This window comes from Entelurus aequoreus, linkage group LG07, assembly GCF_033978785.1.
Source record: "Entelurus aequoreus isolate RoL-2023_Sb linkage group LG07, RoL_Eaeq_v1.1, whole genome shotgun sequence".
Classification (NCBI taxonomy): Eukaryota; Metazoa; Chordata; class Actinopteri; order Syngnathiformes; family Syngnathidae; genus Entelurus; species Entelurus aequoreus.
In genome coordinates, this window is record NC_084737.1 from 36,693,438 (window position 1) to 36,981,795 (window position 288,358).

Below are 288,358 nucleotides of genomic sequence, written 5' to 3' on the forward strand. Positions count from 1 at the left end.
AAATGTTAGTGGGATATTGTGATTTCACAAGACTGTCTTAGAAGTGATCATTTGAGAATGTTCAATTTGAAAAATGTGCACTTAGAGAAAATATAAAAATAAAGTGTTGCATATTGATATTTATCTGTTTCTATATATATTTATTGTGAGAAATCATTAAGATGATCAGTGTTTCCACAAAGATAAATATCATTAATTATTAATAATAACAGAGTTAAAGGTAAATTGAGCAAATTGGCTACTTCTGGCAATTTATTTAAGTGTGTATCTAACTGGTAGCCCTTCGCACTAATCAGTACCCAAGAAGTAGCCCTTGGTTTCAAAAAGGTTGGTGACCCCTGCGCTATAGCCTTTAAATAGACCCCCTTTTAGACCAGTTGATCTGCCGTCTCTTTTCTGCTCTGCCCCCCTTCTTGCGTGGAGAGGTTATAAGGTGACCACATATGAAGTGCTAGCTGTTCAAAGTCGGGACCCGGGGTGGACCACTCATCTGTGCATCAGTTGGTGTCGTCTCTGCGCTGCTGCCTTGTCTCCACTCAAGATGATCCCCTGCTGGCCCCACTATGACTCTCACACTATTAACTAGATCCACTCAACATCCATTGCACCGGTCGCCCAGGAGTTTCTCATTGTATCCCATTGGGGGAATCACTAATCCTCGCCTCCATGGTGACAAATAAGGTAAGTTTCTTACAAGTATCATCCCTGCAGGACGAGGAATAGCTAAACATGCTTCACTACACACCGTAGCTCACCGGCGTCAAAATGTAAACAAACGCCATTGGTGGATCGACACCTAACATCCACTGTAATGATATCAAGTACAAGCACGTATCGAGTCGATACTACTATGATTATGTCGATATCTTTTGGCATCACAACATTTCTTTCCTTTTTTTTAAATGTATATTATGTTTATAAACTCAGGAAATACGTCCCTGGACACATGAGAACTTTGAATATGACCAATCTATGATCCTGTAACGACTTGGTATCAGATTGATACCCAAATTTGTGGTATCATCCAAAACTAATGTAAAGTATCAAACAACAGAAAAAAAAGTGATTATTACATTTTAACTGAAGTGTAGATGTAACATGTTGAAACAGGAAGTAAGCAGATTATAACAGTAAATTAACAAGTAGATTAATAATTAATTTTCTACCACTTGTCCTTAATAATGTTGACAAAATAATAGAATGATAAATGATACAATATGTTACTGCATATGTCAGCAGACTAATTAGGAGCCTTTGTTTGCTTACTTACTACTAAAATACAAGTTGTCTAGTATGTTCACTATTTTATTTAAAGGACTTAACTGCAAAAAGAAACATATGTTTAATGTACCCTAAGATTTTTTGTTAAAATAAAGCCAATAATGCAATTTTTTTGTGGTCCCCTTTATTTATAAAAGTACAGAAAAGTACCGAAATAAATTTAGTACCGGTACCAAAATATTGGTATCGTTACAACACTAGTGTGGATCATGCTCTACTGCTATCCAACCTAATTTGCTATATCACCCCAGTTAAAAATATATGCGCTGACACGCATTGCGGGAACAAACCTCCTTGGGTCAAAAATAAAGTGATTTACAGGCTGGCTCAGAATGTGGGCCATTAGTGTTAGACTTAGATAGGCACAGAGGAAATCATCCCAAGTCACTTTTATATACTCAATTATTTTCTTTAGCATGAACATGCTATTGGTTGATTGTGTGTGCAGCACAAAGTCAGAGAAAAATGGAATCTCTGGATTTTCTCCCTTTTCGAGGTTGACCCAATCCTGTTCACAATGTGGCAGGGTCAACAGCAGCCTTTGTCTGACACAAGAGGTAAGAGAGGCATGTGGGCAAAAAGAGCTGGAAATGTGTGTTGCCATTCAGACAGGACTCAGGGTGGGGTCAGGTTAGAATAAAGCGGCACTTGTTTCACCCCACCAGAGCATCAGAACGTGAATGCCAAATCAATGCTGTATGTTTTGTATCACACAACGAGGGCTTTTTTACAAATGGAAAAGAAAAGGTGTGCCCTGGGAAAAAAGTAGTACCGGTACATACTAAAAATAGCCCCACACACTCTTTTGAGTACAGAGAAGAGGGTGTTACCATGGTAAAAGGTAGGCCATGGCACAAACAGGATACAGGAAATTGGCTCAAAGTCATCAGCAAAAAATGACTGCACTTTGAGGTCACATTTGAAGGCAAGAAGGCAAATAGTCTTACTAATAAAGTCTCCACATATTGCTATAAAATTGATAGAGTATTACAAGGTCAAGGTTTATCTATAAAGCACATTTAGAAAAGTGCTGTACAAGTTAAGTAAAATTACAATGATCAATCAATAAATTGATTAAAAAGACAAATTAGATAAAAACATTTGACAGGCTTAAAACAAATAGATAGTATAGATCAGGGGTGTCAAACTCGTTTTCATTAAGGGCCACGTTGCAGTTATTGTTGCTCTCAGAGGGCCGCTATTAACAATGAGTAATATATAAATATACATGTATATATAATACATTAACAATATATTAATAATTTGCAGCCCAAGCTGCAAAAAAAATAATTAAATTTTACTTTAAAAACTGGCAGCCCAGTCACCAGAATTTTACAGTAAAAGCAGTGTTTTTTTTTACAGCATATAAAAAAATGTAATAAATGGAATGGAATGGAAAAACGATACCACTGTTTTTAGTGGTAAAATTCAAGCAACAGAGCTGCCTTTTTTTTTTAACCGTAACATTTTGTTGATTTTATGGTAAAAAAAACCCTCAGTCGGCGGAATTAAACCGTAAAATCTATTGTCAATTTTACAGTCTACAATTTAATTGATAATTTGTTTTGAAATCATAGGTCAAGCAGATATTTATGTACAGTATTTTTCTTTATTTCAACAAAAAATTATTTTTGGAATACATAATATAATATTCTGATTTTGATAATATTTATTTTTTATAAATAATAAAAAGCAAATGAAAATGAATAGAATAATTAAAATAGTATTACAAAAGTCGAACTAAACTTGGTTTTAAAACCCAATGCAAAAACAAAGACGTAGCAGTTTTAATATGCAGAAGAAGAAAGGTCTATAGTTTCGGGCCTGCAACTGTAAATGTTCTTTCTCCTCTAGTTTTTTCCTAGTCCTGGAACAATGCAGGAGAGACTGGTCACATGATGTCATTGCTCTCACAGGAGAGGACAAAAACAGTAATTCTGATAAATATGGGGAAGCAAGCCCATTTAAACATTTAAAACAAGCAATAAAAATCTTAAAATGGATACTAAAAGCATCAAGTACCCAGTGGAGTGAAGCAAGCACAGGGGTCATGTGATTGTAGCGCTTGTTCCCCGTGAACAAATAAGCAGCTGCATTTTGGACCAGTTGTAGTACCGGTCCATGCCAAAAATAAAGGGAATTATAATTGTCTAATGAGAGGTGCAGCACATTTTGAAACTGGTTTCTGAAAAGATATGGCTTAATGTAGGCAAGAATCCTAGGCTGGAAAAAGCTTGCTTTCATCAATGAGCTGATTTGTTTATCAGATTTTAACAAGCTATCAATACAATTATCAAGGTTTTTAACATAAGGGAGGCAATAAGCTGATAGAGGGCCTGCATCACTATTGACACCAGCGAGGTCCACTGTATGTCACAATTTATTTTTTTATTTTTTTTTAATAAACAAAATTGATAGATCGTCCATGTATTACATCTTGGAGACAGTTTTACAGAGCTTAAAATTGATTTGGACGTCATCTGCAAAACAATTAAAATAAATATTGTACTTTCTAAATATTTACACACAGTACAAGGTATTCAAGACAGAACCTAAAATTGAACCTTTGGGAACACAACCAAGGAGGACTTGTTTGGATGCAAATGGCCCACGTTTGACAGAAAAAGACCGCTCAGTCAAGAGCGACTAAAACCAATATTGAATAGCGCCTTCAAGTTCTACACTTGTCTACGGGATGGACACAAGTATTGTAGATGTGGTCCACAGTGTCAAAAGCTGCATGCCATCAAATCTAAAAGCATCAGCATGGCAGAGCAACCAGCAAATCATTTCTAAAAGTGTGGTTTCTGTGCTATGACAGTGTTCGAAACCAGTCTGGATTTTTTCAGGAATATTGCTTGAGTTAAAATTTTATTTCAGTTGGGCATAGACCACATTTTCTAGGGACCTTAGAAAACAGTGGACGTTTTGAAATAGGCCTCTTGTTTGACAGGACAGAAGGGTCTAGGTTGTGTGTTTTTAGGAAAGGCTGCACAACAACATGTTTAATTGTGCCTGGAACACAACCAGAAAAACAGACATCGATCCTTTTTTAAATTAAAGGCCTAGCGGTGTCAAACACATCTTCAAAGAGTCTTGCCGGAAGGCTTTTAACAGGTCAGTCAGTGGATTTTAAGCTTTGATCTATCTTTGATCACCCAAAAAGCAATACCTCTTTAAAAGGGGACCTATTATGCAAAGCCAACTTTTCTTACATATTGGTACCCATTTTTGTGTATTTGGGATCTGCATAAGTCCCGAAAATTTGAAATCAGACCATGGAGGTATGGCGGAGATATTTATAAAACAATCTTGCCTTCCTTCATGCTTGCTCCAAACGAGTCGTTTGGAATTTGCCCAATTTGTGACGTTTTTCCAAGTTGTAATGTCAGCGAATATGTCCATAAATGGAAGAGGTTTACCTGAAGAGCTTTGCGCAAGTCGGCCATTGTAGTCCGACACTGTAGTCAATAAGGCAAGACTGGTTGGAACATCCACATGCATCCTCCACTGTTGCCATTTCTAATACAAAGTTGCTTATAGTTCTAACTTATATCTGTCAGTAAACTCAATATGAAAGTGCTAAAAACTACAACATGGCTGACGTGGAGAAGACCCAGTGCATGTAAGTAAGACCGCCCACAAAACGGCGCATTCTGAAGAGACAGTCAAAAAGCGGTTTGAAGATGGTCTATAAAACATAATTTATGCACAATTTTGACCAAATAGTTCCCTTTCAAGGTTTCTCATTGTTCCCATTGGGTTGAGTTTTCTCTTGCCCTGATGTGGGATCAGAGCCGAGGATGTCATTATGGTTTGTGCAGCCCCTTGAGGCATTTGTGATTAAGGGTTATATAAGTAAATTTTGATTGATTGATTATGTGTGTTTAGATGGAGGTAAACAAAAAATAATAATTTTATTTTGACACAAAATTTGAGTTGTGAATAGTAACATGTTAATGTTTGTCTGAATTGAAATACGCTATACAAATAAATGTTACCAAAATGAGTAGCTCTCTGCCATTTAAATGTTGTATGTATGAACTCTGCCTTAGACAATACTCAACAGTTAAGAGATTATTTCAAAACAGATGCTAGCTCTCCATCTTTGCCCATAATTTGGGATTGAGAAGTTTAGAAATAGTCACCAGCTTGGAGTCACGTCTCAGTTAAAAATATTAAATCCAAATCCTGGGACATAATTTAAAAAAGAAAAAACTAAAATGGCAACTTAGATCTCAAACTACCACATTTACAATATGTGGCGCAATGAAATGAAGTGGTAAGGGAACACTGTAAAAGAATAACCAGTTAAAGTCTAAACTTAAAAACATTTAATTAGATTTTTTCTAAAGTCAAACAATTACTCCCCCAAAGTTCAAACAGCCATTGTGACTGTTTAAATAGATTTTTGAGATTTAAGTACTTCAAACTGACCACATCAAATTGCTAGTCCGAAACTTTAAATTGTAAAATGTCATTGCTGGTTATCTTTCAATGTAGAGAATAGTGAAGTTATTTGACCGCACAAAGACTTGCCTTGTGATGTGAAAGGGCCCTGGCACTCACAAGTGTGAATGTGCACTGAAGTGTTTGCAATTATTTGTTCCAGATTCTGGAGGTTTACTGTTAGGTTGAGGTTCAGACCCAGTCAATGTACTTGTGTCAAGGATTTCAAGATGTTCGGCGGACTTGTAGAGCCAGTCTGTGGGTATTGAAACCTGCATTTGGACATTTAGACTTGTGCTAGAAGAAAAAAGACACTTAGTGCAATGTGTTGTGATGTGTACGTCATGCCATGCGACTTTACACCTAATCTATATTCATGTGACAAACAAAACATTTTTTAAATACTAGGTACATGTGTGCAAAGTAACATTTTAACGGATTTGGCATTTTCACACTTGGTGAAATTATGTACAGCATTTGTTTTTGTGGTTATAATACATATACAACAATAGATGTATTGAACCCCCCTCCTTCCAATTTTAGAGAAGGTGTGCAAGAACATATTTAGAGGTTTCCATGAAAACTTTCTTTCATCTTGGACTATTACTTACTCTGACAGACAACACTGGGATTTGTACGGTCTGAAGATGCCTCTTTCCCCCCTCTTTGTAATGATGCCAGCATTGAAATATAGCAACATTAACGGTTACTTAACCATTCAACACATATAAGACAAATAAAAACAGTTTGTAAAGTGACAGTTCACTCCTCTTCTTCAGTGGCACCATGGTGTCACATTGAGGAGGGTGTGTGGGAGGAGACATGTAAATAAGGCATTTTAGGGCCCTATTAGTGGCACTCAAACTCACAGTGTGCCCTTTGACGGAGTCCAACACAGTCACTCCCTCAAACAAGGTTAGCACTCTGCTGAATAGCAAAGAGAGAACTTTTGAATGAGTGCATTTTGTTATATAACAGTAAACGGAGGGTTGTTTTCTTTTTTGAGAGTGTTTTTGTATTTACTTGAAACACAGGTATACTAATAGTTTATAATGGCAGCAAGTCTTTTTGTAGCAATGATGCTGTATTTGTCAATGGGAGAGACAAAACCTTACAGACCAATCCATTATAGTGACTACACACCTGGAATGATTCAGCACCACGAGCAGGGAAAACCCACCAGCAGGCACAAGTAAGCTTTGGTTCTCTCATCTGGCAAACTTGCATTGCTTCATGTTAATTCAATAACAATTATTTGGCTTGACAAATTCTCCTCTTTGACAGGAACCACTGTGCGTATGTGATTGAAAGGACAGTGTCCTTCACTGTTCAAGACGGTGCAGCCCCATACGTTAAAGCTGAGTACAAGAAGTGTTCCTGGCATAAAAAATGTCCAACTCTTTCGTGAGTGAAGTTACTATAATCTAGTATCTATTGTCTATTTCTTATATATATGTTAGAACTGTCAAGTGATTAATTGTTTAAATCATATTAATCACACTCTTGAACTGTGATTAATTATGATTAATCACAGTTTACTATTTGGTTGAATAAATACAAGTTGCTGTTGACGAGAGACGTGATGGTTGTCTAAAGAACGTGCCTCTCGATTCCCTCGTTATGGCCTGTCTGTTTTGCAGCCTAATTACAAAACATTGGTTACACAAACAAGCTTTTTTTTCAGATAAAAGCACTGATCTCCCTTTTAGACTTAGACTTAGACAAACTTAAATGATCCACAAGGGAAATTGTTCCACACAGTAGCTCAGTTACAATGATGGAAAGTGTAAGGATGTAAGGACAATGCAGGTATAAATAGACTAAATATAGCGATATAAAATATAACATATATACGTAATATTTACATAATATATGCACATTTACATAATATTTACAAACTACCTTTAGTTTGTACGACGTTAGTTGGCAACATGAATGACATCTTGCAGCACTCTGTCTTTACAGGTTTTAATGTCCTATGTGTGGGGGCTGTCCATTTTGAAAAGGCATTGTTAAATGTATCTGTGGTAAACGCAGATAAACTCAGCCAGCATAGTTTGTTGTCCTCTGTTTGCTGTTCATGTAGCATTCACTTTAGCCATCTTCACATTCATTTTCGTTTTAAGATGCTATTTTAAACTCAATGTTCACCGATGATAAGAATGTTTGTCGCTGCAATACTAACTAATTACCCCAGTTTTATCTAAAGTCCAATCTGAGTTTGTTTTGAATTGATTGATTGATTGATTGAAACCTTAATTAGTAGATTACACAGTACAGTACATATTCCGTACAATTGACCACTAAACGGTAACACCTGAATACGTTTTTCAACTTGTTTAAGTCGGGGTCCACGTTAATCAATTCATGGTAGGGTTGAAGGGCGCAGAGCACATCGCTCTAACTACTATCACACTGGCGTGTGACATAATCACTGTCTGTGCAATGCGTGCTGCCTCCCGCCGGTCAAAAATCACACACACTGTGATTACTCTTCATTCATGTTAACGCAATTATTTTTTGTATTAATTAATCACATGCATTAACACGTTAACATTGACAGCTCTAATATATATATATATACATCAAATAAATATATATATATATATATATATACACACATATATATATACACGTATATATGTATACACACACACACACACACACACACACACACACACACACACTTATATATATATATATATATATATATATATATATATATATATATATCATTGACGTGCGGTGAGGTTCATGGCTGGTGAGGCACTGACTTCATCACAGTCAGATTTACAAACATATGAACCCTAAAGAGTATCTTATTCACCATTTGATTGGCAGCAGTTAACGGGTTATGTTTAAAAGCTCATACCAGCATTCTTTACACATACAAACTGTAGCACACAAAAAAGCCCATTTAATAAAAAAAACGTTATTATGGTCTTACCTTTACTCATAAATGAAGTCCATGCGCCGCTCCTTCTGAATAAAAGCATCGATAACTTGTTTATAGAAGTCTTCCTTATCTTTCTTCAGTTTTAAAAGTCTCTCTGTCTCGATGGAGATCTTCCTTTAATTATTACCTCCTGCTTCGATTGAAAGTCCAGTTTAGAAAACTGTTTTATTTTAAATATGTAATCCTCCATGTTAAAAGTCCAGAAGAGAGGAAATAATAAACGATCGCTGCCGCTGCACTTGACTTGCTAACTGTTGCTGCTTGTTGTCACTTATTCTGCAGCCGAGTAGTCGCAAGAATGATCCCTGGGATCACTAGCGCCCTCTACCACCAGGAGGCGGGATTACTGCGAGCCTCACCCAGTGCGTCTTCGCAGCCGTTTTATGATTGCTCAGCACAAGAAATACATTACACACATACAGTTGTTGACAACATACACTGTACATTATATACCTCAGCTAACTAAACTATGGACATTTATAATATAATTCATATAGCAATACGGTCTCACTGCACAGCAGGCCAGCAGTTAGCCGAGTCATTGCGCAACCCATGGTGAGGCTCAACTGGCTGCTGACTCACCGCAAGTCTCTTCTCAGTATTTGAACGGCAAATGTGAAAATTCAGCGATTTTGAATAAAAATAATCTAAAACTGGTGAAGTTAAATAGAAAATAACTTTATAGTATAATCACTGGATACATATAACAATTTAATATATTTTTTTTCTTTTTACATTTTTTTTTCTTTCCATGATGGCACGTGAGGCCCCGCCTCACCTGCCTCCCCTGACTGCACTTCACTGATATATATATATATATATATATATATATATATATATATATATATATATATATATATATATATATATATATATATATATATATATATATATATAACATGTATTTTTGAATAACTTTGCACACATTGTTCTTCTCAGGTATCGCCTGATCTACAAGCCAATCTATAAGGTGGCACATAAAACTGTCACAGAGCTTGAGTGGCGTTGTTGTCCTGGGTACTCTGGCTACAGCTGCATGGAGGGGCCCCCAGCTTACCAATATCCAATGAAAAGCATGCCTCCATTTAAAGGTCCACCATTCCAATACAAAGGTCCCATGTTCAAGGCTCCACCCATTAACCCTCTTGTCAAAGCCAACCCATGGAATCAACCTAAAGGACCACCTACCAATGGTTATAACTATTACCCAATGCATCACTTTGGACCACCAAGGTCTTCCAACTATCCAGGCACCTCTTTTGAGCCTTATCCAGATGCACCCGAACCAATACCGGACCACAAAGAGGAACACCTTATAGAGCATGAACAAGAACATGAGCTAAAACAGAGACCAGAGGAGACTATTACAACTCCAACTGATGACCAACCAGCTGAAGGTTATTCTTGAATCTAAAACCACTGATTCATATATTCTCTATGCATTTAGGCTGGTTACTATTTTATAATGTGGATGACACTGTTATAATATTAAATATCTTTTTTAATTCTTTTAGGCCAGGCTCTAGAGGGTGAGACGGAGGAACGCATATATCGAATGGAGGAAGATGTACGACGTCTAAACCAGGGTTTGGAAACTGTGAGGGGAACTGTGAATGGCCTGGAGGAGAGCCTTCGAGCCTCGCTGAGAGAGGATGCCAACAGGATGCTGTCAGCTCTGCTGTCTGCTGCCCCTAGTACTCTTTCTGCCCCCCGTGTAGATTCTAGCCCCTCCACAATAGGCTTTGTAGAAATTCCTGGGGGGGATCCTGATGCAGAAGGCCTAGATGGCAGACATGTTATTCCAGATATTACCAAACTAAATGGAAGAATAGAAGAGCTTAGGACAGAGCTACAAGCAAAGACAACTTTGCTTCAGGAGCTTAAAGCCACAGTATTGACACATGATGGGGTACTGAAAAAGATGTCAATCAGGGTGGTATCAGACTCTGCCCGTCTTGAGGGACAACACCAAAAATCTACAGAGCAGCTGCTGGATGCCAAATTGAATGCTGCCAGGACAGACATTTTGGATGGGTTTGAAAAGCACGTGGAGAGTGCAGAGGATCGATGTGAGGAGAAATCAGAAGATGTGTATCGTCAGTGTCAAAAGGAACAAAGTGAGAGGCAGGAAAAAATGGAAGATACCCTTGTAGAAAGTACAATTAATTTGAGTTTAGAGCTCAGAAAGCTCCAAGCACAGGTTCAACATTTAAACACAGAAGAAAGCTGCTGCGCTACGGTGAGGGAACTCAGTAAAAGGGTGCATTTAGTAGAAACATCAGTGGGAGGCCTCAATCAGTCCCAGAAGCATCTAAGAGTGGAGTTAGGAGGCCATAAAGACCACATAGAGGGCATGCTGGAGGGGCGTCTAAAATATGTGGAGACTAAGCTCAACGTGACTGGGAAACTTAAAAGTGCAGAGCCTGGAAAGAATAGAAGCATCTCAGACAAGGCTGAAACAGGACAAGGCCTCGAGGCCAGAATGGACGACAAGTTACAAGAACTGGAGGGACGTCTACTGACGGCTTTGGAGGAACTTGGTAATGCTACTGCCCCTGCACTGCTGGAGGGACATGCTGTTCCAACCCTGGAGACAGAGTTGGAGTCCCTTCGGGGAAAAGTAGAAATGGATGTGGACAGAGTGCAAAAACATCTGAGCAGCCTTGAAATGTTATGCTCTACCTCATGTTCCTTACCTAGAAAACCCACAGCCATCCAAGGGGACTCTGATTTTGTCACAGCAGAGGATCAGAAGGCTATGGGGTTACTAGAAAGACATGGTGAACATTTGAACAGCCTCAACAGCACATTGCAAAACATCCTGACGCGTCTAACTGACAAAGATCACCCAGAAAAAGACAAGGGTGAGCTCACAATCCTCAAGTTTACTGTTCACTCAGTCAATAGCACACTGAAAGGCTTTCAGGACTCTCTGGAAACTGTAGGCAACCAGGTGGGGAAAGTAAATAGCTCTTGGCATGAGAGAGAGTCACGCCTGGCCCAACAGATGAAGGGTGTGGTACAACTGGTTGGACATCAGGCTTCAATGCTTGGTGTTGGAGAACGCAAACTCACACGGCTTAAGGGTGAGATGCAAGAGATGAAAAGGCGACTCGCTGAGGAGGTCCAAGGATGTCGGAGCACAGCTATGGGGGTGCAAAAAGAAGTAACTGAGGTTTGCGGACGTGTGGCTAATGTTGAGGACCAATGTAAAGGCCTTAATTATTTAGCAGAAGATCTGGACAAAATCAGGGAAGAGTTCAAAAGACAATCAAATGGGTTTCTCCTGAAATTCAATGGGACCCTCTCAAATCATTCCCATGAGTTGTCTGAGCTCAGAGACGAAATCAAAAACTGTACCACAAAGGTAGAGTCAGCACAACAGAGTTTAGAGGTTGAGTCCGAGTCACAACGAGGGGACACTTTCACTTTAAAGTAGATCTGTTCATAAGGTGTTAAAATATGAGAGAGTGAGTAATCTGCTGGTGCAGTCAAATTCTATTTGTAGCCATTTTTTATTTCCAAAAACAAAGGTTTTATACCTGCACTGACATACAGTATGTATTACTGCATACTATTTAATACAGCAAACCCTGACTGCACTCTCACTATTGTGATACACCTTTACTTGACTCATGGCGTTGCTAAGAACTGTTTGTTGTATTGTTGGCTACCATCTTTTTGAGCAACTAGTGACTGTGGTTGACATAAACCACAGCAAAGTGCATGTGTTACTGTGTTTGCACAGTCTGTATTGAAATGTTATTTAAAATGTTTACATGTGTCATAATGTTCTAGTTTTGTACCTTCTTATCTTCTTACCTATAAAAATATGTGATTTTTTTTTTTTTTTTTACTGGATGTATAACGTCCCTCATTCTTTCCTCTTGTTCCCCTGTGTAATTGTACCTTAGGGTTGCTCAACACTAAAATAAATGTATTTTACTGTTGAAGCTTTCTTGTTGAACAGATCTTTTACAAAAGGTATAGTGCATGACACAATAAATAAATACATCTTAAATAATCTAATTCAGATACAAAAATAAAAAAGCCATGAATCTGCTGCTAAAGGTAGGGTAAGCATTCCACAAGTCGGCGTCAAAGAGAGCTTGATATAAATACTTCTTTGGTGATCAAGGCAAAACACAATTAAAAACCTGACTTCCAGAAATTATTTTAAGAAACCCTGTGTACCCCAAGCAAATTTCAGGCTACTCTTATTGTCAAGGGCACAACCAAAGAGTCATTTAGTACAATAACCATGTGTCCAGGATACAAATCCAGTATCCAGTGTCCACAACACTGCATTACATTCAGCATTCCAAGGAGTGTATAGGTGACCTTGCTAAGAGTAGTTCCTTTCTTTTTCTTTCCTTGGCAGGCAAACAATGATCAAAATGACTGCTACGTAGGAGATGAGCTCACTCACTGCACTCATAATTATTCACATTGTAGCTTGAAATGAAATGCCTCTGTGAAAATGAGAACAGAAAGAATAATAAAAACACTGTCCTGCATATTCCTGCAGGAAGAGCTGAGTGACTGAAAGGAAATGAAAGGAACAAAAATAAACCTTTTGTAATTATGCAGGTTGTCACACATGCATTTGCACAAAATCACACTAGGGCATGCATGGAACATGAGATTACAAGCTTTTTCACATAAAAAGTGTTTTTTTTTTCTTTAATTTTTAAACCATCAAGTAAACTATCCAGCGTAACAGCAAGATAGATTAAAGACTAATCATTATGAGGGTTTTTCATTTGTCCTTACGCATTTATTCCACGGTTTCTTAAAGGTCTCACAGCACAAACCCAGACTACAACATATTAATCTTGTTTTCTAGGCACTCGGAAAGAGAGGACTGTCGGCGCTGGGCGAATTTGTCTTGTCTGACTCAGAGTCTTTCCATTGCTCACTCATGGATACGATTTTTTATACTCAGAGGCTGAGCACAACTGTCACCGATGGAGCAGGTCATGTACACAGATTTGCAAACACAAACACAGACGTGGCAAAAAAGGACAGATAATATCCGAGCAAGCAGAGCCCTTAAATGTTTTCAAAAGGTGATTCATATCTGGGAGAGGAGTCCAAAGTGTAACATTTCCTGTTTTTTATTGACCATTAGCATAGGGCAGGGGTGTCCAAACTTTTTCCACTGAGGGCCGCACACGGAACAATTTAAGCATGCGGGGGCCATTTTGATATTTTTCATTTTCAAACCATAACAAAATATATGGATTTTTTTTTTAACCTTTAGGGCTCCCGGGGACCATAAAGGGTCTCAGTCATTAAAATGTAAAAAATAAGTCAAATTATTATAATTTTTTTATTTAACGCTTACAGTAAATCTCTATATCAACTTCAGGTTGATATAAAGTAAAAAAAAAAAAAAAAAAGGTTTTATGCCTTTTCTGTCAAAGACAACTTTGTTTTTTATAGTAAAACTGAAATATGCAGTATTTAGTAATTAGAGCCCTAAAAGATCAATAATGCAGGACACCTTTGATTTTAATTCTTTAATATTTTTTAGTAATCACAGTGAAAAGTTAAATAAAATCCTACTGAATATATTTGGGATCCAAAAGGTCCCCCACTCATAAAGTGATACATTTTTATTAGTTTTTTTTTTACTTTTAACACTTAAATTACGAGATCAACTTCAGATATATCTGTCGATTTTACGTTTGAACTATTATTTTGTTTGTATTATGCTCTTTTGTCAAATAAAACTTTGATGTTTTTTTTATGGCGACCACACAATATATGCAATATTTTTTCCACATAAAACATTTTAAAGTGATATTTTTTAAGTAATAATTCATTATAACATAGATTTTTAGTCTTTTTTTTTTTTAGCAATGGCAAATAAAGAAAAAAGAAACAAAGACAAAAGAAAAAAAACAGCCTGCATGGCAGCTTTGTGTCAACATTGCAACTTTTTCTTGTTAGATTTCACCACATTCCACTTTTTTCAAATGTTTTTTTTAATTTTTGCAATATTATCAATTTTGCAATTTTTGCAGAATGTGTGGCGGGCCGGTAAACAATTAGCTGCGGGCCGCAAATGGCCCCCGGGCCGCACTTTGGACACCCCTGGCATAGGGTAAAGATAAAATGAATTCCTTTTCATAAGATACTATGTATTATAAATATAAATCACAATTAAAATGCAAGACAAGAACACATGGTTCTCTTTTTTTATGTATTCTAATTTGTAATATACGGTAAGTCTGAGGTGGCTAACAATGCAGCTAATGGGAGTACTCTATTATTATAAAGCCCTTTAAAGAAACATCCCAAAAAAATGCCACGTATAGGGCTTGAAAGTGTGACGTGGAAACACATTGCGTTGTAGGTTTTGCTGGACTCTGATTAGCTTATTTACATGGCTGAATAAAAGACTGTGCTTAAGTTTTTTTTTTTCTTTAACAAGTTCAACAGATGGGCAGGGGTTAGTGTGTGTGCCTCACAATAAGAAGGTCCTGGGCTCGAGCCCCGGACTCGAGGTCTTTCTGTGTGGAGTTTGCATATACTCCCCGTGACTGCGTAGGTTCCCTCCGGGTACTCCAGCTTCCTTCCACCCCCAAAGACATGCACCTGGGGATAGGTTGATTGGCAACACTAAATTGGCCCTAGTGTGTGAATATGAGTGTGAATGTTGTCTATCTATATTGACCTTGCGATGAGGTGGCGACTTGTCCAGGAAGTACACCGCCTTGCGCCCGAATGCAGCTGAGATAGGCTCCAGCACCCCCTGCGAACCCGAGAGGGCCAAGCGGTAGACAATTTATGGATGGATGTCTCAAACCAGGGCAGCACGGTGGCAGAGGGGTTAGTGCGTCTGCCTCACAATACGAAGGTCCTGAGTAGTCTTGGGTTCAATCCCAGGCTCGGGATCTTTCTGTGTGGAGTTTGCATGTTCTCCTCGTGACTGCGTGGGTTCCCTCCAGGTACTCCGGCTTCCTCCCACCTCCAAAGACATGCACCTGGGGATAGGTTGATTGGCAACACTAAATTGGCCCTAGTGTGTGAATGTGAGTGTGAATGTTGTCTGTCTATCTGTGTTGGCCCTGCGATGAGGTGGCGACTTGTCCAGGGTGTACCCTGCCTTCCGCCCGATTGTAGCTGAGATAGGCTCCGGCGCACCCCGCGACCCCAAAGGGACTAAGCGGTAGAAAATGGATGGATGGATGGATGTCTCAAACCACATGGAGCCACCCTTAAATACTTGTGAATTCGAGAGGGACCACAGCATCATTCGCTGCTCATTGAAAAGAGTGCTTTCATGAGCTTTCATGTGAGAGTCTCAAAGCCTCTTTACTAGATTTGTTGTTGGTCATTTTTTGATTAAGAGGGGAATGACTGCTCAGCACAACCGATCACTTCTGATCCATTTTCTTATGCTGTGGCAGACCAATGTGTATGAGGTGTGTTAAGAAGTGGATTTTAGAGGGACCTACTGTACAGAGTTGTAACAACCAGCCATATATTCACACAGTCCCATTATTATGTGTTTAGGAGTGAGGGCGGACACAGTGCTGTGTAAAATGCCATGGACAAATAAGCATGTATTTAGTAGACATCAGAGAAGGCAGGAGGGCATGAAACAAAAAGGAGTGACACAGGACAGTGCAAGCAGGGACGGCTACATCGGGCTAGGGGGTGCTATAGTCCTGTCAGAAATCTGTTCAGGCACAGTTGGGAGATCGTTTTTTTCGGACAGGGAAGCTACATATGTGACTATCATATCCGTCAGGTACAGTGCATCCAGAATGTATTCCGTTTGAAAATACAAAGATTAAACTATTTGGTGTGAATGCCAGGCATCATGTTTGGAGGAAACCATGCACAGCTCAATTACTACAGTGAAGAATAGTAATGGCAGCATCATGCTATGGGGATGTTTTGAAGCGAAAGGAACAGAGACGAGTCAGGATAGAAAGAACGATAAATGCAGCAATGTACAGAGACTTCCAGGATGAAAGTCTACACTTCCCATCCAACCTGATGGAGCTTGAGAGGTGCTGCAAATAGGAATGGGTGAAACTGCCCAAAGATAAGTGTGCCAAGCTTGTGGCATCGTATTCAAAAAGACTTGAGACTGTAATTGCTGCCAATGGTGCATCAACAAATTATGGAGCAAATGCTGTGAATACTTATATACATGTGATTTTTTTTAGTTTTTTTATATTTAAAGGAGCCATATATAATAATGTGGCCAAAAATGGTACTGCAATCACAGTCAAAATTCAGTAGTCCCCTTCCTTTCTCCCTGACTGAGGTTGCCAGATACGCAGCCCAACCCAGCTCGATCAACTGGGCTACTCCATCCTTCCATCCATTTTCTACCGCTTTTCCCTTACGGGGTCGCGGGGGTGCTGGAGCCTATCCCAGCTGGGCTACTCCAAAGAACTTCAAACTTCCACTGCCTCTTAGTAGGGGTTGAGCTGCTGGGACCATTATAGATTTGGCTGTCTCCGTACGTTTCACATTGTCATGACAGCCGTGCTAATATTGGAACCCATTTCCTCAGCGTGTCAGCATATTGAGAACGAAATAGGCACTGACACTACCAATATCCACATAGCTTTTATTTGTCAAAAATATATTTTGCCCTGCCAGTTCAAATACACATCGACATATAGGCTAACGGGCATATATTTCCCCCGTTAGCCTATAGGTCGATGTGTCATTGACAGGGCTAGCATGCTAAGCATTACACTAGGAGCTAAGCACCATCACACTAAGCATTCATTGCACAAACATACTAGCTTTCTTAGACAAGATCATAGACAATATAGTTTACATACCAAATGTCCATTTCCATTTATTACAAGTAATAAGAAAACGTAAATGCCTTATTTACCTATAAAGGAGGAAATTAGCAAGTTTGGCATCAGCTGAAAAAATCTTCAATCCTCTCCATATTTCAAAGGCAACCCGATACAAATCCTCGTTTTGTTCCTGGCTTTGCCATGGATAAGTTGAGAAATCGTAACGACGCCTTTTAGATTTACTAAGGTCTGACATATTTAGTAACTTTACCAGTGGCAGTAGTTACACGAAGAGGGCGGTGCGTAACTGGCAACCTGGATGTGACACACTCACAGACTTTCTAATTTGTCAAATGATGGAGGGCAGGACATCGAAATGAAAACAATAACAAGATTTCGGGGCTGTAAATCTAATTTTGAAATGAGCATATCCCGGCTGAACTACTGTTATTAGTTATAGAGGTATTCAAAAAGAACATGATTTATTAATGCCTTTTGATATATCAGGGCCACTTAATGATGACTTGACATAAAATTATTATATATGGCTCCTTTAATAGATTTGCTAAAAAAAAAATTTTTTTTAAAAACAAAAAACATTTCACATTGTCCTTATGGGGTTATGCTTGTATTCCGACACGTGACTTCTTCCCAGAAGTGTAAACCAGTGGTGATCAACCAAGCCAAGATGGCTGTTGGACAGCAAGCAGCGTGCAAACTATCGGAGTACAAAAGAGGCATAAATCTTCCTGCATAAAGCAAATACGAGCAACAAATCTAACTATGCAATGGAATAAACCCCTATACTTTTTTGAATAAAAGATTTGTCAACTGATATCAAGGATTTCTCAGACATTGATTGGTTGATTGATTGTTTGAGAAGTTTACTGACATCTTTGTGACGATCGGTCACTTCATTTCTGTTTGTCTCCTTGGTTTTTGTATTACTTCCGGTCAGTGCTCTTATTTTGTAAAATTTCCTGTTCCGCGGAGCACTGTTTTCTCTTCACCTGCCGTTGATTGGCAGCCGGTCCACACCTGCTGCCAATCAGCATATGTCTATTTATGTTTTCTCTCGAGCACTCCTCAGTGCTCGATGATAGACTTCTATGTTTGGAACAATTCTGCAAGAATGCTTTATTTTCTGTTTATGTTAATTAAAATCATCTTACCTGCTCATCCTCCTGCTGGTTCTTGCATCTTGGGGACACACAAACAGCAGCCATGCGAGTTCCTCACAATCTTAAAGAATTGAATCCATGTAATGCTTTAAAAAGGCAAATGGATGGCACAAAAAGCCAAAAGGCTTGTTTCCATTGTGGTCCATTACATATTCATCACATTTGATACATTCAATAATAAAAGATATATAACCTGTAACATGTATATAAAAAATTACGTTAACAAAATGGATAACTTGGTACAAAATGCGGCTGCTAGACTTTTGACAAGAACAAGAAAGTTTGATCATATCACGCCTATACTGGCACACCTGCACTGGCTTCCTGTGCACTTAAGATGTGACTTTAAGGTTTTACTACTTACGTATAAAATACAGTACTATACGGTCTAGCTCCAGCCTATCTTGCCGATTGTATTGTACCATATGTCCCGGCAAGAAATCTGCGTTCAAAGAACTCCGGCTTATTAGTGATTCCCAGAGCCCAAAAAAAGTCTGCGGGCTATAGAGCGTTTTCTATTCGGGCTCCAGTACTATGGAATGCCCTCCCGGTAACAGTTAGAGATGCTACCTCAGTAGAAGCATTTAAGTCCTATCTTAAAACTCATTTGTATACTCTAGCCTTTAAATAGACCCCCTTTTTAGACCAGTTGATCTGCCGTTTCTTTTCTTTTCTCCTCTGCCCCCCTCTCCTTTGTGGAGAGGGAGACACACAGGTCCGGTGGCCATGGATGAAGTGCTGGTTGTCTAGAGTCGGGACCCGGGGTGGACCGCTCACCTGTGCATCGGTTGGGGACATCTTTGCGCTGCTGACCCGTCTCCGCTCGGGATGGTTTCCTGCTGGCCCCACTATGGACTGGACTTTCACTAATATGTTAGATCCACTATGGACTGGACTTTCACAATACTATGTCAGACCCACTCGACATCCATTGCTTTCGGTCTCCCCTAGGGGGGGGAGGGGGGGTTACCCACATATGCGGTCCTCTCCAAGGTTTCTCATAGTTATTCACATCGACGCCCCACTGGGGTGAGTCTTTCCTTGCCCTTATGTGGGCTCTGTACCGAGGATGTCGTTGTGGCTTGTGCAGCCCTTTGAGACACTTGTGATTTAGGGCTATATAAATAAACATTGATTGATTGATTGATTGATAACGTATGTACATATACACAGTATACATGTCAGGTGATTTGAAAAACAATATATACAAAAAATGGGGGGCAGGGGAGAGGGGTATATACACTATGTATGTGCATGACACTATGTACATGACTATGCACATGTTGACTCCAAGAGTGTGCAAAACAGAATGAGAAAATATATACTGTATACACTATAACCACATATAAACCTGTTTGATGCTTCGGAAAGTTGCTGGGGATCAATTTTGGTTCAGATCAGGTAGAGGTTGAGCTGAGCCACATATCAAACTATTGTGCTCTATACACCATTCTACACGACAAAACACGAAACTTGGAAAAGCATGGAGGTCTACAACTTCTTTTTGTGTGGCTGGGTCAAGGAAATTGGTATCAAGACTCTCCCGGATTAATATGCTTTGTTTTTGCTCGGGTAAGGTTGCATTTAATGATTTAACTTTGCGTCTACTGCCATGTTTGTTGCTGTTGCACGCACCGTTTACGAGTAGCGTGTTTTTCCCCATCTTTATCAAAATGTAACTATAGATTTTAACATTGTGTATGTGTTAAAAGCTTCATTTATGATTGTTGTCTTTGGTAAAAACTTAACTATTTTAGGTTTTGCTCACATTTGCTTTATTTTATTTAGACTTGCCGAGTTGGTGCTTTTCGTAACACTCATAGCAAACGTGTTTAAGAAATACAAATAATATCAAGATAATACTGAAATGGGAATTAATGAACGTTAAAAATATATCAAACAAACCTTTAATGAAGTGATCACTACAAACTTGTGCATTCTTCGACTCTGCTCCTTTGGACAAGACTGTGCGCTGCATGCTTTTTTCGTTGTTTGTAAAATCTTGTACTCTTCTGTTGTATTTGATTACCTCTCGAGAATCTCTGAAGAAACTTTTATCCTTTTCGCGATTTGAATGATTCGTACAGCCAAAAACAACGGAAGCATAGGGCATTTTATCTTTGAGAAAGACTAAATGGCGCCTAGTACCCATTGAGAACAGAGCTAGCTTGACCACCACGCGTATCTAATAGGCAGGACGCGAGCCAGACATGACGTCAGTAAAATCCAAGCAATAGTGTGTAGAAGATTGAGGACAAAAAATGTATTTGTTTCATTTTGGAATAAAGCTGCGACATAACAAAATGTGAAAAAAGTAAAGCGATGTGGACACTTTCTGAATGCACTGTAGTGCTTTTTTTTGCAACTCTGATCTGGTGTTGTCATTATAATGCATTGCCCTCAAAATACTAGTTGTGTATCGAAGTTGTTAAACATTGGCTTTCCATCTGTATGATAGTGAAATTACACTTTGTGATAGAGACACTACAGGGGTCTCCAACAGGTAATTGGTGATACAGTAGCTCCCCAAAGGCTCAAATAATATTTGCTTCAACTCTTACTATTTTATAAGTGTTCAGTTCAGACATTATCCTTTTATTTATTGACAAATTACCACAATATAGCATAAATACAACGACCACACCATTTGAGTGGAAAGATCTGCTTATTAAATAAAACACAATTGAAATGTTGCCAATCATATTAATAAAATACACGTACCCAACCTCTCCTTTCTTATGTCAAAGTAGTTCATATACTGATGAAAGTTGGAGACTTTGCTCTATCATAAAGCTGGACACTAAATGTATACTGCTTTAAGCAATGCAGACCTCTGTGACATAAATATGTTTAATTTAATTCTGAAATTAAGCAGAAAAAGTCTCTGTTTAAGAAAAATATATATTTTATTCTGTTAATTTTGCACAAAAAAATAATTATTGAACAATGTGTTTCGTACGTATTCCCATTACTCAAAGCCTGTGCATCTAATTCAATTTTGCTTGAGTCAAATCGTATACAAATATGTGTGTAGATTGTCATATAATACTCGAATGGATGCAACTCTGAAACACCTTTAACAAAGAAAAAGCGTACAGTTGCCTCCATTCAACTTTCATTGATAGTGAAAGCTTATCTCCTGACGTTATACTGTAACAAATGCACAGCAGGACACAACATGTATTTTTGTTCTTAGTAGAAATATAATCCCAAAGATTATGATGAGCCAGTTCCTTTTAGACTCTTAAAGCGTTGTGCCCAATTGGCACGGATTTGCACTTCTCGCTGTGGTTTTTGTATATCATTAATTACATTTTTGCCGCACTGTGGTTGGAGCTTGGGCAAGTTGCTTGTGTCACATCCTTGAGATATACTGCGGGAGCCCAGGTAAATGATAAATGATAAATGGGTTATACTTGTATAGCGCTTTTCTACCTTCAAGGTACTCAAAGCGCTTTGACAGTATTTCCACATTTACCCATTCACACACACATTCACACACTGATGGCGGGAGCTGCCATGCAAGGCGCTAACCAGCAGCCATCAGAGGCAAAGGGTGAAGTGTCTTGCCCAAGGACACAACGGACGTGACTAGGAAGGTAGAAGGTGGGAATTGAACCCCAGTAACCAGCAACACTCCGATTGCTGGCACAGCCACTCTACCAACTTCGCCACGTGTTGTTTGAAAATGTGCTCCCCAGCTTTCGTAATTGGTCTTTTGTATCTGAGCTGTTGTTGTGGTGACATGTGAGCGAGTGTGAGGGAGGCGTTCATGGTATATGTACATATGTATAGGTCTTTCTAATTATAAGTACTCTATAGTGAGGTTGCTTTTGGTTAATTAATTGTTCATTTTGGAACCCTTTATAGTACAACTGACATGGTTGCAAATGAATGTAGTTGAAATGTATTCATTTTTGGTTCAAAGTGTCACTGCTCCCTTGTCTGCTCCTTGTTCTTTACTTGGCGACCAATATATTGATTAACTTGAGTCTGTATTTTTGAGATTGTATCACTTGCCTGTTTTCCAGGTGAATCATAATTTAGACTGGCCAGACAATCTACAAAAAGGCTCTTGGATTAATGTGGTAAAAACATGAACAAAGTTTTGGACAATCAGCGTGTGTGCCTCCAAAAATTTGAACTGATGGTGCACATATTTAAAACCAACTTTTCGAAGTGTGATAGTCACTGCTCATTCCCTGCCCACCGTCATCTCAAGCACACCACCAAGTGACTACTTATAAATCTCAACTGGACTGGCTGTGACATTAAGCTCACCTAAATATGTCAGAGCGAGTGGCCTAAGAAGAGGAAGTATTAATATGACAGCCCTTCTCTTTGTTGTGGCCTGACGTCCTGGCAGCCTCAGTGCAGCTCAGCTACTGAGCCCACACTTCATTGAGCGGCTTTCTACGACCGTCAGCCTGTGAGTGGTGATGCAGCAAGCAAGATGCATGCGTGGGTATGATAAAGTAGGATGACACAGCACTTTAAATGCATGAAAATGTTTTCTACTGGATATACTGCGTCACCAAAGACAGAGGTTTTTTTTCAACTGGACCATTTTTAAACACGATAAATCTGCTCCCTGTCCCAAACTATATATCACTTATTTTTTTAGGGCAGTCAAAATGGACAAATCTATTATCGCAATAATCACGTATCTACGCTGATTAATCCCACAATGTATTTCGAGCGTACATGCTTCTTTTACTGAAACTACGAATCGTTACCTGAAAAGTGGCCCGGGTTTTTATTCAATCAGTGATCCAGGGTGTACCCCGCCTTCCGCCCGAATGCAGCTAAGATAGGATCCAGCGGCCCCCGCGACCCCAAAAGGGACAAGCGGTAGAAAATGGATGGATGGGCTGGATGATCAGGTCAATGCATACACCAGAGCAAAGATGAATGAGGAGATTCCGACTGGTGTGCTTGCTGGCAAATTTCTCCTTCAAAATTAAACTCAGATGGTATTGGAGATAAAACTGTTAGCATGTTTTGCTCAAATAAATTACGTGCATCCAGTAAAACCTATAAAATTGTATATGATATTTTGACATTTGGATGGAATAACATTGCATTTGTGTCCAAATATTATTTATTGATATACTATTCTTTAAGTTAGTTAAATTATGCAAGTGAATGATTACAGGTGCTGTTTTGCATCTTCCTCACAGTAACCTTTTCCAAAATAAAACATGTAACAAGAACACCATTGGCTAGCTTATGTTACCATTAATGGTCTAACACAGGGGTCACCAACCTTTTTGAAACCAAGGGCTACTTCTTGGGTACTGATTAGTGCGAAGGGCTACCAGTTAGATACACACTTAAATAAATTGCCAGAAGTAGCCAATTTGCTCAATTTACCTTTAACTCTGTTATTATTAATAATTAATGATATTTATCTTTGTGGAAACACTGATCATCTTAATGATTTCTCACAATAAATATATATAGAAACAGATAAATATCAATATGCAACACTTTATTTTTATATTTTCTCTAAGTGCACATTTTCCAAATTGAATATTTTCAAATGATCACTTCTAAGACAGTCTTGTGAAATCACAATATCCCATTTTAACTAGCTAGCCACTAACATTTTTTAACAAATCATGAATTACTTTGCACCATGTTTGTACAAATAATAACTCATGTAAAATACAAAAGTAAACTCTCAAATTTTTAAATCATGTCACACTTTGAACTGGACACCAAATCTGTTATCTGTTTCTTTGTCAGTTAGTGGGAAGCCTGGCATTGCATGCTGTTAACTAGTGTGTTGTACTCTGGTGTGTAACTTGACACTGCAACTCTGAGTGAGTCTTGCAGATGTGCATCAGTGAGGCGTGTTCTGTGTTTGTTCTTGATTAAGTTCATGTCAGAAAAGGCTGATTCACAAAGATAAGATTTTTCCTCATTGTTTGCGGAACCTTCTTAATCTTTTGGACATATTTTCACAGCAATCTGGCTTTAAGCTTAATTATGATAAATGTAAAATGTTAAGGATCGGAAATCTAAAGGGAACGTCCTTTCGAATGGAATGCAAAGTGCCTGTTTTGTGGACAGATGGACCAGTTAACATACTTGGTGTTGTTGTCCCAGAAAATCTGGAAGATCTAGGCTCAGTAAATTATGATAATCGACTAAGAAAGCTGGACAAAATTATGCAATTATGGAAAGGGAAATCCCTAACCTTGTATGGTAAAATGTCTATTGCCAACTCGTTAATTATTCCTCAATTTATTTATTTGTTTTTGTCATTACCAGCTCCATTACAAAACTTTTTTAAGATTTATGAGCGGAGGGTCTTCGATTTTGTCTGGAACGGCAAACCAGAAAAGATTAAAAGATAGGTTTTGTACAAAGAGTATGAATATGGGGGCCTGAAACTTCTCAACCTTGAAGCTATGTGCCTGTCTTTAAAAGCATCAATTGTTCCAAAGATGTATTTAAACATTGAGTGGTACACAAAGGTCCTGTTGGACAAAAAACATGTACTGTATCAAAAGAAATTGTATCCTTTTTTACAAGTGATCCCCTCCCAGAGAGTCTGCTGGATTGTTTCATAAAGGAAACAATCCACTCATAGTGGTGTTTTCAATTTTTATGTGCCAGAAAAAAGAGACAATATTTTGCAGCAGTTAATATGGATGAACTCTAATATTGTAATAGATGGAAAGCCTTTCTTTTGGAAAAATATGTTTGAAAGAGGAATCATTTTTGTCAATGATATTATCAATGAGAATGGTAAAATTATGAAGTATGATGAATTTAGAGCTATGTATGGTGATGCTTGCTCAAGCTTTTCATTTTATCAACTAACTGGAGTAATTGGGAAAAGATGGAAACAAATAATTAATTATGGAACTACTAAATTATTAGTTTGTAAACCTCTAATAAGAAATTGTAGTTGGCAAAAAGGAACTAAAATAAATAGAAAAATATATAATTTTTATTTAATAAAGAAATCTTTGAAGGCTGCCTCATACAACACAAATGGAAAATGGGAGGACTTTTTTGACTGCCCGTTGCCATGGGATGCCATATTCAAACTAATCTATAAAACCACTATCGATGTGCAAAATCGTTATTTTCTAATTAAAATTATTTATAACTTCTTACCCACAGGGAAAATGTTAAAATTATGAAATATGACAGAGTTAGATGATTGCCGATTTTGTTGTCAGGAGCCTGAATCCACCCTGCATTTGTTTTGATATTGTCATATTGTGTCTTTGTTTTGGGTGGAAGTTGAAAAAATGTGTTTAAGGATTGGTTTGTTTATGAAGCTTAATGTGGTTTCTGTTATTTCAGGAGAGTTCATTGACAATCATGATTTAGTCAATTTAATTATAGTACTCGGTAAAATGTTTATTTTTAAGGCCAAAAACAGATAGTCACTTAGTATTACTTTCTTTAAAACATTTATTCAGTATTTTCTAACTTTAGAAAGTTACATGGTTGAAAACGATAATGATGCCAAAAAACATTAAAAAAAAGATGAGAAGTCCTCAAAGGCTTATTTTGAAAGTATAATTATGTTTATAGATTATATGATATCTGTTGTTGTGTTCCCTAATTTGAGTGACCTGGACATAATCTGGACTGTACATAAATGCTTATTTTGAAAATGTAATTTTGTTTATAAATTATATGCAATCTGTTGTGTTCCCTAATTTTTTTCTGTGTACATGAATGAAGGTGTGTGTTGCTGAGTCCGACTTGGACATTATCTGGACTGGGCCTGGTTTAAAAAACCCTTTAAACAAATCTAATTTCATTGACAACCTGGTCTGTTGAAGATAAGCCCATTTTTAAAAAAATAAAATAAAATAAGATAAATAAATAAAAAACATTTTCTTGGATAAAAAAGAAAGTAAAACATTATAAAAATAATTACATTAAAAATAGTAATTAATGAAAATGTTAGTGGACCAGCAGCCTATACAATCATGTGTGCTTCAGGGACTGTGTCCCTTGCAGATGTGTTGTCTGTGTTGTGGGAACCAGAATATTGGTAGCAGAAAGAAATAACCCCTTTTGTGTGAGTGGGTGTGGATGAGTGTGCATGGGGGAGGTTGTTTGGGTTGATGCACTGATTGAAAGTGTATCTTGTGTTTTTTCTATGTAAATTTAATTTTAAAAAAAATAAATAAAAAAAAACCTTTTTTTTTTTATTTTTTTTTTTAGAACAGGCCCGCGGGCGACTCGTCTGGTCCTTACGGGCGACCTGGTGCCCGCGGGCACCGCGTTGGTGACCCCTGGTCTAACAGAACACATTTGTTGGAAAACTGTCTATGTATGTCACAATTACAAAGTTTATTTAATACATTTTTTTTATGATGATTGGTGTTTACGGTGGTCACTCACCCGGTATTGTCAACATGCACGCGCAGGGAGCGCGCGTATAGCATACTTAAGTAGTCCAAGAGGAGTAACGAACACATTGCAGTCATGTTGTTGTTATGATAAAATATACATTCAATGACAGCTAAAGCTAGTTATCCAAATTGCTATTACTAGCTAACAATATGTGTTAAAATGTGTTACGTACGTACGTAATTACGTCATTACGTACGAGAAGCCGGGAGAGGGCCTGATATGCTGTGTAAAATACATTGGAAAGTTGGCGCCCTCAAGGCATCTGTGTAAATGTTGCAAACAGCCCCTTTAATTATGATTATTCCAAATTCAAAAGTGTGATTGATCTGATTAAAAAAAGTTATCATTTGACAGCACTATTTTGATCAATTTACTATTCTTTTATATATGTTATTATGAAAACACACATGCATAATACTTATTTTCAACAGCAGCACATATTCAGAAAACCATCTTTTATTCTTGCTTGTAATTAATTAAAGGCATAATCTGAAAAAAACATGCAAAACATGTTTGCTTCATACAGTAGGAAGGGGATTCATATGGCCTCCTTTGTCGCGGTTTACCTGACACATAAAACGTGACATATTGGGGGCGTTTTGTGGCAATTCCAACTTTAACCACAGTGTCAGTTGCTATGTTAAGTGACGCTTTCCATCATTTTTACAGACTGCATCGCAAAATGATTACCCCCCACACTCCCACCTTCCTCTTATGCGAGATCCACCAAGGAATGGGGTCATATGAATCCCTTCTCTACTGTAATATCACTCATAAAACGATTAATATTCAAAGAACATTTTTAAATGACACCAATACAAGTGATCAAGGCCCGAATACCAGCTGTAATTATTCTTTCAGGTTCTGAAAGCAACGGACACATCTGGATAAAAGAGTGCACACACTGTACAAGCATACAACCAGCTTTGAAAGGGGAGTACACACTTGATGTATCTCATAATATGAGATACATAAGATACATATGAGGCATGATACATATATATAAGATACATATGAGGCATCTTGATGCCTGAATAATATATTATGATTCAGGCATCTTATAAGGGAAGGAACACAGTAGGTTGTGAGTATGCAAGTAAGACATCATCATAAATCAGATGATGAATGGTACTTTGAGTCATCACCCCACACAACAATGATGTTGACAATGTGTTGTATGACAGCATCCACCTGGCTGGATGTGTGTGTGAGTGTGTGTCAGTGAAGAGGAAGAGAAGCATACCTTAACTGGACTCTTTTCTCCCTCTCTTCCTTTCCCACACTCTCTCCCTCTCTCTGTTATGCTCAGTTCTCCTCTCCATCTCCTCACTGCCTGTCCGAGCTCGTTTCGATTCCTCCTTTCCACCAGGCCTCCATGCGTTTACCAGAAGATAAGCCATTCTTCCCTGGAAGGTAAGCATCGATGCCGAACACCTGGTTCACTCTATAGCCTGCAGATCACAGTAGGAAATTAATTTTTTTGTCTTTATACATTTTAATAACATTGTTTGAAAATATTTTACTGTTTAATTTTTCAGCAAATCTACTGCAGCATTTATAGCTTGATTTGGGATTTATGTACAAACGTAACAAGAGCAAATTCAGACGAGCAGAGGTATATTTTTATTCTCTCTGTACAAAAGTGAAGGTCGAGCAAAGTCCACATAATCAGAAAGTAGCAAACACAGGTTGTGATGGCTATTAAGTTGATGAGATGGACGCACAGACATCACAATGGCTGGATGAGCGATGAGATCACTGATCCTGCTTCTGTGCACCAACCAACAGAAAACACTCTTTTATTTTTAGTTCCAAGTTATCATCCTTGTTTTATTGCCACCTTTGGGACAGGTTACTGCCATGATCTCACTATGTTGAGCGCACACTGTCTAAATGCACGCGCCAGCATTTGTTGTCGAGGTTCTGTGAGATGCGAGGCGTGACTTGTGTGCTGTAGCCTCACAACAAGAGAAGTAGAAAATCTAAATTGTGTGTGCCTTAAATATAAAAAAGCTAATGTTTATATATGGTAACCCTTTAGTATGGGGAACACATAATTAATAACACCATTAATTAGTTGCTTATTAACATTTACATTAGTAACATATTGGCTCTTAATTAGTCATTATTAAGTACTTATTAATGCCTTTTTCTGCATGGCCTTATTATACAACCAGTAAGCCATTAACTAAGAGTCTTCTTTCAATAACGTCAGAATTATTGCTTATTAGTAACCCTAACCCTTATATGTTTTCCTAGTGTCCAAATAACTCTAAATTAAGTCTTTGTTACTTTAATAAGCAACTAATTAATGGTGAATGTGTTCCCCATACTAAAGTGTTACCATATATATATATATATATATATATATATATATATATATATATATATATATATATATATATATACATATATATATATATATATATATATATATATATATATATATATATATATATATATATATATATATATATATATATATATATATATATATATATATATATATATATATATATATACAAAAAGGGACAATCGGTAGAAAATGGATGGATGGATGGACATATATACTGTATTTCTATACATAAATGTATATACTGTATATAAAAACGTTTTTGTTTATTTTTCTTATTGTTGATCATACATTATGTAAGATGTTTGTGTGATGAAGTGGAAGTAGCTGTTGCAGGATGATGATGGTATGCTAGTTTTTCAAAATGTCATTATTTGTAGCCTTTACCCTGTGGCATGAAGATTGGACATATTAGGAAAATCTGAATTTTGAAGTGCACTTAACAGTGTAGTTTACATGAAATGATTATAATGAACAGATTAGATATTTGATTAGACATTGAGAAGAGATCACAATCACACAACTATCTTTAACAATATTTTACTTCCATCATAGGCTTTAAAGAGACATTTTTAAAAACATAGATAATTACATGAGTAATATCTGTATTTTTTAAATGTATATGTCAGGAACTAAAGTAACTCATGTCAGAATGATAATGCCTCAATAGGTCCAAACAAACAGGTAAGTTACATATGTAGTACCGCTAATTATCTGAATTGTCTCCAGAGTCATTACATAAGATGTTTTACAACACTGTTTGAAAGAAAAGCCTCCAGCCACCTTGTGAAGCTGTGGTGTAAATACTCTACAATGGTGGCATTTGCTTGGCACTGTCAGTCACTTTGAGTAGAAGAGGCAGTTACACACACAGCAAGGGTGAAAACAGTGCATTTAAATTGCACAAGGTCCTTGGATACATGTTGCACTGCTCAGTGCTCAGGGAGTGAACTACAGCCCAACTGTGAGTGACCCAAATATCACACATAAACTGGCCAAGTGTTGAGTTAAAGTACATTTTTATTTGGAGAATATAGGTGGCTAAAGATGACAAGACTGTCGTTAGAGAAAAGGGAGATAAAACATACATAATTCCATGTCAAAAATGTCTCTTTGTTCAATTTTAATAGAAGCATGTTAAATGTTTTAAATCTTAATGTGAGGCTCGGGTCTCACTGGTGTGTTCTTAGGATGCAGAAGACTGAGGAGGCAATGTGCAGGTAAATAACTATTTAGTGTAATGACAAAGACAAACTAAAGACGAATACCGCTTAGAAGGGCACCGATGCATAGGGAAGGCTATGCAAAAACAAAACTAAAACTGACAGGCTGCAAAACAACAAAACAGATTTCTGGAACACAGCAAAAAAATCACGGCAGGAGGAAAGCGCGTACACCGTAATGTCTATTTATTCTAAACAAACTCCCGACCAAGAAGGGTGGCTCAGACTCGACATAGATAGACCCAATTGCTAACAGAAGACAGGTGTGGATCAGTGCTCAGAGAAAGATGTAAAGCGGTTACGGAAAAACACCAACACAACAGGAAGTGCCACCAAAATAATAGCACAGGACAGGAACTAAAACACTAAACACAGGAGAACTAAAAATAAGGCATGGCCTGGTGTAACCAGCCGTGGCAGAATACCCCCCCTTACCCCAACAAAACGTTATAGAAAAAACATAAAAAGTCCAAAGTCACGGGAGGGAGGAGGGAGAACAAGGCGCGGGTCGCCTAGCTGTGTGTGTCCTCGCAACCAGCGAGGAAAAGTCTGGTGGTGGGGACGAGTAGACCACCACTACAGCTGTTGGGGTGGGCGACCACGGAACGGTCACATTCTTGGCCGCTTGTGCGGCAGGGATGCAGGAGGTCGCAGCGGCGACGCTGGAGGGGACTCCAGGACAGGAGGTTACGGCGGCGATGCTGTACATGACGCCAGGACAGGAAGCGGCGGCGACGCTGGAGTTGATGAACGCTTCAATGTGGCCATCAGTACCAAAATCTTTTCAAGCTGCTGGGTCATATAAATCTATGTGGGGTCACTCATTGGCTGGATAATTTCTGTCACTGGACGAGTCCCTAGCAGCATAGCCCATGCAGAAGGAAGCACCGGAAGTGGCGGCCTCGGTGGACGAAGCTGTGCCTCCCCAGCATGACGGCGATACTGCTGTGTTACCAGGATGCAGAAGACAGCGGAGAGCACTAACAAACTCAAAAAAAAGGACGGCCTGGTGTAACTAGCCGTGACACTTTAGATCTCAAACTTTTTTCACCAAGTACCACCTCAGCTAAACACTTGGCTCTCCAAGTACCACCATAATGACCAACAGCAAAATACAGCACCTTAGTTGGCCTAAATATTCAATAAAAACAAGGCAGAGGTCTTATTCAACACGTATATTTAATATTTTTGGCCACTGTAACAATTACATACAATTTGAACAGTAACACTGTGTTTGAATATAGGAAAATAAGTGAAGTGAAGTGAATTATATTTATACCACATTTTTTTCTCTAGAGACTCGCTTTACATAGTGAAACCCATTATCGACATTTAAACTACATTTAAACCAGAGTGGGTGGCACTGGGAGCAAGGGTGAAGTGTCTTGCCCAAGGAGTCAACGGCAGTGACTAGGATGGCTAAAGCTGGAATCGAATCTGGAACCCTCAAGTTGCTGGCAAGGCTGCTCTACCAACTGAGCCATAAAACATTGTACTTTAATAATGGATCGAATACATTTACTTATATTTATTTAAGTGATTCTTTGGAATACCACTAGATAGAGCCTGCGTACCACTAGTGGTACACGTATCACAGTTTGAGTATCAGTGTTTTAATAATTCTATAACACTTAAAACATCTAGATTATGTTAAAGATTCCCATGATCACATAGAATGGAATATAATTTCCTCAAATTATCCAAAAAAGATCAGGAATAAAGATACTTAACAAAATATGAAAAATAACTGAAAATTGGCAATATTTTTCATATTTAGTTAGTTCTGAAGTTGGCCAGATTTGAATAATTTTGATCTTAACTGTATGTATTAAAATATTACATTTACGTTTAGGTAAAAAGCTGAGATCTCATCTAAATAGCAGCAGAATCAAGTCGGCTTAAAGGGGAACTGCACTTTTTGGGGAATGTTGCCTATTGTTCACAATCCTTATGAGAGACAAGAAGACCATTTGTTTTTTTCCCCGCAATCTAACATATAAATCGGCTCATTCTTGGTGGCTAGCAATGCAGCTAGGGGAAGCAATCAGTTCTACCTCTAAATCACTTTAAACATTAATTAAACAACTGTCAACAATACTTAATTTACATTCCATAACCTGTATAATAACCGAACTGTAGCAACATAGTTACTGTACAAGCGAACACCGAGGAAGTCTTTTTCTAGCGTACTAACACATCGGCGCGCTACGGTAATAGCCTGAAAAGTTAACTACGGAAAGAGAAAAGCTAGCTTCTACGCAAGCACAAAACGCATTTTAGTTTGTAATGCACAGCCCTGCGATAAAACACCAATGTTTTACTGACTGAAAAACATGAACAATCATACTACAGTATCTGTAATGTATTAGCCCACATTTCATGTTTTGTTTGTACACACCCAGCTTGACAGCGTATGCACTGTAGTGTACGAGGATGTGCTGCATGTATCATGATCAATAGTATAGTGAATTATTCAATGGACAGTTGTCCATTTGGTCAAGCTGACAGGGAATGTTTCCAGTCGATTTGGGTAAGCAATCCATTAGGCCTAGAGGTTAGAGTGTCCGCCCTGAGATCGGTAGGTTGTGAGTTCAAACCCCAGCCGAGTCATACCAAAGACTATAAAAATGGGACCCATTACCTCTCTGCTTGGCACTCAGCATCAAGGGTTGGAATTGGGGGTTAAATCACCAAAAATGATTCCCGGGCGCGGCCACCGCTGCTGCCCACTGCTCCCCTCACCTCCCAGGGGGTGATCAAGGGTGATGGGTCAAATGCAGAGAATAATTTCGCCACACCTAGTGTGTGTGTGACAATCATTGGTACTTTAACTTTTTAACTTATTAATTTGGCATAGCTTGGCTCAAAGTTCCAGATTTTCAGCGTGACCATGTCGCACTCTCTCGGCTTCCGTCTGCTCCAACGTTTCAGGCTCTTCTTCTTGCTTGCTTCCATAAACAGCAGTTCATCCTCCGTATATTCAGTTTAAAAAAGATGAGGCTGTGAATCATCATTTGTCCAAAAATAGTCGTCTATATTGTCTTTTACCAACTTTGCCATGATTAGAAAACACACTCGCGTTTTGTATCCGGAAGTAGGAACAAATTTGTTGCATAAAATGGGACGTGCGCTGCTATGAAAATGGAAATAAATGCGCAGAAGAATTAGTTCCGGCTGTGCATAAAATGACCAAAACACGGTAAATATTGTACACATTACATATTGTTATGAACGTGTCTGTTACTATATAATATATATAGACTTGCAGCGTGTATATAAAAGTTTGATGGATAGGATAGGATAGGATAGGATAGGTATTTATTGTTATTGCACAAGTACAACAAAACTCTGTTTTCAGCACAAACCCGTTCAAGATTAGACATACAAACAGTGTACAGGGTAACAGAACAGGAACGCTGATGGGTCGCCACAAGTCTCCCCGTAAAAGATAAGAAAAAGGGTTTTGAAGTTGTTTTAGAGGGTCTTGAAGGCTACAACGGTGACTCCCATTTTTTAAGGATTTTAAAGATGATAAAAAACGCTTGCAAGATGCTGCAAATGGGAGTCACCGTTGTAGCCTTCAAAGCCTCTAAAACAACTGCAAAACCCTCCATCAACGCTTTATATACACACGCAAATCTATATATAATGTAGTAACAGACATGTTCATAACATTATGTAATATGTACAATATTTACCCTATTTGAGTCATTTTAATCAATGACTGACTTCTTCCTAGCACTGTTTTTTGTTTCCATAGCAGCACACTTCCGACTTCTTGCAACAACTGTGTGTCCTACTTCTAGAAACAAAGGTGTGTGTATGTTCTAATCAAAAAACAAAGATGATTATTTTTGGACAAATGAGGATTCACAACCTTATAACTTTGAAGCTGAATGAACGGAGGATGAACTGCTGCTTATAGAAGCCAGCACGAAGAAGAGGGTGAAACGTTGGAACAGATGGAAGCCGGAAGAGTGAGGTCGGAGTAACACAAAGCTGCAAATGTGGAATTTGGAGACAAGATTTTTCGACATAAATAGCTTGCTTACCCAAAATAAGCCGAGAAAAATTTCCCTGGCCAGGTGGACTAAAGAGACAACTGTCTATCTGGTGAGTCACTCTTTATATCGATCATGATACATGCAGCACGTCATGCGTGTATCATGACAAACAGCATATGCTGTCTGGCTAGCTATACACAAACAAAACATGAAATGTGAGTTAATACTTTAAAGATACTGTATTATGATTGTTCGTGTTTTTCAGTCAGTACAGATTTGTGTTCTATCGCAGTGCGTTGTGCCTTACAAACTCAAACGTGTTTTGTATCGTTATAGCAGCTAGCTTACACTACCGTTCAAAAGTTTGGGGTCACATTGAAATGTCCTTATTTTTGAAGGAAAAGCACTGTACTTTTCAATGAAGATAACTTTAAACTAGTCTTAACTCTAAAGAAATACACTCTATACATTGCTAATGTGGTAAATGACTATTTTAGCTGCAAATGTCTGGTTTTTGGTGCAATATCTACATAGGTGTATAGAGGCCCATTTCTAGCAACTATCACTCCAGTGTTCTAATGGTACAATGTGTTTGCTCATTGGCTCAGAAGGCTAATTGATGATTAGAAAACCCTTGTGCAATCATGTTCACACATCTGAAAACAGTTTAGCTCGTTACAGAAGCTACAAAACTGACCTTCCTTTGAGCAGATTGAGTTTCTGGAGCATCACATTTGTGGGGTCAATTAAACGCTCAAAATGGCCAGAAAAAGAGAACTTTCATCTGAAATTCGACAGTCTATTCTTGTTCTTAGAAATGAAGGCTATTCCACAAAATTGTTTGGGTGACCCCAAACTTTTGAACGGTAGTGTATCTCTTTCCGTAGCTAGCTTTTACAGCTAATACCAAAGCACGCTTATGTGTTACTACGCCAGAGAGAGAGTTCATCAGTGTTCACTCTTACAATAACAATGTCGCTACAGTTTGGTTATTATTCAAGTTACAGAACGTTAATCAAATATTGGTGACGGTTTTTGAATGTATTTTTAAAGTGATTTAGAGGTAGAATTGATTGTTCTCATCAGCTGCATTGCTAACTACTTAGCACGAGCCGATTTTTATGTTAGACTGCAAAGAAAAACAAAAAAAGTTTGTCTTCTTGTCTCTCATAATGATTGTGAACGATAGGCAAAATTACAAAAAAAGTGCAGTTCCTTTTTAAGATATTTAACTGTGAATTCAGAATATGGTTGATCTTAAAGAAAATGCAGCAGTCCAAAAATTGTATGGTAGATTTTTGATAAAGATAAATATCAGATAGCAAAAAAATTCTCCATAAATACAAATGTAAGCTTGATATGCGAATAAAGGTGCCTTGGCAGATATGTCAATAAAAATCCACTACTTGACTTCACACAACATCATCCAGAAGTTATTGTCCCTTGTTCAAAAACTGCAGTTAATCATGGCTGAATAAAATAGTTATTCTGCCTGGTTGACTTGCTAACAGCAGTATCACAGCTCAACTGTTCAGTGTTGACATGAGTGGACTGCAGGCACGTCTGTCTGCCTTTACGCTGGAGGTATTTTTCCCCATCACTTCCACAGTCATCAAGATGCATCACAGATTACCTGTCTTACATATAATTGAGATCATCTCTACATTGCTGGATCATGATGATGCACTCACTGGATTAATCTAAAATGCTGTCATGATAACCCATGCCCTTAAAACAGTTTTAATGAAAAAAAATAATTTAAATGCTTATCAATACTGATATATTGGGGAAAAAATTAAAATCAATGTGATGATAAAAGATCTGACTGATAGTAGCACTCATTATGACATGACCATGCACTGGACAGGTATTAAAACAAGCAATGACCTTTTACACTCTTTTTTCGCCACTTAGACTCGTGATGGTGCACTCGCTTGCATCACAATGAACCTTTCATCTTTATCTCTTGTGATTGCCTAAGTCCTTGAGAGACAATGGTGCATCTGAATCATCTCTAATAGTACTCCAATTATTGCAACAAATGTGTCTCCTGCACCATCGTTTCCTCTGTGATTTCCAATTTATTGTTAGGATCCGCTGCTCGGATCAGTTTGTTTACAGTTTAGTGTCACGTGTGTTTGTTTCTGTTGCCATGACGGCAGATTTTGCTCACCTGCCTCTGGTTAGCGTTTGGGACGCGCACCTGTTGCCCAAGCGCTAATCAGAGGGCTATTTAGTCTTCGCCCGGGCAGCACTCTGCCTGGCTTCCTAATTTGCTTTCACGCAACAGCTAACGACCACTTTGTTTCCTGCTAGCTCTCATGCTATATTATTTTACTGTAACGACCGGGTCGCATCGTGGTGCGAGGTGTTCTCCCAAGGATGCAGACGGGCTCGGACACAGCTTGCAGGTAGGAAAATGATTTATTCAAGAACTAAATCAGACAGGAAAAAACAAAAACGACTAGCGTGGGAGCTAGCAAGCAAAATAATATAGCATGAGAGCTAGCAGGAAACAAAGTGGTCGTTAGCTGTTGCGTGAAAGCAAATTAGGAAGCCAGGCAGAGTGCTGCCCGGGCGAAGACTAAATAGCCCTCTGATTAGCGCTTGGGCAACAGGTGCGCGTCCCAAACGCTAACCAGAGGCAGGTGAGCAAAATCTGCCGTCATGGCAACAGAAACAAACACACGTGACACTAAACTGTAAACAAACTGATCAGAGCAACGGATCCTAACAGTTATTGTCCATCCCTTTATCACGCAGAGCGATATGGTCAATACTGTTGCAATTGTCTCCTTGTTTGAGAACGGCAGTAGAAGACATTGATTACCTAGATTAAACGTCTGACTCAAAACAAGACGAACGTCATTGCTCAAACTGTTAAAGCAATCTATTAGGATTATTTATTAATGCTGAAGTATGCTCTGGATTCTTGAGCATGCGTTAATTCTGCATGCCATATGTTAATATTGCACTGTGTCTGGTGCAATCATGCATGACTGAAAACATGCATGTTTTCATAATTATGCTTCTTCATAATTATGCTTCTTCGTCCCCTGGGGGACAGACTTTATGAGACACCCCCTGAATTGAATTACTATTGAGGACTTGATAATATGTATTTATTTATTTGTACAACACCCTGTGTGAGTTACATTCTTGAATCAAATTAGATGAGTTAACATCTGCAACAACTGAAACCGATTTCCATGATAAGTTTATTACCTGACAGTCTGTGTGATTCTCAATACAGTCGTCCTTTGCCCCATCGCACTTCAAATATTGTGGCAAAAGATATTTACCAAACAGGGTTTTCATTTCTGGGTTAACGATGAACACTGCTGCTAACAACAACACGGCTTACAACAACAAGGCAGCTATTCTTGGTGCTAATTTCATTGTGACAATCAAATTGACCAAGTTTTGATGCACTTCATCTTCAACCAAGTTTTGACGCAACAATGTTTTGATGCACTTCATCTTCAACTCTTGCATTATCAATAGTGAAGTGGAGTGAATTCTATTTATATAGCACGTTTTTTCTCTAGAGACTCAAAGCGCTTTACATAGTGACACCCATTATGTACATCTTTAAGCTACATTTAAAACAGTGTGGGTCACACTAGGAGCAGGTGGGTATAGTGTCTTGCAGTGACCAAGATGGCGGAAGTGGGAATTGAACCTGGAACCCTCAAGTTGCTCGCACGGCTAATCTACCAACCGAGCCACGCCGCCCCAATTTATTTTACTCTTTGTGGCTGTACTGACTCAAGCGGAGAATATTCAAAATAAACTCCTTTGGATCTGCACTAACATGAAAACGTGAAAATTGGGTTGCAGTTCCTGAGTATTAAAATATAATCTTGCGGTTTACGCGATACGATGCTCGGGGGAGCAAACAAAAGGTACACAAAATGGCGGATCACGGTGGATGGAGTCAACACGTCCTTGTAAGCAGTATTCACTGAGGTCAGTTGGTCTTATTCCCTTTTCAAATGCATGGCTGACCTAAAAAGGGACCCTAAAGGGTCCTCACTTGGTCTTCTTCTCGTCGCCATTGGCAGCCATGGATGTCCAGTAGAGATGGCATGCCAGCCCTAGCAGCTCCAGGCCGCCAATCAGCTTCGGTTGGGCGACAAACACCCGCACCATGACCACCAAATAGAGCCTGAAGGCAGCCCATAGCCACAGGCCAACGAAACACAACACAATGAGAGCGCTCCAGAACAGCATGGAGGCCGCTTTGATCAGAGCCACGTGCAGCTCCGACTTGTACGGCGACACACGAACGACGCCCTCTCACTCAAAGCCCCGTGGTTGCCCGAAGTAAAAGTCCCACAGGCGGACCTCCTTCTCCGCCCAGTGCTCCTGACACCAGGACTCAACGTGTGCGTAGGAGGCAGGAAGGGCCGCCACAGGATAGCGGCGCACGTGGAAGTGGATTTCGCGTGGGAAAAGGTGATGTTCGGTCTGGGGACGTTCTTGGGGTATGCTACAGTGATGCTGTGGACGGCGTCCGGGTTGTCTCCTTTTCGTAGCTGCTCCATAATAAAAGTGAAAGCGGTGGTGCGCGGATGCAGCACGTTTTCGTATTTCGGGAGGTTGTTCTGGGAGGCGTAATTATCGCTACTCACTCTCGTATTTTCTGTGAGGCCGGTGCCCTTGGGAAAGAGAGGCAGTTGCACGGGCTCTCTCATGTCGCAGAAATGGTTGAGCAGGTTCTCCATGTGTTCCTTGTCCTTCTCCAAACGCCGATGGATGAAGAAAAAGCAGGCCACCTGCACGGCCCAGCCAAAGCCGGGCACAGCCTTGAGTGCAGTCTTGAGGCAGACACCACCAGAGAAACATCCAGTCCAGGCATGTGCAGTGGTTCCTGATGATGACGCTACGCATCTCCTATCCTGATCCTCAGACTGAGATTCAAGCTGCGAGAAACAGTCTAGTGATAAAATAACAATTGGACCAAGTACTTGTCTGTCTCCTGGGTGGGTGTCTAGCTTGTTTTGATGGAAACTGAATGTTACCTCGTTGCTAGCATGACCTGCCAACTTGCTACATTACAGCTGACATTGCAGCCGGCTGTAAAAGTCCATCCATCCATCCATTTTCTACCGCTTGTCCCTTTTGGGGTCGCGGGAGGTGCTGGAGCCTATCTCATGTAAAAGTCTAATAATAATAATAACACATCTCAACATTGGTGAGACTTTGGCTTGAGACTTGTCAAAAAACAAGGTGTGGGACGTACCAGGACTCGATGGGATTCTGCACACCACTTGCTACCAATGCTAATAAGACTGCTATCAACTATCAGCAGCTGTCAGAGCAATACTAAGTGGGGATGAACTCTGTTGATGCACTTCATCTTTGACATCATCAGCTACACATGACATTGGTGAGCCTTTGGCATAAGTGATGTGGAATGACAACATGAGATACGTAACAACACGGCTAATGATTGTAGCTGGGAATGTCAAGTTGACCAACTTACAGCACATCAAAGCCCAGTTTTACTTGGAGGAATTACCCAGGATATCACGATGTATTCCACATAGTGGCCATATTGCATTGATGCTTGGAGGGTCTTCCGTGTTACCGGTGAGTTCTGCAATTTACAATAGAACCCACTAAAGGCTACTTTATTGGGGGAACCAAGTGTAAAGGTGACTACAGGTGTTATGTCATATTGAGAGGACTCTACTGAACAGTTTTTATGCTCTAACTATGAAAATATTTAACTGATAAAAAAAACATTCTAATTTGCGTAAATTGATTAACACTATTACAATGTTTACAGTTGTTAATGACTGTAGTTTTAATGAGAGGGAGTAAGTAATAATAATATTGATTTCATTTGGTTAAAATTTAAGTTTACCACGATCACGCCTGTATATAATAAGCTGTGGTAAATGAGAGATGACCTAACACATAAAAAGAGTACAAATGATTCACTGCATTTTCATGAACTTGAAACAATAACATTGAAAATGTTTTAAAACTATAACTATTGGTCACTTGTCAGCTGTATCATCGTATTCCTTTTCAAAAAGAGCTATGTGTTTTTGCTTTGTTTATTTTGTGCAAAATTGTAAACAATTTTGCTGATATTGTAGCTTATCAGAAGGGATGGAAGTGCATATTTGCATTTACTTTCCCTGAACATAAAGTCTATCCAGAAGACAATAAAAAGCTTTGATCCCTAACCCCCACATTTCATACAGTTTATTGTACATTCATTTGAGTATATATTTTTATGAAAAACGTAATATTGCTGCTACTTTAAACTATTGCTCAATATTAGGATGGGATCTGTACTTTGTTGTTATTGCAGCAACAGTAGAAAAACCCATCTCACAGAGATAGGATGTTGCAAAGCGGAGTAGAATGGCATAAAACACACACTGGTCTTTCCTCATTTCCTACCATAGTTATGGTTAATGTAAAACCTATGTATTCTTTGTGGTACTTCAGGGTCTTTTATTTCTGATTATCTAAAGTTGTTTGCCTTGCTGCTGACGACTCCTCACTCTTTCTTTTCATTCCTGTCATAAACTTCTTATCTCTCCACCCCCAAAAGCTCTGTGCACATGTGTTACGTACTACTTCTAGTGTGTAGAACAGGGAGACTGTTGATCAAATTGAGCACTGCTGCCACCAAGCTTAAGGTTGGTGCATTGTTCCAACATGAACACTATAGTGTAGATCAAAAATAATGAAAATCTTGATTGCAACACGTGACCCACCAATGGGGCCTGACCCACTAAAATAGTTTTGCACCGTAGTACACAATCTCTTGTATCATACTCCTGCTGTAAATCCAGAGTTTGATTTTTTATATCGTTCTATCATGCAATGCAGTGCACTCTTCATTATATTACAGTATTAGGAATTGTCCTCATTTTCAAAAAGCGTTTCCATCTTTTTTGCATTTGATCAGACAAAACCCTTGTACAGTTTACAGTGCAGAGCACATATTCCAAAGGTACTCATCAGTGTGCCAATGTCCACAACCTTCTAGATGGGAAATGCATCAAACACAACTGCTGTGTTTGCCTCCACTATCTCCAAGGAGCATGATGTCATCATGGGCTCGATTTACATCTTATTTAGTGAGTTCACTCAAAAAGTAATGCCTGCTACCTTAATCTTTTGCTTAGGGTGACAAATCCGAACAGGTTCCCAATCTCTTTTTTCCCCAGGTGTGCTGTCCCTTGTGGGCAATTGCATTTTGCTACTTGTTGCACATCACAAGCGCTCGACCTTGAAACCAGCAGAGTTCTTCATCATCAATCTCTCTGTCAGTGACCTTGGGATGACACTCTCTTTATTTCCCTTGGCAATACCGTCAGCTTTTTCACACAGGTATCTCCTATCTCTTCCACTCACTGACTGATGCTTAAAAATGCTGAAATCCAAACTACATTCATTCTCCATGACATCCGTATACAGGTGGCTGTTTGGAGAGATCGCCTGTCAGCTCTATGCGATGTGCGGAGTATTGTTTGGTCTCTGCAGCCTGACAAACCTCACCGCCCTTTCCTTTGTGTGCTGCCTTAAAGTTTGCTTTCCAAATCATGGTGAGTAAATGAGAAAGTGATGAACAAGAACTAGTAGCATAGATGCTAACTCTGTTTAACAACAAAACTCCTCACTGTGTCTCTTGTCTTGTTAGGCAACAAAATCTCTTCGTCACATGCTCGCCTCCTAGTGGCTGGAGTGTGGTTTTATGCATCAGTGTTTGCTGTGGGGCCCCTGGCACAGTGGGGTCGATACAGTTCGGAACCCTATGGCACAGCCTGTTGCATTGACTGGCATGCACCCAACCACGAGCTTTCAGCTTTGTCATACATTGTCTGCCTTTTTGTCTTTTGCTATGCCTTGCCTTGCACCATCATCTTCCTTTCCTACACATGCATCCTGCTGACAGTCCGTGGGTCTCGACAAGCTGTTCAGCAACATGTTTCACCACAAACCAAGACCACCAGTGCACACTCTCTTATTGTCAAGGTCAGTGCAAATGACTAATTTTACGAGCTTCTACATGACCAAAGACTCATCATGATTTGGAGCATCAGCTTTTGTACGCATCCAAAGTATGTTTGCCACTCTTGTTATTATGTTTTCTCCTGCATTTGATTGTGTTAGCAGGAGGCCTGGGCCGATATTCAGTAAGTCCATTAACTGACGATAAATGAAAATTAGGTTGGTAAGTTTTCCAGTAGGGCTGAAACTAACAATATTTTTGGTAGATGATTAGTCAACGATTATCCTAACGATTAGTCAACTAATGGGATAATAAAGTGTACACATATTTACTGGCTCTAATTTTTCCATCAACTTTTAAATGCACCTTGAGTTATTTTAGGCCTGTGCTTGCGAATAAGAACGATGACTAATTCATTCATACATATGTATTTATACTGTAACTGTGCTGATCATTTAGCTGTTACAAAAATGTATATGACTATTAAAATGTTGTACATTTAAAAGAAAGGAAAGGAAAAGTGCTAAAAATGGACACAATTATCACAAAACCAAATGACACCTCACCAGTGTAGGAATATTTCAGTTCAAACCTCTGGAACAAGATGAGCCTATCAATCAATTTACCGTATACTGAATAACATACTGTATAAAGATAGACTTTGATAACAAATTTTGAAAGGGTATAAATAATTTGGGGCTGTATACACAAAAACAGGTGAAAACAAAAACCTCTACCACTGATTAAAGTTAAGAGAAAAGTATTGGGTCTGCATACAGTGGGGCCTGATTTACTAAAGGTTTGCGTGTCCTAAAACACGTGCAAACCTGATAGCACACGCAAATTTTATTTACTAAAAAAGTGAATTGCATCTGGTAAAGGGGAATTGCACTTTTTTGGAATTTTGCTTATCATTCACAATCATGAGAGACAAGAAGACTTTTTTTTTTTTTCAGTCTAACATGTAAAAATTGGCTTGTTCTAGGTAGCAAGCAATGCAGCTAATAGGATCAATCAATTTTGCCTCTAAATCCCTTTAAAAATGCATTCAAAAACAGTTACCAATACTTCATTTACATTCCGTAACCTGTATGATAACAAAACTGTAGCGACATTATTATTGTAAAAGTGAACACTGAGGAACTCTCTTTCTAGCGTGGTAACAAATCGGCGTGCTTCGGAATTAGCCATAAAAGCTAACTACGGCGACTGATAAGATAGCTTCTACGACAACACGAAACGCATTTGAGTTTGTGATGCACAACACAATGCAATAAAAGACACTAATCTGTACTGATTGAAAAACATGAACAATCATATTACAATATCTGTAAAGTCTTAGCCCGTATTTCATGTTTTGTTTGTACACAGCTAGCCAAACAGCATATGATGTCTGTCATGATACACTCATGACATGCTGCATGTATCATCACAATCAGAAATACTTTAATAATCCCTGAGGGGAAATTAAGATTTTCAGCACAATCCCATTCAAGATCCGACAAACATTACAGGGAGACAGAACAGGATCGCTGACGGGTCTGCCAACTTCCGGCGCCAATTACAAAAAAAGTGAGAAACAGGTAAACGCTGGGAACGGGGGATTGAGAAAATTTTTTCAGTCTAAGCCTGGGCCCCTGGAGAGGGGGTCCAGACTGAGGCCAAGGAAGAAAAAAACCTCATAGCCATAGCACACATAAACATGTGTGAAAGAGGGAAATATCAAAGAACACAAAGGACATTAAAGACATTAAAACCAACCAGCCACTTCTACACACAAAAGTAAAACAAAAACAAAAAAAGATGTATATATATATACACTGTGGTGGCCTCTGTGGTGTTTCACGCCATCGTTTGCTGGGGTGGGAGGAGCATGGCCAGAGACAGAAGCAGACCCAACAAAGCAACCAAGAGAGCCGACTCCACCCTTGGCCGCCCACCAACTCTCGGCCAGTGTCCAGTTCGCATGGATGAGTGAGGATGCGTCTAAGGAGACAGAGGTGTCCGATACCTGCTCATTCAGCCATGAATGATCAATATAAAGAGTGACTCACTAGATGGACAGTTGTCTCTTTGGTCCAGCTGGTCGGGGACATTTTTTCTGGTGTATTTGGGGTAAGCACGACATTTATGTCGAAATAGCTTGTTTCCAAATTCCACATTTGCAGCTTCGTGTCACGCTGACCTAACTCTACCGGCTTCCGTCTGCTCCAACGTTTCACCCTCTTCTTCGTGCTGACTTCTAGAACAGCAGTTCATCCTCCGTTCATTCAGCCTTAAAGAGATAAGGTTGTGAATCCTCATTCGTCTAAAAGTAGTCGTCTTCATTGTTTGTTACCAAGTCTGCCATGATTAGAACACACACAAGCGTTTTGTTTTCGGAAGTAGGAACACACATTTGCTGCCAGAAGTTGGAAGTGCGCTGCTATCAAAACGGAAATCCATGCGCGGAAGAATGATCAAAATGATCAAATATGGTAAATATTGAACATATTACATATTCTTATTAACGCGTCTGTTACTACATTATATATAGACTTGCAGTGTGTATACAAATCGCTGATGGAGGGTTTTGAAATTGTCTTAGAGGGTTTTGAAGGCTACAACGGTGAATAATTTTAGCCGAATCATCCTAGCGTATTTTTATCATCTTTAAAATCATACTTTAAAAAAAGACATGTGTGTTCTTTTCTCTCATAATTATTGTAAACGATTCCAAAAAAAAGGGCAGTTCCCCTTTAAGTGAGCAGAATAAGGCGTGCAATCCATTTTGTGTCTGTCTTCATTAATATGTAAAATATATGCTGATCATCAAAATGCCCACAGTACTGGGAGGAGAAGATGCAAATAACATTATTCAGCCCGCGCAATGTGATTTATCAACACTCATCATCGTTTTGCGAGCACTATTTTGTGTTTTATTTAGCACATGTCAGAATGACATGCAAACTTGCAGTTCCACACACTATCGCAAAATCAGTGCTCGATGGACAGACAAGAATCCTCCGTCATACGTGTGTGTGTAAACATTTTGGACGGTCAGAAATAAAAAATATTACACATTGTCTATTCAGCAACATCATTTTATAATATTATAGCTTCCAGAGTACTTAAAAGGGAACTGCACTTTTTTTGGAATTTCGCCTGTCGTTCACAAATATTATGAGAGACAAGAACATGCATGTCTTTTTTTATTATTAGGACTTTAAAGATGATAAGAAACGCTTGCAAGATGCAAGATAACAATATGTAATATGTACAATATTTACCGTATTTTGGTCATTTCATGGACAGCCGGAACTCATTCTTTGGCGCGTTTATTTCCGTTTTCATTAGCAGCGCACTTCCGACTTACCGCAACAAATATGTTCCCACTCCCTGAATCAAACGCGGGTGTGTTTTCTAATCATGGCAGACTTGGTAACAGACAACGAGGACGAGTATTTTTGGACAAATGAGGATTCACAACCTTATGTTTTGTTAAACGAAGCCAAGCTATGTTGAATTAATGGAGTGCCCAAATCAACTAGAAACATCCCCAGCCAGCTTGACCAAACGGACAACTGTCAATCGAAATAGTCACTATACTATTGATCATGATACATGCAGCACATCACCGTACACTACAGTGCATACGTTGCCGAGCTAGTTTTGTACGAACAAAACATGAAATGTTGGCTATCACTTTACAGGTACTGTAATATGATTGTTCATGTTTTTTAGTCAGTACAGATTGGTGTCTTGTGCTTTACAAACTCAAACACATTTCGTGCTGGTGTAGAAGCTAGCTTATCTCTTCCCATAGTTAGCTTTTACGGTTAATACAGTAGCACGCCGATGTGTTAGTACGCTAGAAAAAGTGTTAAAAAAAAGAGTTCACTCTTACAATAACAATGTTGCTAGAGTTTGGTTATTATGCAGGTTACGGAACGTAAATGAAGTATTGTTGACGGTTTTTGAATGCCTTTTTAAAGTGATTTAGATATAGAATTGAGGGACAAGCTGTAGAAAATGGATGGATGGATGGAGGCTCCCATTAGCTGCATTGCTTGCGACCAAGACAATTTTTATATGTTAGAATTAAAAAAACTAACAAAAAAAAAAACTTTTGTCGTCTTGTCTCTCATAATGATTGTGAATAAATGCCAAAATTCCAAAAATTGCAGTACCCCTTTAAGAGGTCAATTAAATGTATGCAATGTGGTGTTATTTAAAAAATGTTTATTGACGTTCGCTTTTTTCACATGGAAAATATATTATTACAATATTTATTTTTCGAAAAAAACTAAAATATGCATTTTTTTTTGCGTCTTGAGCGGGGTAAATGCAGCCTCCCTCCAATGAGCGCACCTTTGACGGTAAATAACCCAAAACAAAAACAATTTGTTTCATTGAAGATGCACTTTAAAATGTGTCTTAAATGCCCATTAAAAGTGGTACATGTCTCATGCATTTTAGAAAACATGGCAAAAGGCCACAGTTCAAAGCATGATAACTTGAATATGCAGTAAAAATGAGAGGTGTCTCCGTGGTGAAAGCCCCGTATAGTACATGCAAGAACTTTAAATAATAATAATTTATATAAGGCAGTCTGCACCACTTTACAATTGCACATGCAGTGTTAGTAAATCACACGCAACATGCCCACTTACAGTACACGCTATTTTATGAATTGCGCAAGCTGTTTTTACTGCATGGTATTTGGATCTTAGTAAATCAGGCCCTAAGTGTTAATGTAAAAAACTAACACTGCATAAAGATATGATTTTGCATATCTGCATGGTATCATCTGCTTGTTTATATTCTTTTTCACAGCTGTCGGTAGCAGTGTGTATAGGCTTCCTTGGCGCTTGGACTCCCTATGCTGGTGTGGCCATGTGGTCAGCTTTCAGTGATGCCACACAAGTCCCTTCTTCTGCATTCGCCATTGCCGCTGTGTTCGCAAAATCCTCTACTGTCTACAACCCAATGGTCTACCTGTTGTGTAAACCCAACTTTCGCGAGTGTCTTAACAGAGACACTTCCATGTTGCGACAGAGGATCTACCTGTATAGGTCAAGTACACAGTTGGATCCGAAGGAACGATTGGGTTCCACACCGCAACGCAAAAAAGACACCAGCATGTCCACACGCCTCTCAAACGGGCAACTTGAGATCTATGAGGCGTGTCTGCACTACATTGACAATCCAGCCAAGTGTCATGTGACCACACCCCAAAAGACCGCTTGCATACTGACTGGATCTGCTCACAGAGAGGTGACCCTTAGACAGCTCTCGGCCAACCCTCAGGCTGACTTCCTTTAGTGGTGCTGCTTCTTCCTTTTATGACACAAACAAAACAGGACAGGCGCTCAGAATCACACTGTGAGATCACTAGGCATGGACAACACAGAGCAGGGTTTTGCGTACATTATGATGGAATGATGGGAAGCATTCTACAATAAACAATCCCTTGATTGTGAAATGCCAGAAATTCCAAAGAGCTGATGAATTTATCTATTCAACCAAAATAATCGTAAGATTTTGATGACTGTTTGCTTCTACGTTTTTTCAATAAACAGTAAATCAACTTGAGCTTTAATTAAAAAGAAGGAACACTACTGGTTTCCACTTTAATAGGAATGACCCCAATGTGAGGTTAACAGAAAATAGTGGAATTATTGTTTTGTAACTAATGAAGGACAATAGTAAATGAAATATGGTAAATGGTTTAATCTGATAAAACCTACGGTACCAATTCCGCACACAATGTTATTTGGGTTTTATCTTTTAGGGATTATGTAAAAAATTGTATGTGTGTCTATATCCTTGCAGCATCCTTGGTAAAATGATACTGTATGCAAAATGATCAACTATTCTCATTCTGTAGGCTTAAATGTTTCTGCGGACATTCTGTCCTTGGAATTACATAGCCTAAATCCATCGCTCGACATTAAACCGAACTGACAGCTACTGGTCTTCTGACATTTGATGCAGAAAAGACAAATTTAGATGTTGCACTCTCATCAAGAGGCGCCTAAACAATTTTCTACTTCATAGCAATTACTAATGTGATGAAACTGCAGAATTGTATATTGTTTTATGCTACAAGGACAACAATATTGCAAACCCAGGAGACCTTTACGTTGTTTCTTGAAAACTGAAGGGTTTTTTTGGTAGGGTGGGTTAATTTAGTTAATTAACTTAGCTTAATTTGTATACACCAGATGCCCTTCCTGACCCAATCCACCCATTTATCCAGGTTTTGGAATGGCATCTCAACATCTCCAATGGCTGGTTGTTGGGGCCCTGCCTAGGATTCATGCCCAGACCTTGTGCACAAAAGGCAACACCGTGCACTATTGCACCACCAGATTTTCATCAAAACGGACAAATACAGTGGATCAGACTATCTGGGGATTCATATTGAGAGGCCTTTGGAAATTCTATTTATGATAACAGATTTTCTTTTGTACGATTATTTAAAATTGTTGTGGGGCTCTCATAACAATCTGTTCTGACCTTTCTTTTCCAGTTTGTGTATGGTGTATACATGCTGATTTCACTTTGTGAAGAAAGCGAATACCTTAGTAAGATGAAGGACATTCAATGAAGTGCAGACACATGATGAGGCTTTCCTCAATCAGTTATGCCAGACAAAAAAAGCAGTCCAAGCTGCCACAATGGGTATTTTATGTTTTATGTTTGCTACTGAGGCTTTCAATCAACACAATTTGGCAAAATGTGTTTCTCTTATTCTTAACCTCATGTCATTTTAGGCATCTGAAAAACGACATTAGTTCGCAACCATGTCAATGTATGTGCTTATGTGGCAAAATACTACTTTTAATGTGAAACTGTGATATGCATTGTTGTATGCATCAGAAAATATTAATAAAACTTTATGAAAAATAAATTGAGGCTCATGCCTTATAATGTATGCAGTGTTCATTATCAAAAGTCGTATTTTTTACGTACTAATATTAGTCTCATCCACAAATGACGAAGATCCAAGATGGCAGCATGTCCTCTGTCTGCTCAGTGTCTCTCTATTGACTATTTCATTTTAATGGTGTTTAGTTCTTCTGTATTGTTTTTATCGGTTCAAAAGTTGCAATTTAATGTTTTTATTGAAATTTCTTCACAAGCTCTTGAGAATTGTGGACTTTTAATGAGTTTAACTTAACCTCTACTACACTCGGAGCCTGGGCTAACAGACCGAACGAATCCTGCCACATCCTTATTTTATTTTTTTAAATTTATTTATTTATTTTTTTGTCCTGTCCAGCTTCTCAGGCAAATCATATAGTAGATGTAGATGCCTATATCGGCTGTTCAGATTTACTTTACAAAAGAGAAGTGTAGGATACTTCTCTTGTTGCCTTACTTGTATTTTGACTTTATTAAATGTATTTATATTATCATTTGGTGCAGCCGGGCAGGAGGGGGATAGAAAGAGAAAAAAAGGAAGACAGAGGGGGGAATTGTGGGGACAAGAGGGGGATTAGACAGAGAGACAAAAGCAACAACAGCCAACACAACAACAACAACAATAGAGCAACATCAGCAAATAAGACATGTACAAATATGATGGTAAAAGTAATAGCAAATAAGCAGTTAGCGAAAAAATAAAAAATAATACAGAAATGACAATGAGCATTATTACACTAAAAATGGAGCAATACGGATGCCAATAGAAATAGCGCTATTGATAATGAACAATACAAATACTTTACCTTTATTATCAACAATACAGTTGTTCAAATGCAACAATACATATACGTAATGATAACTTGAGATATAAAAGAATGCAGAAAAATGGAGGGGAAGAAAGAGAAGCAACCTACATTAACCTTGTAGATTGTTATAGTAACAATAGGTTAAGCTTTGTCAGTGTGCCATGTGTTATACCCAGTTTACCCTAGGACAACAACATTAATATGTGTTTGATGAAACGTGATTATGTGCATGAGTGTGTGTGCATATGTACTTGTTTGTGTGCAGTATGTGTATATGTGTGTTTGTACAGTGAATGTATATGTACAGTATATGTATGTGTGTGTTTGTACAGTGAATGTATATGTACAGTATGTGTATGTGTGTGTTTATACAGTGAATGTATATGTACAGTATGTGTATACAGTATGTATGTTTTTACAGTGAATGTATATGTACAGTATGTGTATACAGCAGAGGTGGGACCAAGTCATTGCTTTGCAAGTCACAAGTAAGTCTCAAGTCTTTGCCCTCAAGTCTCGAGTCAAGTCCCGAGTCAAGACAGGCAAGTCCCGAGTCAAGTCCAAAGTCAAGACTGGAAAGTCTCAAGTCAAGTCACAAGTCCTGCATTTTGAGTTTCGAGTCCCTTCAAGTCCTTTTAACCACAGACTAATATTTTTACACAGATTGTGTATGCTTTTAAACGGCTGTATTTATTTATTAAAACAAGTGCATTTCAAATAGCAGGAAAAAAATAGTACTGACATTGCAATTCATAATAGCACTATTAACCAGTCATTTTAATAGTTTAAACAATTTTAAACATTTAACTCATTCCTTTACAGAATAAACACATTTGCAAAAACAAGTGCAACTGTACTTATTTGTACAAAAGTGTTAACATTGTATTTCCATGGCATATTGCATTGTAACTAGTTCCACTGCAGTTTCTATTCTGTTCTTACCTTATCTCATTGATCTCATCTCATACTGTATGTGTGTTTATGTGTGCGTACACATGAAAAACATAACAAATACATGAACATAACAATGAACAGAGTTGTACTTTTTAGATGTCAGGGCCCTATGCAATATGTACACATATTCTTAATATAGTATACATTTTAACTGACCTTTATTTGACTATGTTTGTCTTTTTGTAGGTGGCTAAAATATGCGGTGCTGCTGACCGCCGTCTAACGTTATGTTACTGTGTGTGATACATTGACTAACGTAACGTTAAGTGTAGGTACCTCATGCAACCCTGCTTAAAAAAATCACTTGACAAAAAGTATGAATAAGGAAGCAAACTGCAGTGGACGCAACATATTGCTGTGTTTGAAATGATGTTATAACCATAGACATCTTATAAGTAGACGCAGTATTGGTTGCTGTGACGCGAGCATAATTGCATCTTGAAGTGGTGATGAGGAGCCGGTGAGCAGCCTAAACTGACAGTTGACAGGTAGAAAACAAAGATGGTGTTCAGCGTTTTCCTGCTCAAATGAGCGGACTGTTGAAAATAGGAATCGGGGGATTACTTTTCACAAGTAAGATTTAACATTAATGTACTTTTGGTTGTATTTTATGAAAATAACATTACCACAGAGTAAAGAAGGAGCAAAGATCTTCAATATTTGTATGTGAAAATCACAAACAAATCTTCTGGGGGAGGATGACCCCCCTACAGGGGTTTGGTTTACAAACTTTCAGCCCCACCTAAAACAAAATTCACCAGCCGCCACTGATTATGATGCATTCTCATTTTAGGCAAAATATAAGACAATACTTTCTTAACAGTATAATTGTAACCAGGAATAAGTCTTCAAGTAACAATATTCAAATACTAACATTGTTGGGTAAGACAGCATTTGGATTTATTCTGAATCCAGTGAAACAGATTGGTGGTTTTAGCTGATATAAAGACTTTCAGGTGTTTATATATGTTTAAGTATTTGGCAGACGCTTTTATCCAAAGCGACATACATAAAAAATACATATATAACAATCACTGTAAACATTATCATTTAAGGGAAGAATGTAATACAAAATATCAATACAAAGTGTCAAGACAGAATAAACTCTCTGCTGCTGCAGCAACAGAGATACGGTCTATAAGATATATAGATATCTAATGTATTCATACATTGTTTATGTAGGATATACGCATGTATATATAACGTAATTATATTGTGTCTTCAACTTAAAAATAGCTGACCGTTTTTTTCCCCCTTCTCTGGGCTTATATTCCCAGTTTTGATCTCGGACGTCTGGTCACTTATAGCATATAAGAATATTCTATTACTGTTAAGCAAACTATGAATAATAAAACATGTGTCCGTTATCATAGCTACACGTATGACAAAAAAGCGCGTGAAAACGAGTGGTATTCAGTGAGGTAAAATGAATTAAATGCGCTGACAGTTCATTGCTCCTGCCAAATGAATTGCACTGAGTGGAGCGGATCACCACTCCAAGATGGCGGCCCCGCGTCTCGTCTGCGCCAGTAAGCAGTAGTGCTCGATGCTGCGTCTACTTATAAGATGTCTATGGTTATCGTTAGCAGTGAGTTTACAGCCTCACTGATTTAACTACACAGCAAATAAAAGTCATGTTACTTAGCCAATAAACGTTAGCTTACATTCAAAACTTACCCTTCTTTGTGCAACTTCAAATGTCGAACGAAGTTGGAAGTTGTTGCGTCTCCGTCTGTAATATTCGAACTGCGTGATTTGCATCCGGCAATTCGTTTTTTGTTGACCAAGTCGTAGTTTTTATACCCGAACGAAACCAACTTTGGTATAAATCTTTCTCACTGGCGCGTTGTTTGACAACTCTTGTTCTTTCGTTGTCCTGCAATTTGATTGGATGAATGCTGTGTGATGAAATCAATGTAGATCTAATTTGATTGGCTGTTGTACTGAGAGCACACACGCTGACACGCAGCACACACGCTGATAGACAGACACGTACAAAATGAAAGCTACGGAGCGCTCCCAAATAACTTTTTAAACTTTAGGTTTTGGGGAAAGTAGCAAGTCATGTCAAGTCAAAAGGCTCAAGTCCAAGTGAAGTCACAAGTCATTGATGTTAAAGTCTAAGTCGAGTTGCAAGTCTCTTTACATTTTGTCAAGTCGAGTCTAAAGTCATCAAATTCATGACTCGAGTCTGACTCGAGTCCAAGTCATGTGACTCGAGTCCACACCTCTGGTATACAGTATGTATGTTTTTACAGTGAATGTATATGTACAGTATGTGTATATGTGTTTGTACGGTGAGTGTATATGTACAGTAAGTGTATATGTATGTTTGTACAGTGAATGTATATGTACAGTATGTGTATGTGTATGTTTGTATAATGAATCCTGCCACATCCACCACCACCTGGAGCTTGGGCTAAGAAGAGGCCAGAGCTTGGAAAATACCTGAGGCTGTGCTACTCACAAACTATAGCATAACGGTTTGATGAAGATGATGGCATTTTTTTAAAATGGACTAGCTCATGGACAAGCTAGCTCAAATTAGCATGGCCAATCGCAGGGCACAGATAGACAATTATTCACACTAATGTTCATATCTATGGACAATTTGCAGTCTGCAATGAAGCTAACATGTATATTTTTGGAATGTAGGAGGAAACTGGAGTGCCTGGAGAAAACCCACACACGCACGTGTACAAATGCATACTCCACACGGCGTAAAGTTAGACGTTATTGTCGGGAGTAATGTCAAAAGACTTAGGGTAGAAATGCAATAATTAGTTTAAAATACCTTTGTCTTCAACTTTCTCTCTTTACTATTGCCAGGTGTAAACTCGTTTAGGTGCGTGACCAGCTGACGTGGGCTTCAGATAGGCGATTTCGATGCAGGTTGATTTTTTTTTTTTTTTTAAATAAAGCAATGTGGAACGTTTTTTATGATATTTGAGCTGCTTTTCAAACTTATTATAGCCAATAGTACGTAAATATTACACTATATATGGTATATCCATTCATACAATATATCATTGATTGATTGAGACTTTTATTAGTAGGTTGCACAGTGAAGTACATATTCCGTACAATTGACCACTAAATGGTAACACCCGAATAAGTTTTTCAACTTGTTTAAGTCGGGGTCCACTTAAATTGATTCATGATACAGATATATACTATCATATATACTATCATCATAATACAGTCATCACACAAGATAATCACATTGAATTATTTACATTATTTACAATCAGGGGTGTGGAGGGGGGGGGGGATATGGACATCAAGTAGTGGACATAGAGAGAGAGAGAGAGAGAGAGAGAGAGAGAGAGAGAGAGAGAGAGAGAGAGAGATCAGAAGGCATAAGAAAAAGAAAAAGTATCTGCATTTGATTGTTTACATTTGATTATTAGCAATCCGGGGAGGGTGTTAGTTTAGGGTTGTAGCTGCCTGGAGGTGAACTTTTATTGCGGTTTTGAAGGAGGATAGAGATGCCCTTTCTTTTATACCTGTTGGGAGCGCATTCCACATTGATGTGGCATAGAAAGAGAATGAGTTAAGACCTTTGTTAGTTCGGAATCTGGGTTTAACGTGGTTAGTGGAGCACCCCCTGGTGTTGTGGTTATGGCGGTCATTTACGTTAAGGAAGTAGTTTGACATGTACTTCGGTATCAGGGAGGTGTAGCGGATTTTATAGACTAGGCTCAGTGCAAGTTGTTTAACTCTGTCCTCCACCTTGAGCCAGCCCACTTTAGAGAAGTGGGTAGGAGTGAGGTGGGATCTGGGGTGGAGGTCTAGAAGTAACCTGACTAGCTTGTTCTGAGATGTTTGGAGTTTAGATTTGAGGGTTTTGGAGGTGCTAGGGTACCAGGAGGTGCATGCGTAATCGAAAAAGGGTTGAACGAGAGTTCCCGCCAGAATCCTCAAGGTGCTTTTGTTGACCAGAGAGGAAATTCTGTAGAGAAATCTCGTTCGTTGGTTAACCTTTTTGATTACCTTGGTTGCCATTTTATCACAGGAAAGGTTAGCCTCTAGAATGGAACCTAGGTAGGTGACCTCATCTTTCCTGGTGATGACACTGTCACCTACTTTTATGGTGAAGTCATTGACTTTCTTAAGTTTGATGTGGGACCCAAACAGGATGGATTCTGTTTTACCCAAGTGTATGGATAGCTTGTTGTCAGCGAGCCAGGTGCAAGTTCTACAGAGCTCAGCACTGAGGATTTTCTCCACCTGTGACTTGTCCTTGCCGGATACCAGCAAGGCAGAATCATCCGCAAACAAAAACAATTCACAGTCGCATGCAGATGACATGTCGTTTATGTATATTAGGAACAGTAAAGGTCCCAATATACTGCCTTGGGGGACTCCACAGCTCACCGAGAGGGGGGGGGGGGGGACACACGGTGCCGTTCACCTCTACCACCTGCTCCCTCCCCTCCAAGTAAGATTGCATCCAGCTCCAAGAGGTTTTGTTAAATCCGATTGCTCTGAGCTTATCCAACAGTATAGCGTGGTTAACGGTGTCAAAGGCCTTCTGAAGGTCCAGCATGACCATGCCGCAGTATTTGCCCGCGTCCACCTCATGTTTGATGTGGTCGGTCAGATAGAGAAGGCATGTGTCAGTGGAGTGGTTAGTTCTGAAGCCGGATTGGAATTTGTACATGAGTTTATTAGTGGCAAGGTAACTATCGACCTGTTCATAAACTATTTTCTCCATTACTTTCGAAATGGAGCTGAGAATAGAAACAGGTCGGTAGTTGCCAGGTTCCAATTTGCTTCCTTTTTTAAAGAGGGGAGTTACTCTTGCTATCTTAAAATCTTTTAGTACTTGGCCTTGTGTAATTGATAGGTTTATTATGTGCGTGATGATCGGGGCAATGATGGAGGCAGAGTCCCTGAGGAATCTGGAGGGAATATTATCAAGGCCGGTGGCCTTGTTAGGGTGGAGCGCGCTCAATTTTTTAAACACCTCATCAGCTGTGACCATTTCTAATTTGAAATCATCGTTGGATACTCCTAGCTTTCTGTAGAAGGCTTTAATGTGTTCTACACCAAAGCGATCAGAGTCACTTAAATATGTTTTCATGTTAAAATAAAAAGTGTTTTCATGTAAAAAAACAAACAAACAAAAAACCAACTTATTTTGAAGGTGTGATGGCAGTAATCTTGCCGTGGCGTTGAGCCACAATCTTTTACATGTAGGGGAAATCCTGTAATGTGCGCAGCTTACAGACATGGTCAGAATTGGGGTGAAATCGACAGATGCAGATATTATGATAATTTCTGACACATGGCTATGCAAATCTAGTTCTAATGATGACATCAACATACTCGGATACAATGTTCATCGTACGGATAGGCCCAAGAAAAGTGGTGGCGTAGCTATTCATGTAAAATAAAAAGTAATTGTTGCAGTAATTGTTTTATCTGAATCTATTTGTAAGCAAATAGATTTTTTGGGTTTGAATGTGGAAATAGTTAAGTCCCTCTCTGTAACTGTTGTGGGGTGCTACAGGTCTCCATCTGCCACCATGGAAGCATTATTGTCTTTAGAGCATCTGTTATCCAAATGAAATGATAATCAACTTTTATTGGCTGGAGACTTAAACTGGGACTGGCTGAATGCAGTTTCTGGTGAATTTATATCTTTTTGTGACTCTAATCATTACAGCCAGTTGGTCAACCTACCTGCAAGGCTAAATGTAAAGAATCCTGATAAGTCTACTTTGATTGACTTAATCCTAACTAACATCCCTCATAAATTATCATCAATGGGTGTGTTCTGCAATGATTTAAACAATCATTGTGTTGTTGCTACCTGCAGGAACACTAAAATCCCTAAATGCAATCTGTGTATTATTTGTAAGAATTTTTAATTTTAATGAACAAACTTATCGTTATGATTTGTCTTTGGTTAATTGGAGGCAATAGAGTCTGTTGCCAGATGTCGAGCTGGCTTGGGCATATTTCAAGGAAAATTATATTAAGATTGTAAATAAACATGCTCCTATCAGTAAGTTAAGGGACAAGAGAACCCAGTCCATCCATCACCGCAATGTGGCATGGGCCAAAGCCAGGAAAGACGATACTCCTTATGATTGGTCTAATTTTAGACATTTAAGACATAAATGTACTTCTTTTGAAAAGTAATATAGTCTCTATCTGTAAATAGAAGACTCAGGCTTTCCCAAAATATGTCTTGAAATATTTTGTCCTTGTCTATTATAGGACTGAGGTCCGAAATAGCTTTAACAAGTATTTTGTAGCTTCTGGCGCTTTGTTTGACTTCATACGAGCAGCCCCTGTGACTCCCTGCATCGAACCTCCAATGTTTTCTGGAGAGCTTGTTAACTGTGTTACTTTTCCTGTGCAGGAAGTGCACAAATCCCAGAAAGCATTTGATCACAGGAAACCCCCTGGACCTGACCTGATAGAGCCCTACTTATTCAAAATAGCACCTAATTATGTAGCACAGCCTCTTACGGTTCTTTTTAATCGTTCAATCCAAAACAAAGAAATCCTACTCGTTTGGAAGTCAGCTTTTGTTACCCCTTTATTAAAAGGAGGCAACCCAGTTGTATAACTATGGACAGGCCAATATCAAATGTGTGTGTCTTGTCAAAAGTTCTTGAATCTATTGTCTGTGATCAAATAAAAGAGTTCCTGTACTGTAACAAAGTTATTTTTAAACATCAACCCAGCTTCAGGAAAAAGCACATTACCATCACGGCTGCTACAAAAGTAATAAATGATATACTTGTTGCTCTTGATTAAAAAAAACATATTGTGCTTCCCTTATTATTGATCTGTCAAGAGCTTTCAACACTGTGGATCATACAGGCGTCTTTGTTTGGGACTATCTAATCATATTGTTTCCTGGTTCTCAAATTATTTGTGTAAGTGTTGTTGAAACTTACACTTAATATTTTTGTTTTAAGGGTTAATATTTTTTGTTGAAAATTATTATGGTTGTGAATTCATGTTACATTTTTTGTAAATAAGACACATTTTGTACTATTAAAAAGGGCAATTTATTTCCTATGTTACACCGCTATTCTCGCGAAGTTTGGTTTACTATTAGAGACTGCGAGACCTGCATTCGCCCAGACATGCAAAAAAGACTTTGAGCGAGTCATCAGCAGCAGCAAGAACATTTCGCTAGCTGAACAAGTATGCACAAGACTGAAGTATTTGCTGCCCAAGAACCTCCGAAGTGGCAGGCGGCCACGAGTTTTCACGGCATAAACCCAAGTAAAGAGCCCGTCTTTAAGAAGCCGTGCCAGTGTTGTCATTCCGGAGCCACAGTGAAAACTCCCCCAGCCCAGCGCCGGTGAGACACGTAAAGACGACAGCAGGTGCAGTGGGTGACGGTACCGTGGTGCGACACCAGAGGGCGCCATTACCCAAGCTCATCACACACAAGCAACTAAGCAGTGCATCTACAGTATAAGGTTATAAGAATGAGTAAAGTGGAAATTAAGAAAGGACAGTGCTAAAGGAAAAACAAGTGGTTTAAGTCAAGTTTAAAAGGTCCACTATAAGTTTCCACAGCAAATTTGTCAAAAGTTACTTAATTTTTCTGTACCTTATTATTACCTCAAAGTGATGCATTGTTGTTGAATTAAGAGTTTTGTGCATTTTGCTTAAGGTCAAAACAGCATTTTAAGTTTCTAAAAGGATATTTATAAGTTAAAGTCCAACTAAGCGAATTTGAAGAAGTATTTTTGGAATTTAAACAGTGTGTTAACCAAACGCTAAATATGACTGACAAAGATAAAGAAGAGTTACCACTTAATGAAGTTGCAGAACATGATGAAGTGCAAGCTACAGAACAACAAACTGTTCGTAAAAGTGAAAGAGTAAGAACATTAACCGAAAAGGGTAAAGAGCTTCAAGAGGAGAAACTAAAGAGACTCCAACACAAATATGCAATTGTTTTTGAAAAATGGAGATATGAAGCAAGATTGAGCCGAGTAATGCTGAGAAAGGAAGCTTCAGAAAGTGAATTAAAGGAGTTAATCAATAACGTAAACATCACTTGTAAAGATGTGCAAGTCGTTTATGACCAGCTACGTCAAATACAATCTCCTGAAGCAGACATTAGACGTAAAGTTGATGCATGCACGTCACTCTCCGGATTTATAGTCAACAGAGCTGAGAAATGGCTTGCAGGAGACATTGAGGATGACGAAGAATCGTGGCTAGATGTCGGATCATGCTTAGGATCTGAAAGTTCTAAATCAAGGTCAAAATCACTAAGGTCCAAAAGTAGTTCAGGACAATCCTGCTCACAAATAATAAAAAGAATGGAAGCTGAAACTGAAGCAGCTGCATCTCAAGAAATACTAGCAGTAATGGACGAGCAGGAAAAGGAAACAGCTGAACTACAAAAATTGGAACTTGAGAACTTTGCAAGGCAACAAGCAATGGAAGAGCAGCGTAGAAAGATCGACCGCTTGGAAGAAGTTAAGAAAATGAATGCTGCCAAAGCTCGCGTAAAGGTTTACGATGAAGTTGAATGTACTGCTGAAAGTCGAAGTTTGTTACACAGTATTAAAGCCGCGAGTGAAACCCAAGCAATCCCTATCACACCAAGCACTCCCTTTCAAGCTATAAACACAACCCAAGTCTTTCAAGCTACAAGCCATGCGTTTGCTCCACACATTCAACAAACTTCTATCATACAAGCAAAGGCCACAAGTCAAACACTCAAAGCATCAAGTCCACCATTCATCCCTCAAGCCACACAAGTTCAAACGGTTGTAACGCAACCACAGTCAAATTCTGATCTAGTTGGCATACTAGCAGAAGCAATAAGTGCAAATCGACTTCCAACTCCAGAACCTGCATTGTTCACTGGAGACCCACTGAAGTTCAAAGACTGGAAGTTGTCATTTGAAACATTAATTGAAAGAAAAAACATTCCCAAGAATGAGAAACTTTACTATCTCAGGAAGTATCTCGGTGGATCTGCAAAAAGAGCAGTAGAAGGATTCCTCCTAGTAGGAACAGATGAAGCGTACGACTCAGCTTGGAAAGTGCTGGAAAAGCGTTTTGGAGATCTGTTCACCATAGGAAAATGCTTCAGAGACAAGCTTCATGGTTGGCCGAAAATAAGCTACAAAGATGGATGTGAGTTAGGGGAATTTGCTGACTTTCTTGGAAGTTGTGAAGCTGGGATACCACACATAAAGGTACTAGAAGTTCTCAATGATTGTATGGAAATTCAGAGACTCTTGTTGAAACTTCCAAATTGGTTGACTACAAGATGGAACCGCACAGCCATGAAAATAAGATGAACAAATAATGGAGAGTATCCATCTTTCCGCACATTTGTAGAGTTTGTGACTATGGAAGCTGACTTAGCGTGCGATCCCATAGCCTCAATGCAAGCACTCAAAGGTTTGGACACAAGTAAACCCAAACATTCACGCAGTCAAGTCATTCAAGCAAAAACGCTTACTACAAACTCAAGTCACTCAACAAGCTCAGGTCACACAAATACTGTAACCTGTCTCTTCTGCAAAAGGAATGGCCACACGCTTGATAAATGTTTCAAGTTCACGGAAAAAATGGTTCAAGATCGTATCAAGTTTGCACAGACAGAAAAGCTGTGTTTCGGATGTTTAAAGACTGGACATCATTCAAAGAAGTGCGATAAAAGGAGCACATGTGAGAAATGTCAAAGGAGACATCCTACATGTCTGCATGACGACAAGTTCATGGAACGTAAAAAGGCAACACCTGCAAACAGTGAGGATAACTCTCAAGACAAAGTAGACACTAAAGTCACAAAGGATGAAGACAAATCTACCGCAATCTCCAACAGGGTGACTCAAGACACCTCAAGCACGTTGACATCCTCTATACTACCTGTCTGGGTCTCATCCACAAACCACCCAGAGAAAGAAGTTATAATGTATGCGCTTCTTGACTCACAAAGCGATACATCTTTCATCTTGGATGAAGTAGCTCAAGATCTCAACACAGATAAAAGCAAAGCCAGTCTACGGCTATCTACTATGTCCGCCAAGTCAACAGTTATACCATGTGAGAAGCTGGTAAACCTTCAAGTCAGAGGATATAATTGGAAAAAGAAAATCATATTACCACCAGTCTTTACTAGAGAGTTTATCCCAGTTAACAGGTCACATATCCCGACGTCTGAAACCGCTTTGAAGTGGCCTCATCTGGAAAAGCTAGCAGATAAGTTACCACCAATGCTCGAATGTGAAGTTGGTCTGCTTATCGGCTATAACTGTCAACAAGCCCTTCTACCAAGAGAAGTTCTTGCAAGCAAAGAAAACCAACCCTACGCACAGCTAACCGATCTCGGCTGGAGCATAGTTGGTTGCTCGTCTCAAGTCCACAATCACAATGATGCCATCGGCACAAGTCACAGAATCATTGTGCGTGAAGTAACTCCTGCGTCACAACCAGCAGTTGAACTTAAACAAGAAGTGTGTTTTGTATGCAGAGCTCAAGTAAAGGAAGTCAGTCCAATTGATGTGATAAAGGCTTTGGAATCTGACATCTCTGAGCATGCAACAGACGACAATCCAATTTCTCAAGAAGACATTTTGTTCATGACAAAGGTGACAAAAGGCATACGACAAAAAGAAGACGGTCACTACGAACTTCCACTACCATTCAAAACAGACAATCCAAATCTTCCAAACAACAAACAATACGCTGAACACAGATTGTCTTCATTGGAACGTAGACTCAAAAGGGATGAGAAATACTACAAGGATTATGTCAAGTTTATGGATGACATCATAACCCGCGGAGACGCAGAAAGAGTCCCAGTACAAGAGCTGGATAACACGTCAGCGTGGTACATCCCTCACCACGGGGTTTACCACCCCCATAAGCCTGCCAAGATCCGCGTGGTTTTTGATTGTTCTGCCCGTTTCCAGGAAACATCTCTCAACGATCATCTTCTGACTGGACCAGACCTCACCAACGCACTGGTCGGAGTGTTATGCCGCTTCAGAAAGGGTCCCATCGCCTTCATGTGTGACGTGGAGAGAATGTTCCATCAATTCTATGTTGTCAAGGAACATCAAGACTACCTGAGATTTCTCTGGTGGGACAAAGGTGATTTGAAATCCGAACCTTCAGTGTACAGGATGAAAGTGCACCTTTTCGGGGCAGCTTCCTCTCCCGGATGCTGTAACTTCGGACTCAAACATCTCGCATCTCAAGGTAAAGACAAATTCAGCAAAGAGACTGTCAAGTTCATCCAAAGAGGTTTTTACGTTGATGATGGACTTGCTAGTGTAACGTCAACAGCCGAAGCCATAAAACTGGTCGAAGAGTCAAGAGCACTTTGCAAGACAGGCAAACTTAATTTGCATAAGTTTGTGTCAAACAATAAAGAAGTGCTCGAAGCAATTCCCCAAGAAGAACAAGCTCAAGCCAAAGACCAAGACCTGGCTCTTGGAGAACCCCGCGTTGAACGCGCACTCGGAGTACAATGGTGTATCGAGGCAGATGAATTCCAATTCAGAGTCCAAGTCAAAGACAACCCGTTGACAAGGAGAGGGGTGCTCTCGACAGTTGCATCAGTCTATGACCCCCTTGGGTTTGTCGCCCCATTCATACTGATTGGAAAGCAAATACTCCAAACGTTGTGCAAAGACAAAGTAAATTGGGACGACGATCTCCCAGACCACATTCTACCACGGTGGGAAGCATGGTTGAGAGACCTGCCCAATCTGGCAGCTCTGAAGATCCCACGAAGCTACTCAGAAGACATCAATGTTGTACAGTACGAGTTACATAACTTCTCAGATGCAAGCCTCGAAGGTTATGGCGCATGTTCATACCTCAGAACAATAAGTAAAGAAGGAAGAATCAGTTGTTCACTAGTCATGGGTAAAGCGAGAGTTACACCGACCAAACAAACGACCATCCCAAGACTCGAACTATCATCAGCCGTGACTTCAGTCCGCAACGCAGATGTAATCAAGCGAGAACTGGAAATTGAAAATCTCAAGGAATATTATTGGTCAGATTCACAAGTCGTATTGGCATACATATCCAACGATGCAAAAAGATTTCACACATTCGTCGCTAATCGAATCCAACGAATAAGACAAAGCACAAGTCCTGAAAAATGGCAGCACGTAAGCTCAGAAAACAACCCTGCTGATCATGCCTCAAGAGGTTTAAGCGCAACTCAGCTGAAAGAATCAAACTGGTTAAAAGGCCCAGATTTCCTTTGGAAACAAGATCTTCCAGTCAATGAGGAAATGGTGGGAGAGATCGAAGAAACGGATCCCGAACTCCGTAAAGGTCACACGCACACTACACAGTCAAAGGAAGCAAACCCAGTGCTAGAGCATTTACAGAAATTGCCTGATTGGTCAAGAGCAATAAAGGCCATCGCCAGACTCAAGAGATTCATCAAAGAATATAAAGGTATCCAACAAAGAACAAACACAGTCACAGATCTTGAAGAGAGAAAGGATGCAGAAGTGTTCATCATCAAGCTAGTGCAAAGAGAAGCTTTCCCTGAGGAAATAAAGAAAATCAGATCTCAAAAGGAAAATTCCCTACACAAGCACAACAGACTAATACAGTTGAACGCTTTCCTGGACAAGTCAGATGTTCTCAGGGTGGGAGGAAGATTATCCCAATCAGCCTTACATCATGATGTGAAACACCCCGCAATTCTTCCCAAAGAATCTCACGTGTCAGCCATACTCGTCAAACACTACCATGAACATGTACATCACCAAGGAAGAGGCATGACTACAAATGAATTGCGTGCAAATGGAATATGGATCTTAGGATGTGGAAATGTTGTTTCATCGCACATCTACCGCTGTGTTAAGTGCAGAAAATACAGAAAAAATGTCCAACAGCGACAGAAATGGCAGAAAGTTTCAAGAAACCTGCAAGTAAATGATATTGTGATCATACAGGATGACAAAGCTCCAAGATGTAAATGGAAACTGGCTCGAGTGATAGAGACTTTGGAAAGCCCAGACGGCAAAGTGCGAAAGGTGAAGTTGAAGACCAGTGAAACCACTTTTGACAAAGGGAAACCACTGACGAGACTGATATACCTAGAAAGACCTATTCACAAAGTCGTGACCCTACTTGGGACTGACTTACACAGTAAAACAGACTCTAACCAGGATACTTCTTAGAAAATCACATTGAGAGACAATGAGTGATTTTGGTGGGAGTGTAAGTGTTGTTGAAACTTACACTTAATATTTTTGTTTTAAGGGTTAATATTTTTTGTTGAAAATTATTATGGTTGTGAATTCATGTTACATTTTTTGTAAATAAGACACATTTTGTACTATTAAAAAGGGCAATTTATTTCCTATGTTACACCGCTATTCTCGCGAGGTTTGGTTTACTATTAGAGACTGCGAGACCTGCATTCGCCCAGACATGCAAAAAAGACTTTGAGCGAGCCATCAGCAGCAGCAAGAACATTTCGCTAGCTGAAAGGGTATGCACAAGACTGAAGTATTTGCTGCCCAAGAACCTCCGAAGTGGCAGGCGGCCACGAGTTTTCACGGCATAAACCCAAGTAAAGAGCCCGTCTTTAAGAAGCCGTGCCAGTGTTGTCATTCCGGAGCCACAATTTGAGTGACAGAAGCCAGTGTATTAAATGTGACGGTCTGTGTTCTGATTTTTTAAATGTCCACAAGGAGGTGCCACAGAGTTCAATATTAGGACCCCTCCTGCTCATCATGTATATTAATGGATTGGGACAAAGTGTGTCAATCATTTATTGTTTTGGTTTGAACCCTGCATGCTAAAGCTGTAGAATCTCTGTAGAAAGCTTTTGATGTGGTCCAGCACACACTTCTGCAGCTTAAAGGCCTACTGAAACCCACTACTACCGACCACGCAGTCTGATAGTTTATATATCAATGATGAAATCTTAACATTGCAACACATGCCAATACGGCCGGGTTAACTTATAAAGTGCAATTTTAAATTTCCCGCCACACTTCCGGTTGAAAACGTCTAGATATGATGACGTATGCGAGTGACGTCAACGGTTGATACGGAAGTATTCGGACCCATTGAATCCAATACAAAAAAGCTCTGTTTTCATCCTAAAATTCCACCGTATTCTGGACATCTGTGTTGGTGAATCTTTTGCAATTTGTTTAATGAACAATAGAGACTGCAACGAAGAAAGCTGTAGGTGCGATCGGTGTATTAGCGGCGGACTACAGCAACACAACCAGGAAGACTTTGAGGATAGTAGACGCCCTAGCCGAACGACCTCACCTTGACTTCCTCCGTCTCCGGGCCGCCAACCGCATCGGTGATCGGGTGAAGTCCTTCGTCGTACCGTCGATCGCTGGAACGCAGGTGAGCACGGGTCGTGATGAGCAGATGAGAGCTGGCGTAGGTGCAGAGCTAATGTTTTTAGCATAGCTCTGTCGAGGTTCCGTAGCTAAGTTAGCTTCAATAGCGTTGTTAGCAACAGCATTGCTAAGCTTCGACAAGCTAGAAAGCATTAACCATGTAGTTACATGTCCAGAGTTTGGTAGTATTGTTGATCTTCTGTCTATCCTTCCAGTCAGGGACTTATTTGTTTTGTTTCTATATGCAGTAAAGCCTGATGCTATCACGTTAGCTCAGTAGCTAAAGAGCTTCACCGATGTATTGTCGTGGAGATAAAAGTCACCGTGAATGTCCATTTTGAGTTTGAGTTTGAGTTTGAGTTTGAGTTTGAGTTTGAGTTTGAGTTTGCGTTCTCGACTCTCATTTTCAAGAGGATATAGTATCCGAGGTGGTTTAAAATACAAATCCGTGATCCACAATAGAAAAAGGAGAGAGTGTGGAATCCAATGAACCCTCGTACCTAAGTTACGGTCAGAGCGAAAAAAGATACGTTCTGCACTGCACGCTAGTCCTTCACTTTCACGTTCCTCATCCACGAATCTTTCATCCTCGCTCAAATTAATGGGGTAATCATCGCTTTCTCGGTCCGAATCTCTCTCACTGCTGGTGTAAACAATAGGAAAATGTGAGCAGTCCTTCCTCCGGTGTCGTCACGTTACTTCCGGTAGGGGCAAGGCTTTTTTTATCAGAGACCAAAAGTTGCGAACTTTATCGTCGTTGTTCTATACTAAATCCTTTCAGCAAAAATATGGCAATATCGCAAAATTATCAAGTATGACACATAGAATGGATCTGCTATCCCCGTTTAAATTTAAAAAAATCATTTCAGTAGGCCTTTAAACTAGTCCTCAATGCTGATAAGACAAAAAATAATGCTGTTTTCAAACACTAAGAAGGTTCCTCAAACTATCTCCTTAGAGTCCACTCTTGAGGGAAATGTCATTGAGGTGGTTCACACGTACAATTAACTCGGTATTTTGCTGGATGACTCATTGACTTTCAAGCCCTTATTGATAATCTTGTAAAATAACTTAAACTCAAATTGGGCTTTTTCTTTCAAAATAAATGTTGTTTTTCTTTTGAAAGAAAAAAGAGCCTAGTCACTGCAACATTTATATCTATTTTAGACTATGGACATACGTGGAAATGCCTCTGCTCGATGTCTACATAGGATTGACACTGTATGCTTCTCTAAGGTTCATAACTAACTGTAGGGCCTTCACCCATCATTGTGAGCTGTAGTCTCGAGTGGGATGGCTTCTTAGTCCTCCAGGAGGGTCATTGGTATACTTTTATTTATAAGACCATGCTTGGCCTACTGCCCTCCCACATTTGTAACTTAATCAAACAGAGGAGTGTTGACTGTTTGCACTCAAATGATCATTTGTTACTCACTGTTCCATTTGCCCGCACAGAACTGGGAAAAGGGGCTTTTGTTTACTCTGCTCCTTTTACATGGAACATGCTGCAAAAAGACTGAAAATTAACACTTTTGATTAAAAGCACTTGAGATGACGTTTTTTTTAATTGTAGCTGTTTTTCTTAATGTGTGGAGGGGGGCATGGCCTGCGAGCCTGCAGCGAAGCGGGGTGTGCCAGGACCGGCCTCAAAATCTGCGACAGGTGCGCAGATGGCCCACCTAGGCCTTGTTATCTAATCACCTGTCGCTCTGTTATAAGCAGCAGCCAGGAGGAGAGACGGAGTTGGAGCTGGAGGGGAGCTGGCGTGAGAGCGAGAGCGAGACTGAAAGAGACTAAAAGACAATTGCTGAAAAGCAACCTGGGACAATACGTCAAAATAAAACAATATTGTAACCCTGAAACGGGCTCTCATGTCGGTGCTTGGTGGTCTGAAGAACCCCCTGGAGGGCAACCTCCACAGTCTATAACATGTGTTTTTATGTAACTATATTTTTCTGCCTCTTGGCCAGGACTCCCTTGAAAAATAGGGTTTTTGAATCTCAATGGGACTTTCCTGGTTAAATAAAGGTTAAATAAATAAAATAAAATGTGAAAGCCACCCTGGAAATTGTGGACGTGACAGGTCTAAATTAAAATTCCCTGTTAATATAATTTCTATGAAAAAGTGTGTGATGCCATCCATGATGAGCACATGTTAATGTTGCTTTGACAGAGAAAAAGATGCATCAAGTGTGCCATACGTCACATCGAAACAAGGCATCTTGGCAGCTAGTCACAAATGGGTAACAACAAACGCTGACATTAACGAATTCACAGCTCAGCACGTCATACAAACCCTGTTTCCATATGAGTTGGGAAATTGTGTTAGATGTAAATATAAACGGAATACAATGATTTGCAAATCCTTTTCAACCCATATTCAATTGAATGCTCTACAAAGACAAGATAGTTGATGTTCAAACTCATAAACTTTATTTATTTTTTGCAAATAATAATTAACTTAGAATTTCATGGCTGCAACACGTGCCAAAGAAGTTGAGAAAGGGCATGTTCACCACTGTGTTACATGGCCTTTCCTTTTAACAACACTCAGTAAACGTTTGGGAACTGAGGAGACACATTTTTGAAGCTTCTCAGGTGGAATTCTTTCCGATTCTTGCTTGATGTACAGCTTAAGTTGTTCAACAGTCCGGGGGTCTCCGTTGTGGTATTTTAGGCTTCATAATGCGCCACACATTTACAATGGGAGACAGGTCTGGACTACAGGCAGGCCAGTCTAGTACCCGCACTCTTTTACTATGAAGCCACGTTGATGTAACACGTGGCTTGGCATTGTCTTGCTGAAATAAGCAGGGGCGTCCATGGTAACGTTGCTTGGATGGCAACATATGTTGCTCCAAAACCTGTATGTATCTTTCAGCATTAATGGCGCCTTCACAGATGTGTAAGTTATCCATGTCTTGGGCACTAATACACCCCCATACCATCACAGATGCTGGCTTTTCAACTTTGCGCCTATAACAATCCGGATGGTTATTTTCCTCTTTGGTCCGAAGGACACGACGTCCACAGTTTCCAAAAAAAATTTGAAATGTGGACTTGTCAGACCACAGAACACTTTTCCACTTTATATCAGTCCATCTTAGATGAGATCAGGCCCAGCGAAGCCGACGGCGTTTCTGGGTGTTGTTGATAAACGGTTTTCGCCTTGCATAGTAGAGTTTTAACTTGCACTTACAGATGTAGCGACCAACTGTAGTTACTGACAGTGGGTTTCTGAAGTGTTCCTGAGCCCATGGTGTGATATCCTTTACACACTGATGTTGCTTGTTGATGCAGTACAGCCTGAGGGATCGAAGGTCACGGGCTTAGCTGTAGATGGTGAAATCCCTAAATTCCTTGCAATAGCTGGTTGAGAAAGGTTTTTCTTAAACTGTTCAACAATTTGCTCACACATTTGTTGACAAAGTGGTGACCCTCGCCCCATCCTTGTTTGTGAATGACTGAGCATTTCATGGAATCTACTTTTATACCCAATCATGGCACCCACCTGTTCCCAATTAGCCTGTTCACCTGTGGGATGTTCCAAATAAGTGTTTGATGAACATTCCTCAACTTTATCAGTATTTATTGCCACCTTTCCCAACTTCTTTGTCATGTGTTGCTGGCATCAAATTCTAAAGTTAATGATTATTTGCAAAAAAAAAAAAAGTTTATCAGTTTGAACATCAAATATGTTGTCTTTGTAGCATATTCAACTGAATATGGGTTGAAAATGATTTGCAAATCATTGTATTCCATTTATATTTATATCTAACACAATTTCCCAACTCATATGGAAACGGGGTATGTACATGTATTGCATTATGTGCCATTAAGTGATACTAATGCAACACACGTGTATTTTTGCAGTTGTAATTCTCAGTCTGATTCTCAGGGTATTTTCTTATCATGCTTATGAGAGAAGGAAACAGAAAGGATTATAAATAAAATGTGGGATAAGATGGATCACCTTTCTGCAGTGCAAAGGATCCCTCTTGTCATCGCACATCACCTGTATTATTAGACATGCAATAGTTATTAGTGTGCATTTAAACATAACTGTAACATGATGAGACAACTTTATCTTTAAATTGGAAAATATGCAAAACCTCATCATCTTCCAGCACATGGCAGTGTCCTAATAATGTGGAAGAAAAGTAAAACAAATGATCATTTTGCATCATTGACCATGTAATCATACAAAATAATAGCGTCAGTGTTTTTCCAGGATGCATCGAACTAAGTTGCCTACATACTTTGCATTGAGACAAACAATACAATTTGACAACATGTCAGTAAGAATTTTCCAAATTAACATAATTGTTTTTTGGACATAGGTTCCAGCCACCCCCTGAGACCGCAGGGACAAGCGGTAAAAAAATGGATGGATGCGCTTTTAACTGACTGGTGAGAAAATACCAATATGGCTGCTTGTGACATGGCGCCCTCTACTGTACAAAACGGGAAATAATGTGGCTGTATTATGATGTGTACGATAGACAGATATAGTTGAGGTGTCATTGGTGCATCGCGGATGTACGCTTAAAAAATAAAAAATATTATGACGAAACATACTGAGTTACAACAATTTGTTGATATCATCGAGCATATTTACATTCCTTTCGTCGCTGTAATTGACAGCCCTGTGCAAGAGGCAAAACAAAATGTCATGAGCCTGCAGTTGGAATTCCTGCATATAATGTTCTAACTAGCTTTACGTTTGGGATATTTAGATGTTGAGTGATTGCTTCATATAATTGTCGCTTACCTAAAAGTGTGACACTCATTGACATCTTAAAAGTAACCCAGTCCGACATCTTGTTGACCCGAGGTCACGTGTTCTTTTGTTGCTAAGTTACGGTCACGCGCTGTATGTCGAGAAGCGGGATTTACAAAAATCAAGTCAGCTGTTAGCTTGTTTGGTAAGTGGCGTAATTAACTGCTCCCGATGTTGCCTACCCGTCTCTTTGAAGCGTGAGTGTATTAATTTCAGAACTTTCCTCCACTTTGACTCAACGCAGACTTAAATTGTTATTTCAACCACAAGTTGTATGTTTGAAAAGACCATAACGCTGCTAGCTTGCTTAGGTACTAGCATTGACGTGACGTATGCCGTCACATCCGCATTTTGCGGTCGGAATTTGCTAATCCATTTTATACAATAAAGAAATTAGTGTACATATAATTGTTGGTTATTTTACAGGTGACAACATTATACCAGGAAGATGTTCAACTTTTACACGCATGCCCTAACGCCCATGCAGGGTTCTCTTACCAAAATCTGGTTAGCAGCACACTGGAAGCAGAAGATCACCAAGGACCATGTTTTTGAATGCAATTTAGAAAAAACAATTGGAGATATCATTTCTCCACAGGTGAATAATTGTCAAAAAAGCACCAAACATTACCATGTACGTATTCAGAGTACATTGTGTGATATATTTACAGATGCAAATTGGTTTGCGGACCTCTGGATATTTGCTTCTTGGTGTGGTTCGGATCTTCTCCAGAAAAACTAAGTATCTTCTAGCAGACTGCACCCTTGCCCTGGTTAAAATTAAAGTGTCATTTCGACCAGGTAGCATTTGTCACATATTGCAATAATTGTTTGTTTTCAACTCTATTATTATTATTATATTTAATCATCAGAATGAAATGAGTATTCAGAGCATGGATGAATATACTGTAGTATCAATTTGCTGCGGGTCACGGTGTATTCATTATTGGGGCACACAGCCGTTTTATAAATGTGCAGTGAAACGATACCACGCAAATATGCTCGCTTCTCAAATATGTTTAACAATTTGCTTGATTGATTGTATAATTGTTCTGTAATTCTAATCCCTGCAGATGAAACACAATTACCTGTTGAAGAGCTTCAGGCAACAGTCCAAAAAATCACCTTGACAGAAGATTTTACTTCCTTCAATGATCAGCTTCTTCACCCAAAGTAGCTTTGACTTTTTTACCACCTGCATTCAATAAGCTAAACGCTCATACTAGTAAAATATAAATTACACCATTAATCATACACATAATTACCATAGTTTTTTAATTGTAAAAACAGGTTCAACATTGAGTTCATCAATGAATACAATATATTATTCCTACAGTAGTCTTCATTAGTTTTGTGTTTTGCCTCCTAGTGATGTTCATTTGGATTTGAATTACTTCTCACTTCACCAAAGTCGACCAGAGGAAATTACTCTGAAAGAGGATTTTGGAAATTCCTTTCTGAGCTTGGCAGACATTGGTAAGAAACCATTCTCAGAATTCGAAACCTTTATTTAGTTAGAAACAGAATATTTAATTTATGTAAAACCGCCTTTTTTTATAATACGGTGGTTTAGTTTAAACTGTTCATTTTTATTTTAAAGGGGCCCCAATATGCAAAACCAACTGTTCTTACCTATTGGTACCTGTTGTTGTGTATTTGGGATCTGCATAAGTCCCGAAACTTTGAAATCAAACCGTGGAGGCATTGCAGAGATATTTATAAGTCAATCTTACCTTAGATACTTTCGCGATCCCTGAGGAATTTGCCCAATTGGTGAGGTTTTTCACATTGGTGACAGACGATTTTCATATATGGTAAAGTTTTACCCGAAGAGCTTTGTATGTATGCAGTATGACGCTGTACCTGTAGCTCCTTCTTTTTCTCTATCTTCTTGATGTGGGGCAGATGGGCTCGTACATGCAAATGAATCCTTTGCTGTTGCATAGAAATTATCTTATAGTTTGAACTTAATCTATCAGTAGACTCGCTTCGGAAGCGCTAAAAACTAAAACCATGATGGTGGGGAGAAAACGCTGTCAAAGTGGAGTCACGCAAATAAGACCACCCACAAAACGGCGCATTCTGAAGAGACAGTGAGAAAGCAGCTTCAAAGGGTCTGTAAGACATCTCTGCAACATTTTGGCCAAACAACCACCATTACATGTTATGTAGGCCACAAGGAAGTGTTGTGAATGTGAGGGAAAAAATAATGATGTAATCCTTTTTAAAGTGTTCACTCGGTTCTCTTTAAAATACCACTAATGCCATTTTAAAGATTCCCCAGTCTCACTTCATCTTAAAGTAGTCCCCAGGAAGTCACATAATTAATTGTGTAACAACTACAACTAAAGTCCAAAACTCTTAACTACCAAGTTCAAAGATGCAATGTGTTACTTGTTTTGTGTGTTTAGTAGTAGTAATAGTCACATGTTGTTCCTTGATAGGGATTACTGACCAGGAAAAGCTTTCTTTCTTTCCTTGTGATGGGCAGGAGATGAGTCCAAGTGTGTCCAGTATAGTCAAATTGATATCAGCTTCCAGAGTCTGGCTCAAAATAACGACTCGTTTGGGGATGAGGGTACTGGAAGGGATTTACTCGGTAGGTATTGAACATTTGTAATTATGTGCTTGTACAACCCCTGGAAAAAATGATGGAATTACCGCTCTTGGAGGATGTTGTTTAATTTTTTGGAAAAATGCAGATAACACACTTGACACAAAACTATAGTTATTTCAAATGCCAACTTTCTGGCTTTAAAAGACACTCAAAGAAATCAAAAATATAGATTGTGGTGGTCAGTTACAGTTTAATTTTTAGATCAAGCAAAATGAAAAATATATGGAATCACTTAATTCTGACCGAAATTATGGAATCATGCAAAACAACACAACGGTAGTACTTTGTTGCACCACCTCTGGCTTTTATAACAGCTTGCAGTCTCTGAGGCATGGACTTATTAACAAGTGACAAACAGTACTCTTCATCAGTCTTGTTTCAACTCTCTCTTAATTGTTATTGTCAGATTAGCTTTGCAGGTTGGAGTTTTGTCATGGACCATTTTCTGTAGTTTCCACCACATATTTTCATTTTGATTGATATCTGGACTATTTGCAGGCCATGTAGCATTGACCATCTTGAAAAATTATGTCATCATCCCCAAACATCCGCTTGATTGATGGAATAAGAAAAGTGTCCAAAATGTCAATGTAAACTTGTGCATTTATTGATGACAGCCATCTTCATTATGCTATTACCTGACATGCAGCCCCTATCATCAATGACTGTGGATGTCTGTTGCACGTTTTCTTCAGGCAGTCGTCTTCATAAATCTCATTAGAACGTCACGAAACAAAAGTTTCAGCATCATCACTTTACTCCATGCAGAGATGCGATTCATCACTGAATATGACTTTCATCCACTCATCCATAGTCCATGATTGCTTTTCCTTATTCCATTAGAACTTAGTTTTTCTGTTTAGGTTTTAATGACAGCTTTCATTTGGATTTGTGGATTTAAATACCATTTCCTTTAGACAGTGTCTTATTGTTGGATTACAAAAGGTGATACCAGTTTCCACCCATTTGTCCTTCATTTGTTTTGCTGTGAATTTTCTGTTTTTAAGACATGTTGCTTTACATGTTCTGTTTTGATGATTTCATGTTGTCCTTGGTCTACCAGTATGCTTTCTTTCCTTTTACAACCTTCCCATGTTGTTTTTTGTCCAGATTTTAGTCACAGCTGACCATGAACAATGAACATATTTTGCAACATTGTGTGATGATTTAACTTCTAGAAGAACTTTGATAATCCTCTCCTTTGTTTCAATTGACATCTCTTGTGTTGGAGCCATGATTCATGTCAATCCACCTGGTGCAACAACTCTTGTAAATGTGAAACTCCTTTGTAACTGCCGACTAATGAACATATTTATCTGATGCAGGTGTTAGCTTTGGAAATGAAAATGTACAGGGTAATTAAATAATGTTTTCTCAGAATTGAGTGATTCCATAATTTGTTAACTACGCTTGATCTAAAAATTAAACGGTTACTGACTACAACAATTTATATTCTTGATTTATTTTAATGTTTTTTAAAACCAGAAAGTTGCTATTTGAAATGACTATAGTTTTGTCTTATGTCTGTTAGCAGCTTTTTTGTTTCCACAAAATTAAACTGAATCACCGTCCTCCAAGTCTATTTCCATATTTTTTTGCGAGGGGCTGTATTAGATTATTTTTGACAAATTCAACTTGATCTGTTACATTTATCATTTGTGTTTTATGTTCTTTACTTCCGCAGACTTTCTGACATGTGACAGTGATTATGGTCTGTTCACTGTCGTCAGCCCACAAGAGCTTTTTTTAAACAACAATTCAGACAACACTTTGCTCAACAACCAGCATGGTAAAAACAGCATTCTGTACTGAGCGTTCAGTTGCACTGAAAATACTTTAAACATATAAAGCCTCCTCATCAGGACAGTTTGTTTACATTTAACTTTAGGTGCATCCAGACTAGATCCTGCAGAAGAAGAGTCCCTGAACCAGCTGAGCAATGAGCAACTGACCTTTGCCCTTACGCCTGTGTTTGCCACTTGTAAGCACAACATTGTCGAACAATTTTAAGCGTCTCATTTTACTTGTATATAACTGTGTTGTTGTGTTTTTTGTCTTCAGCAAGCCCAAAGAAGAAGAGAAGGAGAAAGAGCAGGCTAATTGTGGACCAGATTACTATTCTGACCAATATAGTGATGCAGGAACAGCTCAGTGACTCCTCAGATCTGATTTCCCCCATTGACATGGCTCCTCCCACCAGAAATATCATGCTGTGGAAAGAAAGCGGCGCTGCAGACAAACTGCTGGCTCAGCCGTGCACCAATATTATAGCGCCACAGATTAAAGAGGTAGAACAAACGGTTATTTGGGTTATAAAGATACTTGACCTAAATTCTTCATTGTTTTCTATTTACTCTACAGAATTTTAAAAACATTGTTTACCTGTCTTTGCATGACAATGCATCACATGAGGTCATGCGGCAGGATGACGGTAGGAAGCTTTATTTTGGCACTCAATACATTTTGTAGTATTCTATATTCTTGCAAGCTCTACCTTCTGTGTCAGTTCACAGAAACACATTGAACACTGAAAGGCTTGTGGATTTATCCAGGGATCACAAAAAGCTCACAGACACCCTTTACTCGAGCGACAACCAAGCTGATGTAGAGCTCACACAAGTAAGCCAAGCTACATCTGTCAAATAGTAACATGTCATTCTCATCCACATTTATCATCTGTTCTGTGTGTTTGTCAGGATGAACACATATCGGACCTCCATTATCCAGAAATTCTGTCAGAAGACTCCCTGTTTGTCCATCCATCTCATGTGGAGCAGTACAGTCAGGCGCGATCCACAAACTCACAGACACAGGTGGCTTCAGATGTTGTCTGGCTTCATCATGTTTTACCTACTTTATTTTTAACTTTACAGCTAGCACATTTTTACTGTAGCACAACAATCCTAATTTATACAGTGCATCCGTAAAATAATCACAGCGCTTCACTTGTTGTCTTACAGCATTATTCCAAAATGTAACAACTTTATTGTTGTCCTCAAAATTCTACATAGTCATTTTTTACATAATGACTGTAAAAAAACATTTTTTTTAGAAATTGTTGCAAATGTATTAAAAACAAAAAACTAAGAAATCACATGTTCAGTACATAAGTATTCACAGTCTTTCCCATGAAGCTCAAAAGTGAGATCAAAGCATCCTTTTTCAAGTGATCATCATTGAGATGTTCCTACATCTTAATTGGAGTCCACCTGTGGTAAATTACGTTTGTTGGACATGATTTGGAAAGGCACACACCCGTCTATATATAGTTTAAGGTCGTGAATGCCAGGTGTCATGTTTGGAGAAAACCAGGCACTGCTCATCACCAGGCCAATGCCATCCCAACAGCGAAGCATGGAGGTGGCAGCATCATGCTGTGGGGATGTTTTTCAGCGGCAGGAACTGGGAGACTAGTCAGGATGGAGGGAAAGATGAACGGAGCAATGTACAGAAACATCCTGGAAGAAAACCTGCTCCAGAGCGCTCTTTAACTCAGACTGGGGTGATGGTTTATCTTTCAGCAGGACAACAACCCTAATCACAAAGCCAATATAATGGCTTCAGGACAACTCTGTAAATGTCCTTGAGTGGCCCAGCCAGAGCCCAGACTTGAATCCGACCGAACATCTCTGGAGAGATCGGAAAATGGCTGTGCACCGACCCTTCCCATCCAACCTGATAAAGCTTGAGTGGTGCCACAAAGACGAATGGGCGAAACTGCTCAAATATAGGTGTGCCAAGCTTGTGGCATTGTTTTAAAAAAAAAATAGTTGAGGATGTAATTGCTGCCAAGGTGCATCAACAAAGTATTAAGCAAATGCTATTTAATTAATTTGCAAAAATGTTTTTTAAAAAAACAACCATTTTTTACATTGTCATTGTGGGACATTGTGTGTTGAACTTTGAGGACAAAAATTAATTATTCCATTTTGGAATAAGGCTGTAACATAAAAACATTTGGAAAAAGTGAAGCGCTGTAAATACTTTCCGAATGCAATGTAGATGTAATAGGCTCAACATCCTTACACGAGGAAGCATTTTTGGCAAACATGAAAACGTAAAAACTTGCTTTCAACAGGTAGAGTGCAGCTATCTCCCTTGACAGGTTGGGTCAGAAGAGAAATAAACAGAGGGCAGAGGGAAGTGTGGGTGGTATTAAAGAACAATCTACCTATACATATTATAGCAGTCACTGTAGTAGTATTAGCACTTATGGATGGTGTTGGACTACTACTTCCATCTTTGTCAGTAAGAATTATTTTAAACTATATATTTTACAGGAAACATCTGCAGAGAAGGTGGTATAGTACAGGTGAAATCTGATTTGAGGTATTAATAATGGTTGGTTAACTGTAAGGATTGCTGAAACAGATGGTTTCAGTTGGCCTGTCACAGGGAGTGGAGGTTTAGCTGGCACTGACTGACGTGGTTCCTTTGTAACTTGCAGTCTTTGCTGGGCAGCCAAGACTTTGAGGCACAGAGGCTCAACAGACAAGCACAGATGCTTCTAAAATCATTACAGGTAATGATCTAAAAATAAAATACTTCATATTATGATAATTTCATTCAGCACAGAATTTGTACTTTACTCGTCGTTGATACTGTAGTTCCTCAAATAGTCAGCGCTCGAAGAGAGGAGGTCCTCTTGAAGCAATGTGCCACTTCTTTTTCCCCTCAAGAAAACAGCAGATGGCTGTACTTATCATTGTTACCTCATAGAACACAACTGCACAACAGACATGGCATCTGCAAAAGCTAATGTTGAGTGGACTTAATAAGAATGTTCTGTATGCGAATTGCTAAACATTCCAACTTTCAGGCACAAAGAATTTGGGATTTTGGAAGGATGAATGTTCGGGGCAAAAAGTTTTGGCAAGTACATAGCTATATATTTATTATAATTATGGCTGTCAAACGGTTATTTATAATTTTCATAATTTTATTTTACTTAAAGGGGCTGTTTGCATCTTGTCTTAAAGATACATTTTGCAGAGCAAAAACTATAACAAGAGCACCACCGGCTATCTTATGTTACCATTAGTGGTTTAACAGAACACATTTGTTTTAAAATGGTCTGTTTTTCACAATTACAAAGTTTATGAAATAAAATGTTTTGCGGGCTCAAAAAAAATTACTGGTGTTTACGGCAATCACTCACCCTGTCCTGTCAACACAGGGATTGCATGCACACAAACAAAAGCAGTCCAAGAGAAGCAACAAATAATTTGCAGTCATGTTGTTGTTATGATAGAATACCGTAATTTCCGGACTATAAGCCGCACCTGACTATAAGCCGCACCAGCTAAATTTAGGGGAAAATACAGATTGCTCCTTATATAAGCCGCACCCAACTATAAGCCGCAGGGTTTTGATGTGTAATTACCGTAGTATATAGGGGTTCCTGTTACCACGGAGGGGATTGTCGGGACAGAGATGACTGTTTGGGAACGCAAAGCGTCCCATTTATTAACAATAAATCTTTCAATCATTCAATCAAACTTTCACATCTTTGACATGGCGAACAGCATTCGTGCAGAGTACAAATAATACAACGGTGCAAAGTAATACAAAGTGCTCGCCTGTACGTTATCAAAATAACCAGCCTACCGGTATATGAAAAGTCAGTCTTTAATCATTGTGTCATCGTCTTCCTCCTGTGTACTAAAACCACCAAAATCCTCTTCGTCGGTGTCGGAGAAGAACAGGCCGTAAATAAGCCGCACCCTTGTATAAGCCGCAGGGACCAGAACTAGGGGGGAAAGTAGCGGCTTATAGTCCGGAAATTACGGTACTTTCAATGACAGCTAATGCTAATGCTAACTATCTTAATTGCTAATATTAGCTAACAACACCCAAAGCTAATGCCTGTGTACATGTTGCGTAAGTTTGTACTACAGTACATTCTTACGTCCTACAAGCCATAACAATGCGGGATATATTGTGTAAAATATTGGAAAGTTAGCGCTCTCTAAGCATCTGTCTAAATCAGGCGTGTCAAACTCATTTTAGCTCAGGAAAATCTATTCCCACAAGGGCCAAACTGATGAATTCATGGAATAATCATTTAAAAATAAAGACAACTTCATTAAGTTTAGTTTTTGTTTTACTTTGACAAAAATAGAACAAGCACATTTTTAAAATATACATATTACAACTCATCCTCTTGGCAAAACACTTCAAGTTAGTTGAACATTTTGAGTAAAAAATTGGTGCAGTTTCAAAAACAATATGAGGAAACAATGAACTTAGACTTTGTCTCAGTGTTTTTACAAAGCCATTAAACTTTAAAGGCCTACTGAAATGAATTTTTTTTATTTAAACGGGGATAGCAGATCCATTCTATGTGTCATACTTGATCATTTTGCGATATTGCCATATTTTTACTGAAAGGATTTAGTAGAAAACATTGACGATAAAGTTTGCAACTTTTGGTCGCTGATAAAAAAAAGCCTTGCCTGTACCGGAAGTAGCGTGACGTCGCAGGTTGAAAGGCTCCTCACATTTCCCCATTGTTTTCAATGCAGCGAGAGCGATTCGGACCGAGAAAGCGACAATTACCCCATTAATTTGAGCGAGGATGAAAGATTTCCACCCGGGCAACAATATTAAGGGCGTGCCGCGATGGCACTGCCTTTAGCGTCCTCTACAAACCTCCGCTTTTTCACCATACAAACAGCGCGCCGGCCCAGTCACACATTGTATGTGGCTTCTGCATACACACGAAAGTGACTGCAAGACATACTTGATCAACAGCCATACAGGTCACACTGAGGGTGGTCGTACAAACAACTTTAACACTGTTACAAATATGCACCACACTGTGAACCCACACCAAACAAGAATGACAAACACATTTCGGGAGAACATCCGCACCGTAACACAACATAAACACAACAGAACAAATACCCAGAATCCCTTGCATCCCTAACTCTTCCGGGCTATAATATACACCCCCGCTACCGCCAAACCCTGCCTCCCCCCTCCAATCTCCCGAATTCGAAGGTCTCAAGGTTGGCAAGTATGCTTATCACTGACTGTATAACAACGTGCACCGCCTTTCAGGTAATCATCTACAGTTACGGTAAAGGAGCATTTACGGTCAAAATAAATTGCATGATTAATCTACATATATATGATTAATGCGATAATTTTTTGTAATTAATCACGTTAACTTGTCATTTTTGACAGCCCTAATTATAATACATATGGTTTTACCTCAACTTAAGAGTGAACCAACTTAAGTGTTTTGAGACAAGAGTTGTCTCTCGGCTAATTGTTATGCTTTAAGGCTCAATTCGGATTCTCCCCTCTCCCCTCTTTTACTTGACCCTCCTCCTTGGCTCTAGCATCTAGTGCCATGGCAAAGTATTACAAATACGCCCCTATGCATACGGACATCGCTCAAGTCTCGCTATGTCATCAATCCTCGCCGTTTGCCAGGAGTGACGTAAGGCAGATGCAACAAATGTTTGTTTACTTTTAAGATGTGATGTTCGGCTTTGCTTGTGCACTTCTTATTTTCGTTTGCCTGTTTTATTAAGAAGAAGACCATTTGGAAGATAACGTTTTGGCAAAATATGCAAGTGCTGGCCCACCAGCTTGCAGTATGTAAAATGTATTTCAGTGTGTATTTGTGTTTGAAGCCAATATTTACGTGCAGTAACAAAGGTTTGAAGTCTGACTAAAACGACAAGTGTCAAGTTTATGAAAATCATTAATTACGCTGATTACTTACATTTGTACGCATCTCTGGGTTTCTGGTCTGCCATATTTCTCCTTGCACTCGATAGTGTATCGAGGCCTGCAAGCTCATTTCGCTTCGAGGGAGATACCTGCCCTTCCCCTCTACCTAACAGATCATTCGAACGCCTCTTGATGTATGTGAACACGCAAAACCAAGAGGGGAGAGCAAAAACAAGGGCGAAAGAGGGGTTTTCGAATTGAGTCTATGTTGCAAGCAAACATTTCAGATACAAGCATCCCCGCCATTAGTTTGCATAGCAATGCCCATAAAATCCGTCATAAACATCAGGTGTTAGTCACTAGCAATAGCTCATAGCTAGAGATTGACATAACTTGGTTTTCCAAACATTATTGGAACAAAGAAAGTGAATGTGAAGGACTGAATACTGAGAAAAAGAAGTGATGTTGATTTCAGATAACAGTGTTTTGAGTTAAGAGCTCAGTCACAGAAGCAATTAAGATTGTTAGTTCAGGTACTACTGTACTATATTATAAAAAATATATTTTAGATATTGTTCTATTGAATATTATTATAAAAAATATATTTGTGCAACTGAAGCCTTCCGTCCTAATAAATGCATCAACTCTAATTGACTGCTACTCTTCAGGTGAGTAAACAATTCTGGCAACGATATGAGGAAGTACAGTATGTAACAGTTTGCAGTTTTTACAGTTACAATTTACAGCAATTCATGACCATGAGATCCAGGAGAGATTAGGGATGTGTGTGTCTGTGTGGCAGCGCACCAGTGAAACTCAGTTCAGCCTGAAGGCCCTCTGTGCAGGAAGCACCCGCTCCCAGGCAACCGCTACCTTCTACTCTCTGCTGGTCCTGCAGAAACAACAGTCTGTGAACCTGCAGCAGAGCGCACCTTACGAGGACATTCTTGTTACGCTGGGATCTGCATTTTTTCTTAGGTGAAGGGAAAGTCAACTTATTCTTAAATGGGTTTTATTGGGTACAAGTAAGACTAGCAAGTTTGTGTTGCTTCACTTGTAGGGGAAAATATTTGTTTGTTAATTACATTTGCACGTTGTTTACTTTGATTTAAATGTACTGCCACAAAATAATTTGTTTTTATTGTTAAATTATACTGGAAAAATAGCACTGAGATGTTAATTGTTCCGTTCGATTGTTGCAAATGTCGCTTTGAATAAGTGTGGCTGTAAAAGCCGATTGATTTTTACAAATAATTAAGTTATTAGTCGTTGTTAGAAGCCAAGGTGTTAAAATGTTTAAACATGTAATGGTTCTGACTGGATGTAAAAATCACTTCACGTGTACTAAATATTAACCTTATTAATATAATGTTAATAAAAGAAATGGAGGAAAATGAAGACGCTTTTATGTAGGTTTTTGATGTTTGAGGGTCTGGCTTACAATCTGTGGATGGTATTTAGGTCAGGGCACTCAAGATCTTCAACACCCAACTCACTTAAGCATATCTTTTAGGAATATGACAAAGAATATTTGACTTACTTTTAAGACTTTAATCACTGAAACCCTTTCAGGTCCTCGTACCTATAACGTTCAAAACATTGAAGGACTCCCCAAGGGTTAAGGGGAACAATGCCTGATAATTATGAGTCTGTCAGTCTTTTTCAGCCTTTATGTAGGAGGGACTGAATGTTGTCTTGCTTCATCATCAGCAGAGACAGCCGTGAAAAGTCAGTCAATGTGCGCAATTGTCCCGCGTCATTCCCTGCTGTCACTTTAAGAGGCATCGACGTCGCAGTTGGCTCACTTCATCTGTGCGCTTCATGGCTGCATGATGCACTCGGATCCGCATCAGCAGCATCTTCCCGTCCTGCTGCCAGCGACGCTGGGCATCGTCCATGTAAGCTGCATGCTTTTGTTTAAGGCTTCTGGCGGTCTAGAGAATGTCCTGGAAGGCTCGCAGTATGTATGTAGGACACATCCGTGACTTATTGTCAGTGTTTTGTCCCTCACTTGTTTCCTTATGTGCTGTGTAAGTACATGCTGCTCTTTCTATACCTGATGTTGGTTGCGAATGTGTTGCTTAACCGCTGCTTTCAGGGGACTTTTGTGCCAGATGCTCGCCTCCGCAGTACTCACGCGCACTTACGTAATATGATTACGTATTTCTCGCCAATAACGCTCTAGCCACCTGTTGGTGCTGATCATACAGGAGAGGGGAGGGGATAGAATTTGATTATAGGAAACCGTGTGTGTGTGGGCCATGTTTATCCAAAATTAGTATGTGTGTGTCACGGTGTGTGTTTCAAAAACCCCATCTAGAACAGGGGGGGTTCAAAGTGTGAGGTGCAGCAGCTTGACACAAATAATGAAAAACACATTATGTCTGCTAAGCTACTCTGTGACAAAACTAAATGTATTGTAGCCGACAGTGGCAAAACACCCTGAACACAAATGATCCAAATACCAAAAAAGACATGAACACATTAAAACAAAGGTAAAGGGGGAAATGCTGCAATCACGTAAATGTTGCTTGATCAAAGAACACTGGTTTCAAACTCAAAGCCTAGGGGCCAAATCTGGCCCCCCATATAATTTTATGTGGTCTGCAAAAGCCTGGAAATAATGTGCGTCAATAAAGCACTTTATCTTTTTTATTATATGTATTTGTCCTTTTAATTTTGACAGAAAAAAACTGTACTGGATGAAATTGCATATTTAAACTTGAATGTTATGTAAGATATTCCAAGCAAAATCTCTAAATATCTGCTTGTCAATTTGAGTTAGGATTTCAAAGTAAATTATTCATCAATTTGTTATTTAAAAATGCATAGGCTATTGTGTATCATTGTATATCATGAGGCGATTATATCTACTGTTACAAGCGACCCTCTGAGAGCAGCCATAACTGTGATGTGGCCCTCATTGAAAAAATTTGACACCCCGATTCAAACACTAACATAAGCAACGTGAATGCTTGCTCTGTATGATGTTTTTAAACTTTTCATTGTTCATGCGATTGCAGCATTTTTGGCTGTTTGCATTTGTTTTGTGGTGTTAGGATCTTTTTTGTGTTTGCATAAAAATGATCAGTAAGTAATAGGAGGCAATATGGTGTGAGCAGAAAAGGGCACATATGATCTGAGGGATTGAGCCGCAATTTAAAAAGCCTTTAGAGTAATGTTCGCACTCATGACTTGTTGCTACAACTTGACTTATGATGACAACAAATGTCACAGTTGCTGTTTGACCTTTGACCTGGGTAAAATGTCATGTTTATCTGCACACACAGACAGCTGGTGCACGGGCCTTCAATGGATTCTTTGTGTCTATAGAGAAAGATCCTTTATTAGCCACTGAGCCAGGCTGTTTTTTAGACTTATCGTATCTTTCAATTACAAACCCTGTTTCCATATGAGTTGGGAAATTGTGTTAGATGTAAATATAAACAGAATACAATGATTTGCAAATCATTTTCAACCCATATTCAGTTGAATATGCTACAAAGACAACATATTTGATGTTCAAACTGATAAACTTTTTTTTTTGTGCAAATAATCATTAACTTTAGAATTTGATGCCAGCAACACGTGACAAAGAAGTTGGGAAAGGTGGCAATAAATGCTGATAAAGTTGAGGAATGCTCATCAAACACTTATTTGGAACATCCGACAGGTGAACAGGCAAATTGGGAACAGGTGGGTGCCATGATTGGGTATAAAAGTAGATTCCATGAATTGCTCAGTCATTCACAAACAAGGATGGGGCGAGGGTCACCACTTTGTCAACAAATGCGAGAGCAAATTGTTGAACAGTTTAATAAAAACCTTTCTCAACCAGCTATTGCAAGGAATTTAGGGATTTCACCAGCTACGGTCCATAATATCATCAAAGGGTTCAGAGAATCTGGAGAAATCACTGCACGTAAGCAGCTAAGCTTGTGACCTTCGATCCCTCAGGCTGTACTGCATCAACAAGCGACATCAGTGTGTAAAGGATATCACCACATGGGCTCAGGAACACTTCAGAAACCCACTGTCAGTAACTACAGTCGGTCGCTACATCTGTAAGTGCAAGTTAAAACTCTCCTATGCAAGGTGAAAACCGTTTATCAACAACACCCAGAAACTGCGTCGGCTTCGCTGGGCCTGAGCTCATTTAAGATGGACTGATACAAAGTGGAAAAGTGTTCTTTGGTCTGACGAGTCCACATTTCAAATTGTTTTTGGAAACTGTGGACGTCGTGTCCTCCGGACCAAAGAGGAAAAGAAGCATCCGGATTGTTATAGGCGCAAAGTTGAAAAGCCAGCATCTGTGATGGTATGGGGGTGTATTAGTGCCCAAGACATGGGTAACTTACACATCTGTGAAGGCGCCATTAATGCTGAAAGGTACATACAGGTTTTGGAGCAACATATGTTGCCATCCAAGCAACGTTACCATGGACGCCCCTGCTTATTTCAGCAAGACAATGCCAAGCCACGTGTTACATCAACGTGGCATCAAGTAAAAGAGTGCGGGTACTAGACTGGCCTGCCTGTAGTCCAGACCTGTCTCCCATTGAAAATGTGTGGTGCATTATGAAGCATAAAATACCACAACGGAGACCCCCGGACTGTTGAACAACTTAAGCTGTACATCAAGCAAGAATGGGAAAGAATTCCACCTGAGAAGCTTAAATAATGCGTCCCCTCAGTTCCCAAACGTTTACTGAGTGTTGTTAAAAGGAAAGGCCATGTAACACAGTGGTGAACATGCCCTTTCCCGACTACTTTGGCACGTGTTGCAGCCATGAGATTCTAAGTTAATTATTATTTGCAAAAAAAAATAAAGTTTATGAGTTTGAATATCAAATATCTTGTCTTGTAGTGCATTCAATTGAATATGGGTTGAAAAGGATTTGCAAATCATTGTATTCCGTTTATATTTACATCTAACACAATTTCCCAACTCATATGGAAACGGGGTTTGTAAGAAGTATAAAACATTGAATTAGTGAATTCTGAACATGACTTTCACCTTTTTTCTGTTAATGCTTATTTGTTTATGACTAAGAGTGCAGCAGTAAGTGCTCCTGGCCTTTCTCTCTAGAGGCAACATGTCAGTGTCTCTCACCCCGAGTAGGAAGCCTTCATCTGGTCAGCGCAGGTACTAGCACCTCTTCTAAGAAAGAATGCTTAGTTTTAGTGGCACCAGCAGTCTAATAAATGTTTGCCCTGACAGGCGCTCAGCAGGAACAAGTGGCAGCAGTGCACGATGTAGCCACAGTGACACATCCAGCAGCTACCAGCTCAAAGTCAAGGCGACCGAGGGCAGCCTCACACCTCGGACGTATCCCAGTACACCGAGGTACTAAAGCACCCATAAAACTGTTTTTGTATAATACAGCTGCTTTTAAAACAGGAGTGTGCCAACTCGCTCCATTGTACATACAAACACACAAGGTCTAAATGACACTACTATACTGAACAACATCCCTTTATATTCTGGATCCTTGAAAAAATAAATAACTACACAGTGCGTTACATACATGCTATTCAAAGGAAACTGCACTTTTTTGGGAATTTTGCCTATCATTCACAATGTCTGTGAATGTTCTCATTCATCCAGGTCATTGTCATCTCAGAGCATTCAATCGATCGCAACTGGACTGTTTGGTTTGTTTTAGAAGATGTTTCGCCGCTCATCCGAGTAGGCTTCATCAGTTCATGCTCATAGGTGAAGGTGACCAGAATGCCATTTGTGCCATTTGTTTACAAGTGAATGAACTATTTTGGACTGGTCGTCGTCGATCCACAGAGATCATTCTGCCACACAATACCTCAATGCTAACGAGGGGAAATTACAGTTCAATGACTGTCGTTGGCTTTGACAGTAGCGATTGCTCGTTTGCATCAAAACAGTTGGTTTTTTTTCAATATAATAGGACAAAACCATCCTTGCCCAGGCACACCCTCATGGTTTTTTAAAGTATAAATATTTGGGGTTTTGGCACCAGCCGCTATACTAGATCTGACTAATGTCAGTCTATGAGCACGAACTGATGAAGCCTACACGGATGACCAACGAAACGTCTTATTAGACAAACCTAACAGTCCAGTTGCAATCGATTGAATGCCCTGAGATCGTTCACAATCATTATGAAAGACACAACGACATATGGATTTTTTAAAATGTATTAAAGTACTAAAAAAACATGAACAAAAGTCCGCTTACAGAGGAGCCAATGGGAGCTCCACTTTTCCGCCCAATTTCATGACTTCAATATTAACCAAGTATTAGTGATATTGTTAATATAAGCGCTAACGCAGACAAACTATTTGTAGCGGCGCCGTGATAACTGATCAGCTGCTTCCACATTTCACTGCTCCCTGTAAGTTTATTGTAGATCATTAATCATGCCTTTCACCTCAAAAGTAGACGGCTGAAGATATAATCTGACAAGTTGGGACACTTTGATAGCCATTTCGGATCTCCAAATGGTGATATCGACACGAAAAGCACTCGTGGTGGTGCAAATTGGGTATACAATTATTTATATTGCGAGGCGTCTGAACAAAGCAACCACAACTTGAACAGTAAAAACCACATGCAAAAAAAATTCCCAAAGGAGTAAAACATTTTTATATAATATAAACAGCATATTGGTACCTCTGTCTTTTCCTCAGGCGTCATGCAAAGCACTTAGTGTGTAGTGACAACCATGGGATCAGGCCTCCAACCCCGGAGCAGTACCTCACACCCCTGCAGCAGAAGGAGGTGTGTATTCGACATCTGCGAGCCCGGCTGAGGGAGAACGTGGAGAGATTACAACACAGGTGAATATCCGGCACGTTAAAATTTTAACAACGTTATTGATCCCATGGGAGGCAATAGATTAAAAGCAGTGGATGGCAATTGATTGAAAGCAGAGGATGGCAATAGGCGGACACCGAGCCAAATATTGGACCACAGCCAATAATATATAGGCTGCTTTTTTTGAGAATAATTTTTGTAACATGTGTAGATGAAAGGGAGCATTGTGAGCACATGAATGTGTCGTGATGTCTTATGTACTGAGGGGTGTAACACTACATTAGAAGACCCCACCTTAAACCCAATGTTTCCACTCCATACTAAAACACACACACAATGTGTACATTCACTAAAATATTGCAATAATTCATTTGAAACCAGCTTTTTAAAGCACACTTGACTTCATACAGATGGGATTAACATATCTAGAACATATATGCTATAGAGCAACCCCACCCTGTATATTTTTTTCCTAGAAAAATCCCAACAAATGTAACTTCAGAGAGTAAAAACACATAGGACTATCATATGTGGTTAATACGAATCATAACACATTATTGTTATGATTATATTAGTGCATCTGCTGGGGGTTAAACCTCCCCCTGTTTATAATATATAATTGGGGGTCCTTGAACGCACCACAGTTATGTGCAATGAGATGCAAAAGTGAAATGTATACGTAACTTTCTACTATGCTGCCACAGGTAAATTCTATTTTTACTTTTCTTCTATCACATCATCCCTTTTCAAAAAAGTTTGCACTGCATGGGAATGCTCAAAGTTGAGCTTTGATGACGTTCTGACGTCTGTGTTGAGGGAAGTGTTCGATGCTGGGGTTTGCTGCTATCCAGGTGGAACAAACCATTTTGTATTTTTGGGGGGGAGTTTAGTCTTAGATATTCTTAATTTGATTCAAGCAACCTTATCATTGAACTTCCACATGACATTTTCATGCCATCACTTTTTTATAACTGACATTTAAATGACAGAAAATATTCTTTAAACTTACCAACATCCTCACTGAACTCTTCAGTGTGACGTCCCTAAGTATTATGGTTTAGCTCACTTAGCACTGTACATACCTAACGTAAGCAACAGCAACATCACTATAGGAATAAAATATAGGAGGGAATTTAGCCCTGAAGTTGTTTTACAAACGGTATGTTGTAGCTAAGTGCTTCTAGATGGAGACGTTTCAATTTTATTTTGCTTCTTACCACAGAGACTGTGAAATAGACGACTTGAGGACTCAGCTGTACAAAATGCAAGAAGACTGGATAGAAGAGGAATGCCACCGTGTGGAAGCCCAGTTAGCACTAAAGGAGGCCCGCAAGGAAATCCAGCACCTTCAAGGAGTGGTAGAGTCAGTCAGGACCAACCTGAGTGTTCGAGAAGACCCCCCCAACCTAAAGCCATACTTACGGTCACAGGACGCCAGGCCAGGGGGTAGGTCTCGCTCCTGTGGATGTTCTCCTGCCAGCACGTTGACCCGCAGCGCCCCCCGTACTCGCTTGAGCAGCGAGGCCCTGCATCTGGAGCGTAGTCCAAAGACGCCCGAGTCAAGCAGAGCATCACGAGTGGCAGGGCAGGCCCACCTCCTCCTGGAAGCAGCACTTCTGTCCGAGCAGACGCCCCCACAGGGCGACAGAGGGATGGTACCTCCTTCTTCCACCTATGAAAGAGTGTGCGGAGGGGGCGCTGTGCTGCCAATGTCCCACTCCTGCCATTCTCTTAGTGGCAGCTGCAGGTGCAGTGGTCATGCCTATTTCCCACATCATCACTTATACCTGCACTTACCTCAGGAGGAGCCCCCACAAACAGTTCCTGTGGCTCCTGCTGCTGACCCAGTCCCAACACCTACTGCTCCAATGCAGAGGAAACCAGAGTTGCGCTCAAGGGCCTGCAGCCCAACTATGACTTGGTTGTGTGAGGAAAGTGTCAAGGAGGAGCTGAGTGTCATTTCTACAACAGTGGACTTGACTCCTTCAGAGCCACTTCTCTTTCCAACATCTTTGTCTCCTCATTCACACAGCGAGGAGCCAAACAAGTTTGTGTGCATAAAGACGCCCGAAGAGCCCCACGTGTGTCAGCCTCACCCTGCAGCCCCACTCCCACTCCCCGTGAGGCAGGAAGCCACCCTGCTGGACATAGAGGAGGACGTCAAGGAAGAGAATGAAGAGGGAAATTATTTGCACCAGAGGTGTCACTGGAGCCCGTACTTCCTTGTGGACCTGCTGGCTTTGGCAGTGCCGGTGGTTCCAACTATGGCGTGGCTGTGTCGCGGGGCGCAGCAGGACATCATGCCTGTGTATCATATTGGATCTCTGCTGAGAGGCTGCTGCGCTGTGGCCCTCCACTCGCTCCGCAGGCAGGGTGCAGCACGCAGACGGGCCAGCCTGAATGGAACAATAACCTGACTTTGAACACTAATGCCGACAAAGACTGCATGACAATTGGCCTTAGAGAACAAAACATTTAACATTACTTCAACTTCTTTCTCTCCGCAGCTTAATTTTTGCATGTTGGAGTCCATTAGCAGCATCCAAAAGCTGCTGTCAGATGTTTTCTACTCAAAAAACAGTTCAGAACAGAACACGAGGTTATGATGAATTAATTTATTTTATGTAAACTTCTTTTCTTGCTAAATTTCCTGCAGAATTGCATTGGCAGGTTGGCATTTCTTGAAAAAAAATAAGTGCTAAATGTGTACATAAATGAAGCTTCATAGAGAGCACTTAAAGTGGGCAGTACTTTTTCGCCATGGAAATACTTGATAAATCTGTGCAGGCATTTCTGGAATGTTGTACTGGAAGCGCTTTAAAGATTAGATTGTGATAGTGAGTCAGATATATTTTGGAATGTTGTATTACAAGGAATAATTGGAGTCTCATCAAAGCGTCAGGATAACAAAGGATATGACTTTACTCACTACAGCTCACTCGCACAACATTCTTTAGGGATGATTGCTTTTAACGGGAAAAGAGACAGATGCCAACTGAGGTAAGCTGAGAGGCCAAAGGTAAAATGAATACACACTTCAATTAAGTGTTCCAGCAGCCAAGTCAAGTGATCAATAGTGCAGGTGGTTTGTGTTAGAAAAAGAAATTTGGTGATTACAAAATACATGTGCTGAAATCAAAATGATTAGATAAGTTTACCTGACACGATCTACAACTATTTAAAGTTGTCCTGCTGCTGTGCTGCATTTTTATCATGGTCCTGTAAAATATTAAACCTGTAATAGCTATAATGTACTTACAAGTTCCAGTCTTATGCAAAAAAAGGAATGTTTTGGTTTTCAGGGTCAAGCTCAGTTCAACAGCAAACGGGCCAACAGTCTGCGTGGTTGGACCTGCACATTTGCACAGGGAATCTTTGGGGACTTTTTAGTTGGTTAAAAAAAAAAAAAAAAAAAAGTTGTATGATTGTACCCTTAATTTGTAATATACCAACACAAGCAATGCAACTGCAAACAAGTAGTATGCACAACTCTGTAAAGTTGCTTTCTTTGAATAAGACAAAAAAAAGACATCTTCAAAATAAAAACAACCAGATAGTCAAAAAGTTTGTGGTAAAATTACTCTTTTATTGTGAAGAGTAAGGAACCAAATGCAACGTCCACAGCTTGTAACACACAACTCCTTGAAATAAATGCAACCACAAACTGCAGGGTTCCAACAATCCCTGTGGGGGAAAGTCTTCATGCAAGTGTCAAAAGCTTTTGCTCTCAACAGTTTTTTCTCCCCACAAAACCTTTTGGCAATAAACTGTCCCCACATTTTACAAGCAACCATCAAGACAACAACTGTCCAGTTGTGAGAGTCTGAACAAAGATCATTTCACTCTCATAAATAATTAATGTGGCCATATAGACAGTCAATCTAACATTTGCAGAGACCTGTAGGCAGCTCATGGCAAATATGTGCTTGATTCAGAAATTCTAAATTATGCCGGAATCCTGTCTAAAGTAGTCCAATAACTAATCACCACAGGCATTCATAGAAATCTCTCTGTCAAACAATGTATTATTTTCTTGAAGAAAATGCACTACCCGCAATCTGGACTGTTATTGTGGAAAGGCCGCAAAGCCAAAGACCTGTTCAGTTTGTGTATAAAAACTGACATGTTTTGTAACTTCTCGAAAATTCTTGAAACAAAAAAATCAACATGAAAATACAAAGTCAAAACACAAAGGATGGGATGACCTATGACTGAACAGAAAGTCAAATAAAAAAGTGAAAAAAACCAAGTTGTATGTAAATGAGAAGGAGAGTGAATTAGTGAAGCTATAGACATAGGTCCTATGCAGGAATCATCTGGTAACGTTTTGCCTCCATGTTCCCGAGATAGGAGTTGACCTGCAGTGAACACAAGAAAGCAGATTACATGACGTATTTGCACAAATACACACATGCAAATGTATTATTAGGGCAGATGGAGCAGCTCTACGACCAAGGCCTTTATTTAAAGTCAACTTTTTTTTAACTGCACAAGGCTGCTGATTCTTTCACATAGGATTCACAACCACTGGGAAAACCTTCCGAAGCAAAAAAAAAAGTTTTAAATAGTACTGTAAATTACTACATTGAATGCAATGCAAAATGCCTATCAATTTAGCAAATAAAAGTACTCTCAACAAGCTTAGAGTAGGACTGCTGAAAAACCTTTCCAGACCAGTGAGGATAATAAAGAGACAAGAGAGCAAAAATATCCCGAAATGTTGACAATAGAAACTTTAAATATGCTTTGGTCACTTCCATGCTAATGCGCCAAAACACTTGTGTGCTGTGCTTGTCACCAACACAAACCAAAGAACGCTATTATCTTCTCTCTGGAAGACAAAGTAGGCTCTTAACGATGGTGAGTCTGTTCATTTTGTCCGTCATAGATTTGACAGAAACGAGCTGATCCCTGGGATCATAGAGGTTAGAGCGGTGGTCTTCATAAATGTGGACTTGGGGCTTCCCTTATTTCCTGAAGAATGTATTTCCTGCAGCTCAAGTTTTCTTCTTGAGCTGGTGCTGGATTTCCTTGCGGGCCAATTACAACTACAGATATGCAACTGTTAGTTTAGCAGGTTTAAAAAACATATTTTTCTTCAAGTTTTTGTGCATAACACTTTGGTCTAAAGCATGTGTCACACCGGGTCGGCACGTATAGGGATGTGAGCAACCTTTGAGGAAAAAACAGGAAAATTAAAGGGAAAATAAGAATAAAAAAAAAAAAACAGACTACATTTCCTGCAATAGGGGGCATTTCTACACTATAATGTACCTTTAGATTTATTCTCATCTGCCAACCTTTTTTGGCTGGCTTTTTGACACTTACATGTCCCATGTAATGTACTACAGAATGTTTAGGTTTTTCCATCCATCCATTTTCTACCGCTTGTCCCTTCCAGGGTCGCTGGAACCTATCTCAGCACGGTGGAAGAGGGGTTAGTGCGTCTGCCTCACAATACGAAGGTCCTGAGTTCAATCCCGGGCTAGGGATCTTTCTGTGTGGAGTTTGCATGTTCTCCCCGTGACTGCGTGGGTTCCATCCGGGTACTCCGGCTTCCTCCCACCTCCAAAAACATGCACCTGGGGATAGGTTGATTGGCAAAACTAAATTGGCCCTAGTGTGTGAATGTGAGTGTTAATGTTGTCTGTCTATCTGTGTTAGCTCTGTGATGAGGTGGCGACTTGTGTACCCCGCCTTCCACATAATTACCATTGCAAATGTAATGTAGAAGTCTATAACATGCATGCAAAGAACTCAAAAAACGTTTCCCATTTGGCAACTCTAACTTGTAGCCACGCCTCCTCGGGTAATATACTTCTGGTGTTGTGACTTCTGTTTACAATCCATGACACCAAAAATATACCTTCTCGCTGGCTACTAATAAATACTCTCGAACTACAACTGGTTGAGAACTACTAGTGTTCGAATTGTAATCATCGGAATATGATTAGCAGCAAAGTAGAAAGCTGTCATTGTTGTGGTTTGTAGAGCGAACGGAGGCCACACCAAGTAAGATAGCCAGATGGTTAGCCAACTAGCGAGCTTGTTTCGGTGCTCCCGATTGTCTCCCTGTCCTGCAACACAGTATGTCGTTTAGACATGAGCACAGCGAGTGCCTGTGGCTGAAGCGAGCGCTCCACAAATGTTTTTAAAATCCTAAAATTATAGCTTTTTTTTTCTTTTTTTTCAACCGCGGAAGTGTAATTTTGACGCAAAAATTAATGTTTAAAAAACTTTCCGCGTTTTCTTGGGAATTTCACATGCCTGCACATAGGTCCCTTACAAGGCACTACATAAATCCAAGTTGTTTTTGACATGATTATTGAAAACAAAAAAAAATGTGGTTTTGAAAAGACATAAAAAAAGGCTTGTCGCAACTAGGGATGTGTCCCTTGATCGGTCACTGATCAGTATCCGACGATTTTCGTGAAAATTATGTGATCGGCCATTGCCGATTACAGAAGCTGATCCTCTCTGGCTGATAATTTTGTCCCTTGGTTGACAGCAGCGGCTATCAACTAACTGTGAATCTTTTTACAAGTCACGGGTAAGCGGAGCGTATCCCAGCGGACTTTGGGCAAGAGGCAGGGTGCACCCTAGACTGGTTTCCAGCCAATCGTAAGTATTAAACTCCATCCACTTAAATGAAAAGGCAAAAAATAAATACAATCTGGTCGACCAGCCGTTCCCTGTATTACGTGTCCCAAGTAGTTGGCAACTTATCACTTTTCTTACCTATTGGTATTTGTTTTTGTAAATTTGTGATACGCATAAGTCTCGAGAATTTGAAATCAAACCATGGAGGCATTGCGGAGATACAGGTGAAACTCAAAAAATTTGAATATTGTGCAAATTATATTTACAAAGTGAAACCAATATATGACATACGCTCATAACATGCAGCTTAACATATTTCAAGACTTCTTTTGATATCATTGTGATGATCATGGCTTCCAGTTTATCAAAACTCAAATTACAAATCTCAGAAAAGTTGGAGTTTTCAAAAACTAAGCTATCCATCCATCCATTTACTACCGCTTGTCCCTTTTGGGGTGGTGGGGGGTGCTGGAGCCTACCTGAGCTGCATTCGGGCAGAAGGCGGGGTACACCCTGGACAATTCGCCACCTCATCACAGGGCCAACACAGATAGACAGACAACATTCACACTCACATTCACACACTAGGGTCAATTTAGTGTTGCCAATCAACCTAAGCCATGATCATCAAAATTATAAGAAAAACTTGACATATCTCACTTTGCATGGAATGAGTTTAAAGTATGTCACATATATCACTTATATCAGTCAGACATCATATGGAAGTGCTAAAAACATGGCTGGCCGGTAGTAGAAAAGAAGGCACGTAAATAAAACCGCCCACAAAAGGCGCATCCTGAAGAGACAGTCAGAAAGTGGCTTGAAGTTGTAAAACAATATATGCAAGATTTTGACCAAAATAACCACCATTACATGTAGACCAAAATAAAGTGTTTTAAATGTAAAAAAACATAATATGACCCCTTTAAGTAGCATTATCACTGGAGGACAAAGCTTAACATGTTACACACAGAGTAAGAGCAAGGAGAAGGAGAAAAGCAGGCATGCTACTTGCTAAAACAGATGATAAGATAGCTTGAAACAGAAGAAATAAGTGCTTACTAAAGTTTAAAAAAAATGTAGATTGAAACACGTCATAGCAGAAAGTAAGCAGTTATTAACAGGAAATTAACAAATAAATTAAGAGTTAAAGAGAGGATAATATAACAACTGTTTGCTCTGTTGGTGTCTAGCAAATTGATCTATATATCGGTGGTGTCGATACCAAGGTTAGTATCAATAAATGATAAATACAAAATTGATTAGATCAATATTTTTATTTTAAATAAATTATTTGTTGTTTTAGTTAATGTTTACAAACTCAGGGAATAATTCCATGGACACAGGAGGACTTTGTTTTGCTCAAACAATTCAACATCAGATTTAGATTTAGAATTAATCAAATTTGGATTTTGATTAGGTCCTCTCACAATCAAAAACATAAAAAAAAATTAATGAGTCACGCAACATGTATGCAAAAACCTGTAACGGTGAAACGAATGAGTGAGCGTTTTAGTGGTAAAAAGTTCATGTCTACTAAAAGTCTGGAATCTCACCATGGTTGCTACTTTTGATCGACACAGTCCTAGTATGCCTAATCAATACTCACTAGAGGAAATAATCAATATTGTGAAAAAATGTAAATCCAAAAACTCAACTGATTGTAATAGAAGTGATATGGAAACAATAAAAAAGGTTATTGAAGAGATGTCAGAGCCTTTAACATATCAGTAGAGGTGGGAATCTTTGGGCACCTCATGATTCGATTACAATTACGATTCAGGAGCTACGATTCAATTAAAAATCGGTTATTGACGCGTCTTTAATTTATGTATATTGATGCAGTTTTACATTTTTCGTTTTACTAAACAAGAGTTTATCAGTTGCACCTTTAAAAAAATATATATTTGGAACAAGAAACAGTTAAATTAATTCCCACATTTATGAATGGAAATGTGTGCCAAACTGGACAACTTTCAGTAGCTGCAGAAAGAAAAATGAAATTCATCTTTGAGTGTATCTGAAAGAAAAGCAAAAATGTCTCACCCTGGCAAGTTCAGTGGAATTAAGCAAAGCAGTGCAAACATCTTAGGCCTCTAAACCAAGCAGCTCCACATCAAAGGTCAGAGTGGCGTTTGGGGGGATGATGCCCGGGTGTCCCTTGCTGCCATAAGCATAGTCAGGCGAGCAGATCAGCTTGGCCCGCTGACCTACACTCATCTGTGGAGGTAGTGAAGGGTTACAAAAAAACTTATGCTGAAATAATAATAATGTGTGAACTACAACGGATGACAGAAGCAAACACGCAGCAACCTCAAAATGCTCCAAACACAGAAATGATGCAAAACCAATACCAAAATACAAAACACCATTAACCCTTATATGCACAAAAATTACCCCACTGGTAGTTTTTCTTCAAAAAGGTCAAAATGAAAAGTTGATATATATTCATATTTCAGGTATTCTTCATAAAACATGTTTGTGACATGAGACCATTTGCATTATTATTAATGTTTTCATTAATTTTAGGGAATTGCACTTTTTGTATCACTATCCCACTCTTCCACAAGTGGGGTCAAAAATGAAGTTACTATGGAATCTTATATGAACCTTTAATCAAAGCAATTGTATGTCCTACTTGACAGTCGATACTGTCCGATGTACACATCTGATGTCAGCAGTCTCACCACAAAGGAGGTCATTTTTATAACATCCATCCATCCATTTTCTACTGCTTGTCCCTTTTTGGGGTCCGGGGGGTGCTGGAGCCTATCTCAGCTGCATTCGGGCGGTAGGCGGGGTACACCCATGTAAGTATTATTTCCATTTATGAATTTATTTTTCACATTATGTGATCAAATGTGTGATCAGATTAGCCTACTTTGTTGTTAACTAACAGTATTGTATTTAGGTGGATAACAGTATTGTGTTAGCCAACAGTAGCCAACAGTATTGTTAGCTTACACACACACACACACATACGAGTAAAAACGCCATGGACGATTAGATGACAAAACAGCACTTCTAAATCCGGTTCAAATCTTTAAACAGCAGGAAATCAAATTCATCCAGCAGCAGCTGCAGTGAGTGAACTTGTCCAAAAGATGGCGCCATAGCACAAACAATAACACACCATTTAAATGTCTTTGCATGTGTTTAGTGAAAACTATTTGGTTTAAGGCAGTCAGCGGAAAAAAATATGTAAATTAGCCGCCCAGTTTTATAAGCAGCAGGATTCAAAGCGTAGAAAAACAAATTGCGGTTTATAGTCCGGAATACATGGTAGTTTTCAACAGAAGCTCTAAAGTTGTTTTATTGTTTATGCTATGGCGCCATCTTTTGGACAAGTACGCTCACTGCAAGTGTTGCGGGTTGAAAATGTACTTCCTGTTTTAATGATTTTAACCGGAAGTAAAACTGTCCATAGCGTTTCTGCTTGAAAGGATTCTTCATTCGTCACTCCATTTAACGTTTCTAACTTATACATGTATCCATCCATCCATTTTCTACCGCTTATTCCCTTCGTGGTCGCGGGGGGCGCTGGAGTCTATCTCAGCTGCATTCGGGCGGAAGGCAGGGTACACCTTGGACAAGTCGCCACCTCATCACAGGGCCAACACAGATAGACAGACAACATTCACACTCTCATTCACACACTAGGGACAATTTAGTGTTGCCAATCAACCTATCCCCAGGTGCATGTCTTTGGAGGTGGGAGGAAGCCGGAGTACCCGGAGGGAACCCACGCAGTCACGGGGAGGACATGCCAACTCCACACAGAAAGATCCCGAGCCCGGGATTGAACTCAGGATTACTCAGGACCTTCATATTGTGAGGCAGATGCACTAACCCCTCTGCCACCATGCTGTTTGTAACTTATACAATATAACTAAAACAATTCATACTTACTAAACTGTCCCATGCGTGATGTCTGTAGGAGTGTTTCCATGCATATTTGTACGTGCTATCGTAAATATACGAACTAGGGGATTTTTCAATGCAACTTCAGACCATCAACAACTTATGCGTGTGCACGTAAAGCTCTTGTGCGCGATTTTGTGCACTTCCAGACAGGAGGAGGCTGGGAGGGACAATCAGCGAGGTGCGCAGAATGGGGGGCAGGATTTACAGTTTGAATTCTGCTGTGTGACACAAGATCCAAGTACCCCAGCTTTAATCTATTACTTTTTATTACAGGCATTCATGACAAATAAGCGAGCTATGATGTTTTGAAGTTCACTTTCCAAAATGTAAGTCACACATTTCTCTAATGCTTGGATTTTACAGACGTCACATCCGGCCCATTAAATATACATAGTGGTCAAGCTAGCTCTGTTCTTAATAGGTAATAGGCGCCATTTAGCCTTTCTCGGAGAAAAAAATGCCTTATGCTTGGGCTGTACGAATCGTTCACATCGCGAAAGGGATAAACGTTTCTTCAGAGTTCCTCGAGAGGTAATCAAAATGGGCGGAAGAGTGCAAGATTTTACCAAACAAGGACGAGAAAAGCATGCAGCTCACACTCCACTCCAAGAGAGCAGAGTCGAACAATGCACGAGTTTGCAGTGATCACTTCTTTACAGGTTTATTTGATGTATTTTTAACGTTTATCATTACCCATTTAAGTATTATCTTGATATTTGTATTAAACACATGTTTGCCTCGAGTGTTTTGAAAAGCACCAATCTGGTGAGTCTAAAAGAAAGCAAATGTGAGCAAAATCTAAAAGAGTTAAGTTTTTACCAAAGGCAGCAATCATAAATGAATCTTTCAGCACATACACAATGTTGACAGCCATAGTTATATTTTGATAAAGACGGGGTAAAACACACTACTCGTAAACGGCGCGTGCAACAGCAACAAACATATCAGTAGACACGAAGTTCCATCCATCCATTTTCTACCGCTTCTCCCTTTCGGGGTCGTGGGGGGTGCTGGAGCCTATCCCAGCTACATTCGGGCGAAAGGCGGGGTACACCCTGGACAAGTTGCCACCTCCTCGCAGGGCCAACACAGATAGACAGACAACATTCACACTCACATTCACACACTAGGGCCAATTTAGTGTTGCCAATCAACCTATCCCCAGGTGCATGTCTTTGGAGGTGGGAGGAAGCCGGAGAATCATGAAATGCAACCTTACCCGAGCAAAAACTATGTATATTTATCCGGGAGAGTCTTGCTACTAATTTCCTTGACACAGCCACTCACAAAGAAGTTGCTTTTCCAAGTTTCCATCTGTTTTGTCATATAAAATGGCGTCTGGAGCAAAAATAGTTCAGTATGTCTGGGAAGGCGACAAACGTATAACCCTTGATATCACTCGCCAAATATTTTTGATGAAGTGTGGATAGATTTCTATTGCATAGTTTGCATTTTTGCTTGTATTTGATTTGTGCAGGAAGATTTCAACATTTTTGTACCGTATTTTTCAGACTATAAGTCACAGTTTTTTTCATAGTTTGGCCGGGGGTGCGACTTATACTCAGGAGCGACTTATGTGTGAAATTATTAACACATTACCGTAAAATATCAAATAATATTATTTAGCTCATTCACGTAAGAGACTAGACGTATAAGATTTCATCGGATTTAGCGATTAGGAGTGACAGATTGTTTGGTAAACGTATAGCATGTTCTATATGTTATAGTTATTTGAATGACTCTTACCATAATATGTTACGTTAACATACCAGGCACGTTCTCAGTTGGTTATTTATGCGTCATATAACATACTTATTCAGCCTGTTGTTTTCACTATTCTTTATTTACTTTAAATTGCCTTTCAAATGTCTATTCTTGGTGTTGGGTTTTATCAAATAAATTTCCCCAAAAAATGCGACTTATATGTTTTTTTCCTTCTTTATTATGCACTTTTGGCCGGTGCGACTTATACTCTGAAAAATACGGTACTTAGATAGTTCACACGCTGCTTGCTGTACAACAGCCATCTTAGCTGGTTTGACCACCACTGGTTTTCACTTCCAGGAAAAAGTCACATGTCAGACTACAAGCAATTGTCTTATCAGATAATCAAGGACAAAAAAACGATTTGATTTTTTGAACTTCAAAAATGTGTAGCTCCCTTAATTAATATGTGACCTATCACAGGGGTTCAAGTACCATTGGAAAGCTTTTTCCTAGGTCTTTGCAATGTGATCATTTTATTTAGGTATTTCGCATTTTAAATGATTATGTATGTTGTGAAAGCGCCTTCTTACCTGGGCAACGCCTTCTTCCCAGCCGCGAATAACCTCCTGGTGCCCTATCTTGAATTTAAATGGCTTTCCTCGGTTCCTCGAAGAGTCAAACACTTTCCCATCCGCCAAGGTTCCTGATATTAAAGGGAGTGATAGGTCTCTTCATCTAGGTGCACATTAAAGAAGATTATGTGCACTAAAGCACAAGTGACAGGCAGTAGCTAAAGTTAGCTGAATGGCTAAAATTAGCCAAAGTTAGCCGGCTAGCATGACGGGCCCCGGTGTATTTTCGGCTATCTCGTATGTTAGCTACTTAAACCTCAAAAATACCAAACACAACTGTCGATTAAGACGTAAAAATGCCCAGTAAATAACTAATTCACAGCTTTGACATTAGCACAAGTACATCAATTAAAGCCAAAGCAACATACTTCTTGGCACTAGCTAAAAGAAACCCTCCGACGTTAGCGGACACAGATGCTCATGTTGGATTCATTCCTAAACAAAATAGACATTTAGCGGCCAATAGTTGACGCTCAACCAAAGAATAACGGCATTTAAAGTAAAATGCTTGCATTAAATGAGTAAGTTTGACGCTATTGGTGACAGTCAAGCAGCCCCCTCCTCACCGACATAGTGCACCACGACGCGCTGCCCCTTCTTTGGAAATGTCTGTCCTGCAAAGGAGGAGAGAGAGAGGCGACATCAGTGTAACCGCACACAAAGTCGGCATGAATACAGAATAATGCGCGTTTACCCACCATCTCCCGGCTTAATGGTTTCAATTTGTACTCCCATTTTCGCTATTCCACAGCCGTTCTGTCGACCACCGTGCAGACAGCGGAAGCAGGGGGAGGCGGAGTGGGCATGGATGCGGAAAACATACACAGTAGGCTACACACTCGCTCACTGGCGGTGGAGTTCGTCCACGTTTTAACACCGCCATTATTATTCCCTTTTACTTGTGGAACTGTAAGGCGTCAGGAGTATTTGAAATGTTGTTGGCATTATGACGGAAAACTTTATTTTAGGTGTCTAATCATGACGGCGCTCTTCTTGCTGCGTGGCATTTTGTCATATGCTTTATTTCACAAGCAAACTTAAAGTGAAAATGTATACTAATTTCAGGATGAGGGTTAGTGGGCTATACAGGTGTGCGCAAACCCCCTTAAAGCCATGGTTTGAGCAACTTCCGGCTGGTTCAACAGACAGAACCAATCGGCTTCCTTGTAGCAGAACTGGGCGTGGCTTACATCTTTGAGAGCATTCATTCACTGGAAGACTTTAAAAATTAAAAAGTTCAGCAAAACGATTGGAGCACATTACACTTTGTTTCCCTTTTTTTACATTTCTGAATAATGACTTAGCATCATGACGCTATTGGTGTAAAAAGAAACAACAGGTGTAAAAGAAAGGGCATCTCTATCCTCTTTCAAAACCGCACTAAAAGAACACCTCCAGGCAACTTCAACCCTAAACTAACACCCTCCCTTCCACGTCATACCTCTTCGGATTGTAAATAATCAAATGTAAATAATCACATGTAGACACTTTTTCTTATACTTTCTGATCTCTCTCTCTGTGTCCACTACTTGCTGTATATATCCTAAGTCAGTCCTACACTGTTCCAATGTCCATTTCCCTGATGATGCAATTGTTGATGACTGAAGTGTTGATACCAACCAATCCTAACCCCCCCTCCATATCCCACACCCCGGATTGTAAATAATGTTAATAATTCATTGTATATACTCTGATGATTATCTTGTGTGATGACTGTATTATGAAAATAGTATATATCTGTATCATGAATCAATTTAAGTGGACCCCAACTTAAACAAGTTGAAAAACGTATTTGGGTGTTACCATTTAGTGGTCAATTGTACTGAATATGTACTTCACTGTGCAATCTACTAATAAAAGTTTCAATCAATCAATCAATCAAGATACTAGTTCACCAAGCTTCGACTGCTATGTGATGATATGATTGATATTGTTGCATATTATTGTTCCTCAGTGGCCTAGTGCCCTGAGATCGGTAGGTTGTGAGTTCAAACCCCGGCCGAGTCATACCAAAGACTATAAAAATGGGACCCATTACCTCCCTGCTTGGCACTCAGCATCAAAGGTTGGAATTTGGGGTTAAATCACCAAAATGATTCCCGGGCGCGGCCACCGCTGCTGCTCACTGCTCCCCTCACCTCCCAGGGGGTGGACAAGGGGATGGGTCAAATGCAGAGCTTAATTTCACCACACCTAGTGTGTGTTTGACAATCATTGGTACTTTAACTTTTAACTGTTGCATAATGAAGCGATTATTTCTTTCTTTTTTTGAAATGGTAAATGGGTTATACTTGTATAGTGCTTTTTTACCTTCAAGGTACTCAAAGCGCTTTGACACTATTTCCACATTCACCCATTCACACACACATTCACACACTGATGGCGGGAGCTGCCATGCAAGGCGCTAACCACGTCCCATCAGGAGCAAGGGTGAAGTGTCTTGCTCAAGGACACAACGGACGTGACAAGGTTGGTAGAAGGTGGGGATTGAACCAGGAACCCTCAGGTTGCTGGCACGGCCACTCTCCCAACCGCGCCACGCCGTCCCCAAAATAGTTTCTGTCTCACATTCCAAGAGGGAATTTGGGGGAAAAAAGCATTCATCAAGTCAGGTCAGTGGTATCAATTTGTGTTATTGGATTTTATCTTTCAGTCCTATGGAGCATACGTTTCTGACATTACATGGCATAATGGAGGCGGCATAAATCCACAGGACATTTCAGACAGCATTGTTACAAAAACAATACCACCAGTGAAGCAGAATAATTGTAAAAAATATGTCAGGTCACATTATGAGGATTACATGATACGTTCATGAAAACATTTACCATCAACACAAGCATAATGCCATTTTTAACATTACTATTAATACATACAACAGGATTTACCTGGTTGAGAAAACTTTCGAATTCCATTTATTTTCTGTTATGTAAGCTTTTAATCAGACTAATTCCAAATAGTGAAACACTTGCTACACCCAAGAGACTTTGGATCTCTTCTTTGAGGATGTACAATTTGAGTCAACGAATATGGCAGATAATCTAACAAGAGTATCTGGACGTGCATGTGATGAATTGGATTTGTGCAAAAGATGTGAAATTGTTGTCACACCAGCACACTGCTCTGCATTTTCCCTTTGCTGGAATGATGAAGATGGAGCTGTTAAACTGTGGGAAGAAACCAATGCATAATAATAATAACATGCCAGAATAATATTATTATGAACTCATTTGGAGAAAGGCAACATATACAGGCGACAACACTTTTTATTCTGATAGATTTGGGTTAGATCTGTCACCTTAAAGCAGGGGTGTCCAAACTTTTTCCACTGAGGGCCCACACTAAAAAACCTAAGAATGTGGGGGTCCTTGGATATATGTTTTCAAAGCCAATACAATATATAGATTTTTTTCAAATAAAAAAAGAGCCTGCATTTCAGCTTTTAGTTTTAGTAGAAATCGGGCCGATATGAGGAATTATGATGTTATACCAATAAATCCGATTGTGCTCCTTTTCTCCTGGCCGCCTGTCCTAAACTTCCCCTGAGCTCATTGTAAACAAACATGGCGTCGATCATAAAGAACTCATTCACTGTTTCAGAGGAAGACATTACGCGTGCTATTTGCACCAAATGTTCTGCAAACATTTCGCAAGGAGGGAAAAAAACATTGCACCTCAACACATCAAACCTTATCAGCCAACTGGAACGCCAGCATCGCTACCATAGTGTTTTGAAACCAAGATCCCTGCAGCTAAAGAAGCTTCCTCGTATCCAGCCACAAAGAAATATGTGCACAAACTACTGTTAAATCTATATATAAAAAACAATAACAAAAGAAGCAGGAGTTATCTTTTTTTTTTTTTTATCGTGTTCTGTTTGTGTTGTGGTGTGCTTGCTCGTTTCTCTTGTGTTATATTTTAACCTGCCCATTGTACAGCACTTTGGCTACCCCTGTGGTAAATTTTAAATGTGCTTTATAAATAAAGTGGCTTTGATTTGATTTGATTGATCTGTATCAGTATCAGCTTGTGAAATAACAACTTTTGCGGGCCATTACAAAAAATTCTGCAGGCCACAAATGGCCCGCGGGCCACACTTTGGACACCCCTGCCGTAAAGTATGTCAGTGTTCCCATCACACTTACTGTGCAGTAGCCGCTTCTTGTTTTGACAGACTTTGCCTCTCATTGATTGGATAGGAGCGAAAGAACATCATCCCTATCAACAGTAGAGCGACGGGAACAGGCGAAAATAGCATGATTAGAGCCGTCACCACTCCGTCGCCATGGTGACACGCGCCAGCCCTGTATCCCACAAATCTGCAGCAGCCAATAAAAGAAAGGGGTGGTCCGGCATTGGTGCCCACAAACATACCAAGTGCATGAAGTGGATGGAGGAGTGACTCACTGCAAAGTCATGGTGGAGAGTCCAATGGCGAGGCCTCCTGCCAGCTTATTGCAGAAGGCGTAGCAGGAGAAAAACAGCGGCTCCAGGTCTTTACAGGAGGGATGCGTTAAGGCAAAGTCCTCAACCACATCAAGGAGCATGGACCTCTCATAGACACACAAAAAGCTGACATTTAACACTTCAAGAGGAGAGCGCAGTTGGATTGATCTTCACTCTCTAGAATCTGTGGATGAGTCATGTTGTCAGCGTGGAGTTCTGACTCAGACAAACCGTGACAGCAGCCTTCCGGGGGACTTTGTATTCCAGTGGAACGCTGACTCACCATGGTAACAAAAATATTGTCGCCACACTGAATCCCATCAGGACGCACATTATCATGAAAACAGGGAGGTTGCTGGGGACACAGGCGACTATGATTGATGCTGGGATGAATAGCTGAGAGAAAAATAGGACGCACAGTTTAGGAAACTCAGTGTTCTTCGGTCTTTAGATCAGTGGTTCCAAACTGGTTTGTCTGCAGGACCCATCATGAACCCTTAGCGATAACCCAAATTAGTCATCCCTAACACAGAGTGTTTCAAGTATCAACTTCCAAAGGTCTTAGTCATTTTTAAGATTAAAGTTTACTGCTAATAAAAAACGGGTACAAGCGGCCGAAATGAGTTTCCTCCGCCGGGTGGCGGGGCTCTCCCTTAGAGATAGGGTGAGAAGCTCTGCCATCCGGGGGGAGCTCAAAGTAAAGCCGCTGCTCCTCCACATCGAGAGGAGTCAGATGAGGTGGTTCGGGCATCTGGTCAGGATGCCACCCGAACGCCTCCCTAGGGAGGTGTTTAGGGCACGTCCGACCGGTAGGAGGCCGCGGGGAAGACCCAGGACACGTTGGGAAGACTATGTCTCCCGGCTGGCCTGGGAACGCCTCGGGATCCCCCGGGAGGAGCTGGACGAAGTGGCTGGGGAGAGGGAAGTCTGGGTTTCCCTGCTTAGGCTGCTGCCCCCGCGACCCGACTTCGGATAAGCGGAAGAAGATGGATAGATGGATGGCTAATAAAAAACATTAAATTCAGTATTTTGTAAAATGTGAAACATTTTCAAAAACTAAATAATATTGAAAACTACAGTGGTAAACCTCAATTTACAGTAAGCGTAACTCAACTTAAAATTGTTTTGAGATAAGAGCAGTCTATTGGCTAGTTGTTATGGTTTAGGTTGCGAGCAAAAATTTGAGTTACAAGAATAGGTGGCGACTTGTCCAAGGTGTACTCCGCCTTCCGCCCAAATGCAGCTGAGATAGGCTCCAGCACCCCCCGCTACCCCTAAAAGGGACAAGCGGTAGAAAATGGATGGATGGAATCCCCACCATTACTTGACAGTGCGGAGGAGAAGCTGATATTCATTGAATTGTAATAGGAAATTATCGGAAACATGACAGAGCGTGCAGCCAACTTGGTGAAGCAGTTTGAGTGGATCATTTCTATTCTGCACCATACCGAAGAAAAATTAGTCTAACCACAGCTCAGAGTGTTAAAATAATATCCAAACGGCAGACATTTATCCATGAAAATATGGAGAAGCTGCTGATTTTTTGACGGAGAAGCAGCTCGCAGGAGATACCGAAGAAGTCCACTCTTCAAGGTAAATGTTGTACTTTATTATTACTTCATAAAACTACTATAGTTGTTTGTAGTACGTTTTATTGTATTGTTGTTGTTTTTTTTTTACAATATTTCTTATCTAAAAGTTAATTTTGTCTTTTTAAAAGGCATGTCACATGTTAAAATTGTGCCTTTTAGAGGTGGGGTGGGGGGGACAATCAACAATTAAATTGATTTCAATAAATTTTAATATGAGAGTAAGGGACAATGGTTATAGATAAAAGTTTTTTGAGTTAAGAGCTCCACCACATAACCAATTAAGCTCGTAAGTCGAGGTAGTAATGTACACGGTTCACTATGGAAGTAAAATTGTAGCAAATGCATATCTCAATCTCTGTGTGTGTAACCAAATCCGTGTGTCCGTGTTCTAACTTGTGTTTCTGTGTTCACTATTGTGTATGTAAAAAAATAAATAAAAAAATCTTTGTCCGTGTCAAACTTTGTGAGAAGCAGGAACTTTTCAGCAGTGCAATGTGTGATTTTAAACTAATAGCAACAGTCACTGTATGAAAAGAGACATGTGTTGATCAGGTTATTATGGATAGAATAATATATATATATATAGAATAGAAGTACGGTATTGCCTTGTCAACAGTTTCAAACAATGTTGTGGTTTTTGTCGTTATTTTGCAGTACAGTAGTGACCAAATTAATGATGTGAGTATTTCAAGTAAAAAGTATCAGTCTGGTGTCGACTATCAGCATCACCCACTATTCAATGGGAAGCTAACTTCAGCCTGGTTAACATCACTGGGTTCTAGGCACCGTCTAGTAGTGAGCATAGGCAAAGCAAAGGTGAAGATAGAGACCAATCTTTTCTACACGTACAGATTGCTGCATGTGCAGATCTGCCACGATACAAGTGCAGCAAAAGTCAGGACAAAAAGAAAGTTCCTGCTTTACACAGAGTTAAACACGGGCACAGAGATTTTTTTTACACACACAAATCCAAACAGACACACAAATTACAATGCGGACACGTGAATCTGATTACACACTCAGATTGAGATACACATTTGCAAATTGTTTTGCTACAATAATACTTCCATAGTTAACACTAAAATACTTTCTGAGCCTTTAATCAGTCTATTTGTCTTAATTGAACTCCTGAAATCAAATAACTTTTTGATAAAATTTTAATTTATCACGATGCCCCAGCAGGAACAGCTCCCAAACAAACGACTCTGCGAACTGTTTTTCATCGTTCACTTAAAGGAGCCATATGTAAGAATTTCATGTCAGGTCATCATTATATGGCCCTGATATGTCAAAAGGCATTAATAAATCATGTTCTTTTCGAATACCTCTATAACTGATAACGGTAGTTCAGCCAGGATTTGCTCATTTCAAATTACAGAATTACAGCCCCTGTTTTCATTTCGATGCCCCGCCCTCCACTGTCTAACCAATTAGAAAGTATGCGAGTGTGTCACATCCAGGTTGCCAGTTACCAGTTACGCACCGCCCTCTTCATCGACCTACTGCCACGGGTAAAGTTACTAAACATGTCAGACCTTAGTAAATCTAAAAGGCGTCGTTACGATTCTGAACTTATTCATGACAAAGCCAGGAACAAAACGAGGATTTGTATCAGGGATGCCTTTGAAAGATGGAGACGATTGAAAGCGGAAAATATTTTTTCATCTCACGCCAAACTTGCTAATTTCCTCTTTGATAGGTAAGTCAGGCTTTTACGTTTTCTTATTACTTGTAATAAATGGAAACGGACATTTTGTATGTAAACTATTTTGTCCAATACAGTCTATGATCTTGTCTAACAAAGCTAGTATGTTCGTGCAACGAATGCTTAGGAGCGAAGCACCATCACACTAGTGTAGCTTAGCATGCTAGCCCGGTCAATGACACATCGACATATAGGCTAACGGGGGAAATAAATGTTCGTTATCCTGTATGTCCATGTGTCATCCAACTGACAGGGCAAAATATATTTTGGACAAATAAAACCTATGTGGATATGGGTAGTGTCAGTGCCTATTTTGTTCTCAATATGCTGAGGAAATGCGTTCCAACATAAGCACGGCTAATTGCGGTTTCTGGTACTGTATGTGCATCAGGCCCATATGGGGTGGTATTTGCTTGGCACAATATAATGCATTACATGTAATGATTTTCTACTTTGTGTATTGACATAGTAGTAGGATATATGATTTATGCGTAACGTGGTTTATGCGTAACGTGTGTTGGCTCATAGAATCGCACTCCGCATGGAAATATGTTGATGTGCGTACATGGAAGAGAATGCAGTGAGTCAGGTTGGATGCAACATGCTGAACAAAATGTGGCGGTAATTTTACTGTTGGCCTTGGCTTGCCATCAAAGTAGGACTATGCGATATATAATCTATATTATATATTATTATATATAATTATTTTGATGGTGGTCCGTGCGGTCAAACTAGACATTTTAGCAGGGTAATGCCAACAATCTGTCCCGCCTCCCGACGAAAATATTGCTGCGTAACTTTACAAATACATTTGGCTAATCGACATTAGTAAAATGTGGCGTAATTACTTAGTAAACCATCTTGCAAGAAGCATAAACAAGAGAAACCTACAGTGTAGGACTCGTCGATTGCCATTTGAAGTTCCTTGGAGTAGGATTCGGATTCGGCTGCATATCTGGCAACCTCAGTCATGGAGAGTGGGAGGGGACTACAGAATTTTGACTGTGATTGCAGTACCATTTCTGGCCACATTACTAAATATGGCACCTTTAAAAGAGCCGTACAAGCCGACTCGTCACATCTCTACCAGGCAGTGGGTTGCGACACACCAGTCAAGAAGCACTGCTTTAGATGGCATTCCTTACTGAGAACCCGATGAAGACCGTGGCCTTTTTTCCAATTCTCAGGAGAACCACTTGCCATAGAGGAACTGCTACTGATGCAGAAACCTGCAAAATGTGTGTTTTAGGCGATATCTATGGAATTTTGCCCATCATTTACAATTCTTGTGAGACAAGAAAACATATATATTTCCCTTTTCTTTGCGTTTTAAATCTAAAAAAAATAGTTAAAAAAAAAATAAACTGAGTAGTGAGGGTTGTTCTGAATTTAGCATCTCAAGAAAGATACGACCGTCCCATCAGTCGGCATCCCAGTGAGAGAACATTGTAAGTCACAAGTTTATGTTCTAAAGTACTACATGACAAGGCTCCAAGGCTCTCATGTAGTCTGCCAGTAGAGGTAGCTTAAAGTGAGCAAAATACTGTAAATATTACATGTTATCACATCTATCTGTATATATGTTACTACATTATATAAATACTTCCAGCATGTACTGTATATGAAACAGTGTTGGGTGGTTTTTAAGGCTCCTTTCTTAGCCACCTCTTACTAGCAGTTTTTTTTTTTGAATCAAAATGCACAGAAAAGAGAAAGAAGTGTTTTCTGTTCTCACATAAGGATTGTGAATGCTGGGCAAAATTCCACAAAAAAGTAAAGTTCTCTTGTGCAGTCAAATTAAATATGAATTATTTCCAACTAGAAATACTCACCAGTAAAACCAGTAGGAGGTGTTGGAATTGATCTCCGAGATTCGCTGCATGACTGCAAAACAGGGCAAAATTTCCCAAGGATGTCTAAGAAAACAAACATGCAGAAGTCTGATGCTTGAATGAACAAAAACATTTAGAAAAATGCAACAAAAATGCACAACAAAACCAGAGAATGATGCCAAATATTTGCATGTTTCTTCAGAAAATAAGGTGGACCTGAAATGCAAAAGCGCTGAACACAAATCCAAGCACCAGACGTCGGTAAGCAATGTGACAAATCAGCATCTTCAGTGAGTTTGTAAAAGATGGCCGTACTTTGTCACTGGAGCTCACGGGGCCTGCAATGAAATATGACAAAAAAAACACCATAAACCAGGGGCCCGCCACCCTTTTTTGTATGGCCTGCGACCTATTAAAAAAGACAAGATTGAATTGGATCAGAACATTGCATCAAAATGCAACATGTGTATACATTTCTTGCAAGAAATGGCTAAAGCTCTCAAAAAAGTTTTAGTACAAGTTATTTAGTTAAAAGAAGAATATTAATCAATAATAATAATTCTAAATTAAATATCTTTAATAATACTACTACTAATAATAATAAATATAGATTATATGTTACACTAATTTGCTTTGTTACACTGTAAGACAAAGTCAGTAGATTTTACGCTAAAATATGGCAGCTCAGTCGCTAGAATTTTACTGTAAAAATAAAAGTGGTGCTCTTTTTCCATTTACAGTAATGCAGTGTAAAAACAATGACCATAGATTTTATGAGGGGAAATGGCAGCTCGGAAGCCAGAATTTTAACAGTGCTACTGTTTTTTAATTTACAGTAATTCGGTGTAAAAACCACTATAAATCTTACGATAAAAATTCCGTCAACTGAGCTGCCAGTTTTTTTACTGTAAAATTTACCCTTTTTTTTTTTTACAGTGTACTTGTAACACACCATTCAGATGTGGATGGTTTGTTTAGATAGTTTAGCATATATTCAAAGACCTACAATATCAGGGCCACATCACAATTTTGAAGGCTGCTTGTAACAGTGCATTAATGATAGTCTTGTTACACAACTTGCACAGGCAACTGTTTTTGATGATTATATTTTTTACTAAGCAATTGATGGATATCTTGCTTTTAAATGGTAAGTCAATGTGACAAGCAGATATTCAAGTATTTATTGGTGCTAACCACAAATAAAATGCTTGTAACATCTTGTTGCATGATCAGGTAATATTAAAGTGTAGAACATGTGCAATCTTGTTGCATGATCAGGTAATATTAAAGTGTAGAACATGTGCAATTGCATGCAGTACGACTTTGAAATACGTTTAGTCAGAAAATGCTTTAGTATTTCCAGCCTTTCGCAGACCACATAAAATGACATAGGAGACCAGATCTGGCTCCCAGTTTGACACCTGTTACCTACATGGTATAGGTTTTAGTATCTTTAAAATGTACAACATGTATCAAAGTGTCCCTAGCATCCTTCAATTTATCTACACGGCCCTTGCTATAAAACCCCCTGCCATGAATGCAGTAATTATAGCAGGGGAATGTATTTAAACCCAAATGGGGACAGGATGTTAACTGGAAGCATGAGATAATTGGAGAGAAACTGTTGTTTTGGAAATTTTAAACTATTTATATTATGTGCTATTTTTTCTTTGACCACGTGGCCATTTATCAGCAAGAATATTGCACAACACAGCAACAGAACCAATGTTGCAATATTGTGAAGGAGCAAGCAGGAATACCAGTGATGAGTTATTTGTCAATAACAGTACAGCAAGTGTAACATGCATGCGTTTCACATCAACAGCTACTCACACTATTGCCATTTTGTTGAGTTAGTAAAGAACTACATCACTAGGTTGCCTACAGCCACACCTGTAAGCCCTCTGTTTAGTGACCCGTTGGTAATTACTGGTTACTGTAGCCAACGGAACTGGAGACTATAGAAGACTTAGCAGTTAACCAAATAAATGTGTTCATTTGGAGTATTTACGAAAGAAGCTCCTCTCGACATCACTTTCTCTTCATAATGTGACATGATCCAATTACAAAATGTATCCTTTGTGTTGTAATTATAATAATAGGTTGATAAGGGAGCAACTCACCCTGCTGCTCTTTCACTCCCAAAAAGAGAACAAGGCTACAGATGAAAAACAGCCCTCCAATAACCATCGCGGAGGTCAGGAAAGCCTTTTGCTGTGGGGGATATAATACAAAGGGTAACTTTAACATGGGTACACTACAGTATCAGTCAAAGTATAGCATGCACTGTAAATACAAATAGATATAGCTGATTACAGTGTGCACACAGGAGGTCCGTGCTCCATATAAAAGGCACAACTGTGTCCAAAAGGGTGTACATTTGTCAAAACATGCACTCCTACGTTTTGCTATTTTCTCACAAATACACCACTGATATTACACCACAAAGTTGGACATCGTAAGTCGGATTGACTTGAAATTTCTCACTCAACACATTAGTACACGCAGGGCCAAGAGCAGAACTTAACATTGGGGCATTTGTCAACTTTGTTCTCACTCACTCACTCACTCACTCACTCATCCCATGGCCTAGGAGGCCATAGGGGTGTCATGGTGGATGCTTGGGCAGTCAGGGATCTCCAGCGCTCACGATCTTCTGCTGTTCGTAGCAGGGTTTGGAAGCTGCAGCCAGTCCATTCTTTGCTGTTGTCCATCCAGGCCTTTCTCTGCCTGCCTCGTCTCCGCTTCCCCTCTACTGTTCCCTGCAGGATGGTCTTTGACAGGGAGGTGTGCCTTGTGACGTGACCAAACCAGGTCAGCTTGCGACGTTTAACTGTTGAGAGTAGAGATTCCTGTTCGCCAGCATGGGTGGTAACTAAATGTCGAACATAATCATTTGTCCGGTGTTCACTGTATGATATATGTAGCATTCTTCTGTTAGACTTGCTTTCAAAGGACTGTATCCTGCGCTGAGTGTCCGCTGTGAGCGTCCAGCTCTCACAACCATAGAGTAGGTTGGAAAGAACAAGTGACTTGTAGAGTCTGACCTTCACCTGAAAGCTGATGGTATTGCTTTTCCAGATACTGGTCAGTCTTGTCATGGCTGATGTTGCTATGCCGATTCTTGCTCTGATCTCTTTTGTGGAGCTGCCATCTTCACTCATTAAGGACCCGAGGTACTTAAAGTCCTTTACTTCCTCCAGGGTTTGTCCATTCAATGTGATGTTTGGTGGTGGTAAGTGATTGTGACTGTTGACCAGGATCTTGCTCTTCTCTGCACTTATCTCCATTCCATAAGCTCTCGCAGCCTCCTCCAGTCTGGTGGTCAGTTCCTGGAGTTCCGCCTCACTTTTTCCCATAAGGTCAATGTCATCCGCGAAGCGAAGGTTGGAGACGGGTCTTCCTCCGATGGTAACGGAGGTGTGGAATTCTTGGAGTGCTTTTTCCATGATGTTCTCCAGGAAGACATTAAATAGGACAGGGGAGAGGAGACAGCCTTGGCATACACCAATATATGTTTTAAAAGGTTCTCCTATGCTGTTGCTGATGAGAACTGCACTGCTTGAGTCTGTATAAAGTGCTTGGATGACCTGAATGAGATTATTGTCGAAGTTGTAATTTCTGAGAACCTGCCATAGTCCTTCATGCCAGACACGGTCAAAGGCTTTTTTAAAGTCAATGAAGTTGTGGTATAAGTTGTGCTGGTGCTGAAGGTGCTTCTCAATCAGTAGTCTGACGTTGAAGATCTGTTTGGTGGTGCTCCGTTTTGGTCTGAATCCAGCCTGTTCCTCGGAAAGGAATTCCTCTGCCTTGTTCCTCAGTCTGTTCAGGATTATCCGCAGCATTACTTTGCTAGCATGACAGATGAGGCTGATGGTTCTGTAATTTTGGCACTGCCTTGAATTCTCTTTCTTGGGGAGAGGGATAATCAGAGATTGGGTCCATTTTTGGGGCCACTGCTTGGTTTCCCAAATCTTTTGGCAGATGTGTGTCAGTGCTATTATAATGCTTCGCCCCCCATGCTTCCAAAGCTCTGCTGGGACGTTATCGATGCCTGGTGATTTGCCGATTTTTAGGCTCTTTACTGCCTCGTCTACTTCAGCTTGCAGTATTGATGCATCCTCACATTCGCCACTGGGCTTCATGGCATTGGTTAGTATGGTGGGGTCTGGTGATATTGTATAGTTGTATAGTTCCTGGCAATACTCTGTCCACCGTTGGTTTATTTCTGCTTTCTCTGTTAGTGGAGATCCATGCTTGTCTTCTATTACTGTGGCTATAGGTTGTTGTTTCCTTGTCAGTTTCTTCAGCGTTGCGTAGGCTGCTTTACTGTTGCCCTGCCGTATCCCTGCATCTATGCTTTCACATTGTTCTGTGATCCACTTTTCTTTTGCTTCCCTCATCATTTTCCTGATGTTTCTGTTCACAGTGGTATGCTGCTTAGCTGCCTCTGGGTCATCCTTCTTTGTCTTTTTGAGGGCCCTTCTGAGGTCACATTGGTCTAGGATGTCATCAGTGATCCATGGTTTGTTTTTCTTCCTGTCCTTCCCTAGTACTTCAGTTTCTGATTCTATGATTGCTTTCTCCATGTTATCTGTCAGTGAGTCTATGTCTTGTACTAAGTTAAGTGTTGCAAATTTCCCTCCTATGTTTGCCTCAAATATTCCTGCAACCTGTGGGTCTTTAAGTTTGTCTAGACTAAATCTGATGCGTGGGTTAGTGTGTTTTTTTGGAGTCTTCAGTTTAAGTTTAAGCGTCATTAGTACCATATCGTGGTCACTACCAATGTCCGCACCAGGAAATGTTCTGGTTCGGGCTTTGTTGATGCTTGACTTGAACCTTTGTGGCGTGAGTATGTAGTCGATTTGGTTATGTATCTTTCCGTTTGGTGCATGCCACGTTGTTCTCCGAGAGGTTTTATGTGTAAACAGCGTATTGGCTACAGTGAGCTTATGGCTTTTAGCAAAGTCCAGAAGTCGCAGTCCTCTGTCGTTCGTTTCACCTAGCCCAAACCGCCCCGCTGTTCCTCCCCAGTGGTCGTATGCATCGGTACCTATTTTGGCATTCCAGTCTCCTTGGATGACTAGAAAGTCCTTCTTGGGAGTTTTCTTTATGGTTTTCTCTAGCTCCTCATAGAAGGTTTCAACTGCTTCATCATCATAATCTGTCGTTGGGGCATACACTTGAATGATGGTTAAATTCATGGGCCGCGCAGCGATTCGGATGCTGATGAGCCTGCTGGATATAGGTGTGCAGTTGATGACTGAGTTTATTTTGCTTTTGTTGACAATAAAACCAACTCCATGTTGATGTCTACAGTCCTCTCCGCTATACCATAGCTTGTGGCCTTCTTCTGTGGTAGTCTCACCACAGCTAGTCCACCTGACCTCAGCCAAACCAAGGATGTCCCATCGGTATCTGTCTAGTTCATGGGTCAGTTCCTTCACTTTCCCACAGGCATACAGTATGTGGACATTCCATGTTCCAATAATGGTGTCATTTTTTGAGAGGCTGGGTGTTGATGTTGTTGATCTTGTCCCAGTAGTAAACTTGTCACCCCCACCCCGGGGCAAGGCAGTGGGTAGCGCGGTCGTTGTTTTTCCGGGCCTCGACCGATCCGGCATGTAGATACCTGACTGTTTTTCCATCATGACATTTCATTAGGCAAATAAGCTTGGTGGTGCCTATCTCCTCTCCAAGCTCTTACCGGGGGTCCAACGACCCCCTGGCGACCCTTGTCTAGTTTAGCCTGCCGGTCGAAGCAGTTTACCGTGGTTTGGCCGCAGAAATTCTGCTACTTGGAGCCATAGACAAGAGCTGGGTGTTGGTGAGGACCAGTAAGGATTCAACCAGCACTGGTGCAACCGGCACCAGTAATCCAGCTGCGACCGTATCATCCTTAAAGGTAGTACCTCTCCCTTCCACCCCAACTTTGTTCTAATTCATCCTAAAGTTGTTTCCAAGACCACGGTTTGCGCACTGGGGCACAGTAATGCTGGGGAAAGAAAAGAGCCTTCCCCAAACTGTTGCCACAAAGTCACATTCATAAAGAATGTCTTGATATGCTGAATCATGTTCTGCATTTATATTGTTTAGCTGTTGTGGGTTTATTTTTCACAGTTTTTTGATTCCATCAACTTCATTTTGTGACTACTACAGATGGATCTTGACCGTGAGTTTTTTTTAAATGTGTTTATTTCTTCTTATCAATGAAATAATCATTGCTAACAGATATAAGATACAATTTGAACGTGATTAATTCACATTTCCACCAATGTATAATCTATCTGTGGTAAATATTCTCTTGAATTATAATTTCCTCTGGGTCATTTCATTGTGAACATTCCTTATCGCCATGCTTTGACGTCATTATTTGGAATTTTTTCTCACCTAAGAAACTTTGTGGTTCAAGATGGCGGCGCTTCAAGGCAGCAGCTTCTTGCGAGCGCTCCTGGAAGTGTAGACCGATTTGGCAAAAACACCCGTCAATTCAGTCAATTTCATGGCTGGCTCACAGCGTGTTCACTCCGTGATCACTTATGACCGACTTACGATTCTGGATGTGGAGAGATCGGGCCATTTTGGCTGAAAGATGCGTGTACGGTGGACCTACTCGCTAGCTTGGGAATTCTTCGCGAGCTACATCCAGCAGTGGCCTTTGAAGCAGTGGCGTCAACTACCAGCGGAGACCGTCAACGAAAGAGACGTAAGCGATGCGCTCGGAAGCAGAAGCGGGGGTGTCGGGCGGGGCTAACAACAAAGCTAAATGCGTTGTTGTTAGCGGGACTAACGAAAAAGCTAAATGCTAATCCACAAAGAAGCGCTAATGAGTCTGTTAAACTAGAACTAGCCAGTGCCAGGCTGGATAATCCCTGCACACATAGCAATTCTCTTAGAATAAAATACAACTCACATAATGTTTTTTCTGCGTCAGAGGTGGACATGCATTTTACTGAAGGTGGCAAACAATCTAAAAATTCCTGTCATATCAATTCCTAGATATGGTCGAAATTATTTAAAGTGCACTACGCATAATAAACGTAACATTATTAATATTGCTACTACGGATACTTTCAACAAAAACTCCTCAAAACAGCCCACTACCTATAATATGGGCTTTTTAAACATAAGGTCATTGTCTTCCAAAACGTTATTAGTTAATGAAGTCATTAGAGACAATAATCTTGATGTCGTTGGTCTAGCCGAGACCTGGCTCAAACCAGATGAATTTTTTGCGCTGGGTGAGGCGTCTCCTCCTGGCTATACGGGAACGCATATTGCCCGTCCCATTAAAAGGGGTGGGGGTGTTGCACTATTATACAACAAAAACTTTAGCCTTACCTCGGACCTAAATAATAAATATAACTCGTTTGAGGTGCTTACTGTGAGGTTTGTCACACCGCTGCCTCTGCACCTGGCTGTCATCTACCGCCCCCCAGGGCCCTATTCGGACTTTATCAATTAATTTTCAGAGTTCGTTGCTGATCTAGTGACGCACGCCGACAATATAATCATAATGGGAGACTTTAACATCCATATGAATACCACATCGGACCCTCCATGCGTGGCGCTCCAGACTATAATTGATAGCTGTGGTCTTACACAAATAATAAATGAACCCACGCATCGCAATGGTAATACGATAGATCTAGTGCTTGTCAGGGGTGTCACCACCTCTAAAGTTACGATACTCCCGTACACTAAAGTAATGTCCGATCATTACCTTATAAAATTCGAAGTTCTGACTCATTGTCAACAAACTAATAATAATAATAATAACTACTATAGCAGCTGCAACATTAATGCTGCCACAACGACGACTCTTACTGACCTACTGCCTTCGGTAATGGCACCATTCCCAAATTATGTGGGCTCTATTGATAACCTCACTAACAGCTTTAACGACGCCATGCGCGACACCATTGATAGTGTAGCACCGCTAAAGCTAAAAAGGGCCCCTAAAAGGTGTACCCCATGGTTTACAGAAGAAACTAAAGCCCAGAAATTATCATGTAGAAAGCTGGAACGCAAATGGCGTGCGACTAAACTTGAGGTTTTCCATCAAGCATGGAGTGATAGTTTAATAACTTATAAACGCATGCTTACCTCAGCTAAAGCTAAATATTACTCAAATCTCTAACCCAACAAGGGACTCCTCCCAGTAGCTCCACCCACTCAGCAGATGACTTTATGAATTTCTTTAATAAGAAAATTGAAGTCATTAGAAAAGAGATTAAAGACAATGCATCTCAGCTACAACTGGGTTCTATTAACACAAATACGACTGTATATACGACGGACATTGCCCTCCAAAATAGTTTCTCCCTCTTTGATGAAATAACATTGGAGGAATTGTTAAAATGTGTAAATGGGACAAAACAAACAACATGTTTACTTGACCCAATTCCTGGGAAACTTATCAAGGAGCTTTTTGTTTTATTAGGTCCATCAGTGTTAAATATTATAAACGTATCACTTTCCTCTGGCACTGTTCCCCTAGCATTCAAAAAAGCGGTTATTCATCCTCTACTCAAAAGACCTAACCTCGATCCTGACCTCATAGTGAACTACCGGCCGGTGTCCCACCTTCCGTTTATCTCGAAAATTCTCGAAAAAATTGTCGCACAACAGCTAAATGAACACTTAGCGTCTAACAATCTCTGTGAACCTTTTCAATCCGGTTTCAGGGCAAATCACTCTACAGAGACAGCCCTCGCAAAAATGACTAATGATCTATTGCTAACGATGGATTCTGATGCGTCATCTATGTTGCTGCTTCTTGATCTTAGCGCCGCTTTCGATACTGTTGATCATAATATTTTATTAGAGCGTATCAAAACGCGTATTGGGATGTCAGACTTAGCCTTATCTTGGTTTAACTCTTATCTTACTGACAGGACGCAGTGTGTCTCCCATAACAATGTGACCTCGGACTATGTTAAGGTAACGTGCGGAGTTCCCCAGGGTTCGGTTCTTGGCCCTGCACTCTTTAGTATTTACATGCTGCCGCTAGGTGACATCATACGCAAATACGGTGTTAGCTTTCACTGTTATGCGGATGACACCCAACTCTACATGCCCCTAAAGTTGACCAACACGCCGGATTGTAGTCAGCTGGAGGCGTGTCTTAATGAAATTAAACAATGGATGTCCGCTAACTTTTTGCAACTCAACGCTAAGAAAACGGAAATGCTGATTATCGGTCCTGCTCAACACCGACATCTATTTAATAATACCACCTTAACATTTGACAACCAAACAATTAAACAAGGCGACTCGGTAAAGAATCTGGGTATTATCTTCGACCCAACTCTCTCGTTTGAGTCACACATTAAGAGTGTTACTGAAACGGCCTTCTTTCATCTCCGTAATATCGCTAAAATTCGTTCCATTTTGTTCACAAGCGATGCTGAGATCATTATCCATGCGTTCGTTACATCTCGTCTCGATTACTGTAACGTTTTATTTTTGGGCCTCCCTATGTCTAGCATTAAAAGATTACAGATGGTACAAAATGCGGCTTCTAGACTTTTGACAAAAACAAGAAAGTTTGATCATATTACGCCTATACTGGCTCACTTGCACTGGCTTCCTGTGCACCTAAGATGCGACTTTAAGGTTTTACTACTTACGTATAAAATACTACACGGTCAAGCTCCTGCCTATCTTGCCGATTGTATTGTACCATATGTCCCTGCAAGAAATCTGCGTTCAAAGAACCCCGGGCTTATTAGTGATTCCCAGAGCCCAAAAAAAGTCTGCGGGCTATAGAGCGTTTTCTATTCGGGCTCCAATACTATGGAATGCCCTCCCGGTAAAAGTTAGAGATGCTACCTCAGTAGAAGCATTTAAGTCTCATCTTAAAACTCATTTGTATACTCTAGCCTTTAAATAGACTCCCTTTTTAGACCAGTTGATCTGCCGTTTCTTTTCTTTTCTTTTCTACTCTGCTCCGGGGTGGACCGCTAGCCTGTTCATCGGATGGGGACATCTCTACGCTGCTGACCCGTCTCCGCTCGGGATGGTTCCTGCTGGCCCCACCATGGACTGGACTTTCGCTGATGTGTTGGACTTTCACAATATTATGTCAGACCCACTCGACATCCATTGCTTTCGGTCTCCCCTAGAGGGGGGGGGGGGGGGGGGGGTTACCCACATATGCGGTCCTCTCCAAGGTTTCTCATAGTCATTCACATTGACGTCCCACTGGGGTGCGTTTTCCTTGCCCGTATGTGGGCTTTGTACCGAGGATGTCGTTGTGGCTTGTACAGCCCTTTGAGACACTTGTGATTTAGGGCTATATAAATAAACATTGATTGATTGATTGAATAAAAACTATACAGGCCAGAAATAACCTCCATGCAAATCAACTCTAGTGGAAAATGTTCCACGCAAGCATATTTAAAAAATATAGGGAAAAATACCCTACAAATATCATATCAATGCATCACAACATAAATAAAACAAAAATAAAAATGAGCACAGTAAATTAATATGAATTCATAATTGTGGTATGTGTACACCTAAACTAGGCTACTTAACAAATGCATACCAAAAACAATGAACCAGGAAAGTGCATCCAAATGTTCCTATGCTTCTTTTGGCTTTGGCTCATTTTGTAGAGTTTTTTTTCAGTGACTCCAGTCCAATCAGGTGGCTTAAAAATGGCTCCCAAACAAACAACTGCGAATCGGTTCTCGTCGCTCACTTGAAAGAGCAGTTTAAAAGACTCAACTCGTTAGGGGAACGTCACATTTCTAATGAGTACACTACACGCACTAACCACAATAAGCTTAGGACCCTAAACTACAGTGTAACAATATACCCCTGTGACTATTCCAACACAATGGCCACTGCTCAGATGGGAGTGTCCTCTAGTCAAGTGTTTTTCAACCTTTTTTGAGCAAAGGCACATTTTTTTTATTGAAAGAATTCTGAGGCACACAACCAGTAGAAATCTTAGAAAAATTAAACTCAGCAGCCGATATTGACAATTAAAAAGTCGTTCTCGCAATTGTTGGGTATGAATTTAAACCATAACCAACCATGCATCACTCTAGCTCTTGTCTCAAAGTAGGTGTACTGTCACGACCTGTCACATCACGCTGTGACTTATTTTGACTTTTTTGCTGTTGTCCTGTGTGTAGTGTTTTAGTTCTTGTCTTGCGCTCCTACTTTGGTGGCTTTTCCTCATTTGTTGGTATTTTCCTGTAGCAGTTTCATGTTTTCCTTGAACTCTATTCCCCGCACCTGCTTTGTTTTCGCAATCAAGGCTATTTAAGTTGTGCGGACGCTATCCTTCTTTGTCGGGACATTGTTGATTGTCATGTCATGTACAGATGTACTTTGTGGACGCCGTCCGCTCCACACACTGTAAGTCTTTGCTGTCGTCCGGCATTCTGTTTTTGTTTACTTTGCAGCCAGTTCAGTTTTAGTTTCATTTTGCATAGCCATCCCTAAGCTTCAATGCCTTTTCTTAGCGGCACTCGCCTTTTGTTTATTTTTGGTTTAAGCGTTAGATACCTTTTTACCTACACGCTGCCTCCCGCATATTGTGATCACGACAAACCATGTTCCCGACATCTACAAAGCAATTAGCTACCTGCTGCCACCTACTGATATGGAAGAGTATTACATGGTTACTCTGCCGAGTTCTAGACAGTACAGACACTCAACTATGGCACATTATTTGCAAATGATAATGACTGGTTTGTAAAAAATATTTTTAACCCAAATAGGTGAAAGTACTAAATTTCCCACGGCACACCAGACTGTATTTCACGGCACACTAGTGTGTGGTTGAAAAACACTGTTCTAGTCTACCGTTGCTTGAAGTGATGCAACATGCGGTGGAGACAAACTTGGGGGTCCATCTTGTTCTAGCTGCTCACAGGCATCCTGCTTTTCTGCATGGTACACCGCCACAACCTGACCCTGGATGACGGATGCTAACAGCATCGCTGTCATCTCCACGCTCATCCCTGCAAGTAGGAGAAGACAGAACATGCATTGAAGCATGCTTTGGATTTGGCTCCATATGTATGTGTTTGCAAGTTCTAAGTAGGTCTTTACTGTAGGCGGTGGCAGAGTCTCTGTCTCTCTGGTCTCCTCCCAGGAACATACTCAAAGAGAGATAGGGGACATTGTAGCCCTGGAAAAAAACGATAATGGGAGAGAAAACAACACACACAAATGGTAGAGATGGTGTGAAATGGTAGCCATGGTGACACAGCTAAGTGTGGTGAGGAGGTGATGGAGGGTGGGCGGAGTAAGTGGGCAGAGATAGATGACAAGGAGATGGCTGTCTCACACTCATGAGGGTCTCAAACAGGCAGGCAGCTGCAACAAACCACGTCGTCTTGAGAGACGTCTTAACTTGGGGAACAAACCACAGCAGCACGTAAGACAGAACACCAAATGGCGTGGAAAGAACCAGCCTGTGTAGGACAAACATGCATCTATCACTTCAACGCTCTTGTCATGCAAAGACGGTGCTTGATCTGTGCCCACCATGGAGTGAGTTTACCGATCGGCGTCCGCTTGCTGCGGCTCACCAGGTATCCGACCAGAGGGTCAGTCACTGCATCCCAGACCCGACTCACCAACAGAACCATGGAGGTGGAGAAGGCCTCCAGCTAGGAGAAGGCCACCACAAGAAGAACTGTGGGCTATTTCAGGTAGTCAGTTGTCGGTCCAGATATGTTTGGTTCGATGAGCACTCTAAAATATCTGCAAATGTTATTGTTTGATGCTCATGTGACCAGTCAATGATGTAGAAGTCTAATATACTGCAAAAGAAGGGACTCATAAAAACTGCTGAGAAATTAATTGACATACAATTACACAGGGCTAAAATAAATAACAATAGTAATATAAATACATTCTGACTAGAATAATGATAATTAATAGTTATATTATATGTTTCTCAAATAAACTGTCAATAACATCTAAGTGTATATGAAAATACAGCTTCACTACTTTATTCATAATTCTTGTGATTATGAAGCTTCTCTATGACTTTAGCTCCAAATGTATTCTTGGTTGAGTTTGTCATTACTGCCACAAGTGGTGAAAAGGTGTATTACAACTTAGTACCATTGCAACCCATACAGACCGCAGCTGAGAAACAGATATTTTTGGGTGAACCTGTAGGGAGCGCTCGGGCCGATATGGTTAAGAAACACTGCATTACAGTACACAATACAATAACTGTATCAAAGCAGCAATGAATATCGAATAATATCGGCTTGCATCTAAATTCTCAGATGAACTTTGATAAAAGCAGTTCTGCAGTGTGTTTGCTTGTGCGAAGTTGGACAGCCAGTTAACATCTAAATGTCCAATAAGCACACAAAGTTGCTTTTTTCTTGTCCATCCATCCATCCATCTTCTTCTGCTTATCTGATGTTGGGTCACGGGGGCAGCAGCCTAAGCAGGGAAGCCCAGACTTTCTTCTCCCCAGCCACTTCGTCCAGCTCTTCCCGGGGGATCCCGAGGCGTTCCCAGGCCAGCCGGGACACATAGTCTTCCCAACGTGTACTGGGTCTTCCCCTTGGCCTCCCTAGGGAGGCGTTCGGGTGGCATCCTGACCAGATGCCCGAACCACCTCATCTTTTTTCTTGTATTTTAGTAAAGTCATTTACAAAAACATGGTGGGCTATAGGCTTCTAGGAGCTTGCATCTACACAACAACTAAGCACACAATAGTACACAAGCTAGACATACGTAATAAGGGCTATTAAACAATACTGCAGTGTGAAACAACACATATGTCAATACAAACAAGTATCAAATAATTATACTTGCATATTACTTACATATACACTGTTTCCAAGTATTAGAAAGTACCCATTAACAAATGTGTCTGCATCGTTCAACTTACTGCAAAATAGCTTAACTTAATCACTGTGGCCACTGACTCTCGCCAAAAAACAAATTACCTCTCCACTTCAACTTAAAGACAGCATAAGTCCATTCCAGCTGGTTAATAATAAATAGGTTAATGTTTTTCGTTGTTCTCTGATGAAGTAATTTCACTTGATCAAACCTTTTTTAACATTGCACAATACAAAATAAAATATGTATGATTTGTACTGATAACGTATCTGATTGATATCCGCCAATACTCAGGGCTTCGATATCGGTATGGCATTGAAAGTGAAAGTTATATCGGGACACCACTATGATTTATATACCAGTATGTTAACTTTTGTTGTTGTAATTTTAATGTGTTTTTTTTTACCTGTGCAACATCCAGTAGAAAGATCTGTAGTGAGACACTAATGGCCACAGAGGTGAGCTGATTTGGGACACCTCCAGCAGCAAAACACAACTTCCTGGTCAGAGAAATCCCACTTGAAGACTTTCCAAAACAGAGAGAAGGTCAATGAAAATTGTTTGGTTAGACTTTCTGTAAAAACCATCCCCATATTAGGAAACATACTTCCTGCCGCATGCCGGATGAGGTCTTGTCTGGAAGTTCTAAAAACGGATTCTTCAATTTTTGGATACATTCCATCATGGCTCCTCACACGTCAACCCAAACAGATGCACTCTCTTTTTCTCTCTGAGCTTTACAATGGATGGTGTTTCACACCTGTGCTTGTTCTTAAGTCTTCAAATTGACACTGGAATCTGGTTGAACAACTCTTTTGAGGAAACTCGGCCCACCTCCTCACTTGGTGAAACGACTAGATCAGTTGTGTCCTAAGTGAGGTGCGGGGGCTATTTGCTGCCCGCAGCTCGAGTTTTGTTGGCCCGCAACATGTTGTCGTAAAAAAAAAAAAGAGTAATAATGTAAGCAAGAAGATGTGATATGAGAAAAAAATGTACACTAATAACTCAAACTTTGAGAAGTCACCATTTTGGTATTTTATTTTGTAGAAATAAAATGCTAAAAATTAACATATATCATTTTTAGTGACACACTATATTATTATTAGTGTTTTAACAATTTAAACTTTTTGTGATTACATCTTTTTTTTTTTTTTTCCGAGAATATGTTGCGGGCCAACAAAACTCGAGCTGCAGATCACAAATGGCCCTCACAATAAAAGTACCCTGTGTGACTTACAACACAACGCTGACACTAAGTTTTGTCTGTAATGTAGCAATTTTTTCCTTCTACAAAATAAAATAAAATATCAAAATAGCCTCAGCATAGTTTGACTTTTGGTTATGCGGCCAAAGTATGTAATCCCCAAATAAACATACATACTGTACATATGTACACTCATGCATACAGATACACATCACCTAAAACACAACACACCACGAGGCTTGATTTAGAACGTAACACTGTATTCTGCGGCTTTTTTAAATCATCCAATTATTTATCTAATTTATATATTGTTACATTTGAAATGACTGATGTTGAAACGTATTACTATTAATATTATTCCAATTATAGTGTAACAATGTTCATTGTCTATACAGTGTTATCGTCTACTTCACTAAACGTTTTTTTTTAAGAATACTGGTATCATATTTGCATATATTGTATCTAGTTCTGTCGTTTTGGTTGTCGCTCTGTTTCTTGTCCCCATGATTCCCCCTTTTTCTTCTTCTTTTCTTTCCTTTCCCCCCAGCTCCAGTCTGTTCGCGCCAAACATTAAATAAAGTCAAAAACAAATAATGCAACAAGAAGAGTATACCACACTTATCTGTTGTAAAGTAAATATGTACAGCAGATATGGGCATCTAGATCAACAATATTAGTTGCCCATGTGGCTGGACAAGACAGGTAAATACATTTCAAAAAAGGAAAGAAAAAAAAAAGTTTTGACACCCCAGTATTACAGTAGAAAATTCATTCAACTGCGACCTGATCCTTAAAAAGCTTGCCTTTGCATTCAAAATCCAACTTTTTATTTTACAAGTTGACAATGTCAAATACTGTATGTGCACATTTTGCCAGTTTAAATAATCAAAAAAAATAAATCAAGAAAAACATTGCATCAAATCATATTTCATTTACAGCCAAAGTGTGCGAGCACAAGTGTCACTTCATTGTCCAACTGAACAATCAGCTAAACATTGTTATGACATTTCTATGAATAGAAAACCATCACAGTTGCCATAATTAAGTTACTTTATGGACACTGTTACAACACAAACATGACCTTTGACCTCAGTTTAGCGAGCCTTTTGGATTAAATATTCAAAAATCTAAAGAGGTCGCTGCTAAGACATATTATTATGATAAGCCTCTTAAATGAGTTGACCTACAGAAAGGTATGAAAGAAAAAGGTACAGATTTGACCTTTAACCTGTTTTGTCTACCATTATCCAAAGCTTCTTGGGTTTTTGTTCATTGGCAAATGCTTGCCAACAAACCACAAATACAAAAACAACACTTGCTCCTATTTGCAACACAAATAAAAAAATGTCTTTATCCCGGCTGCCATTTGACAGTGAAAGAAGAAACATCTTTCATTTCAAGCTCCACATCCTGCAAGTATGTGCGCTCACTTTGCCTGACGGACTCCATAAAGCCACTTGATCACTCTTGCGTTCCTTTCAATGACAGAAACACCATACGGCACGCGCTCTTGTTCCTCCTCATCGTCACCTTCATCCTGCCTGTCGGAGCCCGCACACTCGGACCCCGGAGCGCTGACGCTGCGAAAGCGAGCCATAGACACAATGTCGGAAGCGGATCCGGTCAACTCCTGCAGGTCCGCGGGGTCCAAACCGCACAGGTTGAAGAAGCGTTCCAACTCGGTTCCGGCTCGGGAAAAACGGTCGCTCATGTCTGATTTGGAGCGGGTCAGGGAGCGGCGTTTCCTGGCGCTGGAGGAGGATAGACGTGTAATGGCCGGCGAGGGAGGAGGGAAAACGGGAATGCAAAGAGGAGATGAGGCGGGAGGCTTGTCTGGTGGAGGTGGAGCAGCAAAAGGTTTCAGAGGAGTGTTTGTTGTTCGGAGGTACAGGTGTGAAGTAGCCAAGCGGAGGGGAAACTGGGGGTGCAGACGGAGAGGCTGAAGCGGCTGGCGGATGAACAGCGGTGGCCTGCAAGGGGTCTGCACGTGCCTGGCTTGAGGTATGACGTCCACCCTGCGCACAGTCCCTGCAATCGGAGATGTAGCAGTTTCGGATGCTTTCAGTCTCACCTTGGCCGGACTCGAGCATCCAGGACGAGACGGCGGTTCCGGCCTCTCTTTTTTCTGCTGAGTCATCACGGTGTCAACGGACTCTGCGGTAACGGCTGCACTGGGTCCGTCGCTCACGTCACTGATCAGATTGCTCAGGTGTTCCAAGTCGAGCTGTGCGGTGTCCTGCTTGATTTTGGGTTGCGTTTGCGTCTTCTTGGAGGGCCTCAGTGTGGCGGTGGGGCTCAGCAGAGGCTTGCGTACATCAGGAGGCCTGACCGGCTGCTGCAGAGGCTTGCGTACATCAGGAGGCCTGACCGGCTGCTGCTTGGACAGCGCTACCGGACTCTTCACATATTTGGCTTTGTCCGCTTCTAGTCTCTCCACCGCACTCTGCTTCGGTCTGCCTGCTGCAGGCGGACTTTGCCGGTAGAAGTCAGGACCCACCGGGCCCTTTGGTCGCAGGCGAGGGGGTGTTGCAGCTACGGTTGTCTTCGCAGACGACCTCGGTGGACGCTGGATCGTCTCCACGGGCATTGCTTTAGGAAAACAACCGCCTGCTTTCTGATATGTGCTCAAGCGGACTCACGTGCCTTTCTTCTTTTTGTTGGACTTGGTCATTGTCAGCACCACTTGATGACCTGTGGAAGAGACTAAATGTGAGCACCTGATAACTTGTTCCAAAGACAAACAGACATTAAAAGGGACAGTGACATGAGTGGATACACTTAGAGCAGGTGTGTGTGTGTGTGTGTGCGCTGTTTGGAAGAAAAACACAACAGATCACACAAACTAACAGCGGCTACTGAAACAATAGCTGCTCTTCTTTACAAAAAGCAGCTGCCAGACTTTGGCTCTGGCTACTTCCTGAAGCCCAAGCCTTGCAGCGACATGACTATTGCAAAAGCAAAATGAACACCAGGTGCTTTTCCTTTTGATTCGCTATGCCAGTTCTATTCAACGGGCAGCCCGGGGGCCAAATCTGGCCCAGGAATTACACCATACCAGCCCCCCAAGTACAAACATATTTACAGAGAATTCCTAAACACACTAGAGTTCTCCTGCTGTGTAGAGGAACGTGGATCACTGTAAACACATTAGAAGATCCTGGTATTGACAGTTCCACCTCCTAAAAGACCAGCGTCCACGACAGAAGACACTCGTATTTTGCATAACAGGGCTATTTTTGTTTTTAAAGAAATTCGTAAGTGATAAAACAAATAGATTAAAAACAAATGTCCACTCCAGAGAATGCTGGTCCTCAAAATAAGAAGAATTAAAAAAAAAAATGGAATTCCGATAGCCCCGATCCTTAGATTTCTGGAAATATGGGCCCTAGAACAATTGAGTTTATTGTCCCTGCTGTACACTACTTCTTTCGCTGATCAGGGTGGTAATACCAAGCAATACTGATGAATTTAAATGTTAGCTACAATAAATCATTTGAAGGTGTCATGCAAATTGCCAGCACAGGTTGCTAGCAAACATGGAACACCTGGACCAAACTTGTTATTGACATTACTGAGGCGTTACTCAAGATCTACATTCAGCTTCCTTTTTGTCAGTTACAATTTTTTAAGGTGTTGCTGTAGCTTGTCTACTTCAGAGGCAACCAGTAGTCATTTGTTCAACTTATTTAGTTATACTAGTGGTGTTCCTCAAGGTTCCATTTTAAGTCCTCTCTTTTTCATCATTTGGCTATTCAACTGGTGGCGCGTGAGTTTAGATCGATAAACTTGTGAGAGACTAACATTTTTGCAGCAGATTCTTAAAAACACTTTCATAGAGATGATCATTGAATAGCTTTTTTTAGTTGAAGGTCCTTAAAAACAGCAGAGTGCTCCTGTAACTCCGACAAAATAACTTGACTAACATCAAATGTCCTCTGAAGAGGACGGTGGTTGTAAAAATATACATGAAAAGACTAATAGTGAATGGAAAAGTCCGACCCCCTGGTCCTTAGAACAATTTAATTGAATATCCCTGCTGTACTGCGATGAGGTGGCGACTTGTCCAGGGTGTACACCGCCTTCCGCCCGATTGTAGCTGAGATAGGCTGTGACCCCAAAGGGAATAAGCGGTAGAAAATAAATGGATGGATCCCTGCTGTATGGGCTTTAGATATGCTACTTGAAAGTTGGCATCTGCCAGTCACATTCTCTACATTGTTGCCATTCCAGTCAAAGCCAGATCAGACTCTCTGAGGAGCTGTTTGGCCTTTATTTTCATTCTTCTTGTCACCTGTAGCCAACACTTGTTCACAGGTGTCAACAATGTTATCATCTGGGTGTGTCAGACTTTACACACACACACACACACACACACACACACACACACACACACACACACACACACACACACACACACACACACACACACACACACACACACACACAGACACACAGACACACAGACACACAGACACACAGACACACAGACACTTGTTACCTTCTTGAGACCTCCGAAAAATGCCTACCTCTTTAGGATCACCCTTTCTAGATATAAAAAAGATTTGTATTTACAACATTAATAATATATACATACTATGCAAATATAAAAAAAGGTAAGCTTTAAGTTAATTTTTTTTTTCTGAATTTTTTGTTTGTAATTGTGTTTAATCTTCATTATTTACTTCAAGTTATTACAGTAGGTCTCTATATACATATTTATTTTATTATTTTTTTAATTAATTTTGGCCAAAGGGGGCGCATCTAAATTTCTTACACACACTTGTTATTACATATGTTGGCCAGAGAGGGAGCACTTCACATTTTTACACACACTTGTTATTTCATACTGTATGTTGACCAGAGGGAGAGCACTTTTAAAACTGATAGTCATTTTGAAAAATCCCTCCTTTTTAAGACCACCCTAATTTTGATAGATTTCACCACCAGGGGTGCAAATGAGACATTCTCTATTAGATGCAATGGTTTTCCGTATTGGGACGATGGTTTCGGTCCTAACTTCTTCACCGGTCCTCATATGGAAGGTACTTTTCCTTGTTGATGTCTCAAGAAGGGTAGAAATACAAGAACACACACACACACACACACACACACACACACACACACACACACACAGCCAAAAGGTGGTCCACACAATAACAGGGCCAATAATGAATAATGCTTCCAAGTCAAGAGCCAGCATGTTAAAGCAAACAAAGAACAGGAAGATAAGCAAGACAAAATGTCCCCTATGTGTAGTGAAGACGCAGGGCCTGCACAGGCTTGTCGCCGCCGGCATACATACATACCTATAATCCCTCCCTCCTTAACAACTCACTCACTTGAAATAGTTTTATACAATTCCGACCGAGAACTTACCAATAAATAAAGTTGAGCCCCTTAAGGGTGTTGTTTTGGTCCGTTGAGCCGAGATAGCTGTCTTTGCGAGGACGACGAGTGGCAGGACGGCTGACACCATTAAGAGACACACAAACCTGTCTGACAACTCAAGAAGACGCCACTAGACTCCGCCCCCTTCTTGCTGATTGGCCCATTCGAGCTCTGACCCGGAAGCGTACTGGCTGGTTACTTACCTGTTATGACTTTAGCAAAATACCACATACAAAAAACGAAATGGTCACAAAATAAAACAAACCCACGTAATTGTGATACCGAACTGAGACTTTTATTAATATTCAAGACATAATTTAAATGTAATATTTGAGTATACAATACAATAAATAATTTAGATTTTTTTTTCTCATGTTATTTTCTGTGTATTGATCTGTTATTGCATGGCACATATATTTCTGTTATATGTTGTACCGCTTTTTGCGTGCTGGCCTAACAAACAATTATTAGGAAAACAAATAACTTACCTGCTTGATACCGGAACACTAGCAAGATTTTTTTTAACTATGTTTTTTTTATATTTAGAATAGTTATTTGGACTATTTTATTTTTCCAGATTAGGTTATGAAAAATTTATAAATCTACCTAATTTGTGCACACGGTAAAGTAAAGCTGGTAAATTACATTTTGAGATATTAAACCATTTTACCATAAATTGATTAACGTGGACCCCGACTTAAGTTGAAAAACGTATTCGGGTGTTACCATTTAGTGGTCAATTGTACGGAATATGTACTGTATTGTGCAATCTATTAATAAAAGTTTCAATCAAACATATTTAAAAATGCAGATGTGTGTCTTCTAAATCAATGAGTGTGTCAATTATTGGAAATAATGCGTTTGTCAACCAGGGCACATTTATTGCAACCATAAACTTATTCAATATTCATTAGAATCCCTTGAACAACCAAATACAATAATAAAACATTTTACAGTGCTTGGCCGTTGCATTTATATACATTCAAGATTTTCCCTATTATTGAAATTGTTTTGAGTAACTACTACAGTTCAGTCTATCCTAAATTCCAGAATACTGACTACTTTTTACAGCTGTGATTAAATCACATATTATTCATCCATCCATTTTTCTACCGCATATCCCTTTCTGGGTCGCGGGGGTGGGGGGGGGTAATGGGAGGAGTGCTGGAGCCTATACACCCTGGACAAGTCGCCACCTCATCGCAGGGCCAACACAGATAGACAGACAACATTCACACTCACATTCACACACTAGGGCCAATTTTTAGTGTTGCCAATCAACCTATCCCAGGTGCGTTATAAATGACAGTAAATCTAATTATTATGTGATATATTTAATGTCTCATTTATGAGGTCTCATTTATTGATTGATACTTCCTCCACCTTAAATGTACATTTGTAACAACGTCAAAGGTGAAAGTAACATTTCCCTGCAGAGTCACTGATTATTGTATGGAAAATAAATGACTGAATAAACAACACAAAACTTCTCAAAGTTCATACAGTACGTGAAGATGTCTGCTGGAAAAAATTGTGATGATGACCCAAAGGACCTTCAAATCTGTCACATTATGTTCAAAGTGTAGATCAGTCCAAAAATAGTATCTTATATCTTTCTCAACAGGTAAAAAACACATATTGTGAATGACAAATTTAAAAGTAGCAAAATGTTAGCCTACAACAATCCATTAATCATTCATACAGTAAACCCATCACTGAGTCATGTGCGGTAAATAATTGTGACAACTCCAGCGTGAGGTTTTCCAGTGTTTGTGTCAGGAGACAGTGCAGTTTTTATCTTTGTCCTTAGCACCAAGACTGTGAGCTCGTCTCCGCCTGATACTGTCCCTCAGTCCCCACTGAGCTGGTTCTCCTTCTTCTTTTGTGTCTTTATCCTCCTTGGCTTCATGTTTTCGAAGCTGTGGAGGCAGAGGAATGGGCTGTCCAAGGAAATAGCCCTCTTGCTCCGAGTCGGACGATGAGGAGCAGGTGGAACAGGAGTCTTCATGTTTGTGCCGGCCCGGCTGCAGGACCAGAGAGGAGACATCGTTCCCTCTCTCGCCATGATCCAGAGTGTCCAGTGGAGGGCGGTCGGCCTGTGAATGCCGGGAGCTTCTGTCTGAGGTTGGATGGAGGCTGGGGTCAGACGAAACGCGGAAACGACTGCAGCCGCGCCGCAGACTGTGTTGGTGGTAAGAGGATCCATCTAGTTCAACGACAAGAACAACAATGATAAATGATAAATGGGTTGTACTTGTATAGCGCTTTTCTACCTTCAAGGTACTCAAAGCACTTTGACAGTATTTCCACATTTACCCATTCACACACACATTCACACACTGATGGCGGGAGCTGCCATGCAAGGCGCTAACCAACAGCCATCAGAGGCAAAGGGTGAAGTGTCTTGCCCAAGGACACAACGGACGTGACTAGGAAGGTAGAAGGTGGGAATTGAACCCCAGTAACCAGCAACACTCCGATTGCTGGCACAGCCACTCTACCAACTTCGCCACGCCGTCCCAATAAACTTTCTTGATTCTATGTGAAGTGAAAACTTTTCTTTTACACACATTAATATTTTCTAAATATTAAGATATGTTTTAACTGTTACAGACTCCACACATAAAGACAAAAAATCAGGTATTGAGCGTTTTTTAAGTGTGTGGTGTGCTCAACACAACACATACATACATACATAACTCCGTTCACCATCAAGCCAGACTCTAGCCTTCAAACCAAAAATCTCCTGTGAACAACCTTGATCAAATGGAGGTGGGCGTATCGATCTAAATATCGATACCATGGTGGATATTGACATTGGATCGATACTAGCGTGGTGGGATCGATACTAGCGTGGTGGGATCGATACTTTTGTTGTAGTTTATCCTGTATGTCGATTTTCTTCAGAGTTCATGCAACTCTTCTAGTCTGTCAGTGCATTCAAATTTTTAAATTAAAATTTTTGTTACATAATTTTTTTGTCATTTTGCAATAGTGACTTTTTCTCAAACAATTGTGTGTACAGTAGTCCATCCATCCATTTTTCCACCGCTTGTCCCTTTTCAGGGTCACGGGGGTGCTGGAGCTTATCTCAGCTGCATTTGGGCAGAAGGCGGGGTACAGTAGTACAACTGAAAATTTATTATTTATAGACTACTGCATTGCTTTTAATTGTTCTATTTAGTTATTAAAATATGTTTATTTGCAGGACATATATTGTCTGTGTTCTCATAATCAAAAAATCAACTATCTTGAGGAAAATTCACAAAATTATTCAATGATGATGACGTTTCAAGTCAAAAAGTGTTGGTATCGGTACCAGTTTTGGCGATACTAGCCATGTACTTACTTGGTATCTGATCGATACCAACATTCACAGTGTCACCCACATCTAGTGAGCTATTTAAGGACTATTTTTGAAAGAAAAATCCCAAAATTAAAGAAAAAAAAAAGACTGGAAAAAGTCGTGAAAACGGCGTGAACACACACTTTATAAACTAGTGAGCAAGCTGGAGGCGAGTACAAATCAAAATAGTAGCTGCAATGCTTTTTTCAGCTTCCTGATAGGCTACTTTCTGTATGCAGCGTGACTTAATTCATGGAGTGATGACTCGGGCGGAGTCAGCATTCCACACAGACATGAAAAGTGTTGGACGTGAATAGTGAACACGTTTAACACTTACTATTGTCAGTCGTAACCTGTTTTGGAGCCAGTTATCATCCCAAATTCACTTTTTTAAATAGCTTTTCCCTTTATTGAGGACTCTTGGAAAAGTTATTTCTTGAATTTAATTATGTTTCTTTCCTTCTTTATCAAAGTGCTTTCACTTGCAATTTTCTTTGGCCTCATCGTGGCTTATTTTGCAGTCGTACTCAACAAAAAAAGCACAAAGAATAAGTCACCAATGTGTATTCTTTGGTTGGGCATTCGTTTCTGCAGAACAATACTCTGGAAAACGGACTGGTTTGAGTTGCGCAATGTTTGGTTGTACAATAACCGACAATGTAAAGCAGGGGTCCCCAAACTTTTTGACTCGGGGGCCGCATTGGGTGTATGTATATATATATATATATATATATATATATATATATATATATATATATATATATATATATATATATATATATATATACACATATATACATTGTCTTTATATTCCAGCGAGTTGATCCGTTTTGTCATTTAACATCAATTAACATTGATGTTCATCAACATTTAACATTGTCACGTTATCGATGGGAAAATTCATTTTTAGACAATATGATTTGCCTGAGCGGCTAGGAGACACCGACAGTAACAAGCGGTATGAAATGGATTAGAAAGGAAAGATAAAATTTTAAAAAATAAAATAATAATTTAAAAAAAAATAAAATAACATTTTTAACACTTTTTTTTTTTAAACTTGGGACTTCCCGTGGGCCGGATTTTGGATGCTGGGGGGCCGGATCCGGCCCGCGGGCCGTAGTTTGGGGACCCCTGATGTTAAGAAAAAACAGGGCAAACATTTGACTTACATTTTTGTCAAAAAAACGATTCATACAGGTCCCAAAGTCGACGTGTTACTTGAACAAGATGTCTGTTGTTTCTATATACCACTATAAACTATGACCAAAACATTGTCACCGAGCATTAACTTTCAATGGACAAATTCACTCTTAACACACCTCAGACCACAAGACAATCTTAGAAGACATGTGATAATCGGGCTTTGCGGTCAGTGGTTAGAAGTGGGAAAATGAGGACAAAAACAGACCAATTGTCTTCATGAGTGTACCCTGCTTTATCCTTACCGAGCAGATCCATCTGAGGTGGGATGCCTTTCTGTAGATGCAAACTGCTTCCAAATCCTCCTTTGACTTCATCTTCGTCCTGAGGGCTATCCTCATTATCTGGTGGCACTTCTTCATTCTCCTCTTTATCTTCTTCCTCATCCAGAGAGTAGCTGCTGCTGATTGGTTCCCTGAAGCTGACCCGCGTTGTCCCACTACGAGACAGTGCGGGTGGAGAATGGGAGGGGCTCTGCTCTGACTGGGAGGTGTTCAGAAGGGATGAGTCCTGCGGTATCAGGTCTCGAGACTTTATTGGGAGAGGAGGCGGTTCAGGTGACATGTCAGTGTGTGATGTTGTGTTTGCCTGGAGAGCATCTGAAAAGGATGAATGTTTTAGCCAAAAACGAACATTTAATATTGATGTTTTTCAAAAATGGTCAGTAATACCTTTCATGACTTGATTAGTCTTTTCCACCCAGTTCCTACAGTCCGCACCAGTCGAGGTTCCTCTTGAACGAAGACTCGGTGCAGGATGCCCAGTATTTCCATTTAAAAGGCCGCTCACAGGCACTTTGATTCCACAGCCCTCTGGCAATAAATTGTAATGTGGAATGTTGCAGGGCCAAGAGGGTTTGAGACCTTTTCCTCGATGAATGTGAGGGAGAGGTGAAAAGGAGCCTCTAGGATGAAGTCCATTTTGAACAGGAGTCAAGCAGTTGACACCTTGGACGACAACAGACAAAATGAAAATATTATCTTCCTAAATATTTTTAGGACAGTATTGAAGATGAACACACCTCTGTTTTCCAATGAAGTATAGATGCAATCTTTTACAGGACGTATAGGTTTGACGCCCTCTATTGGCTGCAATGGGGAACCACACTGCATTTGCGGTGGTCCACAGCGCCTGCGCTGAAGTGGTCTGCTCTGCAGTGTCGAGTCACAAGAGTCAGAGTTTTTGGGGTCTTCTCCAAGTGAACAAGACCTGGAGCAGAAGATGAGCCCCCTGCGAGGGAGGAAGGGACGTCCGAGCAGAGGTAGTCGACATCGGGAACAGCAGAAACAAAACTCCACGGCATGCCAGTGCTGACCCTCGTACGTCATCTGGCTCTGGTCGATGCCTACAAAATAAAATACAATTGTTAGCAGCAGCAAAACATGATAAAACACCTCTGTATTAGTTTTTTTCTCCTGATATTTGTAATTAATTTTCTTATTCTAAGTAACAAAGCATGATACAGAAGGGTTGCTGATTTTAGAATTTGTCAACATTTGGCCAGTCATTAAGACAACCAATCATAGGACTCAAACAACAATGTGCTTTCCTGAATGTATAATAAAATATACTACCATGGGACACTTTAATTAGATACACCTGCAAAATTAGAAACATCAATTCTATAGTAAAAATAGCATCAGAATGTGATTAATTTAAGATGGTTGTTATTGTTGTTGCATTTTGCTGTGGAGTACAACTACACTCTATGATTATGATTTACTTCAAATATGCATACAGTTACAACATGTCCGAAAAGGAGTAGGAAGAAGCAGAGTTTATTTAATCCAGACCCTTTTCCGTTTCATAGCAGTTTGTTATACATTTGTTTACTTCTTGTTCTCAATTTGTAACACAGAATAAATCAATCAACAAATAAATCATTAATAAAGTTCTAAAAAAAGAGTCAACATTGATAGCAAAATTGTTTTCTTAATATTCGTCTAGTTATCATTGTTTGACTTCCTTAATGCATCATTTTAGCTGTTTGCAAATGCACCAAATCATTGAATTTCAATATTCCATCCATCCATTTTCTACCGCTTTTCAATAAATAAAGGGTTTGAATGTTCTCCATATCCAACATTATGTATTATTCTAATTGACCTTTTTTGTAACATTGTTAGTTAATGAAGTGTACTTTTGTAATTATTCACCCATATTTCTGCACAATAACTCAGATATGGTAACACTAGCGAGCAGTAGAGAATATGGAGTAGTCCAGAACATATTCTGCTTTGTTCAATAATCAAGTATTTCTTGCAAAATTATATTGTATATTTCTTAGATGAGATTTCCAGTTCCTTTTATCATCTTTTATTACACCTAAAAATGTTATCTATTTTACTGTCAATGTCTACTCTGTCTATTTGTTTGATTTTCTCTTCTACTGTTACCCGATAGCATTATTGCAAATGTATTTACCGGTATATTCAAGGATAGTCTTTGATTATTTTTGTCAAACCATCTCTTTAATTGGTTAATTTCTTTTGTTTGTATTACCTTCCGAGCAAAATGCAGTCTAATCATCTGCGAATTGTACTTACTTTAAACTATGTGTAACTTTACATATATCATTTATATAGAGATTCATATAGAGATTAAACAAGTTTGGGCATTGATTCCTAGGGTATGCCACAAGATATATTTATGTGTAAGCTGTTCTATTCTTATCAGGATTTTATGTGGATGTGAAGAGAAATTTTACATAAAAGATTGCACCTATGTGGCACCATCTCAAATAGAATAATTTCCTGCATTTCTCATCTTGTAAATGTTCTGTTTTTGCATTGTGCATTATTAGGGTACACTCTTTTAGTGTATTTACGGTAATTCCCAGCATGCATTGCTCTAAGCGCGGGCTCCGGTGTTTTGGTCTGTTATGTGAACGGCAGTGGCCGGTTTGTTATTGTGTTCCCTCAGTAAAGTATACGTATAAAAAGAAGAAGGTTGTCGTAATTGAGTTATCAATGGTAGCAGAGGATGTCTAACAACGCTAACTACAGAGTGCCTCCTGCGTTTGAAGAAAAGAAGTCATATGAGAGCTGGAAAAATGAGGTTGAAATGTGGATACGTGTTACCGATCTGGATAAGGAGAAACAAGCATTAGCTGTTGCTCTCTCACTGAGGGGGAGAGCTAGAGATACAGCTTTGGAAATACCTGCGGATGATTTGAACAAAGATGACGGGATGAAGACCCTTGTAAAGGCATTGGATAATGTATTCTTAAAAGAAGAAAAGGACAGAGCTTATGATGCATACGCGGACTTTGACAAGATTCGGAGAGAAAACGAAGTTTCCATGGTGGATTACATCGTTCAGTTCGAGCAGAGGTACAACAAAATGCGCAAATTTGACATGGTTCTTCCCGACGCTGTTTTGGCATTCAAGTTGTTGGATACAGCCAGTCTCGATGTTAAAGATAAACAGCTTGCGCTTACAGCTTGTTCAACACTTACATTTGCAAGCATGACGTCAGCTTTAAAAATGATTTTTGGAGACAATGTGCAGCCGCCCACATGCAGCGGGGGAATTCACATGCGCGAAGATGTTGCTTTTTATGTGGATCAAAGGAAAAGAGACGGAAGGAAATTTCGTTCCCAACCCGACCAAAAGAGGGCGCCATTGACTGGCTCAAACCCACTGGATAGGTTCGGCAGAAGATCCAAGTGCGCTATTTGCCAGAGTACATTTCACTGGGCTAAGGACTGCCCAAATAAGGCTGAACATGTAAAAATGACAGAGGAAAATGCAGAGACTGAAACAATTGAAGAGTGCAATGTTACATTGTTTTCTAAAGAGTCAGTTTCTGATGCTGAAATATTCATGGTAGAAGCCTTAGGTTCAGCTGTAATTGACACTGCATGCACCAGAACAGTCTGTCGTGAAAAATGGCTGGAGAATTACATTCATACACTGAAGGAGAGTGACAAGAAAACAATTGAAAATACAGAGTAGAAGAGCTTTTAAGTTTGGTGATGGACAAGTTGTTCATTCCATAAAAAAAGTAAAAGTCCCAGCAAAAATAGGACAAACCAGGTGCCACATAGAGACTGAGGTGGTCTCAGTGAACATTCCTTTACTACTAAGTAAAACGTCACTTAAGAGGGCAAAAGCAGTGCTTGACATTGAGAATGATAAAGCCACAATGTTTCAGAAACCAGTGCCTCTTGAGATTACATCCTCAGGACACTACTGTGTAAACATAGTGGACAGAGATTGCACAGCCACCCATTAGAATGAACCCCAAACTGATGAAGTTCTGGCCATAACAGATGGCATGAGTAAAGATGAAAAACTCAAAGTATTGGTGAAACTTCACAAGCAGTTTGGACATGCCTCAGTTGATAAACTCAAAAAATTACTAATTAGTGCTGGAAGTAATGATGATGAGAGTGTTACTATTCTGAATGACATCGTAAGTAGCTGTGAAACATGTCTCAAGTACAACAAGCCCAAACCAAAGCCATCAGTTGGTCTACCAATGGCTTCAACATACAATGAAACTGTGGCATTAGATCTACACGAGCTAGAACCAAATGTGTGGTACCTCCACATGATTGATCACTTCACCAGGTTCAGTGCTGGTAGCATTGTTACAACAAAAAAATCCAGTGACATTGTGAGGCACTTTATTCATTCCTGGGTGAGTGTTCATGGAGCCCCATCTAAGATTTTTTGTGACAATGGAGGTGAATTCAATAATGAAGAAATGAGGGACATGGCTGAGAACTTTAATATTGAAGTGAAAACCACTGCTGCCTACAGTCCATGGAGTAATGGATTGATGGAAAGACATAACCAGACCCTTACAGAGATCCTGTTAAAAGTGAAGAAAAGCAGTGTTTGTGACTGGAAAACAGCCCTAGATTGGGCCTTGATGGCAAAGAATACAATGCACAATGTGCATGGATTTAGTCCATAGCAGCTGGTGTTTGGACAAAACCCGAACCTACCTTCTGTGCTGGTTGATAAACCACCTGCCCTGGAGGGCACTACCATGAGTAAATGGGTAGGACAGCACATTTCAGCATTACATGAAGCAAGGACAGCGTTTACTGAGGCAGAGTGCTCTGAGAGAATCAGGAGAGCTCTGCGCACACAGCTTCGCAGCACAGATGAATACTACGAAACTGGAGATAAAGTGTACTACAAAAGAATGGACTGCAATGAATGGAAAGGCCCTGGGGTGGTAATTGGACGAGACGGGGTGGTAATATTTGTTAGACATGGAGGCTCCTATGTCCGGGTGCATCGCTGTAGACTGCGCAAAGCCACAGATCACTACACTGACACGTCTCGTGACAGCCAAGAAAGCCAGACAGAACTTAATGCAGCAGAATGTGGCATTGAACATGTTGAAGATCTACCCAATACTGTATCTAGTGATGGAGACAGTGTGCCTAACACAGAGAATGCGGCAGGGAGCTCTAATAATGACAGAGACAGCAATGAGCACGATAATGATCCATCTGACAGACAACCTTCTATCATAAGAACAGATCGTAGTATGAATCTAAAGGCAGGACAATTCATTAAGTATGTGGAAAGAGACACTGGGATTTCACACACAGCAAAAGTGCTAGGTCGAGCGGGAAAGGCAACTGGAAAACACAAGAACTGGTACAATCTGGAGTACACTGAGCCAGTTAACCTCACTGGCACAACAAGGTCAGCTGACCTTTCACCGGTTGACACACTGCAGATTCAGTCATTGGACAGGGTGGAACAGCCATCTGATCACGAGGATGTACTTGTTACAAAGGATGTGTCATTTGAATCAGCTAAACTTACTGAAATCAGTAACTGGGAGAAACACGGTGTGTTTGATGAAGTAAAAAACATTGGACAAAAATGCATTTCCACAAGATGGGTGTGTACACTCAAAGACACACCAGACGGCATAGTTCCAAAAGCAAGGCTAGTGGCGAGAGGATATGAAGAGCTAAACACAAAAGATCTCCCAAAAGACTCGCCAACATGTGCCTCAGAGTCTCTTAGACTACTCATGTCTGTGATATGTCAAAACCGATGGACACCCCACTCTATGGACATTAAGTCAGCATTCCTTCAAGGAAATGAGTTATCCCGAGACATCTATGTTCGTCCACCACCTGAAGCCAAGAGTGAGGGAACTCTATGGAAGCTAAACAAATGTGTTTATGGACTAAATGATGCATCATTGTACTGGTACAATAGGGTTAAAATGTTGCAAACTGGAGGAAAGCTGTCACAAATTGACCCTGCTATATTTTATTGGTTGGATAAAGATTGTAATGTGTCTGGGGTGCTTGCTTGTCATGTTGATGGTTTCATCTGGGGTGGTTCACAGATTTTCACAACAACTGTAATCCCTCACCTGCAATCTGCCTTTCAAGTGGGCAGAGAAGAACATGACAGTTTTCGCTATGTAGGCATGGAGTATGTCACTGCAAATGGAGTAACATGTATGCATCAAGACAATTACATACAGAATCTTCAGCCAATTCACATAGACATCTCCAGAGCCATGAGACGGGATGCTCTTTTGACTAAAAGTGAAATTGATGACCTGAGATAAGGCTGAAACGACGCGTCGACATAGTCGACGTCATCGGTTACGTAAATACGTCGACGCCGTTTTTGTGCGTCGACGCGTCGCATAATGACGTCACACTACCGTCATGGCGAAGCGCAAAGCAGACGATCAAAGAAGACGAGGCGAGCGGTGCGAGCGAGGGGGGAAAAGCATGCCAAAAGTGGTCAAAAGTGTGGGAGTATTTCAATAAACGGCCTAATAATGTTGTTGTATGCACACTGTGTCGAGCGGAAATGGCCTATCATAGCAGCACAACGGCTATGAACGAACATTTGAAAAGAAAACCATCAACTAGTCAATCGTCCGCGAGAGCATACGTTGTCATCATTACACAAAAACATGAATGTGTCATTTGTATCTGCTAGGGGTGTAACGGTACGTGTTTTGTATTGAACCGTTTCGGTACGGGGCTTTCGGTTCGGTACGGGGGTGTACCGAACGAGTTTCTAAGCTAAAGCTAAAGTCTTAACAAGCTGCTTTGCTCCGTCTGCCTCTGTCTCAGCACGCAGCATTGTCCCACCCACACAACCATCTGATTGGTACACACGCAGCATTGTCCCACCCACACAACCATCTGATTGGTACACACGAAGCATTATCAGCCAATCAGCAGTGCGTATTCAGAGCGCATGTAGTCAGCGCTTCAGCGTGGAGCAGATAGGTGTTTAGCAGGTGAGCATCAGGCAGCGGACTCTCCCCAAATGATAATAAACACCTCCCAGTCAACTACTAGTAACATCACTATGAGCCTGTTGACCTTCTAGAAACTTAAACTGCAGCTCAGCTCACTCGCAATCCTGGCTTGAGGTGAAGGCTAATTAGCTCTCAGTTCCAGCCACATCGACCCCTTCTGAGCGCCTATTTTCAGCTGCTGAGAATATTGTAAACAAGAAAAGAACCAAAGCATGTAGACATGCTAACCTTTCTTCATTACAACTGTTAGACACTCACTGGAATGAGTAGAATTGGTTATTGTGTACTGTGTTGGACTGGATGTTTATTTTGCACATTTTAAAAGCAATACTTAATGTTTACAGTGCTCCAGAATATTTAGATTGGCACTTTTTTGTATTGGATGTTTATCTTTATTTTTGCACATTTTAGCAAATAAGCAATACTTTCACTTTTGTTGAAATGTTTACACTGTTGTTACAGAATATTTCGTTTTGCACTTTTTTGTATTGGATGTTTATCTTTATTTTTGCACATTTTAAAGCAAAATAAGCAATACTTTTACTTTTGAAATGCTTATACTATTGCAGAATATTAAGATTTGCACTGGATGTTGACTTTTATATTTGCACATTAAAAAGCAAATAAGCTACTTTTAATTTTGTTAAATGTTAAAAGTTTTAAATGTTTACATTGTCACAGAATATTTAGTCATGTTGTTGTCAATGTTGACTGAGTGGCCATACTTCTTTTTTTTTGTAAATAAAAGCCATGCCTTTTGAAAAAACGGGCCTACATTTATTTTTTCATCTTCATTTTGAATAAAGAAATAATCGGTAAAAGGAAAAATAATCTATTGATTAATCGAAAAAAAATAATCTATAGATTAACCGATTAATCGAAAAAATAATCTATAGATTAATCGATAGAAAAATAATCGTTAGCTGCAGCCTTAACCTGAGATCAAAAATAGGTCAACTTCTGTGGGTTGCCAGACAAAGTAGACCGGATATTATGTTTGATACACGTGTCCTTGCAGCTAACATAAAACATGCTACTGTGCAGACTTTACATGACACAAACAAGGTGGTGAGAAATTTTAAATCAGAACATGTGACACTGAAGTTTCAGAACCTGGGAAAAGACAGTTCTCTAAAGCTAGTAGTGTTCTGCGACGCCTCGCTGGGAAACCTTACAGATGGAGGCACTCAAGGGGGACATCTCATTCTGCTGATGGGTGAGGAAGGAAGATTCTCCCCTGTGTATTGGCAGTCAAAAAAGATCAGAAGAGTCGTACGGAGCACTCTTGCTGGGGAAACTCTTGCCCTTGCCGATGCTGTTGACAGTGCCATTTTTTTATCTGAACTTCATGCAGAACTTACCACAGGGAATGTATCACAACATGTCTTACCAATAGTGTGTGTCACTGATATCCACTCCCTTGCAGACGCTATCAAGTCTACTAAGTCAGTGACAGAGAAAAGGCTCCGTCTTGAAATAAGTGGCATCAAAGAACTTCTTCAGTGTAAAAGAATTCAACAGATTCTCTGGGCACCTACTGGAGAGCAGCTAGCTGACTGTTTGACAAAACGAGGTGCATCCGCACTTCAGCTAAAGGCACTCCGTGTTGGACAGTGGAAACTCGAATAGAGACTATTCTTTTGTGGACAGTTTTTTTTGTATAAGTTTTTTTTGTTGATCACCATGTTCTTACATTTTCATACTTATAGACATTAATAATAGACTGTGATTTTTTTGTGTTAAAAAAACTAAAAAGAAAAAGTGGGAGATTGTAAATGTTCTGTTTTTGCATTGTGCATTATTATGGTACACTCTTTTAGTGTATTTACGGTAATTCCCAACATGCATTGCTCTATGCGCGGGCTCCGGTGTTTTGGTCTGTTATGTGAACGGCAGTGGCCGGTTTGTTATTGTGTTCCCTCAGTAAAGTATACGTATAAAAAGAAGAAGGTTGTCGTAATTGAGTTATCAATCTATACGGTAAAACAAAGATAACATGCACAGAAATGTATGCCATCTTTCTTCGTCTGCTAGCTGCTTTGGAAGCACAGTGAATATCTTTCCTTACCTATGTGTTCTCCACAGGTGTCACAATACTCTGCATACAGCGACTCATAGCAGGAGCAGCAGAATGGCCGACACTCTCTCATGATGTAACGTTGACCGCCCAGCGGTGCCTCACACTCAAAACAGCAGAAGTGCTTCATGTGCCAAAACCTTCCTTCTGCTTCTGTGCATTCATCTGCAAAAATGATCTAAGATTGACAAGAAAACAGAACAAAGAGTGAATGTGACATAAACTGCAGTGGCGAACTGGTTGCAGATGTGCAATTTTCTACAGAGGATTTGGGTTAATAAGATGCTGGCACCCTGCTTTTGCGGGCTTAACTATTCCCTGAATGAGAATCTTGTAGGTCAGTCGTGTCAGATTTATTAGTAAAGCATAGGCTAATCTGTTAAGTCACTCACAGGTCCTTCATAACAAGAAGAATGCTTCTCTGGAAGGGAGTCATCCATATGAATTTACAGTATAAAACAATTCCTTCTTTCAGTTTTAAATGTAACACACTCATGCAATTGACAGTTATAGGGAAAATGAAATTAGAAAATGATGTTCCAAAAGCCCGATGAAGATTTCCTTATAGGTATGAGCAGAGGTTAAGATCAGTTACTCACTGATAATACAACAATGTTAAAAACAGCTTGCTGCTGTTGTTGAGGATACACAAGGAAGACAACTGAGTAACAGTCACCTCATCACAAGCTTGACATCGGGGTTTGAGTCTCTCAGCGTGATGACGGCCACAGTAGATCTGTCCATCTTGGTAGAAGTAGATCAGATCGACCAGCAGCTCACTGCAGCAGGCACACTGGAAACACTGAGGGTGCCAACAATTGCCGTTTCCCGCCCGACTGGCAAACACTGCGATGTCTCCACCGGTTATCTTTCTGTCACACTGGAAAAAAAGATTTACTAGGAGAGGGTGGCCTGCAAAAGGAGGGAAGCTCCAAGTCTCATGTTTTTTACAAGCCTTATTTACTGTATGCATAGACAGAGTAAAATAAAAACGCAGTTCTACCTGCTTGCAGACACCTCCAGACATAGTGACGGGGAAGAGTCTGACGACGCCTCGCCCCACATTATCTCGTTTCCTCTGCTGGCTGAACAAACGTAACTCCTTCTTTTCCTCTTCCTTCAGAGCGTTGCAGTACTGTGGCTGAGGATGTACACAGAAATAAGTAAGTAAGTTATAAGAAATAAATTAGTGAAATGCATTAAAAGGGTCATATCATGATTTTTTTCTACATTTAAAACACTTCTTTGTGGTCTACATAACATGTAATGGTGGTGCTCTGATCCAAATTTTCTAACGTCTCTTCAGAATGCGCCGTTTTGTGAGCGGTCTTAGTTACGTGCCGAAGCCCTCCTACAGGCCAAGCCCCCTTTGACTACGTCTTCACCCCGTCAGTCATGTTGTAGTTTTTAGGGCTTCTAATGTTGGGATGTTACTGACGTCACGTCCGGCTCACGTCCCACCCAATGAGTATGCATGGTGGTCAAGTTAGCTCTGTTTTCAATGGGTACTCTGCGCTAATTAGCCTTTCTCGTAGAAAAAATGCCTTATGTTTGTGTTGTTTTCGACTGTACAAATCGTTCAAATCGCGAAAAGGATAAACGTTTCTTCATAGTTTCTCGAGAGGTAATTAAAAAGAGAGGAAGAGTGCAAGATTTTACGAAACGACGAGAAAAGCAGCTCACACTGCAGTCCAAGGGAGCAGAGTCGAAGAATACATGAGTTTGCAGTGATCAGTTTTTTAAAGGTTTGTTTGATATAATTTTAACGTTTATCATTTACCATTTAAGTATTATTTTGATATTATTTGTATTTCCTTAACACATGCTTGCTATGAGTGTTTCGAAAAGCACCAACTCGGCTAGTCTAAAAGAAAGCAAATGTCAGCAAAACCTAAAATGGTTAAAGCTTTTACCAAAGGCAACAATCATTAATGAATATATCAGCACATACACGATGTTGACATCTATAGTTATATTTTTAAAAAGATGGGGAAAACACGGCAACAACAATAACAACAATAACCATCAGTAGACACAAAGTAAAATCACCTTACTCGAGCATAAACGATGCGTATTTATCCGGGAGAGTCTTGATACCAATTTCCTTGACCCAGCCATACAAAAAGAAGTTGTAGACCTCCATGCTTTTCAAAGTTTTGTGTTTTGTCATGTACAATGGCGTCTGGAGCACAATAGTTTAATATGTCTGGGAACGTGACCGACGTACAATTCTTGATATCACTCGACCAAATCTTTTTTTGATAAAGTATAGGGATCTATTCCATTGCATAGTTTGGTTTTTTGCTCGTATCTGCTTTTTGCAGGAAGATTTAAGCCTCTTTTGTACTCAGACTGCTTGCAACAGGTAAGAAAAGTTGGTTTTGTATAATATGACCTCTTTAAATTGTTCAAACATAAAACGTAATTGTATTTAATATATTTATTGTAATATTCAAGGTAATGAAATTACTCAGGTAATCAATTGTTGAAAAAAAGGCGTTTTGCCTTGTTATTGGCAGCAAAACTAAAAAAAACTACTTCAAATCCTAATGAAGGGGTTAGGCACAGCCCAATGAAGAAATCATAACGAATTAGTGTGCCTTTCTATAAATGTGTATACAATACTTGTTTTAAGTATTTGTCCTTTGTTGGAGAGCTGAGTTGTGCAGTGAAAAAAAATCCTGAATCTGCCCCCGACTTTTTAAAAATGTATGACTTCTTCACTGATTCATGCACTATTCCGCCTTTGATTTGATTCAGACATGACCGTGTCTTTGACTTTGCTGAAATGGTTAATTGTATAAGGTATTTACTGTGTTTCAATCAATATTCTACAACAGTGCTACCTCACTGTCGTGGGCAGGAAGTTGGTGCAGCAACTGTCTGATTCTGTATCTTTCCCCTGCGCTGTTCACATAGGGCACCCTGTCCTCTGGCAAGCAGCTGAAATACTGGTACACCTGCAAAATTGACAAAAGTGTTCACATGACAAACGTAGGTTACATCCTGCAAAAATACAGATTTCAGTAAGTTTTTGAGCAATGAGGCCACCTGCTCAGGCTTGAGTCCTGACGGTACCCAGGCGTACTCCTCAGAAGCGCAGCCCGAGTCGTCATCGGAGATGGAGTGTCTCTGGAAATCGGACACCAACTTTGTCATCATCTTCTCCAGCTGGCTTGGCATTGAGCGCACGGCATGATCCTCTCGCACACACTTGCAGTGCACACAGATCTTCCTGTGGACACAATAACACTTTGTCTTAATACAAGAAGTTATTTAAACTTACCGATACAGTGAGGAGCTTCTTAATTGTTAGACAATCATGTGAAAAGGTCTAATTATTGGCATGAAAGAAGCATGAGAAAACATCTAAGCAGATTGGTAAAACTACTAAAATCGGGATTAAGAACTGTGAAACAAATTATTAAAAAGTTGGCAGGACAGTGGTAGAACTTTTTCACAAATCTCAAATAATCTTATAGTGATGAATGCATCTCTGGTAAGAAATACATTTTGTGGCATTTAGGGATGCATGATTTTGTGAAAAAACCTAACTGCGATTTTTCTCTATAAAACTGCGATTGCAATTCAATTTGAGATTTTTATATGTTATACATATAAATGCATAAAACTGCGAAAACAAATATAGTGAAGGAAGACATGTTACTTTTAGACTTAACATATTGTCTCAAGGTGCCACACATTAAAAACAATATGCAATTTTTTAATATTTACTAAAAAAATTGGCTTTATGCAGACTGACTCAGAGCGTTTGTCTACATCATGCTCTTAAACTGAAGAAATAACCGATAAAAACTACCGTATTTTTCGGACTATAAGTCACAGTTTTTTTTCATAGTTTGGCCAGGGGTGCGACTTATACTCAGGAGCGACTTATGTGTGAAATTATTAACACATTACCGTAAAATATCAAATAATATTATTTAGCTCATTCACGTAAGAGACTAGACGTATAAGATTTCATCGGATTTAGCGATTAGGAGTGACACATTGTTTGGTAAACGTATAGCATGTTCTATATGTTATAGTTATTTGAATGACTCTTACCATAATATGTTACGTTAACATACCAGGCACGTTCTCAGTTGGTTATTTATGCGTCATATAACGTACACTTATTCAGCCTGTTGTTCACTATTCTTTATTTATTTTAAATTGCCTTTCAAATGTCTATTCTTGGTGTTGGGTTTTATCAAATAAATTTCCCCCAAAAATGCGACTTATACTCCAGTGCGACTTATATATGTTTTTTTCCTTCTTTATTATGCATTTTCGGCAGGTGCGACTTATACTCCGGTGTGACTTATACTCCGAAAAATACGGTGTATAGTGAAGAAAAGAGGTTTGGATTTGCTACAACAGTAGTGGTACGAGTAACAGCACGCTGCAAAGTCTGTTTAAAAAAGTCAGTAGCAATTTATTGCAGCATCTGAAAAAGAGGCATCCAACCAAGTGGGGGAAATGCAACAAGAAGATGAAGAAGACCGTAACAACAAACAAAAAAACTCCTGCTAAAAAGCTGGGAAGCGATTGTGAAGCATAAAGCAGCGTAAAGCTCTTAGCATATCAATAAACATAACAGTCGCCAGTGGCGAACAATAGCAACCTGAAAGTAAACAAAGTAAACAAATGGAGTAAAGGAGCGCTAGGAACAGAACTAAACACTAAACATAGGGAAACCACAAACAAAGGCAAAACAAGACCAGGTCATGACAGTAAGTAGAAATACATTTGACTATTTATGTCAATTTTGTTCCGTTTAAAATCTCATTTGATAAACGTTTGGACAATTTACTCTGCTAATTTTCATTAGCCTGTCAATGAGCTGGTCCATTGTATGTTAGCATTAAGCTAGCGGCCTTAAAGCCAAACTTCATCATGTATAATTGCTTCATTCAGTTTATAACAAACTTTAGCTTACCACCACCAGGTGTGAATGAATGATAGGTTTTTAACATGTAAAGCGACTTTGGGTACTTAGAAAAGCGCTATATAAATCCCAGGTATTATTATTATTTATTGTTAACATGTTTCCTACATGAATGTGCACTTCATATGTATATTAATGTACTTTCCTTTCCTTGCACATCATTATCAAAGATAAAGGCGGTCCAACGGAATATTAGAGTGTTTGACCTTGTTTTTAGGCCAGTCAGTCAGTGTTAAACAAAAGTAGTTAAAACAAGAACAACTTTCAAATTTTTGGCAGTGACAAACACCTGCCAGGTCATGTTGTATGTGCGCCTTACCCTATATTTTTCAGCAGTTTATTGGGCAATTGTAAGAATAAAGATGTCACAGTTACATTAAAAAAACATTACACAGGTTGTAGAAAGGTATGGTGTATAATACATAATTCTGAAATCATTATATTGACAACAGGCATGCACCATCCAACCCTGTTAATGAAGGAGTGCAGAATCGTCCCAGGTTTCAGTCAAGATGTTCGTTTTTGGGGGTGTTCCCAAATTGCAAATAATACCACACCCCGCCCTCTCCAAAATGATCATGATTAATCTTTTGAAAATGTACACTGCTTAAATAAACATTTTGAAGTCAGCATCGCTATTTTTCTTTTCCAGACGCGGTCGAAAATAAACTTTATGGACGTTATATAAATTTACCTGGTCACAACATTAGGTACACCTGCACACACTCTCCGAGTGATTTAGAGCTGCATAAAAGGCAGCTGCTTTTAGCAGCATTTGTCATTGCAGGTCGTACATCTGTGTTTGTATGCGCTTGCCACGATTTGATGGAAATAATACATCATCCTAACCTTTTTTTGTGTTTCTTCACAAACTTTTTTTTAGTGTTTACTCACAGCCTGAGGAGTTCCTCCCCCTCAGACTAAGATCTTTCCGAATAAGTACATCCACTTTGCTGTGATGTCACAACGTAGCCAGACTGCAAAACCCCGCCAACAGAAGCATTCAACATGCGCGTACAAGCTCAAACCAAAATGCAAGAATCTTAAGATTTGATTTTTTGACATTGTTTAACACAAGTATCCAGCATTATATACGTCTGAAAAGACAAAATTCAGCATAGGTCCCCTTTAAGAAAATTTGAAAAACAATTGGAATCATTAAGATTTCTTTTTAACACTGGTCAATTGGGGACGGCGTGGCGCAGTTGGGAAAGTGGCCGTGCCTGCAACCTGAGGGTTCCTGGTTCAATCCCCACCTTCTACCAACCTAGTCACGTCCGTTGTGTCCTTGAACAAGACACTTCACCCTTGCTCCTGATGGGTCGTGGTTAGGGCCTTCCATGGTAGCTCCCGCCATCAGTGTGTGAATGTGTGTGTTAATGGGTGAATGTGGAAATAGTGTCAAAGCGCTTTGAGTACCTTGAAGGTAGAAAAGTGTTATACAAGTACCCACCTTTAAAAAAAATATATATATAATCCAATATAAATATTCCTTTTATCATTACTCTCACTTTCTTAATAATGACCTCACCTGCCTCCCCTGACCGCACGTCACGGTTTCTTTAACGTAGGCATTCCATTTTTGAAGTGTAAAATGCACACTAGTCACATTCTGTGACTCCCAATACCAGCAGTCAATCACATTGGGATTAGGAACAACAAAGAAACATATTTGAAATATATGCAGAAAAAGGTCTCAACAGAAAAAGTGTAAAATTTTCCACAATTCACACTCGACGCGACTAAATTTGATTTTAATCCCATCAGTGACAAAACTGAGGCACAGAGATCACGACTTGTTGTTTTTGCACACATTCTACCAACATCCCACTTCCATTAAGGGCGGCAAGCCCCCTCATTTGTGTCCCAAACAGGCGGTAAATGAGGTCACTGGCTTAAGGCAGAGGAGGGAGAAGATGGGAGCGGTAATCTCCCTCAGCCTAACATCAAACCCCCTCTCGTCCTTGGACTCCACATCTGTCATCGGGTAGGCTCGTTTGTAGGAGCGGCTGATGGAGGGCCTATCGTGGACGACAGAGGGGTGTCATGTTCGTTTGCAGGGGGGCGGCCATGTGGCAAAGTATTGCACTTATATCTCTGTTGCATAAGAGGCTGCCAGCTGGTACGAGTGGCTCAAGTTGGCACAAAGCTGATTTATCAAAGCACACAACCGTCACACACTGACATCCACACAAACAAAAGTGGATGTACACAGCATGGCAACTACTATTCTGCCTAAATTTGGGATACTGTGTATCCAATAATGTTACTACTAAAGTAAATGTTTTAATTTTAGCATTTTTAATGCACAAAATGTATATAAATAACACCCGCATCCTTAAATGTTCATGTCTAAATAGAGGAAAACAGGATGAGTGTAAGGAAACAGCTGGCGACATGGCAGGGTTGCACCCTCAACCCACTGTCCACAATATGATGGAAAAAACATTTCATAGCTACGTAATTAACACAAATAAGACCCCCAAAAGTTCTAACATCAGTCAATTTGGCATAAAAGAAAAGCAGATAATCTAATGTCATGTCTCCATTTGGAGGATTGTGCCATTTAGTGAAAAAAGAATGAGTATTAACCTAATTTATTTCCAACACAGTGATAATAAGAAGGTTAAAAGTAAGTCTATACATTAACCACTAATACTTTTCTTGGGACCCCAACCTAAGCTGAGGTGTACCAGGATCATGCACTCACAGTCGCAACAGTACTCTCGTGCAGTTTAATAAGATCCAATATAGGCTTGCAGAAAATAAGTTCTAAGTTTACCAATATTTTTGAGGTTGCAGGTTTAGGCCGGGCATCAAACATAGATGGAAACCGGGACTAACAATACCACTCTCCCAGTATCGTGAAAATGTTTTCATTTCAAATGAAAACATTCCCAACCGGAAGTAACAGTTGCTGAACAATGGAGAAGAAATAGCCGCCGCCAACGTGGAAGGAGCAATATGCCTTGTGACAACTGAGGACAGTGTTCGGAAGCACTCAAAAGTTTGCCTTAATTTTGTAAAACAAAATGACCGATCAGTGCCGTGCAACATATGCAAGGCTGTTATACTGCGCAAAGGAGGTTGCACAACAAATATCATTAAACACCTCCCAATTCCTGGTGTGGAAATTAAAGAGTGCCCCATCTTTGACGCGCTGCGCCAGCCTCTTTCTCAGTCTAACCTTTCAGAATCCGGTAAATAAAACGATAAATTAAGTTTTTCTTTTACGCCAACATTGAGCAGCAAGGAAAATATACTAGTGCTACTGCTAATACAGTGGGCCAACTCAAATGTCCAGCAACCTAATGTTTTTCCCATGAGGTTCGCACATAATATTGCAATAACAAACACCAAAACACCCCAGAGAAAAAAAGGTTAGTTTGGATATATATAAAAAAGGAGAGTATATTGTTCAATAGAATATTGCTAATGCAATACTTGTTAATGGATCTCCTTAAGACTGTGCCAGTGTACCTAATAATGTGGCTAAAAATAAAACAAAATCAAAATTTCAGACACCAAACAACCAGTCAAGCAAAGGTGCACCAGAAGATACTACACTCAGCCCACCTCCCCCACAGTCACTTTAAAACTCAAGGTAAAACTCTCTTCTTTACCTTCAATCATGACAAACCAGCCAAACGCTGATGTCCCATCCAACGTGGTGCTGCTCCATAAATCAGCCTTTGCTCGTTTCTCTGTTTGCGCGGCTCTTTTCAATGCCACTGCCACCCGCTCACTCCCACCCTCCTTCTATGCTGACAGTGGGCTCAAACAAAAGTCTTGGCAGCACCGAACATAACCTAGGCAGAAACTAAAGTATTACACACAGTTCTCAGATGACATGCACATGACTTGGGAATTTATTCCAAAAGCTCAAAAATCAGCGCCGGCTGTCGTATTACATGTATCTCTTAGTCAGCTTGCCTTTGAAGATATGCATCAAGTCTATACTGTTGCATCTGTTTTACACCAGATGGGCAATTGAAGCTGTTAATGCAGTTATTTATTATATACATGTGAGACACAAAGTGCAGTATATAATCATTGTGTTCAAGGAAGATGGGAGTATACTGGAACACAGTGTCTTTAGTGAAATGTCAAACTAACTTTTAGCTTTCATTGAAGTCACAACAGTGTGTACCAATATGTACTATAGCTTGTCTGTGTAAACTTTATAAAACATAATTTTGACAAATTCTATGAAAAAAACGAAATATTGACAGATTGACTGATGAAATTAGTAAGTTATTTTTCACTTTAAAAAAAAACAATCAATCAAAAAAACATTTGGGGATTTTTACTTTCTAATGAGGAAAAAAACAGGAGACCAAATGTATGGCTTCAAACCCATAAACTACTGCGAAAAAATAAAATTGTGCATGTGGTCATTAAGTTGTGTCTGGCTTTTATATGGTATTACTAAAATGATGAAGACGAGGACTGACTACAATGGTCCAAGTCAAACCCTTCAAAGATCCGGTGCAAAGACAGAACAGATGGACATTATCCAAAAGCGTCTGCCGCCAATTAGAGTAATGGTCATGCAGTAATTACTGCATGACCACCAGACTAATAGTGATGACGACTGTGAAGACTTCTAAAGCACAACAGAAACCTTTGGGTCACAAGTAACTCAATTGGCTCTCTGCTGGCCAGTGGGAGCACCATCTGCCTCGTTGTGTGAGAAAGATGGATCACTTCTCTTTTCGGAGCCTCAGCCTCTGAGCCTATGCTTACTTGGATGATCTTCTCCGTCACATTCTAAATTGGTTATTGAGTGACATACTGTACAATGGCACAAGTCTTTGAGGTCTTAGCGACTGACCCCCATCCATCTCAATCATTTAATCACGCTTATAGTTGTTGGACCTTTCAATCAAACACTTTTCTTTTTTTTTTTTTCATGGTGTGAGCTACTGTATCTTGCTGCTGTCCAAACTATCCTCTCTAAAATGATAAACAATACTTACAGCATTCGGAAGAGAGTACATCAGGAGGTACTGTAGTGGGGTAGGGGTGTTTTGATCTAGGTTTTATGCTGCCGATTCCGATTATCCATGAGAGAGATCGATCAATACCAACACGATCACATGTATCAACTGTAATTTTTTACATTAATTTATGGTGAGTACCATTGACAGTGTAACAATACCAACACAATATCTAAACTAGTTCCTAATTTCCTTATATTACTTAAAATGTTTTGAATAAAACAAGGTCAATAGTGCACAGTAACTAAAGAAAAGCTACAATGTACTTCTTATTTAAATCATTTTTGCCCTCAAAGAATTATTCCTTGAATTATTAAACATAAAAATAAAAAATAAAAACGACAAAAAAATTATTTTCTGAAAATAAAAATATTGATCTAATTACCCCCATATCAATTATATGCTGACACGAGCCTTGGTATCGGCTAGTGGCGATTGGTCCTAGACTGCAAGGGAAGCTCATCTGTTGGTAACACATGCTAGCTGTTAGTGTTGTTTTTTTTGGTTTTAAAAGTGAAATCTTGAGCCAATGACATACAGCACCTTTAATTTCCTGTTCATAGCTGTTTACTGTCTGCCTTAACTCAGGTCCATCTAGCCTTCTTAAAGTTTACAAAGCACATATTTTTGTTGTTGTCTCAAGCTATTTTAATGACTAGTTTAGTGATTAGCATGCCTACTTGTCTGCTTCAGTTTACTCTTACTCTGTATGTTTTTAGTGATAATGATACTTGTAAGAAATGTAGTTTATCTGCCGCGATAAAGCTGATGATGTATGGACATACACAGTTAGCTGCCAGTTGCATCTGTCAGCTAATAAATAAAGTACCAGCCAGAGGGGGTCTGCTTTTGTGTTCGGCCTTAAAGCACTGATCAACATTCGCCAATCACAAACCTTTTCACGGAAGTCGGTAGCTGATCGATCTCTCTATTAGTAGGGGGCATATGTTGTAGTATAGATTACATTCTAACTGCAAAGTTTTTTTTACTATTTGAATGAATAGATTACAACTCAACTGATAAAACAAGAAATATATAATTACAGCCCTTTTATAGAATACAAATTACTGCACTAATCCTGCAGCACCACAAAGATTTGTTTGTGTCAAAACCTACCAAAACAGGTAGTCTCCTCCATCCATTTTCTACCGCTTGTCCCTCAGTCGCAGGGGGTGCCGAGTGTTTGTGTCAAAACCTACCAAAACAGGTAGTCTCATCCATCCATTTTCTACCGCTTGTCCCTCAGTCGCAGGGGGTGCCGGAGCCTATCTTGGTTGCATTCGGGCGGAAGGCGGGGTACACCCTGGACAAGTCGTCACCTCATCGCAGGGCCAACACAGATAGACAGACAACATTCACACTCACATTCACACACTAGGGTCAATTTAGTGTTGCCAATCAACCTATCCCCAGGTGCGTGTCTTTGGAGGTGGGAGGAAGCCGGAGTGCCCAGGGGGAACCCACGCAGTCACGGGGAGAACATGCAAACTCCACAAAGAAAGACCCAGAGCGAGGCTTGAACCCAGGACCTTCATATTGTAAAGCACACGCACTAACCCCTGTTCCACCGTGCTGCCCATGTAGTTTCATTTCAAAGTACAGTTTTTGTACTTTATTTGTAACATTAAACATGAGGTCAATTTCCACAGAATGTTGGGAGAGCATATGAGGGAAATGTTGTCCTTTCATTCAGTGGAACAGTTCTGAGGACTTGTGTCACTGATGTTTGACGTATATGAGTTTTAATTAATCACAAATGTCTATGATGCGCTTGAGGTCAGGGTTTTCAAGTTTTCAGGTTCTTCCCAACCAAACTCACCCAAGCATGCCTCCAGTGACCTTTTTTTGTTCACTTTGGCACAGTCATGCTGGGACAGTAAAGCATATTCTCCAAACTGTTTCCACAAAGATGGAAGTATAGATGTGTCTGAAATAAACTGGTTGTGACACATAATTAAGAAGGAAAGGAATTGTAGGAGGTTTTCTGCTACACGTTTCTGAATGACGGCCAGTAATCTCGGTTCGCTGTGGTACTATTAGTATAATTGCAGTGGCAAAGGCCATTAATGGCGTTTCTGATGGCCAAGATTAGGACCAGAGCTGTGGATAGGTCACATTTGTTGTGTCCTAGTGTATGTCTGCTCTTATTGTGCACACAGATCATTGTTAAGCTGATTTCCACTTTGACAGCATACAAACACAATGTTACACTAACAACATCAAATACAGTAATACTACAGTGTAAGAAATATATATTTAAAGTATATTTTAGGATGATTTGGTTTCACTTCTATAGGTATGTAGAACTCACTGATGGCATATGTTGGTAATTATCTCTTGAAGTAATAAGTGTTCTACAATTGGTTGACAGAATTTGGGCAATTTCAAAGGTTTTGTTGGGAAGGAGCGCAAAGTGGGGGAAACAACAACAACATAATATTGAAACAAGAAAGGAAAAAGTAAAGAGGAGGGTTTTTTTAGCATCGTGTCAGCTTTAAATTGCACATACATGAGAACATATTAATATTAATAATATTAATAGTCATAAAGCTACAAATTCTAAGGTTTACTGTAAGTGGCTGGTAAAGCAAAAATAATAATAAATCTAAAAAATTTAAATATAATGCCTCTCTCTGTCTGATAATTGCAGCTACTGTAACTTGTGAGCACCAAACAGGTCAGAGAAGGAACTATGGCCTCCAAAGGTCATGAGACAATGTGAGAGAAAAAAAAGTTCCTGCCAGGGCAATATGGAAGTAGCCCAATCAGTGTTAGAGTCTACTTGACCTCATACCTCCAGCCGTGGACACGGAAGCCTGGGCACTGGTCTCCACAGCGCATGCAGGGCTGCCCCCTGTCTGGATCGTCTTCCTCCTGCTGGAAACAAAACACTTTTATTCACATCATTTCCTGCGAGAAGCCGACAGGCCGAGTCCAGGGTGAGAGGTTCTTACATACAATGCTTGCTCGGCAGGTTTGTAGGAACAGTAGCATTGTGTAAAAAAAGCACAAACTGACTGCATTGTTGTGGGAAATGGGCTCTCTATAGATTGCATGTGGATTATTTGATGGCGTGGATTAATCTCCTATAATATTATGCATCAGCATAAAACTGCACGTGAACTGGCAGGGATATGAGCCCTGAGCCTAACACCAGAAAACAACATACTTATGTTGAAGTGCATTGAGACATCAGCAGTATGCATTCACGTTAGGGCTGCAGCTATCGATCATTACAGTAATCTATCGATTACCGTAGTTTGTTCGATTAATTGAGTAATCGGATAAAACACACTTAATAGCGCAGTCCATATTTTAGGCTAATTTTTTAAAATCAGCAAAATGTTTTCCAATTGTCTTAACCTTCCTTATTTTATCCTAATAAATTCACATCATCAACATTATAATTGCACTATTAACAATTGAATGTAATTAAAGTTAAAACATGTTTAAAACTCTCCGCTGTAAGGTGCTGAGTCTGAAATAAACCCAGTATCTGATTGTGTGTGTGTCTGTATGGAGTCCAGGTTACCTCATTTTTAAAAGCTGGGCGGAAGGAAGCAGGCACAGGATGAGAGCTGCACCCTTTCCCTCAACTTTCTTTTCCTCTGATTCTACTTTAACAACAGTATATCTAGTGTGGAGACTTTACTGGATAAATAAATTGGTTTGAAGTACAATAACTACAGAATCCTGTTATTAGCATTTTTCCACTTGGAAATTGCGCTCAACCACAAGAAGACATAATTTGCATGGAAACAAACACATAAAACATCTCCCTAAAACACACTGGCATGCTGTAATTGCAGATGCATGGCGCAGACAGTTTAATGGGAAAAGCTATAAAACATAAAGGCACATGATTTAAACAGGATACACGTACTTACTTGCTCAGTTTAAGCTCCTTTTTCTAACTGTACACACCTTACTTGGATGACTGCAATCTTGTTTTGTTACTTTGTTTTCTTTGCAAGAACTTAGTTTGTAAACTGTCTGGTGGACATGTATGTTGAGTGTGCAGACAACACAAGTTTAATGTACAAAATCATCAGTATTCACATGGAGCTGTCAAAACATCTGATGGCACTGATATTTTTCTACCCTGACAAAACTTCCACTTTGAGAATGATTTTCAAAGGGTTTCAGTCTTTAAAACGGAATGGTCATGTTAACCAGCAGCCAAATCTGTTTTTACAAATGGGTTAACAAATTTGTATTACATACTACAACATGTTTGACTATATGGACTAGGGTTGGCCGATTAATAGATAAATAATCAAAACCAACATATAGCGCTTTAAAAAAAACAAAACACTATGTCGATTATTTAGATTTTCCCTTGGGATGTTCCAATCCGCATGCACGTAAGCACCCTTTGGAGAAAAAAAAAAGAGGACAATTTCTATCGACACTAAGTGCTTACACGCAAGCCCCGAAAAAAACTGAAACTATTTTAATGATTTTGGTTGTGATTTTTTATTTAAGTGCAATATTTTGCTTACAGACTGCATATTTTATTTGTATTATTTGTTTGTTTTATTTAACTTAGTATTTAAAAGTTTACATTTCAATTACAATGTTAATCCATACGAGAAATACAAGTTAATTGCATTTGAAAGGGTATATATAGTTCCATTATTATTATGTATTGTCATTACATCAGTGGTTAATTTGGCCAAAAAATAATGGCAATAATATCGTTTATTGGCAATAATTTGTAGGTCAATATATCATCGAGAAAAATTTGGCCCAGGCCTACTGCAGGATACACCTTGGACAAGTCGCCTCCTCATAAACTGTCATCCGGAAAATATATTTGAAGCCAGCAAAGCCAAACACTAGTTTGTGAGGTATTTACATTATTAAAATACAAACTGTTAGTTAGCTTTTCTGAGAAACAGCCTTGACTGATACGAACACGTCAACTGTGGAGGACACTTCTTTTTAGAAAGTAAAAGTTGAAAGACATAGTGAACCTAATTGTTTCACACTGGATGTTTACATTGTCACTTGAAAGACACTCATCTGTAAGTTGTTTTTAATATTCGCTTAAAACTGTGAATGTCCTTGCACAATTCTTTGCACTTAAAAAAATATGTTTGTAGTTATAAATATGATTATAACATTTTAGCATTATGTTTGTGTTCAATTACAGTAAGTGTGTTAATTCTAAATATTCCTGCCACTTCATTTGACACACTATAACATTTTACTGCCTTTTTTTGGACTTATATCACAATAATATTGTACCGTGACAATATCGTACCGTGAAATTTGATACCGTTAATTCCCTATTCAAATATGATTAGCAGCAAAGTAGAAAGGTGTCAACAATGTGGCTCGGAGAGCGAACGCAAGCGACAACACGTAAGCTAGCTAGATGATGCTAACTATGCTAATTAGCGATCTTGTTTCGGCGCCCCTTATAGATAATACCTGTACTGCAATTTAGTGCGGCAGAGGCGAGCGTTCAACAAATTCTATTTACATCCTATTGTTTTGATATTGTAGTAGGTTTACATAATTCACACAAGGAACTTTTGTTGTTAATGAGAGTTTCGGACGGACGGCTTTTCACGGGACACATTTTTGGTGTTGTGTGTTGTTGCGCTGAAAAGCTACGGATGTAAAAATACTGCTCGATTGCTGATAAGAAAACAAAGTCTGAATGTCATTAAAACAATTAGCTCCACTTTTTGACACTCCTTCTACTCCCAACCTTACGCGCTAAAATATTTCATTTAAAAAAAACACGGAAGGGATATTTTGACTGAATGAATGTTTAAAAACGCGTCTTTGCGTCTATTTCACATGCCTGAATCAGGGATTTTTTCTGCCAATTCCGATTATCCATGAGGGAGATGGCTGATACTGATCACATGTACTAGACTAACTGTAAAGGTCTCTTTTTTTATGGCGAGTACTATTGACAGTTTAAAAATATCAGCACAATATTTAAACTGGTTCCTTACTCTCTTTTACTACATACAATTGTTTGAGCAAAACAATAGTACACTAATTAAAATAAAGCAAAACCTACCATCTATTACTCTTTAAAATCCTTTTGTTTTTGCCCTCAAAATCGTCCTGTGACCAAGGAATTATTTCCCGAATTTGCAAACATTAACAAAACCAACAAAAAAAATATTTTAAGAAAAAGAAAATATCGACCTAATCACTCTCGTACCGACCACATTCTGATATTACCCTTGGTGTTGACACCACCAATTTATGGATTGATGAACCCTTCTTACATGTTGTGCACTTCTGGGTGTGACAATGCTGACATATCAACAGTTACCAGCTGTAACATTATCCTCTCTCTAACTCTAATATACTTGTATTTTTTTGTTAATAACTGCTTACTTTCTGCTGTAACGTAGTTCCATCTACACTTCTTAAACTTTACTAAGCACTTATCTCTTCTATTATTTCAAGTTAGCTTTGCTGCTAGCTTGAAAGCAATTAGCTGATAGCTACTCAACCAGGAGACTAAACATAAATACAGTGTCAGTCAAAGGGGTTGGGCATTTGTGATCGCATTTAAAAGGCATTAACCGACAATCCAATTTTTTTTTTATATTGTAGTAGGTTTGCATAATTCACACATGGAACTTTGGTTGTTGTTGAGAGTTCCGGTCGGACGGGTTTTCACGGGACACATTTTTGGTGTTGTGTGTTGTTGCGCTGAGAAGCTACGGATGTAAAGATACCTACTTTTCATGAAAATCGGCACATACCAATTGGTGGCCAATCGATCAACCCATTCCTAATTTCCACGCGTCTTAATTTTCTCTCTTCTATTACATAATTTCCTTAAAATACTTAGACTTAGACTTCCTTTATTGTCATTCAAATTTGAACTTTACAGTACAGATAAGAACAACATTTTGTTGCATTAGCTCGTTGCAGTGCAGGATAAAAGAGCAATAAGGTGCAGATATAAATATAAATATAAATACAGTACCCATTGTGTAGTTTCATTAGAGGAAGCCAGGTGTCGCTAAGAGTGAAGGCTTCCAGAAACCCAGCAGAAGAAGAAGTAGTAACCAAGTAACACTGTAACAATTCAGTCCGCTACACAAAAGTGTCAAGGAGGAGAACTCAAACACCGATCCAACAATACAAAGTGAGATGCTCTTACCCAAAAGGAATTTGGTGTTAATGGTTTAGACACACGCTGGTTATAATAAGGATGACGTCCACCAATACAAAGTGAGATGCTCTTACCCAAAAGGAATTTGGTGTTAGTGGTTTAGACACACTCTGGTTATAATAAGGATGACGTCCACCAAACCTTAGAGTATTAGTTGAGAGTGGAACCAAAATTGAGGTAACTGGTTCAATTAATCGTGATTTAGATTTTTGCCATAAATTCTCACCCTTAATATGCACCATTACTGACAGTAAAAACCCTATGTTTGCATATGTTGTTAAACATACGTCTCTTACAAAAATAAAAGTGCATTTATATTTTTATATCGACACTAATAATGGGTCACAGTACAACATCAAAGCATGGCGAAGTTGATAGAGTGGCCGTGCCAGCAATCGGAGGGTTGCTGGTTACTGGGGTTCAATTCCCACCTACTACCATCCTAGTCACGTCCGTTGTGTCCTTGGGCAAGACACTTCACCCTTGCCCCTGATGGCTGCTGGTTAGCGCCTTGCATGGCAGCTCCCGCCATCAGTGTGTGAATGTGTGTGTGAATGGGTGAATGTGGAAATACTGTCAAAGCGCTTTGAGTACCTTGAAGGTAGAAAAGCGCTATACAAGTATAACCCATTTATCATTTATTTATTTACAAACCTAACACACTTTGTCACGATAGTCAAACATGACAGCAAACGTTCCTTTCAAACTTTGTTCTACAATGAATGCTGTACTTCATCCAGTTATAATATGTGTTGCACATCTACAGTAGGTACGACCGATGACAAGAGCCTTAAGCTGTTATTTTCCAGACATTGACATGCCAACTGAGGCTTGGAGGCACGCAAGACAAATTACCTGTACATTCATCACTAAATGATCGTCAGGATGACCAAGAAAGAGAGTTAACATAGCCGCAGGATCCAAAACACCTTTGGAAACTGTAGTCGACCTGCGTTGATTACAGGACACTGCAGGGTGTTTTGCTGACATACCATTCAGAGAATGAACAGATAAAATGACACTATATGATCATGTTTGCATTGTCATTTTCGCATTTGAGAGCTCAGTAGCCGGCATGCATTCATAGTTTGATTACTTAAAATATTAAAGCCAGCCTTCTTGTATACGGTAAATGCATCGGTCCATCAAATTATAATTATGATCAATTGCAGAAATAGAACACTACAAAACAAATAGCAGTAACATTACAGCAGTTAATTCAGGGATACTTGAATCACAGCATGTACTGTGACATACTGAAGCAGAGCAAGATTCCACCCAGGGAAACTGCTCCACATGGCAATTTAGTTTGTAGTTTTAGTTTATTTTTCTTGTGCTCTCTGCCAAGCAGTGGTGGACCGTCAGGGCCAGCAAGGCCTTCTCTTCTGGCCTAACATAACCAGAAATCATGATTATAATTAAAGATAAAAGTCCATCCATCCATCCATCTTCCTCCGCTTATCCGAGGTCGGGTCGCGGGGGCAGCAGCCTAAGCAGGGAAGCCCAGACTTCCCTCTCCCCAGCCACTTCGTCCAGCTCTTCCCGGGGGATCCCGAGGCGTTCCCAGGCCAGCCGGGAGACATAGTCTTCCCAACGTGTCCTGGGTCTTCCCCGTGGCCTCTTACCGGTCGGACGTGCCCTAAACACCTCCCTAGGGAGGCGTTCGGGTGGCATCCTGACCAGATGCCCGAACCACCTCATCTGGCTCCTCTCGATGTGGAGGAGCAGTGGCTTTACTTTGAGCTCCTCCTGGATGACAGAGTTTCTCACCCTATCTCTAAGGGAGAGACCCGCCACCCGGCGGAGGAAACTCATTTCGGCCGCTTGTACCCGTGATCTTGTCCTTTCGGTCATAACCCAAAGCTCATGACCATAGGTGAGGATGGGAACGTAGATCGACCGGTAGATTGAGAGCTTTGCCTTGCGGCTCAGCTCCTTCTTCACCACAACAGACCGATACAGCGTCCGCATTACTGAAGACGCCGCACCTATCCGCCTGTCGATCTCACGATCCACTCTTCCCTCACTCGTGAACAAGACTCCGAGGTACTTGAACTCCTCCACTTGGGGAAAGATCTCCTCCCCAACCCGGAGATGGCACTCCACCCTTTTCCGGGCGAGAACCATGGACTCGGACTTGGAGGTGCTGATTCTCATCCCAGTCGCTTCACACTCAGCTGCGAACCGATCCAGTGAGAGCTGAAGATCCTGGCCAGATGAAGCCATCAGGACCACATCATCTGCAAAAAGCAGAGACCTAATCCTGCAGCCACCAAACCGGATCCCCTCAACGCCTTGACTGCGCCTAGAAATTATGTCCATAAAAGTTATGAACAGAATCGGTGACAAAGGGCAGCCTTGGCGGAGTCCAACCCTCACTGGAAACGTGTCCGACTTACTGCCGGCAATGCGGACCAAGCTCTGACACTGATCATACAGGGAGCGGACCACCACAATCAGACAGTCCGATACCCCATACTCTCTGAGCACTCCCCACAGGACTTCCCGAGGGACACGGTCAAATGCCTTCTCCAAGTCCACAAAACACATGTAGACTGGTTGGGCAAACTCCCATGCACCCTCAAGGACCCTGCCGAGAGTATAGAGCTGGTCCACAGTTCCACGACCAGGACGAAAACCACACTGTTCCTCCTGAATCCGAGGTTCGACTATCCAGCGTAGCCTCCTCTCCAGCACACCTGAATAGACCTTACCGGGAAGGCTGAGGAGTGTGGTCCCACGATAGTTAGAACACACCCTCCGGTTCCCCTTCTTAAAGAGAGGAACCACCACCCCGGTCTGCCAATCCAGAGGTACCGCCCCCGATGTCCACACGATGCTGCAGAGTCTTGTCAACCAAGACAGCCCCACAGCATCCAGAGCCTTAAGGAACTCCGGGCGGATCTCATCCACCCCCGGGGCCTTGCCACCGAGGAGATTTTTAACTACCTCAGCAACTTCAGCCCCAGAAATAGGAGAGCCCACCACAGATTCCCCAGGCACTGCTTCCTCATAGGAAGACGTGTTGGTGGGATTGAGGAGGTCTTCGAAGTATTCCCTCCTCCGATCCACAACATCCGCAGTCGAGGTCAGCAGAACACCATCCTCACCATACACGGTGTTGATAGTGCACTGCTTCCCCTCCCTGAGGCGGCGGATGGTGGTCCAGAATCGCTTCGAAGCCGTCCGGAAGTCGTTTTCCATGGCTTCCCCGAACTCCTCCCATGTCCAAGTTTTTGCCTCCGCGACCGCTGAAGCCGCACACCGCTTGGCCTGTCGGTACCTGTCCGCTGCCTCAGGAGTCCTATGAGCCAAAAGAACCCGATAGGACTCCTTCTTCAGCTTGACGGCATCCCTCACCGCCGGTGTCCACCAACGGGTTCTAGGATTTCCTCCACGACAGGCACCAACTACCTTGCGGCCACAGCTCCAATCAGCCGCCTCGACAATAGAGGTGCGGAACATGGTCCACTCGGACTCAATGTCCAGCACCTCCCTCGTGACATGTTCAAAGTTCTTCCGGAGGTGGGAATTGAAACTCTCTCTGACAGGAGACTCTGCCAGACGTTCCCAGCAAACCCTCACAATGCGTTTGGGCCTGCCAGGTCTGTCCGGCATCCTCCCCCACCATCGCAGCCAACTCACCACCAGGTGGTGATCGGTAGAAAGCTCCGCCCCTCTCTTTACCCGAGTGTCCAAAACATGAGGCCGCAAATCCAATGACACAACTACAAAGTCGATCATGGAACTGCGGCCCAGGGTGTCCTGGTGCCAAGTGCACATATGGACACACTTATGCTTGAACATGGTGTTAGTTATGGACAATCCGTGACGGGCATAAAAGTCCAATAACAAAACACCACTCGGGTTCAGATCCGGGCTGCCATTCTTACCAATCACGCCTCTCCAGGTTTCACTGTCGTTGCCAATATGAGCGTTGAAGTCCCCCAGTAGAACGAGGGAATCACCCGGGGGAGCACCCTCAAGTACTCCCTCGAGTGAATCCAAAAAGGGTGGGTACTCTGACCCGCTGTTTGGCGCGTAAGCGCAAACAATAGTCAGGACCCGTCCCCCCACCCGAAGGCGGAGGGAAGCTACCCTCTCGTCCACCGGGTTGAACTCCAACATGCAGGTTCTGAGCCGGGGGCAACAAGAATTGCCACCCCAGCCCGTCGCCTCTCACTGCCGGCAACGCCAGAGTGGAAGAGAGTCCATCCCCTCTCGAGAGAACTGGTTCCGGAGCCCTTGCTGTGCGTCGAAGTGAGTCCGACTATATCTAGCCGGAACTTCTCCACCTCGCGCACTAGCTCAGGCTCCTTCCCCCCCAGCGAGGTGACGTTCCACGTCCCAAGAGCTAGCTTCTGTAGCCGAGGATCGGACCGCCAAGTGCCCTGCCTTCGGCTGCCGCCCAGCTCACATTGCACCCGACCTCTATGGCCCCTGCTATGGGTGGTGAGCCCATTGGAGGGGGGACCCACGTTGCCTCTTCGGGCTGTGCCCGGCCGGGCCCCATGGGGACAGGCCCCAACTCCGGGCCTGGCTCCAGAGGGGGTCCCGGTGACCCGCGTCCGGGCGAGGGAAATCTGAGTCTCGGTTCTTGTATTTCCATAGAAGTCTTCGAGCTGCTCTTTGTCTGATCCCTCACCTAGGACCTGTTTGTCTTGGGAGACCCTACCAGGGGGCATGGAAGCCCCCGGACAACATAGCTCCTAGAATCATTGGGACACGCAAACTCCTCTACCACGGTAAGGTGGCAGCTCAGAGAGGAGTAATAAAAGTAATTTTTATATTTACTTTCCCGAAATATCTAAAAGTATTCATAATCTCTTCATGTCATACTATGCTCCTTCCAGTGCTGTTGTTTTTAGGTTAGAGTTTGTATCCAATCAGAATTCAGCTAGCTTATATTGCCATGCTGTACGAAATTTGGCCGGGGCCTTCAGAATCAACAATACAGGCGTCTATGCACTGTAAGTGAACGGGCACAAACAGATAGACAATTGCGATAGCCAATCAGATCATGAGTTGTTGTCAGTAAGGCCTTCTAGCTAGCCTAAGGTTGAACGTGACATTTACGCGTCCTGTGATTGGATACTCACCGGGACCGTTAGCGTAGGAATTTGAGAACACACACAGTTGATAGACAGTTGCGATAGCCAATCAGGTCACAAGTTGTTGACAGTAGCCTCTCTAGGTAGCCTGATATTAACAAGATACTCACTTGTCATTCCAAAGTAAGTATCCAATCACAAGTTGCAATTTAGCAGGAAGCGGGAAGTGTTGACCCACAAGAAGGAGAACAAAACGTTGATTAGGTGGCAGATATATATTTGCAAGGCCATTTTCAAGAAGGATACTTAAAGAGAAACTACATCTTCTGGGACGATGTCGGCGATTAAATGGGGAAATGCCCGCCATTTCCACTCGAATCAACAGACTACAAGGGGCTATACGGCGTCGAATGGGTTTTACAAATTGTGATTTAAAATATTTTATTTCTGAATTTTTTCACGTTTAATATGTTTTTTTGCAATTTTAATTTTGACAGTACCACATAAGATATGTTTTAATTGCTGATGCGGGTTTATTGATTTTTAAATGCGCCAGAAAATAACCCCTTTTCTACGCTGTTGGTGGTGATTCAATGCCCAGTGTTGCGTAAATGTGTTCCTGTATAGTATTTCTCCAGCAATGGTCATGTGGGGACATCAATTCTGGTATTTTGAGAGGTAATCATTGAAGTCGGACATCACTGAAGGCCTAGGTGGGAAACGCACGGCCTGCCACTGCTGCCAAGTAACGTTGCAAATTGTTATATAAATGTTATATGTTGCATATTATGAAAAGGAGCAACCTGATTTGATTGTGAAGCGCATGCAAGTAACAAATGCAGCGTTAATGCAGCCCTCCACTTTAACTCAAGGCCGAGAGAAGGGTAAACATTAACAAAACAGGTTAGAGGTGAGATCCTTTGCTGCTTTGGCATGTTGAGTGAATATAGCTCTCCTGGATGGGCAGGTTGGAACAGACCTCATTCATTCATGCCATGGGCCTCCCAGATGCCACACTACAGCTAGCACTTGGATGTGTGTGCATCACTGCTTTAAGCCTATCTAGGCTTGAGAAAATGAAGTACTACTTTACAAACCATACGTATGTGTTAAGTACAACAAACAGAAACACTAACTCTTGTTAAGTGGTTCAAGTGAACAGAGTAAAACAAACACGGACACGAGTCATACCAAAGACTATAAAAATGGGACCCATTAGGCAGGGAGGTAAATTGGGGGTTAAATCACCAAAATGATTCCCGAGCACGGCCACCGCTGCTGCTCACTGCTCCCCTCACCTCCCAGGGGGTGGAACAAGGGGATGGGTCAAATGCAGAGGGTAATTTCATCACACCTAGTGTGTGTCACTATCAGTGGTACTTTAACTTTAACTTTAAGATAATACAAAGTATTCCTATACAATCAATCTTTATAAGTTAAATGCAGGAGGTACTTGGTCTAAGTAAAAGTTCCATTCCTACAATGGCAATGTAAGTCAAGTCAAGTTTTAGTGTATGTCGGAATTTATACCTAAATTAACAACTAAGTCACCCACACTGTGGAAGGCATATCAAATACAGTAATTCAAAATTAAAGACAAGAATTAAATGAACTGCAAAAAAAAGTAGACAACTTTTTCCTTGTATCCCTATGGTTGGTTGTGTCAAGACTTGGTTCATGGCGTGGTTTGTTCTCCCAGAAGGCAAAGGAAAATTGGCGCGGGCAAGGCGTGAATTTAAATACATGATTTATTTTTTTTAACACTAATAAACTACAAAAAAAGGAAGCAAACAAAAGGCGCGCACAAAGGCGGAAATACAAACTTGACTATGAAACAAAAGACATGCACGTGGGCACAAAAACTATGAACAATAAAACAAAAACACTAACTGTGGCATAAATGAACAAAACTTACTTGGTAAAGAACTGTGACAAGACATGGAGCAGAGTGATGAAATAGTGTGAGGACGCCAGGACGAACAACAGAAAAAGACAGATTTAAATAGTGACGTGATCAGTGAAAACAGGTGCGTGACTCGAAACGTGAAACAGGTGCGTGACAAGACAGGTGAAAACTAATGGGTGACCATGGAAACCAAACCAAACAAGGAAGTGCACAAAAAGTCCAAAACCAAATCCGAACATGACTAAAACAAAACATAATCACAGACATAACAGGTTGCATATTACTTACACATACAAATCCTCCACGGCTGAAGCGTATTAAAAAGTGTCCACCATTAACCTTATCTGGATCATTCAGTTTACAGCGTTATTAGCTTAATTTGATTGTTGTGAACAAATTACCACTCCACGCCAATATAAAGAAAGCATAAATCTGTTATCATGTAACGACAGACAATTTTATATCACAGTTATCATTATTATCGCAGAATTGTACATACACATACTGAAATATTTTGATTAAGTTATATATATTTTTAAATAACTAAATTAAATGGACACACTGTTATAAAACCCACTATTTTGTATGTGTTGTGTTTCTTATGCTTCATATATAGTGATTTAGTGTTGATATTGTATCTGTTTTAATGGCTAAGATTTAATTGTTTTTAATATTGTTTGGGACTGTAGCACTTAAAGATTAATTCAAATGAAAAGTGCGTGAAAAGTAAAATACTTTACTAGTATTTATTATTTCTAGCTGGCGCTGTGGCATCCTACATGTTCAGCGGTCCTTAAACATACCGTACTAAAAACACCTCTATCTTGTATATGAACAATCACTCTGTGCTGAGAAACCACAGCTTGTAGGTTCAATGTGCACACTTGAATAGCTTAACTGCTCAGCCAGCAATGTGTTCACATACGTTTACATTGCAGTATGTTGTTTCTTAAAGGCCTACTGAAATGAAATGTTCTTATTTAAACGGGGATAGCAGGTCCATTCTATGTGTCATACTTGATCATTTCGCGATATTGCCATATTTTTGCTGAAAGGATTTAGTAGAGAATATCAACAATAAAGTTCGCAACTTTTGGTCGCTGATAAAAAAGCCTTACCTGTACCGGAATTAGCGTGACGTCACAGGTTGTGGAGCGCCTCACATCTGCACATTGTTTACAATCATGGCCACCAGCTGCAAGAGCGATTCGGATCGAGAAAGCGACAATTACCCCATTATTTTGAGCGAGGATGAAAGATTTGTGGATGAGGAAAGTGAGAGTGAAGGATTAGAGGGCAGTGGAAGCGATTCAGAGAGGGAAGATGCTGTGAGAGGCGGGTGGGACCTGATATTCAGCTGGGAATTACTAAAACAGTAAATAAACACAAGACATGTATATACTCTATTAGCCACAACACAACCAGGCTTATACTTAATATGCCACAAATTAATCCGCATAACAAACACCTTCCCCCTCCCGTCCATATAACCCACCAATACAACTCAAACACCCGCACAACACACTCAATCCCACAGCCCAAAGTACCGTTCACCTCCGTAAAGTTCATACAGCACATATATTTCCCCAAAGTTACGTACGTGACATGCACATAGCGGCACACACGTACAGGCAAGCGATCAAATGTTTGGAAGCCAAAGCTGCATACTCACGGTAGCGCGTCTGCTATCCAACTCAAAGTCCTCCTGGTTGTGTTGCTGCAGCCAGCCGCTAATACACCGATCCCACATACAGCTTTCTTCTTTGCTGTCTTCATTGTTCATTAAACAAATTGCAAAAGATTCACCAACACAGATGTCCAGAATACCGTGGAATTTTGCGATGAAAACAGACGCACAATCCGTGACGTCACGCGCAAACGTCATCATACCGAGACGTTTTCAGCAGAATATTTTGCGGGAAATTTAAAATTGCACTTTATATGTTAACCCGGCAGTATTGGCATGTGTTGCAATGTTAAGATTTCATCATTGATATATAAACTATCAGACTGCGTGGTCGGTAGTAGTGGGTTTCAGTAGGCCTTTAATGGGGAAAGACGTTAATGTCTCCTGTTTTCATGATAGCATTTAAGCTAGCGAGGTGGCACCAGTCAGTCCATGAGTTTATCATAGTGCAGTTATCAATCACGGTTTTTCGATAATTTGAATTCAAAACTGTAATACTAACAGTCAAGAGTTTTACCGCGATTATCATTATTACCGTTTATCGTTAAATCCCTAGTCATAAGGTTAGTGTTTTTTGATAACCTATTGTTGTTCTCAGAGTCATTTCTAATATTATTAATATCTCAAGTTTCAGGTCGATCACAGTGATCAGCTGTGAGCATATATTAACTCGGTCAAACATGGCGGGACAGCCATGACATCGGAGTTGACTTTATACCGTTCCACTTCCAGTTACGTAGAAGTAAACAGAATCATAGATATGAACAAAATGACCGAACTTGGAGCTAAATGCGCTGTTGAGGGCAGCAAAATAGATGTCAGCCATAGTTATCTAGGGCCCTGTGATTTACGCGTCATTGGAATCAAGGAACTGTTCGCTAAAGACATAATCTTCTATTAAATGCGGAAAGTCATGGAAATTGGCGTAATGTAACTGAGATGCTGTCATTGCGACACAAGGGGGAAATCATGTATTTGTTGACCGTGCACTTCACAAACACCCAACTCCGTGGAGCCTCGCCAGACAAGGGTCAGCACTCTAGCCGGTGTTCTGTCGATGTCTGCTACCCAACGCTACTGAGCAGACGCACAAACGCAAATATTTGCCTCTGACAAAATACTAATTGAAAGCAGCTGCTTCGTATGCCTTGGGTACAAGTAAGTAGTGGTTTTAAATTATGTTTCATTCATTGTACGGTACCTCCTGACCAGCAAGTGTGTAGAGTTTGTAGACAATTACAGCGTGACAAAGTTCACATTTTATATTAACGGACAGTAAGCATGTAGGAAGTTCACATTGACGCAAACAATGGTCCAACTTACATTTTCCTTCTTATCACAGTTCTATTCTGCTAGTAGCTTTTTTCAAGGAAGCAGCAAAATTTGACAGAACACCGGCAGCCATGTCTGTGCTTGCCTCTGGGATACACGTCTACCTCACACTACGTAACAAACTCCAAAAAATAGAGGCAAACAGTTCCCAAATGACTTCTACGTTTCAAGTGACATGTTTCTTTTGCAAATTTGATGACTACTTGTCCAAAACTGTGTGAAAAACACTGTGCTACTACTGCCAATGCTAAAAAGTTGTGTACGCGACCACTGATCTTCTTTGGTAAGTTAATTATAACTTAACAGCTTCTAACTGGGGCGGCGTGGCGAAGTTGGTAGAGTGGCCGTGCCAGCAATCGGAGGGTTGCTGGTTACTGGGGTTCAATCCCCACCTTCTACCATCCTAGTCACGGCCGTTGTGTCCTTGGGCAAGACACTTCACCCTTGCTCCTGATGGCTGCTGGTTAGCGTCTTGCATGGCAGCTCCCGCCATCAGTGTGTGAATGTGTGTGTGAATACTGTCAAAGCGCTTTGAGTACCTTGAAGGTAGAAAAGCGCTATACAAGTATAACCCATTTATCATTTAACACTTTAGTTGGACCACCAGTATTGAAATAATAACTGATGCATCCTTAGGTGTGCTTTCTTTTACTTAAAAACATGTAAACCCAAATTTATTGGTGCATTTTTGTGCTTTTTCTTATTTAATGTATTTTTTAAATTCACTTAGAATGTAAATAACGTGTTGAACTAATCCCTAGTTTATTTGGTATTTAGTAAAGATGTTTTAAAACTGGCAGGTTGAACAAAAACCTTTTCAATCAATCAATGTTTATTTATATAGCCCTAAATCACAAGTGTCTCAAAGGGCTGCACAAGCCACAACGACATCCTCGGTACAGAGCCCACATTTTGTTTTGTTGTCTCTCATGATTGTGAACGATAGGCAAAATTCCGAAAAAGCGCAGCTCCCCTGAAAAGAAACAATTCTATGAGGCAGGTAAAATTACTTGATCATATTTTGTAAACGAGTTACTCGAGGAATCGTTTTACCTATAGATGTACAGTATAGCAACGCTCGACTACAAATCATTCCGCCACATGCATATTGCTAAGTCAATTTTGTTTTTGTCCAGTATTACAAGTTTGTGGGAGGTTCACTGTCCCATGAAAAATACATTTATTTCTAGTTAGTGACTCTCAAAAACCAACATTGCACAACTCGTCTTTAAAGAATTGATGCACAAACGTCAATAACAGCAGCTTCAAGTTCTAGGAAGATAATGTCATACTTTTTTCTCTAGTGCGGATGTTAGTGTTGCATTAAATATTCATGAAGTTCATTAATACTTTAATGTGGTGACTGTACCTAGAACAGGTGTCCAGACTGCTTAAACACTACTAATTGAAGTATTTACACAAAGTGGTATGTCATTTGATCTGGCCTTATGTTATGCGGGCAGCACGGTTCACCAGGGGTTAGTGCATGTAGCCTCACAATACGAAGGTCCAGGGTTTGATTCCCGGGCTCTTTCTGTGTGGAGTTTGCATGTTCTCCCCGTGACTGTGTGGGTTCCCTCCGGGTACTCCGGCTTCCTCCCACCTCTAAAGACATGCACCTGGGGATAGGTTGATTGGCAACACTTAATTGGCCCTAGTGTGTGAATGAGAGTGTGAATGTTGTCCGTCTATCTGTGTTGGCCCTGCGATGCGGTGGAGACTTGTCCAAGGTGTACTGCACTTTGACTTTGATGAACTAACGGTCTAACTGGCGCCAGCTCGCTTGCTTAAATACTAACATGAAAACAATAGACATTAACGTCTTTCCCTGTTAAGAAACAACATACCCCAATCTAAACGTATATGAACACATTGCTGTTTGAGCAACTAAGATATTCAATTATGCAAATTGAACTTACAAGCTGTGCTTTCTTAGGTTTGGGTGATCGAGGATTATGAGGTGTTTTTATGGTGCGTTAAGGACCGCTGAACAACATAACATTCGCCAGGAATAATAAATAACTAATAACAATTTTTGTTACACAGTTTTAATTTAAATACATTATAAAGTAATACAGTACAAACCAATATTTAAAACAATAAAAGCTTAGCCATTAAAACAGATAAAATACTGAGACTAAAACATATCAGTGAAGCATAAGAAACACAAAACATGCAAAATAGTGGGTTTTCTAACAGTGTGTCTATTTATTTTTGTATTTATGTATAACATTCTCATATTGTTTCATCCCTACAACATAAATAAAGTAGCGGAGATTATCACATACGATAGATGGCAACTAGTTAAAATGCCTTGCGGACATGCAATCAATGATTGTATGAACTTGAAAGAGGTCAATGTGAATATGTAATGAATTTGGGAAACCAACATTTGTCGGGCCAAAAAAATGGCTTGGCAGGCCAAATTTGGCCCCTGGGTTCCACTATGGGCACCGCTGGGTTATAGTTAGTATCACTATAGGCAGATACATTGACACATATCCATAACTATCGTTTATTTTTAATATACCATTTCAATAATCAATTAAATTATGTGAATTTGATAAAAGACAGTGTGGTGTAATTGATGGGGACATTCTGGAAATATTCCAAGTGTGCTGCGTTGCCAGATGTCTCATGATGGCTGCACAGCTGCTAGTCTGCTGCCACAACACATCTGCTCATCACACACATTTAATTCAACACACCTCCAAATTGCAACACCATAATTATCAACTGTTGCCATGGTGACTACAAAAGGACTGTGACAAGTTGCAGTATGTTTTACGGTTACCTGCCCATGCCTCATCCTAGCCTGCTTATGTAAGCGGCTATGACGTCACGGTCCCTGACTCACCTGGGACTGCAGTAATGCCTAAAGTAACAAAGAATGTCGAACTCTTAGAGAAATTATAAGAAATCAAAAAAAGTGTTTCTTAAAATGTAGCCTGGTGGTCTTTAAAAACAAACAATAGGCTTGCACAAAAGACAGGTGAGGGTGGGAGAAAGTTCAGCCAGATCAAAGAAAGTTTCAAATGACAATGAACACATAAAATTATTTTAAAAAACAATGTAAATAATCGTGATGCTTGAAAGAAGATGTTTGATTAAATGTCCAAAATCAACAGTGAATAAATAAGTGTATAAATGGAACACTTACCGAGCGGTTCGACCGTCGCTTTTTTGACCCGCGTAGAAACATGTAGGATATGTTTGTTTACAAGTATGGTATAATAATCAAATAAACATAAATAAGTAAGAAGGTGTAATGGTGGTCAGTAGACAGTCTGCGATAAACTACATGTTTCCTCAAACTAGGTAGCACCGCCTTTAGCTAACTACTTTAGTAACAAACAAGATACCGTGACTGAGGAATATCAAGTTCCGGTTTAGCCTTTCAGTGTTAAATACATGGCAGCATTACTGTTAAAAGTATTCAAGTAAAACACCAAAACAAAGAAGTATGAATATAAATCTAATTTTCATTAATTACATTTCAATTTTAAAGACGCCATGAATGATTTAAATGTGCTAATTTGCCATGATACTGGCGTTTATCTTGAAGGCGCGACGGTCTGCTTACCGGTGGCGAAATTGTTGTTCTAACGTGACTTCCCTTCAACTTTACCTGTCGTCAGATGTGTACCTACTGTGCAGTGTGGCCTGCACTTTCACTATGGACACTGTAGGAAGTGCTTCAATACACACTTTACCACTTTTACTCACTCACACAGCATGGAACATTTGGCACATAAGCTTACATTGGACACTGCTGGTTAAGCACTGCAACTTTCTTCCAAATAATTATTTTTAAGGAATAAAACGATAGCGTACATGGAGAAAGTACTTAGTTTTGATATATTGGATACATATAAGTATATAGTGTAATTGTTATATTCATCACATACATTTTTTCTGGGACAATACTCTCGACTAGAGCCAGTGATTACGTCAAGCAGTATGCTTCCCTCTCGTGGCGATTAAGTAGAAGGCAAATGTAACAAATCCTATGGCAGCAATGCTCTTAAATTTGCATTAGGATATTTTATAAATCTATCCTACTTTTCATGAATTTATACGTGTGCTTTTAAACAAATATAGTTGATTTGTACATGGTTTTAAATTTCAAGAAATGTAATTGAAATTGCCATGAGTTCGAGTTTATTTGGAACATGCATGCATACAACATGATACATCACAATTTCAAGTTTCTCCATTCAACATGTTCAAAAAGGAGTAGGAAGAAGCACATCTTATTTAATCCTACCTCTTTTCCTTTACATAGCAGTTGCTAAAACTTTTGTTCACTTCCTGTTCTCAATTTATTCACAATATACTCCATAAGTAATAACAGTAAAAATAAATAATAGGTGAAGTAAGTTATATTTCATATGGTGAGATGAGTAAGATTATCTTGAAAATGAATGGATGGATGAAACAAATTCAGGATGTTTATCATGGTTCCTCTTTGTACTTCAAACACTTTTAAGTTTGAAGAGTTTCTTGAAGTGGATTATATTAGTACATTGTTTGATTTCTTTGCTTAATCCATTCCATAATTTAATTCCAAACACCTACGTACTGAAGGTCTTAAGTATTGTACGTGCGTACAAATGTTTTAAATTACATTTTTATCTAAGATTATATTTCTCCTCTTTCGTTGAGAAGAACTGTTGTGTATTCTTGGGTAGCAGATTAGTTTGCTTTGTGTATAATTTTAGCTGTTTGCAAATTCACTATGTCATGGAATTTCAGTATTTTTGATTCAATGAATAGAGTTTGAATGTTCTCTATATCCAACATTATGTATTATTCTAACTGATCTTTTTTGTAACACTGTTAATGAATGAACAGCACAAAACAATCACATTAGTGATCACAACATACAACATATCTTTTTGTATCATTATTTTCACCACCCTGTGAAAAACAACAACTGACAAATTATATTTCCTTTGTTGCAACAATGGCTTTTATTTCCCATAACAACTGCTTTGACTTGTGATATTACATTGTGATTGAACACTCTTGTAAGGCATGTTAAAAAGCACAAACAGCGATATTTTCTGAAACAAAACACCAACCAGGAAGTTGAGGTAACAGTTACACATTTCCAAATCTCATTATTTAAATCCAATCATTCTATTAGGAGATACAATTTGCACTTTTTGATTATCTTCATGTGTCCTGTCACGACACAGGGAAAGGGAATAGAAACCTGAAAGAACTAGAGGGTACAGCTGGACGATGTAAATTAACAGAAATGTTTTTTGCACTATATGACTGTGCTGGCAACAGAACAAAAAAATTAGGTGGACATAGAGAACCACACGGTAAAATTATGACACATTTAAATTCAATAGAGAATTAGTTAATGGCGAGTGGACGCCAGCAGTTTGATCTGAGGCAGTTTAATATTTCTAAATGAAAGCAGGTACTTGACTTCAAGTAATTAGGATTGTGAATGAAGCTGAGATAGGCTCCAGCACCCCCCGCGACCCCAAAAGGGACAAGCGGTAGAAAATGGATGGATGGAAGTTTAGAATGACTATGTTGAAATATGTTAAATTAGACGAGAATAAGAAAAACACTTGAGCCCACAGATAAGGTAATTGGTTAAAACCTGCTGAAAGAAGCATTAAAAAAAGAGAAGCCTCATGAAAATACATCACATTCATATTGTTCGTAAGTATGATGTTAAAGAACCCCTAAGGCGTCAATACACATGTTGAAATGATACAGTTACTACCAACTATAGTAGTCCATTTTAAGTGGAAATTCATATGAGACAAGCTGCTGGACGACATCAAGCAAACTTTTACATTGCCTCTATCACTTACAGGTTTCCCTTTTTAGAAAGGTTAACACATTGAGTTTCAGTGGCACGATGAGGTTTGCGAGGAGCCTTCCTTAAATAGCCGACTGACATGCAAGCACAGATGTGTGGTGCCCATACCGTCATCCTTCTCTTAAGGCGCGGCTCATAAAGAATTGTGACCTGTTATTTTTACTGTCCTTCGTCCCCTCCCCTCTTCTGCACAAAGGTCCTCTTGTTCCGCTGCATACTCAACAGAGGGACACTCATTTTAGCGTTTAAACTCTGTCATCTAAAAAAGTAAACACAGGGAAATATGTTAGTGTTTTTGGTTTTCAAGGTATATTTTACAATCAGCCATGTCCCCTCTCACCAGTGGCGGCTGCTGTGTGCTGCCTTGTGCTCTTGATTTGTAAAAAGATGGTGTAGGTGTCGTAGGCAAACAGTATAGCGGCGATCAAACCAAATACCTGAGGAATAACAACACACAGGAATTCAAATGAACAGCGATAACTTTGTTTTATTGTTATTTTTGCATGCACAATGCCAGTAAAAGACTCAACAAAAGTTGATTTCTTAATTTCTTTTTAGCATTTTATGTCAAGAAAATAATACTCAGCATTCAGAAAGAGTTGGTACAGTCCTTGTCTCCACTAAACAGTCATGACACTTGATACATGCACATTACTCATCACATTCCGATAATAGTCTTTACAACCCCTCACTTACTGAGCTGTGGGTATAACTTGGATGTGACCCAGCTACTAAGAAGCTACAGTTGTGAGAGTGTAGCAGCTCCGTGTTGTGTTTTTGATAAATAAATAAATGATAAATGGGTTATATTTGTATAGCGCTTTTCTACCTTCAAGGTACTCAAAGCGCTTTGACAGTATTTCCACATTCACCCATTCACACACACATTCACACACTGATGGCGGGAGCTGCCATGCAAGGCGCTAACCAGCAGCCATCAGGAGCAAGGGTGAAGTGTCTTGCCCAAGGACACAACGGACGTGACTAGGATGGTAGAAGGTGGGGATTGAACCCCAGTAACCAGCAACCCTCCGATTGCTGGCCCGGCCACTCTACCAACTTCGCCATCTTCCCTTACTGCCACCGCTCTGAGCAGGGTGCGAACCCACATCACCCGGTTAACAGGTAAGTGTGCTAGCCCCTAGGCCAAAAACCCAAGCTGCTAACCTAACGGCCAGCACACTCTTTGAAGTTGTTAGGGAGGGACATTTACCAACGTACACATGGCCCAGCCACCCTGGCTGGCCTCCGTTACTAGAGCTTTACTGCTGTGTTAAAGCAGACACCTGGGTTGACGGTAAGCCGTAAATAACTTCACCACAACACTCAGCAGTTACACCCATTGCAACGCCCTGACAAGCGTCATAACAAAAGTGTACTGACTTGGTTAACTTGACACCAGTATAGCCATCTGCCATTAGCCATTAGCTGCTAGAAATGTCATTGTGTTTGTGTGTCCAAACTGTAGAAATCATGTATGGTACAGGTTACAAAAGTGACTTTATAGTGAGAGTAGGTGCAATAATTAATGTAAATAGTTGTTTGGTTGTGCTTACAAAAGGTAGTGGAGCAACAAACTGTTTATTACACATTTAAATACTTTGTACCACATGCTGCCTTTTTTTAAACAAGTTCCCTGAGCTCGGCTCAGCGAACTACAAGGATCTGGCGAGAGTCAGGTTACAAGTTCCCATCCTCTAATTAATTTTATTTATTTATCGAATGTATTCATAATGGCTGGAAATATTAAGTTTTGCTGTACTCTAAACATCTTGGCAGATCTTGAACAAGCCAATTTTATTTATATTACACCAATTGCAACAGAGGTTATCCCAAGAGACTTTACACATGGAGGAGATCTAGAACTGCGCTCTTCACAAATTCAAGAGAATCAACTGAGCCCCTAATGAGCAATCACTTGGCCAGGAGGCGAGGTAAAACTCCTTTGAGGGAAGGAACCTTGAACACATGACAAATCAGGATAAACTGATTAATACTACACACAGACCAAATGTTTAAAAAGTTTTAAAAAATACATAAAAGGACTGTTATTTGCCTCACCTTCTTCTTGTGCTTGACTGAGAGAAACAGTACCGCCATGCGGCACAAATATAATATGTAGCTACAACAAAAAAGAGGTCTCACTCGTTTGAGACTTGGGGATAGGATTAATTATATCCAATAGTGTGTAAAATGTAAAATAATAAAGATATTAGAAATGTGTTTATTGTTCGTATAAGTTTGAATGTTGTCTTGTTTTTAGTGTATAGTAGAAAATGCTTTTTTCCCCTTCTAATGCATCTATTAACACAAGCAACTGCGAAATGGGGCAGCACGGTGAAACAGAGGTTAGTGCATGTGCCTCACAATACAAAGGTCCTGGGTTCAATCCCCGGGCTCGGGGTCTTTCTGTGTGGAGTTTGCATGTTCTCCCCGTGACTGTGTGGGTTACTGTGGGTACTCAGGCTTCCTCCCACCTCCAAAGACATGCACCTGGGGATAGGTTGATTTGCAACACTAAAATTGGCCCTAGTGTGTGAATGTTGACTGTCTATCTGTGTTGGCCCTGTGATGAGGTGGCGACTTGTCCAGGGAGTACCCCGCCTACCGCCCGAATGCAGCTGACATCGGCTCCAGTACTCCCCACGAGCCCAAAAAGGGACAAGCGGTAGAAAATGGATAGATGCAACTGAGAAATGGCGTGAGCAACATTAAAGGTGCCATATGTAATCATTTCATTTCAAGAAACGACCCTGATGCATCAAAATGCATTAACAAATCATGTTCTTTTCGAATACATCTATAACTGATTACAGTAGTTCAGCCGGGATATGCTCATTTCAAAATTAGATTAAAAGCCCTGAAATCTTGTTATTGTTTTCATTTCGATGCCCCGCCCTCCACCATTTGACCAATTAGAAAGTATGTGAGTGTATTACATCCAGGTTGCCAGTTACACACCGCCACCTTTGTCGAGCTACTGCCACTGGTAAAGTTACTAAACCAGACCTTAGTAAATCTAAAAGACGTTGTTACGATTCTCAACTTATTCATGACAAAGCCAGGAACGAAACGAGGATTTGTATCGGGGATGCCTTTGAAAGATGGAGACGATTGAATGTGGAGAAGATTCTTTCATCTGACGCCAAACTTGCTCATTTCCTCCTTGATAGGTAAGTAAGGCATTTACGTTTTCTTATCACTTGTAATAAATGGAAACGGACATTTCGTATGTAAACTATATTGTCCAATACAGTATATGACCTTGTCTAACAAAGCTAGTATGTTGCTAGTATGCTTAGGAGCGAAGCACCATCACACTAATGTAGCTTAGCATGCTAGCCCGGTCAATGATACATCGACATACTGTATAGGCCAGGGGTCGGCAACCCGCGGCTCCGGAGCCACATGCGGCTCTTTGATCACTCTGATGCGGCTCAGCTGCATACTTGCCGACCCTCCCGATTTTTCCGGGAGACTTCCGGATTTCAGTGCCTCTCCCGGAAATCTCCCGGGGCAAACATTCTCCGATTTTCACCCGGACAACAATATTGAGGGCATGCCCTGATGGCACTGCCTTTAGCGTCCTCTACAACCTGTCGTCGCGTCCGCTTTTTCCCCATACTATCTACGTGCCGGCCCAGTCACATGTTGTATGCTGCCTCTGCTTACACCCGTAAGTGACTGCAAGGCATACTTGGTCAACAGCCATACAGGTCACACTGAGGGTGACCATATAAACAACTTTAACACTCTTACTAATATGCGCGATACTGCTGTCAAGCGGCATTCATATAAAACTCGCGGGCCGCACTAACATTACATTTTCATATTAAGGTGCGGGCCGCGTGTCTGAGACCCCTGGTTTATACATAGCACAAAGCAAAAAAAAAACTTTCTATGCAGTGTTATTTCATTTTAAATTTCAAAAGAGTTTTGTGGCTCCCATTGTTTTCTTTAATTTGTGAAACGGATCAAAATGGCTCTTTGAGTGGTAAAGGTTGTCGATCCCTGGTGTAGGCTAACGGGGGAAATATATGCCCGTTAGCCTGTATGTTGATGTGTCATCCAACTGACAGGGCAAAATATATTTTCAACAAATAAAACTTATGTGGATATTGGTAGTGTCAGTGCCTATTTTGTTCTCAATATGCTGATACGTTGAGGAAATGCGTTCCAACATTAGCATGGCTACATGCGGTTTCTGGTACTGTATGTGCATCAAACACATATGGGGTGGTATTTGCTTGGCACAATATAATGCATTACATGTAATGATTTTCTACGTTGTGTATTGACATGGTAGTAGGCTATATGATTTATGCGTAACATGGGTTGGCTCATAGAATCATAGAAGATGGTGATGTGCGTACATGGAAGAGAATGCAGTGCGTCAGGTTGGATGCAACATGGAGTCATGCTAAACGAAATGTGGCGGTAATTTTACTGTTGGCCTTGGCTTACCATCAAAGTAGGCCTATACAATATATTATATATTATTATATATAATTATTTCGATGGTGGTCCGTGCGGTCAAACTAGACATTTTAGCAGGGTAATGCCAAGCATCATGGGTTGAAATTGGGGAGTAAATCACCAAAAAAAATTCCCAGGCGCGGCCACCGCTGCTGCTGCTCAATGCTCCCCTCACCTCCCAGAGGGTGATGGGTCTAATGCAGAGAATAATCTCACCACACCTGGTGTGTGTGTGACAATCATTGGTACTTTAACTCTAACAATCTGTCCCGACTCCCGCCGAAAATATTGCTGCGTAACTTTAGAAATACATTTGGCTAATTGACATCAGTAAAATGTGGCATAATTACTTAGTAAACCATCTTGCAAGAAGCATCCATCCATCCATTTTCTACCGCAAACGAGAAATCTACAACGTAAGACTCGTCGATTGCCATTTGAAGTTCCTTTGGATTCGACTTTGTATCTGGCAACCTCAGTCACGGAGAGTGGGAGGGGACTACAGAATTTTGACCGTGATTGAAGTAACATTTCTGGCCACATTATTATACATGGCACCTTTAAGCGGACTTTGTACTTTCTTTGTATCATATTTGGGGGTACACCAAAATTAAAATTCTTCTCTGAACCCAAAAACCAGGAAACGAAGGCTGAAAATCGAAACACGGAAATAAATTATGTCAATTATTACCATTGTATGTATGGCTATGACTGTGTACGAACCTCACTACAATCAAGGCATTGCAATTGCACAAATTAATAATTTTCTTTCAAATAAAACAATCATAAAATTATAAAAATATATTTTTATAAAAAAATAAATAATATAATTTAATATCTTTTATAATATTCAAATAAAGTATAGGCCAAATACAGAATAGCCCAAGAAACTGAGTCGACGCGTTCCAAAGAAGAAGTCAATAGGGGAGCTTATAGTGGGTTGTTCAAACCAAAACTAAACAGTCATTAGATAAATGCTTGACTTTGTCCCACCCATCGGATACTGAGCGTCTCTGGGAGTCTATAGACCAGGGGAGGGCAATTCATTTTTACCGGGGGCCGCATGAGCAACCCGAGCACTGCTGGAGGGCCACATCGACAATATTTCAATTAAATTTTGCTCAATATTATTTTTGATGTATACCGTAAGATAAATAATAATAATAATAATTAATAATAATAGTAATACTTCAACATAGTGTGTGTAACAGCATTCCATGACTAATATAAATAAATTAACATTAATAATAAATGACAGTAAAATAAGCACACGTATGAGGAGTCATAGTGTAACTTTGTGTGGTGTTTGAGTTGTCCGACTTTTTGTGTGGCCATAAACGCACCAGTGGTTTAGTGCTATGCGTGTTGGTGACAGATGACAAGTTGGTTTTGGCCTGGTTTGTACGGCAGAAAATGACTAGTTTTTCGAGATAGAATTGTTTTACTCATGTTTTTGGTGTGGTTATGTCCGAATATAAACAGTTTTGCTCAATAAAGTGATCGATATAATTCCTGTCCTCGAAGCATCTCGATAGACGTTACAATAATTGAACGGTGTTCAATTGAACGGTGTTGACGAACACCGTTAGGGCCGCTTGTTGTCACTGTCACTCAAAGTTGCATCGCAAAATTACATAGAATAAATATGTTTATTTTGTTTAGAATTCAGATGGGATTTGATTTGGTGCGCGGCATATATTTGCTGCGCGCAGCAGACGCTTGAGCAGTGTGCAATTGCGCAGGCACGCACCTTAGAGGGAACGTTGCTTTGCAGTCCATGTCTTGTTGGAAACACGCCATTCTTCATCAACTTTTCTCTTTTTAGCGTCTCGGGTGTAAACCGTGCATCACTTGTCGCTGCATGTGCACCTTCACTCGCAGGTTACACACGGACACACGCCCATAAATAATAATTTTCAAAATAAAAGCAGCACAGTTGTATTGCGCGCACGACATAGATGTTTTTTCAACTTTATTTTGTTATTTTATGATTGCAGCTGTTCACATTCACTCACAATCACGCACACGCATACGTCCACACGGAAGTAATACAAATAACGATTTTCAAAACAAAAGCAGCACCGTTGTATTGCACACTCGACATAGATACTTTTTTAAATGTATTTTGTAATTTATAATTGGCCTCACGCGGGCCGGACAGGGACGCACAAAGGGCCGGATGCGGCCCACGGGCCGCAGAATGCCCAGGTCTGCTATAGACGGTGGACTAACCTCGGGCAGCCTGGACGCTAACTGGATGATCTGTTTGAGGTGGAATCCCTCATAGATTGACAGCAAAATGAACGAATCAGCGATTTTAAAATATCAACTTTTTTTAATTCCGTTTTTCCGAGTTGATCTGGAGGCTTTTCCAACCCTGTTAAGGTCTTTTTCTTTATTAAAAATTACTCGTGACAAATCTAACATCTTTTTTCCTGGTGTTATTGGAGACTATACTCATGTTTGGAGACTCTTGACTTCTGTCGCTAACTTACATAAGCGTGTGCTGCGACACAAAAGTCACATTAGCCTTGCGCAGCAACCCCTGCTGGCACTTTCCCTCCTTTGAAAACCAGCAGGCCCCCCTCCCGTGCCCTCTTGACACACTTTGCAGATCAATGTCTGAGAGTCCATCTTGGACATATTGAAGTACGTCCACATCACAGACACGTTGTCTCCATTCCACACAGACAATGTGTTTTTGATAATTTTAGCACTTTATTTGGACCTGATGTTTTTATTGTAGCAAACAAAACATACTGCATCTATTCAAGTGTGTAAAAAAAAAAAACAATTGTAAAGCCACATTTTCTGGTTATACATCTCTGTATAATAATGTAATTAATTCAATTACCTCAAGTGAAGGGATTTTTGCAGCGCTTTTAGGTGAGAATAAAAAAGGGATTGGATTAATTACAGATTAAAATTAATTAATCGCTCAATTTTTTATAATATCTTGACAGCAGTAGTATTAATAGCAAAACAGTTAATAACTAATTAACTATTGTTTGATTGTTTATATTTGGTCCATTCCTTAATATGTTTGTATTAAGGAATGGACTTTGAATTAATCATGGAGGGAAAAAAAATAGTCGAGATGACAATGCTGCAATGCATTGTAGTTATGAGAGTATGAGCATCAGCTTCACTGACCCCGCCTGCAATGCGAGCGCCGTCCCCGGATCCTCCAATCACACACACGAGCGAAGTGATGAGGTAAAGGATTGCACCAATGCCGGCCCTGAAGAGATCCTGGAAAAAAGCAGAAGGTGAGGTTTTTTGCACAAGTGTGTCAATGTGCATGTATGGCAGTTACACTTACACTCCACATCCAGTTGACTACTTGAATCTGCTTGTCCAGCTCCATCATAAAGATGCCAAAGAAGACCATGGCGAAGACCATCTCGCAGATGGCGACAGCCGAGTAACCTCCATAGTGGGATGCGGCATAGCAGATGATGATGATTAAGCTGATGAGCTGTGAGGGTGTATGAAGGAGGGGAAGGGTCATTGACAATTTAACACACTATGATAAGAGTTCTAACAACTATGAGAATATTCCAGCATACTCTGCTGACGTATGTGTTCAATCAAGCTGTTTCCATGAGGGGAAAAAGGCCTGCATTCTTGTCGATCCTTTCCACTAAAGTCATGCCAGTTTGGAAAACAATAATAAATCGTACATGACAGCTGCCTGTAATCAGCCCACTTTCAGTTGCACTATTGTCAAAGTGCGTGGGCACATGCATTCATGCAATATAAACAAAGGCTTTTCAAAAATCCAGAGGCATTTTAAAGCATGGACTTGAAAATAATGCTGCGTTGTATTTATTTTCATTTTCATCACAATACATATTAAACATATATATTTACAAACAGCACTGTGATGAGGTGGCAACTTGTCCAGGGTGTACCCTGCCTTCAGCCCGAGTGCAGCTGAGATAGGCCACTCCCATGTGACCCGGAGAGGGACAAGTGGTAGGCAATGGATGGATAGATATTTACAAACAAAAATAAGCAAACATTTAACGGAATCAAACAAGGTACGCGTGCACACGTTATTTTATGATTCCTATGACATTAATTTGCATGTAACATCTTTATAAGCCTGCCACACACCCACCTGAAAACAATGTGACATAACATGTTCAGTTGCTAGGTAAAAAAATACAATAAATAAAAAATAATTTAGTTGTGTAAGTGTGCAGCTCCCTAAAACTTTTATTCCTAAATAGCAGCATTCGGTCTTCTTTAAGTAGTCTTATCAGCATGGCACATCGTGACGTGACGATATTTGTCTACTTTTCAAACCCGCTATACCATCTACTAAATGTAGGAATCGCAGCATCGCTACGAAAAATAGGTTTTATTATACAATAAATAAATATGTCGATAGGCTGATTGGATTTTCTGTAAGATAACTATTAATTGGTGTATGTTGGAACTTGTGACACTTTACTGACAGATCTTTAAAGAAAATGAGTAATAATTGCTGCTGTTATCTAAAGGGGCTGTTTGCAACTTGCTCACAGTTACATTTTTCAAACCGAAAAACTATAACAAGCCATGTTATGTTATTGTTAGTATCTCAGGGCGTTCAATCGATCGTAACTTGACTGCTTGGTTTGTCTTGGAAGACGTTTCCCTGCTCATCCGTGTAGGCTTCATCAGTTCGGGCTCATAGATTTAGATTGGTCAGATCTAGTCTAGCGGCTGGTGCCAAAACTCCAGGTTCCAAGACCCATCAAGCAGTCCAATTGCGATCGATTGAATGCCCTGAGATGACAATGACCTGGATGAATGAGAACCTTCATTAGACATGTTGTTATTGGTAGCAGTTTAACAGAACATATATTGTGTTAATGTATTTTTCACAATGACGTATTATATTAAACAAAAAATGGTCGTCAGTAAGAGGGTTTTATTTAAGTGTCTATATTTTTCCACAATGACTAAAAATGGTCGTCGGTACGTGGAATTTGTTTGGCGTTCAGACTTGTCATTCGCTGCTGTATCGCCTCACATACACGCAGGGAGTATGTGCACACACACAAAAGCAGTCCAAGAGAAAAGAAGCAACTAACAATTCGCAGTCATGTCATTGCGATAGGCAGTACATTCAATGATTAAATTAGCTAACCAAATCGCTATCATTAGCTCACAACACAAAAAGCTAATGTGCATGTACGTGTTACGCATGATGTAGTTACATTGGAAAGTTAGCGCCCTCTAGGCATCCGTGTCAAGTTTGCAAACAGACCCTACATTGCAATGTCTCCTCGAGTATCGCAGACATTACGTTCCAGACTCACTGTGTGTGTGTGTAATGTAAATTTCCGGCGAAGTAGGGACACTATTTATGTAATGATTCCTATGAAATTGATTTGCATGCAACATCTTTATAAGACGCGCGCGCGCGCGCGCGCGCGCACACACACACACACACACACACACACACACACACACACACACACACACACACACACACACACACACACACACACACACACACACACACACAACACACAACACACAACACACAACACTTCCTATGCTCTTACAACAATTCATACCCTTTAAAACAGACGCAATTTTAACATGAAACTTTAATGGGTAGTCTAATCTCAATTTATTCAACGGTACTTTACAATCTGTAATGGATACATGATGGACATGTGGGAGAAGTCAAGAATCTGCCGATTTTTTCCGTTGTGGAAATTGAAGTAATCTACCTATTCGGTACAATGATAACAGGGCATCTGCTGATTGGATTGAGTGTTGCCCTGGTGTATCGACAAATTCGGAAGACAAAGGTTGCTGTTCAAGGTACCCAGAAACTGCCCGTCTTGATTGATGGGATGGGTAAGCACTCAGACTGTGCCAATTTCAGAAATTAATCGCAAACCGAATAACATCTTGGAGAAGCTTTCCGCTCTGCAAGGCAAAAATATGATCAATTTGAGGACCAAGAAAGAACAATTAAGAGTAGAAAAGCCCCAGAATACATCTACCGGTACTCACCCAAAGCCAAACATCCTTATCCTAATTGCTGCAATGAGTTGCTCTGACATTCCTCATTTTTTTATTGCAATTAGGGCTGGGCGATATGGCCTTTTTTTTTTAATATTGCGATATTTTAAGGCCATATCGCGATACACGATATATATCTTGATATTTTGCCTTAGCCTTGAATGAACACTTGATGCATATAATCACAGCAATATGATGATTCTATGTGTCTACATTAAAACATTATTCTTCATACGGCATTAAAGGCCTACTGAAACCCACTACTACCGACCACGCAGTCTGATAGTTTATACATCAATGATAAAATCTTAACATTGCAAAACATGCCAATAGGGCCGGGTTAACTTATAAAGTGCAATTTTAAATTTCCCGCTAAACTTCCGGTTGAAAACGTCTATGTATGATAACGTATGCGCGTGACGTCAATCGTTGAACCGAAGTATTGGTACACCATTGAATCCAATACAAAAAGCTCTGTTTTCATCTCAAAATTCCACAGTATTCTGGACATCTGTGTTGGTGAATCTTTTGCAATTTGTTTAATGAACAATGAAGACTGCAAAGAAGAAAGTTGTAGGTGGGATCGGTGTATTAGCGGCGGACTACAGCAACACAACCAGGAGGACTTTGAGATGGATAGAAGACGTGCTAGCCGCCGACCTCACCTTGACTTCCTCCGTCTCCGGGCCGCCGGCCGCATCTATGATCGTCGCTCCGACGATCGCTGGAACGCAGGTGAGCACGGGTGAGCAGATGAGGGCTGGCGTAGGTGGATAGCTAATGTTTTTAGCATAGCTCTGTGAGGTCCCGTTGCTAAGTTAGCTTCAATGGCGTCGTTAGCAACAGCATTGTTAAGCTTCGCCAGCCGGGAAAGCATTAACCGTGTATTTACATGTCCATGGTTTAATAGTATTGTTGATTTTCTGTCTATCCTTCCAGTCAGGGGTTTATTTCTATCTGCATTTAAGCCCGATGTGCTATCACGTTAGCTCCGTAGCTAAAGAGCTTCGCCGATGTATTGTCGTGGAGATAAAAGTCACTGTGAATGTCCATTTCGCGTTCTCGACTCTCATTTTCAAGAGGATATAGTATCCGAGGTGGTTTAAAATACAAATCCGTGATCCACAATAGAAAAAGGAGAAAGTGTGGAATCCAATGAACCCTTGTACCTAAGTTACGGTCAGAGCGAAAAAAGATACATCCTGCATTACACTCTAGTCCTTCACTCTCACGTTCCTCATCCACAAATCTTTCATCCTCGCTCAAATTAATGGGGTAATCGTCGCTTTCTCGGTCCGAATCGCTCTCGCTGCATTGTAAACAATGGGGAAATGTGAGGAGCCTTTCAACCTGTGACGTCACGCTACTTCCGGTACAGGCAAGACTTTTTTTATCAGCGACCAAAAGTTGCGAACTTTATCGTCGATGTTCTTTACTAAATCCTTTCAGCAAAAATATGGCAATATCGCGAAATGATCAAGTATGACACATAGAATGGATCTGCTATCCCCGTTTAAATTTTAAAAAATTCATTTCAGTGGGCCTTTAATATATGCTACTTTAAAACTTTCAAGCAGAGAAGGAAATCACAACTAAAAAATCACAGTTGTTTTCATACGGTGTTGTTCTGGAAATGTTTGCCTCTGCATTTTGATGGTGTGGGCGTGTGGCACCGAACGGAAATGTTGACATGCGGAGTAAGCACCCTTCATTCTCTAGCAGGTGACTTTTCAAATGATGCTACATATTAGCAGTAATTTTACTTTTTATAGCAACGCTTTTGCCCCACACTTGACAAATTACGGTTGTCTGTTCGACATATTCCCACTTGAAGCCAAACCACCGCCAGACGATGGACCCCCTGCTGTTTTTTAGGGGAATTTACTATTCCTTCATTTGTTACCAGATTCGCACCTTCTCTCTCTCGTATTACCGCTCGCACAGCTGCGCTAGAAATCACAGCTAACGTTACCCATGCTGCTACCGCTTTGCTGCGCTGGGCGTATACAAATGTGACGTATGTCGTGACAGTATGTGACGTGTGTAAGAAGGTGCGCTTGCTGTCTGTGAGAAGGAGACACAGGAAAGAGCGAGGAGAGCCTGTTGTGTAATGCCAGCAGTTAAATATATCACGATGTAGTCATTTTCTATATCGCACAGAGACAAACCCACGATATATCGCGTATACCGATATATCGCCCAGCCCTAATTGCAATATTTAAAAATAAGATCATTACAACTAACTGCTGCCTGGTTAAGTCTTTCTCATTTGCAAGTATGACATTAACATGCAATTACAGTTCCAGTCCAAGACATTAGATCAGTGGTCACCAACCACCGGTCCGCAGCCCGATTGGTACCGGCAGGGCCGGTCCGTGGCATAGGCCGTATAGGCAAATGCTAAGGGTGCCGTCCATCAGGGGGCGCCACGCCAGTGCCACAAATGTTGGAGAAAAAAAAAAAAAAAAAAAAAGTTGGTACTATTATTTCTAAATACAAAAAATAATCCCATGTTAATTAAAATGCAAAGTAAAGCCTATTTAATAGAAATATTATTTGTTACAACATTACATTATGATGGTTTATCGTGATTAATTTGAGTCTGATCATGGTGATCAGCTGTTAGCATTTTTATCTTGATCAAACATTGGCGAAAATGTCTGTTAGAAGATACCGTAGTAGAGGTGGGGGAAATAATCGATTGGTTGGTGCCAAAAAAGTACCAAATTCGGTATCCACCCCATACCAAAATTGTGATGCCAGTCCAGGCTGATGGACACTACACAAACACGCACCCATCCTATGCCGTCCCACGCTGCATGGTTTCTGGCTGCGGTTGGCTGCTTGCGCCGCAACAACCCCCCATTGCAAGTCTCGAGTTGTATGTCGTAATGTGTGCTTACACTTATACGTTTGCTGAGGTTTTGTTTTTTGTTTTTAACTCATCCCACACTGCGTCCCTTACAGGAGCATAGTTTGGGAGTGGCTCTTTTCCCCTCCTTGTGTTTTCCTTTTTTTGTTTGTTTTTCAGTCACATTCTAAAAGAGTCCCCTACTCACATAAGGGATGGGCATAATAAATAAGGAATTGTTGATTCTTTAGAAATATGTAGACTTTGTTGAAGCAATGCATGCAAAATTAAGTTAAGTACTAAGCTACCACCAGCAGAGGCACTGCTGCCTCTGTTGCAACATTTGGTTGAAAAAGTTTTTACATTTTTTTAAATTGCAGTAAAATACTTTGTGGGGGAAAAAATACACTTTCTTTACTTAAAAATCATTACAAAATGTATACGAATACAAAACTGATGGATGAATAGATTTTTACTGCAGTTGATCAAGTAAATTTAGTCAAATTCCTACCTCATATCTTATACAAGTATGGCATAGAGTCATTCACATGTCCCATCTGCTACATATGCTTTATTCTTAGCGCACATCTAAAAAAGCATGTGTTGCACATAGCTACGTTTTATTCTGAGAGCCAGACCAGTGTCAAGTCCCCGCAGCCTATATGATCCACACATGAGGTAGCACACTCGACACCAGGCCTGCATCTGTCACTACTGCTTGCCCTCACCATGCACACAACTGTTACGCAAGCACGCCGCCCGCCTAGCCAGCCGCCACACTTGTTCATGTGTTCTCAGCCTGGCACAGGCTGCCTCAGTAGAGGGACAGGGAGTACTTGAGGTCCTACGCGAGCCTACACAAAGAGCCTCTATTCCGATCAGAGCCGGCAGCTGTGACCATCCCACATAGAAAACACCCACTACACAAGAATCCCAGAACAAGAGCGCCTCTGAGATGCTGCACACACCTTTATGTTGTCAAAACATCGGCACATCTGTTGGCATGGAGCTGATAAAGGTTCACAGCAGCCATGTGCATCATCAGCATAATGAGCTTGCAAAGTGACTGGAGGGGAGCTGTTGCGAATGGTTGGCTAATTATAGTTAGCAGATACATGAGAGTCAAGGGCTGGTCCACTGCTCGGAAACTCCCTAAACAGCAACAGTTGCTAGGGAAGTAATATATTGGGGCGTCCCCCCCGCCCCCCTTTCTCCAACAATTACCGTAGCTCAGTAAAGAGAGTAACATGTGTTCAGCACAAAATGGAAAGTGCCGTTTTGTTACCTTCCCTCTACTTGTCATTGGAAAAAAAAATCGTCCACCAAGTGTCAATGAACTGTCTTACTGGGTGTATGAGAACGTCATATATTGACAACTTTATTGGCTCACTGTATGATTGGTAATTTATTCCACCTGATAGAGGAAAGGTTTGCAATAGAGACCTGATAGAGGAAAGGTTTGCAATAGAGGAGTGTGTGAATGTGACGTGCTTTGTTCAGTCTACACCATGTATCATGTATGGTCATGCTTCTGACAGGGAGGCCAAATTAACATATTACTAGCGCTGCTGTGCAACTTACTGACAGAAAAGTCAGCACATAAACATGTGTTTGAGGTTTTGTGAGGAGTGCGGGGTGTTTTATTCTTTTTCTGACTAGAATGTACATTACAGGCAGTTTGTTTTCCTGTTCTTCAATCCCCTCCCTGTAAAGCACACAATTGAAGATCACTTCCTTAAGTGTTTATCAGGCTGTAAAAGTTGGGTGAAGGACAAAGGAGAAAATACTAAAGTGGTGTGACACTTCAATCTAGAGAAGCAATTCTTTGTTCCCAAGCCCAAACTTCACACCCAGCTAGAAATGTTTGACTTTTACTTTTATAAATTCCCTGACTTATAAGGTTGGGGAATTATTTTCCAATAATTTACATAAACTGTTTCTATTTGTTGCACTCAACAGTAGGGATGATACTCGAAACCGGTTTTCCCGGTTGTTCGATAAGAAAATAACAGAGTCCTCGGACTCGAATCCCTTTTTGAGAACCGGTACCCGTTATCGAGACCACTATAGTAAAGAAAAGAGTTGGTTCTTTATTCGAATCCCTCAGAACGAATCCCGTCCCGACCAGAAATGCTCTGTGTGACATCACAAGAAATGGCGTCACGTAGCTCAGTCATTAGGCGCAGATAGCGAAAGCAGGAAAACAATGGACGGGAAAAAGCGCTCAAAGGTGTAATAAAGTTCAAAACAAAAGGTATAATCCAATGAATAACTTTACTGAGAGATTTGAGCAGGGTACAAACTCATGAAGAACACTTTTACGACCCACCGGAAACATAGCAACCAGGCTAGCAACGCACCTCCTTTACGGCAGCTGGCGCAACGTTCTTAAAGCAACCGCAGCACATACATATATATACACAACACATCTCCCTTTTTTAACTTTTGTTTTTCACACTGTATATGTGTTGTCTGTCTAATTATAAATAATGCAGACGAGGCGTGTTGGCTGAGTTCTTGACGTTTACTTTCACGGGTGACGACATGCAACAACACTTTTCGGGGCTACCGCGAATGCTCGTCACTCCCGTTGCATGATGGGTAGTGTAGTTGTTATATCCCCTAACTCATAACATCTTTCCCCCTATAAAGAAATAATGTTAACTCAATAAAGTGTATTTCTTTTTTTAGCTTTAACTTTTCATTTTTTAGCAGTGTAACCACATTTGCAAACAACTTTTCTCTTCATGGAATTTTCTTTCTTTCTTTAAAGTGCAAAAATGTCAAAGCATCATAAACAGTTATGTCAAATAGCAGCAGAATTGCACTTTTTGGAGAGCTGTATTATTTCCAGTTTTGTGCCCAAGGGACTGATTTTATTTAACACTATATTATTATTTATACACCTATAGTGATCACAGAGACAGGTTGTTTTTGTGTTACTGTATATATTTGTTTTTCTGAAAAATCCCACTTAATATACTTTGGGTAACAACAGTCAATGTTTATTTATTTTATTTTATTTTTTTAGGGGGGTAACAGTCAATATTTATTTATTTATTAGATTAAATTGTTTTCTTATATAATAAAAGTGAGCTTTTGTTAAACCAAATATTGTGTGTTTTTTTCCATATACAACAACCTATCTGGACTCGATAAGAGAATCGATAAGGAATCGGTTCGATAAGAGGATTCGATAATTTCTTATCAAACATCATCCCTACTTAACAGGCAGCTGTAAGAATGCTAATAATAGTACTGCATAAGGCTGCGGCTAACGATTATTTTTCTATCGATTAATCTATAGATTATTTTTTCGATTAATCGGTTAATCTATAGATTATTTTTCCTTTTACCGATTATTTTTTTATTCAAAATGAAGATGAAAAAATAAATGTAGGTCAGTTTTTTCAAAAGGCATGGCTTTTATTTACAAAAAAAAAGAAGTATGGCTACTCATTCAACATTGACAACAACATGACTAAATATTCTGTAACAATGTAAACATTTAAAACTTTTAACATTTAACAACATTAAATGTAGCTTATTTGCTTTTTAATGTGCAAATATAAAAGTCAACATCCACTGCAAATCTTAATATTCTGCAATAGTATAAGCATTTCAAAAGTAAAAGTATTGCTTATTTTGCTTTAAAATGTGCAAAAATAAAGATAAACATCCAATACAAAAAAGTGCAAAACGAAATATTCTGTAACAACAGTGTAAACATTTCAACAAAAGTGAAAGTATTGCTTATTTGCTAAAATGTGCAAAAATAAAGATAATCATCCAATACAAAAAAGTGCCAATCTAAATATTCTGGAGCACTGTAAACATTAAGTATTGCTTTTAAAATGTGCAAAATAAACATCCAGTCCAACACAGTACACAATAACCAATTCTACTCATTCCAGTGAGTGACTAACAGTTGTAATGATGAAAGGTTAGCATGTCTACATGCTCTGCTTCTTTTCTTGTTTACAATATTCCCAGCAGCTGAAAATAGGCGCTCAGAAGGGGTCGGTGTGGCTGGAACTGAGAGCTAATTAGCCTTCACCTCAAGCCAGGACTGCGAGTGAGCTGAGCTGCAGTTTAAGTTTCTAGAAGGTCAACGGGCTCATAGTGATGTTACTAGTAGTTGACTGGGAGGTGTTTATTATCATTTGGGGAGAGTCCGCTGCCTGATGCTCACCTGCTAAACACCTATCTGCTCCACGCTGAAGCGCTGACTACATGCGCTCTGAATACGCACTGCTGATTGGCTGATAATGCTTTGTGTGTACCAATCAGATGGTTGTGTGGGTGGGACAATGCTGTGTGCTGAGAAAGAAGCAGTAGGAGCAAAGCAGCTTGTTAAGACTTTAGCTTTAGCTTAGAAACTCGTTCGGTACACCCCCGTACCGAACCGAAACGGTTCAATACAAAACACGTACCGTTACACCCCTAGCAGATACAAATGACACATTCATGTTTTTGTGTAATGATGACAACGTATACTCGCGCGGACGATTGAATAGTTGATGGTTTTCTTTTCAAATGTTCGTTCATAGCCGTTGTGCTGCTATGATAGGCCATTTCCGCTCGACACAGCGTGCATACAACAACATTAGGCCGTTTATTGAAATACTCCCACACTTTTGACGACTTTTGGCGTGATTTTTCCCCCTCGCTCGCATCGTCTGCTTTGATCGTCTGCTTTGCGCTTCGCCATGACGGTAGTGTGACGTCATTATGCGACGCGTCGACGCACAAAAACGGCGTCGACGTATTTACGTAACCGATGACGTCGACTACGTCGACGCGTCGTTTCAGCCTTAGTACTGCAGGGTTTCTAGTGCCGCGCTGATTAAACTTAAACAAAAGCGATCATGTGGAGCCTTAAAAAAGTGAAATGATCACTTTCGATAAAGGTGTTAAATCTCTTAATAGGAGAACTGCACTTTTTTATTTTGCCTTTTATTCACAATCCTTATGAGAAACAAGAAGACAAAAGTTTTTTTGTTTTTTTTGCAGTCTATAAAACATGTAAAAATCCGCTTTTTCTAGGTCAGTGGTTCTTAACATGGGTTTGATCTAACCCTAGGGGTTCGGTGAGTCGGCCTCAGGGGTTCGGCGGAGGTCAAGACACACCCGACTCATCGTGTAAATAAAAACTTTTCCCTATCGGCGTATTATGGATACCCCTAAACAATGTTCCCTCTAATTTTCCATCTGATTTGCAGGTGTGTAATTTGTTGTGGTTCATTTTGTGCACCAGTAAAAAACAACAACTTTGTCTTGAATTAAAAAAAAATTTCACTAAAGAAGGGTTCGGTGAATGCACACATGGAACTGCTGGGGTTCGGTACCTCCAACAAGGTTAAGAACCACTGTTCTAGGTGGATAGCAAAGCAGGTAATGGGAGCCATCAATTCTACCTTTAAATCGCTTTAAAAATGGATTCAGAAACCATCGACAATGCTTCATGTACGTTCCGTAACCTGTATAATAACCAGGCTCTAGCGACATTGTTATGGTAAGAGTGAACATGGAGGAGCGCTTTTTTCAGCGGAGTAACACATCGCCATGCTTCCGTATTAGCCGTAAAAGCTAACTACGACAAGAGATAAGTTAGCTTCTACTTCAGCACTCGAATCGCGTTTCAGTTTGTATTAATGCACAACACAATGCGATAGGACACCAATCTGTATTGACTGAAAAAACAATAACAATCATATTACAATATCTGTAAAGTATTAGCACTACATTTAGGTCGAAATAGCTTGGCTCCAAGTTTCACATTTACACTGTCAAGTCACGCCGACCTCACTCCCTTGACTTTTGTATGCTCCAACATTTTCCCCCTCTTTTTCGTGCTCTCTTCTAGAAGCAGTAGTTCTTCCTTTATTCAGCTTCAAAAAGATAAAGTTGTTAAATCCTCATTGTCCAAAAATAGTCGTATTTGTTGTCTGTTGCCTGGTCTGTCACGATTACAAGATTAGATTAGATTTAGATTTATTGGTCCCCGTTGGAGAAATTAATTTTCACTGCCGTATATTTAAACAATAGACATTACACATCACAAACAAAAATAACAAAAATACATCATACATGACCAACACATTTACAAGCTTGTCAGACAGGTCGGGCAGGCCTGCTGTTTAGGGCGGCTATAGCTGCAGGTATAAGGCGTTTACAACATGCCGGAAGTGCGCTGCTATGGAAACAGAAATAAATGTGCTGAGGAAATCAGTTCCGGCAATGTTAAAAGGACCAAAATAAGGTAAATATTGTACACTTGTTATGAACGTGTCTGTTACTACAAACGGAGGGTTTTGAAGTTGTTTTAGAAGGCTACAACAGTGACTCCCATTAGCCACGTCTTCAAATAGTTTATTATAATCTTTAAAATCCTAAAAAAAAAATAAAAAATAAAAAAGATTTGTGTTCTTGTCTTTCATAATGATTGTGAAAAGTGCAGTTCCCTTTTAAAGGCCTACTGAAATGAATATTTTTTATTTAAACGGGGATAGCAGATCCATTCTATGTGTCATACTTGATCATTTCGCGATATTGCCATATTTTTGCTGAAAGGATTTAGTCGGGGAACATCGACGATAAAGTTCGCAACTTTTGGTCACTGATAAAAAAAGCCTTGCCTGTACCGGAAGTAGCGTGACGTCACAAGTTGAAAGGCTCCTCACATTTCCCCATTGTTTACACCAGCAGCTAGAGCGATTCGGACCGAGAAAGCGACGATTACCCTATTCATTTGAGCCAGGATGAAAGATTTGTGGATGAGGAACGTGAGAGTGAAGGACTAGAGTGCAGTGGAGGACGCATCTTTTTTCGCTTTGACCGTAACTTAGGTACAAGCTGGCTCATTGGATTCCACATTCTCTCCTTTTTCTATTGTGGATCACGGATTTGTATTTCAAACCACCTCGGATACTATATCCTCTTGAAAATGAGAGTCGAGAACGCGAAATGGACATTCACAGTGACTTTTATCTCCACGACAATACATCGGCAAAGCTCTTTAGCTACAGAGCAAACGTGTTAGCATCGTGCTTAAATGCAGATAGAAACAGAAGAAATAAACCCCTGACTGGAAGGATAGACAGAAAATCAACAATACTATTAAACCATGGACCTGTAAATACACAGTTAATGCTTTCCAGCTTGGTGAAGCTTAACAATGCTGTTGCTAACGACACCATTGAAGCTAACTTAGCAACGGGACCTCGTCAGAGCTATGATAAAAACATTAGCGCTCCACCTACGCTAGCCAGCCCTAATCTGCTCATCAACACCCGTGCTCACCTGCGTTCCAGCGATCGACGGAAGGACGAAAGACTTCACCCGATCATCCGTGCGGTCGGCGGCTAGCGTCGGATAGCGCGTCTGCTATCCAAGTCAAAGTCCTCCTGGTTGTGTTGCTACAGCCAGCCGCTAATACACCGATCCCACCTACAACTTTCTTCTTTGCAGTCTTCATTGTTCATTAAGCAATTTGCAAAAGATTCACCAACACAGATGTCCAGAATACTGTGGAATTTTGAGATGAAAACAGAGCTTTTTTGTATTGGATTCAATGGTGTCCGAATACTTCCGTTTAACTATTGACGTCACGCGCATACGTCATCATACATAGACGTTTTCAACCGGAAGTTTAGCGGGAAATTTAAAATTGCACTTTATAAGTTAACCCGGCCGTATTGGCATGTGTTGCAATGTTAAGATTTCATCATTGATATATAAACTATCAGACTGCGTGGTCGGTAGTAGTGGGTTTCGGTAGGCCTTTAAGAGTTAAGATGGTCATAATGGTTCAAACTCAGTGGGGATTAGAATAAAACCTTTTTACACTGGGCTGAGTGGTTACCCTCCATGTGTCATAAACGCTCAGCATTTGGCCCTTTGGTGCCAAATGAGAAAACAGAGGCGCGCAAGTGACAGGTGGAAACCCTTAACCCCCAGAACACATGCTTGTCATTCCAAGCTCACCAGACCGCAACAAAAAATAAACTATTTTTGTACAATTTTGTACCGGTAAATGAACCTAAACAGAACGCCAAGGTCTTACTTATTACAACATCAACAATGGTGATTGGTGTTAATGAACCCCACACTAAATTTATTTTGAAAAAAATATATATATTGGCTTCCAGTCCAACAAAACTAAATTTACTGTATTATGTACTCTCTGTGGTAAAACTAACCCGGGTGATGATGTAATGTACTACCACTTTGTTGCTTAAAAAAGGGACCTATGTGTGTGTGTGTACATTTGTATGTATGTATGGTGGAATCTGTGTGTATGTATGTAGGTACATGTGTGTGTGTCGCTGCCCCGGTGTGCATTGCTGATCGCGGCACCAGGCCTGCAGAGATGCCATGGCATGCCGGCTGTGGGTGCGGGGCTGGGCCCTTATGGCTTTTTGCCGGATGGGGTGCCTGGTGGGTGGTGGGCGGGGGGGCCTGGACGTGCGGGTATGGCTGCGGGGTTTGGTGGCGCTGGACACTGTTGGCAACCAGGCCTCATGTTTATTTTTATTTTATTTTATTTAAAGGGTTTATTTTATTTTATTTATTATTTTTATTTTTATTTTTTATATTTTTTGTTTTTGTTTTTGTTTTGTTTTGGTGTATGTATGTGTGTGTATATGTGTGCATATGTATATGTATGTAGGTGTATATATGTGTGTGTGTGTGTGTATGTGTATATGCATGCATGTGTGTATGTGTATCAATGTGTATATACATATATGTATGTATATGTGTATGTGTGTATGTATGTGTGTATGTATGTGTAGGTGTGTGTATGGGTGTGGATGTCCGGTGGATCGATTGGCCTGTATGTGGATGAGTTGGGGTAGGTGGGTTGGCGGCCTCTGTGGTAGCTGGGGGTGTGCGTTGTTGTGGTTTACGGGGTAGGTCGCTTTTTTTTGTTTCAGGTTTCGGCGGCCGCGGGTGTTTGTACTGCGGACGGGCGGTGGTGGTGATGGTTGCTGTGGTACTGCCGGCGGTTGGCGTCGCTGTGTTGGGTTGGAGTGGTTGGGGGACTGTGGCTGGTATCTGTGCGCTTGTGGGGTTGTGGGGGCTGGCTGGCGTTGGCTTGACGGCTGGTTTGGGGGCTGGCGTGCGGACGGGGTGCATTGACTTCTTCCCCAGTTGGGGGGCACCATCCCCTGGCCGGAACTCGTATGGGTGCGTTGCTGTGTGGATGGCCGGGATGCGGTGTTTGCATTGGGCATGGGGCTGTGCAGTTTTTCTGCGTTTGGTTGCTGGTATGGGCTCTGCGGGGTTGGGTTGGGGCGGGCGGGGGCTGGCTTTGTTTGGCAGGGGGTGGGCTCGCGTGACGTCACGCTAAAGTGGTCTGGTGTGGGTCACGGGCCGTGGGGGGGCGGCTTCCTGGCCGTAGTTCCTGGTTGTCGGCCGCATGGACTGGGGGGGGATGTCCGGGCCCTCTACTCCTCCTACTTATAGCACACACAGTCACACAAATACAGGACTTTGGGGGATTGTCCTGCGGGGAGGCATGGCGGGGGGTTGAGGATGACTCCTATGGGGCTCCGGTCCTCCTGTCTTGTCCCCTGCTCGGCCATCCCTCAATCTTAGCTGCATATTAGACACTTAGGATTTGGAGGGCTCGGCTTGGTTGGGACCCACCAAGACCTTGATGTCCCCCAATTTTAATCGCATTATTAGTTCCCACAAGCATACATATCTCACTCACGCTACAGTACACGCATCAATAGGGACTGGAGGTCGGCTGTAATGGCTGACCTCCTAATTTTAACTACACAGTAGACACTCTGGGGGCCTTGTACACATGCATGTGGGGGGGTTGGGGTTCGGCGCACCCCTCATTGCCTCGTCGGCCGGCGCGGATTCCGGGGACTGCGTTCTGGTGGCCTGCCAGGCTTTTATTAATTTATTATTATTATTATTTGTTTTTTTTTTTTAATGTGTATATATGTGTATGTATATATATATATATATATATATATGTGTGTATGTGTGTATGTATGTATGTATGTGTATGTGTATGTATGTGTATGTATATATGTATATATATATATTTATTTATTTTATTTTATTTTTTATTTGTGTGTGGCGTCGCGCGGGTCTCGCTTCCTGTTGGGTGGGGTCCGTGCCCGTGTGGCCCGACCTTGCGCTGTGGGGTCTCTGTTGGCGACCTGATGTGGTGGCGGCGCGGCGCCCGTGTCTGGTCTGGATACTGTGTCTCGGTTGTTTGGGCGGTGGTGTGTTTGTGCGGGTTTGGGTTGGGGTGGTGGGGTCTTTTGGCGGGGGGGGGGTGTTGGTGTCTCTTGTTTGCGTGTTGGCGTTTGGGCTTGCTGGCGGGCTGGCGCTGGCTGGTATCTGTGATCCTGTTGGCGTGTGGTTGCCGGTCGCGGTTTATTTTTTGATCGCTTTGATTTGATTGGGTGGTGCTGGCTGTCTGTGGGTGTTGTGGCTGCTGTTTCTGCTGCCGTTTGTTTGTGGTGTGGGCGCCCGTGGCTGCTGGGTCTGGTGCAGGGGGGTGGCTGATGTTGTGACTGGTGGCAGCGCGCGCGCGTGGTGGTTGTCGGGGCTGACAAACTGTGTATATGTATGTGTATGTGTGTGTGTGTATGTATGTATGTATGTATGTATGTATGTATATATATGTGTATGTGTATGCATGTGTATGTGTGTGTATGTGTACATGTGTATGTTTATGTGTATGTATATATATATGTATGTATATTTCTGGGGGTACGTTCTGGGCCTGCCTGTCGGGTGGGGGTCGGCGCCTCAGGCTACTGCATCCGGACTGCGTGTCTGGAGCTCCTGGGTCCCGCCGTCCATCCCTTCCGGGTGGCCGTCTTGGTTGGGACCTGCTGGGTCTGGTCCCTGCGTCTACTGTGGTGGCTTGGTGCTGCAGGGTATTCCGAGGTGCTGCGAGTCAGCCAGTTGTTGGGGTAGCGACCTTGTGTGTCAGCATGTCTGTGATCTTCTTTTAATTCTTTTTTTTTATTATTTATTTATTTATTTTTATAAATAGATTTAATTATTTATTTATTTATTTTTCCCCCCCTTTTTAAAAAAAAAATATTTTATTAATATTATTATTATTATTATTATGTATTTATTTATTTTATTTATTTATTCCCCTACCTCGGGGGGGGGGACTCGGCGGGGCGGTTGCTGGTTGTTCCATCTCCATCGTTGGGGTCCCTGCGGGTGGGGTGGGTGGTTCCTGTGGCCCCGTGCTGGGTGGTCCTGTGGCGGCCGGCTTGGGTGGGGTGGCCGTGGGCTGGCCTCGCCGCGCTCTCCGGGGGTGGGGGGGGGCTCGTGGGGGCCCTGTTGCCGGTGGGGCGGGGGCGGTCTTCCCGTCCGGTTGCGGGGGGTCTCCGGGCCCCTCGGGCGGGGCGTCCCGCCTTTCTGTCCGTGTGGGGTGTGGTCTCTCGCTGGCTTGGGGTCTGGCTTCCCCCTGTTTTTCTCGTGCCTTGTCCTCTGCCGGGTGCGTCTGTCTGCGGCCTGCTGCTGGCCCTTGTGGGCGGCACGGTGGGCCAGGCTCTGGGGTTCCTGTCGCTGTCCGTCTTGGCTGCGTGGGGGCGGTGGCCCCTGGTTCCCTGGGCACCACACCTACTGTTTGTGAGATGGGTTCTCGGGGAGGCTGGGGCCGTACTCTGGCTCCCGCACACACTGGGAGTCAAATGTATTGTACATGCAAATTCACATACACTCACACACATACATACAGACATACATAGGTACCTACGCTCCCACATACATATACAAATAAATACAGTACATATTTACACACTCAAAGTTCGTACATCCACACGCACATTCATTATACAAACATACTGTATACACATACTGTACATATACATTCACTGTAAAAACATACATATACACATACTGTACATATACTTTCACTGTACAAACACACACATACACATACTACACATACATTCACTGTACAAACACACACATACATATACTGTACATATACATTCACTGTACAAACACACATTTACACATACTGTACATATACATTCACTGTTCAAACACACATACTGTATACACATACTGTACATATACATTAGCTGTACACACATATACACATACTGAACATATACATTCACTGTACAAGCACACATGCACATACTGTACATATACAAGTACATATGCACACATACACTCATGCACATAATCACGTTTCATCAAACATATATTAACGTTGTTGCCCTAGGGTAAACTGGGTATAACACATGGCACACTGACAAAGCTTAACCTATTGTTACTATAACAATCTACAAGGTTAAGGTTGCTTCTCTTTCTTCCCCTCCATTTTTCTGCATTCTTTCGTATCTCAAGTTATCATTACGTATATCTATTGTTGCATTTGAACAATTGTATTGTTGATAATAAAGGTAAAGTACTGGTATTGTTTATTATCAATAGCACTATTTCTATTGGTATTCATATTGCTCCATTTTTAGTGTAATAATGCTCATTGTCATTTCTGTATTTTTTCTTTTTTTTAAATTTTCGCTAACTGCTTATTTGCTATTACTTTTACCATCATATTTGTACATGTCGTATTTGCTGATGTTGCTCTGTTGTTGTTGTTGTTGTGTTTGCTGTTGTTGTTTTTGTCTCTCTGTCTAATCCCCCTCTTGTCCCCACAATTCCCCCCTCTGTCTTCCTTTTTCTCTCTTTCTATCCCCTCCTGCTCCGGCCCGGCTGCACCAAATGATAATATAAATACATTTAATAAAGTCAAAATACAAGTAAGGCAACAAGAGAAGTATCCTACACTTCTCTTTTGTAAAGTAAATCTGAACAGCCGATATGGGCATCTACATCTGCTATATGATTTGCCCGAGAAGCTGGGCAGGACATTTAAAAAAAAAAAAAAAAAAAAGGGACCTATGATGATTTTCCTCTCTTCTGACTTAGAAATCTTGTTACAATGTTGGATACTCGTGTTAAACAATGCCAAAGTGTCAAATCATAAGGTTAGTGCATTTGAATGTGCTTGCATGCAATTTGGATGCTTCTGAGAGCTGTGTTTTGGAGTCTGTTTTTTAACAGTCTGACATCACAGATTGACGGATGTACATTTGTGGTTATCCTCCTCCCCCTCTGCTAAAAGTTTATATTTACAAAAGATACATGTGGGTACTTTTGAAAAGGGGGAAAGAGTGAAGGGTTTTATTTGCATCTAAGCGAGTAACTGTAGAATAATGTTTTCCACTGCACAATAAGGACTAAGCTCTACTTGACTTTGAAAATGCTCATTTTCATATTCAAGTTTTGCATTGAGATCCTAACAAACAGCAACAATGAGGATCCCCTCTCTTGAATTTACATCTTTCGCAGTCCGAGCCTTTGCACAGAAAGATTATACAATTGCTGGGTTGCACGTGATGTCTTGTTTGAGTGCTGTCGCTTCCAGCTCTTGGGTAGCTAACAATTAAAAGCAAAATGAAAATTCTGGGTATGTGCGCTTTTCTCGCCTGTGCAAATCCTTCCAATAGGGATGTTGGTAAAGGTTACAAATGAGAAGGGTTACTGCTGTCGCTATTGATGAGAGGAGCCGGGTCAACAACACGATCGAGTTTGCAGTGACCACTTTGTCAATGCCTGTGCGAAATTAAAATAAACCGTACAATGGTGTTTGTGATTTATGTACTTTTCCTATTCTGTAACATACATGCATATGAGCAGTTTTCCTTAGTAAACCATCAAGAAAACCTTGCAAAATACTGTATTTTTCGTACTATAGAGAGCACCGGTATATAAGCCGCACACTGAATTTTACAAAAAATATATATTTTTCATACTTTAGCCGCACCCGACTATAAGCCGCAGATATACACATTGTAAAATGAGTCGTTTACAAAAACACCTTGTAAATGGTACCTTCAATCAATCAATCAATCAATCAATCAATCAATGTTTACTTGTATAGCTCTTAATTACAAATATCTTAAAGGGCTGCACAAGTCACAACGACATCCTTGGCTCAGATACCACATCGGGGCAAGAAAAAAACTCAACCCAATGTGAACAACGATAAACCTTGGAAGGGACTGCAGAGTGGATACGGTTAGTAATGTGCAACCTTAATTGTTTCCAAACAGTGCTTGTAACACGGCAGTAAAACCACTGATCAAACAAAACAGAAGTCATCGTCATGGACCCACTAGCTGCAGATGCTAGCTCTCTAATTAGCTAAACAGACTCCACAACTCCAGGGTGACGTTTTGGCAAATTTACTGAGGTATTTGTGAAACTGAAACAATATTAAAACAATACCATTGTAAGTTAGACACTCGTAAAAGGATTAGCTAATATGCTAACACGAACAACTTCATTACATTACGATAGCACGTACACATACAATTTTGGTCAAAAGTTTACATACACTTGTAAAGAACATAATGTCATGGCTGTCTTGAGTTTCCAATAATGTCTACAACTCTTATTTTTTTGTGATAGTGATTGGAGCACATACTTGGTCACAAAAAACATTTATGAAGTTTGGTTCTTTTATGAATTTATTATGGGTCTACTGAAAATGTGACCAAATCTGCTGGGTCAAAAGTATACATACAGGAATGTTAATCTTTGGTTACATGTCCCTTGGCAAGTTTCACTGCAATAAGGCGCTTTTGGTAGCCATTCACAAGCTTGTGGTTGAATTTTTGGTGCAGTTCAGCTAAATTTGTTGGTTTTCTGACATGGACTTGTTCTCAATGGGGTTTAAGTCAGGACTTTGGGAAGGCCATTCTAAAACCTTAATTCTAGCCTGATTTAGCCATTCCTTTACCACTTTTGACATGTGTTTGGGGTCATTGTTCTGTTGAAACACCCAACTGCGCCTAGGGATGATGTTTGAAAACCGGTTCTCCCGATGCGTCGATAAGAAAAGAACCGATTCCATGGATTCGGATCCCCTTTTGAGAACCGGTTCCCGTTATCGAAGCCACTGTACCGTATTTTCGTGACCATAGGGCACACCATATTAAAAGGCGCCGTGTCAGTTACGGGTGCTATTTCTGTATTTAACGCATAAATAAGGCACAGCATATTTTTGGGCGCAGGCATGGTTAAACATACGCTAGCTTAAAACATACGCTAGCTTAAAACATACGCTAGCTTAAAACATATGCTAGCATGCATGGACGCTGTTTTAAAAAGGCAGCAGGAGTAAAGCTGAGTTGGGTTGTACTTTATTGAAGTATTTATCAATGTACTCACATTATTTTTTGATCAATCCTCATCCACAAATCCATAAAAGTCCTCATCCATCTTTTGTGTCCGAAATGAACAGCTGGGCAAGTTCTCCATCAAACACACCAGATTCCCTCTCCTCATTTTCAAAGTCAGTCTCGTTGTCCATTAACATAGCAAGCTAGCACAACAGTAAAAAAATACTTCTCTTGCCCCGTTGTGCGTATTGATTCTCTACCGTGCTGGTCCCCTTCTTCTCCACAGTGTGCTTCACCGGGATGTCAAAAGTGAGCGGCACGTCGTCCATGTTGGTGATGTGTTAGTTGGCAATTTTTGTTTTATTTACAACGCACATAGCAGCACTATATGCTCACTGGGGGCGTGCCTTTAGCGTCCTCTCTCACCTGAAACTTTCACCCTTTAACGGCCGCATGCTGTCCTCAGTCACGTCCGCTTTTCCTCTACATAAACAGCATGCCGGCCCAGTTACATAACATCAATGGCTTTTGGAACTCAGTGCACACACCAGGTGCATAATGGCATCAACATCGATAATTTCTTAACGAACATCATCCCTAACTGCGCCCAAGACCCAACCTACGGGCTGATGATTTTAAGTTGTCCTGAAGATTTTGGAGGTAATCCTCCTTTTTCATTGTCCTATTTACTCTCTGTAAAGCACCAGTTCCATTGGCAGCAAAACAGACCCAGAGCATAATACTACCACCACCATGCTTGACGGTAGACATGGTGCTCCATGCTTTCACCTTTTCTCCCCCAAACATATTGCTGGGTATTGTGGCCAAACAGCTCAATTTTTGTTTCATCGGACCACAGAACTTTCCTCCAGAAGGTCTTATCTTTGTCCATGTAATCAGCAGCCTTTAAACTTTAAACAAGCCTTAAGGTGTCGCTTCTGGAGCAAGGGCTTCCTTCTTGCATGATAGCCTCTCAGTACATGGCGACGCAAAACACGCTTGACTGTGGACACTGACACCTGTGTTCGGGCAGCTTCCAATTAATTGCAGACCTGCTTTTTGGTGGTTCTCGGTTGACTCTTAATCATCCTGCCCAATTTTATCTCAGCAGCAGGTGATAGCTTGTGTTTTCTTCCTGATCTTGGCAGTAACAAAACTGTGCCATGCACTTTATACTTACAAACAATTGTCAGCACAGTTGCTCTTGGGAACTTAAGCTGCTTTGAAATAGCTCCAAGGGACTTTCCTGACTTATTCAAGTCAATGATTCGTTTTTTCAGATCTTTGTTGAGTGCCTTTGCCTTTCCCATTGTCACGTTTGTAACCAAGTCTAATGACTGCATCACATGAGCCCTATTTAAATGGGCCCAGAGAAGTCAACAGGTATCGTCAATCATAATCACACACATGAAGTTAAGAGGCCATGCCACGGAGCTAATTTGATTTGATTGTAACTTTTCTAAATCACCAAAATTGATAATGTATGTTGCTGTATGTATACTTTTGACCCAGCAGTTTTGGTCACATTTTCAGTAGACCCATAATAAATTCATCAAAAAAAAAACTTCATGAATGTTTTGTGACGAACAAGTATGTGCTCCAATCACTCTATCACCAAAAAATTTGAGTTGTAGAAATGATTGGAAACTCAAGACAGCCATGACATTATGTCCTTCACAAGTGTACGTAAACTTTTGACCACGACTGTACACAGGAAAACACTCCTACAGACATTACATATGGGACGGTTTAATGAGTATGAATTGTTTTAGTTAAATTGTAAAATTTGCAAACAATGCTTTAAGTGATGAATGAAGAATCCTTTCAAACACTATGAACAGTTTTACTTCCGGTTCAAGTAGGGGTGTAACAGTACGTGTATTTGTATTGAATCGCTTCGGTACGGGGGTTCCGGTTCGGTTCGGAGGTGTACCGAACGAGTTTCCACACAAACATATGAAGTAGCCGCCTAAGCTAAAGTCTTAACAAGCTGCTCTGCTTTCTGCCTCTGTCTCCTACACAGCACCCAGCATTGTCCCACCCACACAACCATCTGATTGGTTACAACCATAGCGGTAACAGCCAATCAGCAGTGCGTATTCAGAGCGGTAACAGCCAATCAGCAGTGCGTATTCAGAGCGCATGGAGTCAGTGCTTCTGCGGTGGGGTTAGCAGAAAGGTGTTTAGCAGGTGAGCATCAGGCAGCGGACTCTCCCCAAATTAAAATAAACACCTCCCAGTCAACTACTAGTAACATCACTATGAGCTCGTTGACGTTCTAGAAACAAACTGCCGCTCAGCTCGCTCGCAGTCCTGGCTTGAGGTGAAGGCTAATTAGCTTTTAGCGTAACGTTAGCTCATTTTGCTGTGTGTGTTAGCTCATTGTTCAGTACAGTGACAGCTCATTTTCTACTCTGCTCCGGGGTGGACCGCTAGCCTGTCCATCAGATGGGGACATCTCTACGCTGCTGACCCGTCTCCACTCGGGATGGTTCCCGCTGGCCCCACCATGGACTGGACTTTCGCTGATGTGTTGGACTTTCACAATATTATATCAGACCCACTCGACACCGAGGATGTCGTTGTGGCTTGTACAGCCCTTTGAGACACTAGTGATTTAGGGCTATATAAATAAACATTGATTGATTGATTGATTGATTGTGCGGTGTGTGTAATCATTAGTAATGTAGCAGCCTAGTTTTGAATGGCAGGGTCCCTGCTATCACATGTTGATAAAAATATAACATTTACATAATAAAAATCAACTGAAGGTAGAAAAGCGCTATACAAGTATAACCCATTTATCATTTATTTATAACTACAGGCTCCCCAAATGCTGTAATAAATTAAGCATGATGAGTTGACTTGAAACTGTTTAATGTTGCACTTGTTATATGTAGAAGAAAAGTTTTGTCATTTGATTTAAGCAACAACTGAGCAACAACATGAAGCAGTTTAATGTTGAGCCCTGAGATCGGTAGGTTGGAGTTCAAATCCCAGCCGAGTCATACCAAAGACTATAAAAATGGGACCCATTACCTCCCTGCTTGGCACTCAGCATCAAGGGTTGGAATTGGGGGTTAAATCACCAAAATGATTCCCGGGCACGGCGCCGCTGCTGCCCACTGCTCCCCAAGGGGATGGGTCAAATGCAGAGGACAAATTTCACCACACCTAGTGTGTGTGTGACAATCATTGGTACTTTAACTTAAACTTAACGTGGGCAGAATTATTATAGTGTTCCCAAATGTTAAAAGGATAAAGCCATTGTTTACAAATTTGGTAAATAAATAACCTAAAAATTTATATTTTGTTGTTTTCTTACTGTACCGAAAATTAACCGAACCGTGACCTCTAAACCGAGGTACGTACCGAACCGAAATTCTGGTGTACCAGTACACCCCTAGGTTCAAGGCATTAAACAGGAAGTACTTTTTCAACACACAACACCTGCAGTGAGCAAACTCGTCCAAAAGATGGCGCCATAGCACAAACAATAACACCATTTTACTCTCTGTGCTTAGGTTTAATAAAAACTATTGAACACAAAACATTGTGGCCATTAGCGAAGAAAATCCATAAATTAGCCGCACCGTTTTATAAACTGCAGGGTTCAAAGCTTAGGGAAAAAGTAGCGGCTTGTAGTCCGGGATTTACGATAGTTTTAATTAAATTGTTTAACAAATCTGTAGTAGGCTCCATATTCCATAGCAATGACATATCACTAAATATTGTTGGAAACCAAATATTGCTGGACAAGAGAAAATCTACTTATTACTCTAAGCATTGAGGCAAAACATTACCTTTACACAATTAAAGCAATAGCAGACCCAAGTTATAGATGACAGCAAAGTATTTGATTTGCAAAATAAGAACAACTGCAAGAACCAATATTATATATACCGTAAATTCCAGAATACAAGCCGCTACATTTTTTCCTTTTCATTAAACATGTGTAAAGATACTTAAATTGTGTGTTATTGTTGTGCTATGGCACCATCTTTTAAATGAGTTCGCTCACTGCAAGAGCTGCTGGGTGAATGCTTGCAAGTGTTTCCTGTTGTCTAAAGTTAAGAACCGGAAATAGAAGTGCCGTTCTGTCTTCTAACCATACATAGTGTTCTACTCGTATGGATTCTTCATTCATCACTCCAAACAACGCTTGTAATTACATTATAACTGAAACAATTCATACTTACTAAACCCTCCCATGTGTGATGTCTGTAGGGGTGTTTTAATGCATATTTGTACATGCTATCGTATGGTGGGGAGGTGTGCTGCTGACCTCGACTGCGGATGTTGTGGATCGGTGGAGGGAATACTTTGAAGACCTCCTCAATCCCACCAACACGTCTTCCTATGAGCAAGCAGTGCCTGGGGAATCTGCTCTCCTATTTATAGGACTGAGGTTGCCGAGGTAGTTAAAAAGCTTCCTGTTGGCAAGAGGTGTTTAGGGCACGTCCGACCGGTAGGAGGCCATGGGGAAGACCCAGGACACGTTGGGAAGACTATGTCTCCCAGCTGGCCTGGCAACGCCTCGGGATCCCCCGGGAGGAGCTGGACGAAGTGGCTGGGGAGAGGGAAATCTGGGCTTCTCTGTTTAGGCTGCTGCCCCCGCGACCTGACCTCGGATAAGCGGAAGAAAATAGATGAATGGATGCTGCCTTCGTGTGTCACCACATGTGTTCCCCATGAATCTGAGTTTTCCACGCTGCCTTCAAGTGCACGACTAATGACATCTCCGAGTCGTCTGCAGCACGCTCCCTTAAAATAACCGCAGCTATTCGTCAGAACAAACTGACTGGACTGAATATTTTTTTGTTGTTTTATCAGGAAGGAAGGAAGAGATATAAGCGACTGATAAGTGTAAAAATTAGGGTAATGCAATTTTGTATTCACAATTTTGTCCACATTGTGATTATTCTATCTTAGCATGTTTATACATATACCTGTATATACATCTTAGTCTTAATGTTTTCAGTATTTTTAAATAGTCTTGTGAAAATGTTTACAGTAAAGTTGTATTGCATTGAAGTTATCTATAGTTGGGCTGTTACGATTCGATTTATACTCTGTTGCTTCGATTACTTGTTTACCGAGTGTAACTAATATAAATTGATCAAATCCAGACCACAAGGATTGCAGGAACTTTAAACAAGCGGACATAGTTTCCACAAAGCCGATACACACCACAGCGCTCATGTGTGCTCTGTGTGCTCTGTGTGTGTGTGTGTGTGTGTGTGTGTGTAGGGCTGTGATCTGTGTGGCAGTGAACAGTGAAAAATTGTTGTTTTTATAAAAACAGACATGGTAAAACTGCAATTTCAAAGTTGACGATATGCATTTATTAGAAAAAAGAATAAAAGTTATGGCAAGCAGAAAAATAAATGATTATTTCAACTACCGGTGTTTTCCCTAAAATACTACTTGAGGCAATAAAGTCTGTCGTATCTAATAACTTGATTAATTAGTGTAGTGCAACTTTGTATTCACTATTTTGTTTAAATTATAATTACTTTTATATCTTTATATTCATGCATGTATAAACATATTTATAATATTGTTACTGTATTTTTAAAATTGTATTTATGTGGACAATTTTACATCCATCCATTTTCTACCGCTTGTCCCTTTCGGGGTCGCGAGGGGTGCTGGCGCCTAGCTCAGCTGCATTCAAGCGGAAGGCGGGGTACACCCTGGCCAAGTCGCCACCTCATCACATGGCCAACACAGATAGACAGACACCATTCACACTCACATTCACACACTAGGGACAATTTTAGTGTTGGCAATCAACCTATCCCCAGGTGCATGTCTTTGGAGGTGGGAGGAAGCCAGAGTACCCGGAGTGAACCCACATAGTCACGGGGAGAACATGCAAACTCAGTAAAGTTGTATTGCATGAAAGTTTTCTGAAGCATGCTTGCAGTAGTTTCTGTTTTTTAGGTGAGAGAAAATGCAACATTGTGTTATATGCTATCACTGTCAAAGCATGGGAATAAGGTACTACCATATAAAACAGTGATTCTCAAACTGTGGTACATGCTTTATCTAGGGCAGTGTTTTTCAACCACTGTGCCGCGGCACACAAGTGTGTCTTGAGATACAGTCTGGTGTGCCGTGGGAGATGATGTAATTTCACCTAATTGGGTTAAAAATATTTTTTGCAAACCAGCAATTATAACCGCAAATGTGCTGTTGTTGAGTGTCTGTGCTGTCTAGAGCTCCGCAGAGTAACCGTGTAGTACTCTTACATATCAGTAGGTGGCAGCAGGTAGATAATTGCTTTGAAGATGTCGGGAACATGGTTTGTCATGATCACAATATGCGGGAGGCAGCCTGTAGGTGAAAAGGTATCGAACACTTAAACCAAAAACAAATAAGAGGCGAGTGCCGCTAAGAAAAGGCATTGCAGCTTAGGGATGGCTATGCAAAACGAAACTAAAACTGAACTGGCTTCAAAGTAAACAAAAACAGAATGCTGGACGACAGCAAAGACTTACAGTGTGTAGAGCAGACGGCGTCCACAAAGTACATCCGTACATGACATGAAAATCAACAATATCCCTACAAAGAAGGACATCGTCCGCACAACTTAAATAGTCTTGATTGCGAAAACAAAGCAGGTGCGGGGAATAGCGTTCAAAGAAGACATGAAGCTGCTACAGGAAAATACCAACAAAAGAGAAAAAGTCACCAAAATAGGAGCGCAAGACAAGAACTAAAACACTACACACAGGAAAACACCAAAAAACTCAAAATAAGTCATGGCGTGATGTGACAGGTCGTGACAGTACACCTACTTTGAGACAAGAGCTATAGTGATGCATGATTGGTTATGGTTTGAATTCATATTAAACGATTGCGAGAACGACTTTTTATTGTCAATATCTGCTACGGAGTTTAATTTTTCAATGATTTCTGGTGATTGCGTGCCTTGGGATTTTTTCAATGAAAAAAATGTGCCTTGGCTCAGAAAAGAATGAAAAACATTGATCTAGAGGTATGCTAAAGAATCACTTGATTAAAGTAGATTTTATTTTCCTATATTCAAACAGTGTTACTGTTCAAACTGAGTATTGTTACAGTGGCCAAAAACATTAAATATACTAAATAAAACCTCTGCCTTGTTTTTAATGAACACTAAGGTGTACTGTGCAACTTTTTCTTTTTTAAATGTTGGTCATTGTGGTGGTGCTTGGAGGGACACTTTTTTTTGAGGTGGTACTTGGTGAAAAAAGTTTTATAACTACTGGGTAAAATAGAAGCACAAGTCAAATGAAATTACAACCAACATTCCCGGGATGTGTACATTCGAATTCATCCAAACCTTATTTTATAACAACTATCAGTGATTGTTACTTTAAACATCAAAACACAACTCTTTGAAAGGAACGAATCCCTTCAACAAACCATGAATTTCGTCCTCTTCAACACAGTGCCTCCATTTTTAACCCTAAAAGGAGGCCAACCCTTTTTAAAGTTATCGAGCTCAGACGCGTACATTAAAGTCAACTGGAATGAGTAAGATACAAGTTGACCGGAGTCAGTTAGATAGACGTTAACCGGAGTAAGTCAGACACAAAATTAACTGGAGTAAATTGCATAATTTAATCTAAAAAAAAACAAAAAACATTATATTTATACAGTAGAGTGACAAGTACAAACTACTTAATGTCGACCAACTTACTATTTCTGCTGCGAGGATAAAACCTTTTTGGGTCTTCACGTAACTCTTCAGCTTATCCAGGCAGCTGGCACCAGAATTGGAAGCAGAAGTATCCGCCATTCTGCTTCTGTGGGGTTTGGACCGCCGTTCAAGTCCGAGACACACCGACAAATGTTGTGTTGACTGGAGGGAAAAGTTTGACCGTCACGGTGCAACACTACTGCCGCTCAAAAGCTACTAGCTCGTCTTGCTAGCAGGAAGACCAAGGTCCTCTCCACACACACTCACACAAACAGACAGACACAGAGAGAAAACACACAAACTAGGCTTGGATAAGTCAGTCACGACCACAGTAGCGCCAGTCTCCAGAAGCTGTGCTCGCTACTTGAAGCGGGAAGAAGGCAGGGCAGAAGAACTGTCAGTAGGGCGTTGGCTTTCACTTTTCTCCACGGGGAACTATGCTGCCTTCAGGGTCATCTGGGAACTTCAGCAATCACAATCTTTTACATTCAAAATACACGTTTTTAGTCCACTTCCTCAGTTTTTCAACAAGTGCAACAGTAGATAAATGCGACATAGAGAATTATAAGGGCAGCAAAAACAAATTCCAAAGGTAAATATAATCTCTGTGTGTGGAGTTTGCCTGTTCTCCCCGTGACTGCGTGGGTTCCCTCCGGGTACTCCGGCTTCCTCCCACCTCCAAAGACATGCACCTGGGTGGCAACACTAAATTGACCACAGTGTGTGAATGTGAGTGTGATTGCTGTCTGTCTATCTGTGATGAGGTGGCGACTTGTCCAGGGTGTACCCCGCCTTCCGCCCGAATGCAGCTGAGATAGGCTCCAGCACACCCCGCGACCTTGAAAGGGACTCTGATTGATTGATTAATTGAAACTTTTATTAGTAGATTGCACGGTTCAGTACATATTCCGTACAATTGACCACTTAATGGTAACACCCGAATAAGTTTTTCAACTTGTTTAAGTCGGGGTCCACGTAATCAATTCATGGTATACTATCATCATAATACAGTCATCACACAAGTTAATCATCAGAGTATATACATTGAATTATTTACATTATTTACAATCCGGGGGGTTAGATTAGGAGGGTTTGGTTGATATCAGCACTTCAACAATTGCATCATCAGAGAAATGGGCATTGAAACAGTGTAGGTCTGACTTGGTAGGATATGTACAACGAGCAGAGAACATAGTGAGTTCGGATAGCATAATTAAGAACAATTAGAAATACATTTGATTATTTACATTTGGTTATTTACAATCCGGGGAGGTGGGATATGGAAGGGGGAGGGTGTTAGTCAAGGGTTGAAGTTGCCTGGAGGTGATGTTTTAGTGCGGTTTGGAAGGAGGATAGAGATGTACTTTCTTTTACACCTGTTGGGAGTGCATTCCATATTGATGTGGCATAGAAGGAGAATGAGTTTAGACCTTTGTTAGGACAAGCGGTAGAAAATGGATGGATGGATGGGATTAGTACAGTCAATCTTTTGCAAAATTCTTATTTAGGTGATAGCAGCTACACTATTGCACTGTTGCAAGAGTTGCTTCCAATATTCCTCATACAAGTCAAATTTAAGTAAAACCTACTACCTGTTCTTCGTTAACGTTTTAATTCTTTGATGAACATTTTAACAATAACTTCTTATTCATCTGATTGATTGATCACATACATCGCGATACATTCAGCTCTTGAACTTTGATTTTAATTTCAGAGAAGCTGCATTTCCCATAGCTTTGAAGGCAGCATATTATATTTGAAATGTGGGCTTTTTTTGGAAGTTGTGATTCATTGCTTCTAACAGAGTTGGCCAAACTTTTTCCACTGAGGGTATCTTGAAAAATGAAAGCATGCGGGAAACACTTTACATCAGCGGAACCCGAACTTAAGAGTGTTTTGAGGTACGAGCTGTCTCCGCTTTTTTGTTTTACCTAAATTTGCGAAAATACATTTGCGTTACTTAGGAGCCTACCCACCGCTAGATGGTGTAGCAAATGTCAAAGTGAACCCTATTAGCCAAAACATCTCGTCTTGTTAGCTGGCATTAGTTTAAGCCAGGGGTCGGCAACCCAAAATGTTGAAAGAGACATTTTTGACCAAAAATACAAAAAACAAATCTGTCTTGAGCGGCAAAAAATTAAAAGCCTCATAATTGTTATAATGAAGGCAACACATGACGTAAGTGTCTATATTAGCTATAATAGCCTACTATCAAAATGACAATGTGTCACAGGCTGAAGCAAATCTTCGTTGACAGAAATGTTGAAATGTAATATTTATTCTACACATTTTTACAACATTAGAAACCTACAGTAAATCAGAGGCTACTCAGAGGGTGAGATAACTCCTGGAAATGACTGGCTTTTAAAGGCCATAGGTATAGATGTGTGTGTCCAAGTTAAAGGAAACAGCAAGCTGTCTTCTTTTAATATATTTATTACAATCTTTGGCAAGCTAGGTAATGTTTACTGTGGTCTGGAACAACATGGCACACAAACAGCTATATGAAATGCAGCCAATATTACATACAGATGTGTCATGAGACATGCAAAACTAAATTATATACAAAGGGGTTAAAAGTAAAGGGTATGAAATGAGCTCAAGTACATACAGCTAGCCTAAATAACACGTTAGCATTGATTAGCTTGCAGTTGTGCACTGATAAGATATGCCTGATTAGCACTCCAACAAGTCAATAACATCAACAAAGCCCACCTTTGCGCATTCACGCACAGCATAAAACTTTTGGTGGACAAAATGAGACAAAGAAGGAGTGGAAGATTTTACATGTAAACAAACTATTGCGTCACAGTCCACACTACGGTGAGTTCAAGAGCCGCCAAAATTAGTAGGACAAAACAATGTTCACCAATCAATGAATCATACACACAAACATATTAAACAGTGGGCTTTCTAACAATTGGGAAAGTTTGTGTCATGTTTGTCCTCAAACAAAAAACATACTAAACAAAAAAAATATTTTCCCCCCATCTTTTTCCATTTTCAATTCTTTTTTAAAAATGCTCCAGGGAGCCACTAGGGCGGCACTAAAAAGCCGCATGCGGCTCGAGAGCCGCGTGCTGCTGACCCCCGGCTTAAGCTATAGATCGACATAACTTTGTTTTCCAACCATGGTTAGGAAGAAAGTGAGGGTGAGGGACAGTGCTGAGAATAAAAGCTGTGAATATTCATTGAATTAAAGAAAGAAATCATCAAAAACATGACAGACCGTGTTGCCAACTTGGCGAAGCACTTGCATCGATCACTGCTGGCCTGCACCATATTGAAGCAGAATAAGTCTGATGCCAGCGAAGAATGTTAAAATAATATCTAAACTGTAGACATGTATTTTTATCCATGAAAATATGGAAAAGGTGCTGATGGTTTGTTTGACTGTGAAGCAAATGGAACGAGATACAGTTGGGGTCCACTCTCCAATGCTGTACATTACCATTACATTACTTCATAAAACTAATGTCGTTCTATAGTATATTCTATTGTATTGATTGTATACAATCTTACCTAAAATAGTTTTTAAAATCTGTTATATGTTAAAATTGTGTTGTATTTTTTTTGGGAGGGGGGGCACATACCAATTAAATTGATTTCGTTATATTTCAATGGGAAACATTAATTTGAGATAGAAGTGTTTTGACTTATGAGCTCTGTTAGAACCACTTAAGCTTGTAAGTTGAGACACTACTGTATTTCAAGAAAAAATCATCACACATATCAACTTTGGGTTCAATGTGACAAAGAATAGTCTTTTTTAGACAAACATTAATTAAGACTCAAATTTTTTTTTTTAAATGTGATAGCTTGATGCTAATTTACATTGGCTTTTCCATATACATGGTCCTGATTAGCATTAGTGATTTTACATTGCAATTTCAACACCTCCAAATGTATTAATGCAAACTACAACAGAGATATATGTCAAAGTCAAATAGCTGGTGTGTAATAAGTGCAATACTTACAGGATCAACACTTTGTAGGATGTAACATAAGACTAGATGGACAATCAGCTTCATAGCAAAGATTACTTCCTATAGGCATCACCTCGTAGTCTATACACTCCTGAAAGGTAATGTCTTGGAATTGCAACTGTGTGCAAAGTCTACTATGCAATACTTGCCAATTACTCAGAAATGTAATAAGAAAAACAAGATATAACAACTGTATGGCATAGTTATCATAATGAACTCATTTTTAAATGTTACATTAAAAATCTGATTTTATTATTAAACAATTAACATCTATTAACACACAAAAGTACTGAAAATTGGTACCATTGAGTACCAGTATTGATTCCCAAGTACCCGGAATTTGTACTGTATCAGTTCAAATATATGTATCTCTCTCTCTTTCTCTCTCTCTATATATATATATATATATAATCCATCCATCTTCTACCGCTTGTCCCTTTTTGGGGTCGCTGGAGCCTATCTCAGCTGCATTCGGGCAGAAGGTGGGGTACACCCTGGACAAGTCGCAACCTCATCACAGGGCCAACACAGATAGACAGACAACATTCACACTCACATTCACACACTAGGGACAATTTAGTGTTGCCAATCAACTTATCCCCAGGTGCATGTCTTTGGAGGTGGGAGGAAGCCGGAGTACTCTGAGGGAACCCACGCAGTCACGGGAGAACATGCAAACTCCACACAGAAAGATCCCGAGCCCGGATTGAACTCAGGACTACTCAGGACCTTCGTATTGTGAGATATATATATATGTAAACAATATCAAAACAGGAGATCACCCACCCCTTTGAACAGAAGCACACATTTTAACCTTCAACAGAATAATTTCAAGTTTATTTCATTTTTGTTTCACATGGAATCCATACAGTAAGAATACAGCAGAATTCTGGAGAGTCTTGGATATTTTTCTTCTCAGACTTATCATTATCATAAATACTAATATGTATACATCATACACAATAAACACAGCACTATCCAAAGGTGTAGAGAGTATCACAAGACATCATTCACCACAAACAACAGAGTATATTTCATTTGAGCATATTTATAAGAGCTACAGAGAGACTAAAATTGTGTATGGGGGACGGGAATAAAAGATGAAAAAGAGTGAATCCAAGGCTGAGCGTTGGACCAAAATACTGGAAATGGACAACAGGTAATTCAGATGAGGTCTGTGGAAGCATAACTACAAATGATAACATATCTCTGACCATTTCAAACACAATTGTCAGGAGTGGTGCATTATCTCGAGTATTTATTGCCAGAACTGGGCTTTAGATGGATCTAACATGCCATTGTGTTACTGTGGAGTCTGTCACCACCCTGCAGCTTCTTTAAGGGATATTTTAGGACAAGAGGAAGAAGATGCTTGCAGTAATTTCAGTTGCCATTCGAAAGAGAAGCAATAAATAAAGATTAAAGATGCAGCAGACATATCTCTGGCATTTTGTTCAGACTGCTTGAAAAAGTTTACCAGGGCAAGATCTTAAACATGTACTATAAGTTGTTTTCATGTACCCACAGTTCAAGTTCATGTAAGGGGGGAGGAAACTATAGGACTGTCTTACAACTTTCTGAACCACACAAACAAGACAAGATTCACTGACAAAACCTGGCCGATACCCACAAATAAACACGCACTTCTAAAACGGGACACTCACCGCCCTGATTAATAATGTTCAAAGCGCACAACAGCAGTTTGTGAAACAGCACAGGAAATATAGTCAAGCTCACTAAAGTCATCTTCGGGTCAGGAATATTTTGCACATCCTCTTGACAGTGATGGAAAGAAAAGAAAAACAAAAACACCTATAAGGACAAATAAAGTGAAACAACCTACTTCATACCACTGCTATTGCTATACATCACCTTTTATACACATATATTCTCTTTCATATTCCTTTTAATATGTTCACATTGTTCCCAATCCTGACGCTAATTCTGATCACATAAAAAATAACAGTAGGAAATGCAAAGATGGACTGTAATGGATTTTTAAAAAAATCACATTTGTGTGAATGGGAGAAGAGTTTGAGGGCAAAGGCCAAACTATGCGCTCCTAAACAGAACCAAAGTAAATCCAATTGAATAACTCTGTGCTTAACATTTGTCGTATAACAACTTATATGGAGTGCAAAATTATTCAACTGAGTACATAGAATTATACTGTATATATTAGCATGTCGGTATTTACACAGAACAGACAATACATTCTCTCAAGTTAAATATTACTACAATGTTTTTTCCCCCACCCCATAAATGTAAGTCTTTTCCATTACAAGATTTCTCTTAAATGTTCATAAATGAATGTTTTGGTATTTGTATTCAAGTTTTTCTCGTATAATCAGACAATCCTCTGTTGTCTTCTACAGTTAAATACATCACGAGAATAAACATCATGTTACAGCAAACAACCCCCCCACCCCCCAACACCACCCCACCACCCCGCCCGCCTGAACCCTCCCCACCACCTCCTGCTCCCTACAGGTGTTCACAACCCACTTTTGGCCTACCCACCCTTCCCCGTACACCGTGTACCCCTACACCTTCCCTCCCGCCACTTGCCAAACTCACCAAGTACACAAACAGACTAACAGACGAGTGCAGAAATGCAGGCTGTGGTTGAGTGCTGGAATCACAAGTTCACCCTGGAAGAGGACGAAAGGAAGTCAAGTATGAAAGAAACACACATGCATTCAATACATGTTGAATATAAAGACATGATAAAAATGCAAATGTGACCGCATTGATGATCACAAGCTGTAAATTGCAAACAACCATTAAGTATTTTATAACCTATCATAAAATAGAGCTGTGTATTGTTTTTTTTGACAGGGCTGTCCAAATCAACACAGTGATGCGGATTAATCAATCTTGTGTTTTTTATTTTCCTGTTTTACACTTTGCAATTACTTTTACATGTTTTGCTTTATTCCAATAGAGTTAATTTATATTATTTATAGTGTTTGTCCCTGTAAAGGTTTTAAGTGATTGATTGATTTTGGGGAAGTGGTTAAACTGAAGGGCCAGCTCGAGCAGTGTGAGACTGTTACATTATAAGTAACTGGGGGAAAACAGTCCTTAACAGAAACAAAGTACACTTTTTCTCAAGCGTGACAAATAGATTACACATTAAAATGATCTGCATTTTTTTCCAGCTACACTTTTGGCACAGGATGGCTACATTGTTTATTTTCAACATGGATACTATTTATTGTCTACAACAGGGGTCCCAAACTACGGCCCGGGGGCCGGATCCGGCCCCCCAGCATCCAAAATCCGGCCCACAGGAAGTCCCCAGTTAAATTTTTGTTATTTATTTAATTTTTTTATTTTAATTTTTTAAATTTTCCTTTCTAATCCATTTTCTAGCGCTTGTTACTCTTGGTGTCTCCTAGCCGCTCAGGCAAATCATATTGTCTAAAAATGAATTTTCCCATCGATAACGTGACTTGATGAACATCAATGTTAATTGATGTTAAATGACAAAACGGATTATAAAGACAATGTATATATATATATATATATATATATATATATATATATATATATATATATATATATATATATATATATATATATATATATATATACAGCCAGGCCCCTGGACAAATTGTTTTAACCCAATGCGGCCCCCGAGTCAAAAAGTTTGGGGACCCCTGGTCTACAAGGTCAGGTGTAATTTACTATTGTACAGTACTGTTATTGAAAATTGGATAGATTTAGAGCCATATACAGTAATTGATTTCATTAACTAGAAAATGCCAGTTTCAGAATAAAAAACTACATGTAATTTATCTAGCTCATGATAATATGTTGATTCTTACCGTGCTCTTTTTTGTTTTGCATCACACAGAGGTTACACTATTTTTACTGTAAGGAGGGGTGGTGGTGGCCATGCATGTATCAGCATTTTTACTGTGCTGATTTTGGTCAAGAAAATTATTGGTTGTAGTAGGGAGCTGGAGTAAACCCACCCAAGTATGGGAGAACATGCAAACTCGTCACAACGAGGCCAAGAAGAGTTTTGAACCCTCTAACTGACTGCGAGGCTGACAACATGCTTACCCCTAGGCCGCTGTGCGCCCCTTTTATCAATGCAAAATAATATGTAACGGATCACAACATATTGTTGAATTGAGAAAATCAAAAGTTGAGTATTAACATCTTTGTAAAAGCAGAATTTTAAACAAGTTTGGAATAGCAATGGGGAATATAGCCTAAAATATATAAAGCAATATGTCATGCAGCCTTGTGGCGTAATGCTATATATCACAATATCAAATTTGGTATGTAAATGATAAAAGAACCATCTCAAAACGGGTTACAAAGGTTCAAAATTTAGCTGCTAACGTATGTGATAACATGTTGCGTAATTTCCTGATGTATCAAATAATCAAAACTATTATTAATCTACTTGCTAGTTTATTGTTAATATTTGGTTACTTTCTGCTGTGGTGCTTTTTTGTATCCTCTAGTGGTGTGTAGTGTAGCATGTTTAGCTATTCCTTGTCCTCTAGTCCTCCAGTGATAATGTTACGTGTCAGAAACATAGTTTATTTGCTGCCATGGAGACGAGGATTAGTGATTTAAAGCTGTACTGTGGAGGGACGTTGCCCCTACCTTGCAAGTGAGGACGCTACATTGCGTTGTTCGCTTGTCGCTGTCAAATTTCAATCAATCATCAATCAAAATGTTTTTATATAGCCCTAAATCACAAGTGCCTCAAAGGGATTCACAAACCACAACGACATCCCCGGATCTAAACCCACATCCGGGCAGGGGGAAACTCAACCCAATGGGGTGACCAGGTGCAATAGATGTCAAGAGAGACACAGCAAGAATGTGTCATCAACATGCATTATCCCAATATGGTGATCGTGTTAAAAGCTCTATGGTGGGACAAAATTGTATAATTCATCGCGCTACTTAGTTTTTAATTAATACTGAATATTGTGGCCGGTGAGAGTTGAGACTATCCATCCCACTACATGAACTACTATTTTGAGCTATGCCAGAAAGCACGATGAAGTGATCCTTTGTGTCGTCACTCACCCTCCTGCAGTTGTGTTGTCACCGCACAGGCTCACATTTGATTGGAGTAGGAGGTGGGCTGCTGTTCGAAGCCCTGACTGTAGCCTCCCTCCTCATTGTAGCCTCCCTGCTGGCCGTATTCGGGCTGGTAGCCTCCTTGGGAGCCGGCGTATGGGTCCTGCTGACCGTAGCCACCCTGGGCAAAGGTATCAGGAGCGGGCTGCTTTTCCTGCGATGGCATGTATGTACCAGAAAAGGCAGCCATCCAGCCAGTCTCCTTAAAGACGAACCACAGGTTTCCTATCCACAGGATCAGGTTGCAGAACCCAAAAGCCTGCGAAGGAGTGGCGATAGGTGACTGCTCTGGTGGTAAATTAGTTGCTCTTTTTACTTACGATTTCCCCTCGCAATCCTAAAGCGTTACAGCAGAAGTATATATGACACACAATCGGACCAATAAAATTACTGTTCTCTTGCACAGTTGGGCAAAGCAAAAGAAAACCTACCACAGAGGTGTTGAGGCCCGAGACTTTGGGGTCGTAGACCTCACGGCAGCGATTTTCTTGCTCGCCACAGGCTGTGATGAGAGTGATGACTCTCTCCGGATCAGTGGCAGTCTTCACATCCGACAGACCTTTGGCCCACGCACATGATGACACCAGCCACATGAAGGCAAACACTGCTGTCACTACAAAGTCCTGCCATCGACAAAGATCACGTTTAGGATTAGACCACACCCTTTTAAGGAATCACTGAGCAATAAACACTAAGCGGTCGACTAGGTGCAGCTACATGATTATGGCGACCGGTCAGTTCAGTAGGTGTTTTGTTGATGAAATGAATTGCTTCATGGATGCAATGAAACTTTGTCTCTGCTAAACTTTTATTCAGCGATGAGTGAACATGTCTTTTGTACCGTATTTTTCAGACTATAAGTCACAGTTTTTTTCATGGTTTGGCTGGGGGTGCGACTTATACTCAGGAGCGACTTATGTGTGAAATTATTAACACATTACCGTAAATATCAAATAATATTATTTAGCTCATTCACGTAAGAGACTAGACGTATAAGATTTCATCGGATTTAGCGATTAGGAGTGACAGATTGTTTGGTAAACGTATAGCATGTTCTATATGTTATAGTTATTTGAATGACTCTTACCATAATATGTTACGTTAACATACCAGGCACGTTCTCAGTTGGTTATTTATGCGTCATATAACGTACACTTATTCAGCCTGTTGTTCACTATTCTCTATTTATTTTAAATTGCCTTTCAAATGTCTATTCTTGGTGTTGGGTTTTATCAAATACATTTCCCCAAAAAATGCGACTTATACTCCAGTGCGACTTATAGATGTTTTTTTCCTTCTTTATTATGCATTTTCGACCGGTGCGACTTATACTCCGGAGCGACTTATACTCAGAAAAATACGGTAGTAAACGCAAATATTTACATAACTTGCAAGATTTTGAGAAGGCTCCCATAACCGAAGCTACTTAGGTCGCTAAGAGTAATACATTAAACCCTCGTTTACCGCTGTTAATTGGTTCCAGGCCTGACTGTGGTAAATTAATTTCCGCTAGGGGGATAATAATTAAATGTTTTATATTTTTATGGCTACAGTATAAAAATTGTCTATGACCTTCTAAATACAGTTTTTAATATTAAAAACGCTCTCTAGACAAGAAATAACACTCACATAGTCACCTTAAAACTTCAAAGCGCGATGTGGCGAGGGACAACTGTATTACAATACTCACTAGGCTGCAGTCAGCCTTATAGCCCCTAGAGCAGAGGTCCCCAAACTTTTTGACCTGGGGCCCGCATTGGATTAAAACAAATTGGCCGGGGGCCTGGCTGTATATATACATACATACAGCGCGATGATGTCAAGTTATCGATGGGAAAATCCATTTTTACACAATATGATTTGCCTGAGCGGCTAGGAGACACCGAGAGTAAGAAGCGGTAGAAAATAGATTAGAAAGGACAGATTTTTAAAAATAATAATTTTAAAAAATAGTATTACTTTTTTTTTTTTTTATTTAAACTTGGGACTTCCCGCGGAACGGATTTTGCACGCTGGCGGGCTGTAGTTTGGGGACCTCTGCCCTATAGTGTTACATCAGTAATATAAAAGAATGAAATTGGGCCACATACACAATTTTGTTTAGGGTCACAAAAAGCCAAGTCCTGGCAGTGGGACTCACAATCTGGGGGCCCTTGTTGTTTTCACGGTACTTCTCCAGGACGAAACAGTACACAGAGAGGGCTGCCATGGAGTAGAGGAAGGCAAAGACACCGATGGTGACAAAGAACTCCGCCGAAGAGGAGTAGTCGCCGACCAGGAATAGACGCTCGGGGTACCCTCCCTTACAGGTGGGGGCATCAAAGTAAACCTGATGGAGCCTGGGAAAGGACACAAACAGCAAGATGTGTAACATTGTGCTCAAAAGCCACCCAAATGATCTCTGTTTGCCAAGAAAATATAGCACATAGTTTGAAAAATATGGAAAATATGAATATTAACATCTAACAGCATTGGTCTAGACTGGAGATACAAAGAAACAGATTACGACTGTGGTTAAAGTAAACAAAATAAACCTTCAGAAAACTGCAAGGGTGAGGGCATTGAAGGGGTTTTCAGGAGCAAACACGTGTATTGCAGCTGTAATAGCGTCTGCTACTTCATGCCCCATTTCCTTTAGGCCGTTTGTAACAGTTTTCTAGAAAAATAAACAACCAAATAAACATCCTCCAAGTCTGGTGATTCCATCATTTTTTGCAGGCGTTGTATTTAATTAACAAAATGGGACTTTCTGGACATAATAAACCCCCATGCAGTCCTCATTATGTTCCATTATTCTATTATGAATTAAAAATGTAACATATTACTCGTACTTTATAAGATATGAGGAACATGATTCACATGCTGAAAATATGTGTTTGCAACATTGTTATAAACAACACCGTACCTGAATGGATATTCAAATTCTACTTCGATGCCAAGGTCGCTCTCTGACCGGTTTTTACACTCCACGCTCATCTTGAACATGCCGGAGTAACTGCCACAGGTTGAGAAAGCAAAGATCGCAAAGATCTGCAAGAGAAAAGCGTGACAAAAATGACATGAACATTTGACAAGATTTGGATTTTTTTTTAACCTCTGTCATTCAAACTGGGGAAAAACAAACACATTATATCAGATTATTCTAGAATGCAAGGAGCAGACCAAAGCTTCACCAACTATGGCAAGCTGCTAAAAAATGTGGCGCGATCATTACTTTGCAAGACGGTTGTCATGGTTACTCTTCCATTTGACTGCTTTTTTTAGTCATTTGAGGTGCATACAAATTAGCATTGTCATAAAGAGACATGCGTGAAGATTTCACTCACACTCTCTCTCTTGAGCGCATGCGCGCGCGCAAACACGCACGCACGCACACACACACACACACACACACACAAACACAAGAGATTAGATGAGGCTGACTATTTTTACCACAGCCTTTCTGCATCGCAAACCAGATCCGATAGAATGGAAAATCCAGCTATTAATCTGACTGAGGTGCTCTACCATCTGTCACTAAATACTCAGTTGTAAAGCTACCTACAACACACACACACGTGCACACACACGTGAGCACACACAACAATGTCCAGTTATCACAACCTCTTTCCTTAACATCTCACACCTCTCTTTCCGCTGTTGTTGGTAAAGGCCTAATTAGGAGGATTTGATCATCAATACAAATGTCTTGAAAGCACAAAAGGGTTTGATACATCCATCCATTTTCTACCACTTGTCACTTTCGGGGTTGCGGGGGGTGCTGGAGCCTATCTCAGTTGCATACGGGCGGAAGGCGGGGTACACCCTGGACAAGTCGCCACTTCATCGCAGGACCAACACAGATAGACAGACAACATTCACACTCACATTCACACACTAGGGCCAATTTAGTGTTGCCAATCAACCTATCCCCAGGTGCATGTCTTTGGAGGTGGGAGGAAGCCGAAGTACCCGGAGGGAACCCACGCAGTCACGGGGAGAACATGCAAACTCACAGAAAGATCCAGAGCCCGGTACAGCTCAGATAAAAACATTTGAATTTCTACAGTGGAGCCTCAGATTCAAAGTTGTAAAAACCAATACATTTAAAAAATGGGGCCCTAAGTAAAATTTTATTTGGAGCTCCCCCATCTCATTATATATTTTTATCACATGTTTATATTTATGTGAAATTATTTTTCTTCATTTTTAAATCAAATTTCAATTTAATTTGATGCATGTTTTGGACTAAAACAAATTCATGGCAAATATCTTGTTGTGCAAAATAAAAACATTTATTATATACCCTGAGTCTACAACCCGTTAGTTACCTTTTGTTTTTTTAAGGCAAGCAGTATTGCACTGCGCCACAAGAGCCACTGAGACAATGTCGGGGAAATTTGCTATTATATTATTAACAATGACAGAGCAGGAAGTGGCTAGGAATAAGTTGTCAAATTTAATATGAAGCGCTCTGCAATTAGTTAATTGGATGCCAAACAGGGCCTCATAGTATTGCCAGGCGCTTGCTCTGCATTTAGGGCGGCCCTGGTTTTTGCCCCAAAGCAGAGGAAGATGGTGTAAAGTTGTAGTTGAAAAATTATGCATTTGTCCTCCATCTCATTTTGGATAACAGCCATATCCCCGGCATATGTTTCTTATGTTCTTAGTATGAATAATAGCCAGAGGTTCCAAGAGGTTCGAAACACACCAACATTTTGGTGCACCAGCTGCACTTAGAAACTGAAAGAACCTAAAAACTCATTCAATAACAAAGGCTGAGGTTTACCGTTTGGAGATTATGATTGCAGCATGTAATACTTTAAATCATTGTGGCGTGTTGTGATGTTATGCACGGGTGGACTGCATCACCCATTCATCCATCCATTTTCTACCGCTTGTCCCTTTTGGGGTCGCGGGGGGTCGCTGGAGCCTATCTCAGCTGCATTCGGGTGGTAGGCGGGGTACACCCTGGACAAGTCGCCACCTCATCGCAGGGACTGGATCACCATCAAGCAATATCACATTGAGCAGTTTAGCCATGATACTGTAATGGTGATGGTCATTGAAAAGTACATGTCCGAGGTGGTGGTGGTGAAGTTGAGTGTAAATGGCAGTTTTCCAAGAGATAAACAGTTATGGTAATGAATGAGCGCAAAGAGGAGTGATGGAGGAGGATGCCAGCATGAGGGAAGCAATGGTGTTTGGTGCCATGGTAACGCTATTGGCAGCATCACAGAGTGAGGAGGCTGGTTTCTATCCATTCTGGCATGCTGGATGGGTGTCAGCTCTACTGTGGAGAGAAGACACACAATTTCCCCACCACTCACCAAGACACAAACACAAACCATCTGCCTGCTACTGCTTTTCTCACACTTTGGCTTCCATTTTCATTTCTCTTTGTAAAAAAATGGAAGTCAATCGCACAACAAAATCAATGATAGAGTTCAGTGTTTTGAGACTATTTATGAAAATATTTTAACACAAATGTCTTTATTTCTCTATTCAAGAATCCCGATCCCAATCAGAAGCTGCCATGTTTGGCATTTATCTAAATGCAACCTTGAGCTAACACCATGTTTGTGTAGTTATTTTATATAATTTTGTTTCTTTTACCTTTCAAAACTCAATTAAAACCAACACACATTATTGTAGTAATTATTAGTCATATTTACATTTCATGGTTTCCTATAGATTCATTTATTTCTGGTGTCCTGCCACTGTGAATTTTGGGCAGCGTATTTAGCGCTATCATTTATTTTCATTTATGTCAATAATATTTTATTTTACATTTTAAAACTCAATTAAAACCAAACACATCATTGTAGTAGTTATACTGTATATGTGACAGGGATTTATATGAATTCATTTATTTGTGGTGTCCTGCCACTATACATTTTGGGCCGCCAAAAAAGCATTTAGTGCTATCTTTTTTTAAAATTCATATTAGTATTTTTTTATTTTAAGCTTAATTAAAATAAAATATATTGTTGTAGTAACTATTGTGAATTTATACGTTTCAGGATGTCATATGCATTCATTTATTTGTGGCTTCTAATCTACGGTGTACTTTTTTGGGGTACCTCATCAGAACTTGCAGCAAGGTGACCACACCTTGAAGTGACCAGCGAGGTGACCACACATCATATCTACTTAATATCATTCTAGACAAGAGAATGCCACAGATAACGGTTGGCGGCAGGGAGAGATAATAAAAACAAACATTGAATTTAGCAAAAAACACAACTAATAATCATAATTAGCAATGTGCATGTAACTGATTATGACTGTGTAACAAAGCAAAACGATTGCTTTGTTGCTTTTTTTCTAAATCAATTTAATTAAAGGTTACCAACCTCCTTTTTGTGTCCAGTGATTTATCAAGCAGAATTATGTTGCTCATAGCGATGAGGTAGCGACTTGTCCAGGTTGTACCCCGCCTTCCGCCCGAATGCAACCGAGATAGGCTCCAGCACCCCCCGCCACCCCAAAAGGGACAAGTGGTAGAAAATGGATGGATGGATAGCTGACATGGTGATGTTCTTCTTCACATCACAAACTAGTTGAGGGCGAACAAACAGCGCCTCTGCTGGTTGTAGACAAGAAGTGCATTTGCTTTTGGCTCAATTACTTTAAGATATGATTAATCAACAATAAATTCCACACAGTAGAGAGCACTTTTAACGATCAACTGATCAATTAATATGCCTAATTATAAGAACATTTTGCACCATATGTATGATTGTTACATTGGGGATTATTTAATTAGAACGTATGCCAGGAGGTTGTGAAATTGTCATGGTTTGTCAGTTAAGTAACCTATCAAGAAAAGTGATGTGCAGATTGGGATACAACTTTCATGAAACTTCAGAAACGGGATAAGGAACAACTGATTAGATAGCCGAGAGAGAGTGGAAACTAGGCCTGGGCCGATTACAAATTTTGCAGGGCGATAAATTGTCCAACAAATTATTGCCAATAAACGATAATACTTTCAGCATTATTTTGAGAACACATTAAAGGGAAGTGCACTTTTTTTTGGAATTTTGCCTATCGTTTACAATCATTATGAAAGACTTTTTTAAAAAAAACGGTTTTAAAGAAGATAAAAAACACTTGAAAGATGCGAAAAATGGTAGTGTACATATATATATATATATATATATAAATATATATATATATGTGTGTCTATAGTTGAGCTCATAGGACTAGATAGTACAATCCCTCAGATTAATCAGCAGTTAGTGTTGAGTGGGGGGTGGGGGGTTAGGGGCAAAAGCTTCACTGGGGTCTTCAGGTGGGCACCCTCCTTCACTGGTGTTTCGTTGATAGGCCCACGACACCTCCGGAGGGCTCAACGGCGACATCTGGCGTCCCAGGTGTGCCCCCCTCTGCCTTTACCCCTAGATGTCATTTAGCAGCCCAGTTTGGGTCCTTTCTCTTGAACCATATCCATCTGCTACTTTGTTCAGCAGCATCCGACAGCGATTTGACAGCCCGCCGGAAAGCCTGACCTCTCAATCCCATTCCTTTGAGGAGCTTGGTTGTGGACGTAGCAACGAAGCCTCTGCACCCGACTTCAACTGGAAGCACTCGGGCATATATGTATATGTATATAGACACGTTCATATATATTTACCGTATTTTGATGATTTTAATAATTTCCGGGACTGATTTCTTCCATGTGTTCCTACCTCCGCAATAACGAGTGTTTTTTTTAAATCATGGCAGACTTGGTAATAGACAACGAAGACAACTATTTTTGGACAAATGAGAATTTCAACCTTACACTTTTGAAGCTAAATACACTGCTGCTTATAGAAGCAAGCACGAAGGGAGAGTGAGGTGAAAGCGATTTTGACGCTATAAATATTGAACTTGGAGCCAAGCTATTTCGACATAAATGGATTGCTTACCTAAAATCAACAGGAAACGTACCTGGCCAGCTGGACCAGACTAACTTTAATATTGATCATGATACATGCAGCATGTCACATGTACAACTACAGTACAAACACTGTCTGGCTAGCTCAGCTGTGTACAAACAAAACATGAAATGTGGGCTAATACTTTACAGATATTGTAAAATTATTGTTTATGTTTTTCACTCAGTACAGATTGGTGTTCTATCGCAGTGTTGTGCATTACAAACGCAAACGGGTTTCGTGCTGATGTAGAAGCTAGCTTATGTCTTGCCGTAGTTAGCTTTTACGGCTAATACCGAAGCACGCCGATATGTTAGTACGCTATAGAAAGAGTTCATCAGTGTTCACTCTTACAATAACAATGCTGCTACAGTTTGGTTATCATACAGGTTACGGAGCGTAAATTAAGTATTGTTGACGGTTTTTGAATGCATTTTTATATTGATTTAGAGGTAGAATTGATTATTCTCATTAGCTGCATTGCTAGCCCCCAAGAACGAGCTGATTTTTAGATGTTAGAAAGCAAAAACAAAACAAAACAAAACACCTTTTGTCTTCCTGTCTCTCGTAATGATTGTGAACAATAGGCAAATTTCCCCAAAAAGTGCGGTTACCCTTTAACATTTACATTAACAGCCACGTTGACAATGTAATGACATTTGATGTCTCTCCCCTGTTTGCAGCCGCACCCTTTAAGCTCTAATGCAGTGGTTCTTAACCTTGTTGGAGGTACCGAACCCCACCAGTTTCATATACGCATTCACTGAACCCTTCTTTAGTCACTTTATACTTTTTACTGTCTCGTTTTTTTACATTGCCTCTCAGAGTGGTCCTACGCCATATTGCATATTGTGTTGTTTTTGTATATTGTGTGGTTTCTTCTTTTTTTTTTTTTAAATGCAAAGCACCTTAGGGAAGCAACCTAAATTTCGTTGGACCTGTACCTGTACATGCACAATGACAATAAAGATCGAGGATGTCGTTGTGGCTTGTACAGCCCTTTGAGACACTTGTGATTTAGGGCTATATAAATAAACATTGATTGATTGATTGATTGATTGATTGATTGATTGATTGATTCATTATTTAGTGAAAAATAAAATGTTTTTTTTTCAAATTCAAGACAAAGTTATATGTTTTTTACTGGTGCACAAAATGAACCGTGCATGAACATCACCTTGTTCAAATAACAAAACCAACACAGTGCATGAACTCACAACAAAATTACACACCTGCAAATCAGATGGAAAATTAGAGGGAATATTGTTCTGGGGTATCCATAATACGGCAATAGGGAGAAGTTTTTATTTACACGATGAGTCGGGTGCGTCTTGACCGCCGCGGCAGAGGCTTCGTCGAACCTCTGAGGCCGACTCACCGAACCCCTGGGGATAGCGAACACAGGTTAAGAACCACTGCTCTAATGTATTGATAATATGTAATAATAATATGCAAGTGACCCTTTCAAACGCAATTGTTACGTCTTCGACGCATGGCTGCGATTTTCGTGTTCCTTCCAACGCAGGAAACAAGCAGGTGCGTCGTGGAGGTAAGATGAAGTATTTTTAATAAATTAAAGGCAAGACAAAAATACAAAACTGAGGATGCTAGCAAGCGTGGAGCAGAACAAAACCAAAATGTTACCAAAGGTGAAAAAACGAGGAAAGCTATACTGTGCAAAATTTGCTACAGCGAGGAGAAAAAACATGAGACGTAAATGTTGCCTACAGCAAACATTGACCCAGCAACTACTGCTGGGTGACAGAAAACTATAAAGGGGAGTGATTAACCAAAACACCTGGTGGGAACACTAATTGCTAAACTAAGACAGGTGAGGAGAATCAGTGCCCATGGAAACCAACAGTAAACAGGGAAAGAGGGTGCACCCAGGAAACAGACTAACACAGAAACATTACCAAAAACATACATCATGCCATGATCCGAGTAATGGATCATGACAGCAATAAACTTTTAATTCTCATTAGTATTTCACCATTGTAATTGGAAAGTCAATAACTTTTTATTATCTTTAAAAAATAAACAAACAAAAGAGAATGGACTCTCAATGTCAGTTAGCAAAAATTGCACTTTAATAAATATTGAACATTTAGTTTTTTTTGTTTTGTTGTTTTTTGTTGCCATCAGTTTCTAACAATCTTAGCATACTGGCTCCTTTGTCCGTGTAGATGGGCTCATCTTTCTCATTCAATTAAAGCCAAAATGTTTACACACCAGAACTTTTGGCTTCGTAATCATCTTTTTCCTCCTAAATTTTGTTACCTCGCGGTCGACAAGCAGCACTCCGTCCGTGCATGTGCCCGTGAGATAGTGGTCTCGCCTCCGCCCACTGAGACAAAGATTGTAGATGACTGACAATAGAGTTAACATCACCTTGTTTATTTAATTCTACTATCGAATAAAACACGCTCAGTTTCTGAGAGAGACGCACAGTGTGAACCTTCTTGCACCATGATTGTAAGCGACAGACGAAGACAACAAACACACAAGAACATGGCAGTTAATGGATGCCGGCAAATTTCATTTATTGTTCGATTAATTGATTTATTGACGGCTCAGCTCTAGAGGAAACTGACAAGAGTGTTCTCTCTGTTTCTTTCATTTCAATATACAAACATTTGTACATAGCTGAAAATGTTACAGTTGGATTTTCATCAAACTTTCAGGAAATGTCAGAAACGGAATAAGAAACAATTCATGTGTGCGTGTGTGTGTGTGTGTGTGTGTATGTGTGCTAGCTGCACCACAGAGACAAAGAGAGTGAAGACTGACAAAAGGGTTCACGCTAGGGCTGGGCGATACGGACTTTTTTTAATATCTCGATATTTTTAGGCCATATCGCGATACACGATATATATCTCGATATTTTTGCCTTGGCCTTGAACACTTGATGCATATAATCACACCAGTATGATGATTCTATGTGTCTACATTAAAACATTGTTGTTCATACTGCATTAATATATGCTCATTTTAAACTTTCAGGCAGAGAAGGAAATCACAACTAACTTAATTTACCAAAACTGTATTTATTAAACTGTTATTAAGCAGTGGCACAAGCATTCATGTAATTTCCAAAACAGAAAGTGCAAGATTGTCAGAGACATTTTAAAACAAGCTATTAGTGCACATTTGTGCATGGTTTTGCTAAGCTGACTTATCAAAACAACACTAAACTAAAGTGCACTTTTTGTACAGAACGCCACCACAATAGTTTAAAAACATGATGTCACACAAGATATTTCAATAAGTGTCAAATAAAAATGAGCTGCATAATAGGAAATCAAATAGTGTTTGTCCTTGCTATGTGGTAGGTCCCTGTGGACATTATCTCCTTTTGTTGTCGACTCTTTTTTTCATACGGTGTTGATCTGGAAATGTTTGCCTCTGCATTTTGATGGTGTGGGCGTGTAGCACCGAATGGAGATGTTGACATGTGGAGTAAGCACTCTTCATTCTCTAGCAGGTGACTTTTCAAATGATGCTACATATTAGCAGTAATGCTACTTTTTGTAGAAACGCTTTTGCCCCACACTTGACAAATTACGGTTGTCTGTTCGACATATTCCCACTTGAAGCCAAACCACCGCCAGACGATGGACCCCCTGCTGTTTTTCTTGGGAATTAATTCTTCCTTCATTTGTGACCAGATTCGCACCTTCTTTCTCTCGTATTACCACTCGCATCACAGCTAACGTTACCCATGCCGCTACCTCTCTGCTCCGTGAGGGCGTATACGTATGTGACGTATGACGTGACAGTATGTGACGTATGTAAGAAGGTGCGCTTGCTGTCTGTGAGAAGGAGACACAAGAAGGAGTGGGAAGAGCTTGTCGTGTAATGCCAGCAGCTAAAATCAACTGTGTGAGAACATATACTCGAATATCACGATATAGTCATTTTCTAAATCGCACAGAGTAAACTCGCCAGTGTTTCCCACACATTCATTTATTTGTGGCAGCCCGCCACGAAAGAATTACGTCCGTCACAAATATAATTTTTTTTTTTCTTAATTTTTTTTTTTTTGGTCCTGTCCATCTTCTCAGGCAAATCATATAGTTGATGTAGATGCCCATATAGGCTGTTCAGATTTACTTTACAAAAGAGAAGTGTAGGATACTTCTCTTGTTGCCTTATTTGTATTTGACCACTACTGTTTTCTGTTTATTTGTTACTGACTGTGGCAGGACACCTCTGCCTCTGTTTCACTTTATGTTGCTGGTAAATAATATGGTTGTAGTAGTAGGCTAAAGTTAAATTATTTAGTATGCACTAATTAAAGGGGCAGAGCTTTAAGAGACATTTCAGCTTTTATATTTTATAAGATATATTTTTTGTAAGAACCACAATTAATAAATATATTTCAGTGAATGACTTATTGTTCAAATCTGTATATAAATATGTACATAAAGTGTTGTAATTATATTGTAAAATGGATGGATGGATGGACGTTTAAAACAAAACTGTTATTATTAATTAGTAAGTATACATTTTTTGAGCCTTTTTAGAGAAAATCATATCATTGTAGTAAATTATGCAAATTATTCGAGGATGTCATGGTGACCACGCCCATAGCCACGCCCCCACCGCCACAGGTATCTTGGCAGTTTATGGGAATCACTGCCCACGATATACCGCGTATATCGATATATCGCCCAGCCCAAGTTCACGCTGTCTCTTTTATTCTGCTACATATAACTTACAAAGTTAAGAGCACATTTTGATTAAACTTTCAGGAATAAGAAACAAGTTTGGGGTATTTCAAGCTTCCAGTTTGGATTTGTACTACTGGGAGGTTAGGCCTGATGCAAGTGCTTTTGTAGTTTTATGAGGTTAAGGGTGCCGCAAAAGCAGCATTGGAAAGTGTTATTAGATGGAACATCACACGGCTAGGAAAACTTAGTTAAAGTAAAGAAATCCCCATGAACCAGAGATGTATTTAAAAATGTGCCAGATCCAAGTTAGACAAGTGTTGCAACCCAGCAAAGAACGGTGGACAGGCTCTAGTTGTTTACCAAGTGTGCGCTGTTGAGCTTCGCGTCAGCTTAATTTTGGGAACTCAAAGACTTCTTACATCCGTCAAATCACTGCTTTGTCAGCACAGTACCCCCCACCCCACCCCCAAGACAGGAAGAGGGTGGGTAGGTAGGCATTGCTACATGAGTCACACAAACAGGATGCTGTTGCACAGAATTGTATGTGCACATGAGTAGTTTCGCCTACGTACTTCAATACATTTGAACTAAAACGGTTGTATATGTATTTTACATCAAACCATATAGCAGTCGCCACTAAAATGTATCTTCCTATTCTAATACAGCTGTCTTTTGTTCACCTCCCCTCCTGTTGCTGCTTATGCATGCCCATATTAATCCAGAAAGAGCAGCAGCTCCTCCTCTGGTCTGACACATGATTCATGGGCCCTGGCTCCTGAGCGAGGCTGCTGATTGGTGGTTGGCTCTCAGTGACCTAGGGAGGCAGCACCGGGCTGCTGGCACACTTGCACAGCTCCAGGGAAGGACTTCAGAGTCATGCAGCGCACTCATGCCTAGTGCAGTGTGGGCCCCTGTCACAACTACTTTCTATGCTTATGTGCACATAGTTAATCATCAATTGTCATTTATATTTCCATTTGGGTTCATACAAACCTTTTTTTTTATTGTTAGATGGGTTAAACTACTGTCTCTTGGCATCTAAATGATAGTATTTTAGTTTGTTAAACAGTACTCTGCCGCCACACAATAAAAACTATCTATTAGAGGTGTAACGAATACTGTGTAGCGGTTTACCACATGGTACACATTTTAAGTGAAGAACAGAAAAGTGTACATGCGGTGTTGTAACCTACTCAGTGGCCTAGTGGTTAGAGTGTCCGCCCTGAGATCGGTAGGTAGTGAGTTCAAACCTCGGCCGAGTCATACCAGAGACTATAAAAATGGAACCCATTACCTCCCTGCTTGGCACTCAAAAATGATTCCCGGGCGCAGCACCGCTGCTGCCCACTACTCCCCTCACCTCCCAGGGGGTGAACAAGGGGATGGGTCAAATGCAGAGGACAAATTTCACTACACCTAGTGTGTGTGTGACAATCATTGGTACTTTACTTCAACTTTAATGCACTTCTAAAAGCAGGGCTGTAATTATCGATTATCTTAGTACTCGAGTAAACTATCAAATATTGTGTTTGATTATTCGAGTAATTGGATTAGGGTTGTACTGTATACCGGTATTAGTATAGTACCGCAATACTAATGAATCATATTCGGTATTATACCGCCTCTGAAAAGGACTTTGAATATGACCAATGTATGATCCTGTAACGACTTAGTATCGGATTGATACCTAAATGTGTGGTATCATCCAAAACTAATGTAAATTATCAAACAACAGAAGAATAAGTGATTATTACATTTTAACAGAAGTGTAGATAGAACATGTTACAACAGAAAATAACCAGATATTAACACTAAATTAACAAGTAGATTAATAATTCATTTTCTACCACTTGTCCTTAATAATTTTGACAAAATAATAGAATGATAAATGACACAATATGTTACTGCATATGTCAGCAGCTAAATTAGGAGCCTTTGTTTGCTTACTTACTGCTAAAAGACAAGTTGTCTAGTATGTTCATTATTTTATTTAAGGACAAACTTGCAATAAGAAACGTATGTTTAATGTACCCTAAGATTTTTTGCTCAAATAAAGCCAATAATGCAATTTTTGTGGTCCCCTTTATTTAGGAAAGTACTGAAAAGTACCGAAAAGTATCATAATAATTTTGGTACCGGTACCAAAATATTGGTATCGGGACAACACTAAATTGGATATAGAACACTTTATTGCCTCAATGTGTATTTTAGGGAAACTTGCTGAAATAAACGTTTTTTATACAATCGTTCTGCTTGCCTTAACCTTCTTTTTGTCTTTCTAACAAATGCACATCATCAACATTGAAATTGTACTTTTAACACAAAAATAAATCCCCGCTGTTCACCACCACACAGATCACAGCACCCACACACGACCGCTCTCATGTGCACTCTTTTGCAGTGGCCGTGCGGAAACTATGTTCGTGTGTTCAAAGTTCCGGGTACTCCATGCGGTCCAGATTTGATAAATTTTGATTAGTTACACTCATTAAACAAAAGCTCTTTAACAGGGGTCCGCAGAGGTATTGCAGGGGGGTCATAAAATGTTTTGGCTGATTAGACATTTTTTTAGATACATATTTTTTTTTAGATTCCAACTGCAAAGTTTCCACAGATTTAAAAGTCTTTAAATACACAATTACATTGGTTTATAAATTGCAGTGGCATGACCACCCTACTCATTGTACCTTGCAAGTTTGAACTAAAAACAGATATCAATTATTATACTGTAATACATAGGCGCCGATCTACATTTCTGCCAGTGGATGCTCAGTGAGTGTGTATTAAAAAAAAAATTGACGTTCAGCGAAGTTATTATCCCATATGATTTGTGGCTTTATTTTTTTGTAAAAGGGACCAAACTCGCCACAAAATTAACTACAACAAGATTGATTTTTCAAAAATTATTTGAATGATTGAAAGTTGCCATCAATCCCACGTGGGTGCTCGGCATTGTCGGGATCTGCCCCTATGCTGTAATATAAGGGTGTAACGGTATTGTAAATAACCATAATTGCGGTTTCAAAGTTTTACAATACAACCGTGACAAGCGACAGTATCAAACAAGAACTTGGTGTGTAGTTTTTTTCTGGCGCTTCGGCGTTGGCCGGGTATGAAAATAAACTACATCTCCCACAATCTTCTGCGCAGCGCGGGGCTGGCGAGGTGGGGGTCATGGAATGGTGTAAGCAGGAAGTGAAATGTGTTCGTAGTAGATGAGAATGATTTTTTTTTTTTTTTACATTTCCTGAAAAAAAAAAAAAATCTATCTTAAACTATTAGAGTTATGTTGCTAAAAACAAACCCTGGCGAAACCATAACATCTTTGGTGCAAGTAAGAAAGTCTGCGTTCTGCAAAGCAAAGCACGCCACTTTCATCTTGAGCGTTTCCAAGGCAACGCAGAGCCAGCCAGTCACGTCGCACCTCACAGAGGGAAATCACCAAAAAACTGGACACCGCGGGGAATACAAGTAAACTGAAAAGGTACTTGATAAATCCTCAATCCATCCATCTATTTTCCACTGCTTGTCTCCCGATGTCATGGGGGGCTGGAGCCTATCCAGCTGCACTCGGATGGAAGGCAGGATACACCCTGGACTGGACCAGTTGCCTCCTCATAAAAGGTCACCCAGAAAAGATATTTGAAGCCAGCGAAGCTAAACATAAATTTTGTGAGGTATTTACATGATTAAAAGTTAAATTGTTAGTTAACTTTACTGAGAAACAGCATTTTCCAGACTAATATAAAAAATGTCCACTGTGGAGGACACTGCTTCTCAGAAAGTAAAAGTTGAAAGACACTAAAGTGAACTTAAATGTTTTACACTGTCACTGTAAAGACACTCAATTGTAAGTTGTTTTTTAATATTTGCTTTAAACACTGGATGTTCCTGCATAATTGTTTGCACTTAAAATAAATGTATGTATTTGTAGTGATAAATATGATTAGAACATTTGAGCATTATGTTTGTGTTCTATTACAGTAAGTGTGTTTATCCTAAACATTCCTGGCACTTCATTTTACACATTCTCGCATTTTTAAGTATTTTATTGTTTTACATATACCACAATTTTATTGTACCACGGCCTTAATACCGTGATAATATCGTACCGTGAGATTTTGATACCGTTAAAGTTAAAGTACCACAAGGTGTGGTGAAATTACCCTCTGCATTTGATCCCTCCCTTTGTTCCACCCCCTGGGAGGTGAGGGGAGCAGTGAGCAGCAGCGGTGGCCGCGCTCGGGAATCATTTTGGGGATTTAACCCCCAATTCCAGCCCTTGATGCTGAGTGCCAAGCAGGGAGGTAATGGGTCCCATTTTTATAGTCTTTGGTATGACTCACGAGACCTACCAATCTCAGGGCCGACACTCTAACCACAAGGCCACCGAGCAGTTACATCCCTGTACTGTATTATTACAATAATGTCAGCATTTAAAATAGCTTAAATTAATTGGATAATTACCTGCCAGGAGATTACAAATGCATTTTCATGTCTAATTTAAAAAATCATTGAACACAAAAGCTAAGCAGTTTTATGTTTTGCATGTTGTTCCTGTCAAGTACCAAAAATAGCACTTTTCATGCACAAACAACTTGCAACACAAAGTGCTTTACACGTGTAAAAAAAACACTATTGATTATTGACAACAACAAAACGTGGCAGAGGGGACTGAGGAAAAAGAACCACCTTTGAGGCATGCACACTGGAAAATTACTATTTATAATAACAAACTATGTTTGTTATTATTAAATTAACGTAATCTAAAAAAATTATATAAAACATTTTAAAATAAATGTAAAAATAACATATAAATAATCAAAGAATAAAACTTGAGATAGTGAGAACAATAGTAGTAATAATAGCAATAAATACAAATTAAGAACCTAAGAAGAGTTTTAAAAAATTTGAAAAAAGCCTGACTAAAACATTTTTAAAAACACGCTATTCTAAAGTATCTCGTTGATTTAATTTCAAACATCAAATATAAACATCCTCTATGCTACTCTTTCTGTGTGATGCCCCAGTTGTAACAAAACATCCACTTTTAACCCTGAAGGCTCTTCAGTGCTCATGATGCTGCTGTTCAGTCAACAAACAGTCGATGCAACGCATCCAGAGAGGGAAACACAACCTTTGACATGTGGATATCATCAACACCTTCACAATGATGCTGGCAACCACAGCTGGGCTTGTTAATTGTCTCCCTGAATAAAAATGGCTTCCCTCCCCCCTACATACATGTAATGTCCTCTGAGAAGCACACGCTGATAACTAACTGCATACTGTAGTTTACTAGCTCCATCATGTGGTGAGAGGGCAGTGCAGCCAAACACAGGAAATGAAATGAAGTACAGTACAGAGGTCATGTCCTCTGAGAAGACAAGTGTCAAAGCGCTTTGAGTACCTTGAAGGTAGAAAAGCTCAGTAAACTGATTTACTACACTACATAGTTTATTTCTCATTGGAGAAGCACCGTCACCACACTAAGTAATTACTTTTAAAAAGATGTAATAATAATTCTGAAAACAGAAACATATTCCCATGAGAGGGATTTGAACTGTAAACCCTTTTTAAGAGTGTAGATTAATCTGTGCTTTCCAGCTTTATGGCCTCTATGAGATAGAAGATCATAAATCTGCCATAAAGGTGTAAGGTGCTTAATCCTTGCCAATATTCTCTACTGTGCTATTATCATTATTATAAATTGAGTTGAAATTCTTACATGTTGCGACTAGGGATGGACTACATTTCCGTCAATGAATCAATTAGTTATGATTTAAAATAAACGGTAAATGAGATTGGAGAAATACTCTCTGAATGTTCTGAACTCCTATTTCATGCCAGCATTGTATTGTTCTGAATAAACAATACTTAAAGGGCTAGTTCAGCCTGCAGCTAATACAGTAGGTTGTTCTTTTGTTTTTATTTTATAGCGGGTCGAAACCAACGTTAATGAGTACATACCGCCACCTACTGTACTGGAGTGTGCATCCCCCCACCCCCCTCAATACAATTAAAAAAAACCCTACACATTTTGTAGTGAACATGTGGTCTTAAGATAGCCCATCAGAGCCTGGCTAAGTATTTAGTGTAAGATTGTCTTTATGCTCCATCCCCCTACCTAGACTCTACAATTTATTCCTTATAGGTGTCAAACTTGTGTTTATTAGGCTCACATCGCCCTCAGAGTCGTTTGTAACAGTGAATATATATATATAAATATATACAAATAGCCTTGTTACACAATTTGCTGAGGCAACTGTTTTTGATTATTATATTTGCATATTTTATATAACAGATTGATGTATAACTTGCTTTGAAAATGTAAATCATGGTGACAGATATTTAAGTATTTATTTTTGGCAACCAAAAAAACCAAAATGCTGCAGAGCATCTTGTTGTACGATCAGAAAATGTCAAAGTTTAGAGCATATACAATTGTACGCAGTACAATTTTCTTTCAAAATTGAAAGAACAAATACATTTAGCCAGAATGTACTTTATTACTTCCAGCCTTTCACAGACCACTTACAGTAAATGATGTGGTGGACCACATAAAATGACATGTCACATTAAATGATTTAGCGGGCCACAGTAAATGATGTGGCAGGCAACATTCAATGAATTATTGATGATTTGGCAGGCCACTTCAATGATTTGGATGGTTACCTTAAATGATTTGTACGGGCCACTTTAAATGATTTGACGGACCACACTAAATTATTTGGTAGACCATATAAAATGAGATATCAATAATGATGTAATAAGTTAAATTATTTGGCATTCAGCCATCCATTTTCTACCGCTTGTCCCTTTTGGGGTCGCGGGGGTGCTGGAGACTATCTCAGCTGCACACGGGCAGAAGGCGGGGGTACACCCTGGACAAGTCGCCACCTCATCAATTATTTGGCAGACCTCATTAAATGATTTAGCGGGCCACAGAAAATTATTAAAGATTAAAGTACCAATGATTGTCACACACACACTAGATGTGGTGAAATTTGTCCTCTGCATTTGTCCCATCCCCTTGGGGAGCAGTGGGCAGCAGCGGCGCCGCGCCCGGGAATCATTTTGGTGATTTAACCCCCAACTCCAACCCTTTGTTGCTGAGTGCCAAGCAGGGAGGTTATGGGTCCCATTTTTATAGTCTTTGGTATGACTCGGCTGGGATTTGAACTAGGAGACATAACATTATTTGGCAGACTACATAAAATGATTAGGCGGGCATCTTCAATGATTTGGCGGACCATATTAGATTATTTGGCGGACCACATTAAATGAATTGAACTGCCGTTCGAATGATTTGGCAGATCACATAAAATGAAGTGGCAGGCCAGATTAAAATTATTTGGCGAACTACATTGAATGGATTGGCGAGCCACATTAAATGATTTGGAAGTCCACATAAAATAATTTGGCAATTCTAATGAAACAATTTGGCAGGTCACATAAAATGAATGTGCGCCACCTTAAATGATTTGGCAAACCACATAAAATGTATCGAGAGTCATATTAACTGATTTTGTGAATACACCCTCTCTCTCATACACCTTCCTTTATATTCCTCACATTTAATTGAGTGTTGGTGAATGTGAGTGTAAATGTTGTCTGTCTATCTGTGTTGGCCCTGCGATGAGGTGGCAACTTGTCCAGGGTGTACGCCGCCTTCCGCCCGAGTGCAGCTGAGATAGGCTCCAGCACCCCCCGCGACCCAAAACGGGACGAGCGGTAGAAAATGGATGGATGGATGGATGGATGTTGAATAAGTGTCATTCTCCTTCTTCTTCAAGCATGTTGAAAATGAACCAACAGCGCCTCTGCTGGACGCAGCCAAATAACGCACCCCATTTATCTGAGTGAAAAGGTAGAGAGAGGACTCACCCATTGGAGGATTTTTATAAATCCCAATGGCTGCTTGATGATTGTGAACTGTCCTTGGGCCACCAACTGTCAAACACACACAAAAAAACAACAGGAACACTTGAAATTCTCCCATTTGACAAGTCAAACGTCAAAATAAGAGCCATGCAGTTATAGCAAAATTGTGCAATGAGTTGAGGTGTGCCAATATCATGTTTACTTGGCCAACACGTTTGTGTGAGAGACACAGCCAGCAATTACACAAAGCTGATTAACTGGTGCACAGCTGCCATTTGTAGCCTGTGTTTACAAGCAAGCAGAAAAATACATCACGCCATATATATTTCATATGTATGTATACATCAACATATGTCAGGTTTAAGGCAGGCTGCATTTGTGCGCAGGTGAATGCGACACCGCAGAGTAGGCGCAGCGTCAATAAATGGCCGCACATAGAAGAAAGCGGCGCCTATGGTTTTCTCTGCGAGGGTGATGGGGGGCCCCACCATGGCGGGCCCCACCATGGCGGGCATCCACGCGGCACAACATAGTAAGAATCGTCACGGATGCCCGCCACCTCTCAGGAAGTCCTCTCTAATAATAAAGCAGCCGTCATAATCGGGCCTACTGCGGCTGTACAGTATGCACCATCACGCAAGGGCCTCCGCGGAAAACGAATCCTGCGTGTTGTCCTGGCAACAGCAGGCTAATTTAGACGTGAGGAATCTCCAACGTTTTGGCACAAATCACATCCTGGAGCTAAATGTCATGGCTGCGGTTAATCTGTGGGCATCCTTCACACATTTGGAGTCGTCGGCCCGGGCCGCTCCTCCATCATGTCCTCGCCGCCAAAATCAGCGCAATTCAATCGAGTCTCCCCCTTTTTATTTATTTATTTATGTTTTACAATATAACGCAACGATGCTGCATCAAACATTTTCGACGCCGTATTGAGAAGCTGAGTATCACAATATCACCGTGTATCGGATTGATTGAAATAATCTAAATTTACAAAAGGAGCGTTAAAGGAAATAGATACGCTAATCTAAAAATAAAGAAAATGGATAATTCGGTTTCAAAGCTTTACCTGGTTTACGACATCCATCTTGGCCGCTTACACGCTGATAAGAGGATCAGAGAGGCAGATGGGGTGGAGGCGTCTCATCTGGAACAGCCCAGGGGGGGTGGACGCCTAGGAGGAAGAGCAGGGGACAGCGTCACGAGCGTAGCCACGTCACGCGACGCGTCAGAGACGTAGGACCAATCACGACGCAGCTTTATTCTAAGGGCGCAGAGCGACCACCCCACCCCTCCCCCGCCCCCTCCTTCCTCGGGCTGGAATGAAGAGAGGCGAGCATGGAGACTGTCAACGCTTTAGTAGACACAAGTCATCTTATTTCATATTCATATTAAGACTTGAGGTTCATTTTCCAATAGAAGATGATAAAGGCGGCTAATGTAAACGTGGAGGTTCGGGAGACATGGAAACCAGACCTTCTCCAGCTCTAATTGTTACTATAATGAAACATTACATAATTCAATCTTTTGCATTAATCCACCGCATTAAAATAAACTGTGAAAAGTCCCTTCTTTATTTCAGCATATTGGCCACAAAAAGCCCCAGTTTGCACGCACAAATGCAATAATTTGCTAATGCTCCTACTGAAAGTGGAGTGTGATGTCATCATTCTTTGTCCTAAGGCCTAAGCAACAAAACAGATTAGCAATAATATGATGAATTAAAACGGAACTGCAATTTTCGGGGATTTTTTCCTATCATTTACAACCATTATGAAAGACATGACGACGGACGTATTTTTTTTAATGCATTCTAACTTACAACAGAACCAATAAGAGCCTTGACGTCATTGTGGCTATATCCACCATAAAATCCAATAAAAAAAACAACCACAAAATTGCCAACAATACTCCATGTACATTTCCTGACCTGAATATTAAAGGCCTACTGAAACCCACTACTACCGACCACGCAGTCTGATAGTTTATATATCAATGATGAAATCTTAACATTGCAGCACATGCCAATACGGCCGGGTTAACTTATAAAGAGCAATTTTAAATTTCCCGCTAAACTTCCAGTTGTAAACGTCTATGTATGATGACGTGTGCGCGTGACGTCACGACGGCAACGGAAGTATTCGTACCCAATGTGTCACCATACAAACTGCTCTGTTTTCATCGAACAATTCCACACTATTCTGGACATCTGTGTTGGTGAATCTTTTGCAATTTGTTTAATGGACAATGGAGACTGCAAATAAGAAAGTTGTAGGTGCGATCGGTGTATTAGCAGCGGACTACAGCAACACAATCAGGAGGTTGTGTTGTGTTTGAGCTGGATACAAGACGCACTACCGTGAGTACAGCTTTGGCTTCCAAACATTTGATCGCTTGCCCGTACGTGCGTGTCGCTATGTGCATGTCACGTACGTAACTTTGGGGAAATATATGTTTCTTGCCGACTCTGACGTCGAAAGCTACAACGCCCGCCGCCGCTCCGTAGTTAGCTTCAATTGTTAAGCTTCGCCAAGCTGGAAATTATTAACCGTGTATTTACATGTTCATGGTTTAATAGTATTGTTGATCTTCTGTCTATCCTTCCAGTCAGGGTTTTTTTTAAATTTTGTTTCTATCTGCATTTGAGCCTGATGCTATCACGTTAGCTCCATAGCTAAGTTAGTTAGCTTCAATTGTTAAGCTTCGCCAAGCTGGAAATTATTAACCGTGTATTTACATGTTCATGGTTTAATAGTATTGTTGATCTTCTGTCTATCCTTCCAGTCAGGGTTTTTTAAAATTTTGTTTCTATCTGCATTTGAGCCCGATGCTATCACGTTAGCTCCGTAGCTAAAGTGCGTCAACGATGTATTGTCGTGGAGATAAAAGTCACTGTGAATGTCCATTTCGCGTTCTCGACTCTCATTTTCAAGAGTATATAGTATCCGAGGTGGTTTAAAATACAAATCCGTGATCCACAATAGAAAAAGGAGAGTGTGTGGAATCCAATGAGACCTAAGTTACGTTCAGAGCGAAAAAAGATACACCCTGCACTGCCTCTCTAGTCCTTCACTCTAACGTTCCTCATCCACAAATCTTTCATCCTCGCTCAAATTAATGGGGTAATCGTCGCTTTCTCGGTCCGAATCTCTCTCGCTCCATTGTAAACAACGGGGAATTGTGAGGAATCCTTCCTCCTGTGACGTCACGCTACTTCCGGTATAGGCTAGGCTTTTTTTAATCAGCGACCAAAAGTTACGAACTTTATCGTCGTTGTTCTCTACTAAATCCTTTCAGCAAAAATATGGCAATATCGCAAAATGATCAAGTATGACACATAGAATGGATCTGCTATCCCCGTTTAAATAAAAAAAATTCATTTCAGTAGGCCTTTAACCATGTATTAGTGATATTGTTATTATAAACGCTAACATTAAGAACCTATACTCTTAGTGGCACATTGATCAGAGAGAGGCAACTTCCTTATGCAGCTGTATTGACATCAGCTGGTTTCCCGCCTCAGAACTCGTGAAAGTTAAATCTATATTATAAATCATGCCTCTCACCTTAAAAGTAAAATGAAGTGGACATAAACTGAGAAGTTGGTACACGTTGACAGCCATTTTTGGCCTGGAGATGATAAGAAAGACACGCGGAAATCGCTGGTTTGCACTCACCCAATGTTCCCTCTAATTTTTCATGTGTGTGAGCAAACGCAAAAACTCCCTGAGCATTCAGTGGAGCCCATGTGAGCAACATCAGCAGCACACCTGTCCCAAACCTGACTAAATAAGTTCAATCTCCATCCATCCACCCATTTTCTACCGCTTGTCCCTTTCTGGGTCGCTGGAGCCTATCTCAGCTGCATTAGGGCGGAAGGCGGGGTACACCCTGGACAAGTCCCCACCTCATCGCAGGGCCAACACAGATAGACAGACAACATTCTCTTATTATTATAATCAAATGACAGCAGTCATTTCCATGAGATGATTTTCTAATATAAGTGTTTAGGCCCACTTACAATGACAATAACAAAAAATATTGTTTTTCATGAACTGTGTACTAGTATTGTTTGTCTGGGTGGAGGTCCTGCTTTGGAAATAATGTGTACCCCTTTCAGACATTGCGTTTAGTTTCCATTAAAACATTCACATGTTGCACAATGAGATGTAAGCAGGGGATCATGTGTACATTCCTGCAACTTCCTGTTTGTAAAAAATATATTTTTATTAGTATTTATTTAATATACTAACAGCATTTCATGATTAATATTTATAAATTAAGATTCCTAATAAATGACACTAGAATAAGCACACATTTGATTGGTAAATCATAGTGTAACAACCTGGAATGACACTATGTGTGGTGTTGGAGTTGTCCAACTTTTTGTGTGGCTTTAAACGCATCACTGGCTAAGTGCCATATTTGCATGTGTTGGCGCAAGTGAGAAAGAGCGAGCGGCTGCTGTTGATATAACAAAGTTGCTTTTGGTCTGGTTTGTACTGCAGAAAATGACCTTTTGCTAGATATCATTTTTTTTACTAATGTTTTGGTGATGTGTTTATGGCCGACAATAAAGAGTTTTGCTCAGTAAAGTGATCGATGGAATTCATGTCCTCAAAGCGTCTCGACAGACGTTACAATATTTGAACAATGATGACGAAAACAGTTTTCTCTGTCGTGTCCGTGTGTCGAAAATTGTTATGCGCTTATTTTTTTATTTGATTTTGTGCGTGGCATAGATTTGCCGTGCGCAGAGGACGCTTGGGCAGTTCGCAATTGCACAGGCGCACACCTTAGAGGGAATGTTGCACCCACCCTTTTTTAACCCTTCGCGAAGATTACAAGTCATTCTTCCTCTAGGAATATAACATGTCATCAGTCGGTATCTCAGTGAGAGCAGACATTGTAAAGTAAGAGATGTTTTGTTATGTTTGTTGGCTCCCATGAAGTCTGCATGAGTTATACACATTGTTGTAGTTAAAGGAAAATGCAAACATTGTGACGCTTCTATAGAACGAATGCGCCACCGCATGCTTAAAATGAGCAAAATACATAAATATGACATGTTATTATGAATGTGCCTGTTACTTTATTACATATATACTTACATTGTGTATATACAACATTGATGGAGGTGTATGGATGTATTTATAAGGGCTTTATAGGCAGCGACTCCTATTGTAAGCGAATTTCTGCTCACATTTTTTTACTATAGTTAAAATGCATTAAACAAAGAGAAACATAGGTGTGCTTGTCTTACATAAGGACTGTGAATGATAGGAAATATTCACCCCAAAAAGTGCAGTTTCCTTTTAAATTGCACATAACAGTGTGGAAAGTGGCCATTTAAGTACAGTACAAAATGAGAGTCCATTGCAAAAAGGTGCACAGTAATCATAATAAAATAAAAACACAGCATAATGTGCATAAAAGTCTTTGTTGGGTTCACACACTTAAATCCCTGAATGTTCGTGGCAACAGCCAATAGACAAAAAATGAATATATGTCTCATATTTTCGCAGGTACTCAAGTTTTTCCAAGTGTCAGTAAGAAATCACACAGTTCATTTCGTCGGCCAGCTCGTCCTCAAAGTGAGACATCGACTGTCCGGCTCCACGAGCGATCAGATCGGCGGCGGCGCTCTCTATCTCGTCCAAGCTCATATGACAAGCGTCGGCGATTTCCCGCTTCGCAAAATTCACAAACTTTGGGTCCTTGGCGTAGATTCCCAGACCCTCAGAGATCAGGATCTGACATTAGGAAGGAAAAGAGGCAGTAGAAAAGTGACTTACAGCAAGCTTTTATAGTTACATACAGTTTTCTTTCTAATATATATATATTATAATTAATGCAGAGTAGTGATATAAACATAATATATGTGTGTGTCATAATCTTTACAGCTCATTTCCAGACAGCTCTCTGTTCAAGGGCACAGCATCATCAGTCCCTAGTTTGCAATTCAAACAGTCTTGTGGGCGTGGCTGACATAGTATAATTGTTTTTAATTGGCTTAGGCCTGATGAAGTCTGTCTAGCAACAAGTGGCCTTGAAATCATGAGACCTGACCAGGAAAAATAATCCCATATGCCAACCAATGTCGTTGCATCTTCTACAGTACAAGGGCGTAGCACCGAATTCTTTTTTTTTTTTTTACATTAAAAAAGCCAACAAATTGAATATAAAGTGGCGAGAGTATGAATTCAAATAATCATATAACCTGTCATTCTTTACTTAAATATGATCATAAAAATGTAAAGTTTCCCTTTACGTCTGAGCGTAAAGTAAAGATTATCTGATTCATGTGCAGGATCATCATCAGTGAATAATGTGAATCATAAAAAAGCATTATTTTTATGATTATCCTATTATTAGTGCATCTTCTGGGAGTTAAGATTCCCCCTGTCTTTAAAAACTAGTGAGGCCTCTATTTCGAATTGTAATCGAGGGTCTTTGAACGCACCACATTTATGGACAATGCATGTAAAAGTGAAACTTTTTAATAACTTTCTCTTATGCTGCCACAAATAGATTTCTTCTCTCAGTTCTCCTTGTTCCAAAATGTTGGTGCTGTGTGTGAATGCTTAAAGGTGAACTTTGATGACGTTGTGACGTCTATGTTAATTGAAGTCAATTATTTGAGTTTACTGCTATCCGGTGGAACAAAGCATTTTAGATTTTTGATAGGGGGTGTACGTAGACTTAGATATTCTTAATTTGGTTGAAGAAACCTTATTATTGAACTTTTACAGCTATGATAATTTTATATTAACATTTACGACTTAATATTTTTTTATTCATTACTTATTTAAATGGCAGAAAACAATTCCCCTCTTCAACGCCGCTGATTTTCAAAATGGTTAAAATTAGATTTCAGTTGTAAAGTTATATGCATAATTAAATTAATCACACACACTTTTTTTAAATTAAAAAACAGTAAATAAGAGCACGTAACCTACCTAAGAGGTGGTCGGTGGCCTTCTAGTTTTTCCCCCACATAAACCCTAAAACCACCTGTGCTATTAATTGACACTCACCGACTCCACCAGACTGTCAGCACTGCCTTTGTTCACAAAGCCCTGGTTGGCCGGTGGAACCCTCAAGCTGGCGGTCCTGTTCTGACCAGAGTACCAGCCGGGATGGCTTCCCGCAGGAAGGCTGGCCGAGCCGTCGCTCCACAGCGGCTGGCTGGTCTTTGTGGCCTCATCCACCAGGATCATAGGCGTGTAGATCAGCTTGCCCCTGCGTGCTGAGGGGGTGATCAATCCAGGACCTGGTGTGTTGCCGGCTGCCCTTGTGTTGGCCCAAGAGACGGACGACACTGAGGACACACTGCTGGGCCTGGAGTCCAAGTTGTGCTGAGTCTAATAAAGCAGACAGAGACCAGTGAAACGAGGCAGTGAGGGAGTCTGATAGGGAATGCGGTCCGTCTTTTTACCTGGAGGCGAGATCTGGATGGGGATGTGTTGCCTCGATAGTTTCCTGGGATGGGAATGTCATCCCCACTGCTCTGTGGCCTCAGACACTGGAAGTTAAAGGTGGGCTTGCGACCTAAATGAGTAAGTAGGAGTATGAATTGAGAATACACGGTTGTGGGCTAAATCAGCATTTATAAACCTTTTTGACCTTGGGGTCCAACTTTTTCACTACAGAGTGGTCCAGTGCCCACTCAAATATTAACACTGAATTAATAATCTGACCCTTGATTTTTGTCGTATTCTTTCTGATTGATTGATTGAGACTTTTATTAGTAGGTTGCACAGTGAAGTACATATTCCGTACAATTGACCACTAAATGGTAACACCCGAATAAGTTTTTCAACTTGTTTAAGTCGGGGTCCACTTAAATTGATTCATGATACAGATATATACTATCATATATACTATCATCATAATACAGTCATCACACAAGATAATCACATTGAATTATTTACATTATTTACAATCAGGGGTGTGGAGGGGGGGTGGGGGGAGTAGGATATGGACATCAAGTAGTGGACATAGAGAGAGAGAGAGAGAGAGAGAGAGAGAGAGAGAGAGAGAGAGAGAGAGAGAGAGAGAGAGAGAGAGAGAGAGAGAGAGAGAGAGAGAGAGAGATCAGAAGGCATAAGAAAAAGTATCTGCATTTGATTGTTTACATTTGATTATTAGCAATCCGGGGAGGGTGTTAGTTTAGGGTTGTAGCTGCCTGGAGGTGAACTTTTATTGCGGTTTTGAAGGAGGATAGAGATGCCCTTTCTTTTATACCTGTTGGGAGCGCATTCCACATTGATGTGGCATAGGAAGAGAATGAGTTAAGACCTTTGTTAGTTCGGAATCTGGGTTTAACGTGGTTAGTGGAGCTCCCCCTGGTGTTGTGGTTATGGCGGTCATTTACGTTAAGGAAGTAGTTTGACATGTACTTCGGTATCAGGGAGGTGTAGCGGATTTTATAGACTAGGCTCAGTGCAAGTTGTTGAACTCTGTCCTCCACCTTGAGCCAGCCCACTTTAGAGAAGTTGGTAGGAGTGAGGTGGGATCTGGGGTGGAGGTCTAGAAGTAACCTGACTAGCTTGTTCTGAGATGTTTGGAGTTAAGATTTGAGGGTTTTGGAGGTGCTGGGGTACCAGGAGGTGCATGCGTAATCGAAAAAGGGTTGAACGAGAGTTCCCGCCAGGATCCTAAAGGTGCTTTTGTTGACCAGAGAGGAAATTCTGTAGAGAAATGTCGTTCGTTGGTTAACCTTTTTGATTACCTTGGTTGCCATTTTATCACAGGAAAGGTTAGCCTCTAGAATGGAACCTAGGTAGGTGACCTCATCTTTCCTGGTGATGACAATGTCACCTACTTTTATGGTGAAGTCATTGACTTTCTTAATAATTATATCTAACCTACTTACAGCTTACACCATTGTCAAATGATACGACACCATGTGTTAATCAAAGATGATCATTTATTTAACATATAAACCTTAGGCTTAGATCAGGTTGATTTGAAACATAAGTACAAACCAAATATACTGCATAAGAAGGGACTCAAAGGAAATGATGAGCAATACATTTACATATAATTATGTTGTGCTAAAATAAATAAACTTAATGTCATGACGCGGAGTCGAACCCGCGTTTCCTCTGCATCTGGAGCTGCAGGCAACTCTGCTAACCCCTCTGCTGGCAGCACACTCAGACACGCCTCTGCTCGCACTGAGCACAACACGCCCACACAGCAACAAGCCTGCAAGCAATCACTGATCAGCGCACCTGGACTTGACGAGGGGGAGCGACATAAAGACCAGCGGACCCGAGGAACCTTTGCCAGAACGTCGCTAACCTTCCATGACTCCCCTGTCTTCCGTGATTGTGCCTTGTCACTCGACACCCATCCGGTTTCCTGACTGCCCTCCTCGATCCACGACCTCCCTGCTCGGACCCAGACCACGCTGCCCTGCTCTTGCCCACGACCACTTGCCTGCCCACGAACTGCCTCTTCGCCTTGCCCCCTTGGATAACGACGAAAGATACAACCAACATTTACAGAAAACAACCCTTGGTAACATTTACATTATTAATTTTACACATAGTCAACACTCACTCACTTTGAGTAGCATACACACGCCACGTATTCATCAAAGGTTTCAAATAAACCTTGTAAACCGCAGTCCTGCCCTGGTTGTCGCCTCCTTCCCTTCTCTGATACATAACACTTAATTTATAATGAATGTGTTTCTTAACTAAATGGTCTATAAAATTTAGTTCAAATGAAACTACAGCTTCACCACTTTAGGCATATTTTTTGCGCTTAAGACTTCTCTATGACTTTGAGCATCAGAAATTTTGACGAGGGGTGTTTTCCACAATTTTTTCTGAATTTTTTTTGTAAAATTGCATCGTGTTTTTGATTGCAAGATTGTTAGAAAAGGATATAAATATAAAATATACACACTGTCTCTTAAAAACCCTTTCGGCCCCATTGACTCCCACTATAACTGCTATTTTTTACTAGACTGTAATGCTGGTTTATTACTATGCTTTTTCCAAGAAAACCGAATTCATCTCATCCGTGCCGATTGAAAAACAAGAAAATATTGTTTGGAAGTAATTGCGCCTCTTAACAACAAGATGGCACACGCAAACCCATGAGCATAATTCTCATAGATTTGATGAGGGAAAATTAAGTTAAACTTCCATTAAAATTAAATTAAACCTGATCTTGGGAAGTTATACTTAACATATAAGATTTGTGTGAACTTATTAAACACAACCAAGTCCTGCCTGCTTTTTTTCATTCAAGCTCAGTAGGAACCTTAAAAATAATACTTTTCTGTCTACTAGTCAAAAGTATCAAAATCATTGTTGTCACGAATCATTGATCTATTCACGACTATAATTACCCGACTTCGAATATTCCACTTTGCAACTTATTTAAAAAAAATGTTGCATATTTTGCATTTTCCGATTATGACAAAAAGGCCATAAAACAAAATAAAACTTGAAAATAATACAACATTCATATCAATAAATATATTTGAAGTTTTTAAAATATTTCAAGCATTGAAAGTAAAAGAAAAAGGATTGCTGACTTATGACACTTTTATGAGCGGATCTGTTTTGGATCTAAAGCTCCCTTAAAAATAATTCAGTGTTTTTTTGTTTGTTTGTTTTTTTACAAAAAAGTGCAGACAAATTCAATAAAAATATGCAGGAATATGAGTTGAAATAAATAATAATATAACCTGTCATTATTCACTATTATCATTATGCTTCCTAAGGTAAAGACCATGCACGTTCCCTCAAAGGTGCCCGCCAGCGCATTTCCCCACTGTTCATGCATCCTCTGTGCACAGCAAATCTATGCCGCGCAAAAAATCTCACCCAATCCGAACTCTAAAGAAAACAAACACATAACAATTTATTCTGTGGGATTTTGCAATGCAGCTGTGAGTGACAGGTAACAATATGCGACCAACAGATAAAACAATGTTTGTCAACACTTTAAGGAGAACAGGAGGTCCATGAGTGATTTTATTGAGCAAAAGTGTTTATTGCAGGTCATAACCACACCAAAAACATTGGTAACAAAAACCTTATTTTTAGCAAAACTGGTCATTGTCTGCCGTACAAACCAGGTCAAAACCAACTTTGTCATCTGTCATATCAACAGCAGCCGCTCGCTCTCACTTGCGCCAGCGCACGCACGAACGCACGCACGCACACTCACTCACTCACTCACTGAGCCACTGAGCCACTGATGCGTTTAAGGCCAGACAAAAAGTCGGACAATTTCAACACCAAGTATAAACTATAAGTGGGCCAAATCACTTATATTAGAAAATAATCTCATGGAAATGACTGCTGCTATTTGATTGTAATAATAAGACATTTCAATTGTTAAGATGTCATGTTTGAGACAGGTGTGATGCTAGTATGGTCACAGTGTGCACGTCTGATGTTGCCCACATATGCTCCACTAAATGCTCAGGGAGTTTTTGCGTTTGTTCAGACCAGAACCTCCTCTGATTTCAGGTAATCTCTGTAGTGCAAGTTCATTTATATGAGGGACCGTTAGGGACATTATTCAGAATTACCTCTTACATACACTACTGAAATGCTCTCACATAAACAACTGAAATGTTTTTCTCTCACACACACTACTGAAACACTCTTATGCACACTACTGAAACACTCTTATACACACTACTGAAATGCTCTCACATAAACAACTGAAATCTTTTTCTCTCACACACACACTACTGAAACACTTATACACACTACTGAAATGCTCTCACATAAACAACTGAAATATTTTTCTCTCACACACACACTACTGAAACACTCTTATACACTCTGTGTATAAGAGTGTTTCAGTAGTGTGTGTGTGAGAAAAAGATTCCAGTTGTTTATTTGAGAGCATTTCAGTAGTGTATGTAAGAGGTAATTGTGAATAATGTCCCTAACGGCCCCTCATACATTTACACTCTTGTCAGCTGTGCAACGTTTCCCAGTTTGCAAGTTGTCTGCTAGCTTTTCCATGCAACAACACTATCCTTATGAGTTTGGGCCATCTCATGCTTACCAAAAGATGACTAAAACTTTCTTACACTTACACTTTCAACCATTTAGATGTATTCAGTGTTTGTTGTGTAATTATAATACAGTGCCATTAAAGAAAAGATTTTGCAAGTGCAAATTTTTTTGCTCGCATCCTGTATATCTCCTATGTTTTTAAAAACCTGATAATGATGTTAATATAATGTTGTTATGACATGCAATAAAACTACCTCACTCAAGTAGAAAACAATAATGATTTACCTTTCGGTATGGAAGGAAGGAGCCTCCTCCTAACAAACTGTGCACCACTGCTCTCGTTTCCATTGTAGCCATTCCCTATGGAACCTCTACTCACAGCACGGCCGTTGTCATTTGTGCTCATGACGCTCCCGTTTTCATGGTATGCCGAGTATCCGTTGCCATTGTATTCGTTTGTCGGGTAGGGGCTCCCAGCAACACTTCCTCCACTTGTGGTAGTGGTTCCATTATAACCATTACCGAAGCCATTGGCATTGTGAGGTTCACATGACATTCCACCATTGACGTTGGCTTGTTCAAGGTTCTGGCTGTTGTAGTCAGGCTCAGGTGGTAAAGGAGAGGTGGCCTCAGGATACGCATACCTACAAGAAAACAATATGCATTAATTTGTGCTGTCAAAGGTTATTTTTTTAAAATCAGATTAATCACACTTTTGAATTTAGATCAATCATCTATCCATCCATCTTCTTCTGCTTATCCAAGGTCGGGTAGCGGGGCAGCAGCCTAAGCAGAGAAGCCCAGGCTTCCCTCTCCCCAGCCACTTCGTCCAGCTCTTCCTGGAGGATGCCGAGGCGTTCCCAGGCCAGCCGGGAGACAGTGTCTTCCCAACATGTCCTGGGTCTTCCCCGTGGCCTCCTACCAGTCAAACTTGCCCTAAACACCTCCCCAGGGAGGCATCAGGGTGGCATCCTGACCAGATGCCTAATCCACCTCATCTGGCTCCTCTCAATGTGGAGGAGCAGCGGCTTTACTTAGAGCTCCGCCTGAATGACATATCTTCTCACCCTATCTCTATGGGAGAGCCCCGCCAACCAACGGAGGAAACTAATTTCCTCCGCCTATACCCGTGGTCTTGTCCTTTAGGTCATAAACCAAAGCTCATGACCATAGGTGAGGGTGGGAACGTAGATTGACCAAAATGGATCGATACAGTGTCCGCATTACTGAGGACGCTGCACCGTTCCGCCTGTCGATCCTATGATCCACTCTTCCCTCACTTGTGATCAAGACTCCAAGGTACTTGAACTTCTCCACTTAGAGCAATATCTCTTCCCCAATCTGGATATGGCACTCCACCATTTTCCGGGCGAGAACCATGGACTCGGATCTGGAGGTGCAAATTCTCATCCCAGTCGCTTCACACTCAGCTGCGAACCGATCCAGTGAGAACTGACGATCCTGGCCAGATGAAACCATCAGGACTACATCATCTGCAAAAATCAGAGACCTAATCCTGTTGCCACCAAACCTGATCCCCTCAATACCCTGTTTGCGGCTAAAAATTATCTCCATAAAAGTTATGAACAGAATCTGTGACAAAGGGCAGCCCTGGCGGAGTCCAACCCTCACTAAGAATGGGTCCGACTTATTATCAAGCTCTGACACCGATCATTCAGGGAGCGGACCGCCACAATCAGACAGTCCGATACCCCATACTCTCTGAGCACTCCCCACAGGACTTCCCAAGGGACACGGTCGAATGCCTTCTCCAAGTCCACAAAGCACATTTAGACTGGTTGGGCTAATTCCCATTCCACCTGAAGGACCCTGCCGAGAGTATAGTGTTGGTCCACAGTTCCACAACCAAGGCGAAATCAACACTACTCCTCCTGAATCCGAGGTTCGACTATTCGGCGTGGCCTCCTCTCCAGTACACCTGAATAGACCTTACCGGGAAGGCTGAGAAGTGTGATCCCGCAACAGTTAAAACATACCCTCTGGTTCCCCTTTTTAAAGATAGGAACCACCACCCCGGTCTGCCAATCCAGAGGTACCGCCCCCGATGTCCACGCAATGTTGCAGAGTCTTGTCAACCAAGACAGCCCCACAGCATCCAGAACCTTAAGGAACTCCAGACGGATCTCATCCACCCCCGGGGCCTTGCCACCAAGGAGCTTTTTAACGACCCCGGCAACCTCAGCCCCAGAAATAGGAGAGCCCACCACAGATTCCCGGGCACTTCTTCCTTTTAGAAAGACATGTAGGTGGGATTGAGGAGGTCTTCAAAATATTCCCTCCACCGATCCACAACGTCCTGAGTCGAGGTCAGCAGCACACCATCCTCACCATACACGGTGTTGACAAAGCACTGCTTCCCCCTCCTGAGGTGGCGGATGGTGGTTCGGAATCGCTTTGAAGTCGTCCGGAAGTCATTTTCCATTGCTTCCCTGAATTTCTCCCTTTTCCGGGTTTTTGCCTCCACGACCACCAAAGCCGCACCCGCGTGGCCTGTCGGCACCTGTCCGCTGCACATATGGACACCCTTATGTTTTAACATGGTGTTATGGACAGTCTGTGACGAGAACAAAAGTCCAATAACAAAACAACACTCGGGTTCAGATCCGGGCGGCCATTCCTCCCTATCACGCCCTTTCCAGGTCTCACTGTCAGTGCAAACGTGAGCGTTGAAGTCACCCAGCAGAACGAGGGAATCACCTGAGGGAGCATTCTCCAGTACTCCCTCGAGGGAATCCAAAAAGGGCGGGTTCTCTGAGCTGCTGTTTGGTACGTAAACACAAACAACAGTCAGGACCCCTCCACCCACCCGAAAGCGGAAGGAAGCTATGCTCTTGTCTACTGGGTTGAACTCTAAAGTACAGGCTTTGAACTGGGGGGCAGCAGAATTGCCACACCGGCCCGTCGCCTCTTCACTGCGTGCAACGTCAGCGTGGAAGAGAGTCCAGCCCCTATCGCGCACCAGCTCAAGCTCCTCCCCTGCAGCGAGGTGACGTTCCACGTCCCAAGACCTAGCTTATGTAGCCGAGGATTGGACCGCCAAGGGCCCAGCTCACACTGCACCTCCTATGAGTGGTGAGCCCATTGGAGGGGGGACCCATATTGCCTATTCGGGCTGTGCCCGGCCGGGCCCCATGTAGACAGGTCCGGCCACCAGGTGCTCGCCATTGAGCCCCACCTCCGGGTCTGGCTCCAGAGGGGGGCCCCGGAGATCTGCGTCCAGGCGAGGGAAATCTGAGTCCTTGTTTTACTTCTTCATAAAGGTCTTCGAGCTGCTCTTTGTTTGGTGTCTCACCTAGGACCTGTCTTGGGAGAGAGACTCTACCAGGGGGCATAGAAGCCTCCGGACAACATAGCTCCTAGGGTCATTGGGACAAAAACTCCTCTACCACGATAAGGTGGCAGCTCAGAAAGGAATTTAGATTAATCACAGGATATCACTTGCATGCATAATTTCAATTAACTTAAACAAGTCCTCAATATTAGAACAGAAATCCAATTTTATTGTCAGAATGTCATATAGGAACATTATAAACATGTTTTACTTGAATGTGCGGCAATTATCTCAAGTCCAGATGGGGTTTATTTTTAAATATAATTTGCCTGGGAGTCGAAGTCTTCTCACTCATCTTTGCACTGACGTATCCACTGACCTGATCATTGACCGTATAACAACCCACATTGCCTTTCAAGCAACAATCCGCAGTTAAGGTAAAGGAGCATGTATGGTCAACATAAATTGCGTGATTAATCTAGATATATTAGGGCCGTCAAAGTTAACCTGATAACAACGCGTTAACTATAAGTTCTTTTAACGTCAATCATTTTTTTGATGCGCGATTAACACACCTGTGTCCTAAATCTTTTTTGACCCTTGGTCTGTTCCGTAGTGTGGGGAAGTGTAATGGCGTCCAGTTACTGTTGAGCCACAAGCTCGAAAATAGCGAGCATAAATGCACAAAGAAAGGGGGACATTATGGAGACCTCATATCAAAAGCCATGACAAGTCGCTCTCCTGACAGGACAATACTATTTTATTTTCAATCACCATGAGACAACATCATTGGAGCGAACGCCTGCTGGCGCCTTTGCCGCTTGTAGAGAGGATGAGCTTTATGTCCGTGTTTACATTACAATTGAGTGCATTAATAAAATAAAATGTAGATTGTCACTCGAACTGCTTTAGTAAAATGGAATAAAAGCTCAGTAGATCAAAAAGACGAGAGAGAGGAAGTCTAGAGTCACATTTATCTGAGACTTTCGTCAAAACATGTCAAAACACTTCTCATAACAATCACACACTTCCGGCTTTACAATAATAGCGCTATGTGTCACATCCGGTCTAACCGCTAAAACAATGAAAAATTGTCTTACATTACGATCATGCTTTGTCAAAGATGTTTAGTAATGTAAATTAATGTTTCATGGCAGATTGAAATCAAGTGTATATTCTCTATCTGTTCTGATTGATAGTCTGTAACTGTAGAATGTTTAGCAAGCTGAATATTGCATTTTATTAATAAATAGAAAAGGTTAAAAAAAATGTATTTCTATACTTTGATACTTTTCAAAATGAGGGGCACCACAAAAAAAGTCATATTGGCTTCATTTTAACACACAAGTTTCCTATTGCACTCAAATAACAATTTTAAGAGGTTCAAATTAAAATTAAAAGGCATTACACTGAAAGAACAATTTATAAGTGTATAAATTACATATAGCCTACCATAATCTATGATTAGGTTAGAATAGAATAGAAAGCTTTACTGACATTATATTAAATGCTTCATGGTTTATGTTTGCCACTCTTGGTCTGGCTTTAAGAGAAATAAGATCATTAGTAAATGCTAAAAACGATAGTAAGTCAGATTACTTCTAGACCTCCACCCCAGATCCCACCTCACTCCTACCCACTTCTCCAAAGTGGGCTGGCTCAGGATGGAGGACAGAGTAAAACAACTTGCACTGAGCCTAGTCTATAAAATCTGCTACACCTCCCTGATACCGAACTACATGTCAAACTACTTCCATAACGTAAATGACGGCCATAACCACAACACCAGGGGGAGCTCCACTAACCACGCTAAACCCAGATTCCGATCTAACAAAGGTCTTAACTCATTCTCCTTCTATGCCACATCAATATGGAATGCACTCCCAACAGGTGTAAAAGAAAGTGCATCTCTATCCTCCTTAAAAACCGCACTAAAAGAACACCTCCAGGCAACTTTAACCCTAAACTAACACCCTCCCCCTTCCACATCCCTCCTCCCCGGATTGCCATCCATCCATTTTCTACCGCTTATCCCTTTTGGGGTCGCGGGGGGTTCTGGAGCCTATCTCAGCTACAATCGGGCGGAAGGCGGGGTACACCCTGGACAAGTCGCCACCTCATCGCAGGGCCAACACAGATAGACAGACAACATTCACACTCACATTCACACACTAGGGCCAATTTAGTGTTGCCAATCAACCTATCCCCAGGTGCATGTCTTTGGAAGTGGGAGGAAGCCGGAGTACCCGGAGGGAACCCACGCAGTCACGGGGAGAACATGCAAAACTCCACACAAAAAGATCCCGAGCGCAGGATCGAACACAGGACCTTCGTATTGTGAGGCAGACGCACTAACCCTTCTGCCACCGTGCTCCTCCCCGGATTGTAATTAATGAAATGTAAATAATCAAATGTAGATACTTGTTCTTATGCTTTCTGATCTCTCTCTCTATGTCCACTACTTGCTGTACATATCCTACCAAGTCAGACCTACACTGTTTCAATGTCCATTTCTCTGATGATGCAATTGTTGATGACTGAAGTGCTGATATCAACCAAACCCAACCCCCCCGCCCCCCTCCACATCCCACAACCCGGATTGTAAATAATGTAAATAATTCAATGTATATACTCTGATGATTAACTTGTGTGATGACTGTATTATGCTGATAGTATATATCTGTACCATGAATCGATTTAAGTGGACCCCGACTTAAACAAGTTGAAAAACGTATTCGGTGTTGCCATTTAGTGGTCAATTGTACAGAATATGTACTGTACTGTGCAATCTACTAATAAAAGTTTCAATCAATCAATCAATAAGGCTAAAAGTACACAGATAAGAAATGGAGCTGATAAAACACACATTGTTAAAGATTAAACACACATTGTAGGGACTTGTTACAAAATTCAGTTATTCTTCTTCACACTGTTTCTTGTATGCGCTCTCAGTTCTGTTTGTGTGTGCGTGTTGACACAGCCAACATCATGCACCTCGGCTCGGTATGTCACCGCCGCACGGCAGCATGCAAATGAAGAAAAAAGTACTGGTATTTTTCAAAGGCAGTACAGTATCGTTTTTAATTCATCAGTACCGTGGTACTTTATTAGTACTGGTATACTGTACAACCCTAATGCAGAGATATGAATAACATTAACTTTACAAAATGTAATGTAACGGTCAGCTTTTTTGCAGAAGGTCCTTAAAAATAGCAGAGTGCACCTGTAACTCTGATGAATAAATAAATAAATAGACTAAAATCAAATGTCTACTGTAGAGGTTGCTGGTTCTTTGGAATATACAAAATAGGAATAATAGTGAATGGAGAAGTCCGGCCCTTCAGTCCTTAACTTTATGGAAATGTGGTTACCCAAAACAATTTGGTTGAATATCCGTCATGATCTGTCACAACAGATTATGTCTGTTTATGTTTTGTGTTATTCATGTTGCCAATGCTGATAAGCCTCCCTTGGTTACGTTTCCTGTTGCTAGGAGCATTGAGCGTTATCCACACCTGTTTCTTTTTTATGATTAGTGGTCCCACCTGCTGCCGCCTTATTCATGCCTCCTTTTAATACCCATAGCACTGTGCACTCGGCGTGGTCTCATTGATCGCTTTACGCGACAAGTTACTTTGTGGTTTATTAGTTCTTTGTTTTGTTTGCTGTTGAGCAATTTGCTAAACAATGCCCTGGTAAGCCTTGAGCTTTTCGTGTGCTTCCAGCGGCACATTTATTTTTTGACTTCTTGGAGGATTAAGACTGCTCTTACCTGCACACTGTTTTCCTGCCTGTCCTACCGCATCCTGGGGAGCACAAACCCTTGCTTCGACTCGACCCGATTGTGATAATACTCTCGATTTAAAAACTTCTTGTTTCTTACCGGTCTACTGATGCAGGTCTTTCAGCATCTCCTTCATTGCTATAAAACTGCTCAGCCACTCCCAGTGTAGTTGCCTCAGGAGCTGTGAACTCAGATCCGACTGGAGTGTCCGTAGGAGGAGGGGGAGGTAGGTTGCTGATGGAATCTGCCCTGTTAACAAGTAAATACGCATGAGTTATTCTAGAAGTTAGCAGCATGTGTAAATGAGAAAAGAGAAAGAATCAAACCTGGTGAGCGGGGCCCTTGATCGCACTGGCTGCTCTGTGACAACGCTCACTCCTGCCAGCTCTGATCCAGGTCTCTGGGCATCCTGTAAACCTGTCACCTGCTCAGTGATTACCATCTCTTTGGCGTCTGGTTCAACAACTACAGCGGTTTGCTGTATCAGCACTTCTAGGGGCGGCATGGGTGTGCTTGCAGGCGTGGTGGTGGCCGAGGCTGCGTGCTCACTGTAGAATATCTCATCGCCTGTCATCTCTCCATCCACACCCTCCTCTTCTTCCAGGTCGCACGCCATAGCCAGGCGCATCTCCGGAGCCAGATCCTGTAGCGTCCTCAGCCCTTGCTAAGACCACAGATGTATATTAACAATTGTTTAAGAAAAATCTTATCAAAGCACAAAAAGAAGAAAATACATGCAGAGATTAAACCCTATCAAGAGGGAGTACATTTCATTAGGTTCATTCTAACAAGCGGGCACTCAAACAAATAACTGACGAGCAAGATGGTCAAAATGCGTAACTTCCTGAGAACTAGCGTCCTCTGTAGTGGACATTTGTAATTTGCATAACAAGGCAATTTTTCAGAATGTGTAACTCTGACAAAATAAATAATTTGGAAGTATTTCTTTAAATATTATAAATAAATAAATAAATAGGTTATACTTGTATAGCGCTTTTCTACCTTCAAGGTACTCAAAGCGCTTTGACAGTATTTCCACATTCACCCATTCACACACTGATGGCAGGAGCTGCCATGCAAGGCGCTAACCAGCACCCATCAGGAGCAAGGGTGAAGTGTCTTGCCCAAGGACACAACGGACGTGACTAGGATGGTAGAAGGTGGGGATTGAACCCCAGTAACCAGCAACCCTCCGATTGCTGGCACAGCCACTCTACCAACTTCGCCACGCCGTCCCTATTATATTATGTTTTTTTCTACATTTAAAACACATCCTTGTATTCTACATAACATGTAATGGTGGTTCTTTGGTCAAAAGATTATGTTTTACAGACAGGCCTCAAGCCGCTTTCTGAATGTCTCTTCAGAATGTGCCGTTTTGTGGGCAGTCTTATTTACGTGCCTCCACTTTTATTGTGTTATCTCCCTTTTAGCCATGTTGTAGTTTTTAGCGCTTCCATATGGAGTCTACTGACAGACATAAGTTAAAACTATGCACTATTTTGTATTAGAAATGGCAACAGCGGAGGATGCATGTGCATGTGCATTTACCATGAATTGATTAACGTGGACCCCGACTTAAACAAGTTGAAAATGTTACCATTTAGTGGTCAATTGTACGGAATATGTACTGTACTGTACAATCTACTAATAAAAGTTTCAATCAATCAATGTACGAGCCAGTCTGCCCCACAACAAGAGTATAGAAAAAAAGAAGGAAATCATTGACTACAATGTCGGACTCGCACAAAGATCTTTGGGTAAATCGCTACCATGTATGGAGGTATCCACTGATGTCACAAATTGGACAAATTCCAAACGGCTCGTTTGGAGGAAGTATGAAGGTAGGCAAGATTGTTTTATAAATATCTCCGCCATGTCACTATTGTTTGATTTCAAATTTTCGGGACTTATGCAGATTCCAAATACACAAAAACCAGTATCAGTAAGTAAAAAAAGTTGGTTGTTGAGACACAGATAATTGTCTTCTGACCGCTATCTCTGTCAAGCATATGAATATCTATAACAAGAGGCCTTGTCTTAAAAAGCATTTTATTCACTTTTTTGGTTCAATTTTAATTATCTTCAATGCTTATCAGGACAAAAAAGTACTTAAGTTTTTGAAAGGCGTGAAACATTTTGGATTATTATTATTTTTTGCTTACATTTATTAATACACTTCAGTCCTAAACAAAAATAGTATTTCTACAATTATTTGACACATTTGATCAGATAATGTCACACATTTAAATGACTAAAATAACTCATTTTATGCTAATTTAAATTGACTACTGTGACATCATTTGAACAAAATGCCTTCTAAAGGTTAAAATTAAACAAAAACCACTACACCATAGGTATTTTTTATTTTTGGCTGAAGTTGATTGAGATATTTAAGAAAAGAAAGTAAAAATAAATAATAATCCAAAATGTTTTTATGCCCTTTGAATGATGGACTTTTAAATTATTTGGGGTTTTGTGGATTTAACTGCTACACCTTTGAATTATTTGGACACTGGAATTTTAAAATTCAACATGAAAAAATTATCTAGTAAACTTTTTAGTAATAATAGAGTAACGACAAAAATGATGGCCAAAATTAAGGCAAAAAGTTGGCCATTGTCCCTTGAGGGTTGAGTAAAAATTGCCTCTATTATTATTATTATTCAAAGTGTATTCACATTTCTTGACACCTTGTGTAAAAAGTGGAAACACGCAGGGACAAAACTGCATAAGACTACAAATAATGAAAGTAAAATAAGCGAGTTGCTGCTAAAACTCAGCTGCATGCGTGCTGACAAAGACCAGAGGGCGGAAGCACAATACACCAGTTTTAAAGTTGCTGCATTGGCTCCAAGTCCTCTTCAGGGTCGATTTTAAAGTTATATCATTAGTTTTCAAATGTCTTAATGACCTTGCGCCTTCTTAGCTATCTGACCTGCTTTTACCGTATCAACACCCACGGATCCTGAGGTCCTCTGGCACCGGCCTCAGCTTTACCAAATACCAGGACAAAGATCCATGCACACGGTGAAGCGTTTTTAGCCACTATGGCCCCCACCTGTGGAACAGCCTGCCAGAGAGCCTCAGCACTGCAGAGAGCGTTGATTTTTTTTTTTTAAAGGCTGAAGACACACCTTTTTAATCAGGCTTTTTACTGATCGTCTGTTTTTAATTATTTTATTGTGTTGTTTTCTATATTAATCATTAATATTTTTTACTAAAATTCTCTCAATGTTATGTTTTTATTAACTTATTAAAGTAATATTTATATTTAAATTTTTACATATACTTTATCGTAGTTTCTATACTATATATTTTTAATAACGTTAATTTTTGTTATTCTCCAGTGTAGATGCCTCTAAGGTGGCGTTTTCCCTCAAATCCTCAGTGCCATGCTATGTTTTGTTTTTGCTTTGTTATTGTCAATGGTGCTGTGTGTGTGTGTGCGCGTGTGTGGGTGTGTGTGTGTGTGTGTGTGTGTGTGTGTGTGTGTGTGTGTGTGTGTGAGTTTTCTTCTCTTCTTCTATTATTATTATTTTTGTTGTTTGCTTTGTTTTGTTTTGTACAGCACTTTTTGTTTGCCACTTGCATGTGTATGAAAAGTGCTATATAAAAAGTTTGATTTGATTTGATTTCATCCACTGTCTAAAGCTACAGTAAATATAGCGGCAATGTTAAGATATTCAAAAAATTCCTTCAAGTGACAAATGTTTCTTCACACATGTTTTTTTTAGGTACAACAACCTTTTTCATTAATATATTTGAGTTTAGGGCTGGTGATTGGAAAATCTGATTTTTTTTGTACATTGTAACAGGTTGGTTACCTGAAGAGAAGCAGCTTTGTCCTTCCTTTTAGACTTTCTTTCTCTCTCTTTTCTCTTGCGGTATTTTTTGAAATAGTCCTGAATCAAAAAGCTGGCATAAAACTTGCCGCAAGTCACCTCATCCCCTAGAAAAGCAAGAGAGTTGGAGGAGCATGAACAGAAATGTAATTCAATTATGGTATTGTAATACTTTAGTATACCTCTAGGGGGAGGAATTATTTCATCTATGAGTTTAGGCTTGGTCCGCTTCCACAGTTTCTTGATGATGAGCTTCAATTCTTCATTCTGCTTATCGATGGGCCCTAAAAAAAAACGAAAAAGCAAATGTATCCAATTCTTGTGCATAAAGCTTGAATAAGTACGTGTGTGAGTGGTGAGAAAAAGATACAACCTTCAGTCTTGATCTTAAGGGAAGTTCGCACCAGCGCAAACAAGGTAGCGCTGAAGGTGACCGTCCCATCAGGGTGCAGAGGAACATTCATAGAAACCAACCTCTGAGATGAAGTGTGCACAGAAAGGATATATCAATATTTTCCAAAGCCAAATATGAAGAACACTATCTGTTAGGTACGAGAACTTACTTTGCAAGCAACACGGTGAGGACACAGTTTCCCAAAACCAAGAGGTGGCTGAATTCTCCGCAGCATGGTGATGACATCGATGTGCTTAATGCGGCCACTGCGAGAGAACAAAACACACACTGAGAAAAGTAATGGCATCTTGACAGCACAGGACATGTGAAGAAAAATAGTTATTACGTGGCTTCTGGATCATAGTCCGACCAAACTCTTTTAAACTCGTCCAGGTGGTGAGTACCAAGTACAGTCCAGTCTCTTGTTAGGTACTCAAAGTTGTCCATGATGACAGCAATAAATAAATTGATAATCTGAACAGAAGGAAAAGCATAGATATGTTGCAAAAAACAGAGAAACATACATGAAAATACAATTAAAACTGTGTGCCAACAAGGCCGGCCCCCGTCATAAACACAGAGTCAACATGTCCATTGTAATAGTTTTAGTTTGGTTCAGAAGCATCCACCACATCCCATAAAGCCCATAGAGGTCATTTCCAATTTAGCTGTCATTACAGATTTTCGGCCGTGTTCCTAAAACAACCGTATTATTTAAGTTTATGATGTCGCCAAACATTTTCCCCAAAGAGAAAATATCTAAAGAAGGTTTCATAGTTTCTGCCCATTTCTTTATGTTTTGTTTAATTTCAATAAATGCCGGAGCGAAATAAAGCCGCTCTGAATTGGCTTCACGACGGGAGGAGATACTAAACACTAGACCTTTAACCTATTTTTTTATTATCCTGAATGTAAACACATGACTAATAAACATATTTAACTAAATTATAGTTGTCAATGTAGTCTTTTTGTTTATTGTTCATACGTGATTAAAACCCCTGGCAAATATTATGGTATCACCTACAGACTTGAAGGATGTTTATACAACTATTTCATTTTGTAGAAAAACAGGCAACAGCCATGACACAAACCAATAATCATTACAAATGGCAACTTTATGGCTTTAAGAAACATTAAAAGAAATCGAGAATATAAATTGTGTTAGTCAGTAAAAGTTTAACTTTTAGGTCAAGGAGAGTGAAAAAAAATGGAATCACTCATTTCTGAGGAAATAATTATAGAAATCCCTCTTGTAAATTTGTATTTCTAAAGATAACACCTGTTTCAGATTAAATCTGTTCATTAGTCTGCAGTTACAAAAGAGTGTTCACATCTTGGAGAGCTGTTGCACTAGGTGGATTGAAATGAATCATGGCTCCAACACAAGATATATCAATTGAAACTAAATAAAATGACAGGTGCTGGACTGGGAATTACAATGCAAAAGCTTTAAAAAAAAGCCATAGTGATTCATGGAACACGATGTAGACCTCAAGACATCATGCTTGACCTTACTCACCAAGTAAGCGCAGAGCATGAAGAAGCTGATAAAGTAGATGTAGGACAAGTTGCTGCCGCAAGAGAACTCTTCACCAGGCTCTGTGTCTGACTCTGGGTCGCAGCGCCTTCCGGGCAATGCGGCCAACATGATTTCCTGCCACTGCTCTCCAGTGGCACACCTATGAGGAGAAAATGGCAGTTTTTTCAATGTGACAATTAGAAGAGCAATGTAGGAGTGTAACTGAAAACAGGTACAATTAGTAGGCATGTAGAAAGGTTAGCACACTTAAAAACAAATGAAGCATCACCTGAATAGCACCAGAACAGCCATGAAGAAAGTCTGAAAGTTGCAGTTTCTGTTGATATGTGTGTCATCATCAACGGCCACTTTCCCAAATGTCTACCAGGAAGCAAGCAAAGTGAAAATCAGTTTAAATTCCAGTTTAAATGTGTTCTTATTGGATCAAATTATTGCAGGGACTCACCTGCATGCCTATCACAGCATAGATGAAAAAGATCATTGCAATGAGCAAACCAACGTATGGTAAAGCCTACGCCAAAACATGTCATAATTAGAAGAAAGTACATTATATTCCAAATATTCCATTCTGTGTTCTACTGACCTGGAGCGACTTGACAAAAGTCCACAAGAGAGTTCGAATGCCTTCTCCTTTACTGAGCAGTTTGACCAATCGCAGCACTCGAAACAAACGGAAGAATGTGATGGAAACTTTGCCACTTTCACCTTTTCCCTGAAGCCAAGAGAAAACAAGAAAAAGAGTTCGAAACAACGCTTGAACATCTACACGTCCAGAAGCGAAACTGAGAGTCTATGGCCATCTCACCTCACCGTGACCTCCTCCTCCCTGGGGAAACATCCGCATTGATTGACAATGGGAAAAGGGAGACATAGATAAGGATCGGTGAAGAAAAAACAGAACCAAAGAACAAAATTTAACTCTTTACATGCAATAACCTATGTCTGGGAGTCTTTCAGCAAACCACTCCCACCCCAGTCCAAAGTATAGCTGTGACTTTTGGGTTAAATGCGAAAAAATGCTAACCAATTAATGTCCCAGTTCAAAGTCTGGAAATCGTTTCATGGTCAAAATGCAGATACATGAAGACATTAGGTAGTCACTGGGTCAATCATCATTGTTAATAAGCTTTCAAGTTCCATGTTGTCTGCTTTGAACCAATAGATGCCATTAAAACATCACAAATTAGATAAGATAAATTAGCCAATTCTTAAAAGACAGGTTGTCTTTTACTTGGACAATTTGAATTACGCAGAGCTCTAATACCAAGCAACCCCAATAAAGAAAATTCTGCCATTTTTTTGCAAACACATTCTATCCCAGGACGCTCTGGGCTCTACTATCCCACTTGCCCTTAAGTGTTCTTTTACGTGAGCTTATAACTAATGAGGTGGACTTTGTCGTGACGCCTATTTATTGACTGTGTGAAATTAATAGAACATGGAGTTTTACTAACATTATTGAATGTCATTGAAATCCATGAAAAAGATAACATTTTGAATTTGAAATAGTCGTATCAATCCAGTCAACGCTTGTCACGTGTACTTGTGTCGTCATGTGATGCAGTGTGTGTACATAGTTTGGTCTAGTACAACGGTTTGTGAAGCTGTGGCACGTCAGGAGGTTTGTGTGCGTGAACGTTTTTGTGTGCTTGTGCTTACGAGGGGGAGCATGACAGCTGACAGTTTGAATAACAATGCACACTTGCCTTGTCATCCACTTATGCACAGACACAGAAGGTAAACGATGTGCAATTTGGTTTTTGATAGTCAATTCAGAGAAGCATTATGGTTAGGGTTGGGTATCGAGTATCGAGTATCGATTGGAACCGGGACTAACTTTCCAATTCTCCCGGAATCGTTCAAAAGTTTAAATTTCGATTCCTAGTTTCGATACCCAGTCCGCCGACCGGAAAAAAAGAATAAGTCCGACGACCGGAAGAAGAAGCCGCTAAACACCAACGAAGAAGCGCCCACCGCCGGAAGTGTTAGCATAGCCGAGCCTATGTAGCCGAGCGAGTCAGTCAAGCATGGATAGCGGGCGTCGGCGGTCGAAGTGTGGCTTTATTTTACTAAAAAAAATGAAATATCGGCGAAATGTAACACATGCGACAGGACTGTTTCGTGCTTAGGAGGGTGCACGTCGAACATGATGAAGCACTTCCGAGTACAAAATAAAGCGTGTACCGTCTTCGACGCGCTGCGCCGACCGTCCTCCTGTGCCTCTTCCTCTGGCTTCGACGCCCAGCCTGGCACCTCGGTGACTGCATTGCAGTCCGAATCCGGTAAGTAAAACAATATATATGCAATAAATAATGTGTTTTGCGCCAACGTCGAGGCAGCTAACAAATTAGCACGCATATTTTTTCATAGACAATTTACAACCTGCTCGCCAGGCTCCGCGATGTGCTCCGCGATGTGCTCCGCGATGTGCTCCGCGATGTGCTCCGCGATGTGCTCCGCGATGTGCTCCGCGATGTGCTCCGCGATGTGCTCCGCGATGTGCTCCGCGTACTCCGTTCACCGTAGCGGCAATGGGGAAGATGTCGGTGCCACAGACGGAAGAGTGCCACAGAAAGGTCACTGCACACATAGTCAAAAGACTGCATCCCTTTTCAGAGGTGGAATCTCCAACATTTAGGTTAGTTAAGCAATAACGTTAAAGCTAAGCTAATTGATACTGGGCTAAACAGTAACAGCAACATTACATGTTTGTTTATGTTTGCAGGGATATGGTGAAAACTCTCAACCCAAAATACATACCACCTTCCAGGGACTACCTGTCGAACACATTGATCCCGGCATGGTACAAGAAGAATCGCAATCGAGAATCGTCAGGAATCGGAATCGAAACAAAGAATCGGAATCGGAATCATTCGAATTCAAACGATACCCAACCCTAATTTTGGTGTTTTTATCCTCAGCTAAATTAAAGTTACCAAGTGTCTCAAATTGAAGCGATCAAAATAGATATGATAGCTCCCTAGAAGTTTCTTATATCATTTTATTATGTGTGGTGTGCACTACACCCAAACTTCAAATGCAATATCATGTTTCACCCTTCTGGGACTTATTCCAGTGTCAGAAGCGCATAAGAGCAAAAGTACTGAGGTCGATAAGAAAATACACGGTAGGCCAGATTTGACTGGGGACAGTCACAATTAACCCAGAGTGCGCATCTTGGGTGAAAGCATGCAGTGACAGACTTGAATTGAGGGGGAGAATGTACAGCTTTTTTCATGTAAGCACATGGTAGAATAGGGCCCTAAACGAGAAAGACCTAACATTTTGCAAGAATTGCAGCTATGTTCAAGTAATCCAAGTGGACAGTATTTCCTAGAATATTTTTTAACAGCCACTCTCGGAAAAGTGAGTTAACTTACACTGAACTCTGAGACTGCAATGTCCAACACGCTTCCCACAACAATCAAAGCATCAAAAGAATTCCATGGATCAATAAAATAGTGCTACAGAGGGGGGAAAAAAAGCTCTGTGAGTGTCAGAAACGCTTTAGTTTCATTGGTCATCAGATGAAATCTCACATGCACACGAAGAGCCAGTAACTTGATGACCATCTCAATGGTGAACACCACAGTGAAGATCATGTTGAGGATGTCCATGACAGAGGTGAAGTTTTTGGACTGCTCATAATGCTGAAAATTAAATAAAACCTCCATTTAGAATAATGCAATAATTTTATTTGGTGAATATGTCTGGACAAGAGTACCTGTATTGCCAGGGTGAGCGTGTTGCCCAGAATCAGCACAAACATTACGTACTCAAACTGGCTGGAGTTTATTATCCTCCAGAATTTGAGCTGGGAGGGATTTTTGGGTATGTAAATTTTTATCGGTTGAGCTTTCAAGGCATAGTAGACACATTGGCGCTGCAGAAGAGAGAACAGGTTGACGTTTAAACAAATCTAATGTATTTTAAATTGAAAACAATATGCTTGGTCAACTGACCTGGTTTTTGTTGAGTTCGCAGTTTTTGAATTCAGCCTCTCCTTGTTCTCGGAAGGTAATGATGACAAAACCCACAAAAATGTTCATCATGAAGAAGGCGATGATGATGATATAGATGATGAAAAAGATGGAGATTTCCACCCGGTAGTTGTAAATAGGACCGTGGTTTATGGCATTGGCATCCACTGCCCGGTACAGGAGCCTTTACACAAATTAGACGACCAGAATGTAAATAATGAACAGAACACCAGCTTGAGGTTCTGACTTACTGTGGCCATCCTTCAAACGTGGACACTGTGAACAAAGCCAGCATGCCCATCAGCACATTGTCAAAGTTGAAGTCGCTGTTTTCCCAAATCCTCTCTCTCACCATTGGATGGTTCATATCCCCGTCTTTATAGACCACAAACGTTCCCCTAAAAATCATGCAATGTTATTATTAAATGATAAATGATAAATGGGTTATACTTGTATAGCGCTTTTCTACCTTCAAGGTACTCAAAGCGCTTTGACACTATTTCCACATTCACCCATTCACACACACATTCACACACTGATGGCAGGAGCTGCCATGCAAGGCGCTAACCAGCAGCCATCAGGAGCAAGGGTGAAGTGTCTTGCCCAAGGACACAACGGACGTGACTAGGATGGTAGAAGGTGGGGATTGAACCCCAGTAACCAGCAACCCTCCGATTGCTGGCACGGCCACTCTACCAACTTCGGCACGCCGCCAAGTAATAGTTCTAGAATAATTCTTGGAATGATGAAAGGAAAATGGATAATTGTGCCAGCTGATGGGAGGTGTCATTGCAAACTGGTTAGCAGCAATGAACTGAGTGAACTTCAGCGACCTCAGACCTCTTGAATCAAATTGAAACTACAGATAATAGTCCTACACATTTTCCACTTTGCTATCCTAAGCATCTTACATAAGATATCCTGTAAAATCCACAGACTTCTTGAATGCTATCAAGTAGCAGCTGGTGTTGCAATTACATTTTACGTTGATTAGCTGCTAGAAACTGTTTTTGGAGTGCAGAACAACAGTGGCACACTTTTGGACAAACTTGTATGTATTTAACATCTAAAGGGAATGTAGTCATTGGCATATTTTATTTTCTTATGGACAGTGTGTTTGGCAAGCCTCTGTCCCCTTCCAAGCCTCAGCAGTTATTTTTGATGTTGTTAGTAATCCCCATATATACCAATATGACCTTTGTCCTCAGCTACTTTAACCATCTAAAGCAGGGGTGGGCAATTAATTTTTACCGGGGGCCGCATGAGCAACCCGAGCACTGCTGGAGGGCCACACCGACAATATTTCAATTAAATTTTGCTCAAATTATTTTTGATATACCGTAAGATAAATAATAATAATAATAATAATAATAATATTTTCATTTAACCTAACTTATCTTTATACAAAAGCAGATGGCTTTTGATGGTTTTATTTTTAACACTTTCTTACCCAACACTTCCTGATGAATAATACAATGCAAAAATTTCAATTTCTGTCACTTTATCCTTCATCCTCTTTGTTGTGAACGTAGCACGCCTGTAAGGTGATTGGCGAAGAAGGAGGAAGCATTGCTGTTGCGGAAATGAGGAGTGAGGATAGACGTGCGTGTGGAAAGAACGAGATAAGTTGAGCTGTGTTAGTATAGGTTGCTCAATAAAAGTTTAAAAAGAGTGTCAGACTTGGTGTGCACTTCTTCTGGACGCTACAATTGGTGTCAGAAGTGGGATGAAATGCCTCCCAGTTCGCCTTGCCATCAAACCTGGGAGTCTTCATTGAGGGCGGAATTCCCCCATGCCAAGCAGCGTGCGCTGCACCTGTAGACGCTGCCTCTCTCCTTCCTCCCTCTCTCTCTCTCTTTGCGGCGAGCTCCTCACGTCCGGGATTCACACAGACATCTGCAGTCGCTGCCGGCACCTTAAGTCCCCACTCAATGTCCTTCTCCTCCCGTTCCATCTTGACAAAGTCGCCAGGAAACATCGTGGCACGTACCTCTCGATGACGTAGCAGGCTGAGCACACAAGCAGCGCAGTATGCGCACACAAGCAGCGCAGTATGCGCACACAAGCAGCGCAGTATGCGCACACAAGCAGCAGCAGTATGCGCCAAGTTTTACTTCTGACACCAATTGTAGCGTCCAGAAGAAGTGCACACCAAGTCTGACGCTCTTTTTAAACTTTTATTGAGCAACCTATACTAACACAGCTCAACTTATCTCGTTCTTTCCACACGCACGTCTATCCTCACTCCTCATTTCCGCATCTCAAGAACACACTTCAGCAGGTCGTTACACTATATTCTTTAAACACAGCAACCTGTGTACCACAAATTAAGCACACGGCTTTACCTTTAATTTCTGTAAAGAAATACTTGGCAGTCCATGTCTTGTTGAAAACACGCCATTCGTCATCAACTTTTCTTTTTTTAGCGTCTCGGGGATAACCAGAGATAACTTGTCGCTGTGCACCTTCACTCACAGGTTACACACGGACATACGCCCATAAATAACACTTTTCAAAATAAAAGCAGCACAGTTGTATTGCATGCACGACGTAGATATATTTTTTAATTTATTTTGTAATTTGTGATTGCCGCTGTTCACATTCAGTCACAATCGTGCACGAGCATACGTCCACACGGAAGTAATACAAATAACGCTTTTCAAAACAAAAGCAGCACCGTTGTATTGTACACTCAAAATAGATACTTTTTAAAATGTATTTTGCCAGGTCTGATCTAAAGCATGGGTGTCAACTCCTTTGTATTGAGGGTCACCTCGCAATTATGGCTGCTCTCAGAAAGCAACATGTAGCGGTAAATAAATATGACTATAAATGTATGATGGCCTTGTTACACAACTTGCAAAGGCCATATTATATATATTTTTTTACCAACATATCGATGGATAACTTGTTTTGAAATTGTAATTTAGATATTAAACAGATATTTAATTATTTTTGATAACAAACATTTTTTTCAAATTGTGTTGCATGATCAGATAATATTGTAAAGTTTAGAAAATATGCAATTGCGTGCAGTAGGTTTTTTTTCTGTCAAAATTGAAACAACAAAAACATTTAGCCAGAAAGTACATAATTTTCGCAAGTCTTTCGTGGGCAACATAAATTGAAGTGGTAGGCCAGATCTGACACCTGTTATCAAAGTATTTTTGAATCCACAGCTGTCATCCACACTGTGCAATATATCTGCAACCTGCAATACCGGAAAAAATTAAGCCTACATCTATATGCATTATAATACTTGCAGTATTCTTCTTTTACATTTTTCTAACGACAACAGAACTCAAATAGACTATATTTTTAAATGTTTTTTAAAACTGTGTTCTCATGTACTTTTCCTTTTCTTTTATTATTTATAATTGTTTTGTTATATATTTTCATCTACTTAATCTAATTGAAGGTCTAGCAAAGTTAGAATTTCAGAGTTTCTGCTGTGCACATGACAAACATCTTGAATCTTGTACATCTTAGTGCGTTTGCTTTGACATAGAGAAATAGGCCTATGTCTGCTTTCATAGCAAGTCAACATAAACACTCTATACAGAGGATCAGTTCTGTTGTTTTGTGGGGATTAAACAAAACAAAAAATCTAAATAAAACTAACTTGCACTCATCGGGAGTGTGTTTGGCTTCATCTGTGCAGCTGTAGAATCTGCCCTGAAACACGAAAACAAAACAATTATTGTTTCTCACTTTCAGCATAGATAAGGACATTTGAATTCAGAGGGAACAAACCTTGAAAAGCTGCACCCCGATGCAGGCAAACATGAACTGAAGGAGCGTTGTGACGATCAAGATGTTGCCGATGGTGCGGATTGCAACAAACACACACTGTACCACGTTCTTTTACAGACAGAAAACATTACTTAGAAAAACTATACTCCTGAGCCGTAATTTCAGGTACACTTGCACAACTGAGATCAAATACAAGAAGCAATCGAGTTGCGGGGAAAAATATGTTGTTTTGTTTTTTTATAAATTTTGATATGATTGACACTGTCAAAGAGGATTTTCTTTTGTAATTGTAGTTTGCAATGGTGTAGAAATATGTTGCATCATAGTTTAAGCTTGTTCTAACAGTTTTAAATATTAATACAGTCGTACCTTTACTTAAGAGTGCCCTAACTTAAGGGTGTTTTGAGATAAGAGTTGTCTTTCAGCTCATTGTTATGCTTTAAATTGCAAGCAAAAAGTTGGGATACAATTTTCGCCGCCATTAGTTGATGTAGCAAATGTCAAAGTAAACCCCATAAGACACAAAACATCTGGTCTTACTCACTAGCAATAGGTTATAGCTAGTGATTAATATAAGTTGTTTTCCAACCATTGGAATGAAGAACGTAAGTGTGGAGGAGAAGAAGAAGCGCATTGTCTTCATTGAGTTAAAGAAAGAAATCATCAAAAACATTACTTGGCGAAGAAGTACAAGCTTAGTACTGCTAGTCTGCACTACACTGAAGCAAAAGTTGTCATATGGCCCCACGGTTTACCTGACAGACGAAACAAATTGGGGGGTGCACTATCCACTTTAGCCACCAGATAACAGTAGAGTGTTGAATAACTTAAAATGTGTTTTGTGGCAATTCCAACTTTGACTACAGCGTCAGTTGCTAATTAGAGTGGAGCATTTCATCATTTTCAGCAGACTGCATTGCAAAAGGATTAACCCCCCTCTCTTTAGCTCACACGAGATCCACCCAGGAATGGGGCCATATGATTTTTAGCCATATAGTAAATATGGAGAAAAGCTGCTGATGATGCGTTTGACAGAGAAGCAGCTGGATGGATAATTTGTTGAAAGGACTAGTTGGTACAATCCCTGGGGACTCTGCATGGCAGGGGCGTCCTCCTCCCTGAGCCAGGCTTGCACCTGACTGCTGTGTTGGCCAGCTCTTTAATGGCCTGTCTGTGAGCCTGCCCCCTGACTCCAACCTCCCTAAGGAGCTTTTCTGTTGTGCTAGCTACAAAGCCCCTACAGCCCACCTCCACTGGGCGCACCCTTACCCTCCAGCCTCTGTCCTCTGCCTCAGCTGCAAGGTTGGAGTACCGCAGCTTCTTGCGTTCATACGCTTCTTCGATGGCATCCTCCCACGGAACTGTCAGTTCAATGATATAGACAATATGGCAGGTGTCAGACCATAGGACGAGGTCTGGACGCAGGGTGGTCGTTGCGATCGCCGGGGGGAAAATTAGCCTCTGATCTAAGTCGACTCGCATCTGCCGGTCCCTGGCTGCATTCAATGGGCTTGGATCAGGATTTGAAGGTCTTGTCTTCAGCTTTTCCCCCTCCCGAACAAACGCTGGTAGGTGTCGGCACACATCCTGGTTGTTGATGGGTTGGGCGTTGATGGATATCCTCCTGCACTCAAGTTTGTCAGCTAGACATCTGAGGACCTGGTTATGTCTCCACGTATATCTGCCTTGAGTGAGGCTGGTTCTACAGCCAACCATTATGTGCTTAAGTGTTGCTGGGGTTGTACACTGGGGACAGGATGGGTCCTTTCCAAACCATTGTTGCAGGTTTATGGGAGATGGTAGCGCATCATATGTTGCTCGAACGATGAAACTCAGCCTGTTGGATTCCATGCCCCAAAGTTCGCTCCACGTGAGTTTTTTCTTTTCAACACCCTCCCACCTTGTCCAGCGGCCCTGTTCGGCTTGTGTTGCGGTTTTGGAACGTCTGGCTGTTTCCTCCTGACGACGCACTTCCTCTACAACCATAGTTCGACGTTCGGTTGCAGATGCCTTTTGCCAGAGAGGAGTTACGGTTCCAAGGCCAAAGCCTCCATATAATAATTTAGCCATATAAATATGGAGAAAAGCTGCTGATGATGCGTTTGACGGAGAAGCAGCTGGATGGAAATATTATAGAAGTCCACTTTCAAAGGTAAATGCTGTACATTATTATTACAATACTTCTTAAAACTACTGAAGTTGTTAGTAGTACCTTCTATTGTATTGTTTTTCATAATATTGTATTGTTTTTTAGAATATATTCCCTATCAAAGATTTGTATTTTCTTTTTAAAAGATATGTTACAATACATGTTAAAATTAGTTTTGGGGGGGCCAAGCACCGATTAAATTGATTGCATTTTATTTTAATGGGAGACATGAATTTGAGATACAAGAGTTTTGAGGTATGAGTTTAGTCACAGAAGAAATTAAGCTTGTAAGTTGAGGTATAGTGCATTATACTTACTTTCAGTCCCTTGGCTCTGTTGATGGCACGAAGAGGTCTGAGCACACGGAGCACCCTGAGAATCTTCACCACAGAGATAGCGCTTGAGCTGGGAACAAAAATGGGTTTAGATTAGAAACAGTCACATGATCTGTGGTAAGTCTGGATATTTAACGCTTTTCAGTAGACAACTGATCTACTTACTGAAGAAAGAAAGACGTGAGCGACACACTGACCACTAACAAGTCCAGAAGGTTGAAGGCGTTTCTGCAGAAGGAACCGGTGTGAAGAAAAGCTCCATACACCGCCATCTTGACGCGGCACAAGGCATGAAGTCAAAAACTTTCCTTGCTCTTATACAGTACTTATGATGCTTTGAGGGCAGCAGTTACCTTCAGTACAATCTCCACAGTAAAAACTGAAGTAAAAACATAGTCAGCGTAACCCAGGACCTGAGAATGACAAAGTCAGCTTCAGCAGGATGAGACGGTGATGACATTGAGATGAGATGCTGATGTTTGCTTACAATGTTTCGGAATGAGTGGGATTTGATGGGATCCTCAGCAGCCAGAGAAATGCTGCTGAGGATGATGAAAATGAGGATGAAGTTGGTGAAGTAGGGGTGATGGATGAGGTTATGGCAGGCCACTCGCAAGCTAGAAAATGAAAGGAGATGACATTTTTCCAAAATAACAAATAAGACAATGGGAAAAGTGGTATGTCGTCACAACTTACCAATTCTTTTTCCCAAGAATAAAAAAGGAGCTTCCATCTGGGATGGGCACAATCTTTTCTTTAGGCCCAGAAAACTCAGGCTTTAATGGGGCAACTCCTATGATTACAAAGAAGGAATTATTTATTATTTGGAAGGATTGAGGTAAAATGAACATATGTAAGGCATCATGCTTTACGGACCAAAACAATCGGGTAATATGTTGTAAAAAGTGGGTGTGCTTGCCTGATGCATATTTACTACATATACACCGTCCTCATTGTCACTGAATGTTCGTAACAAACTAGTTGACATATTTACTTTTAGCACTCTGAAAAACAATTAAAGTGATTTGTAAAGAAACATGACCTTTGACACACAAACGTTGTAAACCACTTACCCTCCAGTCCCTCAATGGCTCTTAGTTCCTCATTCTCCTGCCAGTCGTCGTCCTCGTTCTGCAAGCCAGAAGTAAAGTAATCCTTCAGTATTGTGTTTTGGCTTAAATAAAGTTGTTTTTATTACCCCCGCATCATCTTCTTTCTCTTCATCCTCATCCCAGTCTTCATCATCATCTTTTTTCTCTCTGAAAAGCCAAAAACATGAATTCTCTAAACACTCATATATGAATAATTAATAATGCACGATGAGGTTTCAAACTTACTCTACTTCATTCTGTCCGCCACCTCCAGCCAAGTTGTCAACAGCAATAGCCAAGAAGACATTGAGTAGGATGTCTGATCACACAATAAATTAAGTCAATCCAACTCTTTTTTAAAATATGGCTTTATGAATCCTTTACAGAGTTAATCACGTAATACCAGGAAAGGATACAGTTACCACAGACAAATAGGATGACAAAGTAAATGCACACCACCATGTTGGGGAAGACTGGTCCTCCATAAGCCATGATACCATCATACATCACGGCGTTCCAGTCCTCTCCAGTGAGGATCTGAAGAGACCAGGGTGGATAATTGAATCACAATAAAACATACAAAAGAAGTGCACTGTTTTTCTGCATGAATTCACCTGAAAGCAAGTGAGCAGAGCCTGAGGAAAGGAGTCAAAAGTGCTCCTCTTCATCTGTGTCTCGTCAAAGTTGAATTTGCCCCCAAACAGTTGCATGCCCAAGAGGGCAAAGATGATGAGGAAGAGGAAGAGTAGGAGCAGAAGGGAGCAGATAGCTTTCATAGAGTTGAGTAGAGAGTTGACCAAGTCGGACAAGGCCGCCCAATGCCTGGAAAAGAACAAGAAAGGATGATCAATCAAAATTTATACTCGAAGCGGTCTGTGAGCGCGAGGGATCACCGAGTCATCTTGAAGATTCTGAGCAGTCGGATGCAGCGCAGCACTGCGATGCCAATAGGGGGGATGAAATCTGATTCCACCAGCAGTGTTTCCAGGATTCCACCGCACACCACGAAGCAATCAAAGCGATTGAAGAGAGCCATAAAGTATATCTGCAGCCCGAAGGCGTACATCTTCATCAGCATCTCCAGAGTGAAAAGCAGCAATAGGACCTTATTGGCTCGCTCTGAGGAAAGACACGATGAATTCACAGAGCTCAAAACATAATGGGAGAAGAGTGGGCTTCTTACCTTGCATTTCTGTGAGCCACTTTGGCTGCCCATAATGCTCTGAAGCACTGGCCACTGTGTTGAGAAAAACCAGAAGAAGAACCAGCCAGTAGAAGTTAGTAGTCTTGACAGCCACGCGGCAGTTTTTCCTGAACGTGTGGTTCAACTGGCACAACTGGTCACTGGAGAGAAGATCGAGTACTATGATTTTTTGCATGTGCATGTGACACCTCCACCAGATAAAATGTTGATAGTTTGGGATTGCACCTTCTATCTTCAGTTTGATAATATTGTAACACTTACACTTTAAAATAGCAAAACATGTTATGGATGATCAATGTCCTAAATTAATGCATGTAAATATGAAAAAAAAAGCTAAATGTGTAGGTTGTGTGAGGATCTTACCAGAAGCTATTGGCCATCATCTTGGCCCTGGAAAACAAGTGAGATTAGTGATTAATATAAGCAAGAATTGCAGTAATGGTTACAAACTGTTCAAAACTATTATTGCTGCACCTAATCACCTACTTGGGTGGTAATAATGATTAATCATAATGACTTTACATGATGTTCCAGCTCAGACAGGCTTTGTTAGTATTTAAAGGGGACCTGGGATCATTTTAATCTACATAGAACACACTTCCTAGTGGTGTATATAATATGTATTGGATATGGTTTAGTGAATTTGTTTTAATTTGAAAATAATTTATAAACTCCTATGGTGTCTGTTTGCAAAAGGTTTTTGTGTGGACGCATTCCCTTACATTCAAATGAAACCCACCGCTCCCGCCTGTCCAAAACTATCACAATGTATCTTTTGATAATGTACATAGTTAAATGTATATCTTGAAGATAAAGATCAGTGCTATTTTTTTTTTCGGTCTATGTTGAAAATAAGCTTGATAAACATATAGATTCACCCACTCCCCCACTCTCAGATCGATTCAAGGCTGCATTAAAAAATTCTGCATTTATGTACTGCATGTTGCTGTTATTGTGCACAATTAGATCAAAATAATACTCTAGCCTACCTCATCTTGGGCTTCCTCAAACAAAGGAGGAATGTCTATCTTTTATCTCTATCTGAGTTTAGCGGAAAATCAAATTTCGTAGTGGCCCATCTTGACAAAAGAATATGGTTTAAAATGTAGTGGACAAATAAACATGAACGTATTTATTTAATTAGACGAGAAGGAATAACGTCGAAAACATTCTTGGCTCACAGAGGGGGAGGAGGCCATCATATCCGACACAGTATGTTCGAGGAGGACCACATATGTACGATGTATGATGAGGCATCCAAAACTGCATGAAAGCTCACGCCCCAATGCATGAACCTTATGATTTTACACTTTAGTATGGTTTAACACGAGTATCCAACATTGTAACAACATTTTTAAGTCAGAAAAGAGGAAAATCATCATAGTCCCCTTTTAATATGCAATAATTCTTTAACTTCCAATTATGAGATAAGGATGGACAACTGATATTAATATGTCCACTCTTGACATTTAATTTGATATCTTACATAAGAGAAGCGCAGCAGCCGTTGTCGTCATCGAGGTATGCAATGTCATCATCCGAATCAGACTCTAATGGAAAGTAGAGGCTGTTAGAGAGAGTGAGGTCAACAAAAGAACGTAGAGGGACAACTGACGTACCGCCTCCATCCTCGCTGTGTTTGTACCAACCAAACTTCTTCATCATCTTTTTCTTGGCAATAGCAGCTCCTTTGGAGATGAACACAAGCTGGTGACAGATGTCCATAATCAAGTTTGCAAATATGCACTTTAACAAACTAACGTTTGTTTCCTTCTTCATCCACATCCTCAGCCTCAATGAGCCAGTCCATGTAGCCTATCATGTCCTCCTCCATCTGCCTACTCTCTTGCGCTTTCTGTAGCTCACCGCGGGCCACTGCCTTTTCTCTTTCCTTAGAGAACTCTCTAAACACACCCAGACAAACAAAATGGTAAGATGAAACTCTAAAATTGCTGCATGATGTACTATGTCAATTTACCTACCCGCTCAACACACCCAATACAAGATTGATGATGAAAAATGAACCGAAGATGACCAGGGAAACAAAATAGACCCAAGGAATCTCAAAACCAATGGCATCGTTCATCTTTGCACACAGAAAGAGAGAATATGAGAATATTTGCCCACAGAACAAGAGAATGTGAGAATTTTTGCACACAGAAAGAATGTGAGAAAGTTCGCACACAGAAAGAGAGATTGTGAATATTTTTGCACACAGAAAGAGAGAATGTGAGAATGGTTGGTCACAGAAAGAGAGAATGTGAGAATTCTTGGAACACAGAAAGAGAGAATGTGACAACTTTTGCACACAGAAAGTGAGAGTGTGAGATTTTTTGCGCACAGAAGAAGAAAAGGTGAGCATTTTTGTATACAGAAAGAGAGAATGTAAGAATTATTGTACACAGAAAGAGACAATGTGATCATTTTTGCACAGAGAGAGTGAGAGGTTTTGCACACAGATAGAGAGAAGGTGAGATTTTTTGCACCCAGAAAGAGAGAATGTGAGCATTTTGGCACACAGACAGAATTTTTGCTCAGAGAAAGTGAGAATGTGAGTAGTTTTTGCACACAGAAAGAGAGAATGTGAGAATGTTTCCTCACAGAAAGAGAGAATATGAGAATTGTTGCACAAAGAAAGAGAGAATGTGAGAACTTTTTCACACAGAAAGAGAGAATGTGAGAATGTTTGGTCACAGAAAGAGAGAATGTGGGAATTTTTGCACACGGAAAGAGGCAATGTGAGAATTATTGTACACAGAAAGAGAAAATGTGATCATTTTTGGGCACAGAAAGTGAGAGTGTGAGATATTTTGCACACAGAAGAAGAAAATATTATAATTTTTGCTCACAAAAAGATAGAATGTGAGAATTTTTGCAGAGTATTTGTGGTTGGAGGGATGTTGTTACCCAGTAGAGCACATCTGTCCAGCCCTCCATTGTGATGCACTGGAAAACTGTAAGCATGGCAAAGAAGATGTTGTCGAAATTTGTGATGCCACCATTGGGACCCTCCCACTTGCCCCTGCAATCAGTACTATTGCCAACACAGAAGCGCCCACTCCCTGCGAATGCACAAGGTGATGGGTCGTCTTCAATCATTAGACCTGAAAAAGAAACAGAAAATGAGTCCATATGTAGAATAGAGTATTGTTAAATTGGGCAGACACCTGTGCTGGTAGAGTAGCACGTCTTGTGCATCCTGCCGATAAAAAGCTCCAAGCCGATGATGGCGTAGATGATGATGACGAACATGACCAGCATGCCGATGTGAAGGAGCGGAACCATGGCTTTCATGATAGAATTCAACACAATTTGCAGACCTGACAAGAGGTAAAACGTAAACTTTGGCTCAGAGCATGATGGAAGAAGTGCAATAAGATGCAAGCAAACACACTAGGAACTCCAGATACGAGTCGGAGGGGTCGCAACACCCTGAACGCTCTGAGAGCTTTGACATCCAGGCCTCCAGGTTTTCCTGCAGCGTGATGAGCCTCTCCTGGCTTGTGGTCTGTCATGGCTTCTGCCATGACACTGAACAGCCTGCACAGACAGACAGTATGTAATGTACTGTAAGTAGATACTTCTTAACACCTTTACGTCTATGAGTAAAAACGAGCACACAAATACCCGACAATGACGATAACAAAATCAAGCAAGTTCCATCCACTGCGTATGTAGGCGCTGGGGTGCATGACCAAGCCATAGGCAAGGATTTTAGTGAAAGTCTCAATGGTGAAGATGACGAGGAAGACATACTCCACTTGTTCCTGAGAGCAGAAAGAAAAGATTTAGGATTTTAACAGTAAACGTCATGTTAATGGTATTAAAACCATCTAGAGCAGTGGTTTTTAACCTGGGTTCGATCGAACCCTATGGGTTCGGTGAGTCGGCCTCAGGTGTTCGGCGGAGGTCAAAACACACCAGACTCATCGTGTAAATACAAACTTCTCCCTATCGGCGTATTACGGATACGACAACAGCTGACTGATTTGCAGGTGTGTAATTTGTTGTGAGTTTCAGTTTATGAACTGTGTTGGTTTTGTTGTTTGAACAAGGTAATGTTCATGCACGGTTCATTTTATGCACCAGTAAAAAAAACATGGTAACACTTTAGTATGGGGAACATATTCACCATTAAATAGTTGCTTATTAACATGCAAATTAGTAACATATTGGCTCTTAACTAGTCATTATTAAGTACTTATTAATGCCTTATTCGGCATGGCCTTATTATAACCCTAAACCTCTAAGCCTGACCCTAGCCAAATAACTCTAAATTAAGTCTTTATTACTTAGAATATGTTCCCCTAGTGTCCAAATAACTCTAAATTAAGTATTTGTTACTTAGAATATGTTCCCCATACTAAAGTGTTACCAAAAACATATAACTTTGTCTTGAATTTGAAAAAAACCCTACATTTTATTTTTCACTAAAGAAGGGTTCGGTGAATGCGCATATGAAACTGGTGGGGTTCGGTACCTCCAACAAGGTTAAGAACCACTGATCTAGAGACCAATGTAGTACATTAAGGGCCTGATTTACTGAAGTCTTGCGTGTATTAAAACATTGACAAACTTGATAGCACACGCAATACCAAAGACTATAAAAATGGGACCCATAACCTCCCTGCTTGGCACTCAGCAACAAAGGGTTGGAGTTGAGGGTTAAATCACCAAAATGATTCCCGGGCGCGGCGCCGCTGCTGCCCACTGCTCCCCAAGGGGATGGGACAAATGCAGAGGACAAATTTCACCACATCTAGTGTGTGTGTGACAATCATTGGTACTTTAATCTTAATCTTTAAATTGATCTACAAAACGTGTGCAAAATGGATTGCCTCCGTTAAGTGAGCAGAATAAGGTGTGCAATCGATTTTGCGCCTCTGCCTTCATGAATATGCAAAATATATGCTGATCATCAAAACGGCCACAATACTGGGAGGAGAAGTTGCAAATAGAATTATTTAGCACGCACAATGTAATTTATAAACACTCAAAACCGTTTTGCGAGCATTCATTTGCATTTTATTTAGCACGTGTCAGAAGGACGGCATACTGACAGTTCCACACAAAGCTGCAGGATCGGTGCTCGTGCTGCACAGAAAGACGATGGACAGATGAGAGTTCCATCCTACGTGTGTGTCAACATTTTGGACGGTCAGAAATAAAAAAAAACATTAGACATATCTATTCAGCAACATTTTTTAAAAATTGTATTGCTCCGAGAGGACTTAATGGGATGATTAAAACAAATTAAATGTATGCGATTTGGTGTCATTTACAATCTTTTTAATGACGTTTGTTTTTTTTTTAACATAGAATATGAATTATTAAAATATTTATTATATGGAAAAATACTTCTTCAGGTATGGATTTGTTTTGCATCTTGAGCACAGTAAGTGCAGCCTCTTACCAATGAGCACACCTTCATCTGTAAAATAAATAAATAACAGGTGTCTTCATTGTAGATACACTGATAAAAAATGGTAGATGTCTCCTGCTTGTTTGAAAACATAGCAAAACACCTCAGGTAGGAGCATGATAAAATGAGTTGATTCCGTGTATAGTACACGTAAATTTCTCATTTAAATAAGGCGGTCTGCACTACTTTACAATTGTACCACATTGTTTGTAAATTACACGCAACATGCCCAATAATAGTACATGCTATTTTACAGATTGCACACGCTATTTACCGCTTGGTGCTGAGATCTTAGTAAATCAGGCTCTAAATGTATTATTAAGTACTGACAATGGTGGCCTTCTAACCACTTAACCCACTGCCTAACATATGCTTGAGCCCAATACCCAATCCTTTTTGTGAAACCTTCAGCTTTAAGCGTCTTAGAAGGGCTAACACTTGGCTTACCGCTGCCTAGTAAGTGGAGTAGTGTTCACCTTTTTTTTTTTTAAATGTTGCAGAAATTAAATAAACTTGACAAAGAAATTGACTAAGAAAATGTGTTTTTAACAGTCAGATCTACTGGAATCTTGATTGGTGTGCATAAATCGAAATGCCTTCAGGGAGAAATACTAGGGAACTATTTTTCACGCAGGCTTACTAAATCAAATTTCTGTTCACAACAACATTAGACTAGTACTTCATTTGTTGGTAGATAATATGTGAGTTGTACAATATGGCAAAACGAACAAAAGAAAAGAGGAAAGTCAGAGAGAGAGACAGATGGTTGGTACTTAACCAAGTCACGATCCTTGACTGAGTTACAGGATCACCTCGCAACTTTTTCCCTCGAATACAATTACTGTTGAGAACACTAGCATTGTCTTATAGGCAACTGTTCAAACAATCACAAATGTTGCCATGTTTAAAGGTCACACACACACGCACACACACACACAAAAAGACCCTGACTGTTAAAAGTGGTCTTTTCTATCGTAAATTGTACTACATGACAGCTAGACTAAAGACAAATGCTGTGACTCACGTTTAATTATTATAAACAGTTAAAAACTACACAACCTCCCATTAAACAGTGTAAGTCGAATTATATAAAAGGAGTACCATCTTGCAGTAGTTTGCAATAAAGCTACAAAATGTACCTACAAATGGTCACTATTTATTGAAATTGTACCTCTATATAAAGTTTGCATGGTTTAGAAATTAATGTAATTTACAGCGGGATTGGGGGGATTATTTTGAGTGCACTCCTTTGCCTACATGGATGAAGAGCATCACACAAGCATATTTAAAAAAAGGCCTTTAAAAATGCCTGCTCGGGAGTCAACATTGTAATTATAGTTCATATGCTACTGGTATAAAATGAGGGTGTATATTAGTGAATGAAATACTGTATGTTTTGTATCATTCTGTAATATACAAGGTACTTGTGTTGCAGTGAGTGTCTACAATAGTACTTTTTCACACTTTAATCTTGGAATTGTATATTTTATCTGTCTACTATGTTTTGAGTGTGTCTTAATTTTAACATCAATTTGCCAGGAGACTTAAAATGGAAATTAGCCATTGACTATAATCTCACATATTTACATGTCAAATGTTGTTAATATGTATTCTCCCTTTTTAAATAAAATAATTACAAATCACAAGAGGTAGAATAGAACCAGAGTTTTTAAATAAAATATCAAATGTGATGGTTGTTGCACATTTGTATCTGTTTTTTTTAAATAAGTAGTTCAGTCACTATCTTTGTTATTTTTCTTACCATAACAGAAAAAAGTGCTACCAAACTGACATTTATCAACTATAGCAGGGTATAAGGAAAGTTGCACGCCCCTGGAAAAATACAAGGTTTTGAAGTAAAAATAAATGGGACCATGATAAAAGATTGATAAAATTTGCTTATGCTAATTCACAGGTAAACTGGAGCGTATCCCAGCTGACTTCAGGTACAGTAGCAAGGGGATTCATATGGCCCCATTCCTGGGTGAGAGGAAGGTGTGAGGTTAAGGATTGTGTAATGCAGTCTGCTGAAAATTATGAAAAGCGCCACTCTACATAGAAACTGACGCTGTGGTCAAAGTTGGAATTGCCACAAAACACATTTTAAGATATTCAACACTCTACTGCTGTCTGGTGGCTAAAGTGGATATTGCACCCCCCCAATTCGTCAAGTTTCATGTGTCAGGTAAACCGTGACAAATAGGGCCATGTGAATCCCCTTTCTACTGGAGGCGGGGGTCCACCCTGGACTGGTAGACAGTCAATCATAGCAAGACATATAAAGACAAACAAGCATTCACACGTGGATTAATGAGAATCTCCAATTAGTCTAACATGAATGTTTTGGGACTGGAGGAGAACTCACCAGTTTGTGATTAGTAGCATTGGAGTCATCATCAGGGTATGGCTTGGTGACTCCCATGGCCACACAGTTGGCAAAGATGGCAAGAAGAATGAAGATATCAAAGGGCGTAAATATGGTAGTTAAGGTCTCATCGATATAAATATTGTTATGACATGTTTGTGTGGTGATAGTTCATGGAAAGGATATTTCCACTCCACTAAGGCCAGAGCTGCCATGCGTA

At 40.3% G+C, this 288,358-nt stretch overlaps 11 protein-coding genes and 1 pseudogene across 17 annotated transcripts in view; 4 read left to right on the top strand and 8 right to left on the bottom strand.

Moving 5' to 3' along the window:
- Positions 1-4,559: 4,559 nt before the first annotated feature.
- emilin3a (elastin microfibril interfacer 3a) lies at positions 4,560-12,606 on the top strand. Its single transcript, XM_062054684.1, has 5 exons — positions 4,560-4,565; positions 6,777-6,922; positions 7,015-7,134; positions 9,626-10,083; positions 10,201-12,606. The coding sequence occupies exons 1-5, from the start codon at positions 4,560-4,562 to the stop codon at positions 12,123-12,125; spliced, it is 2,655 nt and encodes an 884-aa protein (XP_061910668.1). The 3' UTR covers positions 12,126-12,606.
- A 15,735-nt stretch (positions 12,607-28,341) lies between these two features.
- LOC133653769 (opsin-5-like) lies at positions 28,342-49,432 on the top strand. Of its 3 annotated transcripts, none has more exons than XM_062053438.1 (6): positions 28,342-28,451; positions 41,598-41,724; positions 41,815-41,977; positions 42,065-42,192; positions 42,288-42,622; positions 47,415-49,432. In XM_062053438.1, the coding sequence occupies exons 2-6, from the start codon at positions 41,634-41,636 to the stop codon at positions 47,901-47,903; spliced, it is 1,206 nt and encodes a 401-aa protein (XP_061909422.1). In that variant the 5' UTR covers positions 28,342-28,451; positions 41,598-41,633; the 3' UTR covers positions 47,904-49,432. The 3 variants fall into 3 exon arrangements, with proteins under 3 accessions (XP_061909422.1, XP_061909423.1, XP_061909421.1); XM_062053439.1 differs by having other exon boundaries at positions 28,355-28,451; positions 41,634-41,724; XM_062053437.1 differs by lacking the exon at positions 28,342-28,451 and adding an exon at positions 36,896-37,029 and having other exon boundaries at positions 41,634-41,724.
- On the bottom strand, positions 38,651-40,184 carry LOC133653241 (lysocardiolipin acyltransferase 1-like; annotated as a pseudogene).
- Positions 49,433-70,458: 21,026 nt separating the features above from the next.
- Positions 70,459-82,571, top strand: rad21l1 (RAD21 cohesin complex component like 1). 4 transcript variants are annotated; one of them, XM_062053444.1, is made up of 14 exons: positions 70,459-70,544; positions 70,826-70,997; positions 71,071-71,200; positions 71,473-71,572; positions 71,769-71,875; positions 72,891-72,998; positions 74,701-74,805; positions 74,905-74,997; positions 75,078-75,304; positions 75,378-75,447; positions 75,523-75,635; positions 75,713-75,829; positions 77,464-77,538; positions 82,410-82,571. In XM_062053444.1, the coding sequence occupies exons 2-14, from the start codon at positions 70,848-70,850 to the stop codon at positions 82,422-82,424; spliced, it is 1,410 nt and encodes a 469-aa protein (XP_061909428.1). In that variant the 5' UTR covers positions 70,459-70,544; positions 70,826-70,847; the 3' UTR covers positions 82,425-82,571. The 4 variants fall into 4 exon arrangements, with proteins under 4 accessions (XP_061909428.1, XP_061909424.1, XP_061909426.1 ...); XM_062053440.1 differs by lacking the exon at positions 82,410-82,571 and adding an exon at positions 81,502-82,400; XM_062053442.1 differs by lacking the exon at positions 82,410-82,571 and adding an exon at positions 81,502-82,400 and having other exon boundaries at positions 70,514-70,596.
- LOC133653771 (syntaphilin) lies at positions 82,462-92,030 on the top strand. Its single transcript, XM_062053445.1, has 5 exons — positions 82,462-82,597; positions 85,753-85,845; positions 85,921-86,046; positions 87,366-87,515; positions 88,715-92,030. Exons 2-5 carry the CDS (start codon positions 85,796-85,798, stop codon positions 89,907-89,909), a joined length of 1,521 nt encoding a protein of 506 aa, XP_061909429.1. The 5' UTR covers positions 82,462-82,597; positions 85,753-85,795; the 3' UTR covers positions 89,910-92,030.
- LOC133653772 (peptidyl-prolyl cis-trans isomerase FKBP1A-like) lies at positions 91,729-101,212 on the bottom strand. Its single transcript, XM_062053446.1, has 5 exons — positions 101,054-101,212; positions 100,922-100,969; positions 100,314-100,426; positions 96,139-96,312; positions 91,729-91,850 (listed from the first exon to the last, which is right to left on the bottom strand). The coding sequence occupies exons 1-4, from the start codon at positions 101,088-101,090 to the stop codon at positions 96,181-96,183; spliced, it is 330 nt and encodes a 109-aa protein (XP_061909430.1). The 5' UTR covers positions 101,091-101,212; the 3' UTR covers positions 91,729-91,850; positions 96,139-96,180.
- Positions 101,213-103,073: 1,861 nt separating this feature from the next.
- LOC133654363 (sodium-dependent lysophosphatidylcholine symporter 1-like) lies at positions 103,074-124,385 on the bottom strand. The gene is made up of 14 exons (XM_062054685.1): positions 124,374-124,385; positions 124,173-124,292; positions 122,441-122,565; positions 122,241-122,367; positions 122,003-122,081; positions 121,754-121,911; positions 112,054-112,144; positions 110,147-110,268; positions 109,931-110,014; positions 109,244-109,327; positions 105,085-105,197; positions 104,763-104,906; positions 104,501-104,674; positions 103,074-103,522 (listed from the first exon to the last, which is right to left on the bottom strand). The coding sequence occupies exons 1-14, from the start codon at positions 124,383-124,385 to the stop codon at positions 103,327-103,329; spliced, it is 1,629 nt and encodes a 542-aa protein (XP_061910669.1). The 3' UTR covers positions 103,074-103,326.
- A 1,395-nt stretch (positions 124,386-125,780) lies between these two features.
- fam110a (family with sequence similarity 110 member A) lies at positions 125,781-130,519 on the bottom strand. Its single transcript, XM_062052065.1, has 2 exons — positions 130,347-130,519; positions 125,781-127,661 (listed from the first exon to the last, which is right to left on the bottom strand). Exon 2 carries the CDS (start codon positions 127,555-127,557, stop codon positions 126,397-126,399), a length of 1,161 nt encoding a protein of 386 aa, XP_061908049.1. The 5' UTR covers positions 127,558-127,661; positions 130,347-130,519; the 3' UTR covers positions 125,781-126,396.
- A 716-nt stretch (positions 130,520-131,235) lies between these two features.
- On the bottom strand, positions 131,236-169,451 carry prickle3 (prickle homolog 3). Of its 2 annotated transcripts, XM_062053447.1 has the most exons (11): positions 169,434-169,451; positions 156,997-157,079; positions 147,303-147,486; positions 147,098-147,211; positions 145,255-145,392; positions 144,928-145,131; positions 144,243-144,429; positions 135,926-136,249; positions 135,576-135,851; positions 135,150-135,503; positions 131,237-132,564 (listed from the first exon to the last, which is right to left on the bottom strand). In XM_062053447.1, the coding sequence occupies exons 2-11, from the start codon at positions 157,041-157,043 to the stop codon at positions 132,134-132,136; spliced, it is 2,259 nt and encodes a 752-aa protein (XP_061909431.1). In that variant the 5' UTR covers positions 157,044-157,079; positions 169,434-169,451; the 3' UTR covers positions 131,237-132,133. The 2 variants fall into 2 exon arrangements, with proteins under 2 accessions (XP_061909432.1, XP_061909431.1); XM_062053448.1 differs by lacking the exons at positions 156,997-157,079; positions 169,434-169,451 and adding an exon at positions 152,826-152,949 and having other exon boundaries at positions 131,236-132,564.
- Positions 169,452-175,514: 6,063 nt separating this feature from the next.
- Positions 175,515-214,080, bottom strand: plp2b (proteolipid protein 2b). Its single transcript, XM_062052066.1, has 5 exons — positions 213,424-214,080; positions 184,981-185,136; positions 184,812-184,910; positions 177,523-177,619; positions 175,515-177,441 (listed from the first exon to the last, which is right to left on the bottom strand). The coding sequence occupies exons 1-5, from the start codon at positions 213,520-213,522 to the stop codon at positions 177,428-177,430; spliced, it is 465 nt and encodes a 154-aa protein (XP_061908050.1). The 5' UTR covers positions 213,523-214,080; the 3' UTR covers positions 175,515-177,427.
- A 5,819-nt stretch (positions 214,081-219,899) lies between these two features.
- sypb (synaptophysin b) lies at positions 219,900-244,152 on the bottom strand. The gene is made up of 7 exons (XM_062052067.1): positions 244,052-244,152; positions 242,986-243,051; positions 225,427-225,551; positions 224,662-224,860; positions 222,953-223,144; positions 222,468-222,780; positions 219,900-220,060 (listed from the first exon to the last, which is right to left on the bottom strand). The coding sequence occupies exons 1-6, from the start codon at positions 244,067-244,069 to the stop codon at positions 222,499-222,501; spliced, it is 882 nt and encodes a 293-aa protein (XP_061908051.1). The 5' UTR covers positions 244,070-244,152; the 3' UTR covers positions 219,900-220,060; positions 222,468-222,498.
- Positions 244,153-248,068: 3,916 nt separating this feature from the next.
- The window catches only part of cacna1fa (calcium channel, voltage-dependent, L type, alpha 1F subunit a), a 45,617-nt gene continuing 5,327 nt past the window's right edge, over positions 248,069-288,358 (bottom strand). The window contains exons 2-47 of the mRNA XM_062053449.1: positions 288,325-288,358; positions 288,139-288,244; positions 283,979-284,118; positions 283,746-283,891; positions 283,519-283,671; positions 283,259-283,455; positions 282,334-282,437; positions 282,113-282,255; positions 281,971-282,039; positions 281,838-281,901; positions 280,715-280,741; positions 280,331-280,491; positions 280,041-280,266; positions 279,762-279,969; positions 279,564-279,684; positions 279,394-279,466; positions 279,255-279,315; positions 279,130-279,187; positions 278,753-278,849; positions 278,544-278,673; positions 278,410-278,469; positions 278,222-278,328; positions 278,039-278,126; positions 275,573-275,680; positions 275,442-275,494; positions 272,071-272,217; positions 271,802-272,003; positions 271,564-271,722; positions 271,379-271,489; positions 271,220-271,303; positions 268,645-268,665; positions 268,423-268,551; positions 268,285-268,350; positions 268,108-268,199; positions 267,819-267,978; positions 266,646-266,773; positions 266,469-266,565; positions 266,279-266,381; positions 266,088-266,189; positions 265,888-266,012; positions 262,387-262,724; positions 262,160-262,309; positions 255,270-255,628; positions 250,421-250,533; positions 250,020-250,346; positions 248,069-248,735 (exon numbers count right to left, since the gene is read on the bottom strand). The exon at positions 288,325-288,358 is cut by the window's right edge and continues 156 nt beyond it. Of these exons, the coding sequence (XP_061909433.1) occupies positions 248,529-248,735; positions 250,020-250,346; positions 250,421-250,533; positions 255,270-255,628; positions 262,160-262,309; positions 262,387-262,724; positions 265,888-266,012; positions 266,088-266,189; positions 266,279-266,381; positions 266,469-266,565; positions 266,646-266,773; positions 267,819-267,978; positions 268,108-268,199; positions 268,285-268,350; positions 268,423-268,551; positions 268,645-268,665; positions 271,220-271,303; positions 271,379-271,489; positions 271,564-271,722; positions 271,802-272,003; positions 272,071-272,217; positions 275,442-275,494; positions 275,573-275,680; positions 278,039-278,126; positions 278,222-278,328; positions 278,410-278,469; positions 278,544-278,673; positions 278,753-278,849; positions 279,130-279,187; positions 279,255-279,315; positions 279,394-279,466; positions 279,564-279,684; positions 279,762-279,969; positions 280,041-280,266; positions 280,331-280,491; positions 280,715-280,741; positions 281,838-281,901; positions 281,971-282,039; positions 282,113-282,255; positions 282,334-282,437; positions 283,259-283,455; positions 283,519-283,671; positions 283,746-283,891; positions 283,979-284,118; positions 288,139-288,244; positions 288,325-288,358 (5,954 nt within the window). The 3' untranslated portion in view covers positions 248,069-248,528. The remainder of the gene's footprint in view (positions 248,736-250,019; positions 250,347-250,420; positions 250,534-255,269; positions 255,629-262,159; positions 262,310-262,386; positions 262,725-265,887; positions 266,013-266,087; positions 266,190-266,278; positions 266,382-266,468; positions 266,566-266,645; positions 266,774-267,818; positions 267,979-268,107; positions 268,200-268,284; positions 268,351-268,422; positions 268,552-268,644; positions 268,666-271,219; positions 271,304-271,378; positions 271,490-271,563; positions 271,723-271,801; positions 272,004-272,070; positions 272,218-275,441; positions 275,495-275,572; positions 275,681-278,038; positions 278,127-278,221; positions 278,329-278,409; positions 278,470-278,543; positions 278,674-278,752; positions 278,850-279,129; positions 279,188-279,254; positions 279,316-279,393; positions 279,467-279,563; positions 279,685-279,761; positions 279,970-280,040; positions 280,267-280,330; positions 280,492-280,714; positions 280,742-281,837; positions 281,902-281,970; positions 282,040-282,112; positions 282,256-282,333; positions 282,438-283,258; positions 283,456-283,518; positions 283,672-283,745; positions 283,892-283,978; positions 284,119-288,138; positions 288,245-288,324) is intronic.

Coding starts and splice junctions, on each gene's coding strand:
- plp2b (XM_062052066.1), bottom strand. CDS start 213,522: ATGGCGGATACTTCTGCTTCCAATTCTGGTGCCAGCTGCCTGGATAAG. Junction 185,137..213,423: donor TTATCCTCGCAGCAGAAATA/GTAAGTTGGTCG, acceptor ACACCCTCACAG/CTCATCAGCTTAATCATCAT. Junction 177,620..184,811: donor GCGCTCGCATTGCAGGCGGG/GTCAGTGAAGCT, acceptor GTTATTCCTCAG/GTATTTGGTTTGATCGCCGC.
- prickle3 (XM_062053447.1), bottom strand. CDS start 157,043: ATGCGCTGTGGAGACCAGTGCCCAGGCTTCCGTGTCCACGGCTGGAG. Junction 147,212..147,302: donor CAGGACTCAAGCCTGAGCAG/GTGGCCTCATTG, acceptor TCAATTTTGCAG/GTGTACCAGTATTTCAGCTG. Junction 132,565..135,149: donor ACCTCAGATGGATCTGCTCG/GTAAGGATAAAG, acceptor TCGTTGAACTAG/ATGGATCCTCTTACCACCAA.
- LOC133653772 (XM_062053446.1), bottom strand. CDS start 101,090: ATGGGAGTACAAATTGAAACCATTAAGCCGGGAGATG. Junction 100,970..101,053: donor AACCATTAAGCCGGGAGATG/GTGGGTAAACGC, acceptor CCTCCTTTGCAG/GACAGACATTTCCAAAGAAG. Junction 100,427..100,921: donor CGTCGTGGTGCACTATGTCG/GTGAGGAGGGGG, acceptor CTTTAATATCAG/GAACCTTGGCGGATGGGAAA.
- fam110a (XM_062052065.1), bottom strand. CDS start 127,557: ATGCCCGTGGAGACGATCCAGCGTCCACCGAGGTCGTCTGCGAAGACA.
- emilin3a (XM_062054684.1), top strand. Junction 6,923..7,014: donor AAACCCACCAGCAGGCACAA/GTAAGCTTTGGT, acceptor CCTCTTTGACAG/GAACCACTGTGCGTATGTGA. Junction 10,084..10,200: donor TGATGACCAACCAGCTGAAG/GTTATTCTTGAA, acceptor TAATTCTTTTAG/GCCAGGCTCTAGAGGGTGAG.
- sypb (XM_062052067.1), bottom strand. Junction 225,552..242,985: donor TTATAAAAATCCTCCAATGG/GTGAGTCCTCTC, acceptor TTTCTCTTGCAG/ATCTTTGCGATCTTTGCTTT. Junction 222,781..222,952: donor CGGGCCTCAACACCTCTGTG/GTAGGTTTTCTT, acceptor ACTCCTTCGCAG/GCTTTTGGGTTCTGCAACCT.
- LOC133653769 (XM_062053437.1), top strand. CDS start 36,940: ATGCTATATTATTTTACTGTAACGACCGGGTCGCATCGTGGTGCGAGG. Junction 37,030..41,633: donor GGCTCGGACACAGCTTGCAG/GTAGGAAAATGA, acceptor ACAACCTTCTAG/ATGGGAAATGCATCAAACAC. Junction 42,623..47,414: donor CACACTCTCTTATTGTCAAG/GTCAGTGCAAAT, acceptor TCTTTTTCACAG/CTGTCGGTAGCAGTGTGTAT.
- LOC133653771 (XM_062053445.1), top strand. CDS start 85,796: ATGTCAGTGTCTCTCACCCCGAGTAGGAAGCCTTCATCTGGTCAGCGC. Junction 85,846..85,920: donor CCTTCATCTGGTCAGCGCAG/GTACTAGCACCT, acceptor TTGCCCTGACAG/GCGCTCAGCAGGAACAAGTG. Junction 86,047..87,365: donor ACGTATCCCAGTACACCGAG/GTACTAAAGCAC, acceptor TCTTTTCCTCAG/GCGTCATGCAAAGCACTTAG.
- LOC133654363 (XM_062054685.1), bottom strand. Junction 122,566..124,172: donor TTCTACTGGATGTTGCACAG/GTAAAAAAAAAC, acceptor GCCTTCTCCTAG/CTGGAGGCCTTCTCCACCTC. Junction 121,912..122,002: donor AGACTCTGCCACCGCCTACA/GTAAAGACCTAC, acceptor TCCTACTTGCAG/GGATGAGCGTGGAGATGACA.
- rad21l1 (XM_062053440.1), top strand. CDS start 70,848: ATGTTCAACTTTTACACGCATGCCCTAACGCCCATGCAGGGTTCTCTT. Junction 70,998..71,070: donor GAGATATCATTTCTCCACAG/GTGAATAATTGT, acceptor ATATATTTACAG/ATGCAAATTGGTTTGCGGAC. Junction 72,999..74,700: donor TACTGGAAGGGATTTACTCG/GTAGGTATTGAA, acceptor TTACTTCCGCAG/ACTTTCTGACATGTGACAGT.